Source organism: Phasianus colchicus, chromosome 14 (assembly GCF_987193195.1).
Source record: "Phasianus colchicus chromosome 14, bPhaCol1.hap1.1, whole genome shotgun sequence".
NCBI classification, from domain to species: domain Eukaryota; kingdom Metazoa; phylum Chordata; class Aves; order Galliformes; family Phasianidae; genus Phasianus; species Phasianus colchicus.
In genome coordinates this window covers 2,804,875-3,032,384 of record NC_143449.1, presented here as the reverse complement: position 1 = coordinate 3,032,384, position 227,510 = coordinate 2,804,875, and the positions used below count along the sequence as shown (strand labels likewise).

The 227,510-nt window shown below is 45.6% G+C and overlaps 4 protein-coding genes and 1 long non-coding RNA gene across 10 annotated transcripts; 3 read left to right on the top strand and 2 right to left on the bottom strand.

Annotated features, from left to right (window-relative positions):
* Nucleotides 1–1,154: 1,154 nt before the first annotated feature.
* Nucleotides 1,155–28,124, top strand: RNF128 (ring finger protein 128). The gene is given in 8 exon segments (XM_090150315.1): nucleotides 1,155–1,595; nucleotides 14,466–14,713; nucleotides 20,595–20,666; nucleotides 21,753–21,835; nucleotides 24,134–24,230; nucleotides 24,675–24,843; nucleotides 26,688–26,797; nucleotides 26,799–28,124. Coding segments are annotated over 8 exon segments (1,251 nt in total). The 5' UTR covers nucleotides 1,155–1,156; the 3' UTR covers nucleotides 26,832–28,124.
* A 5,043-nt stretch (nucleotides 28,125–33,167) lies between these two features.
* Nucleotides 33,168–64,716, top strand: TBC1D8B (TBC1 domain family member 8B). The gene is made up of 21 exons (XM_031602686.2): nucleotides 33,168–33,382; nucleotides 41,648–41,758; nucleotides 45,170–45,288; nucleotides 45,857–46,082; nucleotides 46,535–46,775; nucleotides 48,411–48,618; nucleotides 50,081–50,245; nucleotides 51,561–51,710; nucleotides 53,867–54,017; nucleotides 54,869–55,083; nucleotides 55,516–55,633; nucleotides 56,340–56,625; nucleotides 58,293–58,422; nucleotides 59,347–59,445; nucleotides 60,611–60,679; nucleotides 60,894–61,134; nucleotides 61,965–62,030; nucleotides 62,311–62,394; nucleotides 63,361–63,417; nucleotides 63,690–63,787; nucleotides 64,143–64,716. Exons 1-21 carry the CDS (start codon nucleotides 33,253–33,255, stop codon nucleotides 64,551–64,553), a joined length of 3,375 nt encoding a protein of 1,124 aa, XP_031458546.1. The 5' UTR covers nucleotides 33,168–33,252; the 3' UTR covers nucleotides 64,554–64,716.
* A 3,803-nt stretch (nucleotides 64,717–68,519) lies between these two features.
* On the bottom strand, nucleotides 68,520–115,344 carry PASD1 (PAS domain containing repressor 1). Of its 6 annotated transcripts, none has more exons than XM_031602688.2 (22): nucleotides 115,199–115,344; nucleotides 94,167–94,258; nucleotides 92,651–92,707; nucleotides 91,260–91,414; nucleotides 90,919–91,010; nucleotides 89,274–89,363; nucleotides 88,168–88,288; nucleotides 87,335–87,448; nucleotides 86,344–86,462; nucleotides 85,522–85,604; nucleotides 82,521–82,627; nucleotides 80,338–80,485; nucleotides 77,600–77,681; nucleotides 76,353–76,476; nucleotides 76,040–76,137; nucleotides 75,728–75,802; nucleotides 75,155–75,313; nucleotides 74,340–74,534; nucleotides 73,447–73,649; nucleotides 72,901–72,993; nucleotides 72,267–72,474; nucleotides 68,520–71,258 (listed from the first exon to the last, which is right to left on the bottom strand). In XM_031602688.2, the coding sequence occupies exons 3-22, from the start codon at nucleotides 92,680–92,682 to the stop codon at nucleotides 71,088–71,090; spliced, it is 2,469 nt and encodes an 822-aa protein (XP_031458548.2). In that variant the 5' UTR covers nucleotides 92,683–92,707; nucleotides 94,167–94,258; nucleotides 115,199–115,344; the 3' UTR covers nucleotides 68,520–71,087. The 6 variants fall into 6 exon arrangements, with proteins under 6 accessions (XP_031458548.2, XP_090006436.1, XP_090006435.1 ...); XM_090150310.1 differs by having other exon boundaries at nucleotides 94,167–94,220; nucleotides 115,199–115,340; XM_090150309.1 differs by lacking the exon at nucleotides 115,199–115,344 and adding an exon at nucleotides 103,004–106,658.
* A 16,947-nt stretch (nucleotides 115,345–132,291) lies between these two features.
* On the top strand, nucleotides 132,292–144,196 carry LOC149915968 (uncharacterized). The gene is made up of 3 exons (XR_016471017.1): nucleotides 132,292–132,515; nucleotides 143,958–144,073; nucleotides 144,175–144,196. It is a non-coding gene; the product is annotated as an uncharacterized LOC149915968 (long non-coding RNA).
* A 14,298-nt stretch (nucleotides 144,197–158,494) lies between these two features.
* On the bottom strand, nucleotides 158,495–170,599 carry VMA21 (vacuolar ATPase assembly factor VMA21). The gene is made up of 3 exons (XM_031602685.2): nucleotides 170,439–170,599; nucleotides 168,686–168,795; nucleotides 158,495–167,504 (listed from the first exon to the last, which is right to left on the bottom strand). Exons 1-3 carry the CDS (start codon nucleotides 170,492–170,494, stop codon nucleotides 167,362–167,364), a joined length of 309 nt encoding a protein of 102 aa, XP_031458545.1. The 5' UTR covers nucleotides 170,495–170,599; the 3' UTR covers nucleotides 158,495–167,361.
* Between the last annotated feature and the right edge of the window lie 56,911 nt (nucleotides 170,600–227,510).

The following is a 227,510-nucleotide window of genomic DNA, read 5'->3' as shown; positions in this document are numbered from 1 at the left end:
ACTCTTCATTTACACCAATTTTGTCTGTGATTGCATAGGCAGCAGCTGGTTCTGTGTGATGGAATGATCCCTTCTGCACGCCTGGCTCCCAGCCCCACAGTGACACACGGACATTTGGGGTGCTGGGGCAGCTGCTGCAGAGGAGGCTCTGCATCACAACAGCGGTCCTGTGAGAAGGGGAGCTCGAGCTGTTCGTGGTTTTCCTCTCATCTCTGATTCTGAACAGCTGGGGCTGTGCAGCCTGGAGAAGGGAAAGCTCCAGGGAGAGCTGAGAGCAGCCTGTCAGTATCTGAAAGTGCTGTGAGAAGGAAGGGGACAGACTCTTGAGCAGAGTCTGTGGTGATAGGACAAGGCAAAACGGTTTCAAACTAAAGAAGGGGAGATTTAGATTGGATGTAAGGAAGAACTATTTTCATAAGGGTAGTGAGGCACTGGCACAGGTTGCCTACAGATGGTGGTGATGCCCCGTGCCTGCAGACACCCAAGGTGAGACTGGACAGGCTCTGAGCACCTGATGGAGCTGAGGGTGTCTCTGTTCAGTGCAGGGGAGTTGCACCAGATGGCCATTGAGGATCCCTTCCAACTCAAACTGCTCTTTGCTTCCCCGATCCTTGCCCTCCGCTCGCACACGTCGGGATGCTGCAGGCACTCCAGCTGCACTGCCCGCCGCAGGACAGCAGCAGGACGTGGGCACCCACGAGCACGGGGCTTCTGAGTGCCGGCTGGCTGCCCACGAGGTCACTGCAGGGCCCTGCACAAACGTGCATTTCCACTGCAGCTTGCACAGAGCCAGCAATAATTAATTACGCAAAGACGATGCTACATAAATAGAATAAGGGGCACTTGGTTGAAGTGGCGGGTTTATATCGCGCGCTTAACGAGGGAAAACAACGGCCGATGAATTAACGCGGCTGACCCGGCACTCCATAAGCCGATCTCAGGCGGGACTCGCGCCGCCCGTCGCCGAGCGCTCCGCAAATATTAACTCGGCGGTGCGGAGCGGTCCGGGCGCCGTTCGAGGACGGCCGGCAGCGCTTCTCCCCGCCCGGGGGTTGGGATGCGCCGCGGCGGGGGCGGCCCCGCTCCTCCCACGTGGGCGGCGGCGGGGCCGAGGCGATTTAGGCGGTGACGGCGGGGCCGTGCGGTGCGGTGCGGGATGGCGTCGGGGGCCGCGGGGCTGCTGGCGGCGGTGGCCGCGCTGCTGTGCGCCGTGCCGGAGCCCGGCGTGGGGGCGGCGGCGGCGGCGGTGTGGACGGCGTGGCTGAACGTGTCGTGGGAGGACGGCGCGGGCGGCAACCGGAGCGGCTGGGAGGCGGGCGAGAGCGGCCTGTACGGGCAGGACTCGCCGCTGCAGGCGGCCGCGGGGCTGCTGGTGTTGCCCGACGGCCGCGACGCCTTCAACGCCTGCAGCGCGCTCACCAACTTCAGCTCGGCTCCCCCCGGCGGCGGCCCGGGTTGGGTCGCCCTCATCCAGCGCGGCGGCGGCTGCAGCTTCGCCGATAAGATCCGCCTGGCCGCCGAGCGCGGCGCCGCCGCCGCCGTCATCTACAACTACCGCGGCACCGGCAACGACGTGCTGCCCATGTCCCACGCCGGTGAGCAGCGGGCGGGCGGCTGCGCCGGGGGGCAGCGAGAGCCGGGGCCGGCCCCGCCGTTAGCCGGGCTCCGGTGCCTCGCTCCGCTTCGCTCCCCCCCGTCAGCGCGGCGAGGGGCTCTGCGGGAAGCCGTGGGTCCCGTTCGGGTGCCGCCGCAGCTGAATTAAGGCAGGTGAACGAGGGCCGAACGGGGCGGGCGGCCGCCCGCGCTGCACGGTGCGGATGGGGAGGAGCGGTGCCGCCGGCCGCCGTTCGGTGAGGCTGCGGCGCGCAGAGCCGCTGTGCCCGGAGCCGCTGCGTGCGGCCCGCGGGGTGGGTTGGGGCCCTCACGGAGGTTTCTTTCTCGTGTTTCTCCCCTGCTCGCACGATAACTGCTTCTGGAAACAGGTAGGGGATGGGGCTGGTTTGGTTTTCCATAAATAACTTTCATCAGCAAAACGTTACTTACACTGGGATGAGCAAAAGCACCATTAAAGGCTGTCGCCTTTTTGCAGAGATGGCAGAACCTCTCATCTGCCTTCTGCTTGACAGCAGTGCGCTTTTGTTGCTTTTTTTTTTTTTCCTTTCCTTCTCCGGGCTGTCCATTTGTCAAATGAAGAATGAGTTCTGGCTGCACTCCAAACCAGTGCTTCCTGACAGCAGCTCTCAGCTGAAGGCTCCTGTCTGCTGGTGGCAGCGGGACGGGTGCCTGGCTGTGGGGCTGGGATGAGCTTCCTCTGATTGCTGTGCCCGGTGCTGTGGGGTGGGCATGTAGCACCTCCCTGCCGTGCCCGTGGCTTTGGGCAGCCCCGTCGTGACACCATGGTGAAGATGAACAGTGTTTCTTAAAGCTTAGGCTGTTCAATAGTGTACTTGCAGCTGCGCCCTTTATGAGAGGTGGGTTTCCGTGATAAGGGAATGGTGGCTGCCTTTGGAGGCTCATTTTTGTGGTCTTAATGAGCTGTATGACTGTGCTCCGCTTTAAGAGTTTAAAACCCAGAGTCTGGGCTCTTGTCTCAGAAGCAAAGCTTCCTGGTGTAATCACATCATCTTCTGACCAATGAATGGAGCTGTTGGAGAGGGTGCATGAAGATGCTCATAGGACTGGAGCACCTCTCCTGTGAAGACAGGCTGAGGGAGCTGGGCTTGTTCCAGCTGGAGAAGGGAAGGCTGTGGGGTGAGCTCATTGCAGCCTTTCAGTACTTGAGGGGAAGTTGTTGATGGGGGGCAGAGCTGATATTTTACACAGGCAGATAGTGATAGGACAAGGGGGACTGGATTTAAACTAAAAGAATTTAGGTTAGATGTTAGGCAGAAGTTCTTTATTTGGACGGCCATGAGGGACTGCTGCCCAGAGCTGTGGGTGCCCCTGCTGGAGGTGCCTGAGGCTGGGTGTGCCCTGGGACAGCCAGCACATGGCAGGGGTCGGGGCTGGGGGGCTCTAAGAGCTCTTTCAACCCAAGCCATTCTATGAAATGCTGTCAGGATTCGGCTCTCGTTGCTGCCAGCAGCATTGCTGCTTGCTGTGTGCCTGCATGACCCAGCAGCTCCGAGGAGCTGTTTGCGTTGCTGACTGGGGCAGATCACCACTGAAGCTGTTTGTGAGGGGAAAGTCTCTGCCTCTGCCGTCTCCGCTATCCTGGCTGCTGGGAAACCTATGGCATCTTAATGTTGCTGGCAGCTGCTCCTTGAGACGAGCCATCTGCTTGCCGCAGGGCTGCTCCGAGCGGAGCGCTGCCCCCCGGCCCGTGCTGCCTGCAGCTCTGCTGAGGGGTGATGCTGGAGTGCTGCTGGCTGTCCTCATCGTTCCTTGTGGCAGGTTTCGGGCCCCAGGGCATGCTGAAACTTCCCAGCCCAATTGATGTCAGACAGGACAGCGGCTTTCTGGAGAAGAAGCTTCTGTCCTCTGCGATGTCAGCCTGGGCTTCTGGAGCAGCTCCTTCTGTGAAGACCCGGAGTGCCTGTGCTGCTCCATAGCGACCCCGTCACCCTGCATTGATAAGAGTTCGTGGCTTACAGTCAACATGTTTAGTCTGACGAATCTTTATTGCTTATATCAGTGCTCTGCGTGGAAGCTTTCAGGCGTGCCAAGTTGTTACAAATAAGTAAATAAATAAGTACTACCAATAAAACCAGCAGAAAGCAATAAATAGCCAGATCAGATGTGATTAGCTCCTGCTTGAGAGTCTCCAGCGCATAGAATGTCAAGGATTTAACGGAGTCCAAAGTAATATTTACTTTATACTTTTATAAGCGCAGCACCTTATCAATTAGCAAACTTGAGCTTTAATTGTGTTCACTTTAAGAAGATGGTACCTCTCTGTGGCAGGCTGAGCAGGGTTTCAAAGTACAGCTCTGTGCTTATAATTGCACCTCTCTGCAATCTGTATTGACCTTCTGAAAAAGACACTTGGTTGGAGGAAAACAGCAGCATGGGGGGAGAAAAGTGCGCAGTTTTGCTGGTTTGTTTTAAAGGTGGACCTTGAGTTAAGATAGAGGCAGGCTGTTAGGAGGCTGTGGTGTCAGGCTGCGTTAGAATCTTGGTGCTATGTCCCTGCATTTGGTAAGGGAGGATTCTCTGCTGGTCAAGAAATTGTTGCAGTAATTTTGTTTGGCTTTTCTTGTTGTGAACTAGCCGTGAGGAGCACATCACCCGATCTGCAGAGGGCTTATTTGAGGAGAAGGCAGCTAAATAGTTCTGGCTACAGCCCTAACAGTGCATCTTGGGCTGACGGGAACTGGTTCAAGTCTATAAACTGCACCCATTGGTGAAAAGGGGAAGGAAAGGTTAAATACATAGCACTGCCACTTAACTTGTTCTGCAGGAATTCCACAAAAGGTTAAGGCCAGCAGTCAAATGTCTCGAAATGGCATATGGCAAAGGAGTGTGCTTGTGCTCTGCTGGAACTTTATATGATATTTAGAAACAAGCCATAACTTTGCTATGAAAGGCAGATGTGACCCGCAGAACTGGTCCTGCTAAAGCAGAGGACTGAGGCGGGATGGCAGGCCCAGGCTGTGCTGAGGCTTTGTGAATGTTGTATAAACAAAAGTTCTGCTCTGCTTTGCAGTGAGCAGGGCTTCACAGAGCACATGCAGGGCAGTGTTTGCAGCCTGCAGTGCCTGGAGTTCACTGGTGTGGACCTGAGAGTAGGTGTTTGGGTGCATGGACTGCAACTTCATGGCTTTCTCATTTATAGTTAAGGTTGTAGTTCTGGGGGCGTTCAGACAGCTGGACGTGGTTCAGTGGGTCTGACTGATAGCCCAGTTCTCAACCTCGCAGGGTCTGTGGGGTGCAGGAGTTGGGGCTGACCACAGTTCAGAGGTCTGTGAGCACCCAGGGAGGAACTGAGGAGCAGATGGATGCCTGCTGCTGGTGGCACCAATTGAGCTAGTTTAGGTTCCTCTGTGCTGTAGAAGAATATGCAGGATAGGCACCAACCCTTAAATAGCCTGGAATAGTTCTGTTAAGTGCTCTTGCTCTTTGGCTTTACCGGGCTGCTGAAATGTGAAAGGATGAATTAAAATCCTAAGTGACAGCTGTGGCAGCAGAGGCTTCATTGTGTGGGGCTGCTGCCCTAAAACAATGACACTGCTTGTTTGCCTCCCGTCCCAAACATGCCACTGAGCAAACAGTGGTCGGGCTCAGTGCTTTCCTGATCGTATCAAATGTGCCCTGTCTTCCGCCTGCAGACAGGTGCCTCCTGGCTTACATTGTGCTGACTTGTGTTGTTTTATCGTTAGCTGCCTCAAACTCGCTCATTTCCAGTGAGATCTGGGCTGCCACCAGACTGTTAAGAGCAGAGGCTGATAGCAGCAGGCTTGACTTCATGGGAAGAGGGTGAGCGGTGCATTTTCTAAATCAGCAGTGCTGAATGCCGTTGAAAATATTTGCTGAAGAGTTCTCCATAGGGAATGTTGACTACTGTTATTGTACAGGGCTTCAGGTACCGTTAGGTAGATGGAAAGGGAGTATTTCAATCTTGCCAGCGTCAGTGACCAAAAACCATGCATCAGATCTCTGGGGCAGCCTTCTTCACATTGTGGTGCACTTACCAAGTGTGCTGTCTTGGCTGCTGGGCTCAAGGATGATTTCATTTTCCAAGATTTAGAGCCTGGCAGCATCTGCACAAGTCCTAAAGACTCAGAAGGAATGTGAGGGGGGGTAATGCTGGTGGTTGTTGAATTCATTGGGCAAGTAATTGCACTTACCACTGTTTAACCAAATAGAATTCAGGTTGGTTTCCAGCTCTAGCACCCACTGGGAGCCTATGGAAATTTGTGTTATTTAAAACAATGTTTAGTCTTAATGTGCTCCAGCCTGTTTGGTAGAAGTTTCCCATGCTTCTATCTGTAGAAATCTTCCTTGTCCACAGTAATGACTGTGTGTATCTGGTTCAGGGGCCAACCTCACCCAGACAGTCTCCCAGGGCCAGTGTGTGGCTGTTCCTGGGCAGGATTAATAAATGTAGTGTTGGTGAAGGCTGTAAACTGCTCAGGCTTGTTTCCAGGCCAGGACTGGGCTGTGAGCACGGGCTTCCCAAACAGGCATTTCTTTTGCTTGATGCAACCATCTGTTAGCAGGGGTTTCTTTGTTCCTCTCTCTCCTCTGCCCTCACCATGCTCAGGATCTCAGAAGGCTCCTGCTTGTCGTCACATTTCCCCGTGTTGCTGCTGTGCATTTACTTATTTCCCTTTTTATAGCCCTGGCTGTTGCTGCCTATTACTGCCAATTTTTGCAACCTTCTCAAGTGTCTTGCTGTTGCACATTTACCTCTGTAGTTTGTATTAGGAGGAGGAAGAGATAAGGCATGGTGCCAGCTGCAAAGTAAAGCAAGCTGAAAGTGGATTTCATTTGATTTAGATCATAGTGTGTTCAAGAAGACAGTTTAATTAAAAAAAAACTGGGGTCATAAGGGGCTGTTGCTTTAAATAACTGAGAAGCAGCCTGGAAGTGCGTGATTTCTGTCTTGGCACTGGGTAATGTTTGGGGTGGAGAGAGCAAAGGAGGAGTGGAAAGGGGAGAGACTGGACAGGACTGGGCAAGTCACTTTGCCCAGGCTTAAATTGCTCCTGGAATATCAGTTCAGTAATCCTCCCTGCTGCCAAAGGGGGAGCTTGTTGTGGGGGACTAAAGGCATGAGGACGAAACTTCCACCAGTAGGGTCTGTGACTGTGGGAAATCTTCTGGGAAAGGTGCTGTTTTGTCAGACCAGCGTTCCTGATAAGACTTGGCCTTCTGCACGTGCTGGAAAGCAGTAATTGTTTCAGTAAACATGATAGCATGTATTAGAGCAGGGCTAGCAAGCAGGCTTCGTGGTTTGACTGCTTCTGAGGCCAGGTGTGAAGCTTATGTCCATAGCATGGTGTGATGCTGGAAACAACAGCTTTTGTATTCGGAGTTGCCTCACATGCAGAAATAGGGGCTCAGCGTGTGCATACTGTTAGTTACCTTTCCTTCTGCCATGAGAGATGCTAATAGACTTGTACAAGCTTGCTTAACAAGTACCAGAACCCCCCCCTATTTCTTACTATTTCAGTGCAGTGAGGTAAGCAGTGTTCAAACAGTTGTACTTAGACATGAAAGGCGGTGTAATAAATGCACCACACACATGCCTCAACAGGCAGCATGCTGAGGTGGCAGGAGGCTGCTTGAGAGCGATCAGGCACTGCCTTTCTGTAGCAGCACAGGAGGTGGCTCTGTCAGGGGGTGGCTGGCTGACCGTGGTGCAGTGGGAGGGATGCCCAGGGGGCTGAGCGAAGCCTCCTGCTCCTCTTAGGCTGGAGGCACAGCTAGTCCCATCCTCTGTGTTGCAGGTGCCTCAGCATGTAGATACAAGCCAGGAGCCAGCCACCACCTGTCAAAAAAACAGGATTTGTATTTTGTCTCTATCCTCCTTGAGTTGTTAAACTGCTTTTTTGCTCATCGTCTTTGTCTGTGAAGCAACTGAAACCAAAAGTAGATTTTTTGTCTTCTGCTTCTATGGGTCAGCCGAGGTTTTATAGTGCTGAGGGATGGGGTGCTGAGCTCTTGCCGTGGTGCTTCAAACAGTTCTTGTGCGCTCTCGGAAGATTTCGGTGCAAGATGGTGCATGCTCTTTAAAGCAGCAGTCTTTCATCCTGTGGCAGTTCTCTGGCAGAACTTACTCAGCTGTTACAGAGTCTGCTGCCCTTAATCTGTTAATAATTGCATCTTCATTTCTCAGTCCCAAAGCACTGGGAGAAAACAATGCATTGTTCTTCCGAAGTGCTGCTTAATTTAAAAAAAAGTGATACCCCATTTTTATTAATTACAACAACTCTGCTGCTGCAGTATCAGATGAGTTGCAGTTAGCTGGCCTTGCTGGCCCATCAGAGAATGTTTTCTAAGTGGAGAAGGATAATGTTTAACTTTTGATAGCTGTGCCACACTGCTTCCGTTCCTTTCCTTCCCCTATGAGTGACTTCCATGAAATGATGTCCTTTGTGTGTTTTATATTGTGTGTTCCTGAGGAAGATGCGTTGGCTGGCTGCTGGGCTGGATCTCACTGCTGTTGGCTGTGCTGGCTGTGAGCTGGGTGCTGCAGGGGTCTGTTGGTTGCACAAGGGCTCTGGTCAAAGAGGGACCATGTTGAAACTGCTGGGGCTTAATTTCACTGCCCTCAAACATGATGCAAAACTTCAGATGTTTGTCAAGAAGGAAAATGTGACAATCTGAAATTTTGTCACTTGTGTGTGTGGCATTTTGGCCTTTTCCCTTGTTATGAAACACGTAAGTTCCTCTAACAGCAATGCCCCCTATTTATTTTCATGGAAGCTACAACAGATATGAAGAATACAACAACACTAGAGTACAGAGCAAATTCTCAGCTTCAAAACACTGCTTTTCAACATAGTCACCATCATTAGCTGTGCATTTTTGTCAGCAATGAACAAGATCCTGCTTGTCAGTCCAGGACATGACTTGTCTTTCACGTTGCTATCACCACTGCTGAAACATAGCACCCACCCCCCAGTTACGGTTTGGTCTCCATCAGTGTTCAGCAAGCACTGATGGATGTCAGTGGTGGTACCATCTTTTCCACATGGAAGAGTTCAGTGGCACACCTTCCCTTCATACACACTTAATGCCAATATATCAGGTTGCCTCTCTGCTGCCATCTGTAGTAGAACAATGAAATGTACCAGAATGTTGGTGGAAGGTTCAACCTTTGCAGCCATACCAGCGATATCTGCCTCTAACATTACGGGCTGAGATAATAAAACAGGAGCATTGCTTTTTGGAGCAGCCCTTGTAATTTCTGTAATTGTCTTTCTTCAAAATGCCTACAAAGCTGTTGCCTGCTTCAAATGCCCAAAGGAAACTGTTGTAGCCAGGTTCCCCTCTGGAGGGGAAGGGTCCCATTGGGCTGTGTTGCAGCCTGTCCTTGGCAAGAGATGTGACGGGCTTGGCCTTTGCTATCCAAGCTGCATTAGAAGATCTATTGTATTTGCCCCAGGTTACATGTCTGCCTTTAAACACAATGAGTTTCATGAGTTGACTTGTTCTAAACCAACCAAATTCAGCTCGTGTGTAAACAATGCGAAGCAGTTCCAATGGTGAGCTTTATCTGAACAAGAGGAGAAACTCGTTTTAAGTGAGGCTGGAAGAGTGGAGTCAGTTTCTGAGCACGCTGTGACATACAGAACTGTCAAACAACGGGAAGTTAATTGTTCACGTCAGAGAGCTTTGTCAGTGTCTCATGCAAGCCTGTAGTTGCCAGTGTTATGCATAAGTATTACATGGAGAAGTGTTTATTATCTCTCTTAGATTTAATTTTCTGTGCTATTAGATACTGGAGAGTAACAGCACTGCTGAGTTCAGGTCAACTGTAGAGGCAGTGGCAGTGCGTAGTGATGGCAGGCTTCATAGCTGAAGCTTCTGCCTGAGCTGCAGAGCCTGCTGGTGCTTGGTGTTCGTTGCTGGTGTATTTGAGCTTGAAATGGGCTGTGCTGAAAGCAGTGTGTGGTCACAGAGCTGGCTTTGTGGCTGACAGCGTGAGCCAGTGCTGTTGGGCTGGTTGTGAAACTCGAGTGGTGAATGAGAAATGCGAGAATGAAACAGAAGTTCCTTAAATTCCAATGCCTGAAAAGTTTCCTTGAAGGAAAACTTGTTTTTCAGCGTTAATTAGCTGGGGAGCTTAGCCTTAGCTGGAAGGGTCCTGGTAACACAGCAAAGATTCAAAGTACCCCAGGCTCTTTCCATGTAGTGCTTTGTTTTTATTAAATACACACAGTGACGTGCAGAATGCAAAACCTACATTGAGCAAAGTGAGGGCAGCAAAGTTCTCTTTTCCTCATCATATCTGAAAGATAAGGCAAGAAGGAGTGGTGTGTGCAGGGCATCTTGCTGCTCTTTGGCTGCTGTCTGCAGACAGGATTAAGCCCACAGGAGCATGCAGGGGGCAGGGTTTGACCCTGGAGGACACACAGCTGTAACAGCAGCTCCTCGCCAGATGGGAGGATTTGCTTACCAAGGCCATCTCAGAAGGGATGGTTGTTCTGGCAGTAGCAGCAGGTGACATTCTCATGGAGCTCTGTGCTTGGTTTGTTCTTGTGCATTGAGTGCATCTGCTGTAAGCTGGAGATGCGTTGCAGTAGGGCTGAATTTTAATTATGGTTCAGGGAGCATTGAACTTTCATCCTGGGTGAGGAAATCTGCCTGCTACGCTTTCACATAGGCCTAGCAGCTGTCTTTTGGAGGGCTGCTGTGGCCTTCCTGTGTTGCTGTGCTCTCCATCAGTTTCAGGTCAGGAAAGCTGGTGTCATTATGGCTGGGTCTCTGGAGGACCGAGCTTCCTACAAGTCTTCCTGCTGTGGCTGTAGTTTCTAGGCTTTTAGGTCTTGTCCTGTTTTATTCATTCCACCTGCAGTGCTCGTGGAGCTCCTTCCTGATACATTTTCTTTCTCTATCATAGGAAGGCTTTAATAGCAGTGAGCCCGGGGGAAAATGTGATATGGCTTGTAGTTATGGGAAACATAGAGCATTCCTTAATGTGAGTCTCTGTCTCACTTTGTGAATCCCCGTAGTGTCTGGAGGCTGTGCTGTTAACTACCTGAAAGGAAGAGCAACTTCAGCAAGTCTGAACAGAGAAGGGAGAAATGAGTGCCCATTACTGGTTGTAGTTGATCAATACCTGTGAAAATCATTTCTCTCTTCATTTGAAAGAAAAAAAAAAGGCAGCTTTGACACTGAACGCATTCTGACAGCTCCTCAGAGCTGCTTTAGTGATGAGTGACTGATGCCAGCAGTGCAAGGTACGGGGCTGCAGAGCTATCAGTGCAGTACGTGGGCACTGACCTGCCATGCAGGCACTGCCTTGATGCGTGCCAGAGTCTCACCACACTCAGCAGTGCTTTGGAGCTGGCTTATCTGTAGCATGCTTAGGAGTAGTGCTGGGTGACATTAATCCCTTACCAGTGAAGGAGCAGGTGTTCACTGTTCAGGAGTTAATCCTGCTGCCTCTGTGCACGTTTTGCATGCTGAATTTCTCCACTGAATTGCCAGCCCTTTCACTGTGTTCCTACAGAGTAGCATGGAGCAGAAATGAATGGCAGAACAAGGAAGGTCTCTGCAGGCACAGTTGAATGTAGGTACTTACATTGGTATAAATAGATGAAACCCCACTCTGCATCTAAGTAAACCTGATACAGGAAGGTAAAAACTTTGATCCCTGGTTACGTGTGCTCCTCGAGTGCCAAATGCACTTGTGTGTAGCTGTCCTCCTCCCCCCACTCTGCAGAACCCTTTGAATGCTTGTGTTTTGGCTGTGCCTGCCTGTGTCTGCAAAACAGCCACTTCCAGATCTTGACCATTGTGCCGTGCTGCCTTATCATTTGGGAGGAACCTTTTGCAGATCTCCACACCTACAAAGACAGATTGTGTTTGTCTGAGGATCTGGCTAACTTTCCCTCTCCAGCTTCATAGGAGATGGAAAAGGAGAGAGGCTGAGAAATGTTTAACTAAACAGGTTTTGCTTCTGTTCAGCAATGACCCTATTATTAGCAGCTAAATCTCACTTTCTAACTTTTCTTAAAAACTGTAGCAGGAAGCCTTGCTTAAATCACAGGAGCTGATTCCTAGGCCAGAAATGTAGGTTTCTGTGTGTTTGTTTTTTTTTTTTTTTCTTTCTCTGTGCACAAGTCATTGACTTTCCTCTAGGTTTGCTGGAGTCTGGAAGAAAGCCAACAGCTCAGGGCAGCAGCTGTGCTTGAGATGCCTCTTCAGATGTCCACTCAAATAACCCATTTCCATTAAAATGCTCAAGCACTGTCAGAAGCCTGCGTGCAGGCTGGCAGTTTCCTGGGCTCGGTAGCATGTTGCAGTACCTGTCATGGTGAGATCCTTCAGGCAGCTCAAGGGGTGCTGGGTGCGGGCTGGCCTCACTGCTTTGATTCTAGCAATGTAGCAGTAGGCTAAACGTGGGTTCTGGGCTTTGAGGTTGGCTTTGAGCTAACAGGGCACTTCTGAAGTAAGTAAGGCAGAGGAGGGAGGCCTTGTTTTCATTGAGGTAAGGGTGATGCCTCTGTGATGGTAACTAAGTGTTGGCCTGGGTGAGTTGGGCTTGGGATGTAGGGGCAGTTTCTGAATTCCTTTCCCTGTTGTCAGCACAAGGCATTTGGTTAGCTTTGTCTGATGTCACATTAGCCCATCTGTAAGTGCCTTTAAAAATGAATTGTCAGCTCTAAAGCCTTGCAGCCATAATGCAAAGTACTGAAGATGGGCACTGATGTAGGTCAGGGGCTTGTTGTGGGGCAGCAGTGCAGATGCTGGTGGACACAATGTGCCCTTGTTTCTGCAGTGTCAAAGCTCTCACTTGCAAGGTGTGCTTTCTTCATGGCTGGTGAAAGTCTAACTGCCACGGCTGCCATGCCTAAACTGAGCTCTGACCTCAGCACGCAGCCAGTTTGCTCCTTTGTGAAGCAGTGCCTCCTCTTCTCCACCCTCATAGGTGTAAGTAAGCATTAATGTGTTGCACTGAGACCAGCAGCTTGTGCCTGAAAGAATGAGGAGCAGAGAACAGCTACCTGAGATGCCTTCCTTCAGTGGCTGCAGTCAGTGATCTTAAGTCCTGCCACATGACCACTGACGTGTATTGATCCAAAGTAGCTGAAATTGAGAGAAATATCTGAGGGTGGGAGGAAAAAAATAAAAAGTACCCAGAAAGAATACTGTCTTCTAGTGAATCCTGGTGAAGTGATGAGTCTGAAACTAAAATTGAAGGCAAGTCTATTTTTATTTTAAAGGTGTGAAATTCCATCCCACCTGGTGGCTTAGTAGTTGAAATGGTGTTGCACGTTGATGGTGACAATTCATTAACAGGCATCCCTATGCTACTTGCCATATTGCACTTAACCACAAGCTATATTTGAATGGTGGGGCAGAAGGCAGAACAAGCGTTTTGGCAGGCTTTTTATTTTCTTGCTGTCACAATCAGTCCTCCCACGCTTTCCTCTGCTCTTACGAAAGTAGAAAGTCTCAGTTCCTGACCTGACCCCATCTCTAATTCTCTGCTTGCTCCTATCACCTGCCTCCAGCCCGTTTTATAACTGGCATATAAATCCCAGCTCATCATAAAGGATGGTAGCACAGTCTGGCTGCCTCTTATTTCATCTCTGCTCTGAGATGTACTTCTCATTACAGGAGGCTTTCTGAATAGAAGATGAGTTTAGTCACACTGGGGAAAATTGCTAGACGTCGTCATGTTTAAACATCTCTGGTCAAAGGCATTGCATGAGCAAGATAGAAAATTAATAAGTGCTTTCTCAAATGAGAGCCTTTTGTGATTTAACACCAGTTTGAGTTTTGGTAGCTGAGGGTTGGATGAGATTGCTTAATGGAGAGAAAAAATTGGTCTCACCAATAACATTGGTTTGGCTGAGATGTTAGTTAAAAATAGCACTTCTGTAACAGCCATTGCTTCACCATGTAATGTCTGTTATGAATGTTGTGCAGCTGCCATGGGGCTCCTTGGTGAATCTACTTTTCAGCCAGTGATTACTTGCTCATCTCCCCTTTTCCTTTTTTCTCCTAAGAACAACTTTGTGTTTGGGCTACTTAATGTTCCCACAAGTAGTAAGAAGTGCTCTCAGCAATTGCTTTGTCACTTGAAATGGAAGCATCTTTGTTCAAGTCATTATTTAGGAACCAAGGTTGCTTGAAATTCTTTCTGATGGTAAAACTGGTCCCTCTGGATAGCTTGCTGTGCTGTTACAGGGGAGTTTGTAGTCTACTGCTGACTGTTTAAAAGGCAAGCACAAATCAGTATTCTTTCTCTGAATTTACATCTGAAACCCACAGCATTTGTAGTCACCACGAGATTTTGCTCCAGTGTTTCTCAGTTGTTTCTAGAAAATACAGAAGCAGAGATAGGTCTGTATAGCTTTGATTGTTTGGTGCCTGGATAAGTACTCAATGGCACAGTCAAATTTAGGGCAGAGGCGTTAAGAAGTAGTGGAGCAGGAAGGGAGGCAGATACGTTGCAGGAAGCATCCGTAAGCTGCCGGCTCTGTGCCTGGCATCTGGGCAGGAGCTGACCTTGACGAGTGTATGATTGCTTTTCAACTTCACACAGCCCAGAGGCAAGCTAAAAGTGTAAATTGTCAGCGTTGTGTCTAAAAGGATGATGAGTATCTTACATGGGAGTGAGGAGCCGTATGGAGAAGAATGGTTTCTAAATGGTTCAGCTCATAAGTAATCAGACGTACTTGTTCGGTTGAACAAGAACAAGGAGATGGCACTTACTCTATTAGTTATATTGAAACTGCAGATGCCAGCAAGGAGCTTAACACTTTGTTCTTTGGCTCTTGAACTGGAGCCTCTTTGACTGGAATACAACTCCGGTGAACGTGGGTTCTGTTTCTCTTTTGCAGGTGCAGGAAGCATCGTTGCCATCATGATTGGCAACCTGAAAGGCATGGAGATCCTGCGCCGGATTGAGAGTGGCCTGAAAGTGACCATGGTTATTGAAGTGGGGAAAAAGCATGGTCCCTGGATGAACCACTATTCTATCTTCTTTGTCTCAGTGTCGTTTTTCATCGTCACAGCAGCAACTGTGGGCTACTTCATTTTTTATTCTGCTCGCAGATTCAGGATCACAAGGGCCCAGTCCAGGAAGCAGGTGAGTTGGTGTTGTCACTTATTGTCCCCTCAGCCAGCATGCTGAGGATCATGAAGCTGAAATAGTGCTTGAGCACCAAGATGACTAAATTTCTCTCCAAAGGAAGGAGAGTGTGAGCTAAGGGAGGTATTTTTAAACAGCTAAAAACTTTCCAAAGAAATGACAAAGTCACCTGTCTGGTTGTGTCTTGAGAGTGTAGCTGGTCGTGCTTAGCCAACTTTCTCCTACAGCTCTTACTTCCTGAACAGCAGTGCAGCAATAATACTGATGTAGTGGGGGAAGTGAGAGAGCTGAACTGCTTTTAGCTGACCCTCACACTTCCCACATAGCACTGCCTGTGTGCTAGCTGTAATGTAGTGTAAGACAGACTACTGACGTGTCTCCAGAATGGTGCACGACTTCTGCCACCTCAGTATAGACCACAGGCTAGGAAACTGCATCTTATCTAACTGAAAGCTATCTCAGAGTTGCAGTGACAGCCTCAATTAGGTGCTGAATAAAAGCCACTGTTGTGTTCTTTTTAAACCCCAGGCAGGCCATTGTTAACGAGTTAAATTTCTAAGTAACTCCCTTTTGTGCAATTGTCCGATCAGCTGATATAACTAATGCATACAGTTCTGCCTTCAGTCCCAACTTGTTCCTGCTCCTTCAGGAAAAGCTTTAAAGGTGAGATTTATGTCCTAGTATGATTCTTGTCAAAGAGGATGGGCAGCAGCAGGAACAAACTCTGAGTTGCTCATATACAAGTACTATTGTTGTTGCAAAGGAGACCTGTGGTATATGCAGTGCTGCTTCTTGCAGGAGTTTCCTGAATTGTGAAAGAAGAGTTGTTACTGTGACCTCTAACTCTAGCTTGCTTGGGGAATTACCTTGAGATCAGTAGCTAGATAGAAAAGTGGCATTCCTCCATGGAAGGAGACATGCCCTGTTGAGCTTCAGTGCTATCTTGGGGATTTTGGGCCCCCTGAACAGATCATTCTGAAAACACCTTGAGGCTAAAAGCTGGAAACAGGTATTGAGATTTAGGCCAGTTTTGGACTTGTGTACCGTTTTAGGACTGACGGCTCTCAAATGCTAACTTGTATGACCATTGTTCTTTGCTGTCCTTCACCTCAGTCTCTCTCCCTGCTGTGGTTGCAGGGAATGTGGCTGCTGTTAAATGCTGAGTTCTTTCTGGTAACCGTAGCACCTAACTCAGCTTGAGGTCAGTATTCTTCTGAAAGCCTGTTGTTTAAATGTAGTCTTATGGATGATGAACAGACCTCATTTTAGCCTCTTTGTGTTCTGATATGCCACACCTGGAAGTAATATGGAAATAAAAAGGAGTAGTTAAAAGAGCAGGTCTGGAAGTTGACAGCTGTCTGTGAAATGCAGCATTGCCACTCCTGGATGTCACACTGAATTGCCTTTATGGTGTCTTTTGTGAGGGATGGCACAGAGCCCTGTATCTTGATGCTGTCCTCTGCCTAACATCTGTGGACAGAGGTATGCTGTCTCTTATTGAATTTCTTCTTTCCCTGCAAACTACCCCACTGAGAGAACTTGATTCCAATCACAAACAGGCAGGGGTGCCCTAGAAACTGATCTGCAAAAGACGCTGTTAATCAAATCACAAGAAAATCTTCCATCCTTTGAAGGCATTTAACAGAGCAGTTGTGGAAGTCCAGCTCTGTTCTGAGCTTTCAGACTTTCAAAGAGCTATGGCTGTTATTAATGCTTCAGTGGTAGACAGTACTGGGCAAATCCAGTTGGTTTGGCCTGCTCCTTCTCTAACTGTTTCTATCTTGGGCTCTGTGTACACACAGCACAATTTACTCTAGATTGAAAAATAACACTGACAAATGACATGCCAGTTCCACATGATTTCAGCTGATCTGAAATTAAGGAGCCATGAAGTGTTTTATGAAGTACCAGAATCAAAGAAACATTCTCTGGCATAGTGGAATAAATGTACTACTCTGTAAAAGTGAAACTCAAGACAATCCAGAATTGTTTTGTAGGTGTTTTTTTTTCAATTGTTTCTGTACCAAAGCATCTAAAAACTAAGCTTACAAGGATAAGATAAGGAAAGAATAGCAAAGAAGTTCTTGCTAGTGAAGAGGAACTTGTAAAATGTGACTCCACAGTGTTCTCTGTTAACAAGCTTACTGGATTTTTAGAATATTATTCTAAGTCTCAAAATAGGGACTTTGAAACATTGAATATTAGTCAATCAACTTATCAGATTGCATGCTGCCTGTGGAACTTTGCTGTCATTCAGCCCTTTGGAAGGTCTGACTCTCTGGACTTTAGTCTGTTATTTGGTGGAGTAAAGGGTTTTTTTCCTCTTCTGTTGTACAGATGTCAATGGGTTATATATTCTTTTGGGAAGTGTTCTTAGGGAACAGTTGTATTTTGGTAGTAATTGTTACAAACTTTCCCTTCTGTAGAAGTAAACTGTCTTCTGAATGTTTCCCTCTACCTGTGTTACAATTTTTTCTGACATCTGTCTCATTTTTTGACCTTCCTGGTGACATCATGTTCTACCCCTAGAACCAAGAGGGATTATTTGATTACTCTACAGGGTACTGTGATAATTGTGACATGATGATAATGCTCTGTGGTCTATCCCTAGTATCCTCAAATTCTTTACATCCTGCTTGTATCCCTCATGTTTGCTTGCACTGGATGGCTTTGAAGTCTTTACCATCTCAGCAGCAGTTCTTTTCTTCAGTTTGTCTTGAAGAGTCTTCAGACTCCAATGCTTTCAGAAGCCATCACTTGTTTTATAGACAGTGAGGCTGTTGGGTGCATTAAAGCTTCACCACTCACCAGTAGAGTTTCTGTGTTTCTTGCTATGACAACCTGCTTTTTCTGGAGAAGGAACTTTTACAGTTGGTTTGGTCACATATAACCCAGGGCTTATTTCTGCTGCAGATGTTTTTTGAAGGCAGCAACTCTGTCTCTCACTCAGTTTGAGCAGGAACTGTATGCAGGAAAACTAATTTTCTATAAAGTTGAGTGACTACTGAGATGAGCCACTCGTATTGTCTTAAAGTCCAAGTGAAAGCAAGTTTAATAACATATCTGTTATTAAAAATTATTAAGAAGACATCTGTCTTAATTGTGAGCTGAAATGGATCAGCATTTTCTCATGTTAAGCTGTTTACAACTGGCTGTTTTTTGTCTGACTCCATTTTCTCCTGAACTTGAAAGTCAAGTGGCAACCTCTGTGGTCTGTTACTGCATTGAGGTCTGTGAGCACAAAGGTGGTAAAACAAGGAAAGGGCAGCATGGAAGTTTGTTTGGTACCAACAAAGTAGTGACAAATTCTGTTCCTCAGTATATTAACCTTTCTTAATAATGCAGAATGACTGAGTGTGTTAGTCTGTGGCCTGGTTTCTTATTTGAGCTCAAGTTTTCATTTCCATTGATTTCATAAGGATTAGGTGTTGCAGCTTAGAACTGACCTAATTAATGGTCTTGGAGAAGGTAAGTTGCCTGACTTGCCAGAATTCCTAACTACATTCATGGCAGTAGCTATCTGTAGGGAAGAACTTCCTTTGCTTGCAAGAGAAAAGTGGAAGTTCCTTACCTCCTTAGAGCTTACTCATCTGTACTGTCACTGCTGTCCTTGCAAGGGTGCAGAAGGGGCTGGTGATTAAATCCCCTGGGAGGGACTGGGGAAAACTGGGGAATAAACAGCACATTTACCTTTCCCAGTCAGGTGCCTGTCTACTTCAGCATGCCAGAGCCTGGGTGGCAGCCAGAACCTGACCCGTCCTGTAATATCTTGATTCTTTCTTCTTTTTCTTTTCTAAGTCTAGTCAGCTTCTGCTCACCCTCCATTCCCCAAGGGCTGCAGGGTTGTTGAAACTTTTAAAGTCATTAACATTTAGTATTTGCTCCAAAAATTTGGCTTCACAAAATGCTTTGACATTCCAGACTTGAGTATCTTGGATCTCTGGTAGCCTACTCAATAAATGCTTCCTCTTGCAACCTTTCTCCATCCCCCTGGAGTTGTGCTCTGCTGTACTTACATAATCAATGTTAAAGGTGACTTTGCCGTTGGTGCATTTCAAGAACAGCCATTAAACTTGTGCTCTGGCAAAACTTAAAATATTGCCTCAGTAAATTATTAATCATGCAGCCAGTTGAGTACATTTAAACTTTGCTGTTTGCCAACAGTTGCTGCAGCCAGTTGGGTCCTGTCAATATGCTTGCCCTGACATTAGATGTGTAGATTAGATACTACACAAGGGAGTACGCTCCTAGATGGTTTAATTCTCCGTTTATAACAAGTAGCTGTAGCGCAGGACCTGATATTGTTGCATTCCTAGTCTGTGTTTGTTAGTGAAACTTCAGGGATTTTCAGACAGCTGTGTGGCTGCTGCTTTACAGCTTCTGGTTGAAGCATTGACAAAGGGAGAATGATTTTGAAGTGTCATACAGGAGCTTATGCTGGTGTCTTCAGCAGAAGAACTCTAAAAGCTTTTTTGAAGAAAACTTCACTGGTTCTTGTTCCTAATAAATAAAATACACCTGCTTGCATTTTTCACCTTAGGATGGTATGGATCTCTTCCTTGATCACTGTTATAGCCGTTAAGCTTCTAAAAGCATGAATATTGATGCTATAGGCTAGAAGCCCAAAGCAACGCTATGTATCAGCAAACTTGGCTGTACCAAAACAGCATGATAGCAGCAGACTGTGTAAATCAACTTGTTTGGTGAACTACTTCACCACAGGGAATTTTATGTAGTATTGAGTTATTGGTTTGCTCAATTTATTAGGTGTCATGAGTAGCCCCTTCACCAGCTTGTCTTTTCTGTGCTTCTGCCACTAGTCCTGCACTTTCAGCCTAAAAAGATTCTTATATCTGAAGTAAAACGTATAAGGGGGAGCAATGCTGGAAAGATAACAGCGTGGTGTTCTGCACTGAGCAGCTGAGTCTGGAAGAGGATTTTGGGTTGGGACAGCAGTGCCAGAGCTGCCTGATGCACCACTGTGTCCAGAGGCAGTAAGTGCACCAGAGAGGACAGTCAGGTGGTGGTGGTGGTGCTAGAGCAGCACCAACCTGTGACCTTTAAACAGGGTTGTTGGCTCCCATGCTAATTAAATGCATTGCACTGACAGCTGGACAGCAACAGTTGCCAGGCAAGCTAGGCTTCTGCTCCTGCTCATCTCTGCCCTGGTATCCTGACAGCAGCAAGCAAATGGCATGGAGGGGAATGCAATTCAGCTTCCTCCTCTGCCCTCATTAAAGCTGCTTTGCAAACCTCTTGGGGCTGCTCATTTGATTTGTTTAGTAAGGGATAGAAATAAGGAAAGCTCTGAATTGCGTGTGTGTGTTACTTTGAACCCACACTGATAAAACTGCGTTCTTCCACCTGGCAGGAGTGGTCGGTGCCAGGAGGCTGCTGGCTCTGTAAGATGTGGGAAAGAGGGCTGGTTCAGGGCGTGTTGTGGTGGCTTAGTGCTGGGTAGGGAAACTCACCTTTCCTTCATCGAGGTGTGAGGCTATGCAGGATTGGTTGTGGGACTTGGTGTTCAGCCTTCTATACCCATTTGCAGGTTTCTGTTTATTTTGGTTAGGTCTAATCTGATCAAGGTATTATCTTATGATTTCTAGAAGGAGAAACCGTGCTTTATGAGAAGGCTAGGTAAAAACAAATCATATGCCAGTGTTTTCTTGGTGTGTCATCTGGAGTCAATAGCCGCATGAATATGTCCTGAAACTTGTTTTGTGTTTTGCCTAAATAGCGTGGTCATGCTTACTTAGCTTGTTTTGATAACATCTGGGTTATAAAACTGGTGCCTGCTTGCCTAGCACATTAAGGTAAGTATTAGGAGCTACCACTTATGAGAAGAATAGTGTCTAACCAGGGCTCCTTTCTGTTACAGCGACAACTGAAGGCTGAAGCTAAGAAGGCCATTGGACAGTTACAGCTGCGCACCCTGAAGCAAGGAGACAAGGTATAGCCAACTCCTCAGCATTCTGCCACTGCCTCACATGGAGCCTAGAGTAGGTCTTTCCTATTGGGATAGGATGCAAAGCCTCTGGGAACCCACAACTGCCTTTTCCTCTTTCTGACCAAATTATTTTCAGGTGCACAAGTCTTTGAAATCTGCACTTATGTACAAATCATATGTATGTGTTTTTACATCTTAACCGTAGTCTTGCTGTGTTGAGAAGTCCTAATTTTCTGACATGGAAAAAGCCAGAAAATGCTTTACTTGAAAAGCAAAATCATCATCAGTGGCTATTCTTCTTCTGGCTGACACTGGAGGTAGTGCTTTCCAAATCTCTGCAGTATTGACTGAAATAATACGGTGATCACAGAATCCCAGAATCACAGGGGTTGGAAGGGACCGGGGGTGATCTAGAGACCATCGAGTCCAAATCCCTGCTAAAGGGGGTTCCCTACAGCAGGTTGCACAGGTTGGCATCCAGATGGGTCTTGACTATCTCCAAAGAAGGGGACTCCACAGCATCTCTGGGCAGCCTGTTCCAGTGCTCTGTCACCCTACCCTCACTGTAAAGAAGTTCTGCGTATTTGTGTGGAACTTCCTATGTTCTAGCTCTTGGCCATTGCTCCTCATCCTACCACTACACACCACTGAAAGAAAACCTGGCCTCATCCAGTTGCCTGTCATTCTTTAGATGTTTATGAGCATTGCTCAGATCCCCTTTCAGTCTTCTCCAGATTGAACAGTCCCAGGTGTCTGTCTTGTACAGGATGTGCTCCAGGCCCTTCACCATCTTTGTCACCTCCACTGGACTTTTACTGGGGGATCCCTGTTGTTCTTGAAATGGGGAGCCCAGAACTGGATTCCTGATAGTTCACAGCTGTTTCTAAACCATGGGATTAAGCTTTCAATGCTTTTGCTCAAATGTCAGCTTTACTATAAATAATCCATAAAATGTGTTTATTTAAGATTATGGATAAGAGTTATTTTATATTACTTTAGCTAGACCCCTTTATCTACAGTAAATCTGACAGTAGTTCAGAGGAAGCTTTCAAAGCTTATTAAAGCTGAAAATCCATTTCTCCACTTTAGGAAACTGGTCCTGATGGAGACAGCTGTGCCGTGTGCATTGAGCTGTACAAGCCAAATGAAGTAGTGCGCATCTTGACTTGCAAGTAAGTTGTCTTCCAAACTGCCCCTTAATTCAAAATGATAAAGCTTGCCTTTACTGGATGTTCTCCTGCTGTGTTAACAAAGCTGATCAAGCTTCTATCAAATTACTATAGAGCAAGAGTTCTTGAGTCTCTGTCAAATGGTGTTTCAAACTGTAGACGTACTCTGGTAGTGTGCCCCTACAGCTTGTGTCTGTACCTCTCTCAACCTGAACATCTTGGCTGACTACAGAGCCACTCCAGTTTATTCTTCTAGAATTCTCTACTATTGCATCTCATTGTGCTCCTATGGATGTCAAATATGCCACTAATATTTTGATTGTTCCCAAGATAAACTCTGAAATAGCTTCATTGCTTAAGGGAACTTGTTCTGTGTGACTTTGTGTGCCTGCTGAATGAGATTGCTGTGGCAAATCTTCTCAAATCAGGCGGCTACAAGAGTGATCAAGTTAAATGTCGTGTGAACTTAATTTTATATGGGAAGACTGCTTTTACGTGGGGAGTAAAAAGTGCTTGGAAAAATTCTGACCTGGGGAAAAAATCTAATTCTGAAGAATGGGAAAATCTGTGGTTGTTTTCTGAGCAGTGTCACCTGTCAAACACTATTAAATCTGAGCTGGCATTACCTTTGCACAAGGTTATAGTTTAGCAAAAGCCCTGTGTGTAGGAGCGGTACGATGTCCCAGCAGGCTGGATACCAAGAGGCTGGCCTTGTAAAGTGCTATCTGCAAACTTCCTTCATCTAGTGCTTAGCAGTTTAGAATGAAACAAAACCGAATAAGCTTTCAGGAATGTGTTGATGATTATTCAGTGGTCGTATCAGGCTTGTGCTAGTGGTAGTCCTGTACATTAACTAAATTCCATGAGTGCAGAGACATTTAGACTGGCTAGATATGTAGAGCTGATAGAAGAGCTGACTTCTCATGTTAATTCCCTATGAAGATTTCTAATCTTGCTAAGAGCTTGCAAAGCACAACGTGACTTACTGGGTTCAGATGAAAGTGATTTTTTTTTTTTTTAGGTATTTATATGTGAATTTGCTGTACTGTATTTTGCTCTGAGGCTGCTTTTCAGTATTTGAGATGTCTTTGGCCCAAACATGGCTGTGATAGGGACTTGCTTAAGATAACCATATTTGTTTGATAATCCCTGCCAATGGTGATCTCTGCTAATACCAACTATATTAAACTCTCACATGAGTTATAAACTGTTATGTACCGCAAGAATGTAGTTGATGTTGGTGGCCAGCCTCTGTGTAGAGACCCTGCATATTGAAAGCACTTAACTGCATGCCAAAAAGAAACAAGCAACTGAATGCTTCTGTGAGTCACAATAGTGGTATCTAAATATCTGGGGCGTATGTGTTTGTAGAAGGCATTCTTGTCCAAACAGTCAAACTGCAAGCATTTATAGTAGCGGAGATACACCAGACGTGAGTACAAGTTCTCACAATCACTATGCATTAAGGAAGTTTCAGGTTTTACTACAGATGTTACATTGGTGCAACTGGAAAGAGGTGCTGATTACGTGTGCTTAATTGGAGAATTCATTATTAAGCTTGGGTGTAGAACACCAAGTGTGGTGAACTCTTCGCTTGTCTCATAACAGAGTGCTGATTAACGTTGAACAGAGCTTTGCCATTTCTATTCAGGTAGAAGGAACAGGCAGGTTACAGGGTTGCAAGCTGTCTTCCTAAATTTGTCCTCTAGATCAAACCCATTGTGGGTTTGAGTACCGATGTAGAAGCACACATTTCCACTTGTAATGGCTGAACTATGTTTAATTGCTTGTGTATGCAGTCTGCCAAATGTCCACTTGAAATACACAGTGACTGCGTAGGCAAAGTAAATGTGTGGGAGTATAGTTTATCTGGAGAACATAACTTGGCAGGATTTTTTTTATGTGGGTTTAACAGAAATGAGTGCTATTTATGTCTGTGTCGTCATGCCAAAAGTTGAGCTTTAGGCTAAGGTTGAGGTGTCAATATCTGTATTATTGAAATTATAATCTGGAAGTACATAGCATGGTGATTTAAAAACAAACAAAAAAACCAACAGAAGTCCTACAACAAAACCATTAACGCTGATGTAGCATAGATAATGCTGATGTTTTTACAAGTTGTGCAGAGAAACAAGGAAAAGGTTGAGACCATGCAGCTAGCTTTAACTTTCAACAGCAATGTGTGGCAAAATAAGGCAATTCTAGAATCAGTGAATTCTGTGTTAGTAGATAAAGCTAGCTGCTGCTAACAAACGTCTTCCCTTATGTGAAACCTGACTTGTTGGTTACTTCCTCCACTAGCCATCTTTTCCACAAGAACTGTATTGATCCTTGGCTTTTAGAACACAGGACGTGCCCGATGTGCAAATGTGACATACTCAAAGTTCTAGGCGTTGAGGTAAGTCACAGCCTTACCTAGTGGCAGAGTTCCTATCAGTACTGGGATATATAAGGAACTGATGCATTCTGTCACTGCTCTGTGTCAAACACCAGAGGAAGATACTGTTGCCAGTGCCTGAGCAACTAAAATATATGCCAGTTTGCCTGGGGGATGGAGGTGTGCACCGAGTGGGAGGAAAATTTCCCTTTTCCTAATACTGGGTAATAAAAAGGAAGAGCTGGTTAAAGAATACAAAAGCTGTATCTGAACTTCCCACTCTAAATAGGCAGTAGCTGGTTTTGACTTGTGATGCTGGAGGTTAACAGCAGAATTCTATTTTTCTATTTTAAATCTCTTTTTCTGGGTAATAGTCCACCAGACTCCAGTCCCTCAAAGCATTGCTCTCCTTGAAAGATGCATCCCCCTAAATCTCTAACTTTACCATTTCTCTTTTCCACAAAGGTGGACGCAGAAGATGGGGCAGAGTCTGTGCAAGCTACAGTATCCAGTGGGACATCAAATGTCACTTCAATTAATGAAGTGGATAGCCACAGTGAAACTGCATCATCTGGATATGCTTCTGTACAAGGAGCAGATGAATCGGTTCTGGAGGAACAGGCAGCATCAGAAAGTAAGTATATTGCTTCACCCGTCTTGCTGGATTGCATTGGCCTTCCGTTGCTTGTGCTGTGATAGCATCAGGTTTTTTTTCCCTTTGTAATATACAGCAGTGCTTGTTTTTCGGAGTGGCATTAATCTTCCTTTTGTTTTAAGACTTGGCTCTGACACTTACTCTTTGTTTTCAAATTAAGTAAAATCTAAACTTGAATTTTAAAAAGAAGTCAAGAAAAAGAGTAGTTGAAAATCACATACTTACTACTTGCAGGCCAGAAGAAATTTCTGAAGAAGCCCCTCCTCTCTTTCTCTCTTTGGAGACTGTCTTGGATGAGCGAGTGTTGCTTTGCCACCACATCTGTCCAATTTAAGTCATTAAATACTCAGAAACCTTTAGGAAGTCTGTCCTTTTTTAGCATAGATGATGCAAAACATGACAAATTCTTTCTATTGAATTTCAGATATTTGCCTAGGCTGAATCATCCTTGAACACTTTCAGAGTGTTTTAATTGAAACAGGCTATCAGCATTTCCAAATACCTTGTATTTTTTTTTTTTTTTAAAAAGAGCCATGTGTATTTCTAATGCTAAAGCACCAGTGTTTCTGTGTGAGGTTTACTGATCCTGAAGAAAGTGTGTGGAGTTTGAGCTCAAGGTCATCAATTTAACAGAAGTACTCATGTTACTGGGGGGGGGGGGCTGATCAGTAACATCTCTATCAAGTCCTCACTTACTGGTGGTGGCTGTTTGGTAGAGTGTCCACACAATCTCGTAGTACCTTGGCCATATATATATATGAAAAACAGTGGAAGACAAAGTTTTGTGTATTAGGGTAAGCAAGGTCATTCACAGAAAACAAGGAGACTTGTTCACAGCTACAGAGCAGCTTCTCACAAACTTTCTTCTAGTTACATGCAGAAGCTAGAAGTGTTTTGTGTTCCTGAGCTAACATGAGCCCTTCCTCATGGGCTAGTTGTCTGTTGAGGCCATGATCTGTATTTTTCTACATAGTAATAAAAATACCCTTTAATAATCAGCTCTGCCAAGATATACTATTGGTTTTGTTTGTTTAATGGAATGATTCAAAGTTTAAAAAAAAAAAAATAAAATTCATGTAATTATCCATTGGATTCTGGTGTTGCCTTAGAAAGAGGAGTAAGTGGGGAGGCTTTCAGACAGGGGAAAGGTGCTGAGGCTGCTTAGCTCTCCTACTGGATCCCTAGCTGATTGGAAAGTGTGGGATTTGCTGCCATCTATGGGACGCTGTGTCCTATTCGGGCACCCTCACTAAAGAGAAGGCATTTTCCATAGGCTAAACTTCAGAAGCTGAAATTGCATTCCTATAAGCCAATGAAGAGATGTGGGACTAAGCAATATGGTACAGGCCCTTGTTGTTCTCACCTTGAGCAGTAAGGACAAATTCTAATGTCAGCCTGACAGGCAGTCTGTAAGAATAAGGCCACTGTCTCCAAATTGCTGTGTCTCTCACAGTTTCTCCTGGCCCATCTTCAGTACTGTAAAGACAGGAGAATTCTCAGTCTCCTTGTAGTGGGACTTTATATCCTTATGTTGCCTTCTGCCACTGTTGTACACAACCTAGGCTTGCTTGACACTAGTGAGAATTGGATTGCAAGGCCCAGAGAACATTGCTACAAAAAACAAAAAATGGCAGGAATGTGCTGACAAACTGAGAGCCAGCAGAAGAGTGGTAGTTAGGAAATGACTTTGGATTTCATGCTGTCTGGAAAAAGTGCTGGGAAAAGACTGCTGCAGTGGGCTTGTAGAAATAAAGCAAGCATGTTTTGCTTAAGGTAGTAAAGCTTGCCTGTAACCCTTTGCATCTTGTCTTTGTTCTGGACAGATGACAACACACATCTTGTAAATAATGAATCTCAGACTTCAGCTGTGACTGTTCTTCCTCCCCTTGACAACCCAACTTTTGAGGCGGATGAAACACAAGTTTCTGAAGTTAGGTCCTAAGAATGTGCCCAGCAACATGGTATAAGCCTTCTGCAAGGAGCTGCCTACTGCCATCGCATGTACACCACAATTTGAAGAACCCAGTGGATGACTGTAGCAGCATCAGTACCTTGGAAATGCTAAGATTAAACATGTTTAATTCATGATTATATGGTTTTCAGTTCTTAAAACTACATCTCCCATGTGGAAATTAGCTTTAGCACTCTTCAGGTAAAGCTGTCAAATATAATGAAAACCATCAGATTATAACACTAAAACAGAAGTTCCATCTTCAGCAAAGCTTCTCTTCAGCAATTGAGTTGCTTAAATAAGGAGAAGTTTCCTTATGTAGTAGCTGTCTCTACTGGGAATTATTTTGACTTTTGTTGTTTGTTTTTAATTCAAGTGGGTTCTCATTGTAAAGAAATAGATTTTTATCTGGTCTAATCCTTATTTACCACAGTTGTTCAGTTTAAAGCAGCACTATATTTAATATTTCAGTGCCCTGATTTGATAGGAGAAAGTACAAAGTGTAATGCCTGTCAAACTGGATTTTGCCCACAGTGTCTTTTGGTTATTTGGTGAACAGATCTAATCCATCGATTTACTTCTCAACTCCACATTCCTAAAGGGAAAAAGAGGGCTTCAGGCTGACAGGCCAAATTTGACTTGCACAATTCTGTAAAGGGAACAAATGCAGGAACTTTTCAGACTTCTTGATACCAGACAGTCTGAAAGATCCTACATGATTTTTGGAATTACAACTGTCTCTAGCACCAGCAGTATGCAAGAGTTCTGGCTTTGTGGAAGACTTAGAGGTGGAAAGATGGATCCTTCTCAAAGGATCTGCTGTGACTTGTTCAGACAATACCTGGGGAAGAACCAAATCTCTGGAAAATGCTGGACTGTTCTGGACTGTTGCTGTGCAGTGTCTTGCCTGTGTGCTAAAGCTGCAGGGCCAGCTAATGTCATGTAACGTGATTGGAGAAATATTCAGCCGTCTGTGAGGAGTTTAATGGGTGGGGGGCTGAAGAGGAGCATTGGGTGCCTCAATATTAAGTCTAGGGCCTTGCCCGCTAAGGGTAAGTAAGGACATCTTACAGATGCACTTTATTTTTTTATCTCTGTAGCTATGGTTTGTTTCTAATGTTAGCAGAGCTTTGTCTTAAAGCCCGCAATAAGGTACAATTGAATCTGCAGGGGAAAAGCAATGCATTTTCTTATCTATAGTGTAATTTAAAATGTTGTAAATATTTTGTGATTTGTATTGAATTTGAATATGAAAATGTAAATAAAACTATATTCTGATGACCTCCTTATGACTGACGTGAAATGTTGCTTACTAGCTCTTGTGTGGAAGCAGATGCATTTCTTGGGTTTGCCCTGTCCCACAGCTCTGAAGCTCATTTAGTGTTGGTGAGGCCAAGCAGCTCTTTCTTGAACCAGTATGAGTAAGGAGTGCTAATTATGTGCAGGCTGCTTCCGTTGTGTGGGCTCAAATGTTACCGAAAGGCCAGAGCCTGGTAGCTGTACTCTGTATACAGGAAAAACAAGTGCTATAGGGCAGGCTGCTAAGGCTGAATAGCCAACTTGGCATGCTGGGAGGGCAGGGGGAAAGCAGATGGTGTGATGTTTTGAATTAGTCTCTTTTTTTTTTTAAGAGGCTCCCTACATGTGCCACAACTGCCTGATGTGCTACTGACCTGCTCCTTTGTGCACAGATCAGTACAAGGCAGTCTTACCTGAACTCCTCGCTTGTGTTTCACTTTCTGCTGGTTGATCAGCAATTCTGCCCTTAGTTAATGCTCTTTGTCTTGCAAGGCATTTTAGAAACTGTTAAATGCCTGTCATTGTTTAATATGATGTTAGAGGATTTGACAACTTTTTAACTGTACCTAATTTGGCAGTAGGTACAGACTTGTATTGCTGATTGACTATGTGGAAATACAGAAATGCTACCCGATTGAGTTGGCCACAACTCTTTTGCAGACCTCCAAATCAAGTCCAGGAAGCATTGGTTGGTTATAGGCTCAAAATGCAAATCTGAATATAATCTGATTTCTTGCTGAAGCTTTATCTTGCTTGTAGCTTTCCATTCTGCATCTGAAGCAGGGAAGGGAGCAGCCAAGAGGTAAGTACACTCCTCCAAACACTTTAATTTCATGTCTAGAAGCTTTATACGTTTGTGGTGTGTAAGCTGTAACATAGTAGAATTTTGTGATAACAGTTTTGTGAAATCATCTGTCAGACTTTTTGTTTAATGGGAACAAAAGTTGATCTCCCTCAGAAAAATAAAAATCAGACCAACTCAATGCATTGAAAGTTGCTCTGGCATTTTTTGTTATGTTGATAGGATTCAAGTCTTTCTATTTACTGTCTTCTAAGCAGTACAACTGCATTTTTTTTCTAGTCTTGGTGTTTCTAATGCTATATCAAAGGGTAAGGTGGGTGCAGAGCATTTTCTCAATGCACTAGTGGAGTACTGAAGAGTGAATACAGTTCAATCAGCTCAATGATGCTGAGATAGAATGAGATGCAGTAAATGTTTTCTGTAAAAAAAAAAAAAAAAAAAAAAAAAAAGTGAACTTACTCAGTGCTCAAAGAACCTATGCTAATTTTTAGAAACATTTTTAAAATTGTTGTACCAAATGTAGAGTACTGTTCAGGGAATAAATGCAGTGCTTGTATCAGGACAATATTTAAGTTGCTAGGGAAAAGAATGTAATGTTTTTCTGGTAGAAAAGTCTGTGTACATTGTTTGTAAGTACTGGCAATGAAAGCATGTGAATTACACACACAAGCTCAGGGATGTTGCTGTTTCCTTCTGAGAAAACTTCTCATTTTGCTGAATTCTGCAGAGGTTTTTCCCTTTGCAATATTGCTACAGTCACTTATTCTTTAAAGATTTTCCAAAGCTACTCTTTAACTTAGTATTTTAAAGTTTCCATGCATTGCAATTTTTTTTAACTGACCCTGCCTTTGAAGTACTGCGCAACTGATCTTTTCTGATGCTGCAGTTCTGTGTATGTATACATATAGATGTGTCTTATGACACAGTAGACTCTTTCCTTAAAGCAAAATGCAAATAACGTGCCTGGGGATAGGATTGTTCCTGAAGGGCAATGTAAGTTTGTTGTTATTGTGAATAGCTTTGGTTTTCACTGTACATACCAATGCTTCCATGTAAGATGCTGGAAATTATGTGGCCACAAGAGGTAATGGTTGTTAAAGCAAATGCATCTTTTTGATTCCATTACTGTTTTCATTGAGTCCTATAGACATCTCAGTTGTTCTGCCCCAAAGAGGAAGCAGAAACAGATTCAGGTATCACCTCCTGTGTTTGCTTACTGCTGTCATTTATTTCTCCCCTCATTTTGTCCATCTCAATCTCTAGACAGAAAGATCTGTAGCTGTCAAGGGGCCTAACAATTGGACAGCATAAATGTCTACTCATATGTTGGGTGCGTGATTTAATGGATTTTATTCAGTGTTTAACAAGAGGTCTGCACTAGTCTATTTTCACCCAGGTTTAGATGGATGTTTTCCCTGTGCAGATTTAAATAGTGTTCAACTCCCCCAGGGGCATAATGGCTGACATTTTGGAGTAGATGAAATCTACTGGCTTTGACAATTTAATTTTAGCTCTAAGGGAAACTTGAAACCAAATTGTGATGTTCACCCACTGTGAATTAACAGCTATGTAATTCTCCGCACTGGTTGTTAAACTGTTGGTTATACAAAGTGAAGCCAAACTGTTTATACAGCTATTTATCTATTTATATACACTTGGCTGTGGTTACTTGAAAATCATTTACCATTTCCAGGAGGTCATTAGTGCAGTGAAAGAAAAATTCTGCGGCACTAAATGGATCCCTCTTGCTGTGGAATGCATTGATTAGACTGTAGGATGATTGTGCGCTGATTAAGAAAGAATTTCAGTATCTATAAATAAATTCCTCTGCACTCTGCATCTTAATAGTATTTGGCTGTTAGGAACCAGTGCCTGAAGGAATCGGAAGAAAGGAAGGCATTCAGGACCTTGTAACAACAGAAGAGAAGACAAAGATGTTTTTGTTGTTACTTTTTTTATAATCCAAATAACAAAGTTTGAATCTTACATTAGAGAACAACTTATGTCCTAACATGTCCAGCCTGTGCAAGATGCCAAAAGCCAAGATCTGGGTGGGAAATGCTAAGGGCATCTCTCCCTGCAATTAGCATCAGCATTAGACTGCCTGTATTAGATCCTAAGTAAGTGTTTCATATCCAAGGGCTTGGCTAATTGGAGAAAATTAAATGCTAAACACTCCCTTTGGGAGTGCTCTTAGAAGAGCAGCATCTGTGCAGGAATTGCTGTCAGCTCTGGTCAATCTCCAGGAGCTGCCACAGCAACAGTTTGTCCACAGGAGCTCACTGATATCTGTTATTTCAGGTGGATGAGTTGTAGAGACTGCCACATGGAGAATCTGTTGATGCATTGTAGTTGTTTGTCTTGTCTCATTAATGTTTTGTCTGTGTCAGTTACCATGTTTGCTAATCATTTCTTTTTCTGCTCTAGTAAGTGTAAAGTACCAGAAATTTGTTGCTTCCTACTTTGTAATGAAAACAGGTAAAATGAATAGTAGCTTGAATTCAATCTGTATTTGGTTTGAAAGATAAAACTTTCAATAGCAGAGCTTCTCTTGCTATGATATAATGAGTGACTGGAACCTTATACCAGTGCAGTTCATCCAGTTTTCAGAACTTCTCATGAAATAAACTGGTGCTGCTGGGTAAAGGCTTCCATATGTGGCTGAAAGTGGATAGGCATTGCCAAATACCTTTTGGTGAGGGCCTGGCAACATTTCATGTTGTCTGTACTCACAGATAGATTAATGGCTGGTGGAAACAGGAAGTGGGTTGCCTTGGGGAATACTGGAAAGAGTGGATAAAGTGAAGAAGTGCCAAGTTTGAAGTCTATCACTAGTGCAAGATGTGCACAATTTCTTTATAAAAATAGCTTAAAGAAGAGGCTGAGTTTAAATGCATACTGATAAGATACACAATCAATAAAGCTTTATTTTGGGAAAATTTTAGGAAGGTCAGTGATGCTAGAAAGTGTGCTAACAGAACAGAAAACTGTCGAAGTTTCTGGGAAATGGGCAAGTCCTACTTTGTTCCAAGTGACAGACTATGTGAGGAGTGAAGGCCAGGAGTGAGTCTTTCACACTCTAATACATCGTTAGGAAAAGTCATAGAGACCTGGAGCAGAGGCAGTGGGCTTCCTTGCCCTCAAGCTTATCTGTTTAGTTTGGGTCAGCACCAGAAGATAGCTCTGGAAACCAGAGTGTGTAATGGCACAAGGCAAGACCTGGAGTTTCTTCTGGCAAGGTCATGAAGAGGCTTTAGAATAAATACTGGGAGAGAGCACTAGCTGTTGAGGACTGAGCAGCTGGATGGCTGTGGTTGTGGCCCTCCTGTGGAGCTGGGAGTCACACTGTGCTGACCCACAGCCCCAAGAAACCCTCAGCTGTCAGGTGTGTGAAGTGGTGTGTTTCCAGTGCAGGACTTTTAAATGTTTCCTCTTATTGCTTTCCCACAGGACAGCTAGTTCTGAGAGATGAGCTCTTAAGGGGAGTCAGCAGCAACAGGCAGTAATGTAAGCAGGTTGTCATGCACAGTCTGAGTGTGAAGGCTGTTGTTTCACTCACTACCAGGCTTGATTTATTATAGCCTAAAACAGTAGTGCTAGTTGATGTGTAGATGATCTGAAGAGCTACTTTATGGGGACAAGTGACCAAGTTCTTGCAGACACCCAAAAACACAAAGCCCCTGAGTCAAACTGTTGTTAAGAAACCCAAAACATCCATGCTGTAAGCATGCGAGCTCGTAATTTTGTTGGGTGATAGAGGCAAGGAGGCAGAGCATCATCATCTATATCATGAAGTGGAAGTAGGTGGCAATATGCCTGCTGCTCCCCCACTCGGGGCTGACAAGCAGATTGAAGAGTCGTGCATGGGCAGTGTGACAGGGCCAGGCGTCTGGGTGTTTCTTTCTGTGCCCCAGCCTGCCCCAAGGCACATCAAGCTTGGGAGACTAGAAAACAAGCGTAAACACCAAACAAAGCAGCGTTCTTCGGTGATGAATGCTTGATGTTTGGCCAAACTTAGCCGCGCTTTTCTGACTGCCACGACTGGGGACAAAACAAAAATCCCTTTGTGAGGAGACTTTCACGGCTGAGGCCGACGCCCGGCTGAACCCTGAAGGGGCGGCAAGCGAACCGCCGCTTCCCGCCTCGCCTCGGAGCCGGCGGCCGCGCGGGGCATGCCGGGAGCTGCAGGCCTGAGGCGCGGAATACTCCCGCCAAGACTACGCCTCCCAGCGTGCCTCGGGGCGGCGGCGGCGCTTGGCAGCCGGGCTGCGTACGTGGGAGCGGGAGGTGGCGGCGGGTATGGGCGGCGGCGGCGGAGGGCGGTGAAGCCGCCGAGATGTGGCTGAAGCCCGAGGAGGTGCTGCTGAAAAATGCCCTCAAGCTGTGGGTGCTGGAGCGCTCCAACCAGTACTTCGTGCTGCAGAGGCGGCGGGGTTACGGCGAGGAGGGCGGAGGCGGGCTGGCAGGTACTGCGCGGGGCGGGCGGTGCTGCGGTGGCCGAGCGTGGGCCGATCCGCCGTGGCGGGGTGCCTCGGCTGTTTGTTTTCTTCTTCCCACCCCCTCCTCACCCCCCCCTTCCTCCTTTTTTTTTAATTATTATTATTATTTTTTAATTGCTCTCCTTCCCCTTCGCGTGCACCCCAGTACGGGGCTGAGGTGGCAGAGCTGAAGCTCTGGGTTCCGTCAGACGGGAGACAGCACTGACACAGCGACAGGCTCGCTGTAACGTGCTTTATTTCGTGAGAACTGATGGTGCAGACCGGAGTTTCCAGGTTTGGTTATTGTCCGTGGCGTAACGTCCTCCGGCACCCCAGCTGGGAGGAGAAATGGCACAGGGACGTGGAGTCACGTTGGGATGTCACAGAACCAAGGGGGTTGGGAGGAACTTATGAAGATCTCCCAGTCCATCTTCCTCTGTTCTGTTACAAGTGACAAGATCCGTTACCCGTTATCTTGTCACTGCACGCTACTGAAAAGAGCCTGGCCCCATCCTTTGGACTCCTGCCTTTTAGGTATTGCACCCCAGGGTACCGCTGGCCATATGGCCACAAGGGTGCACTGCTGGCTCGTGGCCAGCGTGGTTTTGAAGTGTTTCGAATGAGTTGTGCCTCTGGGTTCATGAGTATGAGTTGCACCTTCACCTTCTCTCTAACTGTAACATCATAATGTAAGCTGTACTGAATGTGATGCATTGTTGTCTTATTGAAGCATTTATTAATTCTTCCCAACAATGTAATAACATCTAACCATCTGACTGACAAATTCCACGTGTAGAAATAACCCTTCCCACCAGAGGAGTTTCACTGGCATGTGAACCACTTATAGGGGGCAAGAAACATGTAAAAAGAAATGACTGCATAATCCCAGATTCCCTGCTAGGAAGATCATAATGTTATAGGTAGATAATGTCAGGCTTCGGCTTACAACAAAGGATGATGTCTTTCAACCCTGGTCACCAATCTGGGTTAGCTGTTCTCTGTCCTGTGTCTTTGGAAACCAAAGCAAGCTGAAGTGGTACAAAGGTTTTCTGGCAGTGTGGTAAGATTCACCCAAGACCTGCAACTAAAATGAAAGAATGAGATGTCTGTCACTGTTCTCCTGACCTTGCAAGCATATGGCAGCATGGAAGAACATCCAAGTGGGATAGTTCCTTTGGTATGCCTTCCTGGATGGTGTTACATGTTTTGTTTCTATAGCTTTTCTATTTTTATGAGGTTCACACAGCTTTTATTTGCACAGTTTACTTTTTAGTGAACAGAAGCAGAAGAAAGATTTTTCTGAATTAAAGTGGTAAATAACAAGGGTTAGCAGAAGAATTGGAAAATAACAGAGTTAGATTTGTGTTTGCAGGTATGAAAATATTCAAACCTCCTAGGTATAAACGAGCATAATTTGCTATGCCTGATTTTAATTTCTTAGTGCTGTGTGTGACTCAGATAATTAGTGCTTACTTCAGAAAAAAAGCAATGAACTGCTATTATGTTATGCCATCGCCTAGGAGAGTGCCAAGGAGAGCCTTTTCCTGTTCTCATGAGCAGTGTTTTTCAGCTGATGCGATACAGGGTTAGAGGGACTGGGAAATGGAACCCTGAAGGAGTAGAGGGGCAGTGTCTCAACATAGCATGGGGAGGAGGGTGCAGAGTTCTGCATGGCTGGGATAGACTGATGGGCTGGCTGAGGGACAGCTGCAATAGATTTCCAGTGATACAAGAATATGCTCAGTAAGGAAGTCTTTGAGGAGGGAGCAAGTGAGGGCATAACCAGAAGCAGAAGGTGCAGACCAAGTAAAAGAGGAAGGCAGGGTTTGATGTGTTAGCATGGGCTTATGAAGAAATTCATGCTTTGATTTGTTTGTGCATCCCTTTTGGAAAGGTACAGCAGGGTCGGTTTGTCATCTTTTGGTGATGGCTAGCTCCTGTGGCTTGTGTCCACGCGTAGTGTGGTTTACTAGTTGGCTGGTGTGTATAGACATGGATACATTGTGCTGGTTTTGCTTGGCCTTGGTCCTCTCTGCTTTTTTACACCTGCTTAGTTTTACAATTCGTTCTCTTTTCTTCCTTAGACCTCACCTAAGGGTGCGGATACTGTAACCTGTTTGACTGGTTCTACTTCCTGGTGTTTCACATGCATTGAGTGTCACAGAATCTTCTGCCTGTAGTGCAGCTGTGTAGCCATGTCCTCCAGTCCTTTGGTTTTCTGCAGAGCCACTACAGGAGGTCTGCTTAGGCCTTCTAGGGTGTATTTGTAAGGATACAGTTAAACAAAATGGTTTGTGTGATGGAGCGCAGTTACAGTGACAGAAAACTGCTGCTGCGAATGCACATGCTGTGCAAAGATCTAGTGAGATCGAGTATGTAGGTCATAAAGACGTTGTTTCAGTTGTATATATTGTTTGGTTATAGGACCTTAGTTAGAAAGCAGGTATTCTGGAGTAATTATATATGATGTTACAAAATACCAGTCTTTCAGTGACATGCTTTAGCTTTTTCCTTTCTCCTCCAGTGTACAGCACAGCTGTGAGAGGAGAGACACTTATTGGTAAAACACATGGAAGGGAATAATCTTCCCTGCTCACTGAATGTGCTGCGCTTGAAAAAAGGGAGATTTCAAATGCAGGGAAAAATCCTGGCTCTTCAAGTCCTAGATTTCCGGCAGCAATTACTGCTATCCTGAATCTGCAGAAAGTTCTTGATGCTATTCCTGCTTTTAGAAGATGCAGCCTGTTGTCTGTGTCACTGCTAACTAGCGTGCTGGCAGAGGAGGCTGGAGGAAAGGGAGACAGAGCTAGGCTTGTATATGCACTGTGAGAAAATTTACTTTATCTGTCAAAAGGCGTTATGTTAAAGAACACTTTAACATGGTGGCTATCAGTGGCAGGGACCTTGTCTTGCACAGAACTTCCTGTTGGGTCAGTTAAAAATGGTACTCAGTGATCTTATAGGAATTCATTTTAGTGGGAATAGCAGGGCAGGAGAGGAAGCTTGGGAAGCTTTGCATTGTAAGTAGGCTCGGTATGTGACAGAGGTGATGTTTGTTTTTTGGAACTTTAAGGTCTGTGCTGTGGGGTTGGGTGTGAGGCTGGAGAGGTGCAGCTTGTGCTTCAGCCAGTTTTCAAGTTGCCATAGAGGTCTATAGTAGTGTGTCCCGCTGTCTGGTGAAGGGCAGTATGGCAGCTCTGCTGGCACTGGGAGGAGCAGGCAGTGCTGTGGTGTGGCTGTGCTGCTGCCTTCGGGACAGAAGGGTTGGCACTGAAGGTCATCTTGCTTGGTCTCTGCAGGAGGTGCTGCACTGCTTAGATGTTCAGGAGTTTTACCCACCTCTGTATTTAGCTTTGATTGTGTGTTGAATTGACATCTATTCATGTTATGTAGCCTTTAGCTGTACAGAAGCGAAGAAACAGAGAAGCTGATGCATGTCAGACTTGCCACTGGACCTACCAAAGCGACCAGTTTATCTTTCTTACAGAGTAGTGTTTCTAGTTTCCCAGTTTTCAAGGATATCTTTATTGCCACAAGTACTTTTACATATGGCCCTGAATACACACCTTTGTTTAATAAGCTGCCATTGTCTCACCTGAGCCATAACCACTGACCACAGAATGTAAATTGTAGATAGAGATGAAATCTTACTCACAGGAGACTTAAATGAACCTGTTTTACATCTCAATTGCTAAAGAACATTTGCATCTCAATCCATGCTCTGTAGTGCCTTAAGCTGAGGTTCCTTAGTCATGAGACTGAAGTTGATTTCGAAATACAATTAAACAAAACAAAACAACAACAAAAAAGGAGTTCTGTGCTTAATTTGAAGAAATGGGAGAGAGAGACTCATTCACAAGTTGACATTCTCCCATTTTAAATAAAGTATACTGAGACAATGAGTTTTTGTGGCTAAGTATAGTGTGTGTTTGTAAATGGCCAGTTGTCACTAGATAAACTTTTTTTTCATTTTAAGTGAACCAAAATGCTGTGTAAATGTATATGACATTCTGGGATGAGGCTTTATCTTACTTTTGTAAACAAATATTTATGGTGGTGGGGATTTGTGGTTTGGGTCTCTTGCAGTGCACTGCCTCCAGGGTTGATTTCCCTTTTTAATGCACAATTTATTAACAGATTGACTTTACAATACAAAAACAACTGAACAGTTCATGTTAAAGCCATTGCTTTATATTCTTCACGTTTATGTTTCTTCTGAACGTACAGATGCTGGTTTTGGAAGGTGCTGAGGCTGCTCCATGCATCCCTGCTGGGAGGTGTCCTCAGTGGGATTCCACCCATTCTGTTTCATACTATAAACGGGTGTTGCTCTTGAACTATAACAAATATCTGATTGAAATGAATGATACTTATTTTCTGACACAAGCCTACTTTTTTCATAGTGTTTTTCCCCTTTGGACTTGCTCTAAGGTTCAGGTTGCTCTAAGCCTCAGGTTGCAGAAAAGAGCAATTATTGCCAAACCAAATTATTCCTACAGAGCACCAATTTCTGCATTTGCTGTCACTCGGATGCAGCTCTTACATTACTTTCACAGAGTGCCTTTTTACATCCGTGTAAACAAATACAGAGTGAAGCCTCGGTTGTACCTGGACGTGTCTGTTTGAAAGACCCTGGGGACACGGGGCTGGCCAGCACTGTGCTGATGAAACATCTCTGTCTGTAAGGAGCTCTAACTCTCATCAATATTTGATGTCCAGTAACACTTCTAATGTAGTAAATCAGGAGAGTGATCTGGTTTTAATTTCATCAATTATTGATCTCAAAGGTACTGTTAGGCAGCAGAGGAGCAAACAGGCTTGTGCCAACTCTGCTTCAGAGCAACAGCACTTCTTTAGGGAAAGCAAACGGCAGTACTCTCTGGATGTGCCTGGTGAAATACAAGAACACAGCAGTGTTGCTTCCAAAAGACAAAGTGCTGGGCACTTATTTTCACGTAGCAGATGGGCATTATTGCCATAAATTGGTACAAGTGAGAGCAAAATTCATTGCTAACATGTTCTGGTGGATATCTCTGCAGCAAAGTACCAAAGATACTATGCAAGGCACAGTGCTGGCATGTCACTTTGTGTTACCATTGAGTCATCTGCACTCAGCTCTGAGGGTTTGATGTGGACCACTGAGGCAGTTTGTTCCTGATATTCTGTCAGCTAATGTTTGTATTCCGTCGGCCCAAGGTTACATAAAGTTTGCAAAGATCACCTTATTACAAAGCTATTCAGGTTTCCTGGCCCTTTTATTTTCTAGGTTGTTTTACTCTATTCATTTAAGTATCCGTGATGTTTCTCAATGGTTTTCCTTAAATAACCATGAAATTGAGAGTGTTTTCTAAAAACAGAACCCATTCTCCTTGTGAGTGTGTATCACTAAAATTGCCAATAGCTGAAATCATTCCCTGTGTGAGGCTGGAGAACGACTGAAATCACTGCCAGAAACTGTGGGTCCGACTTAGAACAGAGGTGAGAATGGAATCAGAATTGCTCAGATTGGAAAAGACCTTAAAGATCATAAATTCCATACTACCCTAACTCTAGTAGGTGACCTTCCGAAGGTTGTCCCTAGAACTGGTGTTTGAGAACAGTATGCTCCACATCATTGGCAAGGGATTGGCAAATAGGGTCTGCTTTGCTTTTTCCCCTTGCATCCCTTATGGAGGTAATGCCACTATTTGGGTTGAGCAGTTGCTGATTCTTCTACTCTCTACTGCTTTATTTTACAATTAATATCTTTGAGACTTTCCTCATCTGCAGCCTTGGAAGTGAACATTCCCATCTTGTAGTCGGAGCACATTCAGGCCCAGGATAAGCAGGTGACACTGCCAGGTCCTTGCAGTGATACCAGTAACTGCAGCTGTGAAATGAGCTCATCACCTCTTGAGTATTTGTTGGCTGAAGCACTGACCTGCAGTTGTGTTGTAGACAGAGCACTGCTGCCTGGTGGAACTACTGAAATGAGCAATACTGATGCAGCTTATTGTGCCTAAAATCTGATGGTCTTCCAAACTGATGGGAGCTCTTACAGCACTCAGGAATGCTACTCCCTAATGTGCTCTCACTCATTCACACAAGCTGAGCTGTTGCATCAACCTTAGCAATCATGACTAATGTCTTGGTACCATATATTGTAACAAAAGTATGATTAGGAGAATTGTAGAAGATAATAAAGTATCTGCTAAAGCAGAGCCAGCTTTGTGATGATGAGCTCAGTGTTATGACTCAGTAAGCCAAAGCTCTTAAAGTAGTTATGAATGTTATTTATTCAATGACTGACTGTAGTTTGAATTTACCAAAAATGCTACTTTTCAGCAGGCAGTCTATGAATTACAGGCAATGCAAAGTAATAGTGTTGATTGATGAAATTTACTGGTCTTTGGGTTCCCTTTGTGGTTTTTATCGCTCCCATTTTTTTAAGACAAGGAAAATCATTCTGAGGGGTGGCCAGCAGGGACAGGGAGGTGATTGTCCCCCTCTACTCTGCTCTTGTGAGGCCCCATCTGCAGTATTGTGTCCAGGTCTGGAGCTCCCAGTACAAGAGAGACAGAGACAAGAAAGTTGGAGAGGGTCCGGAGGGGAGCCACAAAGATGATCAGGGGACTGGAGCACCTCCCCTACGAAGACAGGCTGAGGGAGCTGGGCTTGTTCAGCCTGGAGAAGAGAAGGCTGCAGGGTGACCTCATTGCAGCATTTCAGTACCTAAAGGGAGCCTACAAACAGGAGGGGAATCAACTCTTTGAAAGGGTAGATAACAGTAGGACAAGGGGAAATGGTTTGAAGGTGAGGGAGGGGAGATTGAGGTTGGATGTCAGGGGGAAATTCTTTACAGAGAGAGTGGTGAGGTACTGGAACAGCTGCCCAGAGAGGCTGTGGATGCCCCGTCAACCCCTGGAGGTGTTCAAGGCCAGGTTGGATGGGGCCCTGGGCAGCCTGGGCTGGTATGAAATGTGGAGGTTGGTGGCCCTGCATGTGGCAGGGGGTTGGAGATTCATGATCCGTGAGGTCCCTTCCAACTCTGGCCATTCTGTGATTCTGTGATACTTAATAGCCACATTGATAAATCACATGGGGTCTGCACTGGAAGAGAAATAGTGTTCAGAGGATAACTGCCCAGATAAAACTGAGAGGTCTTGCTTGGCTTCCCAGAGTACTCACAGCTGGTACTTTCCTAATTTGAGAGGGTATTAACGGAAGGAAAGTCGAGTGATAGCATTGCTTGTATTTTTTCATCGCTGCTGTAATAAGATTTACTTGAGCATCAGGATCCAGAAGTTTGTATTTATTTCTGTGTAGATTTTTCTTCTTTTAGAATTTCTTGATTCTTAACTTTAAATACAGCTTTTAAGATCTCTGAGCTGTCTAACATCTTTGTTACTCTCAGTGAGAATGATTTTGCTTGCCAAGATAAAATGCATACTTATTTTGTCAGGAAATATATCGAGAGAAAGGAGAGAGTGTCTTTTTTTTTTTTTTTTTGGTAGAGATGAAGTGTGTTTTGTTAGTATTTTGATATAAACTGTGTTTAAGTGGAACTGATCAAATATCTAGGGGCAAGGAGGTAACATGGTCATTGTATCTGGTACAAATAATCTGTAATGAAGTAACGCATCTTATGTAATACACTCACATATGATGGCAGGATGAAAACTACATGTTCCATAGTTTATAGTGGAGTCCTCTGATAGACTTGGTTAAAAAAAGCCATTTTGTAGCCCAATGCCTGGAGAATGGAATGAACAGGAAAACTTCTGTCTATATAGGGAGTGTAACATGGTGTTCTCATGCGAAAGAGTGCATGAGATTTTCGAAAATCAGACATCATGTTTTTACAGTTTCCCTAGAACTCTTTCCTTTGTCTGTAAAACAGAACAACAGTAAGTGACTAATGAAGAGGTAGTCCAATTTCTGCTTGTGCTTATTAAAGGCTGGGAACTGCCATGATCCTTCTTAGTTTATCCTCTGGCTTACCATACTGCATAGCTATTGCTTCCATGGGCATCATCTCAAACTTTTTCACCCTCAGTCTGTGTTTATAATGGCTTTTGTGTCTGTAACAGCTTCCCAGCAGCTTCCTCTGGGAAGGCTTTTCGTTTTGTTCATTTGTGGTTCTTTTTTTTTCTCGGAGTTTATTACAGAATAAATCTTCACTTGGATAACATTCCTATTCAGTAAGAAAGGGACTGGGGGGTAAGTATGCATTTCACAGCTTTAATTTTACCAGGCTGTGTGTGTTTTCTTCAGGTCTTCTCGTGGGAACTCTAGATGCAGTATTGGATTCTACGTCAAAAGTGGCCCCATTTCGCATCCTGCATCAGACACCAGACTCACAGGTCTACTGGTCCATTGCATGTGGTATGTACTGTTCTTTTAGAAGCTAAGTGAGTTTATAAGGTGAAAACTTGGGATGCAGAGGATGGGCTGAATCTTATGGTTGAGTTAATCCTCTCACATCATTCATTCCAGTGATCTTCACATGGTTGAAAATTATTTGGTAATTATGTAGTGATGCTCAGGATATTTCAGATCTGAGATTGACAGTGGTTTATGGTTCCAGTTTTTCGGAATATACCTATGGACCCTTCATATGATAAGGTCAGCTTGCCTGTTTTTTGCAGCAGTCTATACAGTACTAAGGAACTGCCTTGGTGCTCTCTTAGAAGTACAGGGGCACAGTCTTTTATTTTCTAAGCCGCAAAGGAGGTCTGTAACTTGGCACAGTTTAGGACGATGTGGAAAGTTGACCCTTGAGAGGATTAAGCGTGCTGTAGGTATAAATATCAGGAATTGCTTATCTGATTTTTTTCCTACTTTATCTTTGTTAAAAATGAGCCAGCCTTCCCGTCATGATAGCAGCTGAATTCTTCCTCATATCTGTTGCTCTTAGGGTGTAAGAGGTTCTTTCTCTTTTGCATGTTATGTTATTAGTCAGTAGCAAATGGAAAAGAAAATTGACCTTGAAAGTGGAGTACGTGACTTTTCCTAAAGCATCGTTATTACTAGGTTGATTTTGTTGCTGTTATTGTTTGTTTTTAAATTCTGCAGCTTCCCCTGAGAAATAAGTGTAAATTCCTTTACACAGACTGCTGAAATACCAAGTATTCAGAGAGACCTCCATTTCAGAAGTTGAGAAAACTCAGTTCTGTTCTTTCTACCAGTAAATGCAGTGCTCTTCTTGCATTGAATTTTACTGTTTTCTTTATAAACCTTCATACTTCACCTTAAATAAGCAATTGTGCCTTTTCCTGTTTGTTAAAATTAGATTAGCTACTTTATAAATTCTGATTTCTCCTTTTCAATGTTCAACTCAATTGTTTCTGCATTTCATGCTGCAGTGCTAATCGGCTTGTATTTGTGTTCTTCAAGGGCTCATCTGAGGAGCAGTAGTCAGCAAGAGAATTGTTAAATGATTTAATGTAATTCATAATGTCTCACTTAAAAAGGGCAGCATTATAAATGAAATACAATACAATTTGAATGGCTTGTGCATTGACTGCAAATAAAATTTTGAGACTTCTTCTGGAGAGGTCAGAATAAATGGTGTCAGGCTGTTAAGAAAGTTACTTTGATAAATGCATTGGAAGTGCACTCTGGGGGATTCTAATGGCATCAGGTAAGCCCCTGAGAAAACGTGAAAGGTAATCTTCACCCTAGGACTGAATTTTTGCCAGTTCTGTGCTACTTAAGTATACTTTAGAACAAAAGGCTTCACAGTGTAATTATACTTCATGTTATAAATCACATTGTTCCTTCTGGGAAGTGAATAAAGGGAGAAGATTGCTTTCTTGCTTGCTTTTACACAGTGAGGGTCTGAAACAGTACTGCTAAATTGTTTAAATGTTTAGAAATAGTTTCATCTTCATTTTGCCACGTCTGTGCCTTTGCTTCTTAGAGTGACTCAAATAATTGCTCTGTATGTGTAGTCAGAGAGGAAGAATTAGTTTTGATTTCATTGCTTCGTTAATTACTCTTTCTATCATTTTTCAAGTGTCATTGCAAATCCAGCATGTGTAGCACAGCCTAACTAACAATATTTAGATCGATTTCTATTTATTCCCAAGGCAGCCTTAATTCTGTGGAGTCCACTGAAAGTTGTTCAATTAGTCTTTACAAAGTAAATTGAGAAAATAGAAATTGTGAATGGTGTGTTCTTGCCTGGGGGTAGTGACAGAATGTGATTGTAGACTGTTTAATTGTGAGCATTCCTGGGAAGGATATAACAACCAACTCACGAATATTCTAGAATCCTTTTATTGAATCCTATGTAAATTCTTCCCCTCCATTTCCTTCTGCCTGTCTCCCCCCATCTGATGGAAAGAATCACCTGTCTTTAAAGAGTCGATTCAGTGTTGAATTTGCTAGGCCTCTTCTGTTGGTTCACTAGTATAAGCTCTGCTTTATTACCTGTTTCCACCTGCGTAATTTGTAACTATGTGAAAAGAGCAAGATGAATTATCATAACCATTTCACAGCTCATATCTAGCAGGTAAGAGTTTTCCCTTCTATTGGAAGCAAGCCACTAATCTATTTCTGGGTAGTTCAGGTGAGATAGTTTGTTGGGTTTTTTTTTGCTGTAAAATCACAGTGACATTCACCGTAAAGTAAGCAATTGCCTTCTGAAACCTAGAGGAAAAAGCACTGTCGAGTGAGTAAAGTAACATAATGAGGTCATCTTTTCTCTAAGATATTTGTAAGTGCCATATTTACATTCTAGGAACATTGAATTTTGTCTTGTTTCTATGTTTTGCATGTTCCTTATGGCTAGTGATGGCAGATTTTTAAGTTACTCCTCTGGCTTGTAATGTAATGAAAGAGGAGGAAGCGTTCCATAATTCCTCAGCATTGGAGTCCCATAGGGTTCAGAAGAAAAACAGTACTGATTCTGGAGGTGCCAGATGCTGCTTCAGGGGTCATTCAGCTGGTATGAATGAGTGTTTTGTCCTGGCTCAGGAGGTCTGGTATATATGGTTTTCCAGCTAGAGCACAGATCTGCTTTAGTCCTGTCTTAGAACCCTCTAACTGCAGGAAAAGATTGCATTGTTTGGAATTAGAATGTAAGCTGAACTTTACTATATAGATGGAATGACAGCTGTTTCCTGAATGGTGGTTGGCTTAGCTTTAGTGTGATTAGAAGTCTAATTAAAATGTGACTTGATAGAGAATGAGATAAAACAATGACTTGTACTGAGCACAAGCAAATGTTTGTGGTAGGCAGCATAAATGATTGTTTTATGTATCAAAGAGAGAGAGAAATCTTTGCTATCATCCTGGCCATGGAGTTGCATACGGTGATGCAACCTTACACTCGTTAGAAGTGTTTGTGCACCATTGCAAATCCGAGGCTGGGAGTTCTCCTATGGGAATTGCTGTGGCTTAGTGATCGAAGCTGAGCATAGCAGATGATCATGTTTGTTTTCTGATTAGTTTCTGAATGTGATCTTGTGTTTCCCACCTTCAAGGGGAGCGTCCTACTTACTAACAAGGGTGTGTGCTGGTGATGCTGCTGAGCCGGAGGAACTGTCAGTCCCAGTCAGGCTTCAGCACTGAGCCACAAAATCTTGACAAAGCTGGAATGCTTCTAGGAGTAAAGGCTAGAAATACAGCTGCACAAAGAGCCTGAAAGATAAAAATACAGCAGTATCATTGGTGTGATTTGGATTTGTGGATGTAAATTACTCTGTGAACCTGAAATTTGCTGAGTATTCTCTTGATTAATGTTTTTAAATAAGTAATTAAAGTCACTTCTATCTTTCTACTTTCCATCAGGAGCCAGCAGAGAAGAGATAACAGAACACTGGGACTGGTTAGAACACAATGTTATGAACATTTTATCAGTGTTTGATTCAAATGAAGATATTACAAGCTTTGTCCAGGGAAAGATAAGAGTAAGTAGAAGGCACATGACACAATTGAGAAAGGCTGAGTATTTTTTCTTCTAGATGTACACAAATATTATGTTCCATGCAGACAGCACCACGATATTGTGTACTTTTGAGTGAATAATACACTCCATTGTTACTGTTTATCTGCCACATAGTTAAGTAAAGTTGTTTGACATAAATTATTTCTTCTTGGTAAATGGTACACCGGGTGCCTTTAGATAGTGGTCTAGAACTGATAACAAATTATCTCACAATAGTTTTGAGAACCCCTAGGAAGTATATGAGAGTTCATTTTGCAATTACTAAACATTTCGCCCTGAAATTCATGTGATTAAGTGAGGAAAATACATTGTTTTCAGATAAGGAAACCTGAAGATGTGTGTCATGCCAAAGCTGTATGAATCTGAAGTAGCACGTGTGATCTGTAACCTGTGTTTTGATCCTCAGACTATTCTTCAAGTTGTAAAATAAAATATCCTGTAAGGAGAATACTCCTTTGTATGTGTGCGGTTTTTTGTAAGACACCCACCTGTATGGATACATATGTGAAATAAGTATTCTCTTGTTTCAGGGTTTGATTGCTGAAGAAGGAAAAGGTTCTTTTACAAAAGAAGAAGATCCCGAGAAGTTTCGTGAAGGTCTTATGAAATTTGAAAGGTGTTTTGGATTACCAGAGCAGGAGAAGTTGGTTACCTATTACTCATGCAGCTACTGGAAGGGCCGGGTGCCTTGTCAAGGATGGCTTTATCTTAGTACCAACTTCCTGAGCTTTTACTCATTTTTGCTGGGAGCAGAAAGTAAGAGCTAAGCTAAGAAGCTAAGTCTAGTCCTTTCATGTTTTACTGTATATCTTTCACATGTGGAAGCATTTTTCTTATGTCTTGAGGAAGTGATTTGCCATGTGAACAGGTGTCTAATTGTTAAAGCAGGGTAGCTCATGTGAGTCTGTTAGTTTGCAATTCACATTTTCATATTAGAGCAAAAAAAAAAAAAAAAGACAATCCAGACTTGTATTCTCATAAATGGTGTGTCTTTAGTGTTCTTTCTGTAAAAATCATTCTAGTGGAATTATTTGATAGGAATTGTGAAGAGTCTTTTTATGTCCTTGTGAATTTGTAGCTATTTCTAAATGAGTTGTGATCTAACAGTGTTATTTAATTATACTTTCTAGTGCTATTGCTTTTTTGATTAATACAGGAGTAGCAGCTGAAGAGGAGTTACTCATATCTGCTTATATTTGTATTTTCAGTAAAGCTTATTATCTCCTGGGATGCAATATCAAAACTTGAGAAGACTTCCAATGTTATTCTGACAGAGAGCATTCATGTCTGCTCCCATGGAGAAGATCACTATTTTTCCATGTTTTTGCACATTAACGAAACCTTCCTTCTCATGGAGCAGCTGGCGACCTATGCTGTTAGGAGACTTTTTGATAAGGAGACATTTGAAAATGACCTAGTCCTTCATGACCCCCTGCAGATCACCAAGAGGTAACTGCTTATAATCCATCAGTTCTGGACTCAGTGCATTTTTAGACAAAGGGGAGGAAAATCCTTGTGTGAGGGAGATCACTAGATGTTGGCAAAGATGGCGCTCTCTTAAATAACTATCTTGTTAAAGTTTGGGATCAAAGGCTTGCATGACATTGATACTGCAAAGTAATAAAAGGTTACAAAGTCTGTATGAAGGCAGGAAGTGATCAAACCTTCAGAACTGGGCTTCAATTATAGTTTATAGTAGTTTGTGTTTTTAAAAGACATTTTAGCAGTGTTTAAGAACAGGAAATCAAGAATGGAGCTTTAGAGTCTACAAAGAATCTCAGTGAGAAGGTGAAGAATAGATGATTTAAAATACATATGTACGTAACTGCATGGCTATTCTGCTACTGGAGATGAGTGATTGTATAGTCAAAGAAAATTAAGATGTTATAATAATGAAAGAAACAAGAGAGTTAGGCAAAGCAACACAAAGAGAATAAATAGGATGCTTACTCATATCCTGGGTTCACTTAAGAAACTCCAGCAGAGTGGATCTCCAGAATAGATCCTTTCTCACTGGTAGTCAGCTCTTAAATGGGTCTAGGAGAGGTGGAGCCAGGCTCCATCCCTTCCTGCAGCACAGGTGAATTGCCTTCATCTGTGCTCCCATGGCTGACTCATTGCTTGCCTCAGGTGATCAATCAGAGGTTCAGGCCGTGACTCAGCAGTTCCCATACAGTGTTGAAGTCAGTGAGCTACAGGTTTTCCTTGTTTATGGCCACATTTTAGGAAGGGAGATAGAGGTGTGTGGAAATGAACTGATGGTTAGAGTTCTTCCTTCTCAAGGAAAGTGTGATTATTTCTTGTAATAAATTTAGGTTTTCATTTCTAGTTTCTGTCGATGCAAATGTTGCCCTATCATTGAGGAGCTATCCAAATTCCCACTCAAGTTGTGAGCTTTTGATTGGCTAGTTACTATGAAAAGTAACCAGGAAAAGCAAGACTACGGTTGGGTAATTTTAATTAACTAAATCTGTATTGGGAAATACTACCTGTGCAAAGAGGAAAGTATGAGAAGGCATCTTCCACTAAATTTCAGCCTTAGCTTGACTTCCAGTAGCTTGGTTTAATTTGTTCCTAGTTAAAGCCAACTATGCAACAGATTAAAAAAAAAAAAAAAAAAAAGAGTCAAGAAGTCAAATTGTTCTTTTCTTGTATAGAACACGAATAACAACGCCAGGTTTGGGTTGAATTTCCTAGGTAATTGGGTTATTTTGATGGGTTGGAAAGCACAGCGGTCTAGGCTAATAGTGTATGTTTCTTTTCCTCTACCTTTAGACCCTGATTCAGCAAAGTGCTTGGCTGTGTAAGAATGTGTCTGAATTTATTCCTATTTACTGAAGCATTGAAGTGTTTTGTTAAGTGGGTGTGTATAGGTCTGGCCCTGCACTTTGTTGTCTCTTCAAGCAAAATGCTGAACTTTCCAATTGACACCATAGGTTTTGAGAGTGCGTGACATTTTACTGTTTCAAGTGGCCTTTCCACAAGACATTGCAACTTTTGTATTTGTCAGGATATTTTAAAAATATTCCATTTTTCTTTTCTCTCTCCTCCCTCATTTTTTGCTTTGTTTGCTTTTTAATCTAGAGGCCTGGAGAACCGAGCCCACAGTCAGCAGTTCAGTGCATTCTTCAGGCTACCCAAAGAAGAGACTTTGAAGGAAGTTCACGAGTGCTTCTTATGGGTTCCTTTCACTCATTACAATGCCCATGGGAAAATGTGCATTTCAGAAAACTACATCTGCTTTGCTAGCCAGGATGGCAGCCTGTGCAGTGTAATCATTCCATTAAGAGAGGTAATGCAAACTACAGTCAGAGCCCCTTATACCAGAAGATTTGTACTTGTGTAGCTTAGTGTCAGTTGATCAGATTTTCCTTAGAATGTCCTTAGTTTATGTGATGTCATGATTTCCCTCTACTTTTGATGCTGCATATAGTAATACTGCTTACAGAACTACTTTCATGTTTCAATATTGTCACCTGTGTCATTTTTGCCATTTGCATTTAATCTCATTTTTGTAGCTGGGTACAGAATCCAATTTTTCAAATAGTGCATATATTAAAAAAAAAAAATTAAAAAAGCTTACTTTTTGAGGTTGAGTTAATGTAAGATTCTCGAGATAAAAAGGACTGGAAAGGGTAGAGGATCTTGAAGATAATTGTTCTGCTGTGTTTCTTTCTTAGCTCTGTAATGCCATTCATCTTTTTGCAGTAGTTGAGAAGTGTTGTCTGTTCAAACATCTGTAGGAAAATCCATTGACATTCTTCAGTGAACAAATACCAGCACCAGCTGGTAGTCTCAACAAACTGAACAAGGATTGTATTGTGAAGGGCAGCTTTCATAGTTCTGTAGGTTCTGCAGATTAAAAAAAAAAAAAGCCTTCTTCATCTCTGTCCTGACTTCGTGTGATCTGTGACATTGCCCTATTTCTGGTATTAAAGATTTTTAAAGATTTTTTTAGAGATTTTTCAGCAGCATCAATTTAAGCTACAGTACATACATTTAAGCTACAGCAGCTTAAAAATTAACAAGTCTTTAAACAGTCTTGCTAACAATATCAACATCCAAAGCTGTGGGGGGAAAAAAAGAAAAAAAAAAGAAGAGACTGTGTTAGAGGAGCTGACGAAATTATGCCCTTGTAGTTTGTCAGGCCCTCACTATTTGTTCTGCAGTAACACAGAGTTCTTTCATTTAGTCTGTCTTCCTTTCCTTTTCTGTAACAATGTAAAAACATCAGCAGAGACAGCTGCTCTACACATTCCTGATTATCTTACAGGTATGTGCATTATTAAAGTGTATTAACTACTCTAACATGTAGTTCTTTCACAATAGCAATTAAAATCAGCTCCAGCCATCACATATTATGACAGCTGGAATTTGTTCTCATGAAACTTGATTCGTTTCATTACTTGTCTGTCTTTTTGATGGTAGGAAAAAAAGTAACAGCTCCAACAGGTAGGAGGCGGCAAGATTTTCAAGTATGTTCCATACTTTCTGCTGAGAAAAACCTTTTCAGAGATGTTCAGTATCTTGTAGAAAGCATGTGACATAATACTTACTGCCTTGTATTAAAACAGCTCCAGACCACTAAGCTGTAACATAGCCAGTTCATTACTTACATTACTAATTCTGTTTGTGTGGTGCTTCCTACTGCTGTTCCATGTACGTGTGTATTTTTAATAGTTTTTTCTTTTGGAAACAAGGTGGTAAAATACATTGGGATGGCTTGCCTCATTAATACAGCCTTGTCTCCCTAGGTGACAGGTGTGGATAAGGCTGACCCAGCCAACAGAGGAGTCAACATTAGTACCAAAGGAAAAAGAGCTTTTCGTTTCACTGAAGTTAGAGATTTTGAACAGCTTGTCACGAAGCTCAGAATCAAATGCAATGCAACTTCAAGTCCACAGCATATAAATACAGAGGTAACTCTTCAGCTAACTCTAGTTTCTCATTAGCTACTCTTAGAAATAAGGTTGTCTAGTCTCACTAAGAATTTAATGTATAGTTATCTGTATTTTTGATGTCATGCACTATTTAAGTCTGAATCTAGACAGAGAGGATCTGCTGCACCTCTAGATAACAAGTTGTCTCTTTTTCTATTTTTTAAATCGTGTTCCCATTTCTTGCCTTCAGCCCCTTTACTTTAAAACATAGAAAATTATGTTTCATTGTGTCTTTTTTTCAGTCAGATGACTGTTTGACTTAGAAAGAGGATGGAATAATTACAAGGTTACTTCTGGATGTGAAGAAATCTGTACTTAGTGTAATGCATGAGAAATAAGAAAGCATTACCAGGCAGCCCTAAAAAGCATTACTTATTAGAGCTTCTGTATCTCTTCTCAGAAGATTTTCTATTGAGAAAATTAGAATCAGCTGGAACAGCATCAAGAATGACAGTTGTGTGTACAAGTGTACAACTGAATGCCTTTTGGTAGAAAGCAATCAGTGTATCAGACTGAATATCAGTGTGTCTTGGTGTTCAGGTCGTGCTTCCTAAGAGTTAAAAAATACAGATGAGTAATGAAAACAAGATAGTTTGATGTCAGCAGAAATGCTCAACTGGGAGAGCTACAGTTAAAGTCTGTTTCTCAGGGGAATTCCCAATTTGAACACCTTCTTTTGGGTAATATCTGCGTTATTTTGGCCTAGCACGCTAAGTTCTGTAGCTCTGGTTTTAAGGTATGGAAAAGTAAATATTTCAGTGCCCATGTGTAGGAGGAGAGCATGTGAACAATTTTGTTATTGTTGAATGCATTGTTTTTTGGGTTCTCTTATATTGTTTCCATCAGGTTTTGAAAAGCATCCAAGTTCTAATGCTGTTTTCGAAATGCTCTCAGCATTTCTGTGTAGTTCTGTGTGTGGCTCTATTGAAATTAATGGTGTTCTTTTGACTTGGTTGATGGTCAGGTCTCTGCCTATTACTGTTTTCATAATTAATAGTTGTCCTTTCATTGTTAAGTTTTTGGTTGTAGAAATGAATTTTACAAGAGCAGGCTCTTGAAGCCCGCCTGTTCAGAATGGGGACTGCATTCTGTTCATTTATTTTAGAAGATTGTTTGTACATACATGAATTGTATGCCAGTCTACATTTTAGTACAGAATTTGGGACCTGTAAATTAATCTGATAAACAAGGATAGTCTGGAAGCAAAATGGTTTCTGCTATGAGTGCTGCTTCTTGAAGGATTGTTTGGTGTTTATAACTACCATTGCTAATGTTTATTTACTTATTTGTTAAGGTTGCAGGTAGTTCTGCTTCTGACAGTCCAAAGGATTTTGATGAGGTACCATCAAAGATAGATCTGAGGGATAACAGCAAAACTGTCAGTACAGAAGCCCTAATGACCGTCTACCATCCTCAGGATGCTGAGAATCTAGACCCTAAAATGGTAAGGGATAAAGTGGCCAACAGTTTTTGGAATCTAACTGGAAGAGACTTAAGCATATTCAAAACATACTCCAGCAAGGCTGCTGGATTCCTCTGCGGCTTTGCCAGTCTTCTTTCATTTCCATGTCCTTTATTTTGAGTCCACATGGTTCTTCTTCATGGCTGTATTCAATTTTCTGCTCAACTTGTTTAATAATGATGTGCCTCATCTTCATGGAGCTAATTCCTCTTGCTCTTCCAGCCCCTCAGGGAAGAACTGGCTGTTTGTTTTGTGATACTGAACATGATTCAGATCTATCTGAATTGTCAAGGTACAAAGTCACTACAAACTCTTCAGGAACAAGAGGAATGTTATCAGGAAATGTGATTGATTTCTTAATTGCTTCATTCTTTTATGCATCCATCTATCAAAATTACACTCTGGATGTATTAATTTTTGCTTCTCCATGATGTGTACAAGAGGACAGAAGAGTTTAATTTTAAAATTAGCCTTTCAGCAAAATTAGACAAATTCAGATGTGGAATTTATGATATTACAAATATCAGAAAATAAGCACTCCTTCGGTAGGAATAAAAGAAAAACAGATTTTAAAATTCTTTTTATAGTCCAGTGAAAAGAAGTGGCAAAATTTACTTTTCCTTTCTACAGTTTGCCTTTAATTGCTTTAACAATATTACTGCTGCAAGGGTAGAAAATACAGTGTCAGTGTCTGAGCACTAGAATCTCTCGTGGGCTGCAACCACTGATGATCAGTTGTTTTACATTAGGTTAATTGAATTGCTCTTTTGGAACACAATCAATGGTTTTTATTAGAAATCTTGTACCTTACAAAGGACCTGTTTCACTGCTGCCACTTTTTCCACAAGTAAAATGCCATAACTTCAGTTATGTTTAAAGAGGGAATTTTTGCCAACTGTCCCTCTGCAGGAAGTTTTACTTACATGGCTTTTGACGTTCAGATGCATACACAGTTGTCTTGTGTTCTCATGGTAATTGCTGGCTTGCCAAGTGTTCTCTCTGGTTGATAAATATTTGATTAAATGGAAAACCAGTACGGGTGTGTTTTCAGCGATGAGTTCCCCTTCTTAATCCAGCTCGACTTCCTTCTTTTGCAAATTCCCGATTACTGGTTCTTTCCCATTGCTATTTGGAGCTCATGTTAAATAAAAACAAACTGAGGAGAGATTTAGAAACAGTGGCAAAACAATGGCACTGATGTCATGTCATCACTGTGTGCTTTGCACCATTTGTACCCACCCTGTTCCAAATCTGTCAACTGATGTAATGCAATAAAGTGTGATGAGCCAGAAAGGAAGGAGAACAGCCTGCTTTTGCTGTTGAGTTTCTGTGGGATATTATCTTGTCTGTATCAGAGTTAATACATTTTCATTGCTGTTAGCAAAGAACAATTCAAAGGCACATTGAAATGGCAGAATGTTGATTTATCTGAATAATTAAGCAGATATCTGTAACAGTGTGATTTGACTATGCAAGTAATCACTTGCTTAATTACACTGCATCATCATGGCCAAATGCTTGTTTGTTAGAGCTTGTAGATTAGCACAAAGAAAACTGGAACCACATAGAAACGATCTGAAGCTTCCTCCTATTTTTCTTGGTTTTCTTTTCTACTGCTTACACTCAATTTCATCTTTTTTCCTTCTTCTGTTAATTTACTGTTTACCAAGAAAACGTACCAGGAAGCAAAAATAAGAATATTTTAAAATTGACCCAAGTTATGATCAGATTTTTATGTGTATGTATCATATAAACATGTATTTACGTATAAATAGCTGACAAAGTGTCTTAATAAGTGTCTCTAGGTTTTTTTTTGCCACAGGAATTATATAAAATGATGAATTTTGCTTACCCATTATGATGGCAATGTGTTTTTGGAATGCATCAGAACTATGATGGCAGAATTTATCTGTATATTTGCACTGTCCTGTCCATCTAATCCAACAACCCCCTGCTAAAGTGAGTTCCCTCCAGTAGGCTCTGATCTGCATCAGTGTTTGTTTCAGATAGCAATACTGATACCGGTGCTGCCATTTACAGTTTACATGAATATAACTGAGAGAAAAATAGTCTTGTTTTTTGAAACATGAAAAAAATTTCCAGTGTACATAATAGTCTTCTTTTTTTGATTTTTGTAGTTGAAAGAAAAAATGAAAGAACAGTCCTGGAATATCCTTTTTTTCGAACGAGGTCATGGTGTCAGCATGTTTCGAACAAAGAAGACTCGAGATTTAGTTGTAAGAGGGATCCCAGAGGCCTTAAGAGGAGAGCTCTGGCTACTCTTCTCAGGTACTGCACAGCAAGTATAATGGATTCATTTTGTGGACTGTATTATATGGATGTTTTTGTTACTGGCTGACCATAGTCTGGAAAAAAAAAAAAAAAAGGCTTTTTCCTGTGGCAATTTATCTAAACCTTTCTGAAAGAAGAGCCTTTAAAATATGTCCAGCATTGATTCAAACTAAACCTGTGTCATCATCTTCTGCAACAAACTCAGCTAAAAGATAATGACTGTATGCTCTATTCGTGAACTTCAAGGGAACAGTCAGTTTCTGCAGTGTCTCTACTTGCTAAAAAGCAGTGTGTGTTTTTGGGCCTGTTTTACAGCTTTTTGGATTGAAGCTTTCTGGGAGGATAGTGTTCCCAGACCAAAAGAAAAATGTTTTCCTAGAACAGAATTTGGCTCCAGTATTTGGTAGCTGTTTGTTAGACACTGTTGCTTGGTTTAAAGAGTGAAAGGTACTGGAATTATGGACTTTCATACACATAGGGAATCTCTTGCCAGTACTCTGATATATTTTTGTGAGTTTCTGCTGTAGAACATACCTGTGTCAGACTGTGTCAGAGCAGAAGTGAAAGGAAGCTTTTTTTTTTCTTTCTTTTTAATGAAACAGGGAAAAAAGTAAGTCAAAGTCAACTTTGTAATGGAAAGTAACTTTCCTCCAAGCCTTGTTTTCTTTTGCTTTTCTGTTTTAATTTCAGAAGAATGCCATTAATTTCAGTAGAATTACTCTGGTATGTTACACAAAGAAGATGGAGGTATCTCAAAAGTCACCAGAATTTCTTTTTACAGATTGCAGAAAATGGCATAGATGCTCTACTGTTGTTCTCTAATGCTGTTCAGTAATATTTATTGTCAGGTGCTGTCAATGATATGGCCTCCAGCCCTGGTTATTACACTGAGTTGGTGGAAAAGTCCTTGGGTACATGCACTTTAGCTACTGATGAAATTGAACGTGATTTACGTCGCTCCTTACCTGAGCATCCTGCTTTTCAAAGCGACACAGGAATCTCTGCCCTCCGGAGAGTTCTTACAGCTTATGCATACAGGAATCCTCAAATTGGGTATTGTCAGGTATAGTAGTTTTGAGAGCCTAAACATGAGTTCATCATGGCAGTATAGTGTACCTCATAAAATCAGTCACAGAAATACGCAACGGTTTATTTTTATTCTTATGCATTACTTATTTCATCCCAGCATGTCACATGAGCTTTTGTGTTGTACTTGAATTTGTTGTTAAACACTGCTATCTCCATTGCACTTATGCCTGCATTTCTACTAGACTCTTAAAACTTAATTACATTTTTATGTATTTTAAATACTACGCTCTGAATTTGATAACATAAATGTAGAATCCTTATACCTAATAGGGCTGCAGGTTATCCTAGAACTCTAAACACATGGTATAAAAGGCTTTCAGAAATATAACCTTAACAAATGATGATACAGTTGGGTTTTCACCCTCTTTCCTCATACATGTTTCCTTTCTTGTTTAAATGTTTACAGGCAATGAACATATTGACATCAGTACTTCTGCTGTATGCTAAGGAGGAGGAAGCATTCTGGCTGCTGGTTGCTGTGTGTGAAAGGATGCTACCTGATTATTTCAATCGTCGAATCATTGGTAACATCAGTCTGTCTTATAATCTATTTAGAGCTGAATATAATGATCAGTCCTCGATAACTGGAATGAGCTGAAGTCTTTGAGTAAGGAATGAGCTGAAGCCTAACTAGTCCAGAGAAACTGTGGTGCTTGGTTCAGTATTGTAAAGTAGAAAATGGGAAGTGACAGAGAACCTCCCAAGACCCTTCTTAAGAGAGAATAGATGTGATTTTTCAAATATTGTCGTTATTCTAGGGATAACTACTCAAGAAATATTTTCTTAGACTATTACACAGTTCTATTGGAATTATAGCTGCAATTCATGCTATTTATTGGAATTTAGCCAGCTGAAATAAAAGAAATTGAGTGTTCTAGAAGCAATCTTAGCCTAGTACTAAAGCTTGCACATATATATTCTAGAAGAAAATTGCTTGTGAGGTTTCTCTCTCATTGCAGAGAGGATGCATCGGCTGACAGGGGAATTGCTGGCAGTAGTCATGCACATGCAGGAGTGCCAGCATACTTTTCGGAATGCAGAAGTCCATGTGTAGAGTGCATAGCTTCCATCACAGGGAATGGAGACAGTGGTGCTGTGCAGCTAGGTCTGTGTTTGCTTTTACAACAAATTGCATTTGGATAGGAGCTTGATTTCTGCCCAGTGCTCTGAGAAAAGTACACTTCTCTTTATTAAGATATGGGTGGTGGTTTTGTTATCCTCTCCCTGCAGGTGCCTTGGTAGATCAGGCAGTATTTGAGGAGCTCATCAGAGTTCATCTGCCTCAGTTGACAGACCACATGATGGGCATGACTTTTTTCTCCTCGGTCTCTCTCTCCTGGTTCCTTACCCTTTTTATCAGTGTGCTGCCTATTGAAAGTGCAGTCAATGTGGTGGACTGTTTCTTCTATGATGGAATAAAGGCAATCTTGCAGCTGGGACTTGCAGTGCTGGAGTACAACATGGATAAGTTGCTGACTTGTAAGGATGATGCCGAAGCAGTGACTGTTCTCAACAGGTATCAGTGCATGTCTTGTTCTTAAATGCAGCATAGCAGCTGCTGTAAGTGCAAATAGGTGTGTCGTGGGGCAGTGGGGAGACATCTGGCCAAGAATTCCAAAGGCTTCAGAGTAATTTAATTAAATGCTCATCTCAGGTTGAAATTCCCAAAGGGATAGTTGGGAAGTGTGCCTCGGTACTCTGAAAATCCCATCCTCCTTTAAAGTTCTGCTAGAACCTCTGCAATTTCATGTGTTTTAAAGTAAAAACTGTTTTTATTATTATTTTTAACTAAAAGGTGACTTTTCATGATAGTCGGCTAGTCTAGAGAACACTAAGACTGTTCCACACAGTTCAGACATTCAGCCATTCACTTGGCGAGAAAATATTCTGCAGCTCAGTTCTTGTTGTTTTGGCTGCTGGCTCCTCTGCTGTTAATGGTTGAAAATAGGGAGAAAAAAAAAATGATATTGAAGACAGTTCTGACCAGATAGCTGTTCTATATTAGCATTCAAAGAAAAATTCAGATTAAGTACATTCTTAATTGATGCATTACTTGTACAATTTTTGCTTGACTAGCTGCCTAAATAGTGCTGTTGCTGCTCCTGTGATTGTGTCAGGGACTGTTAAAACAGAAACAGTGTTCTGAGACTCTGCTCTATGAGTCGTGAGTTGTAATTGTTATGCAGTGATAATAAGAATTTCCCTTCAGCCAGATTTTTAAATGTTGCATGTTTGGATGGGGTAGGAACTACGGAATTAATGAGGAAAATGTGTTTTTATTTTAAGACACCATGCAGCCTGGTGCTTATTTTAAAACATAACTGCTTGTTTAAATTTTAAGCACTTAAAAGCAATAGCAGTAAGAGCACATTCACTCATTTTTTTGATTTATTAAATTATAAAATCTAAAAGCAGAGTGGAGTTTTAAGTTTCACTTCAACCAAGTAAACTGCCACTTCCACCTGACACCCAATATTTTGGTGATTATTGTAAACTTGTTTTGTACTTTGACTTTCAGCATTTTATTTGGCTGCAACACTTCCGTTGCACAGTTTATCCAGCCTGCAGCATTCTGGTGTATTTATAAAATGATGGCAGTGGTTTGTGTCACCTCCAAAAAAAGGAAGCTGTCACTCATAGACATTTGTTTCTCAGTGCTGGCCAAAGAATTGGCTAACCTCCATGTTGGAACTGTTTAGCCTGGTTATGTAGGTGTGATGAGTAGTATAGATCAGGCATGTCTTGGCCTATGCATCCGAGGGAATTAAGACTGCCTGGGTCACAGTTCAGCACAAGGCTCCATTCCTCTCCCCTGGTTGTGGCACACTGAGAACCAGGAGAAATCAAGTGGACTCCAGAGGGGACTCTGGAGGCCTCTGGTGCAACTTCCACCTGCAGAAAGGATTACTGTTAGCACTGGGTCACATCAGCTGTGTTACTGTCTAGCTATGTCTTGAAAATTTCAAGGCTCTACAGCCTTCTCTGGGTTGTGGGTTCCTGCATTTGTGTATCTGTACTACTGTTACATCAGATTTATGCTTTTCATGCTGGTATTCGTTGCCACTTTTGCACATTGATGTTAATTTGCTATTTATGCTCATGTTTTTACGGTAGATGCTGATGCTACCATTTTGTTGTGATAATCTGCTTCCTGCTGATTTCTCATGTGTTTGCTTCATGCAGGTTTTTTGACAGCGTCACCAACAAAGACAGTCCTTTGCCTCCAGCTGTGCAGCAGGGCTCCAACCTCACCGATGCAAAGGGTGACCACCCAAAAGTGGACATTACTGATTTGATCCGGGAGTCAAATGAAGTATGTGTTTTTGTGGGTATGTTTTTGCACCCCACACAGTGTTTATGTTGTGCAGACTATGTTGTTCAAACTAGTGTAGGAAACCTTTCTAGAGTGGTAGGGATTATGGTGTGCATTTTGCTGAGGCTCGCTGAAAACCATATACATTAGAAGATAGATGTGGTTTTATATTTTTTGTCTGTCTTTTTCTTTAACTGCCTTAGAATGTGCTTGCTAGGTTGTCCTGAGTGGAGTTCCCTGGACTTATCACAGGTCATGTATTGTCATCCTTCATTCAGTCTGATAGCATCTAGTAGTATGTCAGCTCAGTGACAAACAAAGCACAGGAGAAACAAAGCTGGTGTTTACTCATTTGAGTCTGATTACTTTACGCTGCAGATGGTGGTAACATCTGACATAATGGCTGCTGCAGGAAACTGTACGTAATTAGCTTTCTGTACTTGTGAAATGGATGTTTTGGGATGTGCTGGGTGAGGAGGATCAGTTAGGATCTTCTAGCATTTCCTTTCAGTGTAATGCTTTGATTTTTGCAGAGTCTAGCTTTCTAGTACCGGGGAGGATATAGATCTAGCTTCTCCTTCTGTCCTCAGTTTTAGATCGGGGTATTAATCCATTTGTAGGTAGGTTTCTCCTCCACCTAGAGTTCACTAACGTGAACTTCAAACCTGACAACATATGCATTAGACTTTGTCTTCCCATACTGTGAACTGCAGTTTCTTCTCTTCCTTCATCAGTCTTTTAAACACTTTCTTTTTTAAAATTGCACTATATATTGAGAGTCTTGATGTGGTAATAAATGATTCTTTGCTCAGTTTCTGTGGTCTTCCTGTGCATCCACACTTGTATTTTGATGCAGAAAAGACGAAAATACCTTAAATGTATCTAACAGCAGTCGATTTCATAGAACTGTATTTTTCTTCATAGAGATACGGTGATATTCGGTATGAAGATGTTGAGAGCATGCGCTGCAGAAACAGGCTTTATGTGATCCAGACATTAGAAGCTACAACCAAGCAGAATGTGGTGAGTGACTTGAAGAACAAAACCCTTTCCTCTGTTAAAATTCCTTCCTTTTTGGAAAATCTTAAGAACAGCTACAATTTCCAAAGCCAAATAAGTCATTTTGTAGGCTGAAATCCCTCTTGTCTGCCAGGTGTCTGTTAGGTGAGGTTTGGGTTGTGATGTTTTCAGTCTTTGAATCACAGCATGATCTTCTGCTCTCATTACAGATGCCATAATCACATACAGCTTCTAAAAGCTGGCATAACTTAGACATTTTGCATCAATGGGAACAGGCTGCCCTATATTTCTTTCTGCTGTTCTTAAATTGTAAATGCATTTCTCTTTGAGACATAGTGCTTCAGTAAGACAATTAATTACTTACATTTTTTCTTGTGGAAGCCATCCCAGATGTCACCAAAGAGATTATTGTACTGCATTATTGTCAGTATTCACCAAGTGTTGCTTGTTGTGTCTGTGGTGTGTGTGGGTGTATGGGAATGTGTGCTTGGTGTAGCAGCTCTTCAGCTATCAGCATCGTTCTTTTATTTCAGGCTCCTGAATGAAGGTAGGGGTTGCAAGGTACTTTCTTGGTTTGTCTGCTTTTTTCATTGCCTTATTTGCAGTAACTGGCAGTAATAGTTGTCTACTTAGCAAGCATTGCTTTTATCAGTAGTAGATGTGGCTTGTAGCAACCAATACTAAATGCTGTGTATTGAGCTAAGCTGTTATCTGTTGTATTTCATTTTACAAAACATACATCTTGTGAAGATAGATACTGGTCTTGTTTGAATATCCTGTTGTTTTTTTTTTTCTTCATCATTTAAAAATGGGGATTCAGCTTCACAAGTAAGGGCTGAATGTGCATTTGTCCATTATAAAGAAAGCTGTATACTAGTTCATTATAGTCTAACATTCAAGTTGTATCTCTTGGGTTTCAAAGCATAGGCTCCATGTATGCAAATGATGCTTTGTTTCCCTTTTAGGGAGAAATTATTTCTCCCATTCATCTCCTTCTGATCACCCTCTAGTTGCTTTTAAGAAGCAATTCTGTTTTTACTGCTAATTCTAACATGCCAAAACCTGGAATGCTCAAACTGTTTTTTTAGTCTAAGTTTATGTCTCTCACATTTTATGGGCTTATTCCAAAAAGAGACTACTCATTAATTTTTTCTTAATTTTGTTTCAGCTTCGTGTTGTGTCTCAGGATGTAAAATTCAGTCCTAATGATCTTGATGAGCTTTATGAATTATTCAAGGTAATATGCCATCTTCATCACTTCTCAAACATCTATCCTAATGGTGGACAAAATGAAGAATGTGGAATAGTTTTAAGGGAGATGAAGGCTAGATTCATCATATTTTTTATATGTCTACTTAAAAGCAAATTACACAGTTGACTCCCCACTTCTTTAACCCAGATAAATAGTTGTTTCTTCATACAGTCTAACATCTATAACCTTCCCTTTGCAGAGGGAACACTTTCTTTCCTGCTATTGGAATGTAAACAGTCCTGTTTTAGAACACCACGATGCCAGCCTGCCGTATCTTGAGCAGTATCGAATTGATTGCCAGCAATTCAGAGTTCTTTGTCATCTGCTGAGCCCATGGTCGCACTGTGCAAACAGAGACTCTATTGCATTGTGGACATTCAGACTGATGGATGAGAACTGCCATGGCCTTATCAACTTCAAACAATTTTCCTGTGTTCTTGGTAGGAGAACAACACATATGCATAGTACATTCACTAGGGAACTCCATTTTGGAAGCAGTCCTGAGCGTTATCGCCTCCTGCGCACATATAGAGAGTTTAAGGAGCCTCTGATTTTAGGGTCAAATTATCCTGAACTATACTGAAATAGCTAACAGAGAGCTTTACAAATTAGTAACCTCTCTGAAATGTTAATCCCCCTGGAGGGCAATCTCTTATTTGAAATTATATTTAAATCCAGCTTTACTATCAAAAAAATGGCATGAGCTTGTGGTTTTGATAATAAATGCTTCCTCACTCTGTAAGCTGTCTCATACACAGATCATGCAAGATAACCAGTGTTTTATACCTCTGGGGAACTGAAAGTTTTCAAAGCTGCTACTCTGTTCCTTTCATCTTGTTTTCAAAGCTCAGGAGTAAAAATAGGAAAAGCAAATGCTGGGAAGACTTTGATGCTACGTTTCTTTGGTGCTGTGGTTTTATTTCAGTAAGTTGCAGGCATCCTGTGCTCTGTACTTTCTTCTGTAACCTCAGTGTTAGCTTGTCACAGGTGTGTTGCAATCTAATTAGTGAGCATGCTTTTGTGTTTCACTGGGTATTCAGAAATACTTCATGGGATAGTGTGCTAAAATTTTGTCGCATTCTTTCCTCAGAGTAGGCAAACCCTAGGCTTAGTTGCAGCTGGTATTTCTTTAAGCTTCATCTCTAGTTGCACTCCATGTAGGATTTGACATGTCCTGTTCCAGTGTCTGTGGATTGTGGTTGTGTAGGTTAAGAGGGTATTTTAAATCTTGGTCCAGTTGAATAGCCTGTTTTCCTCTTGTCTCAAACAGATACTATGTATAATGGAAGTTTCACTGACAAACTCAAGTTTCTTTTTAAGTTGCACATCCCTCCAGGTGAGTAAGAGGCTGTTCCTGGCGGGTTTTTTTGTTTGTTTGTTTTTGTTTTTTTAGCTTTTCTCTTTTCCTGCAGTCACTAGCTCTGGCTGCAGTTCAGTCCGGTAGCTGTAATATTTTTTTGCGGGGTGATGTACGCTTTGGGAAGTACTTAATACATTCAAACACCGTTTCCGTTTTGTTCGTAGGGATGATATATGAGTCTAAAGCTTTTGCTTTTTCTCCCTCCTTTGGCATGCTTCGGAGCTCCAAAACCACTTTATTCAATTATTTATTGCAGCTTTTACTGAAGTGGAATCTCTAAGCCCTTCCAAAGGCGTTGATCTTTCAAAAGAAGAACTGATGCACTTCAGTCAACTCAATGGTAAGTGTGTGACTTTGCCTGCTGAATACTGGAAGGATTCTGTTAATTATCTCATGGTGAAAAAATGGGGAGTTTTCTTCTGAAACCCTCCTGAAATCTGATTCGAATTCACCTGTTCCAGCAAATCATGTTACTGTTAGCAAGAATCTTCTGAGAAGATGTTCTGTAAATAGCTCTGTTGTCATACAAAGCAGTGCAGAATTTGTGGGTAACCATCTCTCCTCACAGTAGTTTTCTTCTGTAGCAGCATGTGGCTTCATTATGAGCATCGTTTAGGGGCCATTTCATTGGCAGCTGCACACAGAATAGTGATGTTCTGACCTGAATTGGGTATGCCTGATGAATGAATTCGAAGGCTGCAAGTGTTTACTGAAATACAGGAGTATATTTGGTCAGCATTTTTCAGCATAGTAGGAAGCCTTTCTGTTACAGCAGTTGTTGAAATGGTGGCCATTGCAGTTTCATTGCATTCAAGAGATGATATTTCCTGCTTCAAGAAATTTAGTAACCAAATATATGATGACTCTGAGACTGGGTTTCAAAATTCTTTGTTTATATTTTAAATCATGTAAGTTGAAAAAAATAATCAAATATGGGATTTAAATTTATGGAGTTGGAAAACTGTTTGGTTTTACATCTTCAGAAGAAAGATCCTTTTTGATTTTTAGGAACTATCCAAAAGTGTCTTATCCATATCATGTTGATCCTGTCCTCAGCACTGTTCAACGCATGGACCGTAAAGCATTCTGAATACTTGATATGGCTGATTGTAGTTTTTTGCTGTCTCCAGCATTGTGGTGGCTTCTATTTTTTTCGGAAGGAATACAGATTTTGCCACATGGTTTCTTTGTGGGGGAGGTCTTTTGGGGGTCTTGCTTCTTAAGGAAAGGATTTTTGATAAAAGGAAGTGAAGTAGTGATCCTCCTTTCTCAAAGCAATAACTTTTTTTTTTCTTCTAAACTCTAGTTTCATCTGCTGGGGATAGTCTTGAAAGTGATGCTTTGAAGAGCAGCCCAGAAAAAGGTAGAGAATCCTGGAGTCTTTTGTGGGAGCAGGGTTTGGAAAGTGCATGCTGACAAAGTACAGTAACTCACATAATCTCCAGTGTAGTGCTAACATTATGGCCACTTCTGTAAGTGTAGTCCTGTGGAGGAGGGAGTGAAGTAAATTCTGATCTTGGCCCCACAGCTCTGAAGGAATGACATGGGGGATGCAGTTGTTCTGCTCACATACCTCATAGAAGCTCTCAGTTCTTGTTTGCTCACTTCGTTTATTTATTTATTTTTCTCAAATAGGGAAGGGCAAAGTTGATATTCAGGCCTATCTGAAGCAATGGCAAGATGAACTCCTTAAAAAAGAAGAAAACATTAAGGATTTGCCAAGAATGAATCAGGTAAAATTATCTGTGTCAGAGTATCACGTTCCTGATTTTTCATTTCTGTATTTCTTTTTAAGTTCTGTTAGTATTTTTCTAAAGGTTTCTTAGGATCCCTTACATTCCAGACCTACATGTTAATGATGACACTGTTTATTTTCTAAACTACTTTAACTGTAAGTTTACTGTAGACTGTAAGAGGGGGGCTTACAGACACACAGGTTTACCAGGGTCCATGACTATACTGCCAGTAGAGCAGTTTTTTGCAGCAGTGCCCAGCAGCTGCAAGCACTGGATTGAGATTGCAGTGTGTAGTGAAACAGGAGAGTTGTGTTGCTGTTTTCTGAATAGTCTTATCTGTGTATCTGTTCAGTCTCAGTTCATCCAGTTCTCAAAAACTCTGTACAATCTATTCCACGGAGATCCTGAGGAGGAACTGTTGTACCGTGCTATAGCAGTGGTTACCAGTCTCCTGCTGAAGATGGAAGAAGTTGGAAGAAGGCTTCAGAGTCCTACATCACCAGTCAGAAGTCTGGCTGCCACAACAGAGGTGTCTGCTGAAAGCCCCCAGAAAGGACAGGAGGAAGGCAGCTCTGAGCAGACTGAAGGCAATGGAGCACAGAGTCTGAGAAAGAACCACGAATGGTCTTTTGCCTTTGAACAGATTCTGGCATCCTTACTGAACGAGCCAGCCTTTGTGAGATTTTTTGAGAAACCTCATGAGATAAAAACTAGAATAGAGAGCGCTAAAAATTTACAACTTAAAGCAAGAACTAGAGTGTAATTTCCTTTGACTCTGAATTAAGTACATAGAGCACTGGCAGATGAAGGTTGTTACTACGGAAATTGAGTACGTTGTTTACATAGGGAATGGGGTTTGAAGATTTAGCTTTAAATGTCAGATTACTCGTATGCTTTCATGTAAATAAAAATAGTTTGAAGCACAATCACTTTCTTGCATTGTTAGTAAGTTTCAATCCAAGCAGGAGCTGAAGAATAAACTGCCTATCATACTATTAAAATATGCAACATTGGTAGGAAATACTAGGTGTGACCTGTGACAAACTGACAGCTGTTATGGTGTGTGCTCCCCACTGTCATTTCTATTTCTGTGATAAATGTCATGACTTCTATCTGGACATTTTCCACTTAAAATGAATTGTCAACAGCTCAGAGGTTGACTTCCAGGTTAGCTATTTCCAAACTTGCACGTGGACAGGAACATGGTGAAGACTAAGAACAGAAGTTTCAGCTGGTAGCTACAGTGGGTGCAGGAGCCTCAGGTTAGGGAAGAAAGCAGCCCTGCTCACAGTTCCCTGCTTTGGTGTCACCAGTGGTCCCTGTGACAGATTTCAGCCCCTCATCGTCACTTTGCAAACTGCCTTCTCTTGGCCCGTGTCTCAGTTTTTGCAGTGTGGCCCTTAAAACTAATTTCCTGCTTTTGTAGCTCAGCCTATATTTGAGATCTCTTTGTATTTTCCTATCAATCCTCTTTCAGTTTAAGCAAAAATGGTATAAGCTGCTTGGTCTACTAGGTTGCAGGCAGATGCAAAGGCTGGAATAGATTGCTGAAACGAGGGGAGAGCAGTGGCTGATCCCATGGTGGTTATCACTAATCTTGTAAGAGCCATTGTTGGCATCTTAGGAACATGGTGAAGAAATATATAGCGCTTGGAAGGTCCAAGGACAGACCATCCTTAGCTGCTTCCAGATAAGCTGGATGCTGACCTTGGCACTGTTAGGGACAGATTACAGTTGCTCCTTTGCCTATGCTGGGTCCACACCCTAACCAAGTGATAATGAATTCTTTTTTACAGCTCTGTGGTTTATTGCTGCTTTAATATTTTCTGTCTGCCAGGATTCATGGCAACAACAAAATGTTTGTGAACCTCAAGTGGAATTTTTTATGTGCATAAAAATGATGTAGTGAAGATGCTGGGGAAGTAAGCTCTGCCAGTGCTTTCCTGGTGGAATTTGACATTGTAGCTTGTGCTACAATGGATTTACAGAAAGTTGGGGAGGCCTGTATTTTAACAACATTAAACAGGTTCAAAAGAGCTGTTTTTAAAAGTCTGTATGACAAACTCTCTCTGCAGAGCAGCATTATTTTTATACTGTGCATGTTTTTTGTAAAGAAGCAGAATGGGGATGGTATCGTTCACTATTGGTTGCTTTTCTTGCAATACTAAAAGGAACGAGGAACAACATGACTTTCATGTTATAAGCTTGTTGAAATGCCACCATTGCAAATTGGTATTAAAGTTCTTGTGCTGCTTCTAAAGAATGCAGTTTTGATCTGGAATAATGAATGTATGAATGACTTTCTCTCCCCTATACTCTCAGGTATTAGTTTTATTGAGCAAGCAGTAACTCCAAAAAGATATTTGTGAAAAATTATGAAGATTTTTTCAGAAACCTTTGTGAAGCAGTCCCACTTGATACAGCATACTGCTGCTCTGTATATTGGTGCATAGAATATACAAACTAACTTATTCATATGTATGTTTCTGAGGCAAACTAGGGCAACACTGTGTAAATGTTTTCCTGATGCTGTTTGCGAAGCACGGAGCAGATGATAACTGATGTTCTGGTCTAGGATGTGCTCAGGTAAGGTTTGCTAGTGTGTAATTCTTATGTAAGCAGCTGAAGATGAACAGAGCCCCATGAAAAGAGATACATCTGCCCAAGCAAAATGCTTTTGTAGGTCCATGGTGGGTACTGCAAATTTCAAGAGACATTCAAAGGTATAGGCTGTTCACTAAGCTACGTAGCACAGGGACGTGAAAGTCTTAAAACTCAATTACATTTTTTGGTGGAGGGCCAAGATGTTTTTTAAAAAGTACATACAGGATGAAATTAAGTACAAAAGACTGTACAAGGAACCTGCAAAATACAGTGGCCCTCTGTTATTACATAGTTTGGTTATGCAAAACTGAGCAACTTCTTGAAATACCAGTTTCTATTACAGTCAATCCAAGAAACTATAGAGCCGTTACCAATTGCACAGCAATCCTTGCCAGTTGTCATATCTGTGTTACAGAGGGGTGACCAGCGTGTGATTTAAATATATATATATATCTAAAATGTATTTGGTGTTGCAAAGGTGAACCCGTGATGGCATCGTACTGCGGGGGACTCGGCGGGTGGGCACACTTGTGCTGCAAGAGCTCAGTGGGGAAGCAGCCCGCTGTGCTCACAGCCCTTCCCTGCAGGGGGACTTCCATTCACGTTGTCACTTGGAGGCTTTTAGATGTGGTTTTGAACTTTCAGCAGCTTATCCATCAGTAGCGAGCGGCGTGGTTAAGTAAGTACAGACGTGTCATTTCAAATCTGTCATTTTTTTTCTGTAACGATCCCCATTATCTCATGGTCCTGTCTTAGGAACTAAGTGAATGTGCACCCATCACATAAAAGCACACGCAGCAGCTAGCGTTAGGTCGCTAACACTGCTGTTCATACAGTTTTTAAATTGCACTCTGCTGCGGTGTCACCAGTGTGACCAGGCAGCTATGCCATGGTGACTTGTGCCAGAACGTTCCCAGCAGCTGTTGGTGCAAACTGCACAGCCCCTTTGGGCCATCATTATCGCTGACACACGCATCAAATGCCTTTGTCAAACGTAGCCCTGTGCCCAGGGGTGCAGCCTCTGAGCCTGGTGTCCCCCATTGTGTGGCACTGGCTGAGCTCCGGCCAGCACGAGGAGCAGCTGCTGTGCCCCGCTGTGTGCTGCACTCAGCAGTGGTCACCCCAGGGCCTGAACACAGCGCAAGGAACAGCCCTTGGGCCTTTTCTACCACGGGGTGAACTGTTTGTAATAAAACTGGGGCTTAGAAATGGTCGCTGCTGTGTGATTCAGAAAATGCCCCATCTGTGTCAGTCCATTCCTAAGACAAACCGCTTGTTCCTCATTCTAATGACATTCTAATAGTATATTTTTAAGAAGAAATTGCTAATATATAGCAAGTAAGAGGTAGCCGTATGTTGAATCTCTTAGAAATTTCTCATCCAGTTGTACTATCCAAGAACCTGGATAGTGATTGTGGATTGTGACTGCAGTTGCTGTCTGGACTTAAAATGAAGTACTGCAATTTGTCTCCAGGAAGAACAGGCTATTTTCTTTGCTACAGCTTTGTCACTTTACCAAGAAGGCAACACATCTGTGTTGGCAGGTTGGCTTTTTATACAACGTGTTGTATGTAAAAGTACTGTAAGACAAATGGGGTGTTAAATAAAATATGTTTCACTTAAGAAAAAATAATGTGTTTGAAGCACTGTTCTTTCCCACGATAGCCTGCTTCAGAAGTTTGTTCAAAAGCATCAGTTATGTTAAAGACATTCTTAGGAAGGACTGAGCCATAGAAAAAGCACAGTAGGCCTTTAACCTCCCCTAAGGGTGAGGAAAAGAGTGGACCCAGGTTTTGCAGACTGGGACCAGTTCAGCCTTGTGCACAACCTGAGCTTGTTTCCATGCTGGGATGGCTGCTGAGTTAGTCCAGGAAGAGTGGCATTACTCATTTTTGCACCCAAATTAAAACACGGATCGTGTGCCATGGTGCCTTGTTCTTCCTGGCTCATGCTCTGCCCCTATCGCCTCTGGCAGTGGTCAGGAAAATCCCAGTCCCTGGCTTGAGCCCCATCCCTCCAGCCAGTGTGTACTTGTGTGTGTGACAGCTCCTGCACTCCTGGAGAGCAAGGAGCAGAGTCCGGCCCTCCAGCTGACCGGTACTGCCTGGGAAAAACAACAGCACAGTTGTGTAAGAGGTCTTACAGGTATGCTTTTATTTCTTTCTTTCTTCCTTTCTTTCTTTGTTCTTTTTTTTCTTTTTTTTTTTTTAATTTTTTTTTTGAAAATACCATGTATAATCTGTTTAAAGCTTCTCAAAATGCACAGGTTCCCATCCAACGGAGCTGTGCAGCGACATAGATTCAAGACAAGAATAAAATCTTTACTCTTCATCTTCATAAGACACTTTCTTTTTCCCATTACAAAATACTTTTAAGAATAATAACATTTATAAATGTATCTATATTTGACATCATATAAAATAAACCAAGATTTATAGTCACTTCTAAGATTTTTCTTCTTTTACACAGAGTATGTTACAATATATACAGTCAATTTTTCGCTGTGTTTGTCAAACCAGCCTGATTGCACCACCAGGCTTTAGCTTATATGTACAAATACGCTAAAAGTGCAAGACTTTAGTAATTAAAGCTGCCTGTGTTTTCAGAGGTCTGGAATTGTGTGGCCTGTAGATAGAGATACACACATACATACATATATATGTATATTACAAACACACACACCTGTATATCTATATATGAAGGGAGAGAGAGCTAGCACATGGGTGCTTGTGTGCTAGAAAGCCTCAGGATGTCACTGAGCGCTGGTGCTGGAGCCCAGCCCGTGGTGCAGGCAGCACCGCTCACACTTCTGTTCTCTCATCAGCACCCAGGGGGGAACCAAACCCACCAGCAACCCTCAATTCCAAAGGGATCCCAAAAACACAGGTCGTAGCTATCACCGAGGTAAATGAACTCACCTGAATAAGAAGATTCATTTAGTCATTAATTCTTTGAGTGTGACTGATAACTAAGGCAAAAATCCCATGGCCCTGAGCCTGCCGTGCCCGGTTGGATGCAGGCTGAGCAGAGGCTCTGGGATTTTGGCCCACGGCACACACAGCTCTGCCCAGGTGGCATCAGGCCCACGAGCGGCTGTGCCAACGGCTGGGGTGGGTGCTGGAAAGAAAGGGGGGGTGTGATAAAGTGCATGTTTTAGGTTGCTTGTTTCAGCAAGGCCAATCTCACCTGTAAACATCCTTGCAAACCTCCCCTGCTCCCTGCTGCGAGGCTGTGAGCGATGGACAGCCGTGCCCCCCCACAGCCCTCCCCATCACCATGCAGCCCAGTGCCATCAGGAGGGCTGTGGAAGGGCACGGCCCCATCCTGCACACCCCCCACCCCCAGCCCCTCTCCTTGCAAGGCAGTGAATTCCCTCCGTGCCAAGCACTGCTCACAGGAGCGCAGCCACACAGGGCTGGCATGATGGGGGGGACGTGCAGGACAGCCACCGTGCTGCAGCCTTCTCCCAGCAGCAACACTGAGACATAAACTGCGTACAATAGTGTATCCTTGGTGTAAGTGTGTGCCTCTGCGTGTGCACGTTTTCCTCCCCACCTTCCTGCAAAGCTGAAAGCAACGGCCTACACCTTCATCTGTGTTTGGGCTCCAGCAGTGCCCACGGTTAGTGCTCAGCCCCCAGCGCCTCAGAAATGTAGGTGTTCCTTTTCCCTTTGGAATGACACAAACAGGAGGGACACAGCTATACACCCACTGAGGAGCAGACTAGTTTTCAATTCATAAATATAAACATATACTTAAAAAGTGGCAATTTACAAAAATACAATTTATTGCTGACCCTATGGGCTTGTAACATCGCCTGTGTCACTGTGATGGGTTTGTCAGTCTGAAATCTGACCGAGCAAAACCACAAAGTTTGCTGTCATATGGTGTTCTACTGTGTTGGTTTGTTTTCATGTTAAGAAACATATACAACAACATCCACCTGGATCAGAACAGAATGACAGAGGAGAAAGAGTAAAGGTTCTTTGTAGGTAACCTGAAAAATATTTGGCTACAGGGAGTAAAAACCATATAAATTTCTCTGCACTTGTTAACCAAAATAAAAGATGAGGAATATCTTACTGGTTGTGATGTGAGCTGGTTTAACAACAGTAAGAAATTCAGGCAAAAGTGGTGTTACATAAGTTAGCAGCATTATCCAATCTCCTGGAAAACAAAATGGTGGGGTTGAGGTATAGAAATAAGGAAAAACTCCACGACGGACCTACGAGAGCGAGACGAGCTATGTACACACGGGAGCCCTGCAGTGCTGCGGGCGCTGGGATCAGCATCACAGTGACTTCCAGCACCGCGGCCCTGATGGGACAGGGCTCGTCTGCAGTGCCGCCATCCCCACGGGGACCTCAGCCAACCTGCACGCAGCCGGGCGGCTGTCCCCTCCCGGTCAAAGATCTGCAGCCAGCACTGGCACGGCTCTGCGACCGGCAGCAGCATCCCGGCCCCGGCCCCAAGCACACCTTTCTGACCAAGTCTGCAGCTCCGGTGGGCGGGAGCCCCAGGTGAGCATCCTCCTCTTCCTCAGCTCCACGGTGCGCTCCCTCTGGGACAGGCCTGGCTGAGACTCGCAGCCCACGGGCTCTTTTGAGCGGTGATGCCAACAGGAGACCCCAGCTGGGCCCCACGGCAATCCCACTCTGTGAGGTGGGGTCTCGCCGGTGTGAGCGGCAGTCGGTCAGGGCAGCTGCATCTCAGGCAGGTCAGGCAGGTTGCAGGGCTGGCCCTGTGTGTGGCGGCCCTGCGGCTGCGGGTGCAGGAAGTAGCTGAGGGGGCTCTGCTGCGGGAGGTGGGGTGGCTGGAACACACGTGGGCTGGGGCCTCCTGGCACGGCCTCAGCTCCTTGCATCTGCAGGGAGACACAAAGGCAGACGATCAGACCTGTCCCAGGCCCAGCACCCCTCCCTCGCTGTTGTCCAGGGGTACCAGAGCCCAAGGGTGATCTGTGCCCACCCAGCGGTGAGCTAAGGACAGAAGAACGTGGTAGGGTAGTGGGATCCCATCCTACCAGCCCTACAGACTGAAGGCCTCTGGCAGGCAGCTGCAGCACAGCTGCAGGACGGGCAGCCCTATGGCTGCTGCCCCACAGAGCAGGCTTCATCACTTCGCCATGGCACTGAGGCCCGACTTGCTGCTGACTGAAGCTTTCACCTCCTGCACGCTGCCACGCTGCTGTTCTCAGGGCTTACAGCAGTTCCTGCCCATGCTTCCAACAATTTATTTCCCACTCCAAATGCAGCCCTGCAGTGTAACTCCAGCCCTATCTATTCCTGTTCTTGTTTTCTACCATCTTTTCCAGGACAACTATAGCTTGCCTCTGCCAACCCACCAAGTCTTGGAGAGCACATTACTCATTAGTTATTAGTTTCAACAGCCCTTCTCCTTGGCAGCCCTGTTCACTTGGCATGCACTGATGCAAACATGCACTGAAAAAACAAAACTGCCTTTCCCAGAGTTTTGTGTTGGGAAACAACCTTTTATTGAAAGGAAGCAGTGACTGCAGCTGATAAGAACCCGTTGCTATGCTGAGACCTAGCAGCAGGAGGCTTGTTTTCAAGGGGACCAATTCCTTATCGCCCATCGCTTCCACAGTGGGATTCCCACCCCAGGCCCTCTGAATGATACATTATACTTGAAGACCTGGCTCTGCCTTCTGCTTGCTAAGGGACAGCTGGGCTTGGAAATACAGCCTTGAAACTGGGTACCAAGTCAGGTTGGAAATGCTGTGCACAGAGGCACATGCAGATATAGTGGATGGAGGGCACACGAGTGCACAATTCAGGTATAATCGTGGTCAGCTAAGCACCGTTTCTTCCCCAGATCCCACCCCAGCCCTGCACACAGCCACAGACCTTACCTGAAGGTAGAGACGGTGCTGCTGAACCTGCTGCTGTGGCCAGGGGTGGAGGTGCAGCGGGGTGCTGCCAGGGTGGGCCACAAAGCTGCCATGGGGGAGCATCACGGATGGGGAGAACACAGGCGAGGGGGCGGGGGGCCGCACCGTGCTGCTGCTGATGGGCTGCATCTGCGTGGCGGGAGGCAAGGGCTGCTGCTCTGCCACGAATCTGCCACGGGGAAGAAAATCCAGTGTGAGAACCCAACCCTGGTTTGGCTGCCCAATGGAATCAGAGCAACAGGACTTGTCAAACTGTGCCAATTCCCACACGAAAGTCCCTCTCCTGCTAAGCGTTCCTGACTGGAACCACAGGGAATCAGATATGTAAGGCTGTACATCTCTGTGACTTATCAAGCACTTGGTGCTTTGCAAAAGCCAGCAAAAAGTTAGGAACACTTTTCAAAAAAACAGTAATTAAGAGTTCTTTGCAATTAAATAAATACATATTCTCATTACTTCTCCTAGCTAGCTTAGATTTTGTTTCCTTTAAGTCTGGTTTGTTTTCATGTGATTGCACACAGGTTTTTCAAATTTCTGGAGCCATGAAGCAGCACCCTGCTCCAACACCACGTTGCAGGGACAAGCAAGGACTCACTTCCCTGGCTGCCTGCTGGCGCTGCTCGGCATGGGCTGGGCGCTGCCATTGGCGGCGGGCACCATGGCCTGGATGGACTGGTCCAGCAGCATCCTGTGGTGAGGAAAAAGAGGGGGCAGTCAGGGCACGCCAAGTCCAGACTGCTGGCTGCCAACCTCTAGGAACAAGTCCTGTAAGCCCTCACTGAAAGCATGCAAAGTAGCACTGATTCTCCTCGGAAAAAAAGCCAATGCAATAGGATGCTTTTCATCACCCACGGAGGTGGGCTGAAAATTGCCACATCTTCCATGTCAGAAATACATTTTTACAGATGTGAGATCTCTAGCTCACATAGTTTATGCTGCTCCTTTAAAGAGTATTTTGCAGTGTCTGGATCCCAGGGACAGCGCCTGCAGTCCTCTTCCTGAAAGGCAGTTGCATAGTTTGGAGCAGTTTGTAGCTTTGTACAAAAGAGTAATGTTTTTGTCACAGACCTCATCCTGGCTGGAAAAAAGAGACTCTGGGACTCTGGAGCAAGCAAGACAGGGCTGGGAGGATAGTTCTTACCTGAGGCTCCTGTCCTGGCTGTAGTCAGACTGCATCTGCCTTTCACCAACATCAGTTGGCAGCTGTGCAGCCACTGTAATGGGATGTGCTTGTGAAAACATTGTGGGGTTGTTGTAGAGGGGCACTGAAATGCTCGTCTGCCCTGGCAGACATGTTGGCTGGGCCTGGTTTCCTCGCATTAGGTGCTGCTGCTGCTGTGGTACCTGAAATGCAGGTGCAAATGCACAGATCAGGTTCTGAAGCCCAGTTATGCAGCTACAACAACAGCTTCAAACTGGAAAAAAGACAAAGAAAAGCTGAAGTTCTCCCTGAGTGAAGTGATAGGAATGGAATATGTCTATGAGCACAAACACCTCATTGGCATTTGTCACCCTTCTATGATCCTCAGCTGCAGGAGGAATTCTTTCATCTAAATAAGGCTCTGGAGAGACATTATAGCTGCCTTCCAGTACCTCCTGGGGCCTTCAGGAGAGCTGGGGGGGAACTCGGTATCAGTGAGTGCAGTGTCAGGGCAGGGAGTAATGGCTTCAAATTAAAAGAGGGGGGATTTAGGTTGCATATGAGTAAGACATTCTTCACGCAGAGGGCAATGAGGCCCTGACACTGGTGACAGAGCTGTGGGTGCCCATCCCTGGAGGTGCCCAAGGTTGGACGGGTGAGCCCCCAGCCTGAGCTGGGGTGAAGGGGCAGCCAGCACACAGCAGGGGGGGGCTGCAAGATCCCTTTCCAACCTAAACCGTTCAGTGATTCTATACAGTGAAGGCAGACCCAGTGATGCTAAGCTCATTTATCACAGCTGCCTTCCAAGACTTCTCTGCCAGAAACGAGTTCCCCTCTGACAACCACCAAACGCTGTGTGCCACCTGCCCACAGGTGTGAGCACAGCCAGGCACCTGGGAGGGAGTGCTGCAGGGCTCCCTGAGGAACAGGCGCGGGGTGGACACAGGGGGACCCCCGTAGTGCTTGGCCATGGGGCCCGGCTGTGGGGCCTTCTTGGTGCTGGGCTGCCGGGATGGCGGCGGGGCTCTCCGTGGGCTCTGACGCTGTGCGTTGTTGAGGACCAGTGGGATCGGCTGCTGCATCAGCATCTTTAAGGAGAAAAGAGGCACGGGTGCGTTACACATCGGGAAGGGATATAAGACAGCGCTTGCTGGGCGACTGCCACTAGATGGTGCTTGGGCTTTGCTAGAAAATAGGGGTTCTGTAGGCTCCCGCCCTATGCTGAAGGGTGCAGCTGGCAGGGCCCCAAAGGAGCTCTGCTGGGCTCCTCGCTGCTGGGAGACCCTCCTGCCCCTAGCAGGCCTCTGTCAGCACGTGGGCACCGTGCCTGCAAACACAGCAGCACAGTGAGCTGTGGGAATGGGCAACCATGTCAGCATCTGCTCAGATATTCGGAGCCACGACTGCCTGGTGCTGGCACACGTTGTGGGATGGCATAAATGGCATTAACCTCTGGGATCACTGTGCAGAGTGAGTTCTGAACAACCTGACCCCTTCCTTGGGATTGTTTTCCTAAATCATGACTCTATCATTAAGCAGCCACTGATGGCTGCTACCCCTCAGGAGACACCTTGCCAGCCACCCCCATGCCTGGGACGACGCTGTGCATTCATCCAGAGCTCATTTCCAAATGCTTAATGCTGCAGATAACTGTCACTGATCTGCGTGCTCCAAGGCAAAGCACAGTCTGGGGGCAGGGAAGTGGTACCTGCAGGTTGGAGTCCTGCACCAGCTGGAGCTGCTCCTTGATGACGTGCAGCTCCTCCTGCTGCGTTTTGATGTCCGCTTGCAGAATGCGTGTCCTCTCCTCCAGCTGCTCCTTCAGCTGGTGCATCATGCCCAGCGGGGCTGGGAAGTGGTACACGGGCTGCAGGGCAGAGAGAGAGCATTGGCTTGGGCCAGTCCCACTGCACATTCATCGTGATGCTTTTGTGCAAGACAGGCAGGTTACTGGAACACCAGACTAGCTATGATTTATAATTGTCTTTTTTTGTCTCTCTCTTCTTTTTTTGGCCTATCTCAGATCTGTCACGTCACCCCCTTCTTCTATCAGGCCGTAACACTGTTGTGCTGTATCAGTCTGTGCCAGCTGCTCACCACACAGATGAGTCTTCAGCAGCCCCAAGCGGTTTGACAGGTCTGAGCCTTCCTTTAATCTACGCTTTCAGCATCCCAGCTTGGCTTGGGGGCAAGGGCCCAGCCCTCATGCTCATCACACAGCCCCAGCACAACCCCTTCCCTCCCACCCAGCTTGGGGCAGGGGCTGCATCACACCACGTACCATCACGGCCTGCTGGGAGGGGACCGCCGGCTGCTGAGGGAGGTGTTCGCCCGTGGCTGGAGGCGTTGCTATGGCCTAAAAATGAAAACTTTGCTTTATTGGAGGTCTCCAGCCTTTTAACACATGCAGACCCAAGAGATGTGTTGGGAGATAGAACTTGGCCTGGAGGAACAACGAACCCCAAGACAGCTCTCTTCACTTCCGCCATGGCCCCAGGAAATCCCAGCCCTGGCCCCACACACCCGGAGCCGAGGATCAGAGCCCTCCAAGAGTGAGACCAAGGCCCGCCATCTGCTCCCTCCCTGCACCGACCTGAGCGCTTCCAGCCGCCGCCAGCCGCAGGGCTGCCTTCTCTGGCACCGCCGGCCTGGTGGAAGTGCTGGTGTCGGTGTGCCGCATGGACGAGGTGGCTGGAAAAGAGACGCTTTGCTGTCACACGGCAGCAGAGCTGTGCCCGGCCACCCCCGCTCCCACGAGGGCGATGCAGGACACAGCACCACAGAGTGTCAGAGCTGAAGCTGAGCAGCTCTCACTGACTCAGCCCCAGCCGGTGGAAGCCCCTCACCCGACCCCAGACCTGGGAGGGTGCCCTGCCCCTCACTCCCCCACCGAACCGGGCACCTACAGGCAGAGTCGGAGAGCGCGGTGTGAGAGGAGCGGCGGGAGCTGTGCGACGACAGCGACATTCCCTCCCGGCTGGCATCTTGGCTGCTGCCACAGTGGCCCACCTCTAGGTAGCTGCCGTGGCTCTGCAGGAGAGAAGCACATGAGAGGAGGTGCTGGGGGGGAAATAACAAGGTGGGTGCTGCCAGCCCCCTCCAGCTGACCCCAGGGCTCTCCGTCGATGGTCATCCTGATGACTTTACCCTCCCAACCCATATATCCCAGTGGGAATAGCCAAACCTAGTGCGTCTGTGTGGCTCTGGAGCTGTCACCAAAACAACGGATGGCAGCTGGTTTATGGCTAACAGCCCACAGCATGACTGTTTCACTGCAGGATGTGTTGACCAAGCTGCCCGTGCTGTCGTCCTCCCCATGCCTCCCCAGGAGCTCCCCACTCCTTTCCCCAAGAGCAAGCAATGGGCACAATTGCCCTACTGCTCCTCCCACTGCCTTGCACCAGCAGATGCAGCTTCATGGCTGCAGAAAAACATCACTGCTATCATATGGGAAGGGCAAAATTACAGCAGTGTGCTGTAGTGAGAGTAGCTGCTAACAAGATGGCCTCTGCTCCAGCATAAAAGGCCTCTGGGACAGTGCCCACAGTGCATCCTATAAGTAATTTCTATAAAATAATGGCTGAAGAGCAGTTGAGGCTAATGGAATGATAATTACACAACAATGCTCACAGAGTGGCTTCGATTACCGGTCTTATCTGTAAACTACTGAGAGGAGGAATTTGAAAGGAATTGAAATAACCTTATTAATTGGACAGGCATGTTGGGATGCCAGACTGATTCAAGCCATGAAAATTACTGCTCTGGTCACATTCCTGCAAAATGGTGCAAAGAAAGCTGAAATCTGGAATAAGAACCAATGCACTGTTTTCCCGGTACTTCTGAGTACTTTTGTCTGAGTATTGGTGCCAAGCTGGCATGAACCAAAGAGATGCATGGTGGTACTGCCCTGCACTCAGAACAACTTGGAAAAGCTGAGCAGTGGCAATGCAAATGCTGGATTTGCAGCTGCATGCCTGCACCAAGACGGGGTAGCTCAGAGCCATGCAGCGTGTGACTCCTGAGCAGCTGTTTGAGTCATAGCCCTGGCAAAGACTTGGAAGGAGAAGGGAATATGGGAGAAGGAAGAACAGGTAACCTCTCAAGATTGAATAAAAGGTGGCTCTGTTCATTCAACTGTGAAGAGATGCAGTACCTTTATAGAAGAGGATGCCAGTTCAATTGATGACTCTTCAAGGCCAAGATCTCGCCTTTTTTCAGCTCGGACTTCTGCATAACTAATAAAAACAACAAACAAAATTAAACCGTTGTGCCTCTAAAAGTCTGCATTTGCTCCCCTCACTATTTTTTCCTCTTAAATTATATTTACAGCAAACAACGCTGCATGATTCACCCTGGGATATATTGGAGAGAATGTTGTAAGGGCTCTGAGCAAGTTGTGGTGTCAGAATTAGGACTCCCGAAATGTGAACGGGTGAAACCTTTGCAGGGAGCAAGAGGCACTGCTGAGCTGAGCTTACTTACAGCAGTGTGGGTCCCTGCACAATAAATTCAGGGCCTGAAGCACAGCTCAACTGCCTGAAGCATGGCAGAAGCAATACAGCCCAGAAGCAACTGCTCTATCTGATGTTTGCTTAAAATAGCACTCTGCATGTAGTTTATACCAGCGTCTCAACCACCAACACCTGTGTATTGAGGTGGGGTGCCCTCAGTCTGTGCTTCTAAACGTGGGAAAGATTTCCAGTTCATTTGTGCTTTTTCTTCCAAATATTTGACAGGAAAAAGTAGGAGCGAAAAAAAAAAAATCACAACAACTTGATTCCTAAGGAAATGGATTCTTCAGGAAAGATGCACTGAGCAACAACCTGACTCAAGTTAACAGATCAAATCAGAACGTCGCTATTTCTTCAATCCCTTCAGCAAATACACCTGTGCTCTGAGCACTGCTGTGTGCTGACAGTGGGAGGCAGCAGGTCCCTCACACAGCTCAGCTCGTTCCAGCCCAGCTCTGCCACCAAGCCTGCAGCTGAGCGCAGTGCAGGGCACCTGGGTGCTGCTGGGGGCGAGGAATGCAGCCAGCAGGACAGCAGCCACCTTCCTGCCTGAGTACGTAATGCTCTGGGCAACGGTTTGGTAGGAGATGTACCACCCCATTTCACACAGAATCACAGAATGGCCCAGGTTGGAAGGGACCTCAAGGATCACGAATCTCCAACCCCCTGCCACATGCAGAGCCACCAACCTCCACATTTAATACCAGCCCAGGCTGCCCAGGGCCCCATCCAACCTGGCCTTGAACACCTCCAGGGACGGGGCATCCACAGCCTCTCTGTGCAGCTGTTCCAGCACCTCACCACTCTCTCTGTAAAGAACTTCCCCCTGACATCCAACCTCAATCTCCCCTCCCTCAACTTCAAACCATTTCCCCTTGTCCTGCAGTTATCTACCCTTCCAAAGAGTTGATTCCCCTCCTGTTTGTAGGCTCCCTTTAGGTACTGAAAGGCTGCAATGAGGTCACCCCGCAACCTTCTTTTCTCCAGGCTGAACAAGCCCAGCTCCCTCAGCCTGTCCTCATAGGGGAGGTGCTCCAGTCCCCTGATCATCTTTGTGGCCCTCCTCTGGACCCTCTCCAACAGCTCCCTGTCTTTCTTCTACTGGGGGCTCCAGACCTGGACGCAGTACTCCAGATGGGGCCTCACAAGAGCAGAGTAGAGGGGAACAATCACCTCCCTGTCCCTGCTGGCCACCCCTCTTCTGATGGAGCCCAGGATACCATTTGCTTTCCGAGCTGCAAGAGCACACTGCTGGCTCATGTTAAGTTTTTCATCCATCAGGACCCCCAGGTCCTTCTCTGCAGGACTGCTCTTAAGGACCTCTCCTTCCAGTCTGTAGGGATGCCTGGGATTCCTCCGGCCCAAGTGCAAAACTCTGCACTTTGCTGTGTTGAACTTCATCAGGTTCATCCGGGCCCACCTTTCAAGTCTGTCGAGGTCCCTCTGAATGGCATCCCTTCCTTCCACCATGACAACTGCACCACTCAGCTTGGTGTCGTCAGCAAACTTGCTGAGGGTGCACTCGATTCTGTCATCGATGTCATTGATAAAGATGTTACAGAGCACCGGTCCCAAGACAGACCCCTGGGGGACGCCGCTCGTTACCAGCCTCCACCTGTACATGGAGCCATTGATGACCACCCTCTGTCTGCGGCCTTTCAACCAGCTTCTTATCCATCGAGTGGTCCACCCATCAAATCCACATTCCTCCAATTTGAAGATAAGGATGTGGTGGGGGACCATGTCAAAGGCCTTGCTCAAGTCCAGGTAAATGACATCAGTCACCTTCCCCTTGTCCACCGATGCTGTCACTCCATCATAGAAGGCCACCAGATTGGGTAAGCATGACCTGGTGAAGCTGTGCTGGTCAGGAGGATCTGTTCCATGATCTTTCCAGGTACAGAGGTGAGACTCACTGGCCTGTGGTTCCCTGGGTCCTCCTTGCTCCCTTTCTTATTAATGGGAGTAATGTGACCCTTCCTCCAGTCATCTGAGACCTCACCTGATAGCCATGACTTTTCAAATATGATGGAGAGCAGCTCTGCAACCAATTTACATTTGGTAAATTTACAATCCACCATTTGCATCCATAGAGTCATCTGACCGTTAAAAGCTTCAGGCTCCTCGTCCTGCCATGTCATTGCTGGTGGCACTCTGATGGACATGGACAATGGTGGCTTTCAGGCCCAGCTGCCAAAGCATGGTGAAAACACATGACACTTTTCCCCAGGTTCCCTGTTGTAATAGCTTTCTACAATTGCATACCATTTAGCATGCCAATGCACACAGCAAATATTTGGCTGACACAAAACAGGACCGGAAAATATAATGGACCAGGACATGGAACACATACTTTAAAGTGCTTGGTGCTTGCTCCTACCTAACTACCAGGTGAGTGCACACGATGAACTCAGGCTTGGAATTCCATTGGTGGTAGGTGATGTAGTAGTGTGTCTGCAGCCAGATCCACTGCTGGCCCTTGGTCAGGAATCGGTAGTAACATGACTTGCCTTTTCCAAATTGCATCACTGGTAAACAAAAGGAAAGCACATTATAGCAAAAGACCTACAGAAAGCTCAAGGTGCAAAAGCGATTAGAAGAAACGCTCAGCCCCAGCCTTGCTACCACGCTAAGGTTGCTCTTGGGGCTCTATAAGCATGAGAGGCACACAGCCATGCAACAGCTTTCCTTTGGGTTCTTTCCCGCTACCAACTTCCACAACTTCCACAAGAGTGCACTTTAATACTTAGAAATTTTTCTTGTAACTACTAATTGGCATAACTTTATAACTGGTTATATTTCTACACCTAATTAGTGGGCTTCTCTGAAAGGAATAAGCATAAGTAATATCCTTTAAACAAAGTATTGGCCTTTCAGGAATAGATGAAGATGTATTTCAGAGTCGATGGGCTTGATCCTAATAATGGCACAAATAATATGGTGGTGGAAATTAGGAGTCACGCTGAGAGCTGTAAGAGCTGCCCTGAATGCAACAGACTATTGGAGTATATGTCGGAGTATACCCAGAAAAATCACAGGTGCTGTAATATAACAGGAACATAACAAGGGAAACTACATTAAATAACCACTTTAATTGCTCCCATACTGCTGGCAGTACAAAATGAAACATGCTCACTTAAAATACCCATAATTAACGCAAAGTGAAATAAAAATGTGGTTGAAGCAAACCCATTGCACTTCACAGCGGGTGGGATGGGAAGCCAGCCCACGGCAGCCAACCTGCCAGCCAGGAGCCTGTCCAGCCACGGAGACATGGGCACTCTTACAAACTCTGCTTTGCTAACTGCCAGGGCTACCTTTCTCAGCCATCCCATTAATGAGGATGTGCTTCAGAAGGAGCACTTAGAGAAGGCCTTCTGGCTAACGTGCTATGCTGCTGACTGCCCAGCACTTGGTCCAAGGTGTCCTGAAGCAACTCCTGGAAGTCATTCACCAGCACCTGACCTCACCTGTCTGAACAGTAAAGCTAAAAGATCCATTTCTGCCATCGTGCTGAGCAAACATGCCTCTAGAACATAATGACAGATCAGTGGCGAGCACAGACATAAACCATGAACAGATTGTCTCTGAAAGTAATTTTCTCCACTCTCTGCTAGGTCCTTTAGCATCTCAAATGTGCCCGTGGTGGAGGGGCAGTGGCAGAGGTTTGGGCATTGCAGCTGAGAGTTGAAGAGTGCTGGGGGTCATGGAGCTGCTTGGAGCCCTGGCATCACACTGCCAGCAGTGCATGGCAGGTCCCACACCGCCCTGCTGCCTGGGGCAGCTCTGTTCCCTGCTGGTAAGCTCCTTCCAAACAGCAATGGCAGACAGACAAAAGCAAGCTGGTCCAACAAGAAACCTGTAAGCAATGTTTCTCAAAAAAAAAAAAAAAAAAAATCTGATAACCAAGATGTGTTTTACAAATTGCATCATTACATTTCATTTCTTGGCACTTCAATCCAGCAGGCAGACTCAGTTCTTGTTCAACATCTGATCCTGAAGTGGGTGCAACAAAATGGAAAAATACAGTCTTTGGGAGAAAGCTCCTCCCGCACCCTTCTAGCTGGAGATCCACACCAATGAGCACTGCACCATGTCTGCTGCCACCTCCTGCACTGGCCTGCCAAGGCTGTGGACATTCTCTGGTGTTCCCACATTAGACAGAACTGGACAAATTTTCACAATGATGCAACAATGAGAAAAATCTGCACTAAAAGCCCACGGCCTTCTTTCTGTGCCCACAGATGTTGCTGGTGGAAGGAGAAGAGCCTTCTCCCTGTTCCACAGCTCCGCTCTGCCCCGGGGCAGGTGGCACGTGACATTAGATTCTTCTGGCTCTCAGAAAGTCCCCAGGAAGGGTGACAGTCAACAACATCCCCAGGACTAGGGCTGCCCTCATACATAGCGGACAGAGGGGCCCTGAGTGACTGCTGAGGGATTCAGGCTCCCAGGGAGGCACTGTTAAGACAGTCTTTTTTCCTTCTTTCCCAGACAGATGACAGCAAAAGGCTTTGCATGAGCAACACGTGAGATCACAGATGGGCACACTGTGGATGGACTTACAGTGTTCATGGCACCTAGCGAGAAGCTCCAGGTCATCTGCGTGGTAGTAGTCATACCCTGACGTTCCCAGCACCTCAAAGGGTAAGTATCCTATAATAGGAGGAGCCCTAGGAAAGAAGCAAAGGGCAGGTGGTGAGCACAGACCTGCACTGCAACACCAGGACAACTCTAGGACCGAAGCCATCGGATGCACCCGCTTGGCACCTCCACCTGGGAGCAGATTTTCACATATACAGTGATAAATTGCCAGACACAAACAAAAGACACAGAGAGAAAGAGGCAAAAACTGAGAAAATGAAAAGGTGTGTGTTTACTGCTTCGTAGCCTATTCATTACGTGGGTGTAGGGAGGGCATGTGCGTATGCAGTGACTCAATCCATTAAGCACACCCGTGAGACATGGCTTGAGAAACGCTATGGATGTTTGTGTGCGTAAGAACCTGGAGCCCCAGCAAAATTCTCCAGCAGGTTGGATATAAATGTAATCTGGGCAGTGACTGTAGAGGGAAAAGTAAGTGAGAAGCTTCTGGAAATGAATGGATAGTCCTCCCCTGTCTTTCCTAACGACCCAGCTCCACGTTCATCCCCTTGGGGACATCAAAGGTTATTCAAGTACACAGGGCCAGAAGAAGTCTGTGGTCGCTCCCTTCCTTGCCTTGGATTCCTGAAGGGACGCTCAAAGTCCTGGCTGCACCTCCTCAGTGCTTCCCCGCAGCCGTGGGCAGCCTGGCAGCAAACGGCTAACAGGGGAGAGGGAGAAAAAGGCCATATGGATGGGGGTCTGCTGGGCAGCAGCCTGCAGCACACCGCCGCGAGGATCAAGGGCTCAGCAGGAGCTCCGGAGCCCAAGCGATCTGCCAGACCCGGCCCAGTACGAGGAGCTGTTTGCAAGAGCCAGGCTTCTGCAGTCTGATAGCAAACTGACAGACACAGAGCGCTCTCAGTACACAGTGGTCTCAGCCACAACACAGCCCTATTGAGCCGAAGGACTCTTCATAGAGCACTGTGTTCCGTTTCCTCGTGTGACCCAGATTTCTGTTAATTATGATAATACATGTATTTATTAAAGTGTCCTTGCTGTCTCTTTGTCAGATTGGCCGGTGTCTCTCGACATGCTTATCTTCAAGACAATAATGCCTTTCAGATGCACATCAGATAAACATTTAAGCTGATCAGGGAAGTATTATGCTTCCGTGACTTTCGCCAGATTTCTTTAAATGAGAAAGCAACCACAAAATGCTCCTAATCTATCATTTGACAAGGAGCTGGCTTGCTTGTGGAACCATTTGGAAGTGCCTTGTTAGCATAACTTCCAGCCTTGGGGCCTGCTGCTGGCTGTGCAAATGGAAAGCACTGTTTTCCAGTGAATCTCTGAGCGCAGAGCTGGAGGCTGGGTCAGCAGTCCTAAGGACAGGGCACCCAGCTTTCAGCCTGGCCAGAGCAGACCTTGCAGTCTTTTAGTAACAGAAGGGAAAAAAAAGAACAGAAGCAGAATGTTAACAAAGTTCACAGGTTTTCTTCTTCCACCTGTGTGTATATAAACACCAAGAAAACAGTTCTTCCTGTTTTTCTAACATCTAATCAGATCTGTAGGATTCTTTCTGTATTATTCATCATGACTCCACGCATGCCATGGCCATGATATCAAAGATCCCGGGCACACACTGCTCCTACTGAGGGCACCTTCTAGGATCGAGCCCTGTGAGCTGATGTAGCCAAGAAGAAGCAGGAAAATACCCAACAACATTTCACAGCATCCTAGGGTGTGCACTGATGACACGAGACAGCCCACACGATTCCCTTCTGGTTCTGGGGTCCGGTGCTTTCACAAACCATCTCAGTGTCTGTGTTAGCTTAATCCACTCCCAGCAACAATGGACTCCTCACTGGGATTCCAGTGGGACTGGAGTGGCTGCGAGCGCCCGGCGCAGAGCTTCCTCTCTGAGTCATAACCTAGATTCATTCATCAAAAGGCTCTTTGATATGCTGCAAAGAAGCTCCTGCCTGCCTTATTCACAGCAGCTTCTGGGCACAGCCCTTTGGAGAGCCAGCTCTCTGCTTCAGACAGTGACATAAGGGGCTTAGGGCTCTTTGAGGAATCCTTGTTAAATCACCTGATTCTGAAAGTGTGCCTCATTGGACAGGCCAATTAAAGCCTAACAAAGTCACTGCAGTGAGATCCCAACAACAGGACCGACGAGCCGGCTGTGCCAACCCCACAGCAGTAGTGGGGCTGTCTGCACTTCAAGAGCGCATTGTCCCTACTGCAGCAATGCAAGTTGTTCCCTATTTGAGTTCCCTCTCTCTGATCCAGATGTGCAGGCGATGCGCAGCCTCCGCTCCCCCTCCAGTACAACTTCTTTCCTCCAGCCTCACCTACCAGGGGCGACGCTTTGCAGAGCTTGCGAAGGGTGGCAGAATGGAGAGGGCAGCATTTGGCAATGTGTTTATGTTTTCATGTTGAATGAAGAGAAGCAAGAGAGAACAAAACCCTCCGGCTTCTTCTAAAGTAAATGAATCCTATATTAATTAGCTTAAAGAAGTCATTCCAGACTTCTTCATTCCGCATGCCTACCCTACTGCATTCAGTCAAAAGCAAATCTGCAATTAAACTACCTAATCCACTGCTTTTTCTAAATTCCATCACTTATCAGGGTGGAAATCAAATGTTTATCAATACAGCAAAACATTCAGCAGGTAGTTGGGGGCTGCAGATGGTGGGCAGAGGAGCTAAGTGGTAGAAGGAGTAGAATTAATGGTGCTCAGCATCGGTGCCTTAATGCCTTGGTGAAGCTGGACTTTTCTCTAGACAGTCACCCTTTACTTATGTGGTTTCTTAACCACCTTAAGTATGACAGAGGGCAAAGCTTTTAAGGAAGCTTGATAAGTAAGTTTGGAATATCATTATCTACATAGTTTAATTACAGCTATTTTACCTGGGATCTCAAGCAACGTAAACATTTCTATTTTTAAACCACAGTTTGCTTGACCAGATCTCTTACCTGTGGTCCAAGAATAAAAACTTCCACTCCAAACTATGCCTTGATGTAAATTCTTCACATGGCTCTTCAACATTGCAGAGCTCCTGCAAAACAGTTGGCTCTTTCAGACATTTAATTCTGCACAATGACAAAAGGAGTCCTCTCTCAAGACCAAGAATGCATCATTTATAATATGATATATAACAAACCCTAGCAAAACACAGGGCTTTAAAAGCACTCGGCTTCTCTTCCTCCAAAGAATGCATTAACCTTGTTTTATAGAGGCAGAAACTGATGAAAAACGGCTGAACAATTTATCCTGTGCTGAGTCTCAGAGCTCAGATAAACAGTCTGAGGGCCTCGTCTGCAGCTGAAATTCCCCAGTTCTGTGTGAACACTGGCAATGACAGGTGGATGGCAGAGGAGGCCTGGCCTCGAGCTGGCCTGGCCAGTGCTCTCTGCAGTGAGAAGCACCTCTGCTCATCATCCCCATCCTTGCTGCACTGTGCCACAGGACACAGCCACCACGTACTGCAGTGCTCAGGGCCTCGAGGTGCTGGTGGCATTTCTACACAAAGGAGCAGTGGACTCTATTTCTTCAGCAGCTCCAAACTATCAAGCAGTTTAGTTGAGCCTGCTGCCCTGAAACCTGCCATCACACGGCCACCTCTTCTCAAATGCAACTCCCATTTTACATTTACTCTTTCCAAAATAAACACCACCTCCCACTCCCAGGACCTCAGCATGGCCAGTCTGTGTTGCTGGATCACATGAATTACAGAACATAAGGGTTGGAAAAGACCACCACCCAGCACAGGAGTAAGGCAGTGGGAAAGCCCTCACCTTTAAGAACTGTGGTGTGACGAGACGAACTGTGGCTACGAGGCAAATCTGCTCCTCTGTGGCTGACCTGAAAGCTCGTGCAATAGCTGACTCAAAGCCATTACAGGAGGGTGTAGGCACTAGACACAACCAGACGATTTATTTAAGAAGAAAAGGAAGGAGAGACTTTTCTTTTCATGTCAGGACAGGTGCAATGACTGATGAAACCCAAGCAACAAACTCCTACCCACACCACAATGCCACACTGATATACACTGACGTTATCCAAAGCATGATCCTTTAGGCTGTACAGGGCTGCACCACCTACCCCTGGCTTGCAGGGAAGCATCACAAGTCAGTTCTGATTGCTCACAACACGCAGTACAGCCTCTTTGCTAGCATTTCTGCTTCAATCCCAGTGCATGTTTTGCAAATGTCCCTTTAAAATCTCAAATTGAAAATCAAGAAGATATAGAAAGATCTACTGCATTATCCTGGCCTGAGCCTTTTTTTTTTTTTTCAAAACAAAGGAAGTCACGATTGGATGTTAAAAACTTTGGTGACCAAAAGGCTGGAGTATTGCCCCAAGGAAATTGTTCACATGAAATCCAGAAGGTTCTCCTTTTCTTCAATTTGCTTTGCAGGAAATAGCACCTTTCTGAAGCTCAGTATTTGAGAGGGCCAAGATTTTACGAATTGCTCGAACAATTTCATTTTTTAAAAAGTGTCACTCAGCAAGTGAAACAGAACAACTTTCTCCAGTTAACTGAGTCAGTAGACTGATCCACAACAGGCAGTGAATCAAATGGAGGGAGGGTCGGTCTGGTGCCCCTTCTCTAACCAGCAGCTTGCCCAGCTCCTTTACATGAAAACCTCTAACAAACCCACAGCACACTCCATCCCTGCTGTTTACAGCCTGTTCAGCTGAAACAAGGCTTTACGTCTCTACAGAAGAACACAGAATTAAGGGAGAGAGGCTAAGGAGTAGTGGTAGGCTGGAGATGTTACTTACCATGAGTAAAATATTTAAAATCCACTACAAATTTCACATATTCATATGTCAGAGGTTCATTTGGATCTAAGCTGCCTCTCGCTAAATGGCAGCAAAACTCTATTTGCTTTTCCACTGGAAAGAGAGAAAGAGAGGGAGACATCAGCAACATGACCAGCAGCCTGCATTTTAGCACGCTCAATATATGGACTGTGTCCACATTTTCAGACCCACCCTGCTACTGTTGAGATGCTTCAAGTGGCCCCAAGCAACCAAGTAACTAGAGGGAGCACTGATCAGCTGGCTGTGCTTTAGGATGCATGTGGTGGTACCCATGGCTGTGCAGTACCCAGCTACGCTGGGGCTGAAGTCAGTGGCAGCTGTCCCTGCACAGTGGGGACAGTCTGGGAGCAGGACAGCAGCCAACAGCAGAGACCCAGGTGGGCAGCTCAGATAGGAAGGCTGCTGCTTAAATTGCACGGAGGGCTTCTCAAGAAGCCCTGAGATTTGCCAGTTTCTAAAGAACAAGACTCTGCCAAAACCCTTTGGGATTTCTCCTGCCCTCATTCTTTCCCCAGACCCCAAACTCCTTTCATAGGCTGACTCCCACTCTGGGAAAAATACCTAATGAGAGCAATTTCCCTCTGTCCTGTGAGCCAAACAGTAAAGTACACGCTGTCCAAATCGAGCATGGGCAGCAAGGAACATTAGCTGATGTACTGCATCAAACCTCAGAATATTCACAGAGGCAAAGCAGCAGTGGCAAACAGGAGAACTGAATAGCTGGGGGCTCCCTCTGGGAACTGTTTGCCTGTGGCAAATCTCCTTCATCAACAGACGAGCAAAGAGCTTACCGTTTAGAAAATCAGCTGCAACGGGCTCTGTCATGAGCACATGTGGAGAAAGGAGCTTGTACACCTCGCTCTGCTCCCGCTCAGGCAGAAAGTTTAATATATTTTGGTCCACCAAATCTGACTGATGCAAAAGAATGCTTTGTCATGTTCAACAGCACAGGCTGACACAACCACACATGCTTTCATCCTACAGCGAAGCACAATGCTGCCAATCTAGCAGACTCTTAACACAAGGATCGAGGGCAGAATATCACCCTTAGGTTATCTCACCCCCAGGCTGCCATCTATTTGCAAAAGGCTGAACGGGCCCCAGAGGCTGCCCTTCAGTTCAGCCACATGCAAGCTGGAGGAGCCCTGGTACCACAGAAACATGGCAGGAAGTGAAATCTATCATTTCAAACTGAAAATGTGAAACCTTTCCCCTTGGAAGCATGAGACAGAAGCAGGACAGCTCTGCTCACCTCCTCCCCTGGCCCTTCAGGCTGACTGGCAAAATTAACTTGTCCTGCAAGTGCCCCAGTGCTGATGAACCCACACGTCCTGACTAAAGGGGTTCTTCCATAACGTCAGCACATATTTGTTTCTCTGCACATCAGGATGTTCAGACAGGTTAGGATACTCAGGCTCAAATTTGTCCTCACATAGCATAATGTACGCCAGATAAAAGCAAGAAATGTTTTTGAGGAGCCAGCAGAAGCTTCCACACCCAACAGAAATGGATAACTCTAACATTTTTGGTACTAAAGACCCTGGGCTCAAAAAAGAACAACCCAATGCCATCACAAGAGCAAACATTTTCACCTGAAATTGTCTGAGAAGAGCTTCAGCACAGAGACATGAGGTTTTCCACATACCTGGTGGGATAACCACCACCCCAATCCTTCTTCAGACACGCAGTCAGGTGGTGAGCTACGAGGACAGTGATTCTACACAGATTATTTAGCTAAATTGCAGACCCTGACACAGAACCACGGGCTCCTGAGAAGCTTCCTAAGAGTTTGTGGGTTTATCCATCACTCACAGTCAGCTGGCTCTTTGGCTGCAGTGACAGGGCTGTGTTAAGGCAGGAGAGCCATCCTGCAATGCACTGCGTTGTCAGAACTTACCGGTAAGTGCCCGAGCAGAGATGAGACACTATCAGATACATAAATAATAATCCCATCGGTGGTCAGAGCGATGAGGAAGCCATCTAATGCCTAATGACAAAAGATGAGACAAAAGGAAAACAAAAGATTTACACGCCGCAGCAACTTCCAGTACAATAAATAGGCTAAATTACACCGTGGTTTTAGACTGTTGGATTCTAAACCTAACATAAATCACTTATGGCAATGATAGTTCAATGTGGCAAAAAAAAAAAAAAAAAAGGTGCTGTTTAATTCAGCATTCTTTGTACATGTTCTTATTTGCTCATTAATACTAAATTGACTTCTATTTTGCGCCCAGTGAGTACTTATTTTATATGAAGCAAGACAGTGGTGGTTAAATTTTCTACACCCACACAATCCTGGTGACTTCAGTCACTTCATTATGTGCTCTGAATTGCACAACAGTTAACTAATTCAGTGTGTAAGGAGATGTTAGATATAATCACAGCAAAACCGGCACGATGGATGGACGGACAGATGGATGGATACTGTTTTTTAGCAATCCATGACTAATGGACATAGATCAAAGGGCAGGACTAGGGACAAGATCTAAAGCCTTATTTAATTTGCTTAAAGCACTCATTTTCTAGGCAAGTGACGTGAGAATTTGAAAATTTGTTTTCCCTCTCTTTTTCACAACTGTTTATGGCCTGGAGTCCATGTTCTCTGTGTCTTCTCAGTCTCTGCATCTGCTTTCTTCTTTGAGCACTGCTCTGCTCTTCACAACACCTTCCTGTGCTGCTGATCCAGACTCTGTCCCTATTCTTCTGTAACACTCCCAAGGTGTTGGTCATCCGACCTGCAGGCAGCACCGTGCAGAAAGCCAGCTCTTCCAAAGCCATCATTAGGCTGCTCTGCAGCCCAGTTGGCAGGGAGGCAGAGATGCCATGCAGAAGCAGCACCCAGCAGTGTCCACTGCAGCCGGTCACTCCTACCTCACTGTGACTCCCTGCTTTTGCTAAAAATAAGCCCTGTCTGGGTAAAGCCACCAACTTTATTGAAGCTGGTCAATGGGCTCAGCCCAGCGCACCAGAAGTTATTAGAGGGCTCACTCCCCTATCACTTCTAAGAGGGAAATTTGTTTTGGTTCAGCTGGAACAAACTGGATTGTTTGCTAAGAAATTCCCAGAAAGAAAGAACAGACTTTTCCAGGGAGGTGAGTCATGACACCCTGATGAAAAGGAGTAACGAAGACACCGCCACACCTCCCAGCTCAGCCCAGCACACACCCTGTTCTGGTGGGGTGAGGAGCAGCAGCACAGAAGTCCTCACCAGAGGAATGTGCAGTACAGAACCAAAGCTGCATCCTTAAGAAAGGAAAAACACAGGTTCGGTGGGTGTTTCCAAAGCCAAATACAGGACAAACTGGTCTTCATTTCAAATTGAAATGCCCTTTTTCTTTAAGGGGAAGCAGTTCTATTTTTAATTCTATACCTGCAAAGCATTTAGAACAGCACTGGTCTCTATCAGGTTTGGATTAGATGTGCCAGCAGAGGAGGAATCATTAACACGGGGACCCACAGGTGAATGGAACTGCATCTCTGAGCGACTCCCCTGAACTGATTAGTTCTCACTAATCTGTGGGGCTTTAATTTCTTCTTACCTCTAACATCAACTGGGTGAACTCCTCGTTGCTAAGAAATGAAGGCTTCCAGTCTTGTCTAATCTCACAGGCTTCTGTCTGTGCTGTGATTTCTTAAAGAAAAAAGCATCAAAAAAGCAACATTACTCATAATCACCGGGACTTCTTTTTTTTTTTTTTTTTTCCATTTTCAAGTAACACAATTTCTTTTAAGAGGCTTTCAGAGGAATCATCCTCAGATCATTCTCCGCACAAAGCCTTCTTACTTGCGACACTCCATTTTCACATCATCACAATGCAGACACATTAGAAGCCAAGAAAAGGGAGAGGGGACATTTGGGGCAGGAGTGTGCCCTCACTACCTTTCTGTTTCTGTAAGAAGTCGATGGTCCTCTGCAGTATGGTGGATTTGTCCATCTTGAGAGGGTGGCCGTGTCCCTGCAGCATTGTGCAGAGCTCTTTAATGAGGACATTGAACTGGTCTCTCCTCTTCTTTTCAGATTTGTTGCGTGATGCCCTGCGCGACAGAAAGGTAAATGTCACTCAGTAAAATGAAGGGTCTGCAGCTCGGCACAAGGCCCCATCTCAGCAAAATGCTTTAAACACAGGAATCTGAGCTTCTGCTGGGACTGCTCGCTTGTACAGAATTAGGCTTGGGTGTCAGTGCAGCGCTGGTGCTTGGAGCCTTGCAGCAGGACTGAACTCTGTCAGCAAGCAATGCCTGCAAGTAGCAAATAGCATTTACAGGCATTCAAGCCTCCTTACGTCCATCTCTGCAGCATTTCTCACTCTTTCAAAATCAGGGATGACTACACGAAGGTGAAATTTCTCCAGTAAGAAAGTCCTGGCACCACACACTGCCTTTTTGCCCACTCTTGCTTTGCACTTAGTATACAAGCACGTAAAGGTCAAAACAAGAAGGCTGCCTCCTTCCTGGATCTGTAATTGCAGAAGTAGCTTGTTGCCAGAGAACACTGTGCAGAGGCAACTTGACTGCAGAATAAAGTCAAGTACAAGCTCTCCTATCTGGCTTTGAAAATCTGCAGTAGCAGCGGCACGACTTATGAAATTGGGCATGTTAAGAGTCTCACTGAGGAAACCACAGACTAGTTTTCAGCTTGCATTAATGCAATTTAAGAATGCTTTTATTAGAGTTTTATTAGAGAAGAAAGTAAATCCATTCAGTTTCTTCCAAAATGTTCTTTCCAAAGCTCATAGCTCAGATAATTGTATTTTCATACAACCCCTTCCAGCAGTCATTTACTTTCTTTACAAGCATATTCATGACAATACATGCTCCTGTGCTCCCAACCGAGGGTGGTATGCAGCAAGCATTCCTGTTCACGTTCAGGTTGGCATTCAGAGGTTCTCACACACAGCATTTGCAGCAGCCCTCTCTGTTTTGGCACTGCTATTTGATGAGTAATTAGAACAGAGCCAAGCTCCTCTGGAGGGAGACCAGCTGTGCCCTGTGCTAAGCAGCACTGCCCCAGCTGAGGCTAACAGAATCACTGGGATGATAAACAGCTATAGGATAACACGAGATTCTGAGAGCAAGGCAATATAATCCAAGGAGCACTGAGCTTGAAAATGGTGACATATTACATTGTATGTGGTCTGCTGTACATGGCCTGAAAACCACTGAATTTTGCCTCTGACATGAGTATCCCGAGTACTTTTTCAAGCATCACACAACACAGCATTTACAGTTCTCCCCTGGGAGAGCTTCCATGCTCCGTGCATCCCCTCATACCTCTTTGCCCTGTCCTTCTCATCTTCATCCATCAGTTCGTTTACACAACGCAGGGCTCTGGAAGGAAAGGACAGAAATACTCACTGAGACACACTGCCTGATCTTGCCGAGGATGTCAGATCACGGAGCTTACTGGTTTGTGTCTTATGACATCCTGGATGGTTTTATCATCTACTTCCCCAGCCTCCTTTCCATTACTTGGTTTCTTGCTTATTCTGCCTAAAGGTTTGAGGAATGAAACCCATATGCCCAAACTGGAAAAGAGTCAGCAGCCCCCCGGCTAACCTTGCAGTCCCCCTGTGAAATGGCCCCAGTCCCAAGCAAGCCCAGCTAGCACCTGATACAGCCAGGGGGACACAAGGGACGGGGAGCCCAACCAGTGCCCTGCATTCTGCCCAGCATCTCCCAGCAAACGTGAGAGCTGATCTCAGCTCGGTGCCTGGGCCAGGCAGCACTGTGTTTGGACTGCCTGGGGGAGCCAGCCTGGCTGCTGAAGCTCACTGCAGTGCTTAAGGAGCACCTGAGATTTCTATCCTGGTGCAAGGGCATAGGAGGAAGGAGGAAGCTGTGCTGATCCTCCACAGGATTAGTATTAGGCAACAGCAAGGTATGATCCAAGGGACAATATGAGACAGGTTCACCCGAAGTGCCCTGCAGCCATCGCCTGCTGTTGGCTCCACCACCCCCCAGCTGCGTCCTACCGTGGGGACTCACAGCCAGCATTTCAAGCTAGAACCATTCCTTAGCTGGCATCACCCAGGGAATGCAAGGGAACGAGAGCCAGCCTCCCCAGAGCCTGCCTGCAAGCAGTCACCATGGGCTGCTGCCTGTGGTGTATGCTAACTGCTCCTGCAGCACAGCAGGTGAGAACAGTTGGAGCCAATTCCCAGGAAGGATGTGGTACTCTCAATCCCCATGCAACGATGGCAAATTCAGCACAATGAGGGTGACCTCTTCACTGGGGCTCGTTCTCACTGGCTCTGGTTGGTAAATCAAAATGAAACCATCCACAACTGAGAACATGCCAAAGATGCTGCTCATGGTATCTAGAGGGCAGGAGACAAGAGGATGGGGTTGGGCTCTAAGGTCCAGTGACAGGACAAGGGGCAGTTTGCACAAACTGCAACGTGGGAAGTTCCACACCAACATAAGGAAGGACTCCTTTCTCATAAGGGAACAGAACCCTGGCACAGCTGTCCAGAGAAGTGGGGGTTCTTCTTCTCTGGAGATACCCAAACCCAATGGGACACGTTCCTGTGCCACTGCTGTAATGAACTGCTTTTTAGGGGGGTTGGATGTGGAGCTCCAGACTCTTACGGTTCTGTGATTCTGTGAAATACGATAGAAAGTCACCCTCCCTCTCCTGCTCTGGGGCCAGGAATCCCCTTCCTGCAGGAGACCTGGGCAGAGGAAACTGTGTGACTTTTTCAGTCCCCAAATGTGAATGTACTCCATGTGGAGGGAGTGGTTCTCGCTGCCTGAGTCACTGCAAGCTAACAGCCAAGTGAAACATTACCTGCTCTACTCCTCAGATTCATCAGTCCAGACTGACGGAGTGGGATTAGCACTTCTTATCACCATGTAAATAGAGACAGAGAAAAATTAATCCTGGAAGGAAAAGCAAATCCAGTTAAAACAGAGTTGCAAACAAGACATAGCCTAAAGAGCAGCAATGACTGCAGGCTGAAGAAGTATGACAGCGCAGATGAGAATCGTGCACGGGTGCGACTGTGAGCACTCTGGGACCTGGTGCTGGGACCAGACCTGGAGCTGCTGGTTTGTCTGCATCTGCTGTCAGCATCTCTGCTGTCCGAAACGTCACAGGGCCCAGCTGCTGCTGGAGGAACTGAGGTGCCATACCTGACAGCAGCATCAGCAACCAGAGCCAAACGCTGTGCTTCCAAATGTTAAATTTGGAACTCTTTATGCCCCTGAAGCCCTGCTTTGAGTCACAGCTTCATCACCACTTCTGTTACCTTTAGACTGCTCAAGGCACTGCAAAATGCTGACACCACCAGTACTTGTAGCCACAGTGACCAAGCAAACACACCTACATTTCTGATAACCCAAAGGAGAAGCAATAGCTTCCTTCCTTCTCAAAGACAAGAGAGCACCTCAAAGGGAAAGGAGCCCAGGAAGACCCTGAAGAACCACTGTGCAATGCACATGACAGGCACTGGAGAGGGCAGAGGTAGAACTCACTGTGTGTGACCCACTGCTACCACCAGGAGCCTGTCTTGTGGTATGGGGACAGGGCTTTGTAGGGGAGCTTGGAACAATGGGCCAAACTCCTGCTCACTGCAGCTTAGTGGAATGATGTCAGTCTGTCTGCTTGGCTCAAGAAAACTGTGTGCCAGGGTCTTATCCAGCACAGTGCAGACGTTACCTAGAAGGGAAAATGAAGCTCCTGACATAGCATTAGTATGAGAGTAATGCATAAACATTTCAAGTGTTTCAGCCATAAGAGATACAGGAAACCGTGCAGCCGACACCAAGTCGTCGTTTTCAGTTCGGAACACAAACTTCCAGGGAAAACCTTACACAATGACTGGTATCCTTGGTGAGCAGCTGAGAACAACACCCACGTAATGAGCTCAGGTACAGCAGCCCTACTCTGCCTTGTCTCATGGCAGCCCTATGCCGGTCAAATTACAAGCTCCTATCCCAGTTCAAAAGGAACATGTGATCTTATTTGCTATCCTATTGACCTACATTACAATTGAAATTCTTATCTTGGCTGCTGCTTCTCATGGTCAGTGCTATTTTTTCAAGATTATATCATTGTTTCTTCTCCAGAAGGATGACCCACATTGAAGATTTTCTAATTCTTACTAAGTTCTAACATATAGAGCATTGTTTTAAAACAATGAGTTGTGTTTTAAAAAAAATACTTGGATCTACACTAACGGGTTTATTACAATTTTTCAGAAAACATTTTTCATACACAGGCCAAAGCACAGAATCATAGAATGGTTTGGGTTGGAAGGGACGTTTAAGATCATCTAGTTCCACCCCGATACTATAGACAGGGACCCTCTAGACCAGGTTGCTCACAGCACCATCCAGACTGGCCTCAAATGCTTCCAGGGAGGGGGCATCCACAGTCTCTCTTCTGTGCAACCTGTTCCAGTGTCTCACCACCCTCACTGCAAAAATTGAGTCAAACAAAAGGATTCATTCTGGGTTTCAAGCACAAAGCTTTGCACAAAAACCTCTCCACTGTCTTACCCATTGGCCGTCTGACAACTGGAAGCTGCCAGGAACCAGACAGGATCCAGCTAGTGTCACCAAGCCTAAATGAGGAGCAGGGCTCCAGTTCCCTGGTCTCCAGCAGAGCTACTGCATCCCACTGAGCGTGGCCAACGAAGGTGAGGGGTGATGAGCCTGCCCTGCATCATTCCTGGGTGAGCGATGTCCCCGGTCGGTCCCAGACCAAGCTTAGACAAAATAAATGGCCATAAAAGAAGTCGCAGGCTCAAATGCATGGAGAAGTTTTTTGCATGATGCAGCAGGATGGGGAGCTATAAAAAGTCTCAGCCCGAGACACCTAAGGACAAAATATTCTTAGCCGGATTAAGCACTTCAGGACTACATTTAGCTAAGTGCTTTTTGTCTTGTTATGAGCCAGTGCTAAATATAGTAACCAGAATACTTAAGAATAGTTTCATAAGGGTTGTATACACTCCTCAGCAAGGTAAGGCACTTAGCACTACTGACAGCAGTGTGTCTGCATGCTAAGAGTATTTTAAATAGCTCCAGATAGAATCTCTTTGACCTTAACTGTATTAACCAGATCAAAATTTATTTATTGCCTCCTGAAAATCCTCTCCTGCAGCACTTGGTGAGAAGGACTCCTGAACTCTCCAGACAGGTGAAGAGAGGACACCTGTAGTACTGCCAGCATCCTTTCCCGTGCTGCCTATGGCAGGTGATGCTCAGTATTGCCACCAAGAAATGCACATCCATCGTTGCATCCATCCTACAAAGAGGGAAGAGATTTGTTCTTTCCTTGCAGAGTGTCCCAAACAACACACGGAGCATTTTACGGGCAAGCTATATTTTAGACTTTTCAAATATCACCATATTTAAGGTTGTTGCCTGGATTACAGAAAGGGCAATGGAGTACAACAGCCTTAACGAGACAGTGGACTGCCCAGACACGCACCCAAAAGCTGAAGTGATGCTTTATCTTTTCTGCAATGCTATGGAACAATTTTTTACTGAACAGGGAATGGGAGAGAGAATGTTTTTTAACTCTTTGTTTTGCAGAGCTGTTTGACTTCAGGTGCTATCTACAACTGCAACACTTTGAGTAAAGAAAATGATTATTTATCAGGTAGCTGTAAAACATCATGTTACCTTAAGGATATCTCTTAAAGGAATATAGGATTAGTAAGAATTATGCCCTGAAGTCAACAGCTCATATGAATGCTTCAGTACAGCTTTAATGTTAAAGGTTTTGCTACACCACTGATGGCAAGATAGGAATTGCTTGGTGAGTGTGATGCTGCTGATTTCTTTGTGATTGGGAGCTTCCATCAGTCACCTAAAACCAGCCTTGACCCCAGCTAACTGGAATGCTTTTTCCAACTGTATCAATTAAAAATATTCTCTATGCAAAAAAGTTGGTTATGCTTTCATTCAAACTTTCACAGAACTCAGCATTTGAGTGATGTACAGCAGCTAGGGATTCTTCAAATCTATACCATAAGAAGTATTTTAATTATGGAATTAATTATTTCCACAGATTTTACATGCAATGAATTCAGCAGAGAGCCCTCAATTACAAGCAGTAGCATTTTGTGGCACAACGCAGTCATAAATAAGAGAGATAATGCATTCTCCAGCAAGACGATTTATATGTCAATATGCCAATTCTTCCAGAGGCAACGGGAGGGCACGGCTGTGGCTGACAGCTAAACAGCTGATTTAATTTTTAAAAGGCAGAATTTAACCTTTTCAGTAAAGTGTTACTGATTCAATTATAGGATGCTAATGTAAATGACATTTGAAAAACCAGCGAATGCCTCCGAATGTTTCTGGCTGCTCTGCACGCAGCAAGTGCTTGACAGAGACGCGGTGCTCCCGCACTGCCCAGCCCTCACCCATCACACCGGGGAATGCTGCAGCTTTCAGGGAACTGCACCTTTCTCAACAATGGTTTCTCTCCACCTCCTTGTTCCTTGTCCGTCATCTTTGTCTCCCCGTTGCTTTTCTCCATGTCCTTGCTTCCCTTTTCTCTTACTTAACATTGATTGCTGTGTTGGCCCCTCACTGCAGTACAGACGTGGAGGCCCTGGAGCATGTCCAGCGATGGGCAGCGGAGCTGTGAGGGCTCTGGAGCACGAGTGTGATGGGGAGCGGGCTGGGAGCTGGGATGGGTCAGTCTGCAGCAGAGGAGGCTCAGGGGAGACCTTAAAGCACAGCTCCCTGAATGGAGGTTGTGGGGAGGTGGGGGTCGGCCTCTGCTCTTACTTAACCGGTGATAGGACGAGTGGTTGTCGTTGCTCCAGGGTAGACTTTGGTTGGACATTAGGAGAAATTCCTTCTCAGAAAGAGTGCTGAGGTATTGGCACAGGCTGCCCAGAGAGGTGGTGGAGTCACCGTCCCTGGAGGAGTTCAAGAAAATGGTGGGGCAGATGTGGCACTGAGGGACATGGATAGTGGGCATGGGGGGTGCGGGCTCTTGGCTGGATGAGATGATCTTAGTGGTCTTTGCCAGTCTTATTGACACTGATTCAAAAGAGAACATCACGATGCCCTCAGTCCTGCCAAGCTGCCCAGCACTGGGAGTCCTGGGCTTGCTCAGGCCCGAGGCACACACACAGTTCCCCAGCTGTTTTGGGACCGCTGCCTTGGGCACCACACCAGGGGGAGCAGGTCGGTGTTCCTCAGCACAGCTGGCAGTGCCACATGGTGCTTTCCTGCCAGACACCTAACCCCGGACCTCAGCCACATACTTCCATTTTCCACCCATGCCTATATTGTCACACAGCATCCCTGCAGAAACCAGAACAAGGGAGTGGCAGTGGATTTATGAGAGAACCAAAAATTAGGTGCCCTCTTCTGTTCGTCTGTCAGCAGGGAACCTTTTCTGCCTGCTCCATAACTGCAGCACCTCGATGTGCTTCCCGAGCTGCAGATACCCTTCCCTGCTGCACCGAGCTCTGCATTTAGCTTGTTACCTCTGACAGATTTATGACTACATTCATTACAGCAGCAACAGCTTCAGACAGAAGCCAAGAGGAGCCCAAAGAAAATGGATTTCAGAAAACAATTACACCACAAAGAAGGCTGTATCAGAACACCGTGATTCAGCACAGAAACGAAGTGAAATGAAAGATACGGGGAGGAACAATGCTGCTGTAGGTTTTCTCTTTATTTTTTGGTTTTGTGTTTTTTCTTAACTAGGATATGCTGTCTTCTGACAAAGGGAAAGGGAAGAGAGATTAAAAACATGAACAGACACTTGAAAAGAAGAGATGATTACTGGAACATCGTGTTCTCTAGGATTTTTGTCAGATTCTGGAGAAAATAGCCAGCCAACTTTGTTCTGTTCCAGCAATTTGCGAAGCCTCGAAGGCTAAAGATACAACTCCAGAGAAGATTATTTAAAAATCTCCAGGGTTTCTGTAACAAGAAGAGCATGCATTTAATTAATTCTATCAATTTGTCTAATAGCCTCTTAAAATTCTCAAAACACGGCCAAAGGCAGGAATGCCCGTTAGCCCCAACAGCACAAAACCACAATTCCATTGCCATTAGCAGGGGAGGATAAAAATGAGTATGCAAATAGCATTTCTGCAGTCTTGGATGAGTACCTGTGTTTATCTGCAGTTACTACAGGAAAGGTAAATGTCTGCTGCACTAGAAAATGCTGATCATGCATCTAACCTATAACCACGTCGATAACACAACTGGCTCATTCAGGCACTGTACTTCCAGACCCGAACACATAGAGCCAAATAATCCTCAAACAATAACATACAGACAGTTCTCCCTGGTGTGGAACAGTGGCAAAGGCAGTTGTTCACAACAAATTCTCCTGCAGAAAATGAGATGTGTTCTCACGTGACCATTTCCAGGAAAGGCACATGGAGACAAAGATGCAGTAAGACTGAAATCTCACAACCAGAATGCTTTTGGACAGAACGTTCTCCAAAATTTCCAGAAAACACGCAATTTCTTAAAGTTCTGGTTTTTTTTTTGTTTGATCCTGACAGTGCAAGGGCCTGTGGTTATGCACAGACATATGGGGGTACTTCCATCTTATCCACCTCTCTGGCAAATCACAAAAGATAATGATTTTGCGTGTGTGAAGGTTAACCCAACAAATTTCAGCAATGATAAAAGCAGCTCCAACAAGCTAAAATCAACAAAACAAAACAAAACACCAACTTGATTCTGCAGCTTAAGCAAGATGGGAAACAGCTGGTCATAAACTCGTAGCCCAGATTCTGGATACAGTCATGGTTTCATCCAGCGTAGGTTCAGAGCAAACCATCTTAACACCTTTTTAGAAGAACCCAATGGTGTCTGGTAGCCAAGCAGTGCCAGACCCGTGCCCATGGTGGTTGTGCACAGCCCTACGCTGCCTGCTGGGCCAGGGCACAACCTGCAGCAACCGTCCTCACAACTGACAGAAGTCCCAGCGTGCCTCTTGGGCTTGGTCTGTTTTGGCAGCTGTGTAGGCACTAGGACCAACATGCCAAAGCTGTCCTTTTGGATGTGTTACCCTTAAATATCACTCAGATTTCCATGCTGGATGGGGCTTTTGGCAACCTGGTCTGGTGGGAGGTGTCTATAGGTACCTATAGCAGGGGGGCTGGAACCAGATGATCTTAAAGGTCCCCTCCAACCCAAACCATTCTACGATACTGTTTTCTTTACTACGGTTGAAACTCATCCCATAAAGTTTGTATGTTATTGAACTAACTTCTCTTAGGCCTTGTGCTCTCCCTGTGTGCAGAATAAATGTAATCATTACATGGTAAAGGAAATCAGCAACCTGGTCAAGCTAAATACCTTCCCCTACACTTCTGCCAGAAAGAGGCCAACCCTCAGCAACCACCAGTTTGCCAAATGAGAAGAGAACCATTCATGTACGTAGCTGTTCTCTTTTTCTGCTCAATATGTTCTTTTGTTTTCAGTTTCTTTGTAGTTCTCAGGCATATGTACAAAATGTGTTTCAAGTGATGGTGGATGGTACAGGTGAGGGGATGAGCATCTGGGCTTTGTGTTCACTTGCGCTGATTGTGCATGATGAAAAAATAACAGTGAGGGCCTGAGGGCTGCTTGACTTGCAGAGTAAAAGCAGAAGCCTTCCTAGGGGACAGGAGTGTGTCTGACGGTTCCAGGACAACACTTCCAGACTGCACAGCTCTGGAGAGGTGAAAAATGGGCTGCATGACATTCCTTCAAAGTCCACCTGCGGCAGACCTTGGAATCACAGAATCTCAGAATCACCAAGGTTGGAAAAGACTTCTGAGATCATCCAATCCAACTGTCCTCCTTCCACCGATATTTCCCACTAAACCATGTCCCTCAGTACAACATCTAATCATTTCTTGAACAATGACTCCACGACCTCCTTGGGCAGCCCCTTCCAGCTCCTGACCGCTCTTGGAGTTCGGAGAGCTGCAGAAGTGCGGTACCATCCCATCACTTCTGAAAGTAAGATGGATCTACCATCTCTTTGACAAGCAAATCCTGGGGTGCTGCCTCAGGAACAAACTAGGCGGTGCCAGATGAACAGTGGGAGACCTTGGAAGTCTGATTCTTGTGCAGCTCCCTGGGATTTTCTATTAACCATATCTACTTTTCTGATGCTATGCAAGTGGCTTGCTGCCATCCCTTTCCTCCTCTACTGCTTTTACAGTGCAGCCTATAAACACCGTTATTACTGCTGTACAAGCAAGGAAACAAGGGCACACATTTCATTCTGTCTCTTTTTAAGAGTGTACCAGTTCTGAGAAGCTGGATTTAAAACAGTAAACACAGTCACAGCCTAATTTTCAGTAATGCTGAAACCTAGCACAAGTACCTACAAACAAGGCACATTTTGGAAAAGCTTGACCTAAATCATTGACCAAGGTCAGGCAGCAGAGTTAAGAAGTGAATCCAGATGTCCTGACGATTAGCCCTGTCTACTGGCACTCAGTCAAACCTTCCCTCCTAAAAAAAGCTTCCTGAAGCATCAGGCTGCAGTCTTAGAACTCCCTTAAATATGCAGCACTGATAAGAACCGATTTTCAAATGAAGAAGGGAAAAAAAGCCAACACAACAGTTCGTTATTTTTTCCTCAGGTGACTGCTGTGGAAGGAGAGCTCACTGACCCCAAACTCCTTCCAGTCAAAAATACAAAATAAAAAAGAGATCCATCTTCTCTTTTAAAACAACATGAAGAAAAAAATGTTCTGCCTCAGTAATCCTAGACCTGAGTAATTTAATCTGCTCTCTGTTGCAATCTGTTTTTCATGTGTATCACCAGCCTGGAATTTCTGGAACTCAATACATAAGGAAGCTATTAAAAAAAAAAAAAAAGGAAATATTATGACAAAAGGATTAGAGATAGGTCTAAACTAGATTGAAAGCCTCCCAGCAGAAGAGGAGAATTCAGCTGCTGATCCAAACTTATCGACTCCAGCCCAGATCTCCAACTGAAGCACTGCCAAGACGATGGCATTTCCCAGCGCCAGCCCACCTCTCAGCTCCACTGTGGGCAGAAGGAAGGAGAGAGAAGCCCTGTGGCCATGCTGTGCTCCAGCAGAGGAGCAGGAGCGGAGCGGCACTCGTTATCTGAGCAGTGGTGCAACCCTACGTGAGAAATCTGCGAGAAAATTATAAAGAGCTTTGGTAGTTTAAATTCAAAGTCTCGCATGCGAGCTTGCTTAGAGTTTTATCTACTTATCCATTAAATGAATATCAAAGGATTCGCTGTGGCTGAGCTAACTGACCTCATTTTATATCTTTGGCTTCACGCATCCAAGTTCAAGCCTAAGAAACTTCCTTCCCCTCTCAGTGTGTTCAGTTCTGCAGTGCTCCAGGTATAATGTGCATAAGTAAAAAGGAATTTAAACAAAGCGCTTACATTTCAAAATTTCATCTTATCCTCATTTGGCTCTGGGAATTTCAGCTGCTTCCCTTAAATGATCTGCTCACATCTGCTCTCCAGCTGAGCTGTGTTCATGCCCCACTGACCTTGCTGCTGCCATCGCTGTAATCTTGCGGCTGAGAATAACCAGCCACGCACCCCGACCCTGCGAGTGCCGAGAGCCTTTCCGAAAAGAGGAGGTACAAAAGAACCGACTTTTATGTAAGAGGGAAAAGAAGGAGTTCAGAGAAAAAACTCACTCAGGTGAGTGATGGGAACCGCACGCCACAGCAGCCCCGCCTGCTCCCTCGGGGAAGGGGAACCGGAGGCGTCAGCATCTTGCAGGATTATGCGCTGCAACGGCAGCTGGCAGATATTCTTCTAACGCAGAGTACGGCGGCACCGTTCACACTCATTTGATTCTCTGTGCTGCCGTTCCTATTCAACCCCGACTAATCCGATCAAGTTATTTCTTGGCCTGTGACTTAAAGCCGAGCAAGTAAACACTTTTCATAAGGTCTGAGCCCAATTGTTTCAAGTGTATGATTAAGCACTGGACATCAGCATTATTGTGAGAAAACTCATCTCGTTACTCAGAGTTCCCAAAACACCTTGCAGTTGTCTTGAAGTGGTAATTTTCCATCCATGTTTTACTTTCTGCATACAAATGCACTATACGGTTACAGTGGGGTCCCAAAGACCAAGCACAGGTTTGTTTTTCAGCTAGCTTTAAGAGCAGCTCTTCTGAGCTGAGAATAGCTAATAATTGCCCCAGTTGGACTGCATGATGCAAAGCATCTTCCGAGATGACTGGACTTTCTCCTTGTTTGCTGTGAAGACAGATATTAAACACTGGCAGTAAACGCATATTGGACCAAGTAATGCTCATGGGTTGTATCTGTTTTCAGTAACACTAGAAGACTTATGAACCAGCAAAGCTGCTGATCCAACCGTAATTCCATTATGGTTACACCAAGGATGGATCTGAGTTCTTGAAGCCTATACATTTTTTTTTTTTTCAAGGAGAACTGCTGCCACGTACACTGCTGAAAGAGCTAATAATATAGCTGGCTTTCCTTCCTTCTTTAGAACAACCTCCACACCTTCTCTTTCTCTTCTCTGAGTCACATTTAACTTCATGTCCAACATTCTCTTGTGATGTATCTTGCCTGTGTCATTTCTGAACTAGCTTCTCAAAAGGGATGATTTGTTCTGAAAGCTTCGGGACTAAAGAATATTTAAACAATTAACCACAACCATATTCCTCTTTCTGCAGAGTACTGCAAATGTGCACTGGAAATTAAACGAGAAAGCAGAATTTTTGCCCTGAGAAACAAAAGGAGAGGATACACATCAACATATCTCTCTCTCTCTTTTTACTTGCTACCATTTTTAGACTACAAATATGACAGCCACTGGAGCACTTTAATACTGGGTCATTATTGTTACACATACAAAGACCCAAGTCCTCATTCTGTCATACAGATAAGATATTCACACACATTTTTTCCCTTGCAGTTTTTTTTTGCATGGCTGGCTGGATAATCAGCCAAAATAACAAAATATGACTCAGCACGGCTGAACGTCCGCTTGGGTTTGGGAATTCTGTTGGAGGCCTTTTTCTTTAAGCTCTGTAAGACCAGAAAAGATGTGTCCCCCTCCCAGACGACGTCCAAGCAAAAAAGATGTGAGTAAACACAGAGACTCTGGGGAGAGGAAGGGATCAAATAGACACGTTCCTGCTGTTGACCCTTGAAGTGGCTTGGTCTGACCCATGCTCCAGCCCTGATGCTATAGGAGGAGAGGCAGGGCAGCCACTGATGCTCTGACCCTGCCGGAGGGCACACAGTCCCTCATTACCTGCAGGCTGTCAGGGATTCCTCAGCCCTGGCAGAGGGAAGGATGCGGGACAGAGATTTGGAAACATCCTAAAAGGATGAGAGACCATGAAATTAGGCATGTGTGTTTTTTCTGGACATCAGAGAGCTCTGTGTTGATTGCAACAATAGTGTGAGCGTGCAGAACGTTTTAAAATATATTTTGTTTCATATCTGCATTGGGCTAGTATGAAGAATTCTCTTACTCTGAGTCCAAATCAGGACTCAAACAAAAGCAGTAAGTTAAATGCAGGGGTCCATCCCTCTAAGGGTAGCTCTCCTCTAGGCAGTAGCTAACGGCAGCTGCGGTGGGCAATGCTCTCCTGCAGAGCATCCTGGCTGTGTGGGCAGGGCTGCAAAGGACAGTGGATCCACACCGTCAGACACGGGCGCTCCCTGGCTCGCAGGTTAGAGACCTGGCCAGCTGAAATGGCTGTGGCATCAGATGGCATCTCCCCACAACAAACTGCAGAATGCAGGCCTTCAGCTAGGAAGGTTCGTTGGCACACCGCTCTGTGTAACTCTGTGGAGTTGGCTTGTGCCTTTCAGAATGAGGACAGACAAATCTGTTACTCAGGGCTGAAGTACCTGACTGAAGTACCCTCAGCCACGTAGACCAGCAGGGTCCACACTGCATTTAACACAATAAAATCAGGCTGTCTGAGAAGATAAACATCAGAACCAGCTCATGGAAAGAAAGGTACTGCCATGTACTTGCCCACAAACCACACGGGTTAAAAGGGATCTTGTTTCTGTCAAAGCCGGACGACGTAACACCACCAAGGCCAGCACGACCCCTGACAAAGACTTACGCAGTGGCATGAAGCCAGCTGCAGAAGTTAAACGTGTCCGTGACCTTTAGCTAGCAGTCCCAGTTTCCTCAGGATTTCACACTGTGTTGGAGAGGCAAATATCATCTGTACTCACAGCCTCCTTCTTCGTGCACTGCTGTCGTGTATGTCTCCTACAAACCATGAGCCAGCTTCACAGTGGTTTAGACTAAACTCAAGTGGGGAAAACAATCATCTAGGCAGAAAGAAAAACAACCTCCCTCCTTCCTTCTCCTCCTCTCAACAGCCCCTCTGCAAAAGGTCAGCAGTAAAACTCCCTGTAAGCTCACAGAAATCAGCATCACATCCTTCCTAGCATGAACGTTCCTTCCAGATCCATTTACTTTTGTTGTCAATAAGTGAGAATTGGCGACTGCTCATGAAATTAAAGCTGTACCCCTAATTACTGCTTAATTACCACCAGGAGCAGCGGCCATTCTTCCTGCCGCAGCCCAGCATCGGTGCCAGCATGAGGCCAGGCCTAGAGCAACATTTGGGTGCTCAGATGGTCGCTTTCATGCTGACACTGAAACCTGTGCCACGATTGTGCCCTAGTGACAAAGCGTTCAGGCCCTGCATACAGCTGGGATGCACGGTGACCCACGGACCCACACTGCTTCCTTCAACACTGAAGTGTAAACGAATGAGAAATCAAGTGCAGCACCACAAAATGCTTCTTGTTTACCACCGCTGCAGTAGCTGACCTGCCAAATGAAATATTTACAACTATTCACACAATCAGATTCATTTTCCTTAGGAAATAACTGATTGGGTATCTCACATCTGTTCCTGACAATGATTTCAGCCTGTGCCTATCCATTTCTAGTCCTGACACGAATGGTGATGTTTTAGAAGCAGCCATCCTTAATGGAAGGGCGATGACAGGCTGTCCGACGTCGGTGACTCGGGCTGTGGTGGGGACGGCCTGCAGCGCCAGGTAAGGATGACAGCACCAGCCCACAGTTCTCTCTAACCTTGTGACCTAGGGCTTCGGGAGCCTGTCAAGAGATAGAAGCTGGAGCAGAGCTTGATGTGGAATTATCTCAGGAATTATCTCCCTATAGCTGTCATAAGTTTTTAATATCTCGCACCTGTTTGCTTCCTCTATGCAGAAGAGCAATCCTGCTCTGTCACACTCTGGCATTGCACGTCCTCCTTCCAGCAACATTTCCTTATCAGTGCTCTCTTCTGATTGAAGATACTGCAAGTGTTGCAAGGCTAGGAGGAAATCAGCTGCAAGTAAAGTTGACTCAGATGCTTCCTTAATAAAACATGACATTTGTGTCAGAAAAGGCTCCAAATGAAATGCCACACTTCTGCTGCTCTATGAGCAGACTCTCAAAGCCGTGGCACTGTTAGAAACGTATGAAGAATAAAACTAATACTTGGTTATTCTGATTTAATTAATCCAGCAATCCTCTTTTCCACAGTAAGTCTATCCCAAACATAAAAAATGAAGAAAAATAAAGCATTTATTGGAGTGCCTCTAAACTCCATGCTCTTCACTATTGCAAAGACCTTCTCAAGTCAACTGCAGAGCTCCTCAGTGCCATGCCGAAGATGCCAAAGACAAAACACAGCTGGTATCACTGCTCCTGCTGGCACTGTGCAGTGGTTGTGCTAGCAGCCAGATCTGATGATAGCAACCAGGTCAGAAGAAAACTTTCAGCAACACCAACAATCACTACGGATTTTACTGCACAGTCAAGGAAGCAAATAAAAATGACGGAAGGAAATTTGCCTGCATTTGCCTGCAAAGGACCTTGAGGAGCTGTAGGTCAAACAGAAACAAAGTCTATGTATCTGTCTGAGCAGTAAACTCTGGAACAGTTAGAAATGCCTCATAAAAAGTACATTTCAAACACAATCTAAAGAAGATTAGATTGACAATTTATCTCTCCTAGGACTTCAAGACACTACAAATAAGCACTATGCCTTCTACATCAAGCAGTTCATCATCCAATTTATTCACTAATATGTCTTCTCATTTGAACAACACAAACTGGACAATATTGGAAAATCCCGGAGTAGTCTCTCGGTACAGCAGCTTTTGAAATCAGATTATTTATATTTATAAAATTTTACTCCTTGTGCAATCGAATTCACATCGTTCACACAATCGCTAACAACAACTTTTAAGATGCTATTCTAGCTGGATCACTTATTAATATTTATATGCTTGCCTTCAAAAATAAAAATAAAAACAAAAACATAGAAGTTGTCATCCTCTTTTGAGTTAGTATTTGAGAGAAAACAGAGATTCTCCTCTAGTCATAACAGCCTACTATCAACCATCAAATCAGCCAAAGACTTGAGATCTTAACTGCTCTACTAGCTGCAGCTTCAGCTAGGAATACACTCAAGAAATTCAGCTCTGTGTTCTGAACTGTGTCTGGGCAAGATGGCATTCTGATCCAGCCTCATTTCTTGTTTCCAGACAGTTCAGTGCCAATTTCAGTCCACTGCACTTCATCTTCTCCCATTTTTGACATGGGATTTTTGCCCTGTATGGACTGTTGCAGTTACATTTGCTTTCCTTTTCGAACCTCTTCTGGGATACTCTCCTTCCAAACTGAATAATTTCCAGAAAATAGGAAGCCAGAACTGCACACAGTCTCCTCAAATAACAGAATTTTCAGCAAGGGTTCCTGAGTTGTGCAAACTTTCCTGAGTCATGGACTTCTGCTCCATCCCCACTGAGACACAGCAGAAGAACCAGGCCCCAAGAGATGAGGATGAACGAGAAGGGCTGTCCCCAAGGGCCAGCACATATCCCCTCTGCACTGCACAGCCCCGTATCACTGCTGCCATGCAGGAGGCCAACCCCTGAGCTTCTGATAGAAAGAAAATAAAGTAGCTCATTTTTTCTGCGTTGACTCACTGTCTCCAGTAAGTGACGAGGCTCGGCTCCTTGCAATAAGCAAGATTAAATAGAAAACGTAGGTGTTAAGATTAGCACAAAGCGTTTGTTTTGTTAAAACTTCCTACTGTGTCCCTTCCATCGGAGGCCTGCCCCACATGAAGCCATTCCAACTGTTCTGAGTGCAAAGCAAACCACAGGTGCTCCTCTTTGAGCCAGCAGTAGTGGAGCTGACCAAAGGCCCATCTTTTTGCCACACATGACTCACTTAATTAATACATCACTTCATAAAATGTGATTAGAAACAATTTGATCAGGGTATTTCTAATGTACTGTAAATCATGGATGCACACGTTGCACTTGGAGACGGGACAAACAGGTTTACAGCCAAACTTCCTCAGCGCGGCTGTCACCTCCTCAGCTATTACTGCCTCTCTAATTGCTGGTTGCTGCAACAAGCCAACACTGGGCCAAACACACAGCATCCTCCTCAATCCATAACGACGTGCGTTGGGATTGGCACTGCGCAGACAGAAATGCGAGCTCAGCCCTTGCTTCCGTGGGGCCAGTCAGCCCTTTCAGATACAGCCTCTGCCTGTGCTTAAAAGCCTTCTTAGAGTGCTGCTGTGTGTATGCACAACAATTAATGGCAAGGGAGCTGTTATCAGCTCATCTATTGCTTATTTATTGCTCCAAAAAATGGTTTACCCAGCATGGTGCCTATGGTCAAAACTTGATGGTCCCGAAGCAACATGGCACGCTGAGCTGTGATAAAGTCAGACTAAAGTAGGCTGAGCCCAGAAGAGAACAAACAAACCTTACTAATTTCTTTTACGCATGTGTGTACGCGTGTGTTTGTGGGTTGAACGGATGAAGCAAGAGAGGAGATTAGCATTTTTATGGATATGATTCCTGCCATTGCTACACACTTGAAAATCTTGCTTAGGCTCGGGCAGTTTGTAAACAAGAATAAATACACCTACAAATACCTCTGCATTTAGCTATTAGTCAATCAGTTAATCGACCCATGCCTGGCACCCAACAAAGCACCTCACGCTGACTTATACATCACTTACAGGGCAGAGGGAACAATGATGGTGGGGAAAGAGAAGTCTGGCCTAAGTGCCTGTTGAGTTATCACACTGCTGTGGGGACAAGAGAGGCTGCCTAAATCCTAGCCCGGAGCCAGGGCTGAGGGCAGTGTGGATGGCAGCTGCTGACACCAATACTGCAGACCAAGCTCAGGGTGCTCAGGACCATGGGTGTCCCCTGCCTCTGTCAGGTGGCACAGCTGCCTCTGGCCCAGCTGCTATGCAGCGGGTGGCTGTTGGCCAAAGCCAGCTCCTGCATGGCCGCCACGCATCCCATCAGTACACACCACCCCAGGTCCTCCCTGCCTCCTTCCCAAGGAAAGGTGCATTTTGCAGTGCTTTCTGGGAAAGTGTCATCATGGTTTTGGCTGGGATAGAGTTAATGTTCTTCGCAGAGGCTTGTATGATGCGGTGTTTTGCATTTTTGATGAAAGTAGTGGTGATAAACACTGGTGTTTCAGTTGTCACAGAGCAGCACTTACACAGAGCCAAGGATGCCCAGCTCTGTGTGCCGCCCTGCCAGCGAGGGGCTGGGAGGGAACAGAACCAGGACAGCTGACCCAGAACAGCCAAAGGGGTGTCCTGTACCATACAGCTGGGGTGAAGGGGGATAAGGGGGGACATCCATAGCAATGGTGTTGATCTTCCCAATCAACCATTACGCATGATGGGTCGTGCTTTCCTGGAACTGACTGAACATCTGCCTGCCCATGGAAGTGTGAATGAGCCCCCTGTTTTGCTCTGCTTGCATGCGTGGCTTTTGCTTTACCTAGGGAACTGTCTTTACCTCAACCCACGAGCTCTCACACCTTCACCTTCCCTATTCTCTGCCCATCCCACCCAGGAAGAGGGCATGCATGGTTGTGTGAGCTGCTGCTCGGCTAAAGCACAGCCAGTGTTTGGGGAGCCTCTCAGTTACCATAGCGCTGCGCTACAGCAATGTCGGCAAATTAATCAATTATACAATCGTGTTTGCTAAGAATACAAGGCACAGTCAGATGACCCAACGCCTTTCAGCAGCTCCGTGCAGTTGGGTTAGCACACTTCCTCGTCTGCAATCTCCATGTTATCCTCATCTGCACTGTCATTTTTCCATATTTCAATTTCTCTTAACAGGCAGCTAATCAGGTATGGGATCTTTGCTCCAGGCTAAGTTAAGCTGTTTTCCTTCTTGCTTTCCTGCTCGCTTTCTGTCTTTTAGTTTTCCATTTCCTTCTCTTTTTCTTGTAATATGAAAATGTAATAAAATGCACATTATTATACGTCAACTTTCCTATAACAGAACTGTCCCGTTAAAAATACTAACTCATCCCTACCGGCCCACAACTTCCTATTTTTTTTTTGCACAATTAACAGCGTTTTGTTCCGATCAGCATGAGGGCAGAGCTCACTGTAAGTCCAGCTCTGCAACAAATTCTAGGAGCATCAGGTAGCAAGGGAGCAGTGAGGACATCAAGATCAGCTCTCTAGCCTCAGGAGTCAGAGCTGTTAGGGCTGACTTGACAGTGCCTGCTCAGCCTTCAGCCAGGAGCCCCAGAACACATCCTCACACCGTACAACAAAGTTACAGCCCATGAGGAAGTTCACCCCACCTCCCAAGAACACAGCAGAAGCCATGGTGCATGGGGTCAGTGCAGCACTACTAACAAAACCAGGTCCATTCTCCTTGCAACCCTACATTAAATACATAAATGTAGCGGAGACCAAAGGACTAACTCTACAAACCTGATTTCATATCTCCAGGAACTCTCTCTCTCCAATTTAACTGTGTAATCTCCTCCATAAGATTATCAAGATCTATCTCAAAACCACCCTAATTGAAAGACCATTACACAACTTCAATTCTTACGTGGTTGGAAGCTTTCTTCTAATTTCCCATTCAAATTTACTCACAACCAACATATAGAATTTAATCTTGTGTGGTTGCTAACTTTTGACTTACACAGGTTTTCCTCCTTCTTGCTATTGAGTCCCAGCTGTGCGTAAAAAGACTTATTGTAAACCGTCCCCTCATTTGTTCAATTGGCCGGAGCTAAACAAATTAAGCTGTTTACTCTCACGTCATACAATAGAGAGCTCGTTTGTGTGACCACACCTCTAGCCCTCCTACTGTTCTAATTTAACATTTTCTTGCCCTGAGTCTCCAGAGCTATGCAAGATCCCATCGGGCTCCTCCATCAGCAGCAGAAAGCTATTGCACAGTGATAAAACCACACTGGAATCTGCCCCATTACTCTCTTCAGACACCCACGGATGGCACTGGTGTCCCCAGCAGCAGAGTCCCACCACCTGCTCAAGGCAGCCCTGACCAGCCAGTGCCACGTGTCTCTCTGTCCTGCTCCCATCACGGTGAGCTCTGCTTCACACTGGAAATTCCTGTTGGTCTGTACGTGCAAAACTCGACACTGCTTTGCACCCAGCGCTGTTAAATGTCATGTCATTTCTATCACTCCGATCAACAAAGTCATCTAAATTCCTCTCATATGACAGCCTGGTGCTGTTCTGTATGGAGCCCATCTTCCCAAACTCCCCCATGCTGCAGGGCCCAAAGCAGCAGCACTGTGTGCTCACTTCCCGGTGCCTCCAGGCTCTGTGAGCACCACTCCCCATTCACACAGCTTTATTTGGATAAATAAAATTGCTGTACCTTCTGCTCGGCCATCTCCACCACTCAGCTCTTGCACTGAGCCACCACTTTCATTTTATGCAACCGTGTCCTGTGGGGCATGGTATCAAGTGCTTGGCTCTACATAAATCACATTCCTGCATTACCCCACCTAAGAAATCTGTTATATAAGAAAGATGTTAGATTAGTCTGCCACAATTCATCTTTGATACAATCTCACTTATTCTTCTTCCTCATTATTTCCATGTCTAATTATTCTTTCCTACCAAATATTTCATGAGACACCATGTACTATTGCATTCAGGCCAGCACGCCTAGAGTTCCCTGCATCACTTTTCTATTTTTTAGCTGAATTGGGACTGTGTGTACAGGATGCAAACACTTCCCCTCTCTGCAGCTGAGGAGCCCCAGGACAGCCTCGCTGCAAGCCTGGTGCACTGCTTTTAGTTTTCCAAAACCAAGATCACTGGGACTCCTTCCTTAGTCTCACCAAGACATTTCAGTATTTCTTAGTTTGGTTTGGTTTGATTTGTGGGTTTTTTGTTGTTGTTGTTTTTGTTTTAACTTTGCTACAAATAGCTGCTGGTCTCCTACAGCTTTGTTGAACACCACACTCTGCTCCAGATCCTACAGAAGGCCCCGCTTTTGTGCACAGGTTGTGTCATTATATACAGACACAAGTTCTCCTTTCAGTTTGGGCATGGTTTATTTCAGTTCTGCCTAAGCTGACAAAAGACAGGTTTTGGTTAAACCAAAATAAGTTCATTTGCTCCAAAATAAGAACGCCCATGTGCAAGGTCACGTCAGGTTAATCAAATCACTTTAAAAATGGACTGAAGGTCAACTGGTGTAATCTCTCTGTGTAGGCAAGGCCAAAGCCAATAATGGAACATGAAGTAGGTTGAGTTCACCCATTAATTGCACGTGCCCCTGTGCTCTGCCCAACCCGATGGCTCTGAGGCGGCAGGGCTTGCTGCAGACACAGCTGGCACGGGGTTCTGCCACCACCTGGGGCTCTGCAGCGCTGCAGGGCTGGGGGGCCTTGGTGACAAAGCTTTGTTGGCTGGCTCGGCACAAGGCCACGGGCTGCACAAAATCAGAAACAGCAGAGCAACAAGGAAACGGGAGGTGTGTAAGGAAAATAGAGCTGGATCACTTTAATAATACCAGCGGTACTGTTCCACACAATTTGCATTTTACTACTTTGGTTAAAGATGCTGTTCCCTTGGAGTCCCTAACTACCCCAGCACAAGCCTGGGTTCAGCGTTCTGGTACAGGCACACAGCTCATTCCTCCAGTTCTGAAGGAGCAAGCTATGTCAGCGCTAAACCCTTTGTATCATTCTTGGGCAGTTGCATAATTCGGGCCAAAACAATGCAACTTGTGTGCATAGACAAGCCCTGCTTCCAAACTGTGGACATGGCACCATTTTCTGACATTACTGATGAGCAGAAGTTGGATTTGACATCAGCATCTCTGAAATCTAATGTTGCTTCTAACATGATGCGACTTTAATTAAGACCTACTCACTCGCTACTTTCAATGCTTAACCTTGAGCTGTTTTTGAGTACTCGACAAGTGAAATAATTTGAGACATAAGTGGAGTGGTGAAGAGACAGGAACCATTGCAGGACTTTCTGCCAAATGTCACGGAAGTTTGTAGTTTAACAAAAAATATTCAAACCAATCCTCCTCCTTCTCTAGATCAAATCATTCTAAGCCACTGCTCTGACTGAACAGAAGAACAGAAATAACCACTCTTAGAGCCACTTTTTCCTATAACATCATCCAGAAAAACTTTCAAGACTCAGCAGCGAACCCATGGTCAGCCCAAGAGGTACCGATGCCTTCCACTCACACAGCCTCCCCACCTGGCTTCCCCAAAAAACCTCCCCCCTGTGCCATGGGCCAGCACTTGGGCAGCCCCACAGCCCTGCCACGCTCTCAGCGCTCAGGATGCTCTGCTCCTCCGCACCACATCACCAACACGCTGATCTGCTCCGATCAGCACATGCCAGGAGAAGTCTCTTCTTGGTTATGGAATGTATTTTCCAGAAAACCAAAATGCATTTTTTTCCGAGCGGGTAACTACAGCAAGGAGCCGCAGCCCAGGAAGTGTCTAAAAATTGAACAAATTCTCCAACAAAATGGTACCCGGTGTTGCACTATAGTGAGAGCAAGAGGTTCACACCGCATCCTCATGAAACAGCACTCGTAGGATCGACATATGAAGACCGCGCAAGCCACAAACGCTGCTCCTTTAAGGCAAGTTCCCGTATCCACATGTTGAGGATGGGTGAGCAGCGATCCAGCAAATTAAGGACATAGGGGAGCCATCGTTCTGCTAAAAGCAAAGCGGCTCCTCGCACACCGAACACCGCAGCCCCGCCGCTCGCCGGGCACACGGGGCAGCCCCTGCTGGGCACAGCTCTGCCCGCGGGGCACCTGAGCGGCTCTGACCGCGGCCGCCGCATCCTCGTGGGCTCAGCCCCGCCGCCGAGGCACCCGACGGAGGGCTCGATGCCGGCCGGCTGTTCTCCTCCGCGCATCCTGAGCGGGACGGACCGGCTCCGTTCCCAGCCCAGCGCCGGCCGCCTGTGGAGTTACCTCTCGGGAACCGAATTCGTGGGCGAACCGCACAAGGAGCTCTCAAATCCCCCCGAATTTCTGCTTCTCGCGGAAACACTTCGTAAAACCGAGTGCTCCCACAGCCCCCGTGAGAAGAGTAACTTTTCAACCTGGCTTTTACGTTCTACGGTTAGGCGCGAGATTCAGTTCGGAGCCGTTCTTCACCGTATTTTCAGAAAAACGCGTTCCCAAACTAACCGAAATTCACGGCAGAACGAGGAAACTCCGATGGAGCCCACGGCAGCCTGCAACGAACGGACTCCCGCCGGCAGGACGGCGCAGCCCGCATCCCCACCCGCTCCCCGCATCCCCACCGGCTCCCCGCACCCCCGCCCTCCCGCTGCAGCCCCAGCCGCGCGCCGCTTTTTGGGAACGCGACACGACTTCGGCGTTAAGTTGCCGCTGGAAATCTCTCATCTCCCCGAAACTTCGCCGGGACCGCCGGGGGGTGTCGGACGAGGGCAGGGTTAAGCGGGGCTCCCCCGCAGGGGCACGGGGATCCTCCACCCTCGCCGACGCTCGGCGGTCCCGCAGGGTACGTACCGTCCGGGAGGAAGATGCGCTTTCCGGAGCCGCTCTCAGTGCCATGCCCGGCCCCGGCGCGTTGCCCCCGCTGCGTCGGGGGTCACCGCCCGGCCCGGGGCGCCGCTGCCCGCGGGACGCACGGCATGGGGCGGGCGGGGGACGGCGGGGCGGTGCGAGCTGCCGGCGCGCTGCGGCGGGACTCGGGGGAGAGGCCGGTGGCGGCGGCCGGTTGTGTAACGCGGCGGCGGGCAGAGCCCGGCCTCCCGGCACTGCACAGGCGCGCTCCTCCTCCCGCCCCGCTGCCACCGGCGGCCGCCCGCACCGCCACCCGCGGAGCGCGGCTCCGCCCCGCACTCACGGGACGGGACGGGACGGGGCAGCGCGCAAGAGGAGCGCAGCCCGCGTGGGGCCGGAGGAAAGTGGGTCAGTGCCGCCCGGTGGGGCTGAGGTACGGCGTGGCCGCAGCCCGGCACGCACCGCCCGCGGGACCCACGGGGAACGCACCGGAGCGCTCCGGCCGCCGAGCCCCGCCGGGCACCGCAGCGCTCCGCCTTCTCCAGCCGGCTTTCGGCACCGAGTCCATGCCCCAAACAAGCTGCTCTTTGACGTGATTAGTCATTCCGCACCATGAGTCACTGATTTAACATTTGCCGCTTCCTTCCTCATAGGACTGCTTTTTTCCTTCCCTTTCTCCGCCGCGAATCTCTCCCCTCCTCCCAGGACCAGGGGCAGCTCGCGGCCCCGTCCCGCTCCCTCAGCATCCCGTGCCGACGGCGGGGGCAGCGGGCCGGGGCGCCGCGGCCGCTTCCCTCTCGTTCCTTCGAGTAACGCTAATGGACGGGACTTCAATGCCGCTTCTCTTTGCTCTGGAAGCACCTGAAGCGTTGTATCGAACGCTGAAGACATCGCTAGGGTCCCAGAGCTACGCCCCACCCGCTGCGGGCATCTGCATCCTGTAAGCCCCTTCCAAGGCAACACGCTCACGCCAACGGGTCGGCTTTGTTGCTACCTTTCAGCTGCGTCGTTGCGGTGCTGCTACCAGGGCACTGCTGCCTGCTGTGCTGCCTACGGCGGTACTTGATTCCCAGCTCAGGGCTCCCACTCTGCATTGCCCCAGCCCCCTGGCACAGCTCTAGGGGCTGAACGGTACCCGAAGGAGGCTCTGGACTATGGACTTTGTTACAGGGAAACCTAATGCCACCATAGAAAGGGAAGTGATGTTGTTACAGCAATAACCCTGAGGAGCATCTGCTGTTATTGATGAGGGCAAGGGAGTGGGTACCTCTGCATTCAGTTATTATTTCTGCTGTCTTACAGGAGAGGAAGGGTGGTGTGGCTGTGTGAACTCCTGCACGTGGCAAAGCTCGTTTTCCCACTGAGAACTGGTGTTTTGTGGGACCACAACCCGGTCCCACAAAAGAAGGCAACCTTTCTCCGGCCCACGTAGCGCTTCCACCTTCTCTCAGGCAAGATGCAAGTAGTGACCAAATGTGTCATTCCTCTGCTTATCACTTGAGCTGGGATGTGGCTCTGCAGGGCAGCCCGGCTAAATGAGCGGCAGTCACGGGGAGGATGCTGTTGCCTGCACAGAGGGTCATGTGGGAAACTGGTTCCATCCCAGGGAGAGCACCGCACGCTCTGCAGGTGTGATGCTTAAAGCTGAGCCCCCGCGGAGGGATGCCGTGGGCTGCGCAGCCCCAGAGGGCTGGGTTCCCTGCAGGCACTGCACACGTGGTGACAGCTCTGGATCCAGCTGCAGGGTGCGTGCTGGTTCCCCCCGCAGAGCAGGGTCAAACCTGAACAGCCCATCCTGTGAGCCCGGCGAGCTCAGCAAACACCAACACCGCTACAATGCAACAAAACCCTGTGGGATGTCATGGCATGCATTAATCACATGTATTAATGTGATGGTCTGACCAGAGGTTGTGTTGTATTTGAAGCGTTTGAACCCAGACCCCTGGCAGGTAGAGCCGCAGCGGGGAGCAGGCTGAGCGAGCGTGGGGCTGCCCTCCCTGTGGCAAAGCTGACAGAGTTTCCACGTGGATGGCTTTAATTACCTCATTCCGAAGAACGCGCTCTCTGCTAAGATCCCCTCCAGAAATTAGACAGGAGCGGTGAGGCAGACATTGGCACAACAGAACCCATGCACTGCTCAGCACACCGCAGTGGTGGGCAGCGGTGGCTGTTCTCTGCAATGGGTGCCAAACCCTTGGAGTGGTTGCTATTATTTTTTGACACTGCTGCGTTGCAAGGATGTGCCAGCAGCTATAAAGACAAAGGGTGACTGAGTTTTGCCATAAAATAAGAACAGCAAAGAAAATATGTGTTTACATGTAGGTGTTTACAGCCTGTCCCTGCGGGATGTTCCCAGCACTCGGAGGAACCTTACACAGTGCCAAGACCCAAACCAGCACCCAACCCTGTCTCACTACAAAGCATACCTGTAATTTCAACGTGTGCCCTGTTTTTTCACACAGCAGCCACTGGGAGGCTTGGGGTAAGCCTGGAGGAAAACAGAGGCAATGAAGTGGAAGCAGCATCTTTGCTTGGATCCACAGGGGCTGGGGCAGTGCGCTCTGGGACTGGCAGGACATGGAGAGTATCATGCTGTCACTGCTGCACAATGCTGGTACCTCAGTAGTGTGCCGGGTAAAGAATTTAAGCTCCTTATTCCTTAGTTGTCCTTCATTTGTTTGAGCTGTGCCTGAGAATCAGGGCTATTGCACCCTTGTGTTCCAGTGTACACACTTATTTTTCGTACCTATATCACTGAGGAGACTCTCTGTCTTTTATGATGGTGGCGGTGGGTGCAGAGGAGTGAACAGGCACTGCCCTCACAGCCTGGCAGTGTTCTGGTGCCTTTGGCACATTTTCAGATCTCTGCTTTCCAAGATCTCTACGGGTCCTTGATCCCGGCACCGGGGCTTAGGTTAATGCATGGGGACCTATTTGAAGGGATAGGCTGACTTGAACACACACTTCATTTTTTTCAGGATCAAGAGCTGTAGGTGTGTGCTTAACACTGCTGAAGTCACTTTGATCTTCTCTGAGGACAGAATTTTCTGCAGATTAAGTTCTGGCTCCGAACGATGGTATGGGTTATTTAGCAAAATCAAAGTTGAGAGATGATTAAATAATTAGTGGGTTGGATTTAAAGAATATAGCTGAAGTTTCTGGGATATTTTAGTCACATTTACTTGTAATAGACAGAATACATCGAGCCTGTCGATGTGCAGCCCTGTCTCTGAGCAGTGCCCCACAGGTATTAGCGTGCTTCTCCCTCTGTAGATGCATCTGTTCTCGGGGCCTATGCAGCTTTGCCTTCATTTTTCCCCCTTCAAAAAGACTAAAATGAAACCTCAGGTTTGCACCACAGTCATATGAGAAGATGGGTAAAATCCCACTCTCATTTAGGCTCAGAAAAGGGAATGGAAACTCCATTAGAGGCAGAGAAAAAAAACCAGCCGCATTCATTCTAGTGTGAACGGGATTCCCCTTGGGTGTCCAACCTGGCAGGAGCCGCTTGCTGTCCCACCAAGCACCTGAGTGCTGCTTCGAAGCTTTATGCAACCTCTTAAAAGGATTGGGAATACAAATGAGTTAATCACCATTGAGGACAGAATGCCACCTAAGCTTTAGGGGACCAACTGTCTTCATTTTCGTCATCCAGCATCTTCTTTTGTGGAATCTAGTTTTGAAGCAAGAGTGATATCCAGCTCCTCTGCGACCGTGTAGAAGGTGTTTGTACTCATTTGGAAACCTGAGAGGCACCACCGTCAGAGGTCAGTTTGGGAAAAGTAATAGAAGAATATTTTAATGAAGCCAATCATACTTTGAGCAATTACTATTATTTTTATAAAGAAAAAACTGATAGTGTCTGTTGTAAATAAGAATCCTCATGGTCTGCTATTCTGCCTGACTGAAAGAAGCGTGGAAAAAGCCTTGCAAAAGCAAGAGCAGGGCCACCCCCTTCTCTCCTTATTGTTCTGTGAGCATCCACAGAGTCTGAAGCTCCTCCAGCTGTATCTTAGTGGGATCCTATAGGATAACACACCTATGTGTTAATTTGCTTTGATCCTGGGTTTGTATCTTCAGGAAGCTGCACTGAAGAAAAATTCAGGCTGCCGCATTTAAATATGGGCTAAGTGGGCATAGGCAATAATCACCTCTGATTAGTATAATCAGCTGCTGAGGGGCCTGAACTGACATAGAATGAAAACTCAATAACAATTTTGTTAAAGGGACAAACTCCCCTGGATTCTGCAGTGCAAACACAAGTGTGCAGAAGGAGCAGCAAGTGATGCAGTGGCCAGAGCATCACCCGTGGCTGAAAGCACAGAGGCACAGCTCTCCGAACATCTCCTGCAATGGCCTTTTAGGGCACACGCAGGAAGGAAAACATCCCAAGTCAACCTGGTCCTTGGGTGCATCCCACTGTTTTCCTTCTGTCCTTTTACTGATTTAGTCGTTCTTACAAGCACAAAGACCTTCTAAATAAATTCATGAACGCATAAAGTAAATGATCAGATCTTCCCCAGAGATTTGATCCTGGGAGTGAGACAGACCGAAAGCGCCAGGCACTGCTGGTGCCGTGCTGCTGTGCTCAGACCTGCCCAAAAGCAAGTTAAAATGCAAGTCTGGGAGACTTTGTCACAGAGCTTTACCACTAAACAATACTGAAATGTGTCAAGAATTAGACAGAACTGCGTGGGATGCACTCTCTACTCACAGAAATGTGCGTTTTTCTGGGCACAGAGGAGGTGCTGAGCACCATCAATGAACTGACTATAATGCCAGAGGCAAATATTATGTGACAGATTTCATTTACCAGCAGGGTGGCAAAACGTCAGTCCAAAGAAGTGCAAACAAGGCCCGCCGACCTGCTGAAATCGGCCGGTGCCATGCAGCTGCGGGTGGTCACACCTTGTGGTTCTACAGAAAGTGAATGTGCAGCTGGAGTTTCCTTATCTAAGTAGGAACACCATCACCTTCGGTCAGGGTTTGTGAGCGAGGGATAAAGAAGCAGCAGTCTGATGCAGCCTCTTGCCGTGGAACTCGGGTCATTCTGCAGAGGCAAGACATCTGGGAAACAGATTGGTTTTTTTTCCTTTGGACAGCTTGTCTCTCCTCTTGGCCCCAGCATGGTGCCCGTGTGGAACTGCCACCTCTCACCCAGACTCTGGGGCTGCACATCGCATCCCACCAGGCTGGGTGCCTCCATGACACCCCCCAGCGAAAGGGTTTGGACACGTGGTTTGTTTTGCACTAACCGTCTGCCAGCAAGGTTCGGTGTTACTCATGAAGGCCATCCAGCCCTGTACACAATTCTGCCTTCAGCACCGCATACACACAGCCTGTCTCTGCAGGCCCAGCCCAGACTTCTCCAAACATCGCCACAAACCACTCTCTGGGAAATGGTTGCTTACAACAAATTTATTTCAACGGAAACGAAAAACCCTCTTGTTTTGGAGCACAATTCATGAAGAGTTGAGGCTGTGTTACAAAGCATCTTTTAGTTCCCCTCATCTTTCATCCCCACTCTGCCTACATAATACCTCTGCCTACCTCTGAGACTGACGGCAGTGCCGGGTTGCAGAATAACAGTCCTTTCGACTGAGGAAAAACAAGAGAGAGACGCTCAGACAATAATTTTAAAAGCGCATTGTTTCCTGTAGAGCCTCCGTCCTTTCACTCCCAGAACTTGGGCTGACCTGCATTAGGCAGTGCTGGCACAGAGCGCTATAAGAACGGCCCTCCCTGCGGGTTTGCTGCCCCGTCATCGTCTCCTTGGGCCCATCAGGCGCACGCAGCAGTGCGTGCGTGGCACAGTGTGTCACTGGCACAGCAACCGGTGGGTGAATCATAACGAAACTATGAAGAGGAAACATGTCACAAAGGAAAGCTCGCTTTTCAGTGGAGTGCTTCATCTACAGAAGAGTGCTCAAGTTAAGGATGCCGATGAGAGAATTAACTTGTGCCCTGGTCACTTAATGCAGCGTTTTATGCAGTTATTTACCCGCTCTGTTGCTATGGGAAATGTGAATACTTGCCATGACAACTGCAGCAGATCGTGGCACACAACCCACTTCAGTGCTGTGTCTTCGTAAGGAAATGCTCCCATTCATACGTCCTACAAATTCTGTGTCCTTGACAGCAGCTCAGCGTGGGGTTTTTAGGCGCAGCCATTGCTTTTCTGTGTCTTACAGCGGGGTATTGCCTGGTGCCTAAAATTGGTTATTACCTGCTTCTTAGATAGCTCTTCAATATTAGACCTTAAGGCACTTAGCAAAGGTAATCCATAAATGAAAAGAAAACAAGCAAACAAACAAACAAAAAAACCCCTCTGGTTAATTTACAGATGAGAAAATCAGGCAAGAAGTTTACATGTGCTCCCACAGCACAACAGTACTGGGACTGGTGTTTGCAGCCATATCTCTTAGACAAACACCAGGGGAGAATGCCTTACTTTTATTTATTTATCAGAAATAAGCTGTGTCTGAAAATGCTATGGGCAGCACTGGGCCTGGCCAGCACCCCCCAGGGTTCAAGTGATTTCTGGAGGGGAAGAAATAACGCATCGAACTGTTGTCAAGAACTGTGGGTAACCTGGAACACAAATAATGTGTTGAAATGAAATATATGGCTGAGCAAATCATTAGCAAACCAATCTGTAATCATTCTGGCTATTTACTTCCTAACCTTTCCAAACACGTTCAAAATGCTGAACAAGTGACATCTCTTCTTTATCACAAGGCTTAGCCTAGAGGGAAACTCTTTTAGTTGCCGACGTTAACCATGTTGCTTTTGGCACTGGATCTATTACTTTGCTTTAAAAAACAGCATTGACAACTTTTTTCCACTGTTTAATTTGTGCAGTCACAGTAATTAAATAAGAATCTCCAAATATTCCCTGACATATTGCAGATTTATCATCACTGAAACGCTCTTCTGCACATTTCCATAATTGCTGCTGTTCAGAACAAAATGGTTGCGCACTGAAAGGCTGACAATTTTCTCCTTTTTGTTAAGTCCCCATTTGTTTGCCCTCTTGGCAGCGTAGCACAGCAGTTTCATTCCATAATTAAATTATTTTCCATTGCCATACAGAGGCAATAGTTTACTTTCCAATTTTTTTTCCCCTTTGTTTTGCGCTGTTTCTAAAGACGCGCACTCCAGTATGTCCTGTAGGGACCCAGCGTATCCTTTAGCAGCATCTTACAAAACACTGTTCATGTGCCGCTCTGGCTGAGTAACAAATATAACGCTTATTTTCATTCTTAACAACACAAATAATACCGTGAAGCTTCGGTACACAGCCCCTGAGTGGAGCTGAGGTGAGAGCCTCAACTTCTCGACAAGTTTCCTCTCAAATAAGGGCCATCTCCTGCTCGCCATGGGCAAAACCCGCTGCCCATGTGGACATCATCTGCTCCTGGCAGTGCTCACTGAGGCGTATTGAGGGCAGAGAGCAGCGGGTGATCTCAGAGCAAGGTGCCCTCCTCCTCCCTCTGGAGGACACCGGAGATCCTTCGGTGTGCAGTCAGTGCTCGGCTGTGCGTTTCTATTTCGGGTCTGTGCTGCCCGAGCTGGCTGGGCTGGCTGATCCGCTTACCTGCTGCATCGCGGTATCAGGGCCTGAGTGAGGACAGGCTGGCCGTGACCCAGCCCAGGCAGGTCTGAGGTTGTGCTGGCATTGGGGGGAGAGAAGGAGCTGTGAGGACTGTTCTCTACAAGGAAGCTCTGCCTTTCGTTGAGGTTTGAGACCCAGCAACACTGGTGGACTGGCTTCTGCCTGATCACTTATAACAGGAATCAAGGATGGATTGTTCGTTTTTCTGTAGGTTTGGGGCTTTTTTCTTTTTTCTTTCCCAGGCTTGGTTTGGGTTTTTTTTTGTTTGGTTTTGTTTGGTTTTTTTTGGGGGGGCTGCTTTTCTGGATTGGCAGGTGGTACCTCTTCTGTTGGACATGTGTCTTTCCTATACCAAGTCATTTGGAGAGTGGCCTTCAAATGTCAAGGCTGGGGCAAGGCAAGCTTTCCTTGGCCAGCCTGAAGCAGTGGTCTGTGTGCTCAGCATTCCCTGTTCACAAAGGCTACAGACCTGAAGGGCTGCACAATTAAAATTAAAATTAAAAGAAATTAAAAAGAAGAGGCAAAAACATTTGCATTCCGAGTGCTGGAAATGTGGATTCCCACAGGACAGACTTCAAACCCATCCTGAGTCTAACAGGCAGATCTGAGGCATCGGAGATAGCGCTGACCTGTCAGGCTTGGGTGGGTCGTTTTCCTCTCTGTGTAGGGGTTCCATTGCTCACAACTACAAAGGGATTGAATGGCTCTGCATCAGTGCCCTTCCTCTTTTGGAGGAATATAAACAATTGAAATTTCTCATTGATCTAACAGACAAAAACCTAGACAGAGTGCTAGGAACAAGCAAAATTCATTGGATGGGGCTCACTGCCTGCTCGTGATGGTTGACTTGAGAGTGACTGGTAAGACTGAGAAAAATTGCCTCAGAGAGCACTGTGGAATGATATGCACTGCGAGGGAAGGACATTAAGCTTTGCTGAAGTCTGACACTCGTACAAACAAAGCTGGACAAACTTTATTTTATTACAAAACTGGTATTGTTTACGCTTCCCAAAGAGGTGGGAAGGTGTACCTTGATGATGTCTAGTGGAGAGAGAACTTCCTCACATTTTCTAAATACCCCTTCAGAGTGGTAACACAGGGCAGTGTTGCTTGTATGTCCTCATAAAATGCAGTCTGGGCAATGCTGCAAGGGAACCAAGCCTCTGTGAATATCAACTCACTGCTGCAAGGATTGCATGGCAATAGCTGCGTGCTATGAAGAATGCATGCTCTTTTATGCTACCCTGTGTGTCAGAGCACTAAACTTCAATCTGGGTGGCTGCAGAGCCTGAGCTGTATTTTTAGAGTAGCTTGGAAGGTAAAACTCGAGACTTTCAGCCAAGCATATGACTGTGATTTGTGTACAGTTTACAAATGGGAGAAATTAGAGCCGTATCCTTTGACTGAAGAAAAAGACAAGAGAAATCTTCAGGCAGAATTCTGTGCTCAGATCTACCCACGCTGCATACATTGATGTTAAAGAAAGCCATCTCTGTGCAGCTCATAGAGAGAATGCAGCACGAGAACAGATGCCCAAAGACATATCTTAGAAGAATATATTTAGCCTCTAAGTATCTCACACTGAGGAGTGTTTGTGCAAAATATGGTTTTCTTGCCAGCATTATTTTTGTAAATAATGAGGAAAATCTCATTCTTCTCACTACTATAGATAATCTGGTTAAAGTCAGAAGGAAGGAGCAGCTTTGGGTATGCATTGGTACGAAGAAATACCATGAGAATTAATACACTCAGGTTCTTGGTCCTTCATTTCAGAGGTAGGGGAGGTACGTGGAGCAGCTGGCAGCATCCAGTCCTCTCTGGGGAGAGGGATGGGCAGAGCCAGTGGGTCCAAAACTTTCTCAGTCAGTTTATCAGGTGGAAATCTGCCAATTTACATGAAATGTGATACATAAAACTTCCCAGGGTTGATTGTGTTGCTTAATGGAACTACGCAAGCACGTGAAACATTAAATACAATAGAGGGAGTCCAGGAGATTTTAAAGAAGCCATCCCAAGGAGAGAGGAGAGGCTTGAGGCTCCCACCAGCTGTGCTATGGATGCACTGAGCACAGCACATAGCCTTTGGTGCTGCCAGGATGTTGGTGCACAGCCACCAGCACCTTACAGAGAGCCCCATCCATCACACTGCCGTTACCACCACACCAAAAAGACTTTTGTTCTCTCTCATTATCCTCTCAAGTCAGGAATTGGTGATTTCGGTATCTAGAAAGTACCTCCACAATGTAACTCTAACACTGAACACACTTTCATCTTCAAAAGCATTCAGGATTCAACCCATCATTAACATTCATGCTGTAATAACTACTGAGCTATTCTTGTGTTGGGAAGTGCTCATTAACACCGATAAAGCATTGTGAAGATGGAAGTTAATATTCCCAAGATTTATCGCTGGCCTCAATCAAAATACTTTGCAATTTGCTGGGAATACAAACTTCTAACTCTTGTCCCAAATTATTAGAGATTACCTGATCTCATCTCCCATAGATAGGACAGATAAAGACTTTCAGAGTGAATTTTGGCAAAATCTAGTGGGGCATTTTCTATGACGCTTCACAATGATATTATTAATAATGTTGTTGCTATCATATGCCAACTGCATACGAATTCAAATCAGGTTAAGTTCTGTTAAAAGGAAAAAAAGCTCCACAACATTGAGGCTTCCATTATTAATGCAATTACAGAATTGAGCTAAATGACTGCATTTCACTCAAACAGTCCAGACTTCGCAATTAATGAATAATTATGTTCATTTATTTTATTGCTTTTGAGGTAGAAATTTACTTAATGTTACTCATTTTGAAGTTCAACCCGGTATCCTCAATTCATAGCCGCCACCCTCTGATGTAAGTGCAGTTTAATCTCTCTACTTCACACAAATCTAAAGCTCGAAAAATAATGGCAGTGCCATTGCCCTATGTCTTTCTAGTTCTTTTCATTTTATATAACCCAGCAGCATAAGCAGGCTTTTCTTCTATTGCTAAGGACTCCAGATGTGGCACAGCCATACCTGTGACTAACACACTCAACAATACCATTCACAGAATATGTCGGTCAGGAGGGCAAGCAAGCACACAGCACTAGCCTACATCACCTCTGGATGTCAGCATCTGTGGAATACAGCCCTCTGCTTGCGACGGAGGCACAAAAGAGGGAGATGCACCCTCCATTGCCACCATTATACAGTGAACAAGAGAAAGCCACCTTGGTGTTCCAGCCTTGGAAGAGTGCAGTCTCTGAATAAGAAAAGTCAGGATGGTAGAATAGTTTGGATCTTGATCTCTACTCATCAGAGTCAGCCTCACAGCAGCAATGAGCGTTCCTTGCTTTGTACCTCACCTCAATCACATGCTTCACTACATCCCATGCCAGTGTGGTAATGCTTCTGGTTTTCTTATTAAAAGTATTTTCATCATCATCAATAAAGTGCAGTTTTAGATAAAGACACAAGAAGAAAAGTGATACTGGTTCCCTGTGGCAATAACTTAACTTGTGTGCAGTACCCTGCACGGAGCCTGGACTTCTCTCCTTGGGCCATAACAGCAGTGTTCTGGTAAAGCTGAGTTGTAGGCATTGGTACATGAGGAACATCACTAAACATCTTAACAACTCAGCCAGACTGGGGGAACATCCCTTATTCTGGTAATGGATGAATAGGTGAGGTTTGGCCTGATAAAATGGGCTGGCTTGATGTGGCTGGCTGCTTCAACAAATACACCATTTTGCCCAGAGGAGCTGACAATTATATTTTATCACTCATTAAACACACTGCTCAAAGGCTGATCCCTTCAGCTGCTCTCTCAGGAGATGCTCCCTTAGCCTGCTCAGGTACCTCTGCTGCTGAATTTCCTTGCTTCAAACCAGGAGCCCAACTCCACTGTAGACTTTGCAAAACCAGAGCATTTGGACAGTGAAGGGAGTGGAGCCACGTTTCCTCTTCCTTTGCCAGGTCTCTGGAGATCTCCATCTCCACATGCCTGTTAAGTCAAGGGAAGACAATTGCACTTGGCAAGGGAGTCCTGTGCTTGCTCTGCTCTGGCACCCATTGCACTTGGGCAGCGTCCCCTCCAGCAGCACCGCTCCCTAAGCAGGTCTCCAAACCCAGCATGCTGCAGCTCACACCTAAAGCTGTCAGCTGTCATCTGCTGAGAGCAGAGTGGTGGGCATGCAGCCGTTTGCCTTATACCAGAAATCCACCTGGCTTGCAGGCACTGTGGCATGCTTCGCAGCAGCTCTGCTCTCACTGGCTGCTCAGGGCTGCAGAGGGGATGCGCAGTGTGCAGAGCCTGAGTGGGGGCATCGTGGGGCTTGCTGTGTTTCCTCACCTATGCCCAAAGTCAATCAAAGAACTTGTGTTTGGGCAGATCTGTATCTGGACAAAAAGATCACAGTGAAACATCAGGGTGGGGAACTGTGCACAAATCATCACATGAGGCATAAGCAAGTGACTGCCAGCTTCACGTATTATAACATATAACTTGCTGACAGGCAGAACTTCCTTTCCAGAGCCCATTTGTCTCCAGGACAAACTCCTCCTCTGGGAGGAATATGCAAACTCTTTCTTCCCTCCTTGGGAAAGAGAAGGAAAGCACGCATCAGGAAGGCAACAACGATACACATGGTTAAAGCACTCTGGCTTGCTTCCCATACAGTGAAAGGCACAAGTTCCCACAGTAAGTTCACAAAGCTCTGCTATAATAATGAAGAACACAAATCAGAGGAGCCTTTTCCTCGCAACACCACTGCAAATTGCTTCCTGTCTATCACATGGTTCTGTTAAAACCAGTTTTGCCTTGGATACAGCCACTAGCAGGATGACAGCCTATACTTCTCTCCTTAATTTTCCTGGCACGTTCAGTTGGCCAGAGTTTAATGAAAATTAATACTAGATTAATTCATGCCTGAAATTATGAAGGATCAGAAAACTGGAAGAAGAGCATTCAAAATAAGGATAACAACTAGATTCATGAGATCTCTTCTCATTTCTGCTGTCCAAAATTTCTTTTGAAGCTTCCAAACCTTTCTGACTTATCCAGATTGGAATTTGGAGTTAGGATGGCTTCATGAATGCATTGGGAAATAATAATGGGCAAAACCGAATCAGTGAATCCTGCCAGCTCCTTTGGGATGCAGGTTGGCCAGAAGAGCTAGCACTGTGCAACGTGCTGGCAGAGCAGCTCATGCCCCACTGCATCACCAAGGGCAGCATCAAGGGAGGTGGCCACTTCTGCAACGTGGAGTGGCCAGTCCAAATGAAATTACAAAGCTCCCTCAGCTCCGGGCAGCGCCTGTGCGTGATGGTTTCTGCTCAGAATATTGTGGGGTGGGGACGAGATGGGCCCAGCAACCACAGTGCAAGTGGCCTTGCACCAGAGGTGGTGCCAGTCAAACGTGAGGGACAGCATCACCCCCTCCGTCCACATGTGCAGGTGACAATACCACAAGTGGCCCACACTGGCTTAAAATGCTACTGCTCCCTTCTCACCTTCCCTCTGTCTGCATTGTTGGTCTTCATATGAAAGGATATAAACCTCCCAAAGGTGAGGGACCAGCTACACCACTCACACATAACAATAAAGTTGGTTCTGCCACCAGCAGGCTGAGCGACTCAGTGCACTGCACCGCTGCACAACTTCCAGTCCAGTGTGGATTTCCAGCCAAAATTCAGTAACATCTTAAATGGCCTTAGTGAGATAGGAACCTGGGTTCTCACCCTCTGTAAATCACAAGGGGCTGCATGCATCAGAGGGAAGGAACTCACATGCTTCTGAGGAAGATGCTGAGTGGTTTTGGAAATGCCACGCATTAATCTCTTTTCCAAGTGCACTGAGATATAGCCAGAGAAAGTACTATGGAAAACTGTGGCCATGTTGAATAACTGTCTAGCCAAGAGTGACTCCATAGAGTTTTTCAGATATGCCCTGTTCACACCTATCAGCAACTAATTGCAACATGACTGTAAGATCACCAGGACCACATTGACATGTAAGGAAGTGATTAAGAACACAGAGCTTCCTAAGAAGCAAGAGCTGTCCCACTTTTCACAATGATGCTGGAGAACAGATATCTCTGCGGAGCTCTAATGGGCTACAGGGGTGAGCTATCAATAAGCGCTCTTTAATTAAGCTCTTTGAGAAAGTCAGGCTCCCACTGGGCTTGTTGTGAGAGCAGCAAAGCTCTTGATTTATAGCAATTCAGTGCCCAAGCTTTCTAATACTGATGTAGGACACCAAATCACTGAAACCTCTCCTGTATAATTAAAGGCAGGATGTGCTCGTGGTTATCACAGTTCTGAGTGGGAATGCTGGTGAGTGTATTCCTGGGTTTATTCCTGGAATTTATATAGTCCATGTTATATAATAGATTGCACTGATGACATAAAAGTGGAGTTAATTAGAAGTGGGGAAGAAGTAGTGATGGGAAGATTAATCAGGATCTTCCGAGCTCAGATCATGCCACAAACTTACTGCAAAGTGTGGAGAGGCCTCTTCTTTTCCTCTGTTAGATTAAGTGGGAAAAGTAATTAAATTTATGGCTTGATTTTCATAAATGCTGCGCAAATTTAAACTCTTTGCTGGGGCTCTGTATCTTGGAAAATCAGGCCAAACAGCATTATATTTCTTCACAGGATTTATAAAAGCTGATATTGTTCCTATATTCTAAATCCATCTTGGTTAGCTCAGGACTCTGGGCCTTATTGCAGTACATACGGTGACTGGGTTAAGCCCTGCCTGAACTTCTGCTCAAGCACCCTGCGTTACACCAGTGGCATAGAATGCTGACCACTATGTGCTACCTGCACACGTTGGTGCCTGAGCTGGTGCTGCCAGTGCTGGGAGCATACTTCAGCTAACAGCCATTGGCACTATGGAAAGTCAGTCTGGGCTTGCAGCTATTCTGCACAGGAGGATCTGACCCAGTCCTTCAGGAACCACACTGATCTGTGCAAATTTAATTGATTTGGGAATTCTCCTAAGTTCGCTTCCTACGCACTGGCCCTCATTATCCATTTATCTGCAAAGCAGAACTCCTTGCCTCGTTGAGAATATTGGCTCCTTCCAGGCTGCAGTCGAGTCACCCCTAGACTTTTCTCCACAAAGCCAGTCAGGTAGTCCTGGAGTCCTTCACCAACACACACATTTTCCACTGCCTCACACTCTCTAAGTCTTCTGCGGCATTTCATTATCCTTCTTGAATTAAGGGAAGCCTTGCATCAGCATTGCCATGAGTGCCAAATAACAGAAGTAATATAACTTAATATCCCTGATGGTGTTCCTTCCAACTACAGCACTGTGGCTATTTAACAGTGACTTTTAAAATCTTGATCATTGTCATTGCTTTCAATCCTGTGGGTGTATCTATCCAACTTTGGCTTTCAAAGAATGAGTCTATTAGTCCACTCTGAAACAAGAGCAACGTATTTGCCATGAGTTGCCACCACCTTTGCATTGCTTTATGGGGCTAAATGGACAAAGGAAGAAAATAACCACTTGTCATTACTCTCACATTTTCATCAGAAAAGCTATGTCAATGTTTCAAAGAGAGAAAAGAAGGGAAAAGAAGGGAAAAGATGGGAAAAGGAAAGGAGAGGAGAGGAGAGGAGAGGAGAGGAGAGGAGAGGAGAGGAGAGGAGAGGAGAGGAGAGGAGAGGAGAGGAGAGGAGAGGAGAGGAGAGGAGAGGAGAGGAGAGGAGAGGAGAGGAGAGGAGAGGAGAGGAGAGGAGAGGAGAGGAGAGGAGAGGAGTTTCCCACAACAGGTAGGTCACTCTTTTACAAGATTGAATTTCAGTCTGTGTGTGTATCATATGAACAGGATTGGTTCAAGAAGAGAGTCTGAAGGGAAATTTTTTCAAGCTGTGATGTGCAAAAACACTTGACCCATCAAGAAAAAAGGCATGAAAAACACAATAGAAAAACCAGAGGTATAAAGGAGGAATAAAGACATCCTTTGGGATAAGGCAGTGGAATGTATGTAGGTGGAAAAGCACACAGGAGAGATACGGAAAGTATTCAAAGAGAAGTTACTGTATGCCCAATGGTTATGTGTGCCATTGAGCTATAAATACTTCAAGACTGGAGACAAGGGTAGAATTTATACAAGGAAGTGGAAAAAAAAGTCATCTTATGTAAGGAAAAGCCCTCTAAAAGCAAAGGAAGATAGAAAAAGTTGAGGTGGAGAATGGAGAAAAAGACCAGTTGAAGTGAAGAGAGCATGTCCAGAGACACACACTCCTCTTCTATGCACTGTTCTCTAAGTGCAGGTGTTTATGAAGACCTTACCATTACTAGTCATGCCATCAGTTGTGAAGGTGCATTTCAGGAGCTGGCTGACTCCTAAGACTCTGCCACAGAGACTTAGTATGGCCCCTCACAGCCAGCCTCTGCAAACCTGCTGGCCATCTGGTACACTGACTGGCCTCCTGTTGCCTCTCATGCTGTCCTACACCTGAATTTCCATCAGGCTCTGACTGCTTTTCTGTTTTGTGTTTGTTCTGCACCAAAATTATTGCTCTCTATAACTACCTGAAGGGAGGTTGTAACGAGCTGGGGGTCGGCCTCTTCTCTCGTGTAACTGGTGATAGGACTAGAGGGAATGGTTTCAAGCTTCGCCAGGGAAGATTCAGGCTGGATATTAGGAAATACTACTTCTCTGAAAGGGTGGTCAGGCACTGGAATGGGCTGCCCAGGGAGGTGGTGGAGTCACTGACCCTGGAGGTGTTCAAAGAACGTTTGGATGTTGTGTTGAGGGATATGGTTTAATGAGAACCATTGGTGACAGGTGGATGGTTGGACTGGATGATCTTATAGGTCTTTTCCAACCTTAGTGATTCTGTGATTCTGTGAAAAGGGCCAAGTTCCTGAATGTGCTCTGAGACCAAGCAAAGCTATGGATCACAACATGAGAGCCAAGACTAGCTGCTTATATTTCCAGTGCTGATGTGCATTCACTTCTGCTGGCCCAGAAGCACAGTTGTCTGTTGGCACTTACAAGGAAGGGCTTCACATCTGCAGGTGATGGTTGTGAGCATGCAAGCAAACTGTTGCATGTCACTACCATGACACATTTATGAACTTCCTACAAGACCTGTGCCCATAGGCATGAACCGCTTCCAGCAAGGGTAATTAGTTCTCCGTTACCTGAAGGAATGCAGGTTCCGTGGGGCAGGATTCATCTCACCTCACTTCAGTTAGTTAAAAATCACAGTGCTCATTCCTATTGTCAAATCTAGAAAGAGTGGAGGAAAAGAAGCTTGTTCAAAGGGCCCATCTCTGACACACAGATGAAGGTGATGAAGTGTTCAAAGTCGTGTTGCACAAGAGCAATCTGATGTTGCCAAAGATGCGCCCGTGGCAGCAGGATTGGACTTTAAAGCATCTCTTCCAACCCAAACCATTCTATGTTCTGTCGCTGTGACCTGTGGCCAAACAGCCTGTCGGGCAAAGTGTGGGCGGCTGCCAAAGAACTTCAGCCCCATTGTAGGCAAATCTATTTCCCGTAACAGAAATGGTTACGTTACGATATTTTGAGGAGGAGGGTTGAGAGCTGAGAAGGAAAACTTTAAAGAAGAGGGTGAAAATGCGCCTTTAAAACTCCCTTTGATCTGTCACAAGTAGCTGTACACTGAAGCCCTGCTGAAAGTTCATCCTAAAGGGAGGCAGTTCCATTGCTGTCGTCATTTCACAGTGGGTGAGTGTTGGCTTTCTTTTTAACCATACAGTGAGATCAGCCCCTGGCAGAAGGGGCACGAACCACACGTGCAGCTGTACCCCGAGCCTGGCTGCCCAGGTCTCTCTCTTGCCCTACTTGTTTTGCCATAATTATTACATAAGCAGCATTTGCCTGGCTCCTACTTTCTCATTTTCTTTGCTCGTTTTCTGATTTTTAGGACAGTCTTTTACTCGAGTTACACTGACCTCTTTTGAGAAGAGGGTAGCACATTTTCTTTCTAAATCCTCTTATCTGTGATAACCTGGTACATTTACTGCCCAAGTCAACAGCTGGACTTGGGAATTATTTTAATTAGAAAAGCGACCACTCTAATTGATAGTGAAACCTGAAAGCCTCATGTAACAGAGAAGTAGCTATGCAGAAATCTAGACCATCTTCAAGTAAGACAGATACCTACAGCAACAATCATACTGATTTTTTCTTTTCCATTCAGCAGCGGAAAATATGTGAACATACTGCATCCCAACTCCCCCAAATACGGTCACCTGTGAGTTCTGCTTTAGCTATGGCGGAACAAAACAGCAGCACAGCCGGCGCTCAGGTCTGCCAAGCATCACCCCCTCCATTAAGCAACGTGGGTATCAGTCAGCACATCCCAAATGCTCCCTTCCCTCCTGCCACTGCGGCTGCAGGAGATATCAGCAGTGTGGTGGCTTATCTGCCTTCCTTAGGAGCTTGCAAAACATGAGCAGAGGGTTTCCTTCTGAGGTGTGCAGATTCATTACATGTAGCAGCTGGTATAATGGTGCAGATAGCCAAGCTCCTTGCTAGCCAGCTGGCACAGTGAAGGAAGGATTTTTCTCCTTAACCCATGACAGAGCCCATTGCATTCAGGATATGAGAAAACTTGTTATGTGGAGAGCCAGGGAGAAAAGCAGAGCGGATGACATGTTGGGGTTAAACCAGGAGGTAACAAAATCCACAAGGTCCCTCTCAGCCCACACGTCCCACCCTCAGCCTGCTGCAAGGGCAGCACAGAGGCACAGGGAACATGAGTAGCGCTCTGTGTGCGTCTCAGATGTGCACTGGGATGCTAGAGGGCTACTATAAAATCTTTGCAGGAGCTGTGGAGCTCCTACAGATAGGATCTGGTCCCAGCATTAAGCCAAGCAGGCTCCAAGGCCTCGGCCAAGGCTGGAGTCGGACCCAGGCATCGCTTCTGGCAGCCTTGGTGCTGGGCAGCTGCCAGCAGTGGGCACCATGTGTTGTACACAGCTCAGCACCATGGTGCTTCTCTTGTCAAACCGAACAGAAGATTAATCAAATGTTGCAAATTACTATTCAAAAGATATTCAGTGTCATAAATATCTGGACTGCCAGCGGCACACGCAGCAGCATGTCCACAACCCCCTTCCTCTTTGTGAGAGGAACAGAAACTGCTTCTCAAACAGATCAGAACGAGACCTTTGTTTTGTTTTCTTACAAAGAGAAATCAACTGGTGCAGCAGACATTTGAAAAAAACCCTGCTTAATTATAATCTTTCTGGAGCAACCAGGATGGCTTCAGATTATTTTACATAACTGTGTTAAATCCCCCTGAGAATTATTTGCCTCCTACACGCCAGGGTGCCTGAGCTTAAAAGATGGCCAGTTATTTAACAGGCTTGTGAGTGGCTTAGAAGTGTACCAGCTCTTGCTGCAAAGGAGCAATTGCTAGCGGGTTCACTTTGTTATCTTCACAGCCCCTCCATGATGGGCAGGAGGTTGTGCTTTGGTGGTGTGCTTTATTTTGAGATGTGTATTGATTTGTCCTGCTGTGTATGCAAATTGCAATGAACTTAAGAAATGCATTTATGGCCAAGGCTCGAATCTCATTTCAAGCAGCATTCCCAGTAGTAATCTTGCAAAACTTTAATAGCCAGCTTGCAAAAAGACAGCACTTTTTGCTTCTGTAATTTGGAAAAAGAAAGAACATCATACTTTCTCACATTGCCTTCCTAGAAAAGGAGAAGCAATCTGATGAATGAACAGAGCAGTACTTCTGTGATGACTTAGAAATGCATCTGAATGCATCAGAAATGGAAAGGGAAAGGTGGCGAGATATGGAGCCAGTGGTGCTGTTGCCGTTCCTTCTTGAGTTGCATTTCTTTCTTGTGGTTGTCAATTTAATTTAACAATTTAAGGTATATTTTTAACAGCAAATTCTCAGTGTTAACCTAACATAAATCAGGAAGATAAATAAAGAGAGAGGACAGCACGGCTGCTTCCATGAAGATTGGAGAAGTATGAAGCCAGAAGCAGTACCCCTTTCTCATCAGCTGGTCAGAAAAAAGCAACTCAAATATTCTCCAGAGGCATTAAAGGGGTTGAAGCGATTCCTGAGCATCCCTCTGCCACCAGCAGTACTCCTGGGCCTGCACCTAGTGCTGCTGCCCAAGTCTTTTCTGTCATTATGTGAACATGAACCCCACAGAAGCAGCACCACGCTGACAGCAGCTTGCTGGCCCACAGACTGCCTTTGGAGGGGCACTCAAGCAGCCTGCCCTGCTCCCAACCCTCCCTGAGGAACGCAGGATTAGAAGCATTGACCCATGTTCCTCCCCAGCCAGAGGGCTGTGAGCGCTGCAGTTATTGCTGCAGGGTGGGAAGGAGCGCAGCCCTCAGGCACCAGCCCTCAGGCTGGGAAAGACAGAAGCCCACCAGTTGCGGGCACAGCCAGCAGTCAGCAGTCCTGAGGGCAGGTTTAATGATAGGGTAAGGTGAACCTCAATGCAAAGCCAACTGTATAGGAAACGGAAGGGTCACGTCTGCTGCAGGGAATCCCTTGGCACTGCAGCACTGCAGAGCAGCACCGTGCTTCCGTTCACACTTGGGTGAAGCTGTTCAAGAGGATGTGCCAAAACATGAATCTCTGAGCTCAAAAGGGAAAGGGTACAAGCAGAGTTCAAGCTGACAGAGATCATGTCACATCAGTGAGATGAGCTCCAGGACGAATGGAAGAGGGCACTGAGCTGGAGCAGTCCTACAGTGGTGGTTCAGAGGAGCAGCCAGTGGCTGAAATGAGGCACCCATACAGGTGACAGCAGGTCACTGCCTACCCTGCTTCTGGCCAGGGCCCTGGATAGGGCACCTTTTGTGTCCCACCATCCCTTACAGCTGTGCCCAGCTCCAGGCAGCTCTGGGAGCCAGGCAGGAAAGAGGAACTCCCATCCCACCTCTCTTTCTCTGTATATGTAAATATTTTCTTCTGAAATAACATTAGCAGACTCATCTAGAAACAAGACAGTCAGCTTTCCGAGAACACTTGAGAGAGACATAGATTTCATCAAACATGAGGGTGTAAATCTGGGCTTTGTGACTTCAGCGGAACCATTTAGAATCTGTCCTGCATAACGAAGCTGGCCATTTTTGAGTAGAAATGGAAAATACGATTGCTGTGAAATCCTTGCAATCCCACCAGAGAGGGCTCTGTATTTCAGAGCTGGGATAAGTGCCGTCACCATCTGCTGTCAGTGCAAAAGCTGCACGACTACCTGGTATTGCTGTGCAGAACTGTCAGCGAGGTATGAACCTTATCTTAATTGCTGCAAAGAAAGTTAAGTGTTGAGTTGATAAGCTTATCTTATTCACCTCTGGGTTCACAACTTGTTCAGTTCTGGGGAATAAACATACATTATTTACACTTTTAAGTACACTATGTCCTTTCTTCCCCTTAAATAAGCCCCAGCAGGGAGCACTGCAATTGAAGTGCCAAAAAGGAAACCTGGGAAAAAGTCAAAACACACAATTTAAAGCCCGAGCACATGAAAAATCTACATTGTCTGCATGACAGATCTGTGTTTTATAAATCTAACCAGCTTTTTAAAACATAATGGATCCATCCCAACCACTGCTTGCGAGCAGGAGTGGGTGTCAGAACAGAGCAATGCACAGAGCAGGGCAACCCCAGCCCTCCTCCCCATGCAGGGACATGGCACTGCCATTGCCTGCTGCCACCAAGAACAGGGAGAAAGAACAGGGGCCAGGAAATATCACGGCATGGGGACATTTCTACTGTGTTCCGTGGCTTCTCACAAGATGTTTCAGCAGGGCTTGGGATACCAGGTCCAGCTGTGACAGTGCAGAGCAGCACGGTGCCAAGTGCAGGTGCCCATCCTGTGAGCATCACTGTGACCCAGGCCTATGGGCTCTCTGTTCTCACTTGGGCAATATGGAGAAGGGATAATTCCAAGCACAGAGTCTGTATGCCAATGTGTGTATCACCTACAGGCAACCTCAAATTGTCTGGATAAGTCCGAAACACAGGCCCCATAGCTGGAACTGGAGTCAATCTTTTCTGGTGCAGAGGTCGTTGTAATAAGTACCAAGTAAAAATTGTTCCAAGAAACATCCTAAAATAATCCCTGGGGGAACCAAACCAGCCTCCCTTTCCAACCGCTGGGATCATTTCTGCAGCACGAAGGAGTGCTTTCCTTTCTGCAGCACAACCAAAGGAAAATAGAGCTGAAATGCTCCTGAGCACGGAGTGATTAGGGGAGGAGTAGGCTAAGCAAGTGAGATTCCCATGGAAAATAAAAGGTACTTAAGGTTTATGTAAGTTAAACACTGCTGCTGTTCAATGAACTGTAGAAATGAAAGAGTAAAGAAAACCAACAACAAAAAAACAACACATGAAAAAAGCTGCACTGAGCCATCTGTGCCTCTTGTCTGTTAGCGCAGGGCAGAGCCTTAAAAAAGAAAGACCAGTGTGTGGAAATGGAAAGAAGTGTGTTACAGAAACATGCAAATCAGCAGCAGGACTGCAGAGCCACAGCCAGGCCGGCTCGTGCCGTTGGTGTCTCCGCAGCTCAGGGCTGAGTGCTGGCATCAGCTGAACCTCCTCACCTGCGGGCAGGAGGGCAGAGCGGGGCTGCAGCAGTGCTGCGGGGCTGCGGGAGGGCGTCGGGGAGAGCAGGGAGAGGTAAAGGGCACCGAGGGAACTGGGATCCCTGGCAAGGTGCTTGCCACCACCCAACATCCCACACCTTCTGCTCGTATTTCTCACTGGAAAGAAATGCAGGGATGTGCAAAGTGCCCCACTGCTTTTCTTCCTCGCACAGCTCTGACCTCAAAATTCCCCGAGGGTTTCATCATCAACCAGGACCTGTATTTTCCAGGAGAATGTCTCTGTAAAAAGCATCTGAAAGCTGACTCCGGCTAATCGCTTTGCAACTTAAGGGCCACTTCTTTCCCCGCTTTATTCTCACTGCTATTTATTCCCTCTCCTTGCCATTTCCTACACTTCCATATTTTCTGATTCTTTCCCATTCCCCTCTCTGCAGTCACTCCACAGTAACAGGGTGAGCAGCAGGGGTGACCCACTCGATGTTTCTGTGCTTTTGTGCTCTGTGACAAGAGCAGAGGAAGCAGCTCTGATCTCAGAGCACAGAAATGCCCGTCTGGAAGAAGGGAATTTTCCTAAATGCTGAGGCAAACCCAGAACGTCAGAGCTGTTATTAATGGGTTGGGATAGCCTGGAGAAAGCTCACAGCATGTGCTAAATAAATGTGCCTAAGTGCTCTGGAGCCACAGATCCCTATTTTTAGTGGGCTGTGGGCAGTTCAGTAAGCCCTGCCTGTGGAAAACCCCAACCCACAGAGGACAGAGGAATGAAATAATTTCCTACACAACCAAAGCAGAGGCTTTCAGTAATGGGGAACACCCAGTACTTCAGTAATGGGGAGCACAGTGAAACTCCTGATGGACAGCCAGCCGACAGGGACAGCTCCATCACCATGGCAGGCAGAAGAGAGTGGCACATGAAGGACACCACCCAGCACCTTGGTGGTGCAGTAGAGCAGCTCTCTGTAGCCATAATAACCATAAGCGACAGGCACAGGGATAGCCTGCTGGGGGCTCCTGGACATTGCTGCCAGCCTGATGCCCAACAGCATGATCGTTCCCTGTCATGGCAAAGAAGTTTGCTCTGGAATTCATTTGCTTTCATCATTTTCCATTCATAAGGATAATTTAGGGTTGAAAATAGATACATACATAACTGTATGCACAGTTAAGAGAATGTGGCTGATTCTCCAGCTTGCAGAAGAACTGGTGTGAATGTGATCTGACCCATCTCATAGCCCCCTTCACCTTTAAAAGGAGTTAAAGTGGATTTTTGATGCCCTTTTTGCTGTCCTTCTGTGCACAGAACAGGTGCTTGTCTTCATAGCATCTCTGCCTGGCTCAGAAACAAGTGCAGCAGTCAGAAAGCTGTCTGTGGACAGTGGGGTGGAGAACCCAGCAGAGAAATTCAGCTCCTCATCTCATTCAAAGTGGAGATTCTCAATATATCTCACTTGGTACTTCCCAAATCTGAAATACTCAGAGAAGATTCTGCCCTGCAGATTTGTTCACTGCATCCTATCATGAACTCTGCAGACCCCCTCCTGCCCCACGGGCCAGCTGTGTCCGTTCCAGCAGAGAGACAAGAAGCTGTGCCCCCCGCCCCATCATTGCCCCTGTGGCTGAGAGCTCCACAGGCAGCAACTGCTCAGAGCTCAGCATCACCCCTCCTGCTCTTTGTCCACCTCTCCAACCAGGGGTGTTTCACAGGAGCCCAGAGGAGCAGGAAACACGCTCAGGGGCTGCTTGGGGTAGTGATGGAGGCTGGCACTGCAGTGCCCTGCTCTGGTCTCGGTGCCTGGCTCTGGGTTGAAGGAAGGCAACTGTGAGCAGCTGTGGGGCCTTTCACACTCACAGCATGCTTTTGGATGGAAAAAAATATCCCACAGCTATGAATGGATGGGAAAGATATATATAATATAAAGCCTCATCATAATGAATGGAATACAAACACGTCTGTCTGAGTGCAACTGCAGCACTAAGTAAAGCTTTTCTTCATCCTCTCCCACTTTTCAAATAATTACTGAAAACAAATATTTTGGGTATTTCTCATGTGTGAGAAAAAGAAACGCCTCATTCTTTACAGGTTTTTGTTTTATTATTCCTACATAGCTGCCGAATTAGGATGCTAGGGGAGCTCACACAACTGTGTTTTAGCCCCAAAACAAGCTCGGTGTGCACAGAGCCAGCGCTGGCTGCTCTCCAGAAGACTTTGACGTACTTGTGCTCTGCTTTGCACAGCCATCCACAGGGGAAGAGAATGCCGCAGCCCCGTGCCGGGCCGGTGCCAGCTGTGTGCTGTGCTAATGAAGGCACGTGGCAGGGACAGGGTGACAAGAGACACTCTCTCCTCCCCACCCAGAAAAAGGAAAATAAAAGCAATAAACCTGAAACCCCAGAAGTTACACAGTGGCTCTGGAGCTGGGACTCATTTTGCACAGGCCTTGGGCAGGCATCAGGTGGCAAGATGTTCTAATTGCTGATGGATGCACTGAATATCAGCACGTGACGTGGAGATAAAGGACTCTGCATCCTACTATCAGTTCCTGAGCAACTGGTACATCTTATTTAGTGTAACTAGATTCATAGGTCAGAATCCCACGCACACATAGCGCACACCTTTCCTTTGACTGGAAACAGAATATTATGAGGGCATTCCTTCGCCATAACAATGGTTTGCCAGTTCCTCAGCAGAGCCTTTATGTCATGCTTTGATATTTTTACTTTCAGGCCACAGCTGCTGCAGCGACAGTGCCAGGCTGGAGAGCTATTTGTGCAGCAGGGCTGCAGAAAAGAGACAGATTCCTGCTCTTTTATGTCACTTCTAACCCAGAAAATGTCTAGGTGGAGGTGCTCGGTGAGCACAGCCAGCACTGGTTTGCAGGCAGGAATTGGGGCTGAGGGCAGCGGTGGCTCTGGGCAAGGTCCCCCAGGAATGTGGTGCAGGATGGGGCAGGTTGTGATGGGCAGCCTCTGGGACGTGCTGTGATGCTGCTGTCACATTTCTCCCCACACAACACGTTGCTCTCTCTGCCCTGCTATGTCTGCTCTGGCAGCAAAGAGCTCTCAGAGACTGAAGCAAAGATTCTGGGAGGTGCAGCCTTTCCTCAAATACTGTTTTTTTTTTTCTTTCCCCTTTTAAAATTCTTTTAGATGAGTTTTCAGAAGCACTGAGCGCTCAAAGAATCACTTGGCTGAATGGCCCACATAGTTTCCTCTTAAGTCAGCTTTGGCATCGAGCCACCATGCCTACCCAGTGGCTTCACTTTGAGTAACATTTTCATTAGTGAGGTTATCCAAGTGTTTGCAGCCAGGCCATCCAGCTCTGATGAACCCCACTGCTAGCACTCAACAAGGGGGAGGAGGGCTCAGGCTTTATTAGTCAGGGCACAAAGGCACCGACCGGAGAGAAGCTTGCCTCCTGGACAAAAGGAATCTCCCTCAGATGTCATGCTGCATCCGGGGTTGCCCACCTACATCCCACTGCTGTACTGGATGGGGCCACTGGAGTCCCCCAGCACCCAGAGGAAGCTGGGCTTGCCCGCAATTAGCTCTACTTTTCCTTTCCAAAGAGGATGCACCATAAAGAGTGCGTGCTGCAAACTGATAATCTGATGCAGGTACAGAAGGACAAGTCCAATCAAACATCTCAGTGTTTTAGAGCACTGCCTGTGTTCATTTTAGACTCATTTTAGCATGGCAGGTCACAGCAGTATAAACATTGTGGGGGGGGAAAAAAAAAAAAAGGCCGAGCTGGCAAACAGTCAGAACTTGCTGTTCCTGACCCAGTAACCTACTTTTTGAGTACCACGTAACATGAAAGCCACCCCTAGCTCAGACCACAACGTCACCTCTTACTTAACTTGGAGGTAAATAGTGGGTCTGGCTGGGAAGAGTTAGATGACGTGGTCATCATGTACTTCGTTCTGGTCACAAAAAATGTTTTAGGCTAAACAGGAATATGAAGGGCAGTTTCTAGCCTTGAGTCATCCAAAGCCACTGCAGCATGGTTTGGAGCTGGGTGTCCAGGCTGACACCCACACTGGCACACAGAAACAACCAGAAAAGCTGTCTACAGCACCAGTGCCACCATCGGCATAGACAAAGAAGTGGTCCAAGGGAGCACAACATGAAGGAGACCTGTTCTTCCTCCATGACTCTGCTTAAGGTATAATCACTCCCACTCTCTCATCCTGACCTGATGTGATAGCTCAGAGATGATACAGATGGGTCACTGAATGTGGAGAAGACTTCAGGACCCCTGTGAAAAGCAAAAGCAGCTCACCAGCCATAGCCCTGCTCCTCTGTTTTCCCTTCAGCAGAACAAGAGCAGCAGTCAGCAGCCCTCAGGACGGCACCTGCCTTCCTCTCCCCTTTGCACACCCTCCTGCAGCCCCAGCAATATGTTATGTTCTTGGGACCATGCAGAGCATGGCAGACGGCATAAGGGAAAGCCACCTGGAAGCCCAGCAAAACAAAGTTGTTATCCCAAGACTTTAGCAGGCATCAGGGTGTCTCAGCCCACCTACAGCATTTCAGGACAGCAGAGTGCTCACTGAGGACCCAGTTCAGCAAAACTCTTGGGATCTTCGAGGTGTTTTGTTTGACTAAAGCCAGTAGGAGGTTTCCCATCAGAATGTAAATGGAGATGGGAGAAATGGAGATGGAGAAAGTTTCCAGAGAGTTTTCTATTAGGAATAAAGGAAGCAGTGAGACAGAAAATATGTATACTCATTCAGTGGTGTTTGAATTTGTGTCTCCCTCCACGAGCATCCTTAGAATCAGTGTTTAATGCTAAATAATAATCAGCAAAAGATAAACAGAAAGGCTAGATATATGCTTAGTATTGGAAAGGACTCATGTTTTACTGAACAGACTATCAGGGAAAACAAACAAGAGTGTTAAGACAGAGTGAGAGAAATTACAGAAGGGCTCTTTAGGGAAATGATGGGAACTGATTCTTCATGGAATAAGCCCATGTGTACTCACAGTTAATGCCAATGTGTCTCTCAACTGAAACACACACAAAATAGAAAGAGGTGGAGAATGAAGGACATGATCAAACATTCCAGCTTCATGAAAAAAAATAAGAAAAAAATAAAATAAAATGTATATGTAAAAGTGATTGAAATGATCAAATGATCTTGAAGCTGTTCCACTTTCCAACTGACTTCGATTTTATTCTTGTTGACCCTCTGGCTTCCCCATTGCAGAGCAGGAGGGAACAGGGCGCTGTAATATCTTACAAATTCCAGCTACGTTTCCTTGTGCCATCACAAACCATTTTCCCACCATCTCTTTTACCAGCAATTTTAACTTAACCTAAGATTAAAAAGATGTGGAAGTATTTCAGACTAGCTGGCATAAGCACAACACAAAAGTAAACGCTCTATTAGACATAAGAAGTCATTTTTCTTTACAACAATGTCTAATTTAGATCTCTGAAATTGTAAAATTAAAAACTATTCTAATCCATACTTACACAGAAATGCATTTCTAGCAGATTATAATATCTAACTGCTCATTACACGAAATCTTGGAATGACTGTATTGTAAAAAAAATAATTGCCTAATTATGAAATCCTGATGATAAAGACACCATTGTCATAGAAACATCTGGGCTACCAGCCCCCCAGAATGGAAGAAATTTCAATAGGCAGAGAAAAACCAGCAGGCAGATGAAAGAGCAGTTATAAAGAGGTCCGGAGCAAAAACATCTCCCACTGCAATTCTGTGTGGAAGCACGGGTGATGACTTCCAACAAACAAACCAGTAATAACCCATTCACAGGAGCAGAGCAGTTAACACGTACTTGGCGATGAGGGGCAATTAACAAATAATATGCATATTCTTGCCTCATCTTAAAAAAAAAAAAAACCAACAAAAAACCCAAATACATCCACTCTACTTCTCCATAATGACAACCTGGAAAAATATACATTGTATCAGGGCTTTAGAAGACAATTTAGCAATCTGACGCCTTAGAATAACAAAGAGTTGTCCAATTTGAACGTGGCAGCAATCAGTAGCATTTCTGCAGCATTTATCTCACATAAAACACCATTTAAGTGATATTTGAAGAACAAAACAGGAGCAGAAGGAAAGGTCAGTTATGCGTAAAGAGGAGAAGTACAGTGAAAAGCAGGGAAGTTTGATGGCTGCATTCAGCTCAGCTCAACCCCAGCGAGGAATCTGGGCCTTGTCATTAAGCCGCTGTGAATGTTACGTTAATAATAGTGAAGTTTGTGGCCATGCATATTTTAGCCACTTACGAAACAGTGAAAACTTTTCTTGGAAAACTGGGAATACAATGAGATGGTTACCCCGGATTGCTCAATGCCATAGCAAAAGGAGCTGAGGAAGAGCAAGAATGGCTGCACAGGCTGAGGGCTGCGGACAAGGAGGAGCCAGCCCACCAGAAGGCTCTGCCCTGGAGCCCTGCTCTTCCCTATGGGTCTGAGCCCAAGTGCTGCACAGTGCACACCCAGACCTGTCCCTGAGCACACAAGAGTCCCGGGAAGCTAATGAGGGCTCATTATTCAGATTATTAACAGTTAAATACATGAATGTATTCCCCAGCCTAGCAGCTCCAAGAAGGCTTCACTTCTCGTCTCTGAGCAGAGCTCCCACCGTTGGCAGTGACTTGGCACCACTGATCAGGCTGAACCTTGGACTCCACAACAGAAAGCTCACATGTAAGCAATGTGCAAGGCCCCAGAACCAGACTTTATGGATGAGATGCCAGAGGATGATGTATCGCTGATGGGATAAGCCTTTTATTTTTTTTTCCCTGCAGGGGTGATTACAATGCAGATGGCATCAAAAGCACAGTAGCCTTCTCACATGGCTGTCATCTCTGATTCTCTGCTAGAGGTCATATCAGGGCTCCCATTCTAAAATGCTGCCAGCTGAGATTTATAACGCAGGTGACAGCCAGGTTCCCCGCCAAGAAGTCCTTTCAAAGCAAAACTGTTCAGCCGTGGGTATTCTGCTCATGTTGGATATTTTGATTACAAGCACGATACAATCTGCAAAGCAGCATCAGCCCATGCACTGAAGTGTTTTCCATAAATGGCTCTGCACAGCAGTCAGACTGATGCAGACTCCGTGGCTGCCTGCCTGCTTGCACTGTGTGCGGCTGCTGGGATGAAGCTCTGCCCTCACGAAGGCACACTGCAATATCTGCATGGCACTTGAGGCTCTCCTAAGCCTGGCATTTGTTCTGATGGGGGCTTTAAGCAGTGTGTGGGCTGCTGGCTGGCCTGCACAGCACTGGTGAATACAGTCGCATGCATTAGGGAAAGCTTTCTTATTTTCTAAAGAAGTGTTACTCTTCTGTTAAGTAAATAAAGATGTGCCTGTTATTTACTTTCCAGCACGTACTGCAAAGCTCATGTTAATTAAACTTCTAAAGCACACCACAGAATAAATCTGTGTTGGTGTAATGCCAAGAAATTGTATATGAACTTTCCCCCATGCAATTAGTAAACATTGGAACAGCAGAAAACCATTTACTCCATCCTGGACAAAGCACAAGTGGGTCAGGACCCTGAAGCTAAGAGTCTCTGTTCTGCCATCATAGACTTCAGAGCTGAAGATTTGTGATGCACAAGTATTGGGCAAAATCATCAGAAAGGAGAAGGCTGGGAGAGAACTCAGAGGCCTGATGCTGTGCTCACCAGTCACAGCTTTGTGGCCCCGGATAGCCTTGGTACGACATCAGACACATGAGTTTCTTCCTTGGATGGCTTCTTGTTCATAGCAGAGGGACAGCCCAAACCCTGGACCACCCCCAGAGCTCAACAGATATTGTGCTGGAATCTCCTTTCCTCCAGAAAACCAGACCCATTACAGATTACTGTAATTCTCAATGTCTTTTTCTTGCTGTTAACATTAACTTTAGACATTTGCCAGCTCATTCTGGCCAGCTACAGCCTGGTTCCCAGCAGCTTCAGGAGAACTGTAGCTGTGCCCACAGAGCCTAATGAAACCTGTCCCATGGACTGCCCAATCAAGCACATAAAGAAATAAAAAGCAGTAAAAGAAATAGAAGGTTATTTCAAACTGCCGTGTTACTCAGACTCCCGTGCCCATCTCTGTGCAAAGAAATGACACAGCATTATCATCCTGGATTTTAATGTTGGGGTTGTGGTTCAGGTTCCCAAGCCCCGGGGAGGTGGTTTCAGCTGCTCTCTTGCCTTCTGAGCTCCACAGGGGCTACAGAGGCACATAACATGACTGCTCATTGAAAAAGCATACGTGTCACTGCGTCACTGCTGACCAAGAAGGACAGAACCATCACTGTTGATTCCTACATCAGATAAATACAGCTCAAAAGAAAGCATCTTTACATCAATTTTGGATGACTCATGCAGCAGATACGGAGATGCCTTAATGTACTTCTTTCTTCTCCTACACACCACGATGTGCTCAGTGCTCCATCTGCAGCTACTTCACAAAAGAATGCTGAAGGGCTTTTTTCTCCTATAGAACTGTTTCCAAACACCAATGGTAGTTTCTATTTTAACAACAGCATCACCCAACATATTGCTACTGAGCAATTTGTGATGCAAATGTACTGCAACCCACCAAATTTCAGTGTTAGCAAATGCAAAGTGAATATTTCACTTTTGTGTTGCAATACAGTGACTTTTGTATTTAAAAAATACTGACCTGAATTTGCTACAAAGCTGAAGCTAGTTCTTGCACCAACTATTGATGCTATGCAGCAAAAACTTAGGTGAAACCTGAACTTATACCCTATTCAACAAAGTGCTGCTGCCTAAGTGGAGAATTCAGCGTAGCATTATAATCTAACTTTTGTGTCTAACATTCCCAGCCCCAGTAATTAACACTCTGACGTTATTAGATGTCTGCTTTGTTGTGTTTCTTTGCTTAATTCTGGATTGCAGATCCCTTAACTACTGGGAAACTGAATACCACTGGCAAACTTCCATTAAAGATTTCAGTAGAGCAGGAGCATTTAATTTTCTAATAGCAAAGTGTTGGGGAGAAGACAAGTCAAACTTTTATTTTTTTTATTTTATTGGAGAAAAAGATGATTCCTGCACTGATTATTGGACCATTGACACAGACATGAGTAGAACAACAAGTCTTGTTGAATTCTACTGTATACACTTTAGAAAGGAAATATTGGAAAATAATTCAGTCTATCTAAAGACAGATTTTTAAATAACGCTTTAGAGCTAGTCACAATTTGCTCGCAATGCTTACTTTAAAAAGCCCACAGAATTAAGGAGGAGAAAACCTTTCTACCCCAAATAGCTCTTTATTACATTGCTCTGGGGCATCTGTTCTCACATCTTTCGCACCAAGTAGTTTTAACTCACACTATTTCTGGCCACTGACCTTCTGGGAACACAGGGTATCAGGGAAGCAAAGAGCTACCAGTCTTCTCTGAGAGCAGACCATGGAATGATTCTTGAGACGACACCTCCAACATTTAGCTTTGAACACAAGCTGGAAACTCTACATCAGCTGGGTAGTGAAGGCTGAAGGACCATAGTAAGTAAGTCCCAACCTCAGTGCACATGGCCTGAACCCCTTTGAGGAAGCACATTTTGGGGTGTGAGTGGGTTCCTCAACAAAGCCTTCCAGCCCTCTGGAGGTGGTCAGGGAGGTGGGCTGCTTTTGGGTGCGTTTTTGGGGCATAACTCCCTCACTGGGTCTGTCCAGTGGAGGTCCTTGGAGGCCTCATGCTAAAGAGCCATCTAAAGATAGCAGTTCAAAGACCCAGACTGTCCATCACTTCCTAATCATCACAAAAGCACCCAGAATAAAATCTGAACAGCTGATGACTGCAAGGAATACACAACCCAAATGTAGAATTCTACCAGTAAACATTTTCTTACTTTAAAGTTACTTGTACTCATGGATATCACTACAATTAGAAATAGCTCTACCTTTTGAGAGTAAAAAGGTAATTTCAATAAATATTTTCTCCTGAAGATAAAAATAAGGGTACTGTTCTGGTAACAGAACTGTGCTTCTCAGCAGCCTCTGAGAAGTAGTAGAGCTGGTTAGAGGCACTAATGCTGTGCTATCCAGTCAAATGCAACAAACTATTTGCAGTTCAGAACAGGAATAAAGCACCTTCAGCTCTGCTCTGTTTAGCATTCAGAAGCCAAAACATATCCTGAGGTAAACACTGGTGGAGTTGGGCATGCGCATCTCCAGCACTCAGGTCCATGACCTCAGTTCCCTGATGCTATCACTTCATCCTCGTCATAACACTTCAAGAAAGGACATAAACATCTCATAGAATAAAATGCTCTTGACTTTTATGAACAGTCTGATTCAGCAGCCCTCGGAGTGCACTTTCATGACCTGCTAAAGCACATCTTGCCCTTGAAAAGGCTTTTCTCCCAGTCCCAGGCTCCCTTGCATGGAAAGCCATGCTTACATGGTTGAAATCTAATGTAGAAGAAAGTTTTGAAAAACATCTGCTTTCAACTACTTTGCCACAAAAATCCGTGCTCTGGAGTAGTGGAGATTGCAGAAAGCAGAAAACAACTGCCCTCTTTGCTCTTAAATAGAATCATAGCACAGCTTGGGATGGAAGGGACCTCAAAGATCACCTGGTTCCAACCCCCTGCCATGGGCAGGGCTGCCAGCCTCTGACTCAGGCCCCAGCTCAGGCTGCCCAGGGCCCACCCAACCCAGCCTGGGCCACCTCAGGGCTGGGCACCCACTCAGGGCCTCACTATCCTCTCAGGGAAAAATGTCCCTGACATCTAATCTAAATCTCCCCTGTTTTAGTTTAAAACCATCCCCCTCATCACGATCCATCCATGCACAAAGTTGATTTTCCTTTTGCTTATAAGCTGCTTTTAGGTATTGGAAGGCCTCACGAGGGCTCTCCAGAACCTCTTTTCCATGCGTTTGCAGCCCGGAAGGCCAACTGTGCTCTGGGCTGCATGAAAAAGGGGGTGGCCAGCAGGGAGAGGGAGGTGATTGTCCCCCTCTACTCGGCTCCTGTGAGGCCCCATCTGCAGCACTGCATCCAGGCCTGGGGCCCCCAGCACAGGAAGGACGTGGAGCTCTTGGAGCGGGTCCAGAGGAGGGCACTGAGATGTCAGAGGGCTGGAGCAGCTCTCCTATGAGAAAGGTTGAGGGAACGGGGCTTGTTTAGCTTGGAGAAGAGAAGGCTGCAGGGAGACCTCATTGTGGCCTTCCTGTACTTGAAGGGAGCATATAAACAAGAGGAGGAATGGCTGTTTATGAGGGTGTCCTAGTGATAGGACAAGGGGGAATGGTTTTAAACTGAGACAGGGGAGGTTTAGGTTAGATATGAGGAGAAAGTTTTTCACTCATAGAGTGGTGAGGCACTGGGACAGGCTGCCCAAGGAGGCTGTGGATGCCCCATCCCTGCAGGCATTCAAGGCCAGGCTGGATGTGACTCTGGGCAGCCTGGTCTGCTGGTTGGTGACCCTGCACATAGCAGGGGGTTGAAACAAGATGATCATTGTGGTCCTTTTCAACCCAGGCCATCCTATGATTCTATGATTATTTCTTCATAGGAGAGGCGATCTTTCTTTTTGACCCTCCTCTTCACCCTCTCCAACAGCCCCGTGTCCATCTTGTGCTGGGGACCCCAGACATGAACGCAGTACTCCAGATGGGGCTTCATGAGGGCAGAGCAGATGAGGACAATCCCCTCCCTGCCCGCTGCCATCCCTCTGTTGATGCAGCCCAGGCTACTATTGGTCTCTGGGCTGTGAGTGCACACTGCTGGCTCACGGATCCCCAAGTCCTTCTTCACAGGGCTGCTAACAAGGATTTCTTCTCCCAGTCTGTACTCGTATCTAGGATTGCACCAACCCAAGTGCAACACCTTGCATTTGGCCTTGTTGAACCTCATCAGGTTCTCATGAGCCCACCTTTTGAGTTTATCAAGGTCTCTCTGGATGTCATCCCTCCCTTCTGCTATATCAGCTGTACCACGCAGTTCAGTGTCATCTGCAAACTTGCAGAGGGTGAAGCACTGTGAGACAGTACTCTGTGATCAACAGCCCTCAAACTCTACATGCCATCTACTGTCTCAGCCTAACACAGCACTCTCACTTCACATGGAGCTTGGATATCTGCAGTAAAAACAGCAGTATATGCAAACACTGCATGCACGTTGGGCAATGCACAGACAAAAGGACAATTCAAGAGGAAGAGAATGAAAATATTTTTCAACTCTACTAAATGCCACTGAGAAAAAAATTTGTTAGGAATGGATATAAAGATTTGAAGAAGAAACCATTCACAGCATCTGTGTTATTGTTCCATAAAGCTGAGCCACTGTGCCCCATACATCACAGCATCAACTGAGGAAACCATATCTAGTATCTAATGTATACATCTACAAAAAGACTGCTGTAGAGCAAAGGTTGCCAAATATCAAGGAGCTGAGATTCAGCAACTGACCTGGACAGTTTAACGTTAAGTAACCTCCACGTGTGAAATTATTAATCTACTCAGATTCAAGGATCTGCTACATGCCTTGGTCAAATGACACAATACCAGCTGAACCTAAAAGCATTTGTGATTTCTATACAGGACTGTTTCAGCCCCTTAGGTGGTTTGCTAAAATACTGTGCGGCATTTCCAAGCAATGTACAAAGACATGCTTTCAGACAAATTCTGTGTTACTTCTGTTCCTCAAAAATCCTATTTTATCATTGCTCAGGGGTGAGAGTCTACAAGCCCTCAAGTAGACACACTGATAGAGTTTATTCGGCAAAGCTGATGACTGTTCTGCTCCTCAGCTCTCGTTGTGCCTCTGAGATAATGGTTTTCAGGGGTCAACCACATACTTTAGGACAGCAGACTCAAGATTTGACTTTGGGTAGAGCCCTAAGATGGATTAGGCTATCATTCTGCCCACCCCAACTGCATGCTGTAATCAGCTTATCTACAATATGACAGGTTTAGCAAAAGTGACAGTTGCTTGCTGTCCAATATCATTAGCTAGCCCTGCCACAAGAGCACAGACATGGTGCTCCATCTCCTTACAAAAATCAGCTTATTAATAAACACACAGTCTGGCAAAATATTTTCCACATAGTTAAAGCAGTGCTTTGGGCAGGGGCTGTCCCATTCATCCACCATGAAAACTCAAATTCTAGCTAAGATAAGGTCAAAACAGCAAATAGGTTCAATGGACTGGCATATCAGAGGATGGCTAAGCATGGGAGCAATCAAGTGTACCCTCAGCAACTTTGCTGATGCCACCAAGCTGAGTGATGCAGTTGAAACAATGAAAGGAAGGGATGTCACCCAAAGGGAGATAGATAGGCTTGAAAGTGAGTGCTTAAGAACCTAAGGCTCAACAAGTGTTGCACTTGGGTGGTGCAATCCCAGACCCATGTAGAAGGATTCGGGTGCCCTGGTGGACAAAATTGCTGGACCTGAGCCAGCAGTGTGCACTTGCAGCCTGGGAGGCCAATGGTATCCTGGGTTGCATCAGCAGAAGTTGCAGATGCTCCATCTCTGGAGGCATTCTAAGCCAGGCTGGATGAGATCCTGCTCAGCCTGACCTGGCTGCCAAACCAGCCCATGGCAGATGGTTAGAACTAAAGGATCTTTGAAGTCCCCTCCAACCCTAAGCCATTCTATGATTTGTTTCTTAGCCCTCATTACCTTTGCTATTCCAGTTCTAGAGTCTACAGAGAGAATGTCAAGCTAAGCAAAAGACACTGAATTCAATAAAAACTGTAATAAATAGATATATGTTAATTTCTGCAACAGAACACTTGAACTAGAATATAATGGTGGAGTCCCTCAGATTGAAGCAAACAACACTATCCTTATTCAAGACAGTATTTTAAAAGCATGATTTAAAGAACGGAAAGCTCCAGCTTCACTACTGATGACATAAAGGTTTTAACAGAACTGCAGCCACATTTGTCATTTCCCTGGTGTGGGCCGACAGGCAAACCTGCATGCTGAGCTTCTCCGCTACTTGCTGCAGGACAACTGCAGCCGTAGACCTATGTGGACATGGTACAGATGTAAGGCAGCGTGGGAGGACCAGGGGTGGGACAAGGTGTGGGTCGGCCTCCTCTCCTGCATAACTAGCAGTGGGATTAGAAGGAATGGCCTCAAGTTGCACCAGGGGAGATTCAGGTTGTATGGTAGGAAAAGAAATTTCTCCCAGAAAGTGGTCAGGTGCTAGAATGGGCTGCCCAGGGAGTGGTAAAATCACCATCTCTGGAGGTGTTCAAGAAATGTGTAGATGCTGTACTGAGGGACATGGTTTAGTGGAAAATGGTGGTGGTAGGTGGACGGTTGGGCTGGATGGTCTTGAAGGTCTTTTCCAACCTTGATGATTCTATGATTCTGCAATTTCCCAAAAGTCTTCACAGTAATCTCCAGACCCAGCAATTCTATAGTATTATTCTATAGTATTCTTCAAGTGAAGGAAATGAGATGTTTTTATGTTAACACCTACCTGTGGAGAAAGAACATCCCACTATTTAACAAGGAGCTCTTTAAAGACATCCTGGGAAATCTTCCAAGAGCTACACTGAAAGGAATGAACACTCAATTATTTACATTTTATTAATATGGTCTTTTATTTGCATGTTGGAAATTCCTGCCCTATTCTTCCATTTGCCTCCCAAAGGGAATTCCTGATTTACTGAAGCTGGAGCACTCCCTGGCCCTGACCCCACTGCAGACATTTGCCTGCTGAGAGCTTCTCTGGCAGCAGCCCAGAGCAACTCTGGGGCTCAGCCTGCCCCAGAGGAAGCATGGGGTGAACGAACGTTTATAACCCCATTCCAAAGAACTTGAATTACAAGATATGGATGAGCTATCAGTCAAACCCAGCTCTAAACCATCTCCAAGCTACAGCAAATAGGCAGCAGGTTTTCAGCTTGTTTTAATACTTTGAAAAATTTGTAGGCATGGGGAGAGGCCTCAAACAGCTTTGTAATGGTGAAGCTGATAACGGGTGCTTTCGGCTTCAGCAGCCACCGTGGAGTGATGTGACAAGGGAGGTCAAAGGTGGGGGAGGTGCCCCCTCCAGTCCCTGGGGACCTTTCACATGTGTGGGACCCCCCAGTGGCAGAGCACAATCAGTTCATTACAGGGATGCTCCCATAGCCCTGATCTGGCTGCTGCTCCTCTGCTTGGGCCCTGGGGGCTTCTCAGCAAGACACTTGCTTTCTCCAGAGCTATTCTCCAAAGCACTCTCTCCCTTACACGACACTGTTTTACACTGCCTGGCCCCAAAAATTCTCAAGGATTTTTCTTCACCCCCCACCTCCTTGCAGCAATCAACACACACAAACATTTACAGTTCTCAAATTCAACAAATGGGCAACAAGGCTACTGAGGGTGACACGAAGAGCATGCATTTCAAATGTCAAGGTTTCAACAGGAAACATGCAGATACCTCCCATTATCTGAAGCCTCCTCTCTGCACAGCTGATACTATCAGGGCCCATTCCATCCTCCTGCTTTTACCACCAATGCTTTCACTCGAGAGTGTGTTAATATCACAGGTTCTTAGTGTTTTTCCACCTCTATTTCAATGTTCTGCTAATCGGGATGCTAGGCACTTATCAATTCATTCTAGAAGCACATAATAAATAAAAGAACAAGTCCAGGAACTGTCCTCTGGAGCTGAGTTCCTGAAGCTATATCAGGCAGGCAGCAATGCTGCTAACCGCTGATTCAGCTGCTGGGAGTTTAAGCCAGGCTAGGTTTCCACCACCAGACAGGCTCAAGTCACACGTGGAAAAGGCAGAGCCAAAAGTTGGGAGTGAAGTCAGTCTGCTCAGGGAAGAGAATAAGCATCACACAGCTGGGCTCAGACAAACCTTAGAGCAGCTTTGCCAACAGGAGACTCACAGCTGAATTGCAAGTCCTAGCCCCACACACCACTGCAATGACATTTTCAATTCTTTATTACTGTTTTATAATGCTTATTATAATGCTTATTAAACACGGACATGCGCACAGAGAAATCAGCTCAGCTCAAGGCCAAGGCTCTGCAGCAGCACTGTGCCAGGCTGCCCCGCTCCCCCAGGCAGAGCAGTGTGTGCAGGGAGCAGCCCTGACAGGGAACAGCCCTGCACTCCTCGCTGCCCTCACGGCAGAGATTTCCCGCAGGTGTCAGCAGAGGGCAGTCCTTGAGGGGTGGCTCACTCTCGGCTGCTATGTTTAAGTTCCCAGCTGAGGTTGCCCATCACTTTCAATTATTATGATTTTTGTGAGTGGTGATGTGTGTTTACTTGGTCTCCTGGCCAGTCCCATGCTGCTTCCATTCATTTGTATCCCACCCCAGAAGCGGGGAGCCTGGGGGATGGGAGCTGAACTTATCCGTTCAGTTGTGGCTGAAGCTGTTCTGGTTCAGTTCCAAGTCTAGGATCAAACTAGTTTGTTAGCTTCCAGCCAGCTGAAACTAGTTCGCTTGGAGAAAACAGAAGTGGAAGAAACCAAGACTACAGGGGGAGCTAAATCCTTCCCTGGGTATCTTCCTGTCAGTCTCAGCAGCATGCCAATGATTGATTCCTACACCTGGCAGAAATGATGGTTCCCCTGAAAATCCTCGGCTGAGCACATGCAACCCTACAGTGAAATGCCCTACTGCCACTCCTGGGCAAAAGCTGAGGCCAACAACATGCAGTGAGAAAGCAAAAGGGAACAACGGCAGGCCCAGCCCGCCTCCTGCTGCTGGACATCCACGAGCAGTCTGCCTGGTCTCCTGCCCAAGCAGGGATTGAGTGTCTTCTGTTCTCCTGTGGCTAGGATCAGTTGGCAGCTGACCAGCAAGAGACAAATCCTTATACCTGAACACTAATCACAGTTTCAAACTTGCCATCAACTCCTGGCCAAAGAGCAGGGCCCAGCCAGACGCCGAAGGGAGCCCCATTGCCCCACACACACACGCTCCCTCCTCGCCCTTCTGTGCTGCCCACCCTACTTGGTGCACCACAGAAACTGAGCTGCGATCTCACGAGCGTGTCCTGAGTAACAGGGTGAAACGCAGTGTGTCCTCGGGTATGGCAACTGCTACCCACCTTCACCCTCCTTGGGTCAGGGGACACCCCACCTTGTGCCATGGTCATTTGCACCCTCAGAGTGAGCACACAGCTTGCGTCCTCACACCCAGCAGTGCCCGCCTGCTCTGTGGGGCCAGCAGGCGCACAGCCATGGAGAGGAGAACAACGATGAAATAAGACATAGGCCCCTCTAGCTTGCTACTTAGCTGTACATTGCAAGGAACAAATGCACAAGCTGAAGTGACAGGAGTAGGGACATCAAGTAGCTTTCGGAGGATGACAAAAAAAGGAATCTAAAAATTGAGCACCAGAGACTCACAGTCCCAAGGGAGCACGGGCTCTATCTAACACAAGCTATTGTTCTGCTGCACAGTTCATTTCAGGACAGTGCTCACCCCTGCAGTGCCATCCTGCTGCCTGAGGCTGCTCTGGATTCAGGCACACTGCTCCTTGGGACGAATCCAGGTCCCATTGCTCATATAGGTTCTGTGTCCCACTGCTTGAACCTTCTGAGCTTACAGCTCGCCACAGACCTGTCACCGCTCTGCGACATGTGGGGCATTTGTGCAGGAGCCCCAGTTTATCAGTGTCTCACACAGCGCTTACAGAGTCAGCAGGCCTGGACCTCCTGCCTCACCTGGAGCCCAGCCCCACTCAGGCACCCAGCCCACGGCCACAGGTCAGCCCCAGCAGCACTGCCTGGACAGTGCCAGCAGAGCTGCAGGAAGGCACCACTCTGCAAGTGCAACTGATAGCAGCAGGTCACATTCCGAGCAACACCAACATCTTGTAAAGCATTTCATTAAATGTAAAACGCAAAGCACTTTGCTGCCTGAGCACAGCCTTCTCTCCAAACGTGTTATTACCACTCTAAAATCCAAGGGAAAGCCATTTAAGCTTAGCAGCAGCATCTTCTTAATTGCACTCATCTTTGAGGAATCCAGAAGCAGAACAAACACATTGCAGAGCTGTCTCACAGAGCATCAGTGCCCCAAAATCATCAGTAGCAGATCAGCATGCTGCCTGTGGCTGCACAAGGTGCTGCAAGCATGCTTAATTCACTCATTTCCTGAGCATCTTTTCAGCAGCATAACTACCAACACACACACGTGCACCACTAACAAGAAACAAATTCCTGACTTACCTTTTAAGCAGCCAGGAGCACCAAGCCCTCCGAAACCTCCTGCGGACGAGTGGACAGAGTTGTACCTTATTACTCACAGCAGGAGTTATATAACTGGCACCATTTCTGTAGGCAATGAGTGTGCACCCGTTGCACTTCCACTTGCAGATAATGTGCGCTCCCCATCCCACACAGACACATCTTCTCCTCGGCTGCCAGGGGCGAGGCGAGGTGGGCTCCAGGCTGCCAGCAAAAGGCAACACTCCCAGATCAAAGGAAGTTCAAAAGGTCCCTGACATTTATTAAGAGAGATCGCTACTATGAAAGGATGCAGTGCAATAGTGTAATGCTCCTTCGGCTGCTGAAAGCAGCTTGGCCTAGATTTTCCTGTACTGTTTGATGTGACCATTCATGCAAACAAGAGTAAAACTTTCTATTTGCTTTTAATTAAGCACAGAACACTTGGAAAAAGCAACGTGCATGGCAGCCCTTTTCCTGCCGTCATCTGGGTCTTCTGGGCTGCCGTCAGACTGAGACACGCAGGAGGCAGCCCCATTGATCTGACTATTATTAGTGGCAGACGACATGTCAGTGGGAGAAAGGACAAAAGCTGTGCACTGCACTAGGCACAGGAAAACAGATTGTTTTACCAAAGGCTCATTTGGTGTTTTAGCAAAGGAAAAAAAAAAAAAAGAAACGCTTGATAGCAGAAAAGCACACAGCATTTTAATCTGGGAAAAAAAGGCAGTGAATAAGATTACTGCCTTGGCTCTGTGCTCACAGACAAAACCCCAGCGGCACCCCACCTTCTGGAAGGCAGGGAACAGGTCCTGCGTTTCAAGTCTCGTCTTAAAGAACCCTCGCATCGCTACTTATCGTTGCATACGCCCCTGCATCTGTGGACTGCTGGCGGGTGCAGCACAGCGCCCGCTGACATCAAGGGGCTGCAGCTTTGGTGCAGGCAGCAAACTCTTACGTAAGCCATAATCCTCTCACAGACTCCTTCAGCGACTATAAGACCTGTGCCATGGGCGCCTGCTGGCATCCCTGTGACCTTTAATCAGTTTGAAAATGGTGAGACTGTGGCTGCGAGGCGATCCCCCACCACCAGAGCTGTGCTTGCCATTGCCTCACTGGGTTTCAGAGCATGGGGCACCACTGCCGTTCTGCTGCCGGGCAGGGCTGGTGCTGCTGCCCTCTGTGCTGATGGAATTGTGGGGATTAATCTCCCGCTGAGTTCACTGAGGCTAACGATAATCAAGTTAAATTTACACGATATGATCAGAGTTTAATTAGGTACTGTTACACAACCCCTATTAATTACACCGCTAATACCCTTACAAAATGCAGATGGGGGGGCTTGGCTGATTTCAGGAAAGAGCCACACCGAAAGGCTCTGAGCACATCTTTCCTTAACTGCTTGCCTTGCCAGTTCTTAAGATGAAACAAAAAGCTGAATAGCTGTAATCCCACAAAATGTCAATCTAGAAGATTAAAGACCTCCTGCATGCTTCACAATCACCTTGAGTTTACACCAAAAATCAAGAAAGCCACTTCAAATCCTCCAAAATCAGAATCACTGTCAGCTTGCTCCGCTCAAAGTCCTACCTGGGAAAGCTCAAGGTGACAGAAGTCATCTACTTCACATCGGGATATTAATTCAGCTGAAACCAAGGCTGCTCTTGGACACAGACACCTGGATGAGCTTCCTACATCTCCATTCCCTCTCTGCTCAGCATATCCCAGGAGAAGCGTTGGCACTGTGCCACTGCACTGTTGCCTATTTAATTAAAATCCCAAGAAGTACAAAGTGCATTTCTTTCTTCTCCCTTTTTCCTCAGAGAGCAGCAAGCTCCCCAAGCTACTATTCCTCAGCATCTCATCTTTGCACAAACCACAAGCAAAAGCAGCACCGTGTTCTGGTAAGTTGTACCAGATCATGACTACCCAGCCCCACCAGCTACATAACTATCCTATTTTTCCCATAAATGTTAAAGCAGTCTGTCACAAAAACAGTTGAAGCATTGCTGCACGGGATCCAAGAGAAGAGTGTTCTGTTCATGAATGCTCTCTGGTTCCCATCCTACCACCCAAGGCTGATGAATTGCACCTGGAGAAGTTTCACATTGCCATATGGGAATGCCATAGCACTCTCTGAGGTCTCTACAGAGCACCCCTTCTTCCTTCAGAAGTCTTTCACTGTGGAAAAGCAGTGACAGCCAATCTCACACAGGGGCGAGAAGCAGCTATCAGTGGGACAAGACATCCTCCCTGGCACAGCCCAGTGCATGGGGCTGCACAACATTCCCTTGTGATTCTCTAGCAATATTATACTTGGCCTTCATTCATGCTTTCCTCAGATGCTTCAGTCCATGTTCTAGTGGGAAATAATGGTGGTAGGTGGGACTGGATGATCTTGGAGGCCTTTTCCAACCTTGGTGATAGTATGACCTCTGTCTTGTACAGGGGCTGGCTACAATCCTAGCTGGGACCGCAACATCCCACCCTCCCCACCCCAAAGGGATGCCTTGTGCATCCCCATACCCTTAAACTCAGGTGCTCTGAAAGGAGACAGCAGGTTTTGGTCAAGACCTTCAACTCTTTATCCACCTTTAAGGCACTTTTTGGTCCCTTTCTGCTGAGAAGAGCAGCAGTGACATACTAACAAAAGTACAGAAATGCTCCTGAAATTAAGCTTTGATTCAGGAAACAAAGCTGCTCAGCCCACTCTGCTCTTGCTAATGTACTGACCTCGTTTTGTCAAGTCTGTTTTTCTCTTTGTCTTTGATGCCATTTTGGAAGGCACGTCATGAGATTTTCATGGAGGCATCGCCTCAAAGTTGGACTAGAACAAAGTCAGTCACAATACCATTTAAATGAATGGGAGCATGATTCTGCTGTAAAGGATAATACTATTTAGAGTTTCAGTGCACTTATTTCTGAAGTTTATTAACCACTTTCATCACTCCAACTACACTGTAATCCATTTATATTTTAATTTAACAAGTTATGAGAATTATCAGCTTATAATGAATACACTCATCCCCATCAGCATTTGAAGAGTCCCTCCACTTTGCAGAGATCTTAATGAGCACACGTACAAATAAACAAGGAAAGTAATAGCAATTATGTGGAACACCAAACTGCAAAATAGGCACTGCAGGAGGTACTTTCTGGGCACGTGTATCATCTTCATTACACTGTACTTTTAAATAACTTATAGTATAAGAGAGGGTTTGAAAATCATATTAATTGGTTTACCTTGTGCTTACTTTTGGAATGATTTACAACCTTCAGTCCATGCACAGTCAGTAGACCACTGGTGAAACTCTAAGGAAAGCTGTTGATACCAGCTAACAGGAATACATCTGGGAAAAACGACCTACTGCACACTTAGGTCTGAACCTGACACTGAAGCATACACGAAACCATGCTCACTGAAGACCACTGTCCGTTTGCAAGAGAATGCTCAAATCTCTCGACCTATCAGCCTGCAGTCAACTGCAATGTTTCTCCACATGCTGTCATCTTCAAAGGAGAGGAGAAACAGCTTCATCATCTATTCACAGAGCTGCACCACTCTTTTTCAGAAGCGTCTCACCCAAGCTTCTGGTGCCTGCTCTCCTCACAACCAAACTCCAAACTGAACCTGGAAGCTATGAACATGAATCACCCATGAGAGCATCCAGTCATTGAACTTCAGCATACAATTCAGCTTCCACTGCTGACATATTGGAATCTCTTCTTCCTCCCACAAGCTGCTCTGCCTAAAGTAATTGACAGACCCCATCAATCACTTGCACTTCTGCAATTTCTTCTATTGAGAATGCCATTCACATAAGGGTGTTTGCTGTGGAGAGCTCAAGGAAAGTAAAAGTGGTGCAAAACAGGAATCTTTTAACAGGAATCTGCAGTCTGGCCTTAGCTGGAGGTATGCACAAAGACACCGGTAGCTCTGGACAATGGAGAATATGGATACATCTCTGTCTCTCGTTAACTAACAAGGATTGGCAAAACACTCTAAAAGCATAAAGCACTGGAAAAAGGACTTTGAAATGATTATAGGCTTCAGTAAATGCTAAAACTCCTGGGAGCAGAAGAAAGGAGAAAACTCCTTACAGTGGCAAGTAAAGAGATGGATTATTTATCTTAATGCTAGCAATCTAATGAATACATAAAAAAAGACAGTACAAGAGAAGCCATACTCAACTCATTGAATGCTCCCACTTCCCCAGGGCACAGCACTGCTTAGTGGGTAGCCTGAAAATTGATGTTAAAGTAATGTGTAAAGTAAATTGATGTTAAAGAACTGCGCACATGCACAGTGGTAGGGAAAGTCAGCTTTGTAGTTATTTCTTGCCCTTCCAAGTGAGCTGCAGCTGGAACTAGAGCTGCTGGCTCACAGCACACCTGCAATTGCAGAACTGTAGGACCATACTCTACTTAGCTTTAAACAAGCCTGGCTTCATTAGTGTGGGAGTCAGCTCAAAGTTGGGCATCTTGTAGCACGGGGCTTCAGCAGCAACGCCGACTTAAAGTACTCCCATCCACTTCTGTCCTCCATGCTCCCTCCCAGGTCCCATCAGTACGACTATTTGCAGCACTGTTCCCATCAGACAGTAGCAGATGACTTTTGTCCTAAATCAGCAGAGCACCTCATACACCCTGATACTCTCTACCTACAGGATTAACAGACCAAAGGCAAAGAAGTGAGCTCTCTTTCTTCTGCTACTTATTTACGTATCAGAGCCACAGGCCTTCTGGCATCACCATGAAGAGTTACAAGCACACCAGACTAAGCCTAGTGTAAACTCGAGTTAACAAATTAAATGTAATGCTGTTTTCTTCATTCAGGGAACAAACTTTGAAAAGGTCCACAATGCCTCAAAATGCAGTTTTTCTCTGGCAAGGAGTGGTCGTCATCTTGTGAACTCAACATTCAAACAAGCTCCCTGGTGAAGTAAGCATAGGCTGCCTTTTAATACAAACATAAAACTCACATTTAACTTATTAGCTGGGGGAGGAATACAGATGAGGGCTGGATGAATCTAGTGACTCATCATTCCTGTAAGATGAAAAGCAAGCTTGTCTCAAAAAAATCAATTCATTTGCTTTCATTGTGTATTGCAGATAGAAGTGCATAAATAATAAAAAGATTAATAAAAACACTTCCACCAATTGTTCTAGACAAATGAAAAAGCATTTGGATTATAAAAGAATGTTCTTTAAATACAGAAAAATAAAACATTTCAAATGGTACAGTGTTTTGTGAAAGGCTGAAGACGGAGATAAATGCAGATTAGTCATGCCTGAATGCAGCTCCCCAAACCAAGTGCTTAGAGCTAAGATAAAGACACGTACATACCCAAAGGCATACGTGAAAAAGTGTCTATACATTAGTTTTATTCTTTGATCTTTTACTCTGTTTCTTTTTTTCCAGCCTTCTCCCACGTACCACCATATGCATACTCTGCATCCTGACCACAGAACTCATTCCTAGCTAAATTCTGTGGGTAAATGAAGAGATGAAAAGCAAAGCAGGGCAAAAAATAGCATTCATACTATTCAAAGAATCCTGGAAATAAGCAAGATGCAGCATCATCCTCCAGGAGTGTGCAAACTCCACCTAGCTTACTGCTGGAAGATTTTAGGAGGAGCTGGGAGGAAAGCACCAGACAGAAAAGGTGTGCAAGAAGCCCAGCAAAGCCTAAAGCCAGCTGATAAAAGGCAAAAACCCACTGAGACAGATGTCACTGAATACTCAGAACCCATAAAAAAGGAAAGCATGCACTACAGCCACCTGCACACTGTGAAGAAAATATCAGACTACACAAGTCAGACGGTAATATTCCTACGTTCACTGATTCAAGACATGACCAGAAAAATCCCTACAATCACTAGCACTCACAATTCTGAAAACACACAGACTTGAAAGCCCTATGCCCTGCAAAGCTCCATGCGATCTTAGCTAGGCATCACAACAGATGTTGTGGACAGAAAATAACCATCAAGTGCTTCAGGTGGCAGCAAATAGCTAGAGCAGGTAAAGAGTAAGAAGTGCTAAAAAAAGTGTGAGGAACTTCCTGCTGCTTGCAGAAGTGTAATGGGTGGAAAATCAATGCTGGCTAAATATAAAGGAACTGGCTTAGCGTGTAACAGATCAGTCAGTTATTATTGTGATGAGTGGAGCTATTATAATTTTATTTCAATCGTAAAAACCAAGTAAAGATCCAGTCTGTGGTTAGTAAAACCAAGAGCTGTGAAACAGCTGCTACTCAAGATTACTTGTAACATTTTTGGAACCATTAAATAGGAAAGCAAGCAGTACACACAAAGCACAACATTTGATAGCCACACAGCAAGCCCTGGGCTGCTGCAGAACCCCTCATCTACAGCCAGTCCACATTTAAACACAGCTGCACCTAACACACAACAGACATCAAAACAGTTGGAACACTCAGATCATCAGAAGCACCTCTGGCTTGGATTTTTGGGTGAGAGTATGCATTACATGGAGAGAAAAAAAACAATACTGTACTGAGGTTCTAACGAAAATGTCTGAAGGAAAGCACACAAGTTGAGAGAAACTGCATCATGAGGACAAAGAGCAGCAGTTATTAAACAGCTCCTCAGTGGTGCTGCAACACGAACCCACACCCACAGCAGTTCTCCTTCCTTAACTTTCACTGCTGTTACCCTCACTCATAAATCACTCTTCAATTAAAAAGAGTTTTAATTAATAACACATATCAGGCATCTCAGCCATGGGGCTATTTGCACTAAAACTATTCTACAGTGTCACGTGCCAACCCTAAGCACCACCAGCTTTTTTTCCAGGCTCGTGAGGAGTTCGTACTATTTTAAATTCACAGCAGACAGCATTCAGCTGATCGCTCCAAGAAACACTGGGCATCCACATGTTCTCATTGACAGCAAGGACATGCCAGCTACCAGCCTGCAGGACAAAGACAGTGTCTGAAACACAAGAGAAAACCCACACCAAAAAAGCTCAGCCCTGGACATTCACCGGTCAGTCAACAAGTGACTCGACTTTCCAGGCTCTTCTCCTCAGCCATCCTCCACCACAAGACTTCACAGTCAATATCCCTGTCTTCCAGAAACGGGAACGCCATGGATTCTGCCCCTTGTTTTCAGAATACAAACTGGGAGACTAGCACTCCAAAAAAGCTGCCTTCTAGCAAAATTCCCATTTACCTTCCCCATATTTTTTCATGCCATCTTAAAGGGCACTGACATCCCAATAGTTTACCTCTGTACAATCTCTTAAACCATAACTCATAAGCAGCATTACACAGCACTGTAATTCATCCCTCCTAACAAAGAAATTCAAGGCGCATCCCACCATCTCAGAAACTGACACTCTAGCATACACCTTCAAATATGAAAATCACTGTGGGGGCCCCAAGCTACATAGCATTTCCTTGTATCCTTTCAAGATCAACTAAGCCCCCCCTTTGCAGGGAAATATCAAGTACCATTTCCTGTGAACTTTAAACAAGCAGCTTTTGTCTCCCTTAGAGTAAGAGTTGATCAGATCTAATGAACAGTAAAGGCAGTTAGTCTGTGTTTAAGAAATATTTACACTCCAAGGGCTTGACCCACCCCTAAGAGATGAGTCAGAGCTAGTAACAATGCTTGTTGTGTAACAGAAAGCTGAACAAATGTGCCCCACATTTGCACAAAAGGAGATGCAAAGCTGTCAACCTACAAATAACTTCAATTGAAAGTTAAAACCAGAACTGGCTTTGTATTATGATCTACATTCAATATTTCAGATCAATGATTCTGCATAATCCCCCAGAGAACAACAGGATAAACACTTCTGAACAAGAACATATGGTGCCCAAGTCCCCATGCAGCAAGCTGTGCCAGCACATCCCAGCCCTCACCCTGCCCCAAGCCACTCATTGGCTTTCACAGGCCCTTTCCTCCCCTTGCTCTATGGGCAACAACCTACCTCAATTTCCATCACACCCACATAGTGTTCCTTCACAATAATACATAGATAGCTTAGTTCTTCTCTATTTTAGAGTCCCTGTCCTTTACTCACCTGAGCCAATACCAACAACACCCGTCGGCAGGCTGTGAGTACATCCCATCCAATCGTGTGGGCCATGAAAAGCCTAAGCAAAAACCATCACAATTGCAGTAACAAATGTTTTTCTGCTAACCACTAAGTGAGAATATAATTTTCCAGCAAGCACAACTCCCCCCACCATGGGAATCCAATAGAAAAGCCTGCCATCTAGTCTGTCATGCTGCTAATACAGCGTAACAAAACCACATATTTAAATCTGTATCAATTTGATAGTGTCCAAAGAATAAAATTGTACAAATTACAGAGGAGGTTGTTTAAGCAGTGTATTATTATGTCCTCCCTCATACAGAAAAAAAAAAGTGGTATTTTGCTTTCTATATACTGTAAAGACTGCCTGAAGTGTGTGTGTTAGTGTGACAAACAACTCCCGTTAACAATATGATCATCAACATCACCACCTTCTTAGCCAGCTGTTCACAGATGAATTAAATCAGGTATTATTAACCATAAACCAAAGTCACCACCTGCATACTGGACAGGCTGGATATCCACCAGTGTTCTGCAGACAAAAAAAAAAAAAAAGGGAAATAATAAAAAGTAAAGAAAGTTAAACTAATTTTGAGAAGCTACTGATTTTCCAGTCCTCAATTCCACCCCACCTCCCTCCATTATTCTCACTATTTATAATCTTAGGAAAACATTTCATTAAATTTCTGGTACAATCTCAGTTTTAAAATATCCATTTACAATCACTTATTTTACCTAAACTAGCTGACAGTAAACCTACACAAACACATGATGGACCACTACTAAAAAAAAAAAAACATTCAAGTACTGAAAGGGTTGTACAGGCCATATCTCCCAGTTTTGTCTTTTTAAGAGCAGTTGTTTCAAATCCATTCTCAGTAATATAATGAACTTAGAGCATCACTTTAAAAGTACCACATCATTACAAATTTTACACTGTTCTTTTATAGAAAATAAAAGCAATGCAACAAAATATGGAAACTGATCACAGTTGTGGAGTAATCAAAACATAAACAATCAAAAATCTCAATGATTATTACACAATAAAAATGTAACTCATTAGTTAAGTTAGCCTAGGCACTAACAAGGACATGAGGAAATACAAACAATAAAAAAAAACTGCAATCAACCTCTCGAAATATAATAAATCTTGGCAAGTTTAAGGCACAGCACGGCTCCCAGCAGAGTATCTATTCCATGCAGATTGTCCATTATACGACTGTAGTTTCTGTTCTTCGAGCTCCCAAGTCACAGTGTAATTCCAGCACTTGACTGCTCACATTGCAGCACTTACCTTAGTGGTTGTTTCAACTTCCAAGCACAGGCAAGGTAAAACCCAGGGGTATTTGACTGTCCAGAAACTCACAAATTCTCTCTTTTCTCAGGGAGAACATTTCTGATCAAAACATTATCTTCAAAGAGAAAAGATCTTACTATGTCCAGCTGCTGAGACATTAGGATTTCTATGCATAAATCAAGCCTCTTAGATTTTTGTTATTAAGCTGTTTCCTTACTATTCCTAGGAAGTTAATCTAGCATCTAAGAATTCTGCCGTGTGAAGTAAAACAGATAGAGCACTAGACCCAGGCAATAAAGCACAACCATCATTTTCACATCCATAAGCCATTATAAATTAACACAGCTACTGAACAATGCCACAGCTGATCTACTTGTAAGCTGCAGTATTCATGAGCATTATTAAAGATATTATTCAAAATGTTCAGCACACGCATTTATTTAGTGCATCGTGTATTGCAGAGTAGTTTCTTATTAAAGTACTTGTTCTACAACGTGCATGTTCCACACACTGGAGAACAGGGACCCAACATGCCATAATACAAACTACATTTGTATTTCAGTGCTATGAGATGTTAACTTTTCTCATCCATAATCAGTTAATGTAAAAGTGATTTGTATTAGCCTTACACTCCTGTGCAGGTTTCATTGCAAATGCTTAACTATGTCCTAGCACACAGTGTGTTTGTTTGCGCACACAGGCTGAGGAGAGGAATGAGTTCTGGGAACACTACCTTGCATGGATACCTAATTTTTGTTTCATTGGGTACAATTTACAAAAGACAAGTGTAACAACAAAATCATTCCAAGTCCTATATTAAGCAAAACACTTCAAAAATACTCAACTAATATAACAAATTTCAAATTAACAGAAAGACCTGAAGTACAAGAACTTAAAAGCAAACAGCTTTAGAAAAAGTTCTGTGCACTGCTGGAACTGAGGGGAGAAGTTTTGTCTACATACTAAATAGATTGCTAACATCAGCTCAACAGAGAAGTGAAATTTGGGCTGTTATTCTACAACACAAAAGTGTCACTATGGTTGTACTATGGTGAGTGTCCAGACACAGCTGAGGAAGAAAAAGAGCTCAACATATTGTATCATTTCACAGTATACAGTTTCATACACATGAAGAGAAGCAAAGTTTCCATAACATGATCATTGTGTTCTGCTTCATAAAGGACAACATTTGCAAACAGCTTGTTTTCTCCCTTATATCTCACTTGTTCCTCCACTGCTCATTAGTGCAGGTTATAGCTGTTACTGCTTAGTTCACCACAGGCAATGCAGTTGCATCCTTCAGCAATTATCAAGTACATACATAGAAGGACATAAATTGTGCCACTACACCATTTCTTTTGCTTCACTGAGATTTAAGTGTAGAAGAACAAAAAGACAAGCACTGCACTAATGAGACAAATGCTCTCAAAGCAAAAGAAAAGGAAATTTGAAATTAAATTTTATACCATAACAAAAATCACAACTGAAGATGAGGAAAGGTGGGTATCCCACATTAGGAAGGCATCCCACGATCTCCTAAGTAACAAGTTCTAATTTTTAAATTCTACAACCTCCCCAAGGAATAATTCCACCTCATAGGAGAGGAAGCTTGCCCAATGTTTTGGACTCAAACTGTAACTGCAGGATAAGGTCACTAAACACATTTACCTCGTGTTGCTTTTAAAACAACCTATTCATCCTACTCGAGTAACTGAACTGAGATGTCCTGAAAAAATGAATTACTGAAGTCAGAAAGCAACATTTGGTTTTAATAGGAAGGTAAGAATACTTCAGAGGATGCTCCTTAATGAGATTTTCAGATACCACCCACAACTTTTTCTGACAGCTTTCAAATGCTACAGGTACAAAGCCTCAGCCTAGCACACTGCCGTAAAGAGCTGCCAGTTTGGGCCAAGGCCTTTATTCCACTTCTTCCAACAAAGTAAGCTATACTTGTAGTAACCTGATGAATTAGCATAAGAGAATGCAGATCTGGACTAAACACAGAAAAGAAATCTTATCTTTTCCATTTTGTTTGGACAGCAAGTATATTATTTTTTAAACAGCAATTTAGTTAATTTAAAACATAATGCTTGCTTCAGGCTGATGTTATTTTCAGAGCAGGCCAGAAAAAATACTAGTATTTGCAAAAATAGTTACGTGATTTGTGGTGGTTTTTTTTTTTTTTTTTTAAGTATTTCATTCTGATTTCACATGAATACCTCCTCAGCTCAATCTAGTAGAAGCTGATTAGATTACACCCACATACAACTTCCATCAGCATTACAGAAAATACTGCTACACATCCAAGACAAGCACAGGTCTTATCATAACTGAACAGGGTTGAGATATCAGCCTGATCTTTGCATACATCTATTACACATTTTGAAGAATGCTTTCCATTTGCAGAAGTGATATTTACAGTCTGTAGGTAGCAGATGATGATGGCTTCCATTTTAGTCCTGTTTGCCTTCCCGCCACTGTCGACTGCCTTCACTCCATGCTACATATACAAACATAGCAAGTACCACATGAACAGTGACTACAGCAACTATGGCAGCATAAAAATAGCTGTCTCTGTTGGACATTCCTAAGGTACCTACGAAGATAAAAGAAGGAAAAAACATTAGTTATGAATGCTGAAATAGAAGATAGCTTTTTTTTTTCCCCCCTCAAAAGACCAAAGTTCAACGTACTCCTATATGTCAAGATGGAGCTCAAAAAGATACACAGAGAATGCACTACAATAATTAGAGATCTTGAAAGCATTTCTGGAATAAAGCAACCCCACAAAACATTTAAGATTATACATTCTGCTTTTAAAGTCCGCAATTCAGAGTTCTGCAACACCCACATTTTCTTTATTACCCTCCAGCATCAAATAAACCTCATCATCCTTTTTTCCAAAGCATAAACCTTTGCAGGGCAGGAAAATAGAGGGAGAAAACAACTACACTGTTTATTTGCCACTGTAAAAGGAAAAATCAGTGGAAAAATAATTACATTTATAGAACTTCTACCTTCTTAGCTTAGATTGTAAAACAACTCCTCATCACTTAAGATGGTATTTCTCACAAGCATTCAAATACCAGAAGACAAAACATCATTTTTCTTCACCAAGAAATAACAAAAATAGCGCACACACACACCAATAATGCATCCTTCCAAACAAGTCCAATCTTATCCATGCTGACAGTTTTGCCATTAAATGCCAACAAAGTTAAGGTTCCGTTTACACTTTGGTAAAAAGAACAACAACTCAATACACTACAAATAAATTTGAAAGTAATTTAGCAAATTTCTCAGCCTTGAGAACTACATACAGCAGTAAGCACAAAAGGAGAAGTATCCTGGAAGACCTTCCAACTTAGTTATAAACTGACAAACTGCTCTTAAAAGCAGCTCACATTTATAAATTCAGGTGTGATTTAAAATGCAGAAAAAATACCACTGAATAACATTACTCTGTCTTGAACACACATTTAATTGGCAACAGCTGCAGGAAGCCCATCCCTGATAAACCTGACACAGCTCTGAGGAAGTGTGCTGTTAAGATGCTCTTTATGTGAGGGGAATACTGCACCTGTATACAATATAAACTACTGTATAACAGTGAATGTTAAACTGCACACCACAGTGCAGGAAAAGATGCACAGAATACATATACAAGTTAGACATAACAGAGCTTTTAGTTTGTATAAATAAACTAACATTCAAAAGAGGAAAGAAAGGTTTCCCTGTTTTTGCAATAGTAATGCTAATTGGTAGAGATGGAATTACCTTCAAATATATAAGCCTTTGATGAAAAATACAGCCCAACAGGCAATGTGATCATTAGAGCTGTGAAGAATAGAAGTGTTCTTAAAGTTGATGTTAATGAACCCTCATTTCTGAAATAAATAAGAAAAGTTACAGATAGAAGGAAGTCACAATATGCACACCTGACACAGGACAAGAACCTGCCTTGAGCAGGAGAAGCAATCCAATTACTTCTCAAAAACCGAGGGCACTGGAAGTGACAAAGACCGAGTAGACATTTGCTAACTGCAACAGAAAACCACAGTACTCAAAAAGATGCAGGAATGGCAGTTAAAGTTCACCAGCAAGGTGAGCAACAGTATTAGATTTTTCTCTTCCTGTTTTGCTAATATTAACAACATAGGTGTGTTATTTTCACATTATTAAATATCTAGTGCTAGATATACATGCATGTGACACACATGATGGTATTTCACAACAAAACTTGCCAAGTTCCCCATTTTCCTCAGAAAAAATAACTACAATTTCAGGCAAATGCCACAGGCTGGGGCACAGAGGGAAGTACAGAATGACTTAACAGTTGGAAATGAAGTTCCTTTTTTAGGTACTGTCCCTCTGTTTAAAATAACTTCTGTTTCCACTAAGAACCTTGGAATAACTGTAGCAGTAACTAGAACATGGAGCTAGAGCACCACAGCATTCATAGTTTTTTTTTTTTTTGCCTTCCCAGACCTAAACATAAAAGACCTTGAATAGAAGAATCAGGAGAGACTGTGTTGTTGGTAAGGTCTCCCTGGACTTTACCTGCTAGAACAGGTTTTGTATTCACAAAACAACACAGATTTTGTTTCTCTGTGTGTGCTTCTGCCAGTTTTTAATCACTCCACTTCGCTGACTCGATTATTTTATGCAGCAGTGAACGTGTAAGCCAACCAACAACTTCTGGCTTCCAAAGATCACCATAAACAATGACAAGTGTCCTTCAGACCTTAAAGCACAAATCCCTACCAAAGCCAATTCAAGTCAGGGACACACAATTCTTATAATCCCAGACATTTGCAAAGGTTCCAGACATTTGGGACAAGCATAGTACTTGAAGTGTTTTACCCTCAATGTTTCTTAGGAAAAGTGGGAATGAAAATCAAGCAAACTCATTCTCTGGCAGTGATAAAAAGACAGTGATGCATAGCCACACAGCTTTTGCACTAAAGCCAGCAGCACTTGTGCTGATTAGGCCACATTACACTGACATACATTCAAGCAGCTTGTCGCTTAAAGAGGAGATGCTCAGAATCTTTTCCCTTCCTACAGCTCAGCCTAAGTTTTCTCTCTGCGAAAAGAATAAACACACTGAAGCTTCCCCATGCCTTTCCAATGGAAACGAGAACCTACTCTCCATTTAGGCTCCCTACCTAGCCCCTAACCATGGGTGTACGAAAGTACGACCACTAGCTTACTCCCCAGGTTAAGAGCGCGGCACCGACAAACACGTTCCTCACAGTGTCACACGCTCGCTGCTCCCTTCACACGAAAGGCAAATGTTTGCCGTACCACGGAGCTCCTCGCCACACACCCGCCCCGCTACCCGAGTCCCAGGGCCTGCCAGGGGCACGCAGCACGGCCCTGCTGAGCCCGGGGCCTCCCACACGCCGCTCCCGGAGGCGGCCGCCCCAAGCCAGGGGCACCGACCCGGGGAACGCCTCCCTCCCGGTTCAGGCTCCCAGCTCCCAGCCCCCACCACCCCGCCAGGACCCCGTCCGGTCCCGGGCCTTACTGCCGAAACTCGGGCGCGAAAGCCGCGTTCAGCGCCGCCTTGTCGTAGCGCTCCATCACCACCCCCTAGAGCCCCGCGCTGCCGCGCTTCCGGTCACCTGACCGCGCTGCCGCTACTTCCGGTCACCTGACCGCGTTACAGCCGCTTCTGGTCACCTGACCGCACACCGACTGGCTGCCGGAGGGCCATGCGCATGCGCAGAGCTGGCGTCTAGCGCCGCCGTCTCCCTGGCAACCGCGGGCGCGGCCTGCTGACGGAGGCACCGAGCTGCTGCTGGGGACAGGGGGCGGAGAAGAAGCCGTCCAGGTGTCCTCCTCTCCCGGCTGTAAAGTTGCTCAGAATTTTTTTGAATGGCTTCGTTGCGTCCTTTCGGCCCTCAAATATGAATTCGTCGCCCAAAGGCTGTAGAAAAATACCTTCTGGTGCTAAAGGAAGAGCTCCTGGTCGTACCCAGAAGGAAATGGCCCCTGCTGTAACCGAGACGTGCTGCAGTCCGAGCAGCGGGTCTCAATGCTGCAGTACAGCCAGGCCTTCCCAAGATGAAGCCCACGAGCTGCCTGGTGCAGCCGGGCTCCTTGGTTTATCCCCCTGCCAAGGAGGGGATGCACACCCAGCTCTCCGGCAGCAGATGGGTGTCACCACATGCTGTAGCACCAGCCTGATGTGCGGGTACGGAGTTGTTGGTGCTCGCTGAGCAGTTCTGGCAGCAAGGCAGGGTGCTGCAGCCTCCAGACAATGGTCTGTGGAAGCTGTTTAGTTGAACGCTGCTATCTCATCTAGTCTCATACACAGCAGCAATAGGATGTGTGTCCCTTTCATGGTGAGTCCATGTTGCTGTCTTACTGCCCAGCCAAGCCAGATGTGAATCCTGTGAGTCACTGCCTCCGCATGGGACTCTTCTTGTGTTTTCCTGCACACAGCTCTCATTTCTGCAGCCCAGTGCTGCTTCTCCTCCCAGCGCCATGCAGTTCATGGCCTGGCACAGCAGCTTCATCCTCTTCTCAAGGCTGTCCTCCAGGCGAGTAGCAGGAGCCAGGCCCCTTGGCCCTTCAGGCTGCTCAGCAGTGTTTGAGCAAACCCCAGCGATGCGCAAAGTCCAGCTCAAATGCAGAAGCAGGATGTGTTTATAGATTTCCTAATGAACAAAAAATGATTTGGCAAAAACATCTGTGCAGAGTTAAGTCAGACAACTGAAAAATGTGAATGTAGGTGCCACCAGCATTTAATCATTAGATACGTAGTGTTCTTTCCACTTCCACTTTGACTTTCCTGTTTATTTCCCTCAAACAGCAGTGACATAAGATAATTTAGCAACAAAACAAGGAAATATAAAAGTAGAATGATTTTACATAAACTTACCCTAGAGATGCTATCAATCATGAAAGGGCAAGTAACTCAAGGCCTTGCAGCCCAAGTCATTTATTTTTAATACAGAGTTACCTTGTATCTCAGCACACCGATTCACTCATTTGCTAGATGAAAAATAGTTTTGCTGAATAATTTCCTGCATGTTTAACTACTTTTCTTTCGTGAGTGCTTAAAGGAAATACAGCACGATCCAAAAGTTTTTTCAACTCTGAAAAAAAAGAGCCTTTTGTTTACATTTTTTTCTTTCAGGTCTTTTAAAAGATCAAGAACTTACAAGGTCCTGCCTGAGTTCTTCAGTTTTCATACACTGAGTATTCTAAAATTGCTAGCAGACCATAGACTTTTGGATTATAGAGCAAATAAAAAATTGTCCTGAAGCAGAGATGGTGCTGCAAGCACAAGAAGCTGCAACTAAAGATTGGAAGATTGGTTTATTCTAGCACATGATCCTCCATGACAATCATCAGTGGATGCTTGAAGAGTATAAAACACAAAGCACATACAGAGCGATGTCTTTCCTGGTATGTGGTCTTAGCAAGGTACTGCAAAGAACACTGCCTGATGATGAAGGGCTCCAGCAAATGGCAAAGCAGTGAGAGAGCCTGTTAGCCTGCTAACTCTGGCCACATGTTCCCAAGTGCATTGAGCAACTCCCTTTCTCTCAGCCTCATTTGTGCTGCAGCCCCTCTCTTTGCTCCCTGTGAATCACCTCGCAGTCGGACCACGAAATTAAAAGTAACTCAACAGTGCAAACCATCGTGTGTCTGCAGAACTCAGTACATTTGGGCCCACGTGGAGCAGAGAATGCATTTCAAAAATTGGATGGAGAAGGGATGCTGTGCAGACTGAGCCCTCTGAACTTGCTGGTGTCCAGAGGCTTCATCTCAGGGATGGTGCAGAGCAGCTGGGAAGCGCTGCTGGAGCAATACCATCTAGTGGCAGGTGGAGAAAGAGAGTCCTACATCATGTGCAGAGCTGAAAAAGGGAAGATCTTAAAGGTAGTTTTGTAAAACAGAATCACCTGCTTGTGAGGATGTATGTATATATGTAATATTCAAGGTTTTTTTTTCCTTGATGATTTATCAAACTAGAGCATGTAAGTCAGATGATCAGAACAGGAGATGATATGAGGAAGGAATGATGGTTACGGGAGCCAGAATAGACACAAGTTAGAAGGGCTGATCCTGCAGAAGTGCCAAGTGATCCCCAGGATCCAGATTTTGAACTGACATTTCCCAGCAGCAAACAAACAATGCCGAGTAGAGCCTGCCTTGAGGCTGCTAACCACTTGTTTAGCTGTAGAAATGCTAACTTACACAGTTATGAAGTAGCCCCAGAGGTGCGGATGAAGAAGAGGAGGTGTGAGAGACAGCTTTATTTCAGGTCGTGGTTTGCCATGGTCAGGGGAAAGATGCATGATGTTTGTGACTGGATCTCAAGTGCAGAGGGACAATTCCTATGTAGAGAGCTGGCATTTGTAAGGTGTGATATCATCTTTATTACAGCACCTGATAGATTGAGAACACAAATTGATAATTCTAGGGGCTGTCAATCTCTTTTGCTACATAATAAAGGCTTCTGTGCCAGAAAACTGTCCCTTTTTTCCAGTGATGCCAGTTGATATATGTGAAGATGTTATCTCTTTCTACCAAAGCCTTTCATTTTCTTTAAGTTATTATGGTTCCAGCAGTACTGCAAATACTCTCTATCTGTTTTTGAACTTCTGCACCACAGGAAGAAAGAGATGTTTCTTCCTGATACTCCATTCCAAAATTCCAACTTCTCAAAGGAAAGCATAGAGCACGTTACAGACTTGGACACCAGCTTTGTGGATTTAGAACCAGACTATCACTAGTGCTGTGGTTTAACAGAGAAACCATATAGATGGGCTTTATAGGAGTATAGTCTCTGTTACAACACTGTTGTCTGTTCCTAGGATAAGTCAGAGTAAAGAGCTATGATATTCTTATTAGCTAATGGAGGTTAGAAGTCTCCCAGCCTGATTTCCACCTCCTGCTATAATTGCTGTCATTTTTCAGAGAAAACATAGGGCTACTGACAGAAATGGCTGCCTTACACACACATTGTGAAATACCTGAGGCAGCTACACTGAGAGTGGGAAAGGCTTCATTCCCACAGCTGATATAAATCAACCCATACTTACCAATTGCAAGTGAAACTGTAGATAATGAACTCAAGTGAAGAGGAAGAAATTCCCTTTGTCTGTTCTGGCAAATGGAATTGATCTTACATGTTACAGGAATTAGGCCAGTATGTGACATTATAGTGCTGCCCAGGTAATACTGACTATGGAATCGAAGTTGTAGATTTGTCTCACAGGTTTGAGGTGTGCTTTTCCAAAATGTAGATGTGCACAAACATACACACACAAAAATACATACACACAAAAACCCACAAAAAAAACTGATACACACAAACTTCCCACTTCTTTTTGGCTTATTGCTAGCTTTAGAAAATAGAAGGGGTCTTTGTGGAAATGGAGAGTTATAGAGGTGATGTTTCTCTTCTACAGGATTAAAAAAAAAGAAGAAGAAGAAGAAAACAAGAGTCAAACAGCCCAACAGCCCAATCAGGGTGTCAGGCAGCATGGGAAAGTCCTCAGAATTTGAAAAACCTCAGAGAGTTCACCATGATAATCTCCAAGCTGCAGACAGACAGGTTTGTCCCTTGGGAGGGCTGCTGTGACATTCAGCACCCAAATTCTGCTGCAGAGCCTGGAAGGGCTGGGTTTGCCACCAGCACCAGGCTTACCTTGGAGCTTAGGGCTGGGTGAAAATCTGTTCACTGACAGTAACTCAATCATGGGAGAAAAAAAAAGAAAAAAAAATCACATTAACTAATTTCACAGTAGATTATTAGATAAAAATTCACAGTATTGTTTAGCTGAAACAGACTACAAGCTGCTTTCCACCTTTGCCAAAAGGATTTTATCACAACAGGAGATTATTTTTCTAGGTAATCCATATGATTTCCAAGAAAAAAAAGAATCTCCAGCCAAAACTGGGACGCTCCAAGTGCCCAGGAAAAAAGCACCAACAACTGGAGACTTTTCTACTTCCATATCCAACCGCAGAGGCATAAAGCAACAGCCCTGCCATCTGTGTTTATCCTGTGTTAGTTTATCTTCACTGTCCGATTCTGCAGGAAATTTCCCTGCTCCTGTACCAGGAAACCAATTAGTGGCAAGGCACAGGCAATAGCCCTCCTCACCATCATCCCTGTCATTTCTTTGCCAGCTGGCCCTGGAGTCAGTTTATGCTGCAGCAGCCAGCACTCTGCAGGCACCCGGCATGCACAGCTGAGCAGCACCAGCTCCCAGCAGGTGACGTAGAAAAGGCTGTGTTTTCTTGCAGCGTTTGCAAGCACCACTGGAAGCAAGATGCTGGCTGGAACAAATACACCCAAGGCAATTCCTTGTACCAGCAGAGCAAGTTTTGAGGTTGGCATGTGCACTACTGGACAGGGCAGGATGAGGCCAGGGCTGGAGCGCACTGGGAACAGTGGGGAAGAGGGATCTGTCAGTGTGAAAAGCAGAGGGTTTTGTGACAAACATTAAATGGAGTCCCGCACTCTACAAACGCAAACAAATTGGAAAAAGCAGCTGTTTCCTGACCTGTTCTAAATATGTGTTTTATAGCCTTGGAAATGTATGTGTGGCTTATGGCTTGAATAATATCTGCTCATAAAAAGGATGTTGTTTTATGCAATGGGAACTCTAAGACTTCATGCCTGTTAGCTCTGCTCATACTGTGCTGCTGTGGGATGACAGCCCTTTCCCTTCAAAAGATAGTTTCTATAGTAGGCTTACAGCCACATCGTGCTTACAGGGGAGCACAGAAGGAGCAAGAAGAGTCCAGATCTCCAGTGACCTCTTCAGAAGTGTAAACCATTCCCCTCTGGCTTCAAGACTGATACTGTTAGCGTAAAAAAAGAGGGAAAACCTCTTTTGTATTAAGGTTGGATTATGGCCATACCCATACGGCTTTCCTTCTGTCATAGAAGGCATTTCTGCTGCCAGACAATCAGGATGGCCAGACTGTAATGTTACACCCTTCTTACCCTGTACGTGTGGTTATATGGCAACAGGGCAGCATTGTTAGCATTGTCTCCCCTGCTACCACTGCCAGTCTGGGGAGATTCATAGCTCCCCAGCCCTTTAGCCTTTGTCACAGGGATCTAGTCCTGTAATTTCATCAAAGAACCATCTGCATTTTACCCTCATCTTGCAGAGGCAGAAACAAACATAAAAGCCCCACGTGCTTAGTAAGGCTATCTGTTGGTTATGAAAATAACACAAAAAACCAAAAGCACAGCTCAGTGCTGTGACTGTGATCCATCCAGAATGGCTGAGAATGGCAGTGAAAATATAATTGTTATCATCATTCAGATGCACGCATGCACATTGGTTGAAAACTCTTCCACATCCCAGGTCTGTGCTTTTTTGTTTGTTTGCTTGCTTGTTTGTTTTGTTGTTGTTTTGTTTTTAATAATACAATTACTTCAGCTACTTTTAATGTTTAGTCCTTGAAAGGACAGTACTGGGGTAAAAGTACTTCCAAAGCCCACTGAGAGACACGAATGCAAATTCTCCGTTCTGAATATAATCTAGCTGATAAAATACAGTGCTCATTTTGGTTACGAAAAGCTCTTAAAGTCCAAAATTCCTTCAAAATGAGTTTTAGAATTCAAAAGTTTCAGACTTCAGCCAGATCCTGGCAGACCTCACACCATCCTTTGATAAACAACTTGGGAAATCTTTGCCCAAGCACTGTGAGCAATTGGCAGTAGAGAGTGGAGATTCTGAGAAGGTCTTAGCGGAGCAGTTAGACCTCACCATATTTAGCTGCGTACTTCTAGGACTCCTAGAATATTATCTGACTTCAGGAGAACTGCAAGACTTCTGCTAAGCAGAAATGCTGACTGTAGAAAGATAGATAGATACAGAGAAGTACATATACAAGTACTTCAAAGGAGAGAGAAAAAATAACAGTGTTCAGGAGTAAATGATCCATCACAACCACTGGAAATACTATACAAATATACTGTGTGGGAAGATTTTAAAATCTGTCATTTCTCTGCTGAAACAGTCTTTAAAGTGCATGATTTCCAATGAGCTTCGCAGCAATTACAAGAAAATTACTTTCCCTCCTCCCTGTTCCTGAAAATCTCTATTTTATTTTCATTGGAACTGACACAGCAAATGGTCCCTGTTCATCCTGTGTCCTGGAAAGCACTGTAGAGATCCAGTAAGCTGCACCAGCCCCATCACAGAATGTATACAATTTATTAAAATTTAGAAAATTACCAGCTTTTCCCCTATCTTGTTACACACTGAGCCATCTATCAGTATGTCACTGATGTTATTTGCATTCTCCAATAAAACAAATAGCAACATACTTGTAGCAATAGAGGATGCCAACAGTTTAGGATGTAAGCCAGACTTCTTCAACTCAATTAAGAGAGAGCTACATTTTAACTAAGACTGCAGCTTCAATCTGCCCTTTGCGTGTGGCATCTTAATTAGCTAATAAAAATCTCCGAGGTCAGCTACGCTGACGGGAGTTATTTGTTCTGATCCAGTATTCACCCACAAGATATTTGAGTCCTGCCAGAGCCACAGTTTGTCTTTCAGGTGAAGGAACACTGCTCAAAGGAGGTAAGAATGGCCTGCATGTAACTCACTGAGCGCACAGCTCCTGGTTTCTCTGTCAATGCAGATGGAGAAGTGCGAGCAGAGCCTCTCTCTTTGCCCAGCCTTCCTGCTAGGTGCAAGGAGGAGCAACTCGAAATAAGAAAACATCCTGTTCCCTTTGTCAAGCATTTCACCAATCTCGTGTAAGATTGCTTCTCCTTCTCCCTGATCTGCAACTGAACTGACCTGTGGAGCAGCAGAAGTAGCCCTCAAGTAGTTCTCCACGTGGTGTGGTGTGAAATGTCTCTCTCAACCCCACTCAGTAAAAATTACAGAAAATCATTAAAGTTAGGAATTAAGCGGATTAGAAATTGTAGAATACAAAAAGCTTCCAAGAAGAATCACTGTGTGCCAGTTATGCTTGGAGGCTGCAGGGGCTGAAGCGAATAGTACGCATCAGAGTACACTGTGTACAGCACACAGCAGTGTGAGCATTAGCTCAGCAGTAGCCCAAGGCTAGATGACAGATGCTTCTGTTTCACTGATGCCCGCCAATGATAGAGCAATTATTTTCTAAATAAATAATACTCACATTTCATTGAATCTTATGCTGCTTTGTTGCAGGGAGGTGTTTCCCTTGCTCTGCTTGTGAATGTGTCTGCTGAGGTTAGTAGGGATTTGGCCTTTGATGGGCATTTCATGAAATCTTGTATGAAGACATAGTAACTGCTGCATGCAGTTACTATGGGAAAAAAAAACAAACAAAACTATAGGAAAAAACATGCTTTTTGCTGGCCAACTCTCCTTCAGTTTAGAAGTTCCCATTCAAAATTAATCTGATATGCTGACAATCTGATCCCATTATGATGTGTGGTTATCAGGAAGCTTGATTAAGGATCACGGTGTTCTGGCAAAACGATGATCTCTCCCATCAGAGCACAAACTAGCAAACATTGCTGTGTTTGGACTGAAGAGCTGGAGCTGAAGAGGAGCAGGAGGAGCAGGAGGACACCTCTGGAAGCGGGCTGAGGAGTAATGACTAACAGCTTGTGGAAGCAAAGCGAGAGAGGAAAAGGTGGAGGGTCACACAGCAATAGCTGATGTTAATGCTGATAGCTTATCTCATATCTGTTGACTGGCTATAAATAAAAACTGCTGTTAAATGTCTCTGGGGACTGAGTCAGCTCCGGAGTGTAATATTCTTCATTGGCAGGGGCTATGTGTTGGGAACAGACTGCCCTAAGAGTGATGGTGAAATCTGTACTCTTGGATGTTTTCAAGACTCAGTGCTGAGCTGGGCGAGTGGTGGTGGTGGTGGTGATCCTGCTTGGAGCTGGAGTGGGGACCAGAGCTCCCTTCCAGCCAGCACTGCTCTGGATTTGTGACTGAGGTCAGCTCAAAAAAACCTGAAATGGACACACTGGAAATCCTCTGTAACTGCAGAGAAAAACTACACTGTCTGCACAGCATACAAACTGCAGTAGGTGATGGCTCAGGGAGAGGCAGCCTGGGTGAGGTGAAGGTTAACCCCGAGTCTTAAATTCATGTACTTGAACTCTGTGGCTGTTGAGCCACTTCTGAAGACACAGCACCAGCAGATACTGCCAGCTGCAGCCGTTGCTGGAGCTGCTTTTGCCTTGCTTGAAGGCGCTTGATCATATTAGCTCCCAATGGTCTCTTCGGGAAGCCTGGAGTTTACATTTTGACTTCCTCAGCCCTTTTCCTAAGTTATACATTCAAATATTACATTCCTTCATCGCTTACTTTTTCTAAATAAATGCATAATGGCACAGAGGATTTTTTTTCCTCAGACTCCCCGCGAAGCCTCCCCCGCGGCCAGCACTGCGTCCGGCGCTTTGCCATCGGGACACAACAGCATCAAACCGCACGCAGAGCTCTGCCATGCGCGGGTCCTCCCGGCGCGGCGGCGGGGCCGGGCCGCCTGTAGGTGGCGCTGCGCAGCAGGGAATGGCCCGCTGGGGCACCGCGCCGCGTCCCAGCGCACGCACGGCTCTGAGGCCCGACCTCAAAGCGAGCTGCCCGTTTCTTCAAATCCGTTTCTTTCGGGCTGTTAACGTGGGGGAAGTCAGCTCAGTCGCATCGCATGTCATAATTTAGCAGCCAATTCGCAATTCCAGGTTGCACAACCTCCCAGCTGCTGCCCACATCCTGGTGAGGACCTCGCCGTGGCAGGGATGCTCTGCGTGGCCATCCCTGCTGCACCGGCAGTGACAGGTTGCACAGGAGTCCAGAAAGAACAGGTGCAGGTAGTACCAATTCAGACTTTAGTTTGGATGTGGTGCTCAGGGACATGATTTAGCAGAGGGTTGTTGGGGTAGTATGGTTACATTGTGGTTGGACTCAATGATCTTTAAGGTCTTTTACAACTTGAGCAATTCTATGATTCCATTCTATTGCCCTCTATCTAAATAATCTGTGTCTTGCTGGGATAGTTTTTGCTTCTTTTAAAGGTAATGCGATAGTGCTGAAATTACAGGCTGAGGTCTGTAGAATCTGTCCTACTAGCATTAGCACCATTTGACCAGCCAGAGCCTGACCCAAAGGCAAGGAAAGCAGAAAAGACTGCCATTGCCTTGGCTGAATATTGTCAGATTACTGTGACCACACTGCACGGGGAATCTGCACCCTGCGATAGCTGTGTGCAGGCAGCCAGCCCCAGGGTGCCAATTGCCCAAGACAGAACATCTCATCTCCCCATACACCAGGTCAGGTACAAACATGCTTCTCCTTTGATACACAAAAGCATAATTACAGTTTCTGGAAGTGCTCCAGGAAGAGTGCTGATAGCTTTCACCTGCAAAGAAAAGGCAGCTCACAGCCTTTTGCTTCCCCTTTCTTTCACCAAATCTCTGAGGAGCTCCCTCAGAGATCATTTTTTCACTCAGCACGTCGTCGCTGCAGACCAGCAGAGCAGGATCCACAAGAGGCTGAACAGTTGGTGCTCAGCCTACACAAAATTCCATCTGAGTCCACACATAAGGTGTTCCTCTTACTTTTCTCACCTTTGGGACTCGAGTCAGCTGGTATTTTCAGAGCTCACAGAAGCCAGAGCTTCTGGCTGGACTACCCTGTCCAACCCATTTACCCCATTTTAGTGATTGGTGTCACCATCCTAGATTGGAAAAAATTAAGTTCTCTTTCTCGAATACACGACAAAAGTTTAAATCCCTCCCTGCCTTGAATATCCAGAAATGAGTGAGTCTGGGATAGCTACTCATTCACATATGAAATGAATCTAAATTCCAAAGTCTCGAAATTCTGAATTTAAACTCAAATTAACTGGAACAGTGAGAGTGAGTCTCCGAGGAGTGAAATCACTCAAGGGGGAGTATGGTATAAAATCCATAACCATCACTGACACTCAGTACTCCCAAACAAATGAGTTAGTAGCTAGAGCAGAGAGTCACAGGACCTTTTCCTTTCATTGCTTTACCAAGTACTTATTTTCCCCACAAAAAGCAGGACAGTTTAAGGGGAACAGACCAAAAGCCTTTTCCTGCTTGGGGTCTCATTGGGGCAGCAGGACTGTGGCACGGAGCTCTGGGACTCTGCCATCTGGTGCCAGCTCTGCCTGGCTGGAGCAGCCAGGGCTCCTGCAGCAGGGATGTGGTCAGCTTGCTTGAGGGAGAAGCTGTGTTTTGGAACAAATCTGCTGCTGGAAAGCCTGAGCTGAGGGCAGGTCTCTGGTAGAAAGGGATTCCTGTATAAAAAAGAGGTTGGAATCACCGCTGTTCTCTTAGGCAGTTCCCTGCTTTTCTCATTTTATGCAAGGAAAGGTCATTAATATTTTTGAAGTTCTGCTGTAACACTCAGCCACCAAGCAGAACTCCAACTAGCTGAAAGATTTTCAAAGAATTGACATTGGTCTCACACATGCGAAGGTCTGGACGCAGTGCTGTCCTTCCAGGCGTGTCCCAGGCAGCTCGGTGGGCACTGCACATGTCTGGGTGCTCCTCTGCAGCCACCTCCAGGGCATACAGTTGGGGCTGTGTGATGGAAATCACTAATGGACTGCAAAACCCAGGATGGTTCCGCCCATTGTGTCAATGTTATGTCACCAGACCAGAGCAGTGAGATAAATGAACCCTTATTTTTTTTTCCTTGCCATATGGCTGTTGTGAAATTTGTCATTATCACAAGTAATCAAGGTGATGTCATGCCTCATTCAACACACCATGCCCCAAAACATCCCGGCTTGCTCCTCTCAATAGCCAAAGAAATATTGTGTTCTGCTACTCGAGTTTTAATTTTGCAGGCTCAGATCCCAACACAAGTCTGGGCTGGCTTTATGAATTCCGATGAGGTTGCAGCTTAATGTGGCAGTCTGATAGAAACAGACTGAAGGGAGGCGGGGATTTAATAGCCATGGCCCAAGTGCTCAGCTGGTAATGAAGAAGGCTTGTTATTACTCATTTGCATTGCATAATAATGAGATCCAGGGCCAGGCTTAATAAATTCCTCCACATATGAAATAACCTTCCTATTTTCTTTCAAGGAGCTCTAAGCCCAAATTCAGAGACAAAAGATGGACACTGATGGATAAATAGGATGGCTGAGCACCAAACAGCCTGGAGCAACTCTTTTGGGTACCAGCTACAACCAAAGGCAAAAGCAGTCTCTCGGAGACAAGTTGTGTTACTGCACATGGAAAAAAACATCCCTACAGCAGTGGGGATGGCACAGTTGTGAGCAGCCTGGCTGCAAGGAGCTACAGGTGAGTTTGCAGGAGTCTCCCCACAGTTGCCTCTCTGGTGTTTGTCCTTGGAGAGCAGCAAACATCCTGTCCTGAGGGCAGTGCCCTGTCTGCTCCATACACAGGGCTCCGGGCAGCCTGGCTCAGATCCTGTCTGGATAGAAATAGCAATTATTTTTCCTCAAAGACATGTGCTTTCATACTTCTAGGTGTTCAGGCTCAGGCATCACACTGACCTAAGGAGAGGCATCACACTGCAGCAGGGGTGTGAATGCTCTAGGTAGGCACTTCTCAGAAATGAGCCTGGATACCAGAAGCAGCATAAGTGCAAATGCAGAACTGCTTCTGAGTTAAATGAACCTCTCAGAAAGCGCAAACCGCTGCGGAGCACAGTGGGCAGCTGGTGGAAGCTCAGATTTCTTCACACAGCACCTGCTGTGCCATGTCAGCACTTCTCTGAATGGAAAGGAGCAGCGAGCAGCACACCTCGCCTGCCCTGCTGTGGGCAGGTAGCAGCACAAACCCTTCGCAATAGCTGCTGCAAAGCTTCAGACTTTGGGAGAGACGAGCCCCGAAAGCTACCCAAGAGCAGCATTACAAACAGGTACCCATGGAAACGTATCAGTGGTTTATATCCATCTCAACAAGTCCTGGAGCAGCAGGGGATGAGGGGAACAAAGCAGCAGGCAGAAGCCTGCTGGCATGACCAACCTGTGTGCCCCTCACAGCTGCAGCCCTGCACAATCAGCACCTTCAGTTCTGCAGGCTTTTGGTCCGTGATATCCGTGTGATGCAACGCAAAGTTCCCACACTGCTACTTTTCTCATGTTCTTGTGCACAAGAGATAAGACATTGGAGTTTATGTGATGCTTCCCTGTTGTTTGACTGGGAGCTGTTCAGCACAGCTGTGTTTCTGCATGGAGCTCTGTTAGCAGGAGCAGCCACTCACTGGCTAAACTTCTGCGAGCCAATGCCTCCAGTGCAGCTCCTAAATGGAATTTCCAAAGTGACTTCCTCCACAGCAGCACACTGCTGCTCCACAAGCAATGAGGGACTTGATGGAAGGAGTCCCATTAGCCAAACCCTGGGGGTCTGCGCTTCACAGGGTTTTCTCCTGATATCCAGGGAAGCCTTAATACCTGAGGCCATTCTGCAGGGCTGGCTCACAGAGAGAGCAATGCCATCAGTTACCTTGCTACATTCCATCCTGCTGCCTGCTTTGGTGTGAGGTTTCTAGAGGGAGCAGCACCCCCACACCTGCTTAGCCACAGCCTCACCCCCCCCCCTGCCGTCAGCCAGTCCAGCTGTGGCTGATGGAGGGTTAGAAATGCCACTTGTGCAGCAAGCTTTCCTTCTCACCACGAGAACTGAATTGCTCTTATGTTTCTCCCAGATCCGTCTGCTTTTGGAACAGCCTAGCCAGACATCACAGGAGAAGAAATAGATCTGTGCCCATTGCTGTCGGGGTGTCTTTCTAATGAGCAGTCTATTATGGTCAACAGCAGGAACAATCTGAGAGGCAGAGAAAAGCACCTTTGAAGCTGAGGCTTAGCTAGCAAAATACTCTTTTCTACAAAGATTTCAACCATCAGATCCAAACGCAGGAAGTTTGAACTGTTCTCATGCTGCAGACAGGGAGTATGCACAAGAGCTGAATGGGAATAAACACTCACCCCTGAGAGCAACAAATCACTGGAATCCAATCTTGATTTGTACTTAGGCTTTAAATACATTTTAATTAAAGAAAATGTAGAAATTGTAAGTACTTACTGTTTCTGCAATGCCAATATGGAACATCATTTATGGATGTGCAGGGACACGCAATAAAATATATTTGGAGATTGAATTTATTGTTGATTTATAGTTGTGGGTGCAGAACAAGCCTTACCCCCTTACTGTGCAGCTGCTTCTGCCTCACATCAGTGTTTAGGGGCTGGCTGCGTGGAAGATTTCAACCAGGCTAAGGGAGAGAGGCTCATTGGAAAGGAGAGTAAAATGCTTTCAGAAGTGGTGTACTAAATTAACGTTCCAGGCAGCTTAGAAAGCATCTGTGCTTGCTCATTTAAAAACTAAGACCACCAGTGTTGGAAGATGCCTCCTTTCCATCACACCTTCATTTTGGGTTTAGGAAGGCACTCGCTCCCAGCTCCAGATGTGTTGGTGCCGGCAGAGAGGATAGCAGATATCCATAGCTGGATGAACTCACTTTTCTCAGTTGGGCTCTGAAAGGATGATGAAGTCACTGGCCTGAAACCCACTGCTGGGAGAGGCCTCTTTCCCAGTGTACAATCAATGGTGCACAGAGATGTACAGCCAATAGGTGTACAGAGGCTAGGCTAAATAGGATTATCACAATGGAAAGATAATAAATGAAAAATGCTTACTGGTGCTGTAGGCTCACACCAAGATCCACAAGGAGCAATCTCCAGAAAGAGATCCTTCCTCAGTGGCAGTCAGCACTTAAATGGATCTAGGAAAGGTGCAGCCAGGCTCTACCCCTTCTGGTAGCACAGGTGAATTGCCTTTACCTGTGCTCACAGGGCGACTCATTGCTTGCCTCAGGTGGTCAATCAGATGTTCAGGCCGTGATCAACAGTTCCAATATGCCCAGCCCTTCCTGCTGTGCAGCCCAGGTCTCACTGCAGAGCTGTGGCTGTGCTGCCTGCCTCTGCTGTGGTCAGGCACCTGCAGGGCTGAGAGAGGACACAATTAGGAGAAGCAAACTTCTTCCCACTTAGCCCTACAGGGCTGCTGATGTTGGTCTGGCTAAAAGCAAGATTGAGGTGAAGGGCAGAAGGGCTGGCAGCCAGGGCAAAGGAGGATGGAGGGGACAACTCCTGCTTGCAGAGCATCCCTGCATCCTTACAGACTGTGCTGGGACTTGGGTCATGTCCTGGCCATGACCTTGCAGAAGATGAACACATTTCCCTATTCCCAGACATGGAGCTGTCTCTGCACCAGGCTCAACACCTCCAGGTGAGCGTGAAGCAGCTCAGCTGTCACCCAGCCCGTACCTGTGGTCGCTCCAGGGATCTGCACAGATGAGAGCCCAGATTGAGCACAGCTCTCCTGGTCTCATGCCAGCTTCACTGCAGTTCTGCATCTTGGAAGCACTCTGGTTAGTGTGTCTGGAGAGAAACATTTCAGAGGCGTAAGCTCTGTACCGTCTGCTCTTCCAGTTAGTGTTTTCCACCAAATATTATCTCCAACAGCCCATGGAGGTTCTGGGCAATGCGATGAAAACATCCATATTCATTAAAGCAATCATTGATTAGCTTTTTAACAAAGCTAACTTTTTAAACTTTTACCAAGGGGAAAAATAGACCACCCCCAAGTTTAAAAGCCATTTTCTCCAGTTCCTGATGTTACTGTCAGGTGCCATAATACTCCAGTAACAAAGAGATCATCCTGCAGTGGCACAAAGCTCTTTGGGAGGGAAGGCCCGAAAAACCTCCAAGCACCTCACCCTCCTCTCCCCACTGGAATTTCAGCAGAATTTTACGAAGAATGTGGTTACTTCCATCTGTCTGTGGCTGCAAGGAGAACTGCCCAAGTGCAAAGCCAGCTGAGAATGCGTCTGGAAGTAGACAGACTGAATCCAGCACTCTGCCATAAACAGACATGCTACGTCCCCAATATCAAAAAGCACGGGTGTTCAGACAGGCTGCGAATCACGCAGCAGATAGGAGAAATCCATTTTGAGTCTCGGAGCAAAACAACCCCAGCCCTGCACACAGCACCCAGCCTCCTTCCGACCTGGGCAGCCAGCTCTGCTCCTGGGAGGGACTGTCCCAGGAGACCCATTGGCAGCAGCCGTGCTCCTGCAGCCTGCAGAATGCACTGCATCTAACGCAGCATCACGTAGCCATGATTGGATGGGGACACTTGGTTGTGGAAAAAGTTCATCCAGCCTGGAGATCTGAAATCATGTGGAGCCAATATAAGTAACTGAAACTTTCCACTAATGGTTCACGTTCTGCTCCCACGCACCAGACAATGCTGTGTATTTCTGTGTGCTTGTTTGGCTGATTTGGGGCAACCTGAGGAATTATAAAATGAAAGCTGAAAATTTCCCTAGATAATCATGAGCTACAAAAAGCTGTGAGCCAAAGGGAAGATTTTCAGGCTGTCCCAGAGCTTGGAAAATCTTCCCAGGCACACAGCACAGTGCTGGCAGAACACATGCTCTGGATTTGGCTGCAGAATATAGATATATAGATGTATTTTTTAAACGTTTATATATCTTGTAAATGCATATATATACAGTGGGACCTGTAAGATCACAGCAGCTCAGCGGGGCCAGGCTAGAGGTGTCACAGCTGCCTGGTGTCACTGCCAAGGAGCAATGGCAGCGAGCCGGAGACCAGGTGACTGTATAGGGATTCTCTGCCAGCCCAGCAGCCCTCCACACAGCCAGACCTTGGTGACCCCACCACACTGACCAGCACCGTATCCTTCAAAAGAGTGAGAGCACAGCTGCAGTCACACACATTCCACTTCCACGTGCCTATACACCATTCTCCTTAAAGCAGGGGGTTTGTGGTATATAGGGAGAATAAATCATCCTGGACATATTTAGGGATGTCCTACACTCCCTCACCACTCCCTCAGGAAACTGAAAGTGGAGAAGCTAAAATAAATTGGAGAGATGAGCAGTAATTTATTTTCCCGTCTGGAAAAGATAATTTAACTACTCAATTAAATATTGCCCAAAGCCATACTGTTACAGTTGCACATCCCATCTGCATTACAGACAGATCTTGGTCCCTTATTACTGCCCTTCTTGCTGGCTGGTACTTAAAAATTCTAGTTTAATTAGATGACGCCTTCCACAAATGCTGCACTATTGGCACATGATAATTAAAATAGTATGTAGGAATTTCTGCCATCCAAGAAACCTTCCTTAGGAATCATATGTTTTCTTACGTGCAGTATGGAACAAGTAGATGACACGTTATTTCTTAGCTCATGTTGTTCTGAGGCCTTCAGGACTTCAATCTGAGCTCCTTTTTCTATCTTTCTTTTTCCTCCAACAGTTTTTACCCAAGACCAAATCAATTGTTTGTGCAATTTAGTTTTCATTGATTTCTCTGAAGTGTTTATCCAATATTGAAATAGACCGCTTTAATACCGAATTAAGAAGTAAGTATCCCCATTAAAAGGAGCTTGAATTCTGATTGCAGTTATTACACCTAATTACAGCTGTCTTGAAACAACCCAGTGAGTTGGGGAGGTTTGTGTGCGACGCCTGTGTGTGTACAGTCAACTCTCTGATCCACTGGAATATATTCAGTCGTTTCCCTGTCGAGTGTAACAGTGCGTGACGCTGCCGGAGCATTAGAGTGGCACAGAGATGTGCCTTAGGCACTTGTTGCAGAAGTGCTGTTAAGGAGGTGGCTGGAGCAGCAGAAACACAGCCTTGCTCTGCGTACCACCACCTCCGTAGCAGGTGGCCCCATTGTAGGCAGCCGCCTTCAGGTGTTCCCACCAACACCGCGTGCGTTAACATCTCCTCTTCTTGCACAGGGAAATGCAGGTGAAGAATTTTCCCAGTGGGCAAATCAAGTCATGATCAAAGCCTGCTGACTCACCTTCCCCCACCTTCCATCTGCCTTTCCCCATCAGTAGTCCACCCTCTGTATGATGACAAAGTGAGGTATGCAGAACGCAGTCTGGAATACATTTATATTTATGGACTAGCTCAATTGGTTCCTCCATTAGTTCTGTCAGATGATTTTCCATCTCTTCACCCTCTATCCACCCCCACCATCTGCCTAAAGCTGCCATCTGCTGAAACGTTTGGGGGAATTTACATGTGATTGAGAATGTTGCACCACAAATACAACAGAAGGAGGTGGATACTTTGCATTCACATGTGCTGAGAAAAAGCACTTCATGCTCAAGATCCCTATGAGGGGCTCCTCAGGGGCTGCATCTTCCTAGCTCAGCTGGGAACCACGGGATCATCACTTTACTCACTGAATTGTAGTATTTCCTTGTACCCTTTGCAAGGATAAGGGATTCTCTCCCTGTGCGTGCTGTGTGAGCAGACAGAGAAGAAAGAACCTGGCACTCTGGCCTTCAGTGTACATGGCTTGCTCATGAAACCATCAAGGCAAAGCCAAGAGATTGAATTCTCTCAGTGAGCTTTACCCACTATATAGTTAAGGCCTTAAAGATTAAAATATATGTGTGTGCATGTATCTCTATACATATACATATATATACACACACAAATCCCAAAGATAATTCCTCCACTGCTAGATTTGTAACAGAAGCTCCCTACACATATCAGATCTCTGGGTACATATGCAGATGTTTCAGCCATATGCAGCAACATATGGCAAGCTTTTTGCACTAACTAGTCTTTTTTTTTTCCTGTGCAAGGCTATGAAACCATGAAAAACACAAACACGGAGCATCCCAGCCCACGTAGGATGAAGGGAACATCTCCGCTGCCCTCGTGTCCTGCAGGTGGAGCACTGCGTTCAGCTACCCCTGGCTCCTGTCCTGGTGCACTCCAAGCTCTGCAGAAGACCTCTCAGCAGCCTGGCTGTGGGCACACACCGCAGGAGCTCGTGCTACCCTCTGTCTGAGCCCAGCACCAGATATGTGGTCATTGCATCTGGTGCCTCTGTGGAACGCTGCAGCTCAGCGTGTCTCCAAGCAGCAGGCATTTCTCCGTTCTGACCAGTGACTGCCTTTCGTGTTTGCAGAAGTTATTTGTAGGGCAAAGACGGTTTTCAGGATGCTGAAAGAAAAGTCCCTTCCTCAGACGAAATTCAATACAAGCACTTGGGATTGAAAAGGTCACGGCTGTTCGGCTGTCCAGAATGTAGTTCCTCCTGGTTACAGCGGCCTCAGAGCGGGAAGAAGAGGCCTGGGGATTCTTACTGATATTGAATCTTATAAAACAAACAGCAGATCAGCGTGTTTACAGTGTTAGATCACAGGGAGGTTTCAGGTCATCACAAAATTCCCCAGAAAGAAAACTCTGAGTACCAGCAGGGACCAGGGGGAGCTTAGACCCAAACCCATCCCTCACGTGTGCTGGGGGCAAGGCCACAAGCTTCCCATTGCCGTGAAGCTATAACTGAACCATGGTGGTAGAAGAGGCTGATGTGACAATCAGAAAGCAGATTCCTATTGAACTGAAGCCTTTCTGGATATGTCGATTCGCAGAGCAGCTTCTATTTAACATATACCTCCCACTGCACAACCTAAGTTCTAACTCTGGCAGCTTCCCTGTGGCTCAGGGTTCTGTCTCCTGTGTGCTCTGCACAACCTGCAGTTGCCCACGCTTTGCTCCACACAAAACCAGCTTACCAATGCCTTAAATGCAACATCGTCACTTGTGGTACAAATATGAACCGGAATGTAAGTGGAGCAGTAAAAATCATAAATTACTGAGATTCTGATTCTTCAAAGAACCACTGCATTCACTGCAGAACTGGGGCAGTCTCCTCACAGACAAGAGTACCTCCCAAATGCCTGTCAGAAGTAGGAGGTATTCAAATAACCTGGCTTCTGGAAGGACACAACTATTTCAATCCTCTGCTGGAAGCTTATTGAAAGAAATGTCAGTGTTTACATGCAGGAGAGGATGTTTGCTTGGAGGGAAAAAAAAAAACAGAGCCACAAAGATGTGAAAGGATAAAAGCTGTTTATCTGGGGGTTCTGGTTCTCAGTTCCTTGTGTAAATAAGAAGACTGCATCTCCAAAGCAAAGCCTGGTTGTGAAGCCCTGAGCCTCTGCCCACTCTCTCCTTCTGATCCCAGCATGAACAGCAGCTGTGGTTGGCACTGAGCTGTGAATTGGTTCCTGATCATCCGAGAGCACAGGAGCAGCCTGCAGTTTCCTCAACCAGACCAGCTGTCTCCAGGTGGTCCCCAGGCCACCTGCCCCAGCCACAGCTCACACATACCTTAGAGGAGCCTGCCAGCCTAGGGTGCGGGGCAGAGCCAGAAGCCCTAAGTCACACTGAAAAACACAGCACGGAAGTACGATTCCAGTGCTGCTGTGATACCATCTAAAATACCTGCCTCACTCTTATTTTCATCTGCTCACTCACCTCGCCCATAAAATCCCACAGGGATGTATATGCTGCGTTTTTTGAGAACAGGGAGCTTGAAAACTTGCCTGCCAATGGACTTGACCCTGAGGTCATTGCTGCAGTCTTGTCTCCCCGCACCCCGAAGCAGCTCTAGCTGAAAGCAAGGGACAGGCTTTAGATGTCAGGAGGACAATTGCTTTTAAAACAAGAGAACAGCTCAGTAGGAAATGCAATAGCACTCCCATCTTCCCGAGCACTCTCGCTATTCTTTAAGCTGTCCTACTGTACGGATCTGACAGCTCAATAGCTCACATCAGTGCATCTGCTGGTGGTATCGCAGCCTACGCAGAGATAAAGCCATTTGGAAATAAAATGGCACAGACTGGATTTCAAGTCCCGGTGCAGCTCAGATAGATGCCTGAGTGGAGACAGAGGAGAGAGCTGATGCAGAGGCACAGGCGGCTGCCGGCGCTGTTAGGTGCAGTGTGGGCTGAGACAGCCGTGTCCCTGTGCTGCTGATGGGCACCTGCTGCATGGCCAGGGAGGGGGCAGCTCTCAGACCCCTGCAGCTGGGCCCATCCCGAGGGGCTCTGCATCGAAACAAAGCTCACCTTGCTGTGCTGAGGTGTAACTTCTCATTTGTTTCCCACGAGCAAAAATCTCACAGCAAACTTGCAAGAAACAGCTGGGATACCAGATGTATAATAAGTCCCTAGGACTTACTAATTTTGTTTCCGTCAGTTAATAATTGGGTTTAATATTTTCTCCCCTACAAGATCTACCTTGAAAAGCTTTAGATAAATGATTTTCCTATCTAGCTGATTTGAAGGATATTTCCACAGGTTTTCACAGCCCTCACCTAGACGAGCACATGGAACAGATGAGAAGAATAATGACAGGATCTAAAAGACATCACGGAAGAAAGATGAGATCAGCCTCCTTGGAAAAGTCACTGCAGAGATAAGGAAGCACATGGGAGGAGCACAGGAAGGCAACAAGGCAAGGCACTGCCTTGCTCTGTGCCGTGGCTGGGAAGGGAAGTGCCCCAGAAGCGGGGTCCACAGGAGCAGATGGCAGCAGCAAAACAAGACACAGCCCAGCCAGCCGGCCTGCAGGGCTTGCTTGTCCCCAGCGCGGGTCAGCCACGCTAATTGATCCGTTTGCTGCAGTGATGGCAGGCATTGGCTTCTGGCCAGGCTTATCACTGCCATCAGCACAGATCTGTGACCTGCGCACTGCGGGAGCTTGGTGGAGATGTTTGATTGAAAAGAGCTGTTGCCAGGGACCTCGTGCTTCCAGGTGCTGACACGTCTGTCCCTCCTAGTGCTGCTGCCCTAAGCATTTCATTATTTGAACTATTTCTCTTGTTTATGGCCTAGAGGCTTCACAGTTTATTGTGCTAAATGAAGAATGCCTCCATCCACTCAAAAATTGGGGGAAAAAATAGCAAATACTTCGATTTTTTTCCCAGGTTCCTCTTGGAATCTGTACAGCTGCTGTCTCACTGCAGGTATGTGTTAGGGAAAGCCAAAATTCTCTGGTTTTGGCAGGAACAACCAGGCAAGAGGAGGTGCCTTAGGAGCAGGACCCCAGCCCCTGCATGGACTCTCCCAGGGCTGGGGCTCTGCAGAGGACAGCTATGCACCAGGGTCCTGGGCTCTGCTGTTTGCCTGCAGCCCTTCTGCTGGTGCAACACCAGGAGCCAGATGCACACCTGTGCAGCTGCACAGCTTTCTTTGGTTGCAGACAGGAGCTGCTCTCAGCCAGAGGACACCGGGCAGCCCTGGAGTTCCAGTTTCCTTTTTGTTCTGCCTACAGAGTTTGAACATACTGAAACCAGAGCACACAGAACAAAATCTTCATTCCAGGCAGATACATAACACGTTTCTGGGCTCACTGACAACCTTGACACGCTGTTAGTGTAATCATTTATATTTTGGCATTTTAGAACAAGAACAAAGCAAGTCAATGACCCCTATTTGACTCTAAATTGTTTTCTACATCGTTAAAACACACAGATTTAGAAAGATAATTATCTCATTACTTCTGGATGACAATCTCAAATTAAACTACCACATCTTTGTGATCTACCCCTTTGCAGCTGAAATCTCTCCTGACACACACAGCCCGGACGGTGACAAGCAGGAAGGATTGTAGGGGCTCTGCTCCACTCCTGGCAATACAAAGCTGGGCAAGGGGGGCATGAAGACTCACGTTGTGTAGAGGAATGGGGGTGCCCACCAGCCTGGCTGCCCTGGGAAAGAGCTGGTTTCTGTGTCACTCCCCACCTTGGGCTACGTGGAATTTTGGAGGCAAGTCCTGTCCTCTTCCTCTACCTCCCTCCACTCTGTGCACTGGATGCTGCTGGCTGAGCTGGTCTGGATGTATGGTGCTGCTTGAGGTGACAGCACCCAAAGTGTTCAGAGAGCCAGAAGTGCCTAAGGCACTGCCAGAACAGGGCAGTCTGGAGTGGTCAGAATGCCCTGGAAAGAACAACTGCAGCCAGCAAGCAGAGCTCACAGCCACCCAGGCCTGTAGCTGCCTAAGCAGCACTGATTTAACAACAGGCAATGGGCAATTGGCTTGGTCATGAATAGGGTAAACTGGATAATGGTGTGAGTCACAGAATCATAGGATTTCCTGGACTGAAATGAACCATAGAGACCATTTAGATCCATTCCCTGCCATGCTAGCAAGGAAGAGGGGAGGCTGGCAGCTTGGATGTATTTGGGAATGTGACAGAGGTTAACGTCAACATCACGCTTGAATGTTTGCTGAGGATCTGGTTGTCTTGCACATTCTCTGCCTTTCCCACAGCGAACTGAGCTGCCTGGTAAAAATGCCCTTTCCTCAGCAGATGCAGCGTAACACTGCATACCAAGCCATGCCTCCAGCAATGCTTGTCTGTCCCCCCTCACTCTTGCTTTCTGTCACATAATCCCTCTTCCTGTGTTTTCCACAGTGGATCATCACCAAAGAGTGTTTGTTCCATCATCTTCCAATCTGTAAGAAAACATCACACGCTCTTGCATGTGCCACCAAGCACGTAACCTGGCCTGCGCACGCTCTCACCCAGGAGAAGCATAGCCTGTGACCTCTGCACTGGTTGCCCTGTGCCCTGGGTGCACCCATCACACACAAGTCATGCCCATACTCCTGCCTTCCTGCCTTACACGTGAGCACGCATCGCTCTCAGCATCGTGCTCAGTCTGCCATTATCTCTACCAAGAAGTGCTGAAATGGAAGGTAACAACTCACTAATTGGAAAACCTGAGGAGCCCAAGATCTGCACCTGTAGCCTCAAAAGATGGTTAAACACCAACAGTAACCTTGCCTGACCCAGAGTTCACTCCTCTTCATTTTTTCCATCATAACTAGGGTGTAATTTGAAAATAGTCCAGGCACATTTTATTCTAGGTGAAAGCCAGCAGCTCCCATTAATGTAAGCAGGTTTGATATGTCTTCCAGGACAAGGCTGGTTCCAGTCTGGGGCTTCTTTTCAGCAGAAAATGTATTATTTCTGTTGCTCTGGATCCACATGGAAGCCAAAATGAGCTAGTCCCCTATATCTATAGTGCTTGATTTAGCCCATACCATTATATATTAATGCGGGCTGCCTCTCAGCCAAGGCTGAGATTTAAGGTGTTGTTGTGTTTTCCTCAGGCTGCTAACTGGGAAATGCTTCCCGGAGCATTCTTGCAAGCACTGCACAAATAAGGTGGTTCATCACCTGCAGGCAACAGCGCTCACAGCTCCCAGGGTATTTGCCATGTTTCTTTGGGCCCTGTGATTTTTTTGATCTCTAAGGCACCAAGCAGAGGTGTGGGGTACAGCAGAGAGAAATTGGGTAATTTACTGTTGGCCGTGCAGCTAGAAAACATCTATTGAAAACCAATGCAATTAACCAGTGGAAATCATTGCCGTGAGACCTAACCAAGGAGAAGAGCCGAGCGAGGCTTTCAGAAGAGGATGAAACATTTCACCAACAACATCAGCTTTGGCTCTGCCAACAATCAAAGTACTTGTGCTCCAAAAGGAATATCTGCTTCTAATTCTGGGGGCTGAGGAGTCAAAAAGGTGAGCCTGGCCCCCTGGGCGAGCTGACCAGGCTGGTCTGGATGGGGACAGATGGTGGCCCTGGTGGCCAACAGCACACTGCTCCTTCACTGCACTCAGATTGCTGGGAACATCAGCACCTGCTCGTCATTGATGGAGGAATAAATTTGTACCTTTGTATCTTTACCAATCCACTAAATAATCAACTTTTTTTAACCTGTGAAGCAACTCAGAAATTTTCAGCAGGGAAACCCAAGAAAGAATAAGTCAGATGAAGATCACTGGATATGGTCTTGAGATCTATTCCAAGGGCTTGGCCACTGTCCTTAATTAATGAGGGATGTGGGAGAGACCATCATTCCTGTGATCACAGTGGGTCTGAGGGACCTGAACGTCAACGAGAAATGGGTTCCACATTCTCTTCTAGTACCCACCTGTGTTTCTTTATTATAAGCTCTAATTACTAGTTTCAGTTTTGCCAGTTATGCTCCTGATGAGTAAACAAATGAGAAATTTTCATGTTTCATTACACTATCAGCAATCTAGCTCTGATTAAAATATTCTTTGCTGCAAAACCAGGCATGCCTTGAGTTGTCACTCCCTTAGTTTTCAAAAATGCAATGGAGAAATGTCCAAGCTGCCTGCAGAGAGCACCTTACGGATTTAGCAAAGATGAGCACAACTCTTGTGCCCTAAAACCATCCATTTAAGCAGCTGCTGATCCACAGATAAAATCCATAATGGCTTTTAAAATGTTGCTCAGATTAGTGCTTGATTATCAGCCCTCCTCTGCGAGGGCAGATCGCGTGTTCATTTAAATCATTTCTTTTGCAAAGCTTTGAATGGATGGCCTGGGAGCTGGGGATACTGAGGCCAGTGGACATTTTGATTTGGAAAAGAAAGAGAGAATGAGACACAAATTGACGAGTGAGAGTCTGGGCCAGGTGTAAACGTGCCATGTGAAGTGCTGCTGGAAAACTTCAACATGAAACATAGCAGACAGAAAAGGCTGTTCCTCATGGCATTCCTGCAGGCCTCCTCTTTCAGCTGGAGCAGCTGTAGCACGTGTTGCAGCAAAGCCAGACCATGCTGCTTGCTCCTGCCATCCTCAGCTGGGCTCTTCGCCTCCTAGATTCTCAGCAAAAGGGACTGACTGCATCTGTACAGCACCAGAGGAGCAATGCTACCTCGCTTGGAGAGGAGTGTGTTTGAGCTCCCAGCAGCATCAATTTGCTTGCCTCTACCTTCAATTTGCATTAGATGTAGAAAAGCAATTGATTTAAAATGTTGCTTCCCCTTCTCCAGGAGAAAGGAGGAAATCTGGATTTGGAAGGAGAAAAAAAAACTTCTTTCATGAGCTGGCAAAGGAGCTTGGAGCTGAAATGAGAGCCTGTGATTTTTCCATGCACTGGTGAAAAAGGAGAGGAATGAAGTGCAGTAAAGCAGAAAAGAAACAGCCCGCTCTTCAAGAGTTTCATCAGGGGACCAGATCTTGTGTTACCTTTCCAGTAAGAGTCAATGAGGTTGAAACAACCCATGAAAAGACTTCAGGGTGATTACACAGCATTACAGAAACTGGAAGACTGAGTGGGCCAAGCAAGGAGACCTCCAACATTCCTGCATGCCAGGCTCTGGAGAGAGCCCTGCTGTCACCAGGAATGCTGCCTGAGTGTTGGATCTACAAAGCTACGAGATGAGTTTGCCATGGATGCCCTTCACTGAATCCACATTCCTATCTGCTCCAACACGTGGAGCGAAGCTTTAATAGCTGTGGCAGTATTCTGATATTAATCATTGGGAAATGATCACCCCGTAACATCTGCCAAGTCCACCTGGAACTATCCATTCATCTCAGTAGATTACTCCTTGAAATCAAAGCACAGCTTGTATTCATGTTTTATAGAGCCTGTACATTTATTTAATATAAAACTAACAAGGTTCCGAGAAGAAAAGTGGAGTTGTGTGTTTCATAGCAAAATTAGTTTGTGTGACTAAATTGTACTCAAATTAAACGCAGAAATAAAGTCAAGAAGGTAATCAAAATCATATTTAGTTGACTCCCAGGCAATTAACCAACACGTTCACACAGCCAGACCTCTGTATCACTCTTTTAAGCGGTTCATTAGTTTCTCTTGGCATGAATAAATTCATAAACCTCTAGCTGACCTTGACATTTGAGGGAAGTGATTTCTGACAATACCTTGACTTATACTGGGGAAAGCGTATTTGCCAGTGAGCACTTTGAAAAATGGATTCAAATATTGTTGCATTTTTTTCCTTAAACTGGAGTTAAAGAGTGAAAGCGTTGCAATACACACACAGAGCCTGCAGTACTATGAAACTGAAATAGCTATGAATTAAAGAAATTAACGCAAAGAATTCAGATGGTTTTCTTGCTCTCAGTGACTTCCACGTGAAACTTCACACCCAGCCGCAGTACTGAGTGAGGAGCTCTGAGGTTTCATGATGGCAGATTCAGAGCTTCCCAAACGTATTAACAACACTGTCTGTGCCCCGTGCTCATAATCTCCAGACGTACAAAACCGGTTCTCTTCCTCACTTGCACGGCAGCCGCTGACATTCAGGGTGCTGTTATAACCAGACCAGCCACTTGAGCTTCATTTTCACAATGGTAGAAAAATACCCATTAACTGGGAACTCAAATTCAAATGCGGTTTAATGCTGCCATGCTGACCACACTCCTCAAGTGCGTCTTCTGGAAACACTCAGCAGGTTGGCGGAGCTTCCTGAGAATGAATGCAAGTGAAGCTTGTGCTTGAATTAATGCAGTTCTACCCTAGGTCAAACCCTCAAGAGCACATGAGGTTCCCTTGGGTGTTTAGAAAAACCAGGACCCAAGTCCTGCTGCTGTTCCATTTCTGTTGGCACCATGGTGGTGATGGGTTGATGGCTGGACTAGCTGATCTTAGAGGTCTTTTCCAACCTTTATAGTTCTATGATTCTATCATCATTTCCATGATCTTATACTACTTTGATAATGTAAAATCATTTTACATTAGTTTCTCATAAATATAAATTGCATTAAAAAGCCAAACCCTTCATTTCAGTTAAGGTTCCTAAGTGACGGTAATATGCTGCCCTATACAAAAATCCAGGTACTTATGAGCAAGAAAATTGATTATTAAAAACATAATAAATCATAGACTGCCAACTTAATAAACATATTAAAAAATAGAAAGCACATTTCATCACAGTAACAATCTAATTACAATTTAAAGGACTGGGTATGGGCAGAGGTGGCATTCTTTCTACCTTGATTTCGGTTCTTCCACATCTGCACTACCCACGTATGGCTGCACTGCCCCATCCCAGCAGGGCAGATGGGGGACTTTCTCTCTCCTGCCTCAAGGAGCTGTTGAGAAAACATAGCTAAAGCATAGCAAGTGAGAAAGGAAAGTGGGACTTGCTTTCTTTTCAGGCATCCCCCTCACTGACCCATAACAGTGTCCCCAAGTGCTGCTGCCCTGACCTTGCAGCAGGATAGCTTTCTTTAAACATCTCTAAAAGGCTGGGGCCAAAGGGGGACATCCAAGAGCATCCTGTTCTAAGGCACGGAGTTCCTTCCCCTTTTGTGTTTGTGCTTTCCTTATCCACGTGAGATGATCCTGTCACATAGAGGATTTTGGATGTTGACGTCATGAGGGGAATGAAGAGTATTGCAATGGAAAGGCTACCAGGAATTGTTTTGGATGCACTGCTGCCCTTCATAAGGCTCGCTGGCCTCAAAAATACGTTTCAGACCCTATGAATCAAACCCAGCAACTAATGAAGCTTTATTTTCTGAGTCATTCCTGTAATTAAAGACATACAAGTTCACCCAGAAGAGCTTTTAAAAATACCACTGGCTAATGTGCTTGTTATGTTTAGAATCACAGAATATCCCGAGTTGGAAGGGACATACATGGATGATGGAGCCCAGCCCATGGCCCCACACCGTACCATCCAAACCCCAACCCCAACCCACACCTATGGCTGAGCGCAGTGTCCCAGCGCTCCCTGAGCTCTGCCAGCTCCGCTCCGTGCCCACTGCCCTGGGATCTGTGCCATGCCCACCACCCTCTGGAGCAGAACATTTTCCTACTGTCCAGCCTGAGCGGCCCCTGTGGCAGACGACTGTTAATTTGATGAGCGTGATGAAGCAGAAATACATGAAAGACCTTTCTGATTTGAACACGCTGTACAAGGTAATGCATTGCAACAACACACTCATCCCTATGGGCAAACAAAAATATCACTGTGAACGATGATATGAACTATTCCACAACAAACAAACTGCAAGGGTCCCCCTGGCCTATCTGGGAAGAGATTTATGCTTTAACAAGCTACTTAAGGCAGAAGAGGCTCTCTGGAGGCCAGTTTTGAATCTCTACTGGGATTCACCCTTACTGGGGAGCACTCATGGACACTGCTACAATTCTAGAGCCAGCTGCCATCAATATGCAAAAATAATTTCTTTTTATTGGTTTTGTGTGCGCCAACAGTGCAGCCCCTGTTGGTCAGTGGGGCCAAGTGTGGAGAAGCACTGCTGATACCTCGGGGCCAGGTTAATTTCCTGCAAGAGGGAAGGGATCAAGCTGTAGGAAATCTCTCCAGCTCCAAGATTTAGGTGCATGGAATAGATTTCTGTGACATAATAAATTGTACCTTCTCATTGCGCTGATGAAGAGGATTTCTTTTTTGAAATTATTGCTGCTGGACAGTTTCATTTTGCTGTAACAAATCATTTCACAGTAGATAGGATGAGGAATATCTGCTGGGTAATTTCTCTTTCACAGAACTGTTCAGGATAGTTTTGAACAAGAGTTTCCAGTTCAGCGTGATGAACTGTTCAGACCGAATTCAAACATGAATCATTTTTATATCACACTTAAGCCTTTTGAGGAAGGCATGTGTAAAAGGCTGACCGACGTGCTCACACCTCACCAGCAGGCACTTAGCAATACCACTACTATTCTATAGATACCAGGAAAGATATTAAATGTCCGGGGTAAATCATGCTTTGCTGACACCCTGACAGCCACTTAGGCTCCACTCCAAGCCCACTTTGGAAAGGAACCTTGGGCATGCACATGTACCAAGGCATGTTTCCCATGTCAGTCATTTATTTTGGAACATGAAGTAACAATAAAAAAATACACAGAGAAAAGGCGCTTCTACGTGGACCAAATGGGAAACTTGATTGCTTGCAGAGAGCAGCCAAACTCAACAGCATCCCCTCTTCATCATCATGTCTTGTGAGCTCTTTTCATAAGCAGATGGAAAATGAGAAAAATAGCCAAGTGCAGCTTTGACAGCACAAGAGCTTATTAAAAATGATGAGAAGTTTACAATGTAAAACACCTTATTAAACAGAAGGGACAAGTCCTCCTGGGGGCCTGCCACTGCTCCTGATTCATCAGCACATTTTCCTCTTCCTAAAGCAAAGCTACCCCAGCACTCCCCAGCAGAATGTGCTCAGCAGTGATGGCAAAGGGTCACTTGGTTCATCGCACAAACGTGGTGAGCTCCTCATGCCCAACTTAGCACTGCATGCAACGTTAACTGAATGAATTGGAGTAAATTGAATCCTGACATAGAAAACACCTGAGCAGAGAAGCACAGGAGCAGAGCTGTGCCAGCAGGGAGGTGGCAGGAGGGAAGGGAAGGCTGCCATGTCCTGTCCCATGTGTGGTCACAGCACCACGTCCCGTCCCGCATCCGGTCAGAGCTCTGTGCACTCTGTGACAGCTGCAGCACCGGCGATGAGAGCATCGATAAAACAGAGGCAGGCAGAAGGAAAACTGCACAAATCTTTTAATATTTCTCTAAGGCCAGGCTATGAGCAGCTGAATTACAGCATCATCCCTACAACATTCTTTATATGAGTCAAAGCAGCCCTGTATGTGTGCCCAGCGGGATGGGAAGCACCCAAAAATCGGCTTATCTCAGGCTGGCTGCCGGTCCCTCACATCTTCCCGCTCCCTCTGTGCCTGGGATGCCCCTGGCAATCCCCATGCTTTCCAACACGCTTTCCAAAGCCAAGAACATTTCCACCGAAAAACATCGCCTGATGGAATGCAAAGCGCAGTCTCAGAATGCATTGTCCTGGGGCTGAATCTCTGCCTGGGCCCTGGGTGGTTCGGTGCTGCAGGAGGAGCACAGTGCAGCCAGGAGGCCCAGCATGCCCAGAGCGCCCAGCCCAGGCTATAGATCACAGAGCAGAGCTGCTAGCAGCTATCAGGTACTGTACTTATCAGCTGAACACTGCTCTGACATATGCTTTCCAACAGATTAGTCTCCATAAATTTTAATCACTCCAAATGACAATAACAGTAAGTCAGCTTTGAGCCCTGGCTCCATGCTCTGAGTGGAATATTTAAAAGCAGGGTTGGAATAATGCATGCATTTTAGAAAGGCTTTTCTGAAGGGCTCGGTTGCAGTCCCTATGTCAACTTTAAGATGCTGTTTCCCAGACAGAAAGGTGAGAAGCATGGAGGGGCTCTTGCCATATAAATTCTGCTAAAACTAGATGATGTAATTTAACTCAGCAGCAAATCCTCTGGTTCCCGATGGTGCACCCCAGCAAATGACTTCAGCAAAGTTTTTTTCCCTTCTGCTAGCCCAAGTCCAGCCACAAGACCCAGTCCTGTCCAAATGTCTAACATACAGCTTTCATTTCAGTAAGGCAGCTCCGTGCCACCGCGTCCTTCCCTGTATCACTGCAGTAACTTTCTATGGGTTTAAAATATATATATACTAAAGGTTGCCATTGAAGGGCATTTAGGGCTGTTCCAGATGCTTCTGCCTGGCGTAGCAGAACAATCTGTGCCACACACAGCTCCAACAGACCTTAAAGCTCCAGAGCCCAGCAGTCGGACCTGGCCTTTCTGTAAGGGCACATCCAGCAGGATCCCACGAGGCTGTGCAAACATTTCCAGCCCATGTGCAGCTGCCAGCAGCAGGATTGCTCGCTGTTTGATTACCCTGTGTTATTGTTTTACCTTGCAGCATTGTTTGAGAGCTAACAAGAACCTTTGGCAGATGGTCATATCACGTTTCTTCTGTGTCCTAAACATGAAATCAGTCTGATTGCCGGGGTGTTCCCTTATTTCAAGCATAATTCCAGCCATGGGAAGCATTTCTTTTGCTGCAGTTGAGGAAACTTAATGTTTCCAGATGACTGCTTTAAGTCTTATCACCTTATCTCATGTAAAAAATTATACCTGAATGGCTTTTTGAAAAGCACTGTTCTTCTCTGGCATTCACATATACTCACTTTAAGAGCACCATAGTTCAGCCTTCAACTCAGTGGAAACAACAGTAATTCAAGAATATAGAGACAGTAAATCTGTTAGGATACGATGCTGTTACTACCACATAAAACACAGAGTGCCCTCAAGTTAACCAAAGCCATCTTAAGGCTGGAGTCCCTATTTGCCCCAGCAGAAGAGAGCCCAGTGACTCATTCCCATCTTCCTGGGGACAAATTTCCCCATGCTGCTGCTATTGGCACTCCCATCGCACCTCCAGGGACCCCTGGAAGGCAGCCCTCAGCCTCGCAGCACCAGTGAGCTGGGACTGTCTTCCTAAGCATCCCCTGGGTTGCAAAGAGCCACATTTCCAAGGTGGAGAATAATCTACAGGTGAATCATTGGTCAACTCCACCATTCAGATTCCTCCAAATCGTCTTCCCAAAACATGCAAATGTCATCTTCTAAAGCAGCTCCTAAAGCAGCCTCCGATGCTGTGCACCTTGCTTTTCCCTGCACCTATTTGGTTCAAAAGGAACAGTCCATCGGGTAGCAATCCTGCACACAGAGCATTTCTTGCTTGAGGATCTAATACATATTTAAGGCAACGGGCTAGAAATCTGTTCAGTGTAGTTAGGAACTTAAGCTGCAAGAGTTAGGAGCTTAAACTGCAAGAAGGAAGAGTCAAGGCATCATTGGGAAAAAAGCTAAGGAGGCAGGCAGGGCAACAAGAGGAGCAGAGTGCTAAGGGGCCCTGCTCAGCATCCTGGTGCCTTCCTGCTGGGGTGCAGCACCTCCGCAGGAGTTCCTTACAGCATGTGTAAGCTCTGGCTGCAATGCTGCAGAGATGTGTGCCTCCTCTGCCAGCACGCTGCAGATACAGTGCAATCAGCTGAGTGATGTCTGCTTATAAAAACACCCTGTCAGTCACTGACCGATGACTACTGGGATGCTGCAGCAGAGGGAGCACAGACTTTCTGCAGGATTTCTGGTCAGTTCCAGCAGGTATCAGACAGCAAAATGAGGCGGCTCCAGCACCATATCTGTCCTGGGACAGGCTTCCCAGCTGCTCATTTGCACTTATGGCAAATACAAAAGCATGGCCTCACAATAATATGGCAAGCAGCATGTACAGCTTGCTGCTTGCCATATTAAACATTTACCATGAAAACACCATGATGAAAGAAGGCTCATGCAAAGTAAACCTGTGGCTTTCCTCATCCTGGTCCACTCTTTTGTTCTTAGCCCCATTCCCACCTCACTCTCTTCCTGGTGTGGATCATTTGCAGCCTCTCCCTTACCCCACAGCACTGCTCATAGCTCACCTGCTGCCAATCTCCATCTCACAAAGCTGGGTGTGCACCCCCTCTCAGGCAGAGAGGAAAACAGAAAAAACCTCAGCTGTCCCCTGCTTGCTCTGTGCTGCCCAGGACTCAGGGAGCTGCTCTGCAGCTTCTGGCTGCAGTGGAACTCAGCAGGAGCTGGCCCCATCCTGCTAGAGGTGGGAGCTCCTCACCTGGATAAGAAGCCTCTCCTGCAGCAGAACCAAGCAGCTATTTTCTGCTCTCCCACATCCCCAAAGACTCTCTGGGGGGCAGTTATCAGCCTCAGACTTGCCATCTGCCAACAAACCTTGCTGCTCCAGCGCACAGATGTGCTGATGCCGATCTAAAACAAACACAAATAAAATCCGATTTCTTTCCTAACTGCCAAACTAACTCATTTTCAGACTTGGCTGCTGCTTTTCCATAAAATTCAACCTGCCTAGGGGCCAATAATGGAAAAAAAAAAATCTATCTTCCCAGGTGATCTTCAGGGTTATCAGCATGAGGAGGGGTCACCTCCTTCAGCTGATGCTCTGCCAGGCACTGACAGCTCCAGTGCCAGAGTTGGGTGGGGAAAGGTTTTCCAACCACATCACATCTGAGACATTGAAGATTTTCCATATTCTGGAACAGAAGACAGCCGAAAACTTCTGAACACTGAAAATGTCAAGAAGTCTCTCGCTGTCTGAGTCTGATTCATTCCAATTGAAGCCCTGAAAAATGACTGAACACTTTGATTTTGACCTTGGAAGTGTTCTACGTGATAGAAGTATTGCCAAGGAAACATTGTTCGTACTTCAAATTCAATATATTTATATTTATTTATATATATATTTATTTCCACGGCTTCAAAACCTTTTTAATTCAAAAAGTTGTCATTTCTTCCACTCACTGTCTTGGTTTTGACAAACTTGGCATTTCCCAGTGCTCCATTTTTTTCCCTAAATTTCTTTATCATTCAAATGATAATAATCCGAATAGCTCACATGCTTTATTTTTATTTTGCAGAGATTGAACATCCTTCATATGAATGGATCTTCTAATGTTTTACTTTGGTTCATTCATTTTCCTCACTCAGTGAATAGCAGACCACTCAGAAATCAACACAGCTTGTTAGAAAAAAGACAAAATGCCTATTAAATTATCAAGTGCATTTCTCATCAGAGCGCAGCTATCATTCTCTGAAAGGAAAACTATAGCTTAATTGACTTCTCAGCAAAAGCAATGTTTAGACAGATGGCAGTAGGAAACATCCTACTGTGGCATTCCCTCAGTTGCCATATGTAAGTGATGGGGATGTTTTGGAAACACGAGTGGGCACGAGCCGGTGCTGCTCATTCGCAATGGGCTGCGGTGCCAGGGGAGGATGCTGGTGACACACGTGCTGGCCCCTGCACAGCCGTTTTTGGGCAGCCCACCTGCAGCTCTCTGATGTCGTCCCACCTGTGAATGCTGTGGAGGCTTCGTGCCCCTGACTGCAGCACAGTGCTGGGCAAAGAGCAGCCAATGTGGGCTGTGAAGGGGATGTGCCCAAGCCAGGGCTCTGCCTGCAGATGCTCAGTGAACTTTTTCAGAAAAAACACTGGAAAAAGAAAAAAAAAGTCTTCTGCTCAGCTGTGGGAAATGATTTCAATGGGCAGGAGCTGGCATGGGGTGGGTGCAGACTGTGCAGGCTGAATTCAGCTAGCCGAGCATCTCCACATCCAGCTCAGAGCAGGAGCACAGCTGCAGATGCCAGCTCAGGAACCCCAGGTGCCCTGCGAGGAACCCCTGTGCCTCTGCTGCTGCACACAGACAGCAGGAGGCATTTCCCAGCAAAGGATGAGTGCTGTGATCATCTACAAGCTAAAGATGCTGCAGAGGTAAATTGAGCTTTAAGACAGGAAATACAGAAATGAAATCCTTCTACCAAGTTTTCCAAGTTCAAACCTTCTGTTTATAAAATAAATATCAGTACTCTTGTTATTAGCAGACTGTTGTGGAAGCAAAGCCTATTTGATTCAATTCCTTTTATGCTTAATTTTCATTATTTTGGTATTTGAGATTTATATGTAGACAAAGCTTGGCTTATGCGTTCAAATTGCACAACAAGAATAAACAAGAATAAAGCCTGAATAAGTTTAAGCTTGTGAGCTTTGGAAAAGTGCAGATACTGGTGATCTCCAGGGGAGCACGGTGGATGGGGCCCTGAAGCTGACTCCAGAAATCTTCCTGCCTGACCTACTTCACAGCAATTTCGGCTGCTCTGGGAAAGTCTGCCCTTGATAAAAGCCCCACTGGGCTCTGCAGGAAAAGGTTTGGCGTAGCTGGGCCTGCAAAATGAGGGCCCAGGGTCTGCTGCAGGAATCGGGGCAAGCCAAGCTCAGAGCTGGAACTTGTGGGAGGATGCTGAGCAGTCTTTAGTGTGGGGACAACGAATGATGAGGACAAGGCAGGCCTTGCTTTGACCCCAACATTTCTATTGCAGTTCAGTGAGATGGCACAATGAGATTTTCTTGTGCTGCTCAAGCTCTTTGGATAAGAATATACCCACACAGGGGACTCTGCTATTCATTTTTAAGGTGCTGCAGATTACCAGGGAAAGGGAGGCGCTTTGCATGGAGCCATCTCATTGATTTGAGAGGAAAGTGCTGAGCAGGTAAAGTGGCTGCCAGGGGCATCGCCATGCAGCCTCTCGCTAACAGCAGAGCCACCGATCAGCATGTGGGCACTGCCTCACTGCTGCCTTAGTCAATAAACCCCACTGAGTGAAACTGCCAGGATGTTTATTACCAATAATATTTGACAGAATGAAATTAACACATAGATGCTCCTACAGTGGTTAATGAGGTCTGAAATGTATTGCTATAAATCATCAGCAACAGCCATCTAGTGCCAGACACATGAAAAGAGAGCAGGTGATTAAAGCACACCCGCATCACTGCAGCAACCACAGTTTAGCACTGCAGCATACCTTGGTGCAGCACACCGCTGGGGCAGATTAGGGAACAAACTGTTCTGCACCCTGCGTGCATGTTTTCCTTGCAAGCAGAAGCCAGGGAAGCTAGAGTGAAACACAAAACCGTTGTACTGACTGAGCCTTCCACTACATCAAAATGTGGTGCTATGGGTCCTTGAATCACTGCTCAGTAAGGTCTGGTTATCACAGTGTCCTCTGAGCTGGAAGGGACCCTTAAAGGCCCTCTGGTCCCTGCATTGAGCAGCTCCATCAGGTGCTCAGAGCCTGGTCCAGCCTGACCCTGGGTGTCTCCAGGGATGGGCATCACCACCTCTCTGGGCAACTTGTGCCAGTACCTCACCACCCATGGTGTAAAAAAATTCCTTTCCAACTTGTCCTGGGCCCACTGCTCAGCCTGTCTGGGTCTCTCTGGATGGCACCCTGTCCCCTGGGTGTACTGACTGCACCACAGAGCTTGGTTTCATCTGCAGTCTTGCTCATCCATGAACTTCTCTCTTCCTCTGACAAAGCGAAACACAGCTGCAGCCACTGCTGTTAGAGTCATCTAGAGCTGGATTTAGCATCCAATCTGTGAGTGTTTCCAGCCCAGACCGGGCAAATGCTGGTTGTATTGTTACATAAACGCCCTGCTTTGGTATCAGTGAAAAAAAAAAAAAAAAACAACCCAAAATCTAGGTTCAGTCTAAAATTGTTGAACAATTAAGACAAATGCTGCATTAGCTTGCAGTATTTACTGTCAAACAGAATTCCTCCCTCTCATGACTGAGGAGGAAACCAGGCTTTCCAGATGCACATCTATTTTTACCCAAGGCCTACAGTAAAACATAGCAGGACTAAATAAATGACTTCAGTACAGCAATTTGCACTCACTGCCCACTGCTCTTTATTTAGCATGTAAATCTACTTGGAGGAAGAGCGCAGGTAGCAGGAGGTGTGTATGGGGGAGACACCACAAAACCTCTCTGTGCAGACGGATCACGGCTGTGAGTCCACCTCTGCAAACAGCCCTCCCAGTAGTGTGGCTCACTTGATGGCACACCTCCTGCTTTACTACCCAAATCACAGCCCGCTGCAGCGCTGGGGAGAAGTGCCAGGCCTCTATTTATGAACACAGACATCACTGCGTGCTGTATCTGCCTGCTCTCTGCAGCCTTCTCCTCCCAGAAAGCACTGCAGTCTCCTGATGGAGAGTAAATAAGCACCTCCTGACCTGTCATCTTCTCCCTTGTACAAACATTTGCTAGACAAGCAGAATATTCCTCCCAGAAACCTGTGTGTATATTGTGAGCAGTTGATATATGACCAAGAGTGGTGTGGAAATGATGGCTCTAAGCCTTTTCCTTTTTTGCCATGTGGCCACTTTACAGTATCACAGTCAGTGCTTTAAATTATCCTAGATGGAGTTTTAAAATATAAATGTGTATTTAAGCTTTTTTTTTTTTTTTTTTTAAACACATCACCCGTATTCCTGTGGTTTTGGCTTCCATTTCATAATGCTCTTTTGATTTCCCCACCTGTGCAAATTTACTGCTAATCATCCAGCTCACCTCTGTCATTACCACGTTTATGTCTGTGCTTCACCAGTGCTCGTCTTACACCAGCAAGCAAGAGAAAGCCAGGCTTTTCCTATAGAAGGAAACTGAAGGTTGTGAGAAATGCTAAGCCACCAGTGGGGAGCAGACCCCCATGTGCTGGGAGAGCTACAGAATCATAGCATCACAGAATCACAAGGTAGGAAAGGACCAACAAGATCATCTAGTCCAGCTGTCCAAGAAGACACAGTCCATCCATCTCGAGCACCGTAATGCACCTGGCTGCAGCGTGGGGACCAGTGAAGGCAGAGGGAGAGTTTGAGAAAGGAAGTCTGTGTTCTGAGAAGTTCCTTTTGATAAAAACTGCTCCTCAAAGATTTCTGCACCACATAAAGAATCCGGGTTGTGTTTGGACTCCAAATATCAGAGGCACTGTCAGCAGTGGCAGGAAACCTCTGTGAGACAGCCGGGCATTTAGTTCTCAATTTGAGGCACAGAGCAAAGAGCAAAATCTAAAGCTATATTTCTCTTATCTATAGAAATGTCTAGATCTCCAACTGCCCTGCAATGCACAAACAATAGATTCTGCCCAGCTGCCTGCTCTGCTGATGGAACCTCATCACTTCTAATGTATAAAGTGCACTGTTGGCTCTCCTGCTGCAGCCGTCACTCTTTATGGAAGCAGTAACGCAGCTCAGAATTGATCTGCCTGCCTTTTCTGCAAGCCTCTTAATGCAAGTAACTCACACCTTGCAGCCATCCTGTAAAAAAGTTTGCAAACAGACGTAGGACTTTAAACATTTCCACTTCTGGTAGTCTGTGAATACAGTGTGTTTCTAAGTCAGTCTTGTCATAGAAAGCAGACGTACTGTGCAAAGAAGTGGCAGCCAGCCCCACTTATTTTTAGAGAACTAAAAAAGGAAAACATTTCTCGACGTAAGGCTTGGGGGGAATGTTCTGCTTGAAACCACACTGCGGTGTGTGCAATGAGGGCACTCCCACCCGCTGAGTGCCGCACACGGCTCGGTTCTTCCTGTGCCTGCTGGGATCACAGCCCCAGAAGTGAGTGCTGCTGCTCTGCCAAAGCCACGCGGTGAGGTGCTGACACCACAAGGGCCTCCACACCACGACATCCTTGGTGCGACATTGACTGCCTCTGTGAGGAGCAAAAAGCAATTACTGGAGGCACGCTGATGGCAGAGCAGAGCGGAATGCGTAAGGAGCATTAGAAGCTTATCAGGGAGCTCGGTTGTGTGACTTGTTTTCAAATTTCCTCTGTAAGACATGCATCAAAAAAAAAAAAAAAAAAAAAAAAGAACACAAATAAATAGGGAGAAAGATATTGAAAAGCTCATTTCAGTCAGCGGTAAAATGAAGCCATACAATGGAAGATTAATTTCAGCTCAGAGCGTGCTGAGAGATGGCTCGAATACTCATTGCGAAAGATGCAAAAGGCACTGTGCCCCAAAGATGGAGTGCGATCATGAGCTTAATGGGTTGTTTAACTTGATGAAGCTCCAGTTTCTAAATAGAAATTGTGCTTTAAATATTTAATCATATTTTGAACAATCTCCCATTTTTTCTTGGCTAAAAACAGTCACAAAACCCTGCATTTTTCTGTAGGCCACCAAAAGGCTTGATACAGAAAATAAGCAGAAGGTGGAAGATGTAACAGACTTGAACCTGAAAGCAGCGATGCCCTGGTGCACATCCCAGCCTGCTGTAAGACACACACTGACAAAGAGTGGGATTGGCCAATGCTATTTGACTTTGATTTATTCAGCACAGGGTCTTCCCTATCTATCCCCACGGCCCCAAAGCCCTGCAGAAAGTGCCAGTGTGGCCCCACATCCCCTGCCAGCTCGCTGCCCTCGCCCCAAGGAGCATCCTGTCCACCCCAGGACCAGTGTTGTGCAGTGTGCCCTGCCGTGAGCAGCAGTTTGGAGAAGAGGAGGCAGCTGAGTGATGGATGCTGTACGTCCTGGTGTCACACAGCAAGCCAGCATCCCTGGTATGTGCCCCTGATGAGTGAGAATGGGAGCAGCCCCTCTGGCAGGTGTGGGGGCATCTGGCTCTTTGCAGAGCTGGGTCCTTGGTAGCCAGGAACAAATTAACATTCGAGGGAGTCTGTTTGGATAACAGAAAATGCAAAAACTTTGCATGGCAAGCGATCCCATTACAAGCAGCATGATAGGGCTGGCAGGCATCCAACTGGCACAGCAGCATGGAGCACCACTGAGCTAGCGATGTGTAAAGGGCACTTCCTAACAATTTCCGCCTCAAAAACTGTCTTGTGAAACATTCCAACTTTGGTTGTATCCATACATCACCCAAATCAGCTGCATGTCATTCAGTGCAGCTAGCAGTCCCAGGCTGTCACTAAGCCCAGCACCTCTGTCACCTGCCAGCAGAACACTGTGGCGGTTCTCAGTTTGCTGCGTTCCCTTCTGTGTGGAACAGATGGCTGTTGATGCAGACACAGATACTCTCTAAGTGACTGTTTTACACCCTTTGCTGTTTTGGTCCTCAGAAGCTGCCTACGTTTGGAGCTAAAATCCTACTACATTCCCATCCATAGCTTAACCTTCCCTTAGCTTCCTTTTCTGGCTGTCAGAGATGTGTCGATGCATCGTTTTATCACAGAGCATTGAAGCCAAGTGATGGGTGATTCACAGCCCAGTTTGACCCCTTTGTAGGGAGCTGGTGGGAGGACACCACTTCCACACTGAGATTTATGGGCACAAAGGGATGACTCCAGATCACATCTCCGAAGTGCCTTTCTTGGAGCCCACCTCCTTCCTCAGATGCCAGAGCAGTGTCAGCTGGCCTGCTGGGAAATATGCAGTGATGCTCAGGGCCCTGTGCAGGTTTGACTTGCTCTTTGTTAAGGAACGCTACTTTCAGGTTTAGGTGGATTTGAACAAATCCAGAACTGATGGTTGTCAAAGCGATGCGGACTGGAGTCCCTGCTGTCATTAATGCAAACAAGAAAAATCCAGGCCAAGGAACTCAAAGGAACTCAACACAACTTCTTCTGTGAGACAGGTAGCACTCTCTGTACTCAGCACATTGACATCAGTGAGGATTCTTGCAGAATACAATCCCTCATCAACATGAGCAAGGGGGACAAAAGCTGCCCCTGGTTGGTTTTTTGCACCGTTCATCCCATTGGGACCACCTTTTCTACTTCTGATCTCATTACTACTGTCCTGAAACCTTTTACCCTCTCTTGGCTTCCAGCTATCCTCATGACAGCCAGTTTGCCAAACTTAAAATGAAATCTAAATAAATGAACAAATAAAAATTAACAGCTAACAATCCGAACCACAGAAAAAGCACAACGAAGAAACTACAAGCAAATAAGCATACTGTGCAGATAGCAGAAATTGAGAGAGAATAAGAAGAATGTGTACAATAAAAGGAAAAGATCCCTTGATAACTGAGGGAGGGCAGTGGAACAGCACCCAGCCAGCCTCATACCTCTGTCTCCCCAGCCTCCCTGCAGCCTCCTGGCACACTGGGACAATGATGCTTGCTGCTGCCCACAGCTCAGCTCAAGCTCAACTTGTGGCTTTCCCTCATTACCTGGAGAGATCAATGACAATTGTTTTTCATTAAAAGCATCCAGCTCTGTATATCCCTGTGGACTCAGTCTGAACCATTCTGGCCACCACAGTCCCCAAGGCTGTGGCTCTTCATGCAGCAGCATCACCACGTGCCGTGCTCATCCTTTCAGCAGCTGGCTTTGCAGGGCTCAAACCTCCACAGGACACACTCAGCCCATGCTGCAGCTTCTGCACACTGGCAGACACCACTTCACCACACAGACAGCAGCTGAGCAGAGCAGTGGGACCTGCCAGCCTCTCACTCTCCCTTCTGCAGACCCAGCAGCAGCAGCCTCCATCTGAGCAGCTCCCTTCTGGACCAAAACAAGCCCAGCATATGCCAACGCAAGGAATATTTCAAATCAGTGCTCTCTTGGCTTTGTTTAAAAACAAACAAAAAAGACAGAACATCTAAGGACCTTGTTGAGCTTTCTGACCCGGTGTAGTGAGAACACGATGCAAACTGATCAGAAGGATGTGTTTTTGCAGGCACTCGAGCTCAGAAGCAAAGTTTGCTGTGAGAACTCACTGGGGGGTGGATGTAGGGCACAGAGGAGGGGGGACATGCAGGGGTGGCACTAAGGGAACACGCAGACCTGCTGGCAATGCAGCCTGTGCGGAATTCCCCCCGCTGGGCTCAGGGGAGGAGGTGCGGGGCTGCACAGCCCGGTCCAGCACCGCCTCCCGGAGCTGCGGCCCCTCCTGGGAGCGCACTCTGAGCTTGTTTAGCTAAGTGCATCAAAGTGAAGAGCAGACAAAAGCGTCGAGAAAAGAAAGACAAAATTAGCTGGGATAAAACCTCTCTGATCAGGGTGGTGTTATAAATGCTAAGAATAATCACGTAGTCCACCCAAAGCATATTTTCAAAGGAAAGCCGTGAGGCTTTGATGCCTTTGGAGTCCAAGGAGTTTGGCTTTTTACTTAAATCCTACCGCTGTGTTTCATGTTCTCTCAGGAGAAAACACAAGCACCAGAAAAGCACCCTTCTCCTGAAGTGTGCTGCAGCTAAGGAGGTGGCTTCTCAGAGATAAGAAGTGCTTTGCTTTTCAAGAGGTCGAGGCAAACAACAATTAGCAATCAAGAGAATCAGAATGCCCGAAGCTTCTTTCTCACTGCTCGTCGGTGCTGCGTGAGTTCTATCAGCCCCCCAGCAAACAAATCAAACCTCGACCACAGCACTGCAACAGGTGTTTGCTGTTGCTGCCTCCTCTGGCTGCAAGGAGAGCCAGCAGGAGGGTGCTGAGGTGTGTCACCTTGCCGCAGAGCCTGGGACTACAGCTGTTCTCCATCAGCATTTAATGAACAAGAACACACAAAAACTATAACCACAATTAGCTGCTGCGGTAATTTCACATCTTCTTTCACTAAGTGAATGAAAAATAAATTACTCAAGGTATTTACATAGAGCCTCAAAGCACTCCCACAATTGCTCGACTCAGTGATGCTGTGCTTCCATCCAACTGCCCGGATGTCATGGAGAAGAGGCCCTGAGGCATTTTACAGGGAAGCAAAAAAAAAAACAGGCAGTTTTGCTTAAGTCAGGAGTTGAAGATTTCCATTTTGGAGGTAGGCTGTGGGTTCTGATGCTGCCTTCCCACCATCAGGGTCTCAGCTGGTACCAGTCTTACCAACAGCAGTATTTAAGCTGCAGCTTCACTGGCAGCATGAAGTCAGGTCTTGTTCATTGAAAAACTTCAGTGAAGGGTCTCCTATGCCGCTGTGGTACCTGCATACCTGCACCTGAACCACGTGCTGGGGTGAACCTCCACCCAACCAGTAATTTTCTGGTGACAGCACCCTGGTCCAGTCTCTGGAAGCCCTGGCACCAGGCTTTCCTTCAGCTGGAGCTGCCTCAAAGCAACATCTCCATAGGGCCCGGTGCAAAAACATCACCATATCACCCAGAGAAAAACTGGACTTGATGATCCCCCGATGTCCCTTCCAGCCACTACAATTCCATGAAAATACCCAGGTCTTATTTTAGCCTGTAGGGTATCTCACAGATCTACATGGCATCCTGAACGCTCCCCTATATATTTCAACCAAGTGATCTACATCCAGACCCTTGCTTCTGCCTTCCACCGTTGGCTTTTTCTCACCATCCCCACCAGATCCAAGCAGAACCCCAAGCCCTGCAACAGCTGGAGCTCACTAGAAAGCAGCCCTGCTCTGCTGGCACACACGTGCCACACTCACCTCTCCTCGAGCACCAAGTTACCAATGAGGAGGCCTCCACATGTGTGTCCTACAAAGCCCAGCAACCCAATGGTGTGGGGCTGTGGGAATGCAGACAGGCAGCATATTGAGGCTGTTAGCAAGTCAGGCAACAACAAACAGCAGCTGCTATGAAATTAGATGGAAACGCAATAAAATCCAAAACAAGGAAATATGCAGATCAACATGAACTTTGTCAATTTGCTGAATTAAAGTGTGTTTAGCAACAGGGCTTTTTTAAAATGGGAAAGCAATGGACTTTTCTATACGGCGTTGCTGAGATCTGGATGCCTGGGAAGTGATGGAGAAAACGAAGGAGGTCTTCTAGAGGTTGTTGCTCCCTTTCATTCAAAGGAGGATCAGTGTTTTAAGAAGAATTGAAGCTTTAATCAAAGTGCTCAGGTTTGTCAAATGCGGGAGAAATGACAACGGCTTGTTGGCTGTGGGTTCGTGCTGAGCCAACCGTCGGAATATTATTCTGGTTGATTAAATTTGCATTGCTAATCAGGGGGAAGCCATATGCCTCACACACCTGTAGAACACAGCTCTGGGCTTTCAAAGGTTATTAGCACACCGTTGCTTTCTGGCAAGAAAGGGCTTTTTCAGCGCAGGCACAAGGAGCTCCTGGGGCACAGAGGGGATGCGCAGGTCCTCAGCACTGCTCCTCCCTGAGCCCCAGCACTGCACAGCCCTTCAGCTCCAGCACTGCGTCTGCCAGGGCAGCAGGAAGCCTCACAGCAAACATAAAGATGTGCAAAATTACGGAGTGGTTTATAAAGTAACTGCTGCTCTGTCTGGCTTCAGCTGAATTTGAAATGGATTGGATAAAAAAGTAGGGGTTTGTTTTTCCTGTTGCCTAATTGAGGATTCTGTCATCGCTGGAGATTCCTGAAATTACTGCTTTCTCCTTCAGGTTATGTTCCAAAAATTAAACAGACTTCTGCCACTCCCCTTAAGACTTTGTAGGGGGATTTTATCCTGATTAAAGCATTAAAAATTAATGCCATGCAGACAATCCCCTTTGGATTCTACAGACTGCAGCTACTACCTGTCTCCTCCAGGTATTCCAGACAACATCATCTGTAATTAACATTACACGTCTCAGTCACTGCCTTTTCCCAGGGAGCTCCGAGCAGCACAAGGCCAGCCCAGCCCCTCTGGGAAGTGGGCTCCAGCATCACCCTGCCCTCTTCTGCTCTGCAGCTCTGTTTGCAGGGGAGCTCACTCAGTGTGCTCAGAGCTTTCCATGCTGAAGTCCATGCTTAGGGATCATCTCTCAGTACTCCCTTGCCTCCTTGTACTATCCAGGCTCAGAAACACCGCTTGCTTTTTCCACCTGGAAGCCATTGCCTCTAAGAGGACAAAGGCCTTCAGGAAGGCCAGCACTGCGTGCAGGGCTTGTGGGACACGAGGAGGTGTTTGATCTCAAGATGGGAAACCTCAGCAAGGAAATTCCACCAAATCCATGAGACGTGTCATCCTTGGTTCCTCAAGTCACCAATAACCTTTGGCCCTGCCTCGCTGTTTGAGGATGGCGCTGGGCTTTCTCTGGACTCCCAAAACCTTACAGGACCTACTGATAATAGGTGGACAACAGGGTGGCCATTAGCCAGCAGTGTGCCTTGGTGGCCAAGGAAACCAATGGGGCCCGAGGACATGTGCACAGATCTCTACTGTCTGTCCTCTAAACAGGGAAGGACCTTGAAAGCTGCTTAATTTACAGACAAGAAACCCAAAGTTTCCTAAAAGAGCACATCAATAAATTAGCAGCAGTTTTTGCTGCCTTGTCAAGGATTAGCAGTTTTAATCCACTTCAAGCATGAACTGGGAATTAAAAAATAGTGCTGAGATATTAATAACAACTAGTTCACTATGTGCCCTTAATTTGCTTAAGTTTAAAGGGCTGGTAGGAATTTTTATGCAGAGTAGAAAAGACGCTGAGTAGATAGAATAAAACTGCTGCGATGGTGTAACACACCTGAAGTGCTGGGCTACAGGGCTGCATTCTCCAGAAGGGAGAACTTGTATTTTCTGCATGTACTGTTAATGCAGCACATATCTGCACAACTTGTGGAATGCACTGCGGTGAAGAAGTGAAGTCTACTCACAAATCAATGTAAAGGCAGGGAGGCTGTTCCAGAGCTAAGGAACTGGCCTTGGCCTCTAACACTGAAGCTCACGTCTCTCCTCTGTAGCCAAACGCTCACAGATCCCTGTGGGCTCCTCACAGCCCACAGCTCAAGGGCTCCAGCAGATCTGTAGCCCGCCCCAGGGGCTGGGGCAAGGGCAAGAGCTTCCCAGATGGGGAAAAAGTCAGGTATGAGAAAAAAGAAAAAAGTCTTAATTTCATGTACTTTTTTTTTTTTCATGGAGACAAAGCCACAGGGAATGCTCAAATGCAGGAGGTGAGCTGTCTCCTAACTTCAGCTGCCTTTTGCCTCACCATCTGGGTTCTCCACACCAGCCCAGGTGGAAGTTCTTAACACACCTTTTTCTCCCAGCTGTGTCAGGAGTCCCTTTTGCCACCCCTTCTAAATCCATATCCAATTTCCAATTAGATTTCCACCTGGTGCTAGATAGCCCCAGAATGAGTGAGGAGCTGCTCTACCTGCACAATAACAAAGCCACCAGAACACTCTCTAGACATGTTCTCCCATGAGCTGCAGGGCTCAGCAGAATGTGCAGCACTTTGTGTGCTCAGGATAATAAAACCCAGACCTGAGGGCTTTCATCCCAAGGAGCTGCACAAAACATGTGCTCACACAAAGCCCCAGGCCTCTGACATGCCTGGAATTGGTTGACACAGTTGAAGGACGGGATGCCATTCAGAGGGACCTCGAGAGGCTGGAAAGGTGGGCCCGGGTGAACCTGATGAGGTTCAACACAGCAAAGTGCAGAGTTTTGCACTTGGGCCGGAGGAATCCCAGGCATCCCTACAGACTGGAAGGAGCGGGCCTTGAGAGCAGCCCTGTGGAGAAGGACCTGGGGGTCTTGATAGATGAAAAGCTTAACATGAGCCAGCAGTGTGCCCTTGCGGCTTGGAAGGCAAATGGTATCCTGGGCTCCATCAGAAGAGAGGTTGGCCAGCAGGGACAGGGAGGTGATTGTTCCCCTCTACTTTGCTCTTGTGAGGCCCCATCTGGAGCACTGCATCCAGGTCTGGAGCCCCCAGTACAAGAAAGACAGGGAGCTGTTGGAGAGGGTCCAGAGGAGGGCCACAAAGATGATCAGGGGACTGGAGCACCTCCCCTATGAGGACAGGCTGAAGGAGCTGGGCTTGTTCAGCCTGGAGAAAAGAAGGCTGCGGGGTGACCTCAGTGCAGCCTTTCAGTACCTAAAGGGAGCCTACAAACAGGAGGGGAATCAACTCTCTGAAAGGGTGAGTGACAGCAGGACAAGGGGAAATGGTTTTAAGTTGAGGGAAAGGAGATTTAGGTTGGATGTCAGGGGGAAGTTCTTTACAGAGAGAGTGGTGAGGTGCTGGAACAGCTGCCCAGAGAGGCTGTGGATGGCCCATCCCTGGAGGTGTTCAAGGCCAGATTGGATGGGGCCCTGGGCAGCCTGGTCTAGCATTAGGTGGGATGGTTGGTGGCCCTGCGTGTGGCAGGGGGGTTGGAGATTCATGATCCTTGAGGTCCCTTCCAACCCTGGCAATTCTGTGATTCTGTGAATCATCAGCAGCATCACTGTCCGGGTGCCACATCATACCATACTGTCTCCGTGCCATCTTGGATGGACCATCAACATGCATGCAGACTGGGAATAAGCTCTGAGCCTGTACCAACTCACACTTGGTCTGCAGGTGAACAGTGAACAATGTAAGGCCAAGACTGGAAATCCGCTGGTGATGGTTGCTGTGTGCACAGAGACCTCCAGACAGTGAAAAGCAGTGGAATGGGTGGGGATAAAGTATGCCAGAGGCACTGGAGGACTTTTCAACTGATTGTTAGTGCTGCAGGGAGAGGATGAATGTACCTCAAGTGATGTGGAGAACACCCACAGCACCTGCTCCCTCGAACAGCCCATGTATCACCAATTTAATGGGTGTTAATGGGCTGGCTCCTTCAAAGCAATTCAGCCAGCACAGATTTTTGTCCCTTGACAAACCACTTTGATCTCTCACACTGCTAATTCTTTTTAATTCAGAAATGTGCTGTACAAAGGACCGTGGTATTGTTGATTACCTCCCTAAACTTTTGCAAAGCAACAAGCAAAAGTTTGGTCTGGTCACGCTAAAAGGAGATGCAATTAATACAAATTGAGCTGCAAGTTGATCTCCCTTTTCTCCTCCCAAATAACAGTAGATGACATTAGGACAAGTAGTGCAGAGAAACTGAAACATGACCACAGTATTACAGTGATCAATAGCAGTACCTTGAGATAAACTCACTCAACACACACACCCATGACCTGTCCTGTAACAAAGCAAAAGGCATCAACCCCCCGGGCAGTTTGCAGGACCAAGGAAAGGATAGAAGGGTCTGCCCTTTGCTTACAGCTACTCCTGACCCACTCACAGCTGGACCTGTGGCACACAGAGCGCTCTGGGAAGGCTGTTCTGTGGAAGATGTGGCTGTCAGAGCACAGCATGTACAGCTGGTAAGAGAGGCAGGTATGGAGGAATGGTTTCTGCTCCCCCCAGAGGGAAGCACGTCCTGGACATGCACTTCCTTGGGTAAGAAATGCTGGCCAAAGCCCACCATTCCATAGAGCTGGAAAGCTGAGTGGGAGCAGAGTCTCATCTCATTGCTGGGAGTGACACAGCACAATGAAGCTGCCCCTCTCTGGGCTCACAGGAGAGCTCCTGTGACACATCTCTGCTGTGCACTGAGAAAGGTGACAGCCTCCAGTGCTCCGTCAGCAGCACCAGGTGTTGGCCAGATGAGCTTCCACCATGGAAGGACTGCTGGCTTCATCCCAACAACCACCAAATGGAAAAGTGCTTCAAGAAGGAAGAGAAGACAGGTAGTTTTCTTCCCTAGCAGATCAGGTTCCAATTCTTTTTTTCCAGGAAACAAATTACTATCAAATAGAACTTTTATGATAATGAAGAATTTTTCCCACTAGAATTAAAGCTACTTAGAGCCAACTTCCCCACACTTGTTTTGCCCAGATAATTTGGCTCAAGACAAAAGAAATCATAAACCTGTTCAGAAATATGGAGAGAAAAAGTTTAAGACTGCATTTGTCTCGGCCTTATTTTGGAATAGGTCATGACAAAGTGAAAATTCATGTTCCAAAATGGAGTTATATGGATTCATCACTCCTAACTACAAAATAGCTGTAAACAATTGATTTGAATGAAGCACAGCTTGATCAAACAAGTGCCAGAGGGATGCATTTCCTCCCTCCTTCCTAACAGGCCAACTCAGCTTTCTGCGCTTCCAGCTGTTGACATTATCCCAGCAGTAATCATGTTGCTGTCTCACCAGGGAGGATTGATGCCTATCTGTGCTGACAGACATGCTGATGCCTCTTTTCTTGGGTTTCCAAGGTTGTGGTTTGACAGTCAATTAAAAAGTTTTCTCTTCCCTGACAAACTGTTGGGCTCCGGTGACTTTTTACCCCTCTTCCTATCTCATAAAACACCTTTGTGTTCTTCTCCCGTAGATCACAAGGATTTTATGAGCTGCCTCTTAGAGCTGCCTCTTGGATGACTTTGTCCACATCCCTCTGTAAGGCAGGAAGGGTGGGGAGCATCTGCATCTGGGACCCCCATGCGTTCTGCAGAGGTGGCAGAGGAACAAACCTCACAGCTGCAGCGTGTCCTCCTGCCTGCACGGACTGGTGGGGTCCCAGAGCTCTGTCCTCACCCCTTCACCCTGGGCACTGCTGCTCAAAGTGGAGCCAATTGCCACCATAGTTCGGCTTGAGAGAGCAAAGCTGGACAGCATAGATGCCAAAGTTGCATGTTCCCAGCTTCATTCTTCTACCTGTAGATGGCATGGATATACCTTGCTATTTCAAGCTGCTCTCCACCTCATCTCACTTGCCAGTGAGCAGCATTCTGGAGACCAGCAATTCTAGATGAGAAGCAGGTGAAATCAGCTCTCAGCAGATGATACAAAACATCTATATAGAGAATTTATTGAAGCATCAAAGATTTTTTAGTCTCTAAAGTACTATTCAAGTGAGAGCCAACTGTAGAGAGTGCTGCACTTTGATTTGCGATGAAGTCTTTGTGCAGTGAAGATTTCCCATGGCAGCTGGGGTTGCCCATGGAATGAAAAAAATATATATCCAACAAAATCCAAAGAAAAAAGCAGTCAGAAGGAAACAGTTTCAGGGACACTCAAGCTGTACAAGGTATAGGACTAAGCACAGAACTCCTCTGAGACATCTCTCAGCAAACAGTGCTGCTGAGACAAGATGTAGGAGGATGTTCTATGAGGAGCAGCCCACCTGGCTACATTTCTGTTATCTTTGGGATGGTTATGCAAAAAGCATTAAAACACCTAATGTGCAAAGCAGTAGTTAATCAAAATGACAGAGAAACACAAAAACCTTAACCAGCTAAATACCTTGGCAGATCAGATCCATAGCATCTTTATTTAGACACTCTTGAAATGCTTATCTGTACCCCTAACTACAAAACACTCCAATTTTTTCCAAAACTCTGCATTAAAATGGGAGTTATACTCTATGCAGAAAACAAATCTCATTACAGAACTGCCTTAATAACTTCAGACAAGGATCTCTCTAAAAGCAACTCTGTGTCTGTAGGAAGCTGGAGGGTACCTGCAAAGCCCCGCTTGTTGTCTTGCCTCTATTACAGAATATATCTATTTCTATTGCAGAAAAATAACCATGACAGAAATCCAAGGCACTGCGTTAATCTGCAGCATTGGGAAACCACAAAAACTTCTGACATGGTACCATTAGCACCTATTTGCAGTGCACAAAATCCAGCGTGTAGGCAGGAGTGTGGAGAAGTACCATCAAAACAACTCCTATATGCACATAGCTAGACACTGCCTAAAGACACAACAGAACTCCTGGAACTCTCAGCTGTTTCAGTGAGACAGCAACATTCTGCACTAAACTCAGAGGCCCCCTCGCAGCTCCAGGTCCCATCTGCTGCTTGGATATGTGCCTCACTTGGAGCAATGGCTATTTGTGAAGTGTCTCCTGATTGCATCTCTCCCTCAAGCTGAGGATAACTCTGCTACTCTTGCAGGACACATAAACCACACACCCTTTTGGAAACAAAAAAGGATTTGTAATCTGGCCAGACTTCATAGTTTGAACATGCCAAAAGTTTGAAGAATTAAGTTAGAGAAGAATAAGGATTAAGTCATGTAAATGTTAGGGACAAGTGCTCTCCGTTGCTTAATTTTCTGCTTCTTTCTCTAGTTGAGGAAAGGGGGATAAAAAAGTCAGATTAAAAAATGACACAGAAGATGATATTTTAATAGTGGCTTCTGTATTCTGAGCTTTGAAGACATGCCCGTGCTCTTCAATCAGAATAACAGACACAAACCACCCCTCTTAAATGACAGAGGAGATATCCTGTTCATATTCATAAAAATCCTGACCTACTCTCAGGCATGAACCACAACAAACTATGTTTATCCCTTGAGAAAGATGAAAGAAAGCAACTGGAAATGCAATTAGCTTCTTCCTAATGCATAAGAATTTACAAGGGCAATTTCCCTAGTAGTGCAGACATACTACACGTGCTTTAAAATTCAAACTTCAGATAGAAAGCCATAGATTTAAATGGGGCTGGAAGCACAACATCCTCCTACAGATCTGAATCCTACAGATTCAGCCAGGTGAGAGGCTTCAGCTCAGGACATTACAGAATACTGCCAGCAGCTCTGAACTGCCTTCCTTTGGTCTTGTGCACCTAGACTTCATCTTAATTTAACCAACACAAATTGGCACTGTTTTATAATTTACTCAATTTGAGGGCTTCCTTTAGCTCTCACCTCTAGCTCGTGCTGTACTATGCAAATTTAACAAACGTGGAAATAGAGATAAGCCTCTCCAAGATGTTCCATGTACTGAAAGGAATAATTCAATTTGATCTTAGCTCCGTATATTGGTGCTAGATTTCTCAACTTTTAATATCTAATGCTATTTTTCTCCCCCCCACAGTTATAAATCACATATCAATCACAGTCACTCTCCAGCTCTGTCCCTCATTAAGTAATTGCACAAGTTGTTGTCCTCTGCATTCACTTGCTGGAGAAATGACTCCTAGTTTTATTTGTAACCCCAGGTGATCAGTGTTCTTCTCTGCCACAGTATAATACCTATCCTGATTTGTCTGCCCAAAAGGTCTTCTCTTTGCTCCATTGCCTTCAGCTTCCTATAACCCTTCAAATTCTACCAGACTGGATTCTCTGAAGTCCATTTTCCTAGAAACAAATGGTGATTCAGCTGAAACCATCCAGACCAAATAGCTGCAGATTTACTTGGGAGACCAGAGCCAAATCCTCCACGTACCTTTAGCAGGCATGCTGCCAGCAGGCTTTGGGCCTTGCCATGGCTGTGTGCACTTCTCGGCACCCATGCCAGGTTCCACACACAGCCTGTAGCACTGCCAAGGTGCTATCAGAAGAAAGCCAGCAATCAGCAATAATTACTCCGACGGTTGAATGTGCACCCAGGGTGCAGAGACATCTCACATTACTTATGCTAAATGTTTGTTTTAATACATGGTAGCTGGAAACAATCTCTCTTCTGTCCCTCCAGTGCCATCCAAAACTCGTACTTTAAATACACCACAAATTGTCCTATCATCCCCCTAGAAGAACTGCAGAAGAACTGCAGAAGTTTTGCAGTTTATTTGATGGCTGGTTTTTTTTTTTTTTTTTAATTACTATTTTTAGCAAGGTACAGAGAGTCCTTTGGGCTCAGCCATTCTCAAACACTGCACATTCTCTGTTCTCAATGCAGCTATACTGACACAACACTAAGGGCATCAAAGGTCTTGACTACTTGGGATAAGCCCCAAGCTGTAACTCATTTCTCCCTCAGACGTGTCCATTTCTAGTGCTTTGTGCTGTTGATAGCCACATGTGCAACGTTAGCCTTGGGTTTTTGAAGAGCTTGACCAGCATGTCCAAAGCAGCTATCAACCTGAACAGGGGATGTGGTTCCCTCATGACAGCTCCTCTACAGTGCGCAAGGCTGTTAACACCACAGAGATACCCATTAATAGTCCAATTTTTACACCAGTATCTCAGTCTAAGGAACGTTGTGGGCAACCACATGGCAGTGATCATCTCCACAGCCATCACTTGAGTCAAGGTCCTGCCTGAAAGTCATGGTAGGCCTTTCAAATTCAGATGCAGGCCTCTGAGATACAAGAAACAAACAAACAACACTGACATTCAGGGATTCTTTTGTGGAAAATAAGTGTCGAACTTGGAGTTCAAACACCTGTATAAAATGGTTACGCTAGAGTTGTCAGGCAAAGAAAAGCTTACAAAAAAGTAAGCAGATACTGGCACTGATCACTAACACCCCAAATCAAGGGACAGCTCTGAAGTTCACGAGGCTCAGAGGATCTGTCTTGCACCAGGGTTTGTAGAACGAGACTTTGCCAACAATGTTCTTTTCTGTGCCCAAACATTTTTTGGTCTCAGAGCAGAATAATGCGTGCTGAATGCTGATAAAACTCAGAATTCTGTGCATGTTCCAGAGGGCTTCCAGAAAAAAGCAGATGGCCAAAAAGCCATAATCTTGCATGAACCCTAAGCAAAATCACAGGAAGGCACAAACATGGAAGAATTAAAAGAAGAAAAGATAACTAAATGCTGATCTAGATAACTCTTTTTTTTTTTTTTGTTAATTTATTGTCTCTGGCTAATAAAGATCACCAACACACTTCCCCACAGTTTTTCACTTACCTGCCTTTATGACTCCTGCTCTAGCAGGATGTTACCATCAAAAGTCAGCACTATAGAAAAATCAATGTAGATCAAAGCTGATTAAAAGTCCATTAACTGATAAATCACATGAAGCAATGGTAACATCATTCATCATAAGACCTCTGCAAGCTAAGCTCAGGCTAATCACTCTTGATTTCCCACAGAGATAAGGAGATACACGGGGATGGATCACCAGGCAGACGGCAAGTAGCAGTAACCTTGCCAGGTCTGGGATCCTCAGGACGAGTCTGCAAGATCACGTGTGAAATGAGGATACATCTGCACAGCTTGGTACTTAACACAGCCCTAATTCACAGCAGTGGGCACCCATTTTTCTCTTGCTGCCCGTTGTGCTGCCAAGGAATGAACTTTCCTAGAGCACTGCCTGGCTCTCTTCCTAGCATTTCTCTTCCTAGAGATGTGTTGGGAAAAGTTCTGTGCAGAGTCTTTCCTTGTTGAGTCTGCTCAGATGCCGCCTTTCCTTTTCCCTGAAGATACAAAGGAGCACTAAAACTGTCAGCCTCGTAACCAGCCATAATTTACCATTTCATACGTTTTTTCTGGTTCTCATATTCAGACTGAGCCTGAGTCCTGCAAACTTTCAGCACAATCTCCCTTAATAGCTTTCCTCTATGTCCACCTAACCACAGCCATCATTCAGATGGCTGTTTCATGGATGGATCGCTGACATATTGGCATTGCCTTCCTCCTAGCTTGGAAAACATGCAAACCTTTTTACTCTACATGCCTCTGCAAAATACAACAGCATGATAATGATATGCACTACTGATTGCTATTGTCCCTTCCCCCAGCATGAGGCAGGCTGGCTGGAAGAAGCACCAAGCAGATGGCAGGGGCAGGCCCGTTAGTAATAGTTTATTAGATTTATTTATGAAACTTTAGAGGCACATGGCCTTACCATGGTAAAACATCTCGGGCTAGTAAAGGCTCTGGTGATACCTCACTGCTGTCCTTACTTCCTAGTGTACATCTTGTCCTCATTAAAATCAGTGAGAGCAGAGAGTAAACTCACATAGCCCTTAAGGAAGAAACAGTTTTGCCCAAAAGAAGAAGGTGACTTGTTAAATATAATTAAAGGGAAGAGAAAAAAAAAAAGGAGCAACTTTATTCTTAGCCTGGTGGCTCTCATTGTCAGACACAGTGAAACACGTAGGATTTTTTCTTAGTTTTCGGAAATGCTGGGAAACATGTAATCAGCACGGCATGAAGAAGAGTATGTAAATGCAATCCCTTGGACACTATCCATGTCCCATGCATCTGTCCAGATGCAGCCCGGGCACCTCCATCACATCAGCACCCCTGGGTGTACTCTTCCAGCAGAGGAATGCCCTTCCCAGGAGGTCCCAGGCTGAGCCCTGTGGCTCTGCAGCCACAGATCTGCACTGCCTTCAAAAATCGGGAAGACAATACTTTTTTCTGTCCTGGTAGAAACAAACTCCCATTTATTTACCAACAGCTACTTGAGGCAGGATTCAGATCTACTACCACAGAAGAGAGCAAAGTCAGCACACAATTTCAATTACTTGGGTTAGGCAACCCATTTCCATTACTGCTAATGGGATTTATGCATCTGTTCTGCTAAGCACGGTACTGAAAATCTGTGCCTCATTCTGACCCCAGAAGTTTTTCTTTCCTCCTTTAGCTCTAAGAAAATAATAATAATAAAAAAGAATGAAATGAAATGCAAGTAAAATGAATGCCGCATTAATTGCTGTTTTAGTTTTGCACCATTTCCATGACTCTGCCACTATGGAGCTGCATATTTTCATTTCAGTACTTATTCCCACTCCACTGGCAATGCTGCTGCCTGAGGTACTGCTGTTCTGTGCTGGCTTTATATGTTACCAGCAAGTTCTGGAGGATAAACCCCTCTGCCTAGCTGCTTTGAGCTCCCAGCCTTTGGCAGTCATCTTCAGGACCTTGGTCTTTCATTTCTGTTCCTAACACCACAAACTGCCACCCCTTCTGCAGCTGGACAGAACACCAGGGAAGCTGAACCTCCTCCATGTGGCCAGGTCAGTCTGCAGGCACCATGCATCCCTGCTGAGCCCAGCCAAGAGCAGGCAGTGTGGTGGCAGCAGCTCAGGCCCACTTGGGTCACATCCTGGGAGGTGCTGAAGGAAAAGGTCCGTTCAATGGCACTGTGCTGCAAGTGATGCTCAAAAACCTCCTTGTTCTGTTTTATAGTGCCAAGAAAGAGTTAAAACCCTAAATGCAACAGTGAAAATGAGGATGTCAACACCTTTGTCTCTTGGATGATGTCCAGGCTAGCTCAGTTTATTAAAGAGGAAATCTGACATTGCCGCCTGTTTAGCAAAGGCTCTGTACACCTCTTTCTAACCTTTTCATTTCATTTGTCTTAAATAGTTTGTATATACAGGAGGGCTCCATTCCAACCAGAGCCTCAGGGCACCCTGGTAATTTTAATAAAAAGGTCAAACTGAGAAAAGAGTGATTGTGCATTTCAAGCCAGTGGTGAAGCTCACAAGAATAACACTCCTTCACAGGCTGCACAGGGCAGAGTGTTGTGGATGCAATTCTGGAGATCTTGTTATCAGTGCTACTGGAGACCCTGGAGCAGCTGTAGGAAAAAACTACTGCAGTTTAAATACTTACTTGGTGCACATAGGGAAATCAAATCGCTTGGATTTGAGCTTTTACTCCAGGTAAAATTTCATTTCTAGGGCAGCCAAAGCAGCAGACATCTTCTCTTCTGTAACAGCACAAAGAAGAGAGTCTTCTACCCACAACCTGTAGGTGAATGTGATCTGGACTCATTGGTCAATCAATTCTGCTGCAAACCGTCCAGAGCCACAAGGAGCCCCTCAGCATTCAGGCTGAGCAGTTGAGTTGTTCCCTCAGCGAGGAATAATTAAGTCCCACAAAGTGATGCCCACAGAAGCCCGAAGGTGGACACAGAGTCACAAGAGGTGGGTGAAGCAAATGTAAGAACTCTGCTCTGAGAGCTGCTCCCTCTTGGATGCTCCCAGCAGCACAGTATGGCTGCACATCAGCCTCGTCCTGCTCAGTACTTTCCCTTGGCCCTCTGGACAGCAGCTCCTCGTGGACCTGTGACCCACAGGTTGGACACTGCCACCTGAGCTGCACTCTGAGCAGCCCAAGGAACTCTGCTTCCTGCCTTCTTGCAGCTTCCAGGAATCAAGTTCAGATGCAGCTATAGCTGGAAGAAAAATGGATGCCCTTCTGCTATCTGAGAACTCAGTGATCACAGCATTCCCCCAGCTTGCATTCACTTCTCTCCTGTAGTTAATATCTGCCTCCCTCACCTCCTAAATACAACACTTATTTGGCATTTGGAGAGACAGCAAGCATCTGGCCCACAGGGTTATCACATGGAGAGAGGGATGAGACCTTGGCATCATGGATTCATAGCAGAGCCTGCAGAACTGGCAGTGGGAACCATGGGAAGAGGGCTCTTTACTTGTCGTGAGGAAGCTTCTATGGTAAAAGCCTGAGAAATAGCTAATCCTCTCTCTAAAAAGAAAGAAAAGGCGTACTGTCAGGCTGCCCATGTCTGGAAAACTCCATGCTTTTGGGCACACCACATGTGGCTGTCCCTGGTCCCCTGCCCAGTTGCCAACCCACCTATGGGCAGAGGCACAGCACAGCCCGGTGAGTGCAGCACAGGGGTATGCAGCTGTGGGACCTGCCATGGGCAATGCTCCCTGGGCTTCCTCACAGCCTTTATAGAAAGGCAAATGCTGCTGCACCGCAGCCTCAGGCTGAGTCCACTTCTCAGTCATGTTTTGTGCCTCATTCAGAAAATGAGCATTTCAGTGGAGATGTAAAGCCTGATGAGCAATGGCAGGCTCTTGATTTGCTGTTCCCGGTGAGGAAGCACTTTCACTCAGGCATAATTTCAGCAAGCACTGTGTTGTTCAAGACCAGGAAAGAGCAACTGCTGCTGATCTCTTAAGGATGGGGAAAATCAGCACCCACCTGCTTCTCCCTTCTGGCACATGGTGCCCAACGAAACCACTGTGATCCAGTGACAGACTTGTCTGCAGGACATGGGCAGAGGCCACTAAGCAGGGACTCCTGGTAATATACCATCAGTTAAGTTGCTTGATGAGATGCCCAAATTAAAGCGTCACAAAACCGCCATGTCCGGTAATGGAGACCTGCACCCAGGCCTCACTGTCCAACCCAGCTCCTCCCCGTGCTCCCACAGAGGGCACAGTGAGTGCAGGCACCTGTCTGATTTAGGATTCGCTTGGGGTCATGAGGGATCCTTGGACTCTTGCAGTTATTGGCTTGAGGCTGGTTTTAGAGATTTCTTCTGAAATGTGAAGCAGTTGCTGTGCAGATCAGCCTCTATAGCCCCCAGCCCTCCTCATGCTCCTGCCCTTCAGGTTGCAGAGATCAGTTTAAAGTCAGCAAGCAGAAAGAACTGCCATCTACTCCAGCATCTAAATGGGAC

Excerpts from the sequence above, each read along its gene's own strand:
- TBC1D8B (XM_031602686.2), top strand. The coding sequence starts at position 33,253 with ATGTGGCTGAAGCCCGAGGAGGTGCTGCTGAAAAATGCCCTCAAGCTG. Across the intron at positions 61,135-61,964 it reads ACAATTTTCCTGTGTTCTTG|ATACTATGTATAATGGAAGT; the intron begins GTAGGAGAACAA and ends TGTCTCAAACAG. Across the intron at positions 62,395-63,360 it reads GCACTTCAGTCAACTCAATG|TTTCATCTGCTGGGGATAGT; the intron begins GTAAGTGTGTGA and ends TCTAAACTCTAG.
- PASD1 (XM_031602688.2), bottom strand. The coding sequence starts at position 92,682 with ATGGATGAAGATGAGAAGGACAGGGCAAAGAG. Across the intron at positions 87,449-88,167 it reads TGCAGCTGATTTTCTAAACG|TGGAAAAGCAAATAGAGTTT; the intron begins GTAAGCTCTTTG and ends CTCTCTTTCCAG. Across the intron at positions 82,628-85,521 it reads TTTTTATTCTTGGACCACAG|GGCTCCTCCTATTATAGGAT; the intron begins GTAAGAGATCTG and ends CTTCTTTCCTAG.
- VMA21 (XM_031602685.2), bottom strand. The coding sequence starts at position 170,494 with ATGGAGCGCTACGACAAGGCGGCGCTGAACGCGGCTTTCGCGCCCGAG. Across the intron at positions 168,796-170,438 it reads TTCGCGCCCGAGTTTCGGCA|AAATGAGGGTTCATTAACAT; the intron begins GTAAGGCCCGGG and ends TATTTATTTCAG. Across the intron at positions 167,505-168,685 it reads AAAGGCTTATATATTTGAAG|GTACCTTAGGAATGTCCAAC; the intron begins GTAATTCCATCT and ends TTATCTTCGTAG.